A 238,386-nucleotide genomic window follows, 5' to 3' on the forward strand; every position below is an offset into this window, starting at 1 on the left:
GGAATGTTTATATAGGGTTATAGAAAAAAATAGATGTAGAAACAAGCCGAGGTGTCAATGTTTCCCCTCCTTCCCCCCAGTTTTGTATTCCTGTTTTCAGTTTTTTTATATTTTCATGAAAACCGTAAAAGCTACAATAATAACGTCTAAAAGAAGTATATTCTCTATAAAATTATTTACAATATATTGTCTTTGGAAGTATATAGCTAAAACTAATAATTTTCAAACTATGCTCATTTTCCCTTTGCCATATTTCTGTTTGGTGACCAGTAGAATAAGTAAGGCCAGCGACTTTGCACTTTTGCCTGTGGCGATGCTGCTTGGCAAAATTGTTCCTTGGGTCAAACTCATCCGATTTAGCCCAATAGTCATGAAATCGCACGTGACTACACAGGGAACCGGCCCCTTCCCCTTCTCTTTGTGGGGAGTAGTCACATGCGATTTCATGACTATTGGGCTAAATTGGATCAGTTTGACCCAAGGAACAATTTTGCCAAGCAGCATCGCCACAGGCAAAAGTGCAAAGTCGCTGGCCTTACTTATCACCAAACACTAACCACCACTAACTACTGGTCACCAAACAGAAATATGGCAAAGGGAAAATGAGTGCGCATAGTTTGAAAATTATTAGTCCTAGCTTTATACTTCTAAAGAATATTGTAGAGAATTTTATAGAGAATATACTTCTCTTAGCTGTTATTATGGTAGCTTTTACGGTTTTCATGGAAATATCATAAAACTGAAAACAGGGATACAAAAGTGGGGGGAAGGAGGGGAAACATTGACACCTCGGCGTGTTTCTACTTCTATTTTTTCTTATAAGCTATATACATGCCAAGTTTCATGCTTTCTGCCAGACGGGACTATACATTCATACTAATTGTCCGTTTCCGCCCCGCACTATTGTTATATATGTTAATTATAAGATGTAATGTTTTGAAAAGAAGTGGCCCGCCGAGTTTCTTGCCGGTCCCATAGTGGATACCCCCCTCCCAACTGAGGGGGGACTGAAATCCTCTCGAGGCTGAGGCGTAGGGTTAGAGCCGGCGTAGCTTTATTTGACGTTCATATGCGCATTGTAGTATGCCTACTTGAAAAATAAATATTTCATTTTCATTTTCATTTTCATTTTCAAAATAGCGTTTGGGAGTTTTGTTTGGGAGCAAAATTAATGTTTTTTCCTTAATAAATTACATCAGCGATATGTGAACTATGAAGTTATTTGAAAATAATTATAAAATGTTATTAAGTGGTACAAGATTTCTTACTAATTTCATATTAGCAAAATTAGCAAATCATAGGTACAAATCGTTTTTTCTTAAAAAGGGCTGATTTGACTGGAAGGAGGGTAGCCTATATTATATTGAGGAACGTACGGCGTAGAATACAATCCGGCGTATTTTTACAAGCTATTATTCAACTTGCCCTGTTAGTATGTTAGTGTGCGTCAAAACGTAGAAGCTAAATTTGACCCACTTCCCGGTTTCCGATTGAGCTGAAATTTTGCACACATATGTAAATCACGTGACAATGCAATATTATGCTATCATGGAGTTGATCTGATGATGGAGTAGAAAGGTGTTCATAGGAACTCTATTATGAAACGTCGTATTCCCATCGAGTAAGGGGTTTTTAGAACCGCCTCGGAAAGCAGCAGATGACTGTTGCAAGAAAGGTACAGTTGGCGATGAAAGCTTGTTCCAAAAATGTAATTTTTGCAAAAAAAACTTATTATTCAGTACCATTAAATCCGGCTAATCCTCGAAACACCGCATTTCAAAACGGCCCTGTGTGCGTAGCCGAATGCACAAACGCTCACGAAACGCTCCCGATAATATTTCTTTCGTAACTATCTATCTCTATCGCTCTTGGGCATTTTCGCGAGAAAAATCAACAACGATATTTTTTCTAAGGTATGTTTTTCCTACTCAGAATCACCAGCCCTTTCGATCTAGGTGAAAAAACAAGAGATAAAAAAATGGTCCCAAAATTTCTATTATTTTGCATACTTTCCACTTTGTAACCGCTGTACAAAGTGTTTGAAAAATGGTAACGAAGTGGACAAAATAAATTTGGGACGCTTTTTTCCGCCTAGTAGGATGAAAAGGGCTCGTAATTATGTGTAGGAAAAACATTAAATTTACCTATTTTAGAAAAAAAAAGTTTTTGAATCTTTTTCGCGAAAATGCCCTCTTGTGTATAGGCACGACAGAGCCAGACTATATTTCTGCGGCGTTTCGGTGGCGTTTCGCGTCGCAGAAATGCCATTCGGCTAAGGGGCTTGATAACGGCTAGCCGTTATGTAACACGGTGGATTAAACGATCCGGATACAAGTTCTGGATCGATTGAAACAACTTTTATTGTAATTGTTTTATTTAATAAGTAAATAATAATAACTTAACTCTTAAACTAAATACCAGCATTCTGAAGTAGTTTTTGGGTAACAACAATTAATAATAATAACTTTAAGTAGTTTTGGAGTGAGCATCTAAAAAAAGGATTGCACTTTTCAAAATTTGCCGAATCACTTTAACAGTTTTTTCCATTTCTAGTTTTGTAATTTCTTAAAATAATTCACGAAACATTAAAATGTAACAAAATAAGTAACTTAATTTGCTAGAAGATTTGCCTGAACAAAACTCATACCTGTCTTTCTACCCACAAACCGTTTGTTAAATGATTTCTTCAGAATTGACGAATCAAAGCAACAAAGTAACTTAACATTTTGAATTAAAACAAGTATGTACTTCTCAATAATGAGCTGTGTTGGTTTTTGAAAAAAAGATAGGTACCCGGAGAGCTTTCTACAAAAAACGTGTTATATTTTTTGCACACTTTGGTAATGACTAATGTAATCTTGGCTTCGTGCGAGATATTTTTTTGCGGTGGTCAAAATCGACACTGATTGTGGTTATAATCTATCTACCTAAATTACACTTGAAATAGTAATCCGAAAAATCGATCACAAATATGTGTAAAGAAAATACGTGTAAAGAGAAGAAATATGTGAAACTAGGGAACAAATCAGATTGTTATGTTAAATTTAAATTTTATACAAATTAAAAAATACCATTGGGTACACCAAACAAGGAGGCGGTCAGTTTAGCAGGTATTGTACTTTGCGTTAAGAATGTAGTAAAATCATTCTAATCAGGTACTTGACTAGTGAAGCCATACTTTTTAAATAGAAACGTTCTGGTTGGTTAAAAAACTTACGAGTACTGCACCGATAGCATGGTCGCGCGATAAACGATAAAACATTGGGCCGTCCCTATAGCACTTATAAATAGTGCGATAGGGACGGCCTGATGTTTTTAACTTTTATCGCGCGTCCATGCTTGCCTGCCTGCTGGGCCGCAGACACTGAAGATTTTAAAATATTTATAACGCGAACGAACCATAAAATTTATTATGGCAAAAAAAAAAACAAAATAAAACACAAATATTTTACTTCACTTTGAAATTGCCTACTCAAAATTTGAAAGGAAGGAGATGAGAATAACATTAAGTACCTACAGATGTAGTGCGAAAAGATTTGCCTTCGTATTGTTACGGAAACGTACGAACGTGTCATGCTATTTCAGTCAGTCTCAGTACAAGATGTACTGACATTGCCTGAACTAGCATGACAAATCATCACTACTTTTAAAAAAAACTTGTATCTTCGTCTGTCACTGAAGATTGTAGTAAATATGTATGGAATGCATATAGACTTACTGCGTTTTAACTTTGAGGAACAGCGTGAGATACGAGATTTTTTAAAAGTAGTGACGAAATACGAACGTTTCCGAAGAAATACGAAGTAATTCCGCAATACATCTGTAATTCTGTAATTTATTTATTTTTAAATCTATCAGTACTTTTTATACGTATAGAAACATAGTATTACTTGAATAATTACTAAGACTAGAGCCTTATTTAAAAGTATAGTTATTTTTATGTGATAAAAGTTAAATAATGTCAATACGGATAAGTGTGTCATAAGGAAAAGTATGTCTGGCCTTCACATTTGGCCTATTTAAACCAATGATCAGTGTTTATTGAGAGTTCATACATTTAACACTAATCGCAAGTAGCAAAAGTATGAACTCGCAAAAACACCTATGACTATGAGTAAGAAGGTAAAATGTGAAGGCCACACACACTTTTCCTTATGACAACTTACTGACCTTACGTAATAAATTCGATATAATATATATTGTTAGAATGATTACTATTATAAGAGCAACATTTACAAAAAAATAAAAATTGTGCCTGTAATACGAGCAAAAAATTAAACTGTAGCTTGTACTCTTAAAACTGGTCACTAACCGGGTCCACACAGAGCGAGGCACGTCCCGAGGCAATGTGCTCACGCGTCCGAACGTCCCATGTACACGTGCCTCGGCCGGGGCAGGGTGCTTAGCCGAGTAAAACGTACGCACTGCCTCGGCCGTAACACGGCTACATTGGACGTTCGTCGCGGAGAGCACATTGCCTCGTGATGTGCTTCGCTCTGTGTGGACCCGGCTATTCATTTGTTCAGCGACTTTTATAAACGACAGAGCTTTTAATTGTTAGCATACTGTAAAAGTAATATACTTACTGCGAACTTTATTATGTAGTATAGCGTGACAAGCAAAGTCAACTAAAATGATGACAGCGTACATTGATGGTAATACATATTTAATTTGTATAAAAACAATCTATGTTTAAAATATTGACTCGTCTTTGATTAATTATAATTACAGTTACAAGTTACAATTTACAAGTGGTTGTCAATGTCTAATATGGAATACAAGTTGGAAAGAGACTTTTGAGAAATGGGCCTCTGGGGCCCAAAGTTACAAGTTACAAGTGGAAGTCTCTTTCCAACTTGTCAAGTTGTCATATTAGACATTGACTACCACTTGTAAATTGTAACTTGACGCTTCGAGAAATGGGCCCTTACAACATACAATACATATTTTTTTAAAGTATAATAAATACATACATAATATAATGACTGTGATAAAATACTTATAAATAAATATACAATAATGTTGATGTATTTTATGGAAATGGTTGTGGGATAAATTTATGTACCTATTACTGACTGTTTTTTTTAATCATGGATTTACTACTTACTGCTATGTATATAACTACCTATAGTACATACCTACAATACTTACATATGTTATAAGTTACAAGTTAAAAATTCAAATACTTCTAATAACCAAAAAGACTTATAATTACCTTTGTAGCTATTTTCCGTTTTTTTTTCGTTAACTAAAAATGTTGGGCTCATTGCACATTTTTAGTGACAGTTTTCGTCAACTGTCCGAAAAATAGTTAAGCTTGGTAACATTTATTTAACCTACTTTAAGTTATTATTTACAAAACACATATTTTTAACTAGTATTTTTAAAACTAAGTAATTTTATTTAGACAAGTTTTATATTTTAACTAGCATAATCGTATCAAAATTGCTAAAATATATTATTTACATTAATTTGTAGTTCCTAAAATGTAGAAGATGTGCAAAGTTTAAACAATCTGCTTCCAAGTTTGCAGCTGAAGTATTCCGTCCGTCTCCATACTGCGCCCTACTACTGTACATACAAAGTACACGGTGTAACATGACATGAAACCGAAAGATTTTAACTACGCATTTCTGAGGGGAAAATAAAGATAAAATGTCATATGACATCTTACACAGATCAACCTAGCCCCAAACTAAGCAAGGTTTGTACTATGGGTGCTAGGCGACGATTATACATACTATATAGATACATTTATAATTATACAATATATGTAATATATAAATACTTATACTTATATACATAGAACACATCCATGCCTCAGGAACAAATATCTGTGTTCGTCACACAAATAAATGCCCTTACCGGGATTCGAACCCAGTACCGCGGCTTAGCAGGCAGGGTCATTATCAACAACGCCAGAACGGTCGTCAAAAGTAAATGATATTCCTAAAACTTTAACGACCGGTCTGGCCTAGCGCGTAGTGACCCTGCCTGCTACGCCGCGGTCCCGGGTTCGAATCGGTAAGGGTATTTATTTGTGTGATGAGCACAGATATTTGTTCCTGAGTCATGGATGTTTTCTATGTATATAAGTATTTGTATATTATATATATCGTTGTCTGAGTACCCACAACACAAGCCTTCTTGAGCTTACCGTGGGACTCGGTCAATCTGTGTAAGAATGCCCTGTAATATTTATTTATTAATTTATTATTTATAAAACTGGCACTTAGAATAAGAATTTACATTAAAAAAAAAACTTTTTTGCAATGAGTCACTTGTTACTTTTTGATATCTATCAACGAAGATGGTTAGATTATGTAAGATAAACGGCATCATAGCCAACAAAACAGCGTTTTGTTCTGAGAAATGAATAGATAATTGATATTTTTTGAAATGCAATATAACTTTAAAAACAGGCGAAATCCAGAAAAGTTTTCAACACGCTGTTACAAGTATTCGGTTTCCTCATGTTACACCGTGTATAGTTGCAGACAAAGTGCCAAGAATGTTGTATAAGATATGTATCCACAATCTTTAAGTAATAAAGTCGTGTATACATATTTTTGGCACTTTGTCAGCAAGTAATATTTAATAACTTGACTGTACAGTGAGCTGCAAAATTGCATGGAGAAATTATGAAAGTTCATTGATAAATTACTTTTGCAGCTTAGTACCACGGCCGCTATATGGTGGCACTAAGAAATCCGCTAGGAAACCAGAATATTAGACTCTCTAACGGCCCAGTAGGCCTAGCACATGATGACCGCGGGAGTATGTCGCCGCGAGATAGACTACCCGTCCTTATGTCATTAATACAGTTAGAAGAAGACGTGGCATCTATCTCGCGGCGACATACTCCCGCGGCCATCATGTGCTAGGCCTACAGCCACGACATTGGTCTAAGCGCGACAGCGGTGAGCGGCAGCCATACGTGCGAATGAAAAGTCCCATCGCTGTGTCTCGCTCCAATGTACGGCCGCCGCTCACCGCTATCGCGCTTAGACCAATGTCGTGGCTGAGCCGTAATTGAAAGCACGATTTTTTCGAACACTTCATACTCCTTCTACTATTAAGAACTCTTTGTTAATTAACCCAAGTGGACGGAAGATGAAACTTTTTACTTTATCATCTACATATCTAATTACTTTAATAAAATCTAGTATTACGCTGTAAGGCACTGCTCCCACCTCGAGCTAGTAAGCTATGAGCTATCAGTAGAGAGCGGATCTCAGGTAGCGATTTTTAATATGGATATGACTAGTGCAATTTTTTAATTTTGTGTCATGTGGTTTATAATAAGGTCTTACAATCTATTATTATTACATCGCACACAGCAAACTTCGCTAAATAAAAACTACAGAAAAACTAAAGACAAGTATTTAATTATAAATTCTAAATAAAGGAGTTTGTATACAGGAAGCGAATTATTTTAATTTTTCTATTCTTTGAGTCGTAATAGAAGTGTGCAATGCGCAGACAAAATATTAAAGAAGAAGAACTTAATTTATTGAAGTTAAACTATTTAAAAAATTAACAATCATATTTTTATTTATTATCATTATAATCTTTGTCCAATATTCACAAAAGCATCTAAAAGAGTTTTCTTTTTATGTTCCGATACATTTTTTTTGTGTGTAGAAAAAATAATAAATCATGCGAGTCATATCCATATTAATATTTAAATCACTACCTGAAATCCGCTCTCTAGCTATTAGCTATAGAAACGAACAAAAGATAAGTACGCCCCTGTAAATAAAAGAGACACGGCGATTTTGATAGCTCACCGCTGGGCGAGTAACTATATACATCGCCGTGTCTCTTTTATTTACACGGGAGTGATTATCTTTTGTTCGTTTTTATAGCCGATAGCTCATAGGCCTCATAGCTTACTAGCTCGCGGTGGGACCAGCCTGTCTATATGCATTTCATACTTATCTTTTCATTGATAGAAAGAAGATACGACTTTTTTCCAAAGTAGTAATTAACGATATTATAAAATTGACCAATTTACAAACAAAAAATAATTAGAAGGACAAATAAGTTTTTGAATTATTTTAAAATGTAACTTACGTAACGCAACAGACCAACGTTTTTAAAATATTACATTTTTTTTTAAATTTAAAATTAGGTATTTAGACTTATCGCTCGCAAAATTTTCTGCATGATAAAAAATAATTTAATTTTGTGGTGTAACAAAAATACTTTGGAGTTAAAACTAAAAATGTCTTAACTGTCATAATTAGTAAATAAATACAATACTATGTATATTAAAACCAAATTACTAGGTAACTCCTAACTCCAGATAAATTTTCTGTAACGCAAGAGACACTCAAAAAAGTAGATTTAACAAATTTAAATGTTAGAATACTGCTCATGGAAGTAAATTGTCAATTTTAATGTACTTATTTAAGCTTTATGATATTTACTTATTGCAGGTCAAAAAAACTATATAGTTATAAGGTTCAGACAAAACATACGTAAACGAAATTCATTTTCGAAGAAAGATTATAAACATAATCTTTTAGGTCAATCGTGCCTTTATTGAATAAATTTCAATAAACAAAATTCAAGGATCAATAAAACGGTTAATTTTGTCAGGATTTGCAAATGTGCATGGAGAAATTATGATTGAATTCATTGATAAATTCGCCATACTATTTTGCAGCTGATTTTGAATTAAAAATAAAAAAATAAATAAAGTGATGCGATTACAATTAAAATACCTGTCATACAGAAAAATAGTAATTCGAATGCGGAAACTAAACATATTTCATTCATAGATTGTGATATACTTAGTCATACTATAAAAGCATGTACATGGCGAAACTGCGCTATAAAAATTCTAGTTCCCCGCGATACAAGTGTAAGACCTCTTAGTGCGAAGACCTCAGGGGCCTTGGTCGTCAATGTCTAATATGACAAGTTGGAAAGAGACTTCCGCTTGTAACTTGTAACTTTCAGTTTTGAGAAATGGACCTCTGGGGCCCATTTCTAGAAGCTAAGTTACAATTTACAAGTGGTTGTCAATATCTAATATGACAAGTTAGAAAGAGACTTGCGCTTGTAACTTGTAACTTTCAGTTTTGAAAATGGGCCCCTGGTAACCATGTATGTAATACTTTTTAGAAATAAAAGATTATAAAATAAATAAAAAAACAAACGAAGATTAACAGTAGAGAAGAGTATTTTAGTACAGTTCCGCAGATTTACATTAACTGTTTTTTATAAAGTGTGCAGAAAGTTTTTGTATGCGGCTCCCTGGGCATAATTTAATATTTAATAATCTAATAATATCTAATGATGGAAAAACCTGTTGAGTACATTACAAAACCAGATAGTAGAAATAGGTACTAAAACATTGATAAGGTACTCGAAAACATCTCATTACTTCGGCATGTGGGTAGTTGGGTACAATTTATTTTGTTAGAGGTAATAATGTTTGATAAATAACGAACAAATAATGTTACATTATCAGGTAAGAAAGAGTCTAGCCAAGTATACGATCATAAAAAGCTTCAAAAATGTACTGAGGTGATAAATATTACGAAAATGTAGGTGACTATTTTCAGTATATATTTCACTTCTGCTGGGCGTTTTCTATCAAACATTGTTACCTTGGCTAGGCTTTCAGCTAACACATTAATAATAGACTATTTCTTATAATTGATTTGGCTCCTAATGACACAGATGACATACATAAAAATATATATTTAATGTACTAATTACTAACACCGGAAGTCTCTTTCAGAGCGTCTACCGGATATCACTACGTGTACTCACTAATATGTCTTTGTATTGTTCTTATAGACTCTAAACACGTTGTTTTGCCATTATTCCAAAAATTCTGTAAACAAATCTATTGATATTGTAAATACGAAAGTAAGGGACCTGGTTGAACCAAACAGTCTGTCACCGAATTAAGCTTTCGCAACTTTTTTGTACGCAAATTTCCGTCCGTTGACTTCTGCTGCGCGTCGTTGATGAGTCCGTTAAATGTGATTAAAGCTAGGAACATACTACGCGGACGTCTGCGGTCGCGCGACCGATCAGTGTGCACGGTCTTCGGGACGTGGCTTCGGCTGACCAAAACATCCAGCGAGCCGGATTTCGATCGGACGTCCGTGCGCTCAAGGCCACGTCCACGACCGACGACCGATAGTTTGCACGGTTAAGTGTATATTCATTGTCTAGATCCGCGTCCGCGGTCGCGCGACGGCGGACGTCCGCGTAGTATGTTCCTAGCTTGATGCAACTGACCCTTAGAATAATAAATCATTCTTATTCATACAACGTATACGGTTGTTGGATTTTATCTCTTACTAACAAATAAAATGTCAACTTATAATAAATGGTACCTACGATGTCATTTAAAGCAATCTTATAAACACAATATATATTGCTTTTAAGATGTGAACTTAGATGTATTATATGGGAACCAAAAAAGGTTGCTTAAAGGTGTCTAATATTTGTTTACATGTATTTGTTCAAATAAATATCTTTGGAATAATCACAAATCACTTTAAAAATATAGGCTTAAACTACTCTAACACACGATAGTTTATAGTGATAAAAATGTCTTTATGGCAACATTCACTAAAATTTGTATCATTCAACATAAATTAGAAGAATAAGGCAAATCAACTTATTGTCCGACACAAAACTCCATGCATATTTTAACCATCGTTGTAAATAATTCACCTTTAAATGAAATGATATATTTTATGATGTAGGCGTAATAATAAATAAAAACTTTAAACTGAAATAAATGTCATATACAAAGAAAAAATGACCAAGGCCTCCAAGTGTCCGATGCTGGATTCGAACCAGCGTACTCCGTTATAGCCACGGAAATAATTCCTATATTATTCCTTTTCCTATGAAATAATTTAATTTGGTCTTAGAATAAAAACTTTGTTAAATAATTAGAAACTATTTTTTTTTGGTAACACAAGAGACGTTTTGAATAAGGAATAACACAAGAGACATTCAAAACTGTCGATCAATAAGTTTACTCGCTCAAATAACCTGTATCTCAACCATAAAACTTATATACAAATAAAACGAGTTTTACTCATGTCTGTGTTAAAAAGAATGCTGTATCAACCTCATGACGCCTACAAAAGATTTTTCAATCTCAATATTGGATTTGGCACGTTTTCTGATGTTTAAGACTGGAGGTTAAACCTCAATGAGTAGGTATAGATAGGTACTGCGACGTTCTGCCACCAGAGAGCACTAGAACAAACTGTAGTACATATAAATATACCCAGTTTTTTTTTACTAGTATTCACGGACTATTGGTTTGAATAATTGTGACTTGATGCATCGACTGTTTGTGTTTGTAGCGCTCCTTACCCAGAGTTTTGACCAACATCCCTATTACCTCATACTCGATAACTCACAAAGCAATCCCTTTGAAACACATACACTTACACACTTAATATCACACTCATTCAGTTCCCGTATTGCGCTCTGGTATGAAAATATAATATAATATGTCTCCAATATATAGGTACAATACAAAGTGTTAGAAGGTAGGTACTACAACATAATATGTTGTAGTACCTACCTTCTATCACAATATATTATATTATTTCTATATTCAGAATTGATATATTATAATTACACAAATTGTCCCCTAAAACAGTGAATAAAATCGGAAATACATATTATTGTTACATATATTTAGTACAGTACTGTACTCAAGGTAACTTTTAATTTAAAAAATTAACCATATTTTAGTAAATTATTTTTAAAGTACTAAAATTTATAAATTAATAATTTAAAAAATTAAAGGAAAAGAAAAGTTGAAAATCGCAGTGTACAGGGAGCCTTAAACGTAAGCTGCAGTTGTTCGGTATCTGTTCAGATTTATCAGAAATGATTGGGTATGACTGAATTAAAAATTGGCAACTTCCTATGAAAGTTTACTTAGATACATAAAATTGATTTTAAAGGGACGATGTTACAGTATTACGACTTTTTTTGCAAGGCTGAATAAAAATAGAAAATTATTCAGTAGTTTGGAAAAAGGCGCCCTGCACCTAATAGCACTACGTTAAAGGATGCTGCTGCCCATCCCCTGGTGCTTCTGGACGTAGTTTAAGGACATACCCGGGTCCTATAAAATATACGATTTTATTTTCATAAATTATTATAAAAAAAAAACTGTGTTATCGAACAAAGGGTTGGTATTGAAGGCAGTGTAGACATTGTCAAGTTCATTGCTTATTATCCTAATTATATTTTAAACTGTTTGATTTTGATTCTCAATTTTTTTTGTTACGTTTACGATTTCATCCACTCTTCCGGGAATACGGCTCTAACCCCACAACTTAGGGTTAAAACTTAATATTTAGTAGTTTTAAACTGTCGTTGTTTCTTTTCATTTCGATCGATATTTACTCGTTTTAGAACGTAACAAAAATAATATCACATGTTTGTTTTAAGTATAAAAATAATTTGAGTCTTTATTTTACACAAAGTATGCAAACTCTTCGCTAGGGCGAAAAAATGGCCATTATGTTGTGGATGGGCTATTTTTTTTTTTACCGGCACTCATTTTTACCATCACTGGTATTCATTGCATTAGTTCATAAATTTAGGCCTCAACTTGTCTACATTCGTTAGTTTATTGGTAACTCCAGAGACATTTTGAGTAGTAACACAAGAGACTAAATTTATCATTAAAAAAATAGTCGCTCGCATTGCCCATCGATAATTTTCTACCAAAATATATATTCACTAATTTTCTTCTTCTTTTAGGCCTCTCTTATTATGGGGAAAATAGTACTAAGTATATACAATCAGGGTCCTAAATATAATAAATACTTTACCTCTAATTAAAATAAACATTTACGTTCATGGCCACAACTGTATGATGCACAAAATGTTTATACATCAAATAACATCGAATTTACTTAAAAGGACCTAATGTAACATATATTTAATACACATTTTTACTTTCTCCGGAAGTCCATGACCACATACGCTTATTCTAAAAATATAGGTAATTACAAAATAATAAATATGTTACAATCACTACATCGCTTTCATAAAATTACATATTAGAACGCGCCTCCGTTTAATTTGATTTAATTTTGACTCTAAAATTCCAAATTTTCGAATGATCCATTTTGCAGGTTACACGTACATATAACAATAATACTTTCTAGATAAAATCTTAAAGTAAAACAACAATAATAAAATATAATTTTGTTTAGTTCCTCTACTAAAATAGTAAGTACAGGGTAAGTACATTAAAGGCCGTTTTATGTAACGTAATTTGAATCAATAAACTATGTTTTTTTTTTAATCATTACAATTTTTATAATTTAATCTTTATTCTTGCTGCCAGGCTCCCATGAGCCGTGGCAAATGCCGGGATAACGCAAGGAGGATGATGACAAGATCCTAGCTGCTTCAACGACGAATACTGGTTCGAAACCTACATTTAAACTAGATGTGCAAAAAAAAACAAGTGGATGTAGGTATATCCATTATGGAAGGATGACAGTACAGGCAGCAAATGTAGTTGCTTAGCACCTTTACATATAAATTTTACTACCTTTTCTATGTAGGTGAATTAATCAATGAAAACCTACCGTTTCACTCTTAGTGTAAGGTCTGAGTGGATGCTCGGTCGGCGGGGCGTACAGCGGGGCGGGCCCCACTTGGAACACTTGTATGAGCTTCAGTTGTTTGAAACGCATGCCGCACGAATATGAGCGTGCAGTCAGGCCTTACACTTATTAGACATTTCTTGATCACACTTATGTATTATCCCGTAATAAGTTTTAAAGCCTCATTATATGCATTGTGAAAGTAGAAAAAATCTGGAAATATCTCAAGAAATCCTTAATTCTTAACATTTTGATTCCCTATGAAACTATAAGAATATATTTTCCGGATTCCATCCATTTGGAAAAATCGTACTTCTGGTGACGCTACCCGATGAGCAATAAAGATTAATGTCTAATAATGTTTGTCTTCTAGTAAGTACTCTGCTAGCCTAATTAAGCCATGTGTTTCATTACCATGGAAACAATCCTACACTATAATCTCCATAAATAGACGTAGGCGTATGACGCACCAGCTAATACTTTATAACCTGCAGAAATATGTTTCGCTAAGTTATCAACGCTGCTGTGTCAAATGTCAGCTTCATAGTTATATCAAAAGAGTTACTCCACTTTTCTAGAATGCCCCTATCAACGGAATGTTGAGGCCACTAGAGATAGTTCTCGACAGATATGTAGAAGGAATCACAAGAACGGACACAAGCGGGCGCTTTAATTTACGGCAATGGTGCCTCTTGGTAGAAATCTGGTTCGTCGTCGTCTATTTCTTTTTGCACTCCGTCCAGCTGAAAAATTAAGTTTTTTTAATAAATGGTATCTACATGAAAATAAATCATTTTATCTATTAGGAACGGATCCACTATTTGGGTGAACTAACTTTTTAAAAGACACATATTATATTGCCAAAAGTTGTAAAGAATTTTACTCTTCTTAATGTTTTTTATATGTTACGAAAACATATGTTTATAATATTAGGTTCCCGAAGACTTAGTAACTCCAGAGACTTTTCGAGTAACGAAAGAGACAACAGAACATAACTGCTGGTAAAATGTTGTCCCTTCAAAAAAGGTGTAAAGAAGTAGTTAGTGGCATGTTCAAAGGAGCCATCATAATTGGGTAGGTAAAGTTTTTTGAAGATAGAAAAATAATATAATTTTCTGACAGAATACGTTACAACGATCACAAAAAGGTGGTTTTTTATTTTTATTTCGTATAATTTATTTATAATCTTTTTTTAAGTGACCGAAATGACGTTTGTGAAGTTTAATAGCAGATGAGATGAGATTGAGATGACAATGCCTTTGCGCGTGCTAAATTGTAAAAAAAAAATATAAAAAACTGAATTTACAATTCTAAATGTGAAAATTCTAATATTTTATTTCCCTCTCTTCAAAAAACGTTACCTACCCAATTAGAACCATCATTACAGTATCATAACTTAAGGCACCTACCGCGCGCAGCTGAAGCGGTGTGAATAAGTACGCCAGCGACATTCTCAGAGGTATCATCATGACCAGGAAGAAAGGCAGCGCCAGCGAGAACCGCGAAGACTTGACTGTGAACAGCACTATGATGCCGGTTAGCTGCACCAGCGTGAACATGTGCATCTTCCACGTTGGTACCTGAAACGTGGATAACATTAGCGATCGGCGTCCATACCACACCTCGGACACTGGCGATCAAATATTGTATGAAAGAGGCGCGTTCCTAGCACACACACAGTCTAAGCTCGTGTAGGTGAACGCCTACCATGCTCGTATGAGTGAAATATGACAGGTCGACTGTTCGCTCGAGAGGGGGTGGGCGGCACTTCAGCGGGGAGCGGGAGTGGTAATACTTTACGATAAGTAGTCTTTATTATACTGTGTCCATACCATACATGAGTATAAGTAGTATATTTTTACGAGAGCTTACTATTTTCACAGTTACAATCTTTTTTAAAAATACAATCCTTTATTTTTGTTCACTTACTCGTAGCTGTAGAAACTTTTATTAGTGGATTAGTTGGTCAATGTCAAACTCAACGTTTAAGCGCTCTAAGTATGCCATAAACATCAGCCAAAGGCAAATGGCGCAATCGAGCTTATTAATGAAATCTAATCCTTACCTGACATAGTATCGGTAAAATTGACAGCATCTGCCACTCGGTTTTAGGTCACAAATTTTGTATTTAATGAACTTAAAGTGGCCAAGTATCACAAAGGGTTAACCTCAACATTGATATTAAGCATTATTCCAAACATAATTTATAGTTACTGACCCTTCTCACGTATGGTACTTGAGCATGGTGCTTCACAGGCTTCAGCAGCAGAATGCATCGGTCCCAGAACTGTATGCCTCCGAGCGCGGATATGCCCATGTACAGGAACACACCAAATAGCACAGCCATCGGCACCAGGGTGAGGAGACCGGAGGCCAACACCGATAGACCCACGAGGAAGGATACCAGTAGACCTGTCAGGCGTTGCTCTGAAAATTGCATATTTGTTAGAAGATGACGGCACGTGGAGGATAAGGAGGAATGCCGAAATAGAGGAGTTGGTGGTTGGTGGGCGTAGCGAATATAATCAGCGTAGCTTAATCACTAACTTCGTTGGTGCGGCAACGTACTAAGAATGGGAGAGGATCGAGCTGCTAAGAGGGCGTATCGGAAAGACCAACTGGAGGCCGTCCAGCGGGTCGGCCCAGATACCGCCAGGGAGACAATGTGGCGGTTCTGCGTCAGCTACAAGCCGATACTTGGCATAGGCGTGCTCTCGTTTTGGAGGCCAAGATCCTGTTTGGATCGCAGAGCCATATTCGTTAGTTAGTTAGAAGATTGTGTTCAAAACTGAGCAGATGAGTAGTTTTACCAACAGACTTGTGGGAGTTGTGTCTTTATTCTGTAATGATATTGGCTGGTAGGGCATTAAAAAAGGATACCAGCTGGTATGTAAGTTATTGCTTTGAATTGATCTAAATATCGTGGTTAATATAGATGTACCCGAAGGTCAACTATATTGACCAGACTTTACAGCGGTTTGGCTGAAAAAGTCTATTTCTTAATAATGATTGGATTGCGTCACCTCTGTAATCTCTGTATGATACAGGTAATATATCTATAGGTGCTCGTGAATGTACTCCTGTAACTGTAACATCGTGTTCAATAAATCAGATATTGGTAGCCATACCTTTGACCTCAACGATATGCGGCTTGTCACCCGGCGCATGCGTGGTGGACATAACCGTGAGTGCAGAGACGTGCGACACCGACCGTACAGTCGCCACGCACTGCCACGGCGCACCGAACATCCCGCAAATGCAGTTCACGAACGACATGATCACGATGTCCATGTGGAAGCCGCTGCCTTTCTTGAGACGCCGCTCGGGCTTGTCGATTATCAACCTGTGGGAATTGGCAATGTAGACCAAGGCCCGCATGCGGGGCTTTCCCGCGAAGCGGGGGTTCGAAGATTTTTCTGAGAGATTCAACAAAATATGTAGGTGATTTTAAGGGCATGCGTTGCTTATTTGAACTGCCTATGCCTAAGTTGTTTGAAAAAATGGTTATTTAAATAATATTTTCGCTGTGCAGTCTTGTGATAGGTAGAGAATTCGCTTTGCATAATTGTGAATCTTAACGGGACTTATATTTTTACATAAATAATCACGAGTACTCATGAGTTTATTAAAACCACACGTCTGCAAATACATTTTTACATAATAATTTTTTTGTTAAAAAAAAAATACATTTTAACATTTATTAAAAACTACAAAGGAATAAACACGCAGTATCTGCAGACGTGGACAATGATTGCAGTGAGTATCAATACAAGTGAAATCACAAATCGCAGCCATCGCGGTAGTAAACATCAGACCATTGCAAGTCCACACGACAATGATAGCACTTGAGGATAATTTCACTTGCTTGATGATAAAATACATAAACATTTAAACAGTCGCATCAGCCTCTTACTCTGCGATATGCGTCTCCATAAAGACGATGATGTAGACCATGAGCGCCGGTAGGGCCATGGCGAAGGCGGCCCAGGCGGGGATAGTGGCCAGCCCTGGGGTGAGCATCACCAGCCAGGGCCGTTGGGACGTCGGGTGCAGACCCTCGGGGACGCGCAACGTGTCCGTGTAGACGGGGACGGCCGACGCTAGGCCCACCATCAGGACTATGGCTATCGGGACGCCGAAGTCACCTAAGGCGCGACGCGCCTGTTGGAGTAAAAGAAATATTTAGGCTGGTTTTATTAGTGTCTCGCGGACCGACCGCGCGATGACCTGAAATGTGTGTTGGTATGAAGTATGTAAATCCTATATAAATAATCCTTCGAAACAGCGCCATTTAGTTTTAAGCCTAAAATGCGCATACATTTCAGGGGTACGTTTTTTTGTATGGGCTTTGCCAGTCCAGTATTAAATCGTTCTTGGTATGAAGTATGTAAATTCTATATTGTTACTCAGTATACTCACGCTGCGTCCAAGGAATTTCCCGTTACGGAAGATGCGAAGGTAGTACGCGATGATGAAGGTAGCCAATGTGAGGATTGTGCAGAACAGTGCAGTATTAGGCTGTGGCGCTGGCGGCGGCGGCAGGAGTGGCGGGCCCCATGCTGTAGCGTTGTCCGCTGTAAAAGTGCACGCTCATATTCAATTGGACATGCAGCGGGGCGGGGCCTGCGGTGCGGCGTGCATGTCAAACAATTGAAGCTTATAGTGTCCTGCCCGCGTAGCAGAATGGCACAAACGCTCACGAAACTCTCACGAAACGCAACGCTCGTAGATATCTATCTCTATCGCTCGTGCGTATTGGCGCGACAGAGCCAGACTACCTTTCGCGGCGTTTCGTTTTCGTTTCGCGTCGCAGAAATGCCATTCGGCTACGGCACTTGGGTCGATGCTGCATAGGGTGGACGCACGCTCGCCCGCTCCGCTCAAAGTATCCACACAGGCCTTACACTGTATTTTGTCGTTGGAAGTTATTTTTCTATATTCTTTTGGAAAACTTTAGTAATATGGTACCTACGTTTAGTAGTATGCTTAAGTCCAACGAGGGCAACAAGTACTGAATCAAGCTGAAATTACCACAACAACAAACAAGATGATCGTTGGAAGTGAAGAACTCCCCGAAAATGAAGTATTTTATAAGAGGCAGATGCTACAAAACAAGAAGCGCTTGATACATAGTTTTATTTTACTGCATATGCTATTAAAACTGGGCGTAATTTTATGACGCCGAGTTGAGGAACCCAAACCTGTGCGCTTATTACAGTCGGCGCAACTGCCTCTTAGATGTAGGTTTAAGGTGGTTTAAGTGACGTACCTTCAGTGCCGTTGGCGACAGTGACGTTCCCAGGGGCGCTGATATTTTTCCCATACATGGCGTACTCGATGCCCAGAGGATGAGCTCTGTACACGTTGATCAGACTCGTTATCGGCTCGCCGATGAAGATCAGGGAGATCAGGAACGCGAAGATATCTTCAGTAAACCTACGTTTTGGAAATATTATTTACATAGTTGTGTTATGTACTTTCCTTTCGTATATTCTAATTTTCGGAAAATACATTCTTTTTTCAATCAGTCTTTATTTACATCAAAGAGGATCGAGTATTATAGAGAGTTACTGTCAAAGTAAAATGTGTAATCACAGTGCATAGACTGCCATCTCTCGACACATGCATAAAACTTTTGAACCTCAGTTTTGACAATTTGGCCCATATTCTTAGTTTGATATATGTTAAATTGTCAAATATTGATATTAGGGCCATGTAGCCGAGCGTATCTCAAAGGTGTATCGCCATCTAGGTCACCGTACCTTTTTCTGTATGGTTTTGAGGTACGTTTTTCTCTTAGACTTTATCTGTCTATACGGAGTTCATATGTCTTTGATTTACATGAACATATTTGGGTGAATCAACTTTTTCTTACCTGTTATTGCCATGGTTACGGTCCCTTGAGACACGCTGGTTTTATGCAAAATTATGCTACTGAAATTATGCAAGCATGCATGTAGTCCTTGTAGGTGGCAAATTAAGGAAAGTGCTTGTCAACACCAAAAAAATACATGTCTATTACATAGTTTAAGTAGCATAATTTTGCATAAAACCAGCGTGACTCGGGGGACCGTAACCATGGCAATAACAGGCAAGAAAAAGTTGATTCACCCATTTACATGATTGTGCTACTTTCCATATCGCAAATTATTATTTTTTTGGAAATTTGTCCCGTTTTGGTAAGGCAGACCCCATAGATATCCAAGGATACATTAGGAGCGGATGAAGTCAGCCCCCGGTTTCTGTCCAGCGTATTTTTGACAATCGTACTGAAATTACAGCAACGTAGAACATGTATGACTAACTAGTCTAGTGATCGGTGCATCTGGTTGGTTGAGTGGTTTTCTTGGGTGATTCAATTATTTAAAAAAAAACACATCTGGTCAATGTGTCCAAAACATTAGATTGTCTCTTGTTGGAATTTCCAAATAAAATATAATTACTAACCTCGTGATCTTCTTGACCGCAACGCTGCCCTCAACCGAAGCGACCAGCAGCGCTATCACGATCATCCACAGTCCACAATACATCCTCGCAGCCAGGAAGTCGAACCCATAAGACTTGCAGAAGTTGAAGAGCGATTCGTCAAGGAGGAGGAGCGGTCCGGTCGCTCCAGTGATCATCATCGGCTGGCCCGCTAGCAGCGCGAAGAATATGCCTCCGAAGCAAGTGAATAGCTAAACAGAATGAGAATAAGATAGCTTTTATTTCTGGTACGAGTGTGTGGGATATAAAAACAACAGTTTCAAGTTTTATAACAGATACGGCCCCGCAAATATACGGATCTGTTTAGAACACATCTTTTTTTTGGCTCAATAAAAGATTTATTTATTTTATTAGAACAATGCTTATAAGTAGAAATAAAACGATGGAAACGGATTCAATGGCATATTATTTTCAGTTTTTTAAACATAATATCTAAAACTATTCTAAGTTCAAACTGCAAAATCTAGTAAGACACAAGACAACTTGGTAACTCAAAAGACATTCTGCGTAGGTAACGCAAGAGACATTCACAACTGTCAGTCAAAAAATTGATTCACCAATAAATCATAGAACATCTCACAGTCGTTTTAGAGGTTCTAGTATTTCCCTAAATAAATCAGTAAACATCTTACCAACGTCTCAGTGATTCCAATATTTCCATCCGTCTTAGTAGCCAGCAACCCTCCAAAAGTAATGGCAGAGGAGACAGCCGCGAAGTACATGAAGATGGTCGCGGCCACACACTGCCCGTTCAATGCGTCGGTAAAGTCGGATATGTAGTACGGGTAGCGGCGTTTGATGTCACGGATCACGCCTGTACGAAACATATAATAATAGACGTACGGTTTGTACGTAAATACACGCTGTAACATGAGTAAACCGAACGATTTCAACTACGCATTTCTGAGGGCAAAATAAAGACAAAATATGAAAATGACGTCAAGCAAATTTCGCCAAAAAAAATTTTTTTTGTGTCATTTTTTTTTGTTTTATTGTTTTATTTTTTGTTTTATCACATAAAAAGTAAACGTTATTTCTAAAACTGGCATTTACAATAACATTTTTTTTCTATATATTTTTTTGAATGAGTTGCTTTTTGATATCTATCAATCAACGGGGATAGTTAGATTATGTCCGAAACGGCATTATCGCCATCAAAACAGCGTTTTCTTCTGAGAAATAATTGTTATTTTTTAAAAACCCTGAAAGTAAGCGAAATCTATAAAAGTTTTTACTCTTCTAATATGATGAGGAATACGTTGTTAAAATTATTCGGTTACACCGTGTATAATAAATAATAGATATTAAAACATTTTGACCAACTTACGTTAGTGCATTTTGGTATTGTGGTCTGATTAGATAAATGTAGGTTAGGTACATACTACCTTATGTCATGTACCTACTAGAAAACAAAGATGTGCGAAAGTTTATTGAGGCAGGTCGTTTAATTGGTAAACTCTCCACACTTTTATGACCAACAATTTTTCGAAAATAGCTGCGATGTGTTTTATTACCTTTCAATATCTGGGCGACCGAGCTTCGCTCGGTTCTATTTTAATATATCACGTCTTTAGATAAAAAAAAACTCTTATAAATACAAAAACAAAAAAAAAAGACACAAAACAAAAACTTAATTTCTGGCCGGGATTCGAAACCCTGACACCTACGATCTATCTGCGTACATTAGACCGACCTCGTACGACTGAGCTAAGTGGAATCGATGCGCGCGCGGCGAAATTAACGACCATATTTTACGTTTACTAACGCGAAAGAAAAACTCATGAAAACTCGAAAATTCGCGTTTTCCGGGATCTAAGGCTACGCTAGATCGATTTTTCACCCCCGAAAACCCCCACATAACAAATTTCAGCGAAATCGTTAGAGCGGTTTCCGAGATCGTCGGTATATATAAATAAATAAATAAATAAATATACAAGAATTGCTCGTTTAAAAGTATAAGATACATTTTGTTTGGTTTACTAAAATTTGACATAGTCAGCCATATTTTCGGAATTAGAACCGCAGTATGAATTCATTCCATAACTTGTAAATAACAAACTATAAACACTATGTACTAGCCGCCCTCAGCCAAAATAGACAGAACGGGCTAACGCTATCATATTTTATGTTACGCATTGTCCATAATCTCAGCACATTGCTGCCAAGAACAGAATCCACGTGTGGATAAACATTGTAGGGTAAAATATTTGTTTCTAACTGTTTATTAGAGGTCTTGTTGCTCGTTTTAGCATCGTAGACTAATAGCTAGCGATCTGTTGGTAAAAGGAATCAGAGTTTAGAATCTTACTGATTAAATAGTGCGAAATTGAAAAAAAAAACTGAAGGTCTAAAATTGATATGATAACGAAGAGTCAACCTACCTCCAAAAATCCGTCCGGTCCGCTCGAGCGGGCCCTCTGGTTCTTTGGGCGGCAACCCTGCCGTCTCCATCCTCAACAGCGCTTGTTTCTCCTCAGAAATAGTCACAGCGCCAGCACCAGCAGCTACTGAAGCCCTCTTCTTTTCCAAAGCGTTGGCTTTGCGACGGCGGATCATCTCGCTCTTTGCTCGGAGTTCATCCATTGGCAGAAGCGCCTGCCGCTCCCAGTCACCAGGCGGTAACACGATGGAGTCGTCCAAGAACTCGTTGATAGCTGACAGTAGGTCGCGTCTATCATCAGCCTTATAAGCGATGTTGTGGAACGAAGGGTTCGCCATCAGAGTTGATATTGATCGACCGACTTCATGGTAGTCCAGTTCTGCAGTCACCGGGCCGAGAAGTACGAACATGAACCGAACAGGGATGGGCACTTCTGTGATGGAGGGCATGAGGATGCCTTGAGCGAGGCGAACGAACGCGATAGTTGGCTGGTCGAGGAAGCCGACAGCTCCTACGAGGACGGTCGTGGCTTCTGCATCTCCAGGAATACGTTTCATGATGGCTTCATTGTGGCCACGGCGCAGTTCATCCTGTGATTGAAGAATGGATTATAAAGGCAAGTGTAGACTCAATATCTGCGGACAAATATGTAGTACCCAGAGTGTCAAATTAAAACGTATACCATGAACTCTATGCCCGAAGATATAACCATGGAATTTAAAAAAAAACTACTTTTAAAAGCCGCTTAAAACATATCTTTTGGATACTTTATAAGCAATATTTTGTGCAGCTTGTACTACAACTAAGTTCTAGCATAAGTAACTTATTAGAAGTTATATTTTAATTTGTTTATTTTTACTAAACAATGTATAAAAAGAGACTGAAATGACTCCACAGTTAAACTAAGTTTTGAGGAGCATAGCATTGTCATTATGTTGTACCTACTTCTTGTTTTTAATAAATAAAATACTAAAGTGAATGAGTCTTTTTCAAATATTGTACTAATGATGACTCACGCCTGAATAATCCGGTTTCAGGCATGGACGATACCACGACGAATCGCTGTGAATCATCATCTATTGAGAACGTACTTGGATATTTGGACTTGGAAATTTACCATTCTAGCGTGTCATTTTCTAGAACGATGTATGATTTTTTTGCATGATTTTTATCCTATATCAGTGATGACAGTCCCGTTACTTAAGTAAGTCTGAATGAAAGTAACGCATGATATGATTGATATAGGTGATAAAAAACTGAAGATCGTTGAAGATATTTCAAGGTCAAATTGATCTGCTGGCGTATTATGCTTCCTATTTTATCACTTATCACTTATACACGTGGATAAGACATCTATCACTCTCACACTGACATACTTGCCACAACGTGACGGATGCTTTATCCACATAGATAAGTGATACGCCGGCAGGTTATCATACAGCGTGTGGAGTCCATACAATAATGTATCCAGTTATAATATCTTATCATACGAATCGTATAGGATAATCATTTTGTTAAAAAGTGTTATTAATTAAGAGTAATTGTTTTTTTTTAATCTGGCCAAGCAGCAATGTACGCCGTCCAACTTAATTTGACATGACATAAACGTCATGTCGTTATGACGTTTAGGTATTAGGTACGCTAATTGACGTCGACATAATAAATTGCGTGCTGAATTATTTGTATGAAAAAAATGTTTCATGTATTTAAAAAACATGTAGTTAGGCTCCTTAGGCACATCTCGGACACTGGCAATCAAATATATGAAAGAGGCGCGTTCCTAGCACACATTCTAAGCTCGTGTAGGTGAACGCGTACCATGCTTGTATGAGTGAGATATTGTCATATCTCACTCATACAAGCATGGTACGCGTTCACCTACACAGTAGACAGTTCGCGTTTTTGACAGGCGGTAACTGTGAGGTAACCGAAAGGGGGTGGGCGGCGCTTTCAGCGGGGAGTGGGAGTGGCCATAGTGTACGAAAGTACTCTTTATTATACTGTGCCTTAGGTCCGATACTAATCGTTATAAAGATATTCGCCCGTATGGAATACACGCTGTATAGCCATGGCACATACCTGTGAGCCAGCGACCGTATACTCCACTTCCTTAAGGTCTATCTTCTCAGACCCGGCTGTGGAGAGCTTCTTCTTAAGTTCCTGCATGCTGGGCTTGTCCACTGGGATAGCATATGAGCTTCGGCGCCGGCGCGGATCCGCCAAGTTCTAAACATAAAAAAAACTTTTGGGCATTTTCGCGAAAAAATGATTTAAAAACTTTTTTTCTTAAATAGGTATTTTTTTTTCCTATTTAGAATCACGAGCCCTTACGATTATACTAGGTAAAAAAAAGCGCCCCAATTTAAATTTTTCCATTTCGTTACCATTTTTCAAACACTGTACAGCGGTTACAAAGTGGAAAATATGCAAAATTATAGAAAAAACTTTGTCTCTTGTTTTTTGTCCTAGATCGAAAGGGCTCGTGATTCTGAGTAAGAAAAACATAAAATTTACCTATCTTAGAAAAAAAAATTGTGATTGTTCTTGCGAAAGCGCCTTTTTATATGGGGGTTGTCACCGTTCACCGTATTTTAAGAGGTAAATATAGAAGTCATACAGAGGCCAATATAGGTCCAGTCAACCAATTGGAACCCTAGAACACTGTAGAGCTATGTCATAGTGACGTTATAAATCAGATTGTAAGAAATCTCTTACTGCTTGTCATTTTGACATGGTTGTAGAGCGGCCTAGGGTTACAATTTATCAATTATTCAATTTACCAGGGAAAAATATATTTAATTAAGATTTAAAAATTAAAGTTAAGTAATTCATAGCATATCTATTGAAAATTCTAATTTCAAAAGCATTGTGGAACAATTTTGGTGCCCGTAGTAGCCATCAGTATATTCTTATAGTAGCCATCAGTACCTACGTACATTGGTGAATCAACTTTTTCTTGTCAGTTATTGCCATGGTTACGGTCCCTTGAGCCACGCTGGTTTTATGCAAAATTATGCTACTGAAATTATACAAGCATGCATGTAGTCCATGTTTGTAGGTGGCAAATTAAGGAAAGTGCTTGTTAACGCCATAAAATGCATGTTTGCATAGTTTAAGTAGCATTTAACGACTAGGTAATAGAGATACATACATACATACATCACGCCTGTATCCCATAAAGGGGTAGGCAGAGCACATGCAACTACTAAAGCTTCAGGGCCACTCTTGGCAAATAAGGGGTTAAAAGAAAACGAAACTGTGGCATTGGCATTGGCGAAATTGTGGTAATAGAGATGTGTTTAGATATTTGTGGGCACCTTGGGCGCGAGAGTTGTTCAGTATGACGTTTATATTTATCTCAAGGAATATGGGCATCAGAATTTGGGCATTATCAGAATTTGGGACCCCCAATTAGCAAAAGTTGTTAACAAAAATTAACTCACTGTCAGTTTTGTGACGATAATTAAGCATGAAATTTCAATAAAAATATGTTTTTGTGTTAATTACATAAACTTTAAGCGATAATCTACATTGAGAATTTGAAAAAAAGTAAATTTTTAGACAAATTGTTTACCAAGAACCCGACTGTCGTGCACACCGCTCGTAGAAGCGTAGCCGACAAAAATGTCTGACGTCACAAAACTGACAGCGAGTTAATTTTTGTTAACAACTTACGCTAATTGGGGGACCCAAATTCTGAAACTGCCCACATACGAGTACAGTACCTTGGGTATCTTGGGATTTTAAATGTAAGTAACTTTTGTTCAATTTCAACGACAAATAAGGCACATACGTACGGTGCAACTTCTTCATATACGTTTTCATTTTTAAAATATAAACAAATCTTACTAATAATATCCCAAGTAATTTTGAATTTTCAAACTAGATTTTCTATAACTACATCGTCTTTTTAAAAGTAGCACGAAATGAAGCTAAAACCAAATCAAACCATGATCAATCAAAAAAAAAATGTATTCGACAACTCAACACACTGTAATGTCGGAATTTTCGCAGAAAGAATTACATGACAACTATTTTCACTACTTCATGAACGCTGAGTAATAGTACAAATGAAAAAAAAAATATCTCCAGTCCTTAAACATCACACTACTAAATGGTTCAAAACTATGACTTGATAAAACATTAACAATGGATTCCTTTTGCTTAAAAACTACTAATTTCAATTTACAAAATTAAATATTTTAGGGACAATCAACTTTGTTTCGATTTCATTTTCATTAGGAAATTTTTATAATTCTTCTACTGAGAATCATTCATCAATTCGATCCTAATAGGAGATTAAAACAATCATACATTTTTTCCACTGAGTTACCATCATACTAGTTCTATGAATCGTAACTCAGTGGAGAAAAAAAATTACACTTTTTTTTTCTTTTGGGGCATCGAAAGAGCATGAATAGAAAAAGTATAAAAAATCTCACATCCTCCTTCTTGCGTTATCCCTGCATTTGCCACGGCTCATGGGAGCCTGGGGTCCGCTTTGACAACTAATCCCAAGATTTGGCGTAGGCACAAGTTTTTACGAAAGCGACTGCCATCTGACCTTCCAACCCGAAGGGTAAACTAGATCTTATTGGAATTAGTCCGGTTTCCTCATGATGTTTTCCTTCACGGAAAAGCGACTGGCAAATATCAAATGACATTTCGCACATAAATTCCGAAGAACTCATTGGTGCGAGCCGGGGTTCGAATCCGCGACCTCCGGAACGAAAGACGCACGTACTTACCGCTAGGCTGCCAACGACGCTTCCAGTATAAAAACCCCACATATGTAAATAAAACCAAAAAACAAAAATCCCCATTAAGTATAATATAATATCCAATCGAAGATCTTTTGGCCTTCGTATATGCAGTTTTTTTCATTAAACGAGTAAGTTTACCTAAATGGCAATTTCGCGTTCACAATATATATATAAGTACACTTTAATGCACTTGTAATGGGTCTCGGGCAAAAACTATAAAATTAGTATTTGAGTTGTAAGATCATTAGTACCCACTGAAGACCCACAAAAAGTAAAACAATAGAATTTAGGTAAGTACGTAATTATATTTAATACGACGATTATTATGAGGAAGGTACGATAATAATAAATAAAAGAATACGCAAGCATCTATAGATTTAATGAAAAGCTACATTGCCTGAAGTAAAGGAGGTAAGGGACCCCCCTTATAGATAACCTTAACACTTTCGAAACCGGGCTCTACGCGGCGCTACGACATTTTCGCTACATACGGGGAAACCCATGTAATAGGCTACGCTTCTACGAGCGGTGTGCCCGACAGTCGGGTTCTTGGTAGCGAAAGTGTTAAGTCACTAAACCGGGGGTGACCGCGTACCCATGCGAACTTAGTACCCATTTTCCTCACTGAATATTAATCAGATACAGCGGGGCAAATCTCGACTGGTTTCACAGGAGTCGGGAACAAACTTTAAATATTAAACTTAACGTTTTTAACTTAAGTACAACTTTGATGTGCAATTAAACTGCTTTGGCGTTACTTGTTTTAAAGTATGGAAGGGCCCTGTCCACGTGGCGAGAGGGCGTCAGCACCGGAGTCCGGGGAGCAGCCGGCCATTGTAACTAATCCATTTTTTTCCATTATTATACTATGATGTTGAGTTCTACATCTACACTGAACACTCTTACCATATACATATAACCGGTGGACTCTCTATTTATTAATACAAACATTGTAAAACATGGAAAAAAATGGATGAGTTACATTGGCCCCCCAGTGCCCTGTTATTGTGGAATATTTTCCATAAGGTATAGCGCCTTATGGAAAATATTCCACAATAACAGATTTGTATGTAAAATAAACTACAACTGGAGAGCGTTGTCTGTAGGAACGTATGATTTTTACTTCATTTTAATATTATGATCAAGATTCAGGACCTAAAAAGTTTCTTACATTGAGTTAAACTCAATTAATAGAAAAAAGTTAAGGGAGTTGTTTTCCACGTAGTAAATAATGTAAAGTCCATAATGATCCATAAATTCAATATTCAGAGAGAAACAAGCAAGCAACTTGCCCGTTCCCCGTTTTAGCCAAATGAACGGTTATAACTTCGGGCTAACAGTAAAAATTAACTTGGAGTTTAGTGACCGTCCGCGATATTTTTAAATCTTTAGATAAATTGTAAATACACATAATTATGTAGTATTATTAATTACTTACGCTTAATACAATCTTCGGAGCAGAGCAAACTGTGTCCAGTAAGATTTGAATTTTCAAACTAATAAATATTCAAGGTCTTTTTGCACGGTGATATTTTTCTCAATACTGCATTATTTTTAACTGCCAAATACTAACGTGTTTACACTAAGAGCAATGTGAAGGAAAATGGAGAGAATTATAATATGCTCCACCTGCGTATGAAAAGTCCTTTGTTTTATATTGCATACAAATTATATAAGGCCCTATACAGATGGGAGGAGATTTTAAGCAGAAGGAACCCACACTCGTATCGTTAAACTACGCAAAATAAAAATGAAAAAAAAAAAAAAAGTTTCGTACTGTTCATAAATACAATATTATAATTTGCCTTTTCAACACATTAATGAAATTTGTCGTAAGTTAGTCACGCAAAATCCTTTCGAATTCTGTTCGCCTGTCCTAGGGGAGGAAAAATTCACAAACAATCAAAACATGTAATGTTATTTGTGAACAGTGAGACACACAAAAATGTGCTTATATTTAATTATTACGCTATAACGATATATCTGTACATATACTTTTATATTAGAAATAAAATTGATAGTAGATCATATTAGTGGACATGTAAAAATATGAGCACACTTTATAGGCTACATCCGCTCGGTGCGGGGCGAGCAAACGGGCCCCGCAGCCAGCGGGGGTTCGAAGGTATGTTTCGCACGGTTTTAGCGCCGAGTCCCAGGGGAAACAAGCTGTGCCGACGGCCGGCGGGCGCCGGGTCGGGCGCCGCGGTGCCAAGGGACCCTCGGGCCCCCAGGGACCCGCGGGCGCCAAAGGATCCGCGCCCGCCCTCCTCCATCCAGATCGACTATAATGTAACGGATATTTCAGTGACTTGGGTAGACCATATTTCGATGTAGGTTACTAATTTACAACGTCTGACAATAATACTGGTGAAAGATTGGACGGGCCCTAACTCGCGATAAAGAAATTCATTTTCTTTTGTGTAAAGTGTAGTGTGTATAAGCAAAGTATGTAAATTCATAATAATTATATATTGGAGCTCATGGATATCTGCTAATCTTAATACTGACCCTCTTATTCATAAACGTATAAGTACTAAAGTTAATAAGCTACCTACTAATAATCGTTTGTCCCATTCCAAGCAAGTATGATAGTAAAGGGACAAACGATAATTATCGGATAGTCAACTTTAAATAGTGAACGTTGATAAAGAAGGGGGTTGAGGATTTTTTTAAAGTACGTGTTTGAATATTTTTATGCAACCTCTCCCCATTTATTACATAAGGACTATATTAAAAAAAAACCTACGTTTAAAAATGTTCTTCACTCCTGTCCTGGTTGTTAATTTAATTAATTTATTAAGTACACGTGCGTATGCCAGCGCCATGCGTGCAGCGTGGCAACCATGAGTATTTAATACGTTACTCGACTTCGTAAATGTCAGGGTAAATGACATACATTGTACATATGTAGTGCGAAAAGAATTTCTTTCGTATTGTTACGGAAAGGTACGAACGTGTCATGCTATTTCAGTCAGTCTCAGTACAAGGTGTACTGACATTGACTGAACTAGCATGACAAATACGAACGTTTCCGGAAAAATACGAAGGAAACCCTTTTCGCACTACATCTGTACTATATCAGAAACGAGTGTTTGACGAAATGAAACATTATTATAAAATCAGTTATCGATAACTCATAACAGTAATAACTAAAATATGTTATTCCTAGTACATAGTAAATTACCGAGAAATCTTGAAGAAACAACTTAATGACAATTCGCTACATAATTTCTTTTTTTACTGTGGTCAAAGACCTATATAACTCCATCTAGACGGATAAATGGCGCTAATATTAAAATTTGACATTTTAAAACATATCAAGCTCAGAATATGGGCCAAATTGTCAAAACTGAGGTTCAAAAGTTTTAAGCCTGTGTGGAGAGATGGCAGTCTATGCACTGTGATTACACATTTTGCTTTGACAGTAACGCTCTTTAATACTCGTTCCTCTTTGACTGTGGTGTACAGTGCGAAAATAATTATATGTATTGTATGTCGCGGTAGCTATCTTCTTATAAAATGTTAAAAATAAATATTATATTAAAGAGACAAACATGCTGTCGTTGCTACTGATGTGCCGACGGAAAGTTTCCAAAATTCTGAAATTTTCACATAGGAAAACTTCGGAAACTTTCCATACTTTGTATGGGCAATTGTATGGATGGAAACTTTCCATTTCATAGATTTAAATTCCCTTTATTTTTTTGGAAAGTTTCCGCAACTTGCACATCACTAATCGTTGTTATCAATAACATACTTGTCGATATTTAATTTTGTCAATCAATTTATTTTGCCAGTTTGCCACAAGACTTCTGTTTCGCGACGTTTCGTTTTCGTTTCGCGTCGCAGAAATGCCATTATACGTGATATCATGATACGGCACCAGGGAATATCGATGGCTGTGGGAAGGCATTCAGCAATATCTAATTGAAATTATGTGAAATAATTTCAAATTAGGAATCCACACCCAGAGATCGTAACCCTTTATTTTCCGCAATTTCATCAAGCGGGGAAATTGTCAAGTTTTAAGACATTGAGGATTAAAATACCACCCATTTTTTTAATATACTTAGTTGACAGATGACAGCCCACTAACCCTGAGTTAAATGGTTGGTGCAAGTGGGGCTTACATATAATTATCTACGTCTTCATAGAAAATTTTAATACAAACGCATCAAAGCAGCTGACATACAGACTATCTTTGTATTACAAAAGAGAGCCATTCGTTCTATTTACAACTTAGGAACACGTGAATCAGTAAGAGAACTCTTCAAAGAAATTAATATCTTAACTGTAGCTTCCCAATACATTTATGATAGTATAATTTATGTTGTTAAGAATTTAGACTGTTTCACTAAGAATTCTGATATCCATAATTATAACACTAGAAACAAAAATAAGCTTGCCATAAAGAAGTTTCGTGTCCGTAAAGTACAGAAGTCATTTGTTGGGCAATGCATTCATTTTTATAATAAGTTACCTGACACTGCTTTGAGATTACCCCTCCCAGCTCTTAAGAACTACTTAAAAAAATCATTGATGTTAAAGGCTTATTACAGAGTTGAGGACTATTGACAGACAAACATGCATGGCCCGAACCAGAAACTACAAAAAACGAATAGCAATTAAAATAATTGTATTATGTATAGAGGACACAGTTCAGATAAGAAAGCACATCAAATATTTTATATTTTATGTTGTGTAGGTAAATTACATATTTAATGATATTGAGATTCATATTATCTTTTTCTTCTATGACAATTTGATATGTTTTCTCTGAAGAAGAACGACGTATTATTAAGCAATAATATAATTTATTGAAATTGATTTCCATAGAGTACCTAGTCTGTTCATATTCTTTGATGAATACTTTTGCATGTTAAATTGTATGTTGTTATTTAATGCATGTTAATTATAAGATGTAATGTTTTGAAAAGAAGTTGCCCGCCGAGTTTCTTGCCGGTCCCATAGTGGATACCCCCCTCCCAACTGAGGGGGGACTGAAATCTTCTCGAGGCTGAGGCGTAGGGTTAGAGCCGGCGTAGCTTTATTTGACGTTCATATGCGCATTGTAATATGCCTACTTGAAAAATAAATATTTCATTTTCATTTCATTTTCATTTTCATTTACCTTCATAGGACGGGTCACTATTATCCGGTACGCCAGACCGGTCGACGGTCGGTCGTCGGTCGTCAAATAATAAATATATTTTAATGTTAATTGTTCATCGAAAAAGTACATCAAACTGTTTAATAACAAATGATACATACAAACAAAAAAATTGAAAACATATTTTCGTATCGGAAATACAGCATTAAGAACTATTCCTTAGGAAAAACATTTATCAAGTAATAAAATTTTAGTTTACTACTAATTTAAAAATGTAATTATACATTACATATGACGACCGGTCTGTTGGTTCTGGGTTTCCGGGTAAGGGAATTTATTTGTGTGATGAACACAGGTATTTGTGCCTGAATCATGGAATGGAGGTGTTTATGTACCTAATGTACCTATATCGTATGTATTTATATATCTAAGTATATATATCGTCGCTTAGCGCTCAAAGTACAAGCTTTGATTAGTTTTCGTTTGTGGCTAATACTAGGTTGATTTTTGTGAGGTATCCCCCAATATTTATTTATTTATAAGCGTCAATCTAAAGAAAAAAATTGGTTGCGAATTGGTGCTCTTACACTAGCCCTATTTATATCGATTTTCCGCTCTCAAAAACCAAACAATCACCAAATTCTTCAAAGCTTTTAAAGTTGTTTCCAAGATACTCGAAAAATTGCTCGCCCCAAACTATAGTATACGTTCTGTGTGACTATTTAACCCTTAAATGCATAATGATGTATATATGCATCATGCATTTTTGACTCTATTGACAACATGTCAATATCAAATTTGAATAAATCTTTGTCGAGGTCATGTATTTAAGGGTTAAAAATATAAATCGATGCAAATAAATCACATGATATATTTCCCACTTTGTAAACGTTTATGAATTGATTATTATAAATACAATTTTTTCCCTGCGGCTTTGCTCGCGTTAAATACGAAACTTGTGGAATGTGCTCCATACACATTTTCACCCCTCATTTTAGGAAAGTCGGAGGTTACAAAGAGACATTACAAAAAGTAGCCTATGTCACTCTCCATCCCCTGTGTCCACTTAAAAATCAAGTCAATTCGTCGCTCCGTTTTGCCGTGAAAGACGGACAAACAGACACACACACTTTCCCATTTATAATATTAGTATGGATACGAGGTTGACTGATAAGCCCGAACATAACCATACGAGGTTGAGTCACACAGCAATGTCTTGTGTGAAGTCGACAAGACCTTTGAACCAGCCAACTTGTCAACTAACCAACTACATTACAGAGCGAAAGCGAACTCGGTGAAGCCATCTATTGTGCTGTTTTCAACCAAAAGGTACCATATTGTCACCACATAATGACAATGACATAAATGATTGTTATTAAAGTAAAATATGACAACCTCCTGTCTGCACGAGGCCAGCAATATCCATACTATACGGTGTTCATGCATTACGAGAGATTTTTAACAGCATTTTCCTGATACCATTTTAAAACTAAACTGGCATATACAACGTGTTTCCGGTATCACTCAAAACCTCAGACACCCCAACAGATTTTTATTTTTTTAAACTCATCTAGAGTATTCATCTTTTAATCTGATGGTTACTTTTTTTTTAATTGAATTTTTAGATTTCTGTACAGCTCTACTTGACTTTTAGCTCTACACTCAATAAAATAATTCCTAACTACCATCATAAACCATAAAACTATTTATTTGTGTACGTTACTGCAACGACATAAGGTTTACCAATAGACAGCTAAGATGTCATTGTAAAACACTTTAAAGCTTTGTCACAGTAAACTTCAAATTGGACAGGTAATCGCAGTAAGCAAATTTAAACCCAATAATCTGAATGACAAGGTTGTAATTAGGTACGAGTTCAATTTGTTATGACTTATGATTAACATTAAAATTAAACTGACAAACAACGTCAAACTCGTAGCAGAAAAATAACCGTCCAAGTAACCAGCCAGTATTAATACCCCTAAATACTGAAAAAGGTAAACAACCACTAGCAATGCGATATACACAATGTTGTATTACGAATACAATAGATACAAACAAAATAACTAATCATACTAATTTAAATAAAAATATTACCCCCATCAAGATATAGCTCAATCGATTCTACTCTCGATTCTGAACAAACAGATTTCAGGTTTTAGTGTTAAGTGAAACACGGTGTATACTTTTCTCGATTTCCCATAGTTTCAGAGAGTTTCACCAATTGAAAAAAAAAATTGATGTTACTCAGTACAAAAGGCTTCTTTGACGGCGTTGATGCCATTATGGAGAATAGTCTCACTATCCTCATTGATAGATGTCAAAAAGTGGGAAGTAAAACCTTTCAAAAACGAAGTTTTTAGAAAAAAAACGTTAAAACTCATATTAAGTGCCAGTTTTATTAAAAAAACATTTTGGGCTGGGAAGTATCGCTTTTTGGGCGCAACAACTCGAGAGGACTGTAAAGGGATTTCATATTATTTTTTAGGCCTAGGCCTGCAAAGTAACTTTTTTAAGTAAGCTGTCAATACTGTCATGTCACTTTTTTTTTAATTTTTGTGTGACCTGGATACTTGTCACACTTGACGTTTGAATGTATTTGTATTTGGTTACTTAATAAATAAAATATTGTCTTTTAGAGCATTTTTTTTTATTTCATTGTATGTTTGAGAAAAGCACTATACATGCCTCGGCGTGAAAACGGATTCCCGGCCTCGTATCCCTATCCGGCCTCGCTCGCACGCTCGCTCGGCCGTATATACCCACTTGGCCGGAAATCCTCATTTTCCCGGCCTCTGATGTAATGTACTATACTTTTTATGTGAAAGTACATTAAATTTTTTCGCAAAATTTTCTCATCAAATTTTTTTTTCTTTGTTTTGGTCTCAGGAATGCGTGGTTTAAATCTCTCCCGTTGCTCACGGGCATCGTATAATAAAATATATGTATTTAAATATATGTTTGCCTATAAAAAAAAAATGTAATAGAATTGCGTTGACTGCAATCTCTCGGCACAGAGTTAGAACATTTAAAACTGCAGTTTTGACAATTTAAACCATATACTATACCAACATGTGAAAATTCTCAAATAATAATATTAGTGTCACCGTCGAGGGGCATTTTCACTGAGCGCGCGCGATGTTAATACTCGGTTAGGTGATAGTGTCACCTAACCGAGTATTATCATCGCGCGCGCTCAGTGAAAATGCCCCTCATTAAGGAGCGAAACATGTCGAATTATTTTCGACAATTTTACGTGAGTGACCCATTTTTTTATGTTTAATATGTTAGTGTCTCACGGTAGTTTTGTTATAAAAAAAATACCAGAAGACCAGAAATTACCAGAGTAATACTATACCAAAAACGTGGAGCTATGTAAACGAGCTTTTCTGATTATGGTTCCGAGGAACGTTTATTTTTTCGCCTCTGCCTTTCCCACAACTCTCAACGTTTATTACGAGCCTGTAATACTTATAATAAATCATATACCCATATTGACTTATTTCAATTCAACCAGTATAAGTTTGTTTCTGCAATTCGGAAAAGCACCAATTGTAATTCTTGCACGTTTGAATGAATGTTAACTATCTTAATTTTTATATATTTGGTAAATTTAGTAAGTAATGTTTTGTAATTTTTTTTTGTTTTGTATTTTTTTCGTCTATCTTTTTCTTTTAATTTATCATAATTAACTTCGCTTCCATCACAGATAAAATTGGTTGTCTTGTTTGCATTTTTGTAGTAAATTAAGTACCTATTGTTTCTGTTTTTAAGAACTTATCTCACGCATGTCTATTTCAGGCTTTCTCATGTATAACTTTAAAGTGGAAACTGTTTTGGCTTGTGAGCTACCTTTAATTTGTAAGACATATGTATTATTAATGCTGTGTGTTTCCCAAATCAATAAAAAAAAAAAAAAAAAAAAAAAAAACGTTTTGAGTAAATTTCGCACACATGGTAAGTGACAAGGCAAGGTACCTTTTTATAGAGAACCTCACAATCGGTGCCCTAGGCGGTAAACAGCTAAGTTAGCTGCACCGGATGTGGCGTGTTTGTTCACTTCCTGTCTGCCATTGGCAGCGGAAATGTACTCCGATTGGTAGATTTACTAAACGTTTCGTATTTGTAACCGTTTTCGTATTTGTAGCTTAATTAGTCTTTGGTATGTAATGTGCATACACATTAATAAAAAATGTGAAGAAAAAAAAATTGAAATACATGCATAATTATGTATATTGAATCACCTTGTATGTACAGTCAAGTGCAAAAATATGTATCGAAATAATCGTCTCATAAATATGGTACTACGCTCTTATTACACCGGACTAAGATGCTATGGGACATATTTTTGAGTAAGATGTGTACACCCATATTTTTACACTTGACTGTACCTATAGCATATATATGTATGTATAGCATTTGTTAAACTCCACACCCACAGTATAATAAAGTAGCATATATTAATCTCACTCATACAAGCACGGTACGCGTTCACCTACACGAGCGTAGACTGTGTGCGTAGGAACGCGCCTCTTTCATGTATTTGACCGCCAATGTCCATGGTGTGCCACAACAGTCCTAAGCTCATAACTGAGGAGTGTCTTTTCAAAAGGGCTTATTTCCATTTTTTCTTTTTTTTTAACTATGAATGCAGTTGTTCTTAGTATAGAAAAGTACGCGTTGTTTTGAGATAAAAGTTCAAAAAATATCGCCTTGATCTTTAAAAAAAAGATTAACATCAAAGTTTGGAACACATTTTGAAAAATGTGTAATGATTATTTATGTGGATAAACCAATGTATGTATTACAACAACATTCATATCAACTAACGTTAATACAAATCCAAAAATAAAATAAAACTATTTTAAAATAATAACATTTACGCTACAAAGCCATAACAAAAGGGCTTAATTCCCAAGAGTTCGCATCAAAAGTGCTTAATTCTCAAAAACATATGGTAGTTAAATATTTATTTAGGTACACATGTTGCGTTTGATGTAATCATAGCATTAACGTCAACTTACAATATTACAATTTTGCAAATTAAATATTAATTTCAAAATCTATACCGTGGAATTATGTTTTTCTCGATTTCCCAAAAAAGTTCAAAGTGGAAATAAGCCCTTTTGAAAAGACACTCCTCAACTGTAAACCAACTCTAGGGTCATGGGGTCCCAGAGCGTCTGGTTGAGGTAACTAATAATATTATTACTTAATCATGAATTAATTTATGGCATGGCTTAATTTTTTTTGTCATGATATTTGTATGCAATAAAGTCTTTACCTATCTAACTGGTGACTGAAGATCTGCCGACTGCCTGGCACAACGTATCAGCATTGCGATACAGCGAGGAATTGTCCCCAGCATCCTTAGTACAATGCCTCAAGGGCCTATTTTACATATTAGCTAATAGCTTTTAAGTTTAGTCTTAGTTTTTTTTTAATTCTGTAGGGTGCATCGGGGTAATTTCGAAGCACAGAAATGCTCGGGTAATTTCGAAAGAAGAATCTTGAAATTACCCCAATGCACCCTAAATATGTAAATAAAAATATAAGTAATTCGTTCAGATGTGTATTTTACTTGTAATAAAATTGTAAGACTGACTCAAAGCTATGCGGATATTTAGACCAAAAGCCTCTCGTTAGTATCATATGATCAATTGATCATGCGTACACAATGTACACATGCGTTCAAATCAGCTTTCCGACGCCTAAGCGTCTTAATATTAACGAGCGATTTCTCATACATAAGATACGAATTAATGCGTATATAGTATATATTTATGTGGTTACCCTATCTACGAGTATAGTATTTTTTCACCACACCAACTGGTAAAGATCAATTTTGCTATTTGGATAGCAAAATTGCATTTTATCCACAAGAGTGCAAAGTAATTTCATACAAATTTTAACTTGATGCCTTGAGCTGGCTGGTAGAATTTACTTACAAATAATTATTTTGAATCATAAATATTGAATAGATTGGTGGATTTGATTTAGTTTGATGTTTTATAGTCAGTATTTTGTTGGCGTTGGTGTGGTGAAAAAATTTGTGTTTCACTCGGTGGCAAAGTTTGTTTAACCTACGTGCCTTGAAACCCTCGCAACGCTACGCTCGCGGTTCAATATTGGAATCTTTCGCTTGCTCGGGTGTCAATATTGGCACGTGCGGTTAAACAACTACTTTGCCCCCTTGTGAAACAAATAACTATTAATTAAGCAATTTTCATACAAATATTTATCTAATATCTTTATAACGAGCAAGTCTAACGATTTCGCTGAAATTTGTTATGTGAGGTTTTTGATGGGAGTGAAAAATCGATCTAGCTTAGCTAGATCTACTAAGTTGTACCGGGAAACGCTAATTTCCAAGTTTTCGAACTTCGAGCGAAGCTCGGGCGCCCGGATACTAATTATCCATACTTCCATACTAATATTATAAATGGGAAAGTGTGTGTGTCTGTTTGTTTGTCCGTCTTTCACGGCAAAACGGAGCGACGAATTGACGTGATTTTTTAAGTGGAGATAGTTGAAGGGATGGAGAGTGACATAGGCTACTTTTTGTCTCTTTCTAACGCGAGCGAAGCCGCGGGCAAAAGCTAGTTATATATAAAGAAAATATTCGGACTAACCAAAAAGGGCTCGGACTTAACAAAATTATGTTTGAACTTGTGGAGCAAAGTACGTATTTACTTGACATTACCTGCTTCGATCAAAGAAAAATCAGTTTCCTTATACCTCTTTTGTACAACTCGATCTACATAATAAATAATTATGTTTTCAATTTATTCATGAAAACATAATAAAAACACTTGAATTTAAAATCTTACTGTTGTAGAACTAGTATAACGGAAGTTATTTGTAAAAAATAGTAAAAAGAGATGTTGTTGCTATGAGTGTTTTATTTGAAGTGACGGCTGTACAAAAATATATCAAAAAATAGAACAATAGAACTAGAACTTATAAAAACGATACTTGTCAGCACAAAAGAGGTTACAAACTACAACAGCCGCCCTTAATCGACGTTGTGCTAGACAAACACAAAACAAGAACTTAAGTTTCTAATCCTAAGTTAAGTATACACCTTTTATGTACTATAGGCCCTAGTGGCTTAGTAAGTACATCGGCAGGCATATCACTACTTTTGATATATTCCAATTTCACAACATTATTAGAGACCTTCTCCCTAATAAAATGAAACCTACAGTCGATGTGCTTCGACCTGTTGTGGTGTACAGGATTCCGAACGAGATTGATGGCACTCTGACTGTCAGAAGCTAAGTTAACTATATGCAATTTACCTGTTATTTCCTGGATAAATCGACGTAAATAGCATGCTTCCTTCGTGGCAGACGCTAAAGCCATATATTCACTTTCGGCTGATGATAAGGCAACCGTAGGCTGCTTCTTCGACTGCCAGGATACAGGGCATCCACTCAATTTGAAGGCGTAACCAGTATACGACCTTCTGTCCATCGTACAGTTGGCCCAGTCCGCGTCGCTAAAGCCTTTTAAAGGTTCTCCAGTCCTCCTGTAAACCAACGCATAGTTAATAGTACCCTTCAGATACTGCAGAATCCTCTTAGCCGCATTCCAGTGTTCCTTTGTATAACACGTATTGAATTGGCTTAAATAACTCGTAGCGTAAGCGATGTCGGGTCGTGAGTTTACCGTCAGATACATCAGGCATCCTATTAAATTCTGATAGGGATAAGACTCACCGACTTCACCATCTTTCCTTCTTTCCATATTCTTTTTAACCAAAGGAGTATCCACAGTCTTACAATCCTTCATGTTAAACTTTTCCAGTAAAGAAAGAATATAATTTCGCTGATTTATTTTAATACAGCCGGAATTGCACTCTACTTGTAATCCCAAATAACATTTTAATATTCCGAGATCTTTTAAAGAAAAATATTTCGACAAATCTTTCTTGACAATGTCAAACGTCAAATCATTTTTATAGAAGACAATTATGTCATCGACAAATATTCCCAATATAACGAGTTCCTTACCAAAAAGTTTCGTATATACGCAAGGTTCGGAAGGAGTTCCTGTAAAACCTATTTTTAAAAGCGTTTCATTTAACTTTTTGTTCCATGCTCGTGGTGCCTGTTTAAGGCCGTAAAGGGATTTCTTCAATAAACAAACCTTGTTTTCCTTGCCTTTCTCGATGAAACCAAGAGGTTGTTCCATAAAAACCTCTTCTTCCAAGTCTCCGTTTAGGAACGCAGTATCGACGTCCAAGTGCTTCATTCTTAACCCCATCTCTGCAGCTAACGCGAATAAAGTGCGAAGGGAAGAATGTCGAATCACTGGTGCGAATGTCTCGTCGTAGTCAACTCCTTCAACTTGATGAAAACCTTTGACGACGAGTCTCGCCTTATATTTCGTTACGTTACCGTATGCGTCCTTTTTTATCTTGTAGACCCATTTACATGGTATGACCTTTTTATCAGGTTTATCAACTAGGTCCCATGTGTGGAGCTTCTTCAATGAACGATACTCATCAGCCATAGCATGTTTCCACTTGTCTGCATCATCGGCATGAGTAGCTTCATAGTAAGTCATAGGTTCTCTAGAGTCAGTCGACACATTGTATGTCAGGAAATCTGGTGGTTTCCTATCTCTAGCAGGATATCTCGGTTCAGGGAGAGATTCCTCTTCCACACTAACTGGCTCTTCTTCCGCACTAGGCAGCCTCTGTTCAATGAAAGGCTCTGGCTCTTCCATACTTACTGAATCTTCGGCGCTTTCTAGATTTATCGGTGAAGGTGGTGGCGGCGCAGGCTCGTTGCTCTCGTCACAGTCATAAAAATGACAGTCTTCAGACTCCGGTTCTCTTCTATCTTCGAACAGTAAGATAGAATCTGTCTGTGCCTCAGGTTCAGCCGACCTCTGCTTCAGCGCTGTAAAACAATTCTCAAAAAAGGTTGCATCTCTGGACGTAAACATTTTCCGTGGGTTAGCAGGATCCCTAAAAATGTAAGTACCTGGATTTTCTGAATAACCGACGAAAATCGCTTCCTGTGCCTTGATATCTAATTTCTTTCTGTGACAAGAGGGTACATGGACAAGTGCTCTACATCCAAACACTTTCAGGTGACTGACATCACCTCTGCGACCATACCATCTGTCATAAGGAATTTGTCCACCTAAGGCTCGATGAGGAGACCTATTCTTCAGGTATACGGCAACTTGAAATGCGTCTTCCCAGAATGCTTTCGGCAGTGAACTTTCAGCTAGCAACGTCCTCGCCTTCTCTGTAACCGAACGATGTGTGCGTTCCGCGACTCCAACCTGCTGAGGACTGTAAGGCGTCGTCGTTTGATGTTGGATACCTTTCGAAGCAAGATAATCAACAAACTCTTTATTAACAAACTCCTTACCTCCGTCAGTCCTAACAGCTTTTATTTTCTTGTTTAATTGATTTTCAACAAAAGTTTGAAACAAACAGAATTTATTCTTTACATCAATTTTGGAAGAAATAAAGTAAGCAAACACCTTTCGCGTATAATCGTCTACAATGGTTAACATATACCTATTTCCTTGAAAAGAGGTTGTAGACACTGGTCCCATGAGATCCATATGAATCAGTTCTAAAGGGGAAGTAGCCCTATTACACGCTACCTTTTTGAAAGGTTTTCTCGCTTGTTTACCTTCCACGCAAGCGATGCAACTATTTTTATCTACTACTGAATACTTTACGCCTACCTCGTGATTCTTCAGTTGGTTCATGCCTATCCGACACAAATGTCCAAGCCTCCTATGCCAAAGTTTATAACTATCCTGACAGTCAGAGTGCACATCCTGTGTCATAAAATTATCTGCCACATTCTCGGGAACATTGACAGTACCGTCTAAAACGTACAGTCCACCACAGGGCGAGGCATGAGCAACAGATTCACCTGTAAAACGAAAATTATCAGTTTTATAAAAATTACATCCATTTATATCAAAAACACATATAAAACCCTTCTGAACAGTTTTGTATACAGACAACAAATTAGCTTTTAAATCAGGCACATAATCAACGTCACTGATCTTGTTGACAACGTTCTCGGGTGTGTTTAAAGAAATGTTTCCAACTCCGCAGCACTTTATCTGTTCTCCATTTGCGACAGTAACGGTACCTTTGTTCTGTATCGTGAAATTCTGAAACCAATCTCGCCTAGAAGTCATGTGTCTTGTGCAGCCTGAGTCTACATAAATGACGTCCTTACTTGAGGTGCCAGAAGTATTAAGAGCTTTTGTTACCTCCTTAGCTTTCTCTTCCTTCCTTCTCATTGGACAGCTTCTCATTGGACAGTCTGGTCGCTTATGTCCAGGCATCTTGCACTCGTAACAAATTATGTCCTTCTTCTTTGATTTCGGCTTCTTCTTCACATTGAAAACAGATTTCGTAGGTGTAGCCGCATCCTTGGACATCTCATTCAGCAGTTTTGTCTTAACTAAATCTGTAGTCACATCAACATTACAGTTCTCTAATGCCATTATAAGAGGTTCATATTTTGGAGTGAGACCTCCCAAAAGTATAGCAGCAAGAGACTTATCTTCTAAGACTATGATATATAGAATACTATAGACTATCGATATCCGCCAGATCCTGTGCGGTTGACATAACTGCGTTAATGTACAGTTCTATATTCGAAAAGTCAGATAGACTCAACCTGTACAGTTTTCGCTCTAAAGCAAGCCTTCGTCCCATTCCCTTATCCTCAAAAGCTTTCTGCAAGGATTTCCATGCTTCGGCTGCGGTTTTCGCACATCTCACATGAGTGATAGCCGCACCGTCTACTGTCAAGCATATCTTTGCCAGGGCTTTCGAATCTTTGCGTACCTTAGTAGAGGCAGGGGTCGTGTCTTCCTTGGGGTAGCCACCGATTGTCTCCCACAAATCCTCGTGAAGTAGGTAATTGCGCATCTTAAACTTCCATGCAGGGTATCCCTCTTTGCTTCTCAAGCAAAACGATGGAATAGATGAGCTCGAATGGGAATTCGAAACACTCGAAGCATCTCCTGTTTCGTGTGACATATTTACGATTTTCAAATCACACAAACACTAAACTCAATTATTTTACTAATACACTTTTCACAATACACTTTTCGTTATAATTTATAGCAGTTTCGTGCTGATAACGTGTTGTAGAACTAGTATAACGGAAGTTATTTGTAAAAAATAGTAAAAAGAGATGTTGTTGCTATGAGTGTTTTATTTGAAGTGACGGCTGTACAAAAATATATCAAAAAATAGAACAATAGAACTAGAACTTATAAAAACGATATTTGTCAGCACAAAAGAGGTTACAAACTACAACACTTACAAATAAATAAAACGAAATAACTACTTAAAAATAAACTTATAATAAATAATACTGATGAAATAATTATAAAATAATCAAAATAGAACCCAATTATAAAAAAAAAAAAAAACATCAAAGTAAACCGATAGTTATTTGATTACAGATAATTTGCAGGAATTAAAATTATCTACGATTTTTTCAAGCCCTTACTCGTGACAGGAAAATTCCTCTGTCTAATTTTGTTATGATGACGGACATATAAATGAATAGATCACCCAAATGTAACTGACTCACTGTCGACAAATACGATAGATACTTTATTATGCATAAATCTCGTTTTCAGGTGGGATAGTTATCGTCCTTCTGTCCGGGTCTGCCTAAAACGTAGGAATTAACTAACTATAATTCGCGTTATGCCTAGACTAACCGAAAAATAGTCGGATTAAGACTGAGGCTAGTTGCGGTTTTGTCCGAATGCGAATCTGGCATACCGAGGTTATAGGACCTGTTGCGCTTTTGTCAAAAATCGAATCTGGCACAGTGAGACTTGAAACAATGCCCCAGGTTTAGGTAGGTTAGGTTCGATAGGTATCTATCAGATGCCCGAAGGGCAAAGCACTTGAAATAGGAGCCCCTCGAAGCGGGGCTCCGTCGAGTTTAATGCGAAGTAGCCTACTTTTAACGTTTTTGGGCTAATTGTAAATTTGGGTGTATCGCGAAATTGGCAAACAGCTTCTCAGACTTAATGCGTTTGAGCCGTATTGTGAAATAGGTAATATAAGCAATAGACAAATATCGACTTAGTCCAATAGCGAATTCCAAATGACGTTTTGGCAAAACGCGAATTAGTCAAAGTGCGTTTTAGGCAGACCCGGACAAAGGGTTACCTTTAAACACATACTAAATAAAATAGTTTATGACTACTCGAATAAATCATCTGATGGGGACTGTACATGCGAGTTCTATTAAGAGATATGTCAATTCAGTAGTGACAATATGTCTGAGCTTCAAGCCAGCCTTGACTTCCGTCGTCGCGTGCCAAGTCGCCCGACAATCGTGACTTGGCAGTCATTAGGGCGTTCGTATACCTGAAATAAACCAGTATAACTTGGCCCTGAGTGTAAGGCCTGAGTGGTCGCTCGGAGCGGAATGTTCAGCGGGGCGTGGAGCGGGGCGGGCGAGCGTGCGTCTACCCTTTGCGGCTTCAACTCAGGACACTTGCATCGTGGGTCGTGTGGTAGCCGGCTTAAGAATAGCCCACTCCGTGCCTATCCATGGATGTCGTAAAAGGCGACTAAAGGTGTGAAACGACAGTCATCTAAGTCAACTAAGGATTCCCAAGGAGGGTTGACGTCAGGCGGGCGGCCGGTTGTAAAAACTAAATGCCAAAACCTTTTGCAGTATGACTATTGGAAGATGATCTGCTGCGCCGACCCCAAATAATGGGAAAAGGGCAAGGGAATGATGAACTCAGGACACTTGCATGAGCTTCAATTGTTAGACATGCACGCCGCACGCCCCGCTCCGCTGCACGCTCAATATGAGCGTGCACTCAAGCCTTACTATACTACTTACTGTACTATAGCCACACCTCAGACACTGGCGATCAACTCTATATGAACGAGGCGCGTTCCTAGCACACAGTCTAAGCTCGTGTAGGTGAACGCGTACCATGCTTGTATGTGTGAAATATGACAGGTCGCCTGTTCGCGTGTTTGACAGGCGGTAACTGTGAGGTAACCGAGAGGGGTGGGCGGCACTTTCAGCATAGAGCGGGAGTGGCCATACTGTATGATAGTACTCTTTATTATACTGTGTGCTATAGCTAACGCTCCGCTCCGTTTGCCAATCATCATAGAGCGTCAATGATTGTATTGCTACCGGCTCTGTGCATTTTTCGCAAATCGACAAGGATTGTGTCTATGTTGCATGCAAGCTGGCGATGTCCCTACTCTAGATACCCCAACCTAGAAGTATCTTCAACTTGCTTGTTTGAGTGTGTTTTGTCCTTATGTATTTATTACCAGACTTCAAAAAAAGGAGGGATTATTTGTCGTTTTCTATCACTCACTGCATCACCCCCTCAAATCAGTTATTTTTTTAATTTTATCTCCTTTGGGTAGTCCCAAAGGTTGTCTGGAAGAGATCGCTCTTTAACGATAAGACCGCCTGTTGTCTACCATAGTTAAATTTTTGTGCTTAATTTTTTGATGTCATCTTGTTATATTGGTAAGCAATAAATAATACTTGTATTGTATTGTATTGTATTGTATTGTATTGCATTGTATTGTATTGTATTGTATTGTATTGTATTGTATTGTATTGTATTGTATTGTATTGTATTGTATTGTATTGTTCTCAATTAGTCGGGATCTTGTTTTTTGCGTGTTTTTACGTCGTTTGTATAGAGAAGCTGTCTTGCCTTTTTCTTCTTCGTCTACTATCGGAGCTCAAGCTTATGCTGGTTCGTTACATAGCGATACGAATAGGTGCGTGTTTGACGATCATTACGTAGTTATCTTGTACGTTCACGCGTACATGACGAAAAATCCGCAATTTGGTACATTGTTAGGTACTTTTTTCCTGGCCAATTATGTTAATGATGAGCAAGTACCTTAGCGATGTGTTTATGAAATACTAGTATTTGGTAATAGATTTTTCAACATCAGGTTGAATCGATATATCTTTTAAAACTGGAAGGTGCGTACAAGAATGAATTTTTCCCCTCACTAGCTCGGAAACACGTGTTTTGTCCTTTAATACCAGCGGGTAAAAACGCATTTTATCCACTAGTGGGTAAAGTAATTTGACCTTGAATATAATCAAATTAACTGCTTTAAAATTGATAAAAGTAGGTGAATCTACTAAAAAAGATGATTTACCACCTGTGGAACTACTGGAAGCAGTGATAAACGCATTTTTTTGCGTTGTAGTTTCCTCGCTATAGTGAGGCGAAAAGTTTTGTGTTACACTCGGGTGCAAATGTATTTTACTTCTCGTGTGTTGAAAAACTCGCAAGTTCAGGATTCTATTCTCGAACCACTCGCTTCGCTCGTGGTTCAACTATAGAATCCTTTCACTTGCTCGTTTTTCAATTCCACACTCGGCGTTAAAATACAACTTTGCCCCCTTGTATAACAAATAACTATTTTTGACTAAAATTATAATTTTAAAGTGGCCGATGCAAAAAATAACGCTGTCTCATAGCAGCCCTTTTAGTAACTTTTATTTTGTACCTATCTACAGAATTACAATAGCGATGAAAATTACATGAGAGATACGTATACATGTATCTTTCAAAAATCCCTGTATTTTTTAATAAAATACAGTATCTTTCCTTGCGGATTTTTGGTTGAATCTTTCGCAAGTTTAAGTTGTTTACTTGTAAAATACATTGTATTTTTCGCATTATTAAATGTGAGTGTGCACGGGAAAACGGCCCACTTTGTTGATTGCTATAAAGCCGTTTGTCAGTTTATTCATATAAAGATACAAGTAAATCTCGCCTTAATGGTAAGCGACAAAGTGGGACGTTTTACTAAACACACTCACAAATTATATTAATTTGAATAGTGACTCGGCACGTATTGGCTCTCATACAAACACCTTGACTTCTCATTCCGCTCAGATTATATCTCGATGTTAGTTAACTAAAGAGGTTGAAATTGGTATCGTTAGTGCTTAGTGCGCTTTCACATTATCCTATCCGATATCGGATGTAGGACTGATATCCCGATATCTTTAATTTTTTCCTTTGAAATCCTTCCTACATCCGATGTCGGATCGGATAATGTGAAAACGCACTTGAGGAGTGTCTTTTCAAAAGGGCTTATTTTCATTTTTTCTTTTTTTTTTAACTATGAATGCAGTTTTTCTTAGTAAAAAAAACTACGTGTTGTTTTGAGATTAAAGCTCAAAAAATCTCGCCTTTATCTTTAAAAAAAAGAGTAACATCAAAGTTTAGAACAAATTTTGAAGAATGTGTAATGATTATTTATGTGGATAAACCAATGTATGTAGTACAACAACATTGATATCAACTAACTTAATACAAAATCCAAAAATAAAATAAAACTATTTTAAAATAATAACATTTACGCTACAAGGCCACAACAAAAGGGCTTAATTCCCAAAAGTTCGCATCAAAAGTGCTTAATTCTCAAAAACATATGGTAATTAAATATTTATTTAGGTACACAAGTTACGTTTGATGTAATCATAGCATTAATGTAAACTTACAATATTACAATTTTGCAAATTAAATAATAATTTCGAAATCAATAGCGTGGAATTATGTTTTTCTCGATTTCCCAAAAAAAGTTCAAAGTGGAAATATTAAGCCCTTTTGAAAAGACACTCCTCACTTAATCTATCATTTCTATCAATAATCTATGCTCAAATTCAATGTGACATATTACGTGTATCCTTGTATTTGTCAGAAAAACGTCAGTTTTTTTTTCGAAAGTTAAAGGAAAGATATAAATGAAGATGGAAAAAACGTGTAATTTACAGGAAAGATACAAAGTTTCGAAATAAACATCATGAATCTTTCGCCATTTTCATTGCTAATTACGAGTTACAAGATATTTAATGTCTCTTTGCTTTTCCCTAATTGTTTCAAACCAAAGGTAATCTTTACTCAGACAATCACGATCAGTATCCTGAATAAAATACTATTCCTAATAGCATAATGGTCTTCAAACACGGGTTGTTATAAATGTTATCTATATAACATAGTGTGACAGGGACAGCGAGATGGCGCGATGGCGCGTTGTCCCTGTCACGCCATATACATTTAGTCCCAATACTTCATCATTCCTGTCCAGGTCTGGGCAGTGTAAATACTACGAGTTTTCCCTACAGCGGTCTACCCAAGCGAAAATGTTCATATCCTGTAAGGGTAATCTAATCTTACCTGCAAACTGGTGTAAGAGGCATGCTTCCGTCCAATGGAGAACCGGAACCGATCGTCGTGGACGTGGCGATGGCGGAGCAGGAGGCTCCTCATCACCACGGGCTTGTCATCCTCCTCTATCAGCCCGTCGTCCACCATGCGTTCCACCACCCTGGATGAAACACCCATTCCTTTATTCGATTCTCAACCAATAAAAGTAAAGTACAAAAATCATATGAACACATAAAAAACCAGGCGCCGCCAGGAACAGGGTGCGTAGCCGAATGGCACAAACGCTCACGAAACGCTCACGAAACGAAACGCTAGTAGACATCTATCCCTATCGCTCTTGCGTATTGGCGCGACAGAGCCGGACTACGTTTCGTTTTCGTTTGGTGTCGGAGAAATGCCATTCGGCTACGGGGCCAGGTTAGTTTCTTTTTGTGGTGGCGGCGTGTACTGGTCTCATGAGCAAGGAGCACGCTGAGGATACAGGCAAGCCTAATGTGCATATCTGCTGCCAGCAGTCTTAGGGCCACTTGCACCAACGAAAATGGAGGGTTAACCCACCATTTTGTAAGGAATTTGACAGTTGACAGCCCACTAACCCAGAGTTAAGTGGTTGGTGCAAGTGGGCCTTAGTCGCCTTATACGGCACCCACGGGACGCGATTGGTTGGTGCTATTTTTTGTGATGCCGGCACCACACGGCACGCAGCAGGTAAGCTGCTGGTGGTCAGGGCTGCAGAGCGAGGAACCGCCATTAAGATCAAAGGAACTAGGAACAGTGGACGTGATATATATGAAGTAAGAGTTCCAACAAAAAAAATGAAGGAATAATACACACCTGGCGGTCTAGTACAACTTGCGCTCTCGCCCGCGAGTCCATACTTGAAGTCGCGCTTGATGTATGGACTCGCGCGCGACAACGCAAGTTGTGCTCACATAGAGAGGCCACGGGAGGCTACGAGAGGATTGCCCCAGCGGCCCGCGCTTTCTTCCACGTCCTCTTCGTATTTAATCTATCTGGCTGTCTCAACTAAAATCAAAGAAAAATACATACCTGTAAGCAACCCCGGGAAGATCCTTCTCCTCCAAATCTAACAGCACCACACCAGTTTCCAGGCATCTCCTGAGGTTCAGGAGCGAGTGGAACGACAGGGAGGCCACGTGAGGCTGGCCCCAGCGGCCCGCGCTTTCTTCCACGTCCTCTTCGTATTTGATCCATCTGGCTGTTTCCTTCCATTCGGAGTCCCCGTCTCCGGTGGCTAGGAGTTCGTCGAGTTGAACGAAAACCTGTAGAATATCGCTTTATTACTACACGAGACCTCAACCACAAGATGTACTAAAAAACAAAAATAGCTCGGAGTCCCACTCGGAGTCGCACTTGGTTTATCCGTATCATTTTGGAGTTGGATCACTGGTTTTAAAATTATATAAGCATTTATCAACTGTTTTTTTATGTGTTTTCTGCTAGCATAAATGTTACCACTGCACTGAGTCATTAAGTACCATTCGTTACTGAAAATGTGCCTTGAACTGCCGCAACAGTTCTGATGAGAACTGATACTATTTTCGTGTCACACTTAATACAGTAAGTACATTATGTATTAAAATGTGGTACTCACAGAATGCGGACTATGGTCATACAGTTTCTTCTCATTAATCAAGGAGTTGAGACGGTCGCCTCCCTCCCGCCGTCCCACGTGAACCGTGGAACTATGTGTATCCTGGAACAAAAAAATATGTCAGCTTTTCAAGTATTTACTTTATTTTCTGAGGGCCAGCACTAAAGTACGAGCATCTTCCACAATATTAAAACCCTAATCAGAGTAAAAGTCCGCTCAATTTTCGAACTTTGATGTTTACTTTGGCACCCTATTGCTACTTAGTAACAAGTGTCGTTCAGTCCCTCGATTATTAAATCAGCGTAACTGCTCTCTGTAGCCTAGTCTGGTGAATCAGGTGCCAAAACACACTTCTCTTTGTACCTTACTATGCTAAATCAGAAGGCGACGCAGTACTTTTGGATCGTAGGTTGATCAGGTCCTCCGCGTCCGCTTTCCACAGTTGCTCGGCCGTTGCAAACTGTCGATATCTGTTCCTTAGAGCGCCGATCAGGTACGTAATCTACTCGTCTGGTTGGCAACCGTTGAATTGAAAGTATTGAAACCCGCTCCATTAGCTATTGATACCTGTTCCTTGCAGCCTCGTTCAGTACCTTAGTATGGTGAATCAGATGACGACGGAGCCCCTTCGGATCGTCGGTCCGATGGCTGGCCAGGTCGTCTGCGTCCGCCTCCCGTAGCTCCTCGGCCGTTGCCACCCGCTCCGAGGGCACCTGTCGGTCCGTTCTCTCTGTGCCACCCCGCGCGCCCTCTTGCAAGGAATACTTGCGGCCTTGGTGGCGGTGGTGTAGGCGGCTGTGGGAGAAAACGTAGTTTAATAAAATACAAAATGAGTCGAGATCAATAGGTTAGGATAAATAAATATGTCATTGTAGGCGTAGATTCAGATCAGGCTGATTTGCCAGCGATTTTTGTTAAGCACAGACAGTTTAGTTCGATTACATCGGTAACTTCGGCGTTTTCTGGCCAAGCACTATCCGTAATCAAGACCTGTGGAGAATATGCCAGCAAACACCCATTGACGAGGAAATCGCGACACGAAAATGGAGATGCTGTTCGGAGAGGGGAAAGAAATAACGCAAGCATTGCTTTTGGCTGGAAACCGCAAAATGCAAGCCGTGGCTCCGGGCGCCCGGTTCACTCATGGAAGCGGTCCGTCGAAAATGAGCTACGAGCGGCTGGTTTGAGCTGGAGCGAGGCCACGAGAGTCGCTGAAGATAGGAAGGCGTGTCGCGAGCTGGTGAAGGCCCTTTGCACCTCTGGGGTGACTTTAGGACTAGCACATAATATTTTAGTAAGTGTTTAGATATTTTTGCTCACGTGCGTGTGTAAATGTAAACGAACGCTACGTACATAGATTGGCATCGCGTGCTTTGGGTCTGCGCCCGAGATACCTTGACATTGACCGCCGCAGTTAGGGTTGCCACGCATAGACCATTTTTATTGAAAATAGCTTAATGAAATTAATGCCCCGCCGATTTTTTTCTAAGCTATTCATGGCAGCGTGTCTTGCCCTGTCAAATCTTTAGTCTTCTAGTTGCTTAAATTATTACATTTATAAATAAATATAATACCTATGTATGTACATGTAGTGTAATATTCACCTTTATTACTTACATAAAACTTTGTTAAATGCTTATGCGGTCGAAATAAAGCTTTTTATATTATCTAGAGAATAAACTGAACGTCCTGAAGTAAGTATAATCCAAAAAATACACGGGCTCAAGTTTATTAAATGATTATGCTTTATTTTATGTAGAAATACGAGTTTACATGTTTTTAAAAATTCGGCAACGCACATTTAACATTTCTGGTCCTACAAGGTCCGGGCCTTATGCTTGTTTGCCATCGAAGTAGTGTTATTAAGTTATTACAAATATCGTATGTATGGAATGCATATAGACTTACTGCGTTTTAACTTTGAGGAGCAGTGTGAGATACGAGATTTTTTCAAAGTAGTGACGATGTGTAATATATATATATATATATACAGGGTGATTCATGAGTCGTGAGCAGGAGTGAACAGGGTACTGGGGAGGGTCACACTGAGCAACTTTCATAATGGGGCAACACTAAATTGTGATATTTTTTTTTCTTAACTATGACTTAATTGATAGTTAATCATCAATTAAGTCATAATTAGAACGTAATTGATAATTAGCTATCAATTAAGTACTTATCAATTAAGTCATAGTTAAGAAAAATAATCACAATTCAGTGTTGCCCCATTATGAAAGTTGCTCAGCGTGACCCTCCCCAGTACCCTGTTGACTCCTGCTCACGACTCATGAATCATCCTGTATAACACTATGTGTTTTTAATTAATAAATTTATGTATTTACTATCTAGATGTTACCAGCTATTAGTATGAAACTGGCCTGTTTAATAAAAGATTTATTTTGTTCAACCCTAGTAGAGTTGGCGGCCGGTCACGCTAATCGTTATGCAATGGGCCGAATCTTTGCGATAATGTTTATTACCTGCATACGACAACCGTATCATAATACACGTTTTAAAGTACATTCACCGGCAATAATATGATATAAAAAGAAGACTGCAACAGCAGACTGCTGACATAATCTTAGTACTGGAGCCATACCGGCGCAAAAACGACGGGGACGGGGTGTTATAATTTTGAGGGGTCTGTCTGTGTATGTATGTCTGTCTGTGACATTGTAGCTCCTGAACTGATTTAGATCGAGATCTCAATCAGTCGGGAGTGTTCCTAGCCATGTTTGATGAAAATTTAAATTTTGTAGTTATGTAGGTCTTTCCCATCACGGAACAATGGTATTCCGGACCTTTGGGAGGCGTGCGCGGGGTCGAAGCCAACACGTAGAGGCCCTTTCGACACTTTAATGAAATGTAAGGGGTACACCGAGCGGATGTTGCCCTTGCCCGTATCATGGGACACACGCAGAGGCAACACCCGCCAGGGTGTAAGGACTATTTGAGAGTTAATGGAATCTAAAATGAACTGGTCTATTTTGATGAAAGTGATGGACTAAATACTGGGCTATGGATAAAAAACCGGACGCCTGCCTAATAAAACGGTATCCAATTTTATTTCCGGCAGACGGTGACTCGTCCCCACAAGATGGGCCCCCACAAAAAGCGACATCCAAGATGGCTCAAGGGCAACACCGGTGTGAGAACTCAAGGGTGTCGAGAGGTGTTTATTATTGTTTATTATTTATTATGTAGGTTATTATTATTGCCGGTGACAGTACCAGTCGCACAATAGCTTACGTTTAGGCATTGGGAAAGGTACAAGTAGCTCTCTCTGTCTCTCTTTCGTATTGGCGATAGAAAGAGCTATACCTAACGATGTTAGCGTAAGCGGTTGAGAAGTTGGCTAGGAACCTTGTGTATAAAATTCTCATGGGTGTTTCAAATATTATAAATTAAAATATAAAGGCTAATTAGCACACTACAACATCGACCAACTGACCGTTGTTAATTGTTTACTAATTTTTCCTTCGTATTTTCACTGAAACCAATAGTCAAACTAGTTATGAAAAAAAAAACCGGCCAAGAGCGTATCGGGCCACGCTCAGTGTAGGGTTCCGTAGTTTTCCGTATTTTTCTCAAAAACTACTGAACCTATCAAGTTCAATACAATTTTCCTAGAAAGTCTTTATAAAGTTCTACTTTTGTGATTTTTTTCATATTTTTTAAACATTATGGTTCGAAAGTTAGAGGGGGGGGACGCACATTTTTCCTTTAGGGGCGATTATTTCCGAAAATTTGAATATTATCAAAAAACAATCTTAGTAAACCCTTATTCATTTTTAAATCCCCATCCAACAATATATCACACGTTGGGGTTGGAATTAAAAATATATCAGTCCCCACTTTACATGTAGGGGGGGGGGGGGTACCCTAATAAAACATGTTTTTCCATTTTTTATTTTTGCACTTTGTTGGCGTGATTGATATACATATTAGTGCCAAATTTCAGCTTTCTAGTGCTAACGGTTACTGAGATTATCCGCGGACGGACGGACGGACAGACATACATGGCGAAACTATAAGGGTTCCTAGTTGACTACGGAACCCTAAAAAAGCTGCACTTTTAGATGGAAGCAAGCCGCTTAGCATGGTGATAGTAGACATCAAAGTAAACGATTTTTTCCGAGGATATCGAAATTTCATCCCTTAGAAAGCCGAGCGTAGCGAGGTGTTTTATGGAAATGAATAAAATTCAATATTTTTATTGTATCATCCGATTTTGACAAAACGTATCTCAAATTTGAAAGGTATTGCTTTATGTAATTTAAAAAAAAATTAGAAAAAAATATATTATAAAAAAAAGTAACTTAGTAGTTAACGCAGGCGGAGCGTGAGTTATAGAAAATCGTTCTCCCAAGGGAATAATTAAATTTCTTGTACCGTACTTAACTTTTTTATATCTATTTACATATTTTTTACATTGCGAGTGTGATGAAAAACACTGTGTGTAACTCGGGGAATATGAATATTACTAACTCGAGTCTTTAAATCGCTCCGGCAAGCCGTCGCGATTTAACTTACTCTCTTTGGTAATATTCAAACCGAAACATTGATTGATCAAAGAATATACTTAACCAATTATATGACATCTTGCTTACACGGCATAAATGTTCACTTTTATTTAAACACACACACTTGTAACACACGTGTAGGCAGTTTAACGCTAAATTAATTTCGCATAAATTCACGCTTATTACATTCAAAATAATAAAATTCAATAAGAAGCTAGTTTCAATTCGATAATGTTGAATTGATAGTGCGAACTGCTTAGGAATGGAACATGCTCCCCCCAACTGTATTCCCGGCCGAATACAATCTGGTGTATTCAAGTCAAGAGTGAATAGGCTATTACTGAACCAGTGAGCTACAACTTCGGCATTGTCGTCACTTTCCATCAGGTGCGACTATGGTCAATCACTGGCCAGTTTATAATAAATAAAATATAAACCGGTGTCGGGCCACGCTCAGTGTAGGATTCCGTAGTTCTGCCGTCCGATCACTAAAACCCCTCTAAGCTGCATATTACCAGTTTTCATTTGGATAAATATTCTTAAATAGGAAAGAATTCCCCATCGACTGGTCTTGGAATCATATTTTTATCATTTTTAGTTACCGAGATACAGAGTCGACATACCTCGCTAAGTGCACTATTTTATAACCCTTTTCAATAGTATAAAACCGCAAACCCACATTTGTCTTCTATAACTTATATTAAAGCGCTTAGCAATTGTTTATCTTCATAGTTTTATCACACGATACATAACTATAACAACGTTACTTGACATAAGCTTCATAAATTCCCATTAAAGCCGTTTAATTGCGTTATTACATTTTATAACATTCACTTTTTTAAATAAAATACTACGCTTAAACACGGCTAAAGTCCTTTAACCGTGTATTTAAAGACTTTCATTGTAATTTCGGTTACAAATACATCACTAAAATCTAGTTACTGCGCTTTACGGTGAATTTATTAGTAAAAAATATTCATAATGCCACACTGAAACAGGACAAACCAGCAAAGCTACGCTAAAACCCCGCTAGTTGTAAGTATACCTTCCAAAGTTATTGCGCCAGTCCGACAGTCGGCCGAGCGGCTCGCGCGCAGAAGGTTGTGCGAAGGCTGTAGTGACCGGTGAATGAACATTTTCTCCTTAAAATGTTAAGAAACCGAAGACCAGGTAAGTGTTAAATATCTTTTTTTTAATGTTTTTTTCAAGCACAACTTGCGTTTTGCTAACGTATTATCACACGTTTGCCGCGACAAGTAAATACCTAACTCATAAGTTATTCGATCAAGAGCCCAGTTAAAACTATTGTGTACAAATAAAGCGTAAACAAAAAAGTCAAGAAATTACATTGTACCATCCTATTGCTATGTAGGCATTGCCATAGCCACATACATTTTGTAAGCATTTATTTACCTTACAATGTTTTAGTACCTATGTAGGTATGGATTACTTGCGCAACATTATATTACCGTCAAGCTGATTTAATAATGCAGTCAAAAATCAAATTAATTAATGTTATTTCTTTTAGGCTTGTTACGAACTTCAGGATACAAATGATAACAGAGATCTGCGAATAAAATTAATACCGAAAAACCGACCACAAGTCATCACACCAGCAGTAAGTTTAGTAAATGTAGAACAGAAGGGGATTGCTCAACTCGATCTTTACCAAGGAACATTCTATCGTTGTGTATTGTTTTAAGAATTTTTGAGATTGATACCTCAGAATTCTTTGCCTAGCTTAGCCATGTCGAACGTTTCTGCTTTAATTTTCAATGCTGACGAAAATACATCAATTTTAAAACTCCCTTTTACTGGTCCAAGCTAAAACCGTTGCTGACGATCATCGAATTTGGGTTTATCCTTCGTTGTAACAAAATCGAACAACGTTTACTTCTTTAATCATTCGTAAAATGCTTCTCATCTTGATATAAGGAAAGAAGGTTTTTGACTATTCCGTCGCAGACGCATTGAAACTACAAGTGATGACTCGAAAGAAGAAGAACTCTATACCTAGCATGTAAAAATTGTAAAATGACAACATATGTATCATCCAAAATGAAGCTTTATCTTGATTTATCCGCTCCAATTCATACAAACAACAGAGAAACAGACTTAAATTTAACCTAGTTAATACAATTTTAAGCAATTATGCACCTGATTTTACCAGAAATTGTTAACAAAGATCTCTATATTGATTCTAGTTTAAAGAAAAAAAAATGTATGATATATAAGTATTCTGCTGTACCAATTCATTCAGACCCTTCAAATCCAGAAGTTTTACATACAGAAAAGGAGGACTGACCTACACATAAGTACATATAACCATTTATCGATGTAGAACCACCGTCGATATAGAGCACTACACTCGTAATATTAATATTAATAATACAACTGTCGAAAACCAAACGCACAAAAAAAGAAAAATAAATTTTAAGAAGAACGGAATCAAGCGGAAAGAGAGAAAATTATTATGTCAAACAATCCTAAATGTATTTTGAATTTTTGAAGTATTAAATAAATAAAGATTGCTATTTTCACTTGCTTGGCGAATAATAAATGAAATCCGTGTTTCTTTTTGTAAGAACTGCCAATGTCAACCGTTTTTAACCTTATATAACTCGGTAATAAAAACATTATTTTAATAGTGTATTATAGTAATAATACGAATAACTTTGGATATCCAAGAGCGACACCTTTCGCCGTATCGGTATAGCAAATTGATTTGTTGCAATGTAAAAAGCGAATTTTATTGTTTCATATTAATGTTATGTTAGTTTTCACTAATGTTAGAATATTATATTAAGTTTAAATATGTTAATTTGTAACATAACTTATAACGAGGTTTTTTATGCATGCAAATAAATGGTTACAATATCATACAGTTGTCTTTTATTCATTTAACAAATTGAATTGCTCTTGAAACTTAGTGCAGATACTGCAGGCAAACGGGACATTGCTAAAATGATAAACTCCTTTTAAAAAGAATGACAATGCTAAAACCTAGTAATCGTCGCTGGTTTGTCATATAGCGGGCTTTTAGATTAGGAATGCATACAAATTATTTCGATGTTAGTAGTCATTGCATAGCTTAAAAACGGTTACAGCATTTTTTTAGAGCATATACGATAGTATAAAATTGTTTAGTGTCTTTGCGGTTATTAAGCTATGTTTTTAGATTATTATGCATTGCTCAGTTACGATTACTATAAACACGTAAATTTACTTTGCCGTTATTAAGCCATGTTTTATGTATTATTCAATCCTAAAAAACGGCTAAAGTATACTTAACCGTGTTTTAACAGTAAAATCATACATATTTTAGGAATTATTTGCATAACTTAAACACAAAATGGCGAATTTCTAATAAATTAAACAATATTTAATTAAATTGATTTTAAATAATGTTAGCGTGAATTTAGTTTTAATTTAAGAATAAAAGAAATCTGGACTAAATCGACACATTTCCTAGAGATATGGGTTTTTATGTTTTTTGCCCATATCTCAAAACTATCATTTGTGGGTTAGATGGGTTTTAGTGATAGGACGGCAGAGTTTTCCGTATTTTTCTCAAAAACTACTGAACCTATCAAGTTCAAAACAATTTTCCTAGAGATGTCGAATTTGGCACGTAGGTTCCTTATATAGTGTAGAGGAGCACTAAGAAAGGATTTTTCAAAATTCGTCTCCTAAGGGGGTTAAATGGGGGTTCAAAGCTTGTATGGGGAAACAATGTTAGTTTCACTGTTTTATTCGAAACTTCACAAGAGGGATCCTAAAAACATATGACTAAAGACGTGTTTCAGGTTTTTTGAAATCTAACCCCTGAAAGGGTGAAAAGGGGGTGATAAAGTCCAAAAACTAATATGGGTATCGTTTTTACGGTTTATTGGGTCGCTGATCACGATAAATACAACGTTTTTAAAATCTAACGAAGCGGAAGTGAAATACCTTCTCCCCTGTTGTAGTGCAATGGGGTTTAAATATCAAAAAATATATAAAAGAAGAAACTGACTGCCTGACTAACTGACATAATATATCAACACACAGCCGAAACATAGGTTCCTTATATGGCGTAGAGAAGCACTAAGAAAGGATTTTTCAAAATTCTCCTCTTAAAAGGGTGAAATGGGGGTTCAAAGTTTGTATGGGGAAACAAGATTAGTTTGACTATTTTATTCGAAACTTCATAGGAGGATTCCTAAAGACATATGACTAAATACATTTTTCAGGTTTTTTGAAAATTTTACCCCTAAAGGGGTGAAAAGGGGGTAAAGTCAAAAACACAATATGGGTATCGTTTTTATGGTTTATCGGGTCGCTGAACACGATATAGTTATCGTAATCGTTGTACCTATTGGTACAACGATTTTAAAATCTAATGAGGTGGAAAAGAAATTTTCTCCCCTGTTGTTGTGCAATGGGGTTAAAATATCCAAAATAGCCATTAGTTACATATATGTATATTATGTATATATCTTTATAATTATTAAGTTGACTTAGTTTAATTTAGATTAGTTTTTAATTTAATTGTATTTTATTTGTCTTAAGTTAACTACTAATATGTACTTTTTATGTTAATTTTGTTAATAAGTTATAGAATAAAATAAAATATGGTACTTACTTAAATAAAATACGAGTATAACATAATCCAAAATAGCCATAAATATAGGTTTAGTTTTTATCTTTACTTCTGGTTCAAGAGATTTCAAATTGACACGGAAGTTCCTTAGAGGACCACTAAGAAAGGATTTTTCAAAGTTCACCTCCTAGCATGATAATTTGACAGGGACAGGGACAGGGACAGGGACAGGGACAGGTACAGGGACAGGAACGGGATACGGTTAGGGTTAGGGTTAGGGTTTTTTTTTTTTTTTTTTTTTTTAATTAACTGTTGTTTTGAAGATGAAAGGCCCTCGCTAGGAATACGGGCGACCATTCACCTTAAAGCTGTGGTAAATCATTCTTTAGGTGTTGTTGAACTTTTTTAGATTGTTTATAATTTTGTTTATGTGTTTTGTGAATGATTCTGTTGATGATTCTTTTGTAATGATGCTTGTTATTTCATATGGGTTGACGTTCAAAAAATCACAGGTGCTTTCATGGTGGATACGGCTATTGGTAAATTTTGGGCATTCTTTTAAGAGGTGGTCAATAGTCTGACAACTCACGTTGTTGCATGGGCATAAATTGTCGTCTGTTATTTTAAATCTATGTAAATAGGCTTTGTGATATCCATGCCCCGTTAAAACTTGTGTCAGCTGAAAACTTATTGCCATTGAGCCACGTAATTTTGTGATCGAGTCGATGTTGGGCAAATGATGTTTTAAGTGGAATCCAGTAGTGCTGTCTTCGTACCATTTGTTGTACATTGTTTTGACATGTTTTCTGTAGTTTATTTTGTGGAATGATAAAGGGAAGGATTCGTAGTTGGGAGGTGTTTGTAGAGTTGCCGCATGTTTGGCTGCCGCGTCGGCTCGCTCGTTGCCGTGTAGACCGACATGCGCCTTAATCCAACATAATTTAACTAGAGTCTTTCCGGATTTCTTGATACTGTAGAGTGTTTTGTGAATGTTATTTACTATTCGATTCGTGCTGCTTCTGTTTGCTATTTCCATTAAGAGCGCTATGACAAAAAAAGGCGATATATTGTAAAATGCACAATATTTATCGACAAAATTGTACACTTTACTCATACTAAAAGACAGTGAAAGTACTTGTTTCAGTTAGAACATCTTATTAACTGTCGGTTAAATAAAAAACATATGAAAAAAAAAGCTTTTTCAATTAGTAATGATTGTTTTTCTGATGCTCGTTTAGGAAAAACCGCGTGAAGCACAGAATTCGGAGCTCTTATTATGTACAATTTGATAAGATCACTCTCATAAATGAGGTAAATTTAAGTTCCAAATATCTTGTACTTAAGGCCCATTAAACAATATTTATCATTTAATCCTTTGAAATTGAGAAATTGAAAGTAAAACGAACTCAATTTTGTCTTGAAAATACATCGAAACAAGTGATCATTTCTCCGAAAATCTACATGTTATCGAAGTTATTTTAGTATATAAATAATCTGCACAATGTGCTTAAACTGCTGTTATCCATTTGTCGTTATAATATTTTATCATGATTTTTTGCCAATTTTTTGAAAACTAGCCTTCCTGTCGCTATTTTACCGGCGACGGACGCCTGCGATTTCAGTGCCGCGCCGGAGCTCGAGGAGGTAAGACGTATGTCACTTTGGTCTCCGAGTTTTCATCGCAAACGTCGAGAATATTTATTGTTGTGTGGGTCGGACGCCTTGTTTCTACACGGGCTATCCTCGCATTGTGTGTGTGTAAACAGCGACCAACGAATTTGATCCTAGATCCGTAAATATTTGCTTTTGAAATACTTTGTTATGTTTAAATGTTAAAGTATTACAACGTTGTGATGATAAAAATGTGAAAATTACAATACGGTCAAGATGATAAGACACATCAAGATGGTACTCAGGATCTGATGATGGAGCCAGAAGGTGGTCACCAGTACCAGTGAACCATGTAAGTAAACGACTTCGTGTTTAGGCTCGTTGGGTTCGTCTCAACAAGACCTTTGACAAGAGGTGGTACTCAGGGTCTGATGATGGAGCCAGATGGTGGTCACCAGTACCAATGAACCATATAACTAAACCCAGAGATGGGGAAATCGTAATCGATTCCGGATTACACGATTACTTGATTTTACTTTGTAATCTGACACTACTGGGTGTCAGATTACTTGTAATGTAATCAAGTGAAACGGTAAATTACCATTACATGTAAAGGAATCACTAATCATCTATACAATCATTACTATTACCAATAATTCGGAATCATAGTCGATTCAAAATAACTGAAATTATTGACTTGATTACTTTCAGATTACGAATATGTAGTACCTCAGATTGCTGACTGTCACTTTGACACAAAAGTCGTCATGGGTGTCGTAAAATAGGTTTTAGGAGGTGCTGATTCCAAAATTAATGACTAATGTTCAATCTGACATTGCTGACTGTCACTCTGACACAAAAGTCGTCATGGGTGTCGTAAAATAGGTTTTAGGGGTGCTGATTCCAAAATGAATGACCAATTTGGAATCTGACATTGCTGACTGTCACTTTGACACAAAAGTCGTCATGGGTGTCGTAAAATAGGTTTTAGGGGGTGCTGATTCCAAAATTAATGACCAATGTGGAATCTGACATTGCTGACTGTCACTTTGACACAAAAGTCGTCATGGGTGTCGTAAAATAGGTTTTAGGAGGTGCTGATTCCAAAATTAATGACTAATGTTCAATCTGACATTGCTGACTGTCACTCTGACACAAAAGTCGTCATGGGTGTCGTAAAATAGGTTTTAGGGGGTGCTGATTCCAAAATTAATGACCAATTTGGAATCTGACATTGCTGACTGTCACTTTGACACAAAAGTCGTCATGGGTGTCGTAAAATAGGTTTTAGGGGTGCTGATTCCAAAATTAATGACCAATGTGGAATCTGACATTGCTGACTGTCACTTTGACACAAAAGTCGTCATGGGTGTCGTAAAATAGGTTTTAGGGGTGCTGATTCCAAAATTAATGACCAATGTTCAATCTGACATTGCTGACTGTCACTCTGACACAAAAGTCGTCATGGGTGTCGTAAAATAGGTTTTAGGGGGTGCTGATTCCAAAATTAATGACCAATGTTCAATCTGACATTGCTGACTGTCACTCTGACACAAAAGTCGTCATGGGTGTCGTAAAATAGGTTTTAGGGGTGCTGATTCCAAAATTAATGACCAATGTTCAATCTGACATTGCTGACTGTCACTTTGACACAAAAGTCGTCATGGGTGTCGTAAAATAGGTTTTAGGGGTGCTGATTCCAAAATTAGTGACCAATTTGGAATCTGACATTGCTGACTGTCACTTTGACACAAAAGTCGTCATGGGTGTCGTCAAATAGGTATCCGGAGGTGTTTGAAAACTAATGACCAATTTGGAATCTGACACTGTTGACTGTCACTTTGACACAAAAGTGATCATGGGTGTCTTCAAATAGGTTTTCATGGGTACTGATCTCAATATTAATGATCAATTTGGAATCTGACATTGCTGACTGTCACTTTGACATAAAAGTCGTTATGGGTGTCGTCAAATAGGTTTCCTTTCCAGGGGTACTGTGCAATGTCAGGTTCCAAATCGGTCATTACTTTTTAAATCATTTCATTAATTTTGGAATCAGTGCCCCCTAAAAACTATTTGACTACACCCATGATTCCTTTTGTGTCAAAATTACAATTAGCACTGTGAGATTCCAAAATAGTCGTTAATTTTGGAATCAGCAACCCCGGAAACCTTTTTGAAGACACCCATGACGACTTTTGTGTCAAAGTGACAGTCAGAAATGTTAGATTCCACATTAGTCATTATTTTTGGAATCAGCACCCCTAAAACCTATTTTACGACACCCATGATGACTTTTGTGTCAAAGTGGCAGTCAGCAATGTTAGATTCCACATTGGTCATTAATTTTGGAATCAGCACCCCTAAAACCAATTTTACGACACCCATGACGACTTTTGTGTCAAAGTGACAGTCAGCAATGTCAGATTCCACATTGTTCATTAATTTTGGAATCAGCACCCCCGCAAACCTATTTTACGACACCCATGATGACTTTTGTGTCAAAGTGACAGTCAGCAATGTCAGATTCCACATTGGTCATTAATTTTGGAATCAGCACCACCTAAAACCTATTTTACGACACCCATGACGACTTTTGTGTCAAAGTGACAGTCAGCAATGTCAGATTCCACATTGTTCATTAATTTTGGAATCAGCACCCCCGCAAGCCTATTTGACGACACCCATGACGACTTTTGTGTCAAAGTGACAGTCAGCAATGTCAGATTCCACATTGGCCATTAATTTTGGAATCAGCACCCCCTAAAACCTATTTTACGACACCCATGACGACTTTTGTGTCAAAGTGACAGTCAGCAATGTCAGATTCCAAATCGGTCATTAATTTTTAAATCAGCACACCCGAAAACCTATACTCGTGGTATATGCACTTGAAATGTGAAAGTGAAAATGCTAGAATGACATGTAAACCACGAAGTTGTATAGTCATATTGTTCATTGGTATTGGTGACCACCATCTGGCTCCATCATCAGACCCTGAGCACCACCTTGAAGTAATTAGAATTGTATTTGTCTTATTTTATCATCATATTAATATAATTATACTTTACTCTAATACTTATCATATAACAAAAGCAAATATTTGGGATGGGATCTACTTTTATAATTATTACTTTAATTTTTTAAATAAATTGTAACATAATTGATATTATTTCGCGCTATATTCTCGTATTTTCGTACAAAATAATGTTTATTAGAAACCAAAAATTTATATCGAGATAGTAGATTGTGGTTGTTATCAAAATTCCATAGAAAGGATCAAGATTGTTTTGTCCATTATTGTAGTGCGAGCGAGTGATAAGACGTGCTAGAAAGGGTCGGCATATTGGGCTCGCGCGGCGGGTAAAATACCTAATTTCGCCCGACGCCGAAATGTTATAACGCTCTTAATGCCGCCTTGGAGTCTGAGAAGATGGTGACTCTTGGCATTTCTTGCTTATAGCATTCATAGCATGCCTGTTCTAGGGCGTAGCACTCTGCTTGGAAGACGGTACAGCTGTTGTGTAGTTTGAAGTGCTTTGTATGGTTTTTTCCGTCTGGATATTCAATCACCACAGCTGCTCCCACATGCCCGTCGTGTTTGCTGCCATCTGTGAACATTCTGTGCATCTCGCCATCGATGTAGTACGGGTTTAACTGTTCCTGATTGCATATATCTGATATTTCTATGGTTAGGGTTAGGGTTAGGGTTAGGGTTAGGGTTAGGGTTAGGGTTAGGGTTAGGGTTAGGGTTAGGGTTAGGGTTAGGGTTAGGGTTAGGGTTAGGGTTAGGGTTAGGGTTAGGGATAGGGATAGGGATAGGGATAGGGATAGGGATAGGGATAGGGATAGGGATAGGGATAGGGATAGGGATAGGGATAGGGATAGGGATAGGGATAGGGATAGGGATAGGGATAGGGATAGGGATAGGGATAGGGATAGGGATAGGGATAGGGATAGGGATAGGATAGGGATAGGGATAGGGATAGGGATAGGGATAGGGATAGGGATAGGATAGGGATAGGGATAGGGATAGGGATAGGGATAGGGATAGGGATAGGGATAGGGATAGGGATAGGGATAGGGATAGGGATAGGGATAGGGATAGGGATAGGGATAGGGATAGGGATAGGATAGGGATAGGATAGGATAGGGATAGGATAGGGATAGGGATAGGGATAGGGATAGGGATAGGGATAGGGATAGGGATAGGGATAGGGATAGGGATAGGGATAGGGATAGGGATAGGGATAGGGATAGGGATAGGGATAGGGATAGGGATAGGGATAGGGATAGGGATAGGGATAGGATAGGATAGGGATAGGGATAGGGATAGGGATAGGGATAGGGATAGGGATAGGGATAGGGATAGGGATAGGGATAGGGGATAGGGATAGGATAGGGATAGGGATAGGGATAGGGATAGGATAGGGATAGGGATAGGGATAGGGATAGGGATAGGATAGGATAGGATAGGATAGGGATAGGGATAGGATAGGGATAGGATAGGGATTGGATAGGGATTGGGATTGGGATAGGGATTGGGATAGGGATTGGGATAGGGACTGGGATAGGGATTGGGATAGGGATTGGGATAGGGATTGGGATAGGGATTAGGATAGGGATTGGGATTGGGATTGGGATTGGGATTGGGATTGGGATTGGGATTGGGATTGGGATTGGGATTGGGATTGGGATTGGGATTGGGATTGGGATTGGGATTGGGATTGGGATTGGGATTGGGATTGGGATTGGGATAGGGATAGGGATAGGGATAGGGATAGGGATAGGGATAGGGATAGGGATAGGGATAGGGATAGGGATAGGGATAGGGATTGGGATTGGGATTGGGATTGGGATTGGGATTGGGATTGGGATTGGGATTGGGATTGGGATTGGGATTGGGATTGGGATTGGGATTGGGATTGGGATAGGGATTGGGATTGGGATTGGGATTGGGATAGGGATAGGGATAGGATAGGGATAGGGATAGGGATAGGGATAGGATAGGGATAGGGATAGGGACAGGGATAGGGATAGGGATAGGGATAGGGATAGGATAGGGATAGGACAGGGATTGGGATTGGGATTGGGATTGGGATTGGGATTGGTATTGGGATTGGGATTGGGATTGGGATTGGGATTGGGATTGGGATTGGGATTGGGATTGGGATTGGGATTGGGATTGGGATTGGGATTGGGATTGGGATTGGGATTGGGATTGGGATTGGGATTGGGATTGGGATTGGGATTGGGATTGGGATAGGGATAGGGATAGGGATAGGGATAGGGATAGGGATAGGGATAGGGATAGGGATAGGGATAGGGATAGGGATAGGGATAGGGATTGGGATTGGGATTGGGATTGGGATTGGGATTGGGATTGGGATTGGGATTGGGATTGGGATTGGGATTGGGATTGGGATTGGGATTGGGATTGGGATTGGGATTGGGATTGGGATTGGGATTGGGATAGGGATAGGGATAGGGATAGGGATAGGGATAGGGATAGGGATAGGGATAGGGATAGGGATAGGGATAGGGATAGGGATAGGGATAGGGATAGGGATAGGGATAGGGATAGGGATAGGGATAGGGATAGGGATAGGGATAGGGATAGGGATAGGGATAGGGATAGGGATAGGGATAGGGATAGGGATAGGGATAGGGCCTGCGTATGGTTGGGTGGGGCAAACAGGAAATAGCAAGGCGACGAACAGGTCTGGTACCGACTACAAAAATAATTGATTTTTTTATAATTTGGATGTTTAGATTATTGCAATCCGATAAGAAATCTGAATTCGAAGGTTTATTATTTTTGGATTTTTAGTTTCTCCGTGTTTTGTAACACGCTTTTTTTGAAGGCGGTTTTATTTTTTATATGTTTACGTTTGCAATAAGTACCTATAAGCAAAATGGAAAAAATTGTAAGCGATAATGCAAGGAAGTACTTTTTACCCTACCGACCATAGCGTCGAGATACTGGTTATGTGGGTTGTATGAAGTTTCCCCAGTATAAATATTTATATAGGTAAAATACAAACATATTCGTACCTACTACCTACGCTGTGGTCGCTGTGTGTAATAATTGCAAGAATTTCTTTTAAAACAATAGTAATATGTGTAAGGTACAGTCAGCCAAAAAAGTGGTTTACCACTTTTCGATCAATAGAGTCGAAAAGTGGTAAACCACTTTCTTGGCTGACCGTACAGCAAATAGATCAGTTACAATGGCCCCCCAGTCGAGAATTGCCCCGCTTACCTACAAAGAAACCTACGGATCCAAATGAAAATCTTATTTTTTGTAAACGTTTCAATAAGAATACTTTTATTACGCGGGCGAAGCCGCGGGTAAAAGCTAGTACGAGTATAAGGTTCAATAATATGTAGGAACTAGATTTTGCCCGCAGCTTCGTTTGCGTTAGAAAGAGACAAAAAGTAGCCTATCACACTCTCCATCCCTTCAACTATCTTCACTTCATTTAAAAAATCACGTTAATTCGTCGCTCCGTTTTGCCGTGAAAGACGGACAAACAAACAGACACACTTTCCCATTTATAGAGGTAATATTAGTATCCGCGATGTTATGAAGGCTTAAAAAATTTTTTAACAGCTTACCGTTCTTTAGGAGCATCCGAGGCCCGAGAGTATGTGATAGGCATAGTGCACTTGTAACTTCAACCACTAAAACAACACTTGTGGTTCAAGTATTTTAGCAGTATTTATTACCACTTATTCACATTTTACCCATCGTTATCATGAGAGATCATTGTCAACTAATTTTGTTATAAATATTATAAGTTATGAGCCACCAATGTGGCTACGAAGAGTTTTTAATACGTTAGCTACTCTAGTATGACCATTCTGGAAAGTGTATGTAATTTTTGGTTCTAGTAAGTAAACTCTTTACTGGCGCCGTTCATTTTCTCCTTGAGGCACTGGTCCCACCGCGAGCTAGTAAACTATGAGCTATCGGCTATAAAAACGAACAAAAGATAAGCACCCCCGTGCGAATAAAAGAGACACGGCGATTTTGATAGCTCACCGCTGGGAGAGTAACTATAAACATCGCCGTGTCTCTTTTATTTGCACGGGAGCGACTATCCTTTGTTCGTTTTTATAGCCGATAACTCATAGCTTACTAGCTCGCGGTGGGACCAGTGCCTGAAAAGGGATGACGACTACATAAAAAAATGGCATTGTGTTTAATCAGTCGGTTAGATCGTCCAAAAACACTGAACACAGTATATTTTTCGCTTTTTCTAATTAATAAAAAAATCAAAGTTCCGGAGTGGGGGCTTGTGACGTCACTTCTAAATAAAAATTGTACCTAGGCGTGACGTCACGCGAAACTTCAACGCACGACGAAATGACGACGGTACGTAATTTTTCGTTTACGAGAAAAAAGGAAAAATACGTGTCTGTAATTCTTTGATAATCTAACTGACGGACTAATTAGTTTTTTTAGTCGCCTCGCCTGTTATCAATGACATTCTTAATTTCAAAACATGACGTCGATCGGAAAGGCCGAGCTCCGCGTAGGGCCGAAGACCTGAACCCAAGGGCCGCATCACCCACGCGGTCAAATTACGCACTGCGGGCGTAGTTGGATAAACTTTATCGCATAGGTGCGTCCCTATCGCACTTACAAATAGTGCGTAAAGGACAGCCTGACGTTATATCGTTTATCACGCGACCATGCTTGCCTACCAGGTCTCTTAATTAGCGAAACGTTTCAGTAAACTTATAGAATTTTGAGCAGTTTTTATATGGGACGTTTTGGAAACAAGGATTGTGTAAAGAAATTGTTTGGAAAATAAAATTAATGTTTTGGAATCTTTACACTAGCTACAACTAACAGAGCCCCTGTTATATTGTAAACTATCTTACCAATTTTGATCCCCTTTACAATAGGTAAAGTACTTTCACTTTACGTTGCTTTACAACATATTTTCTTTCTTTGCTTTATTTATGGCCACATTTTTTTAAATATCTAGAACTTCTCAGACAATGTCGTCAATTGTATGGATAAAGTGAACACTTACTAAAACCAAAAATTTCATACATTCACCGGAACGTTATCACTATATCGCTTCGCTACGTATTAAAAACTTTTAGTAGGCACACTTTTAACGTAAAAAAGTCCTACAAAACGATTTAGAAAAATGGGATGGATTTATAATAGCCGTTGGTACAAAGCTAGAGCAAAGAAAGCTACGCTCTTTGTCGTGAATATCGCGATAGACTGAGTTTTTGAAGCGAGAATTGGCAGTACTCAGTTACTCACACAAAAGGGTCGGTTGGCATGCAACCAGATCGCACTCACCTGTCAATTGTTCGCGAGTGTCAATACATGTACCTACTCGTAGAAATCTAGACGTTACGATGTAGCAAATGTGTCGCTCGACTTCAAACTCGCGTAAATCGATTCTGCTTGTTGATTATCGTCTTTCTTGCGTTATCCCAGCATTCGACAAGTGTCATGAGGGTCCGTTTTGACAACAAATCCTAAGATTTGGCATAGACACTAGTTTTATGAAAGCGATTGCCATCTGACCTTCCAACCCGAAGGGTAACTAGGCCTTATTGGGATTAGTCCGGTTTCTTCACGATGTTTTCCTTCACCGAAAAGCCACTGGCAAATATCAAATGACACTTCGTACATAACCTCCGAAAAACTCATTGGTGCGAGCCGGGGTTCGAACCCGCGACCTCGGATTAAAGTCGCACGTACTTACCGCTAGGTACGTACGGTGAAGGAAAACATCGTGAGGAAACCGGACTAACTCCAATAATGTCTAGTCTACCCTTCGGGTTGGAAGGTCAGATGGCAGTCGCTTTCGTAAAAACTACCGCCTACGCCAAATCTTGGGATTAGTTGTTAAAGCGGACCCCAGACATGAGCCGTGACAAAAGCCGGGATAACGCAAGGAGGATTACTGTGTTATACCAATTTCATTCGCAAGACCGCAAGCCCTACTTTCACACGTCCAGATTTACTTTTCCAATTTCAAAGTCATATCTATAAATAGCTAGTTTGAAAACATTCAACCCTGAAATGAATCTTACGCATGTTTTAGCAAAAAAACTTGGCTAGCTTCATGAATGATGTCGCTTCAGGGACGCCATTCGACATTACTCTTGACAGATTGTGACATCGCTAATCTCGTGATATAGAATTAAGGACTTAAGACGCTACGGGAGCGAAAATGCTAAAATGGAAAGGAGTCCGCCTTTCAATTTGGGAATTTCAGTTAAATATACTAATAGTGTCAGTCATTAACTAGATTTATCAAAAAAAAATGTCCATTAAGAACAACTCAGTCAAAAGTGTCAAAACATATTGCGAAAAAAACTTTAAAATCGAAGTTCCGCTCTCGACTGTTTCCTCCTTCAAAACTTATTAAAACGAAACGAAATTTGAGAATCTGAATAACAATGAAATAATCTGTGTAGGACCGTTTAGATTTTTTGGCTAATTTTTACCGATTTTGAGTATCACACCTTTTTTGAGCCACATTGAAAAATGCCGTTTTTAGAAATTTTTGATTGGCTCTAGCGTCTTTTAAAATAAAAATAGCAAAAAAATCAAAACGGTCCGACACAGATAAAAATAATAATAATATGTGTTCAAAAAATCATTGTTCTATCTTCAAAAACCAGGGAGGAAATAGTCGAGAGCGTTTGTATGGAGAATTGACCTGGATCGTATCGTCTTAATATGTTGTGTGTTTTATTTCCCAAAGTTTATTTGAATTTTGAAGGGCTAAATAAACAGATTATCTTCTTACATATCTATAAAAGAATATTTGGATAACTAAGCCGCATGTGTCAAATCTGTGACATCTCAATTACTATTACTTAATTTATTTATATTTTATGATTTGTATTATTTTGCATGTTAATTTTGTTATATAAATATAAACTAGCTTTAGATAGGTATTATTTAAGTGCATGTATGTATAGCACTAGACCTAGGTACAATTTGAAATTTGTATGTCACTGTGTGACAAGGTAGATTGGCTCAATCAATTTATTGTAAACTTTAACAAAAATGTATGACTTAAGACTTCTTCTTGTTAGTCGTACTCTTGTCAGAGTAGTCGTGATCATTGGGGTTGTTGTGCTGCCGTTTTAATGGTTTCCTGCCATATTGCTCTATTTGCAGCGTTCTCTTTTTCAACCCCTTCATCCCTTTTTTTCGAAATAAAAAGTAGCCTATGTTCTGTCTCAGGGTCTAAACATTGTTCCAAATTTCATCAAAATCGGTGGCGTGGTTTAAGCGGGAAAGTGTAACAGACAGACAGACAGACAGACAGACAGAGTTACTTTCGCATTTATAATATTAGTATGTACACTATTTAAAATGAACATAGCAAAAAATACGTATAGTATAAGTTTTTTTTTTTTCTATTTATTGGGGTAAACAAACAGCCACTACAAGATGTGCTTAGTAAGTCATTAATTGATACAACGTTTACAATATGTGTGGCCCACACCGCTTACCGCTAATTAGTATAAAGTAATTTACATTCGGAGCAAAAACTACAAATCGCTTCACTCACGAAAACGCATATAATCATATGAATGTTTATCTATTAAGTATTAGATTTTAGCAAGCATGTGTTTTTGTGAATGACACGATCAATCTTCACCTACAGTCTTAAGGACTTTCAGTGTTAACAATAACATAAAAAATAAAATAAAAACGTGTTTACAAAGGTAATACCCTATTAATAAAAAGTATAAAGGTATAAAGGTGGGTACATGAATTATAAGAAGCAAGTGCAAGTACTATGGCGTAACAAAAAATTGAAATACTTTAATAATTTATTCTACGGGGTGCGTTAAAGTCTTGGTAACTTGGTTCTTATATAGTTACTTGTTGAATTCAGTTGGCGGGCTATGTCTTCCCACAAACGGTTCTTTTGTAATATGTTTTTGTAATTTTTATTGGTTAGGTCGTATAAAATTGTGTGTCCCTTAACTAACTCGATTAATCTTTCTACGTTCGAATTCATGATGCCGCAAATCCGTCCGATCGCAACGCGCGCTGTGTTATGTGTGACTGCACAAGCGTTCCGAGGGCGGACCGCTCGCGATGCGCCGGCGCGACGCCGGCGGAGCGCTCTGCCAACGCGCAGAAACAGCGCGCGTTCAGCTCGCGTGCCGCTAAGCTGACGCAACGCTCTCGAAACGCGCCCGTGTGGCGGAGGCTTTAAGGGTGACCCGGTGAGAGCCCTCACTTGGTCTGTCCAATTGTCCATCGCATTGAGGTCTTGTACCTCCCACTCTTCCCTATGAACAACATGTCTCTCTATCGCGGAGTCTTCCCTACGTGTAACGTGACCGAAGTAGCTAAGGGTGTGAGAGTGAACGACATATGACAGTCATTATTTGATGACTTATGACTTAAGACGATACAGGAGGGGTCAAGTCTCCATACAAACGCTCTCGATTATTTCCTTCCTGGTTTTTGAAGATAGAGCAATGATTTTTACGACACATATTATTATTATTTTTACCTCTGTCGGACTGTTTTGATTTTTTTGATATTTTTATTTTTAGGCCAACGAAAAATTTCCAAAAACGGCATTTTTCATTATGGCGCAAAAAAAGGGTGTGATACTCAAGATTGGTATCAATTATCCAAAAAAACTAAACGGTCCGACACAGATAATTTCATTGTTATTCAGATTCTCAAATTTCGTTACGATTGATTAAGTTTTGAAGGAGGAAACAGTCGAGAGCGGAACTTCGATTTTAAAGATTTTTTCGCAATATATTTTAACTAAGTAACAAGTTGTTCATAATGGACAATTTTTTTCGATAAGTCTAGTTAATAACACTAGTATATTTAATAAACATATTAAACTGTTTGCCTGCGGATATCAGGACGGAAGCCAATAGAGCTAAATTCAAAAGAAGCCTGTTTAAGTTTTTAATTAATACTATCTAAATGTTATTTTAGTTTTCTTAGCGAAGAGACTGATTTTTGTTATAAATGTACCTCTTATGTTACTAATAAAAAAAAAACCTAAATTGAAAAGGGGGTTCCTTTACTTCCTTTCCGTTTAAGCATTTTCGCTCCTGTAGCGTCTTAAGATAGTGAGGTACTCACGCGGTCCGCTGCTCGCGCCGCAAGTCGCTCTCGTCGTTCGCCGTCGTCCCGGGGCCGGGCGTGGCCGGCGCCGGGCCATCGAACTGCACGTGCCGGTCGTCCTCGCGGCTGCTCGACGACGACGGCGTTGTCTGCAAGTACATGACGGTTTACTATCACTGTTGTTTGTGAGGCGCAACAGGAGGGGTCAATGGACGATCGGTTTTTTGCTCACCAGTTGGCACCACTGTTACGCCGTGGCTTGCGTGGGCGACGGTCGCGCGACGGCGATGCGACGCATACGAAATCAAACCTTATCGATATGGAAGTATGAGACACGACGGCGACGGTCGCGCGACCGTCGCCCACGCAAGACACGGCGTTAAGGTCCAGAGATATAGCTGTAGTCAGATCGGCGCCGACACAATGTTTGGAATCTCATTAATTAATTATAAATAATATTCTAGTTCATTAATTATAAATAACTATCATCATATTTTTGCGTCTCTTTTTCTTAATTCTGCTATCAAAGCGTTCACATTCATCGCTAAATAATCCATATTTGCGATAACTACACGAAGGAGATCACTTTTCAACAGGTAAATTCGGGATTAACACATCGGGATTTTGCTCATGATTATTACAATAATAAAGGACAAGACCAGTAAGTACCTAGACTTGGCTCACGATATAACCGCCATGTGGGATGTTGAATCAACGATCATTGTTCCGATAGTCGTTTCAGCGAACGGTCTCATAGCGAAGAGTCTCGACCAACACATCGAGACTCTCGCTAGGTGGCTGGATCAAGGGCCAGATGCAGAAGGCGGCGCTGATAGTCCGACGGTTCATCTCTCTGCAGCCCTAACCACCGGCAACTTGGGCTCTGCCCCGCTGCTGGCGGCACCCTAGGTTAGGTTTTTTATAATGCGTTTATATGTTTTTTATATTGTTTTGTATTTGTTTTTGTATTTAACTTTTATATCATATTATAAACAGCCTACCTTAAGAGAAAAGATGAATAAAGGAATAATAAAATGATAAAAGTCGAGTAAAGCTAGGATATGATTTGTCATACTCAAGTAGAATGCCTCTTATCATATCATATTAACTACTAGCTTTTTCCCGCGGCTTCGCCCGCGTACTAATCTAATCTTGTTTTCCCATACAAACTTTGGACCCCTATCCCACCCCTTAGGCACTGGTCCCACCGCGAGCTAGTAAGCTATGAGCTATCGGCTAACGAACAAAAGATAGTCGCTGCCGTGCAAATAAAAGAGACACGGCGATGTTTATAGTTACTCGCCCAGCGGTGAGCTATCAATATCGCTGTGTCTCTTTTATTTGCACGGGAGTGCTTATCTTTTGTTCGTTTTTATAGCCAATAGCTCATAGCTTACTAGCTTGCGATGGGACCAGTGCCTTAGGAGGTAAATTTTGAAAAATCCTTTCTTAGTGCTCGTGCTCCTAACACCTCGTAAGGAACCTACGTGCCAAATTTGGAATCTCTAGGACCAGCGGTTTCAGCTGTGCGTTGATATGTCAGCCAGTCAGTTTCTTCTTATAAACCGTGTTTCACTTAACACTAAAAACCTGAAAACCGTTTGTTCAGAATCGAGAGTAGAATCGATTGAGCTATATCTTGATGGGGGTAATATTTTTGTTTAAATTAGTATTATTAGTTATTTTTTATGTGCCTATTCTATTGTATTCGTAATACAACATTGTGTATATCGCATTGCTAGAGGTTGTTTACCTTTTTCAGTATTTGGGGGTATTAATACTGGCTGGTTACTTGTACGATTATTTTTTCCGCTACGAGTTTGACGTTGTTTGTCAGTTTAATCTTAATGTTTATCATAAGTCATAACAAATTGAACTCGTACCTAATTACAATCTTGTTTTTTTGAATATTGGGTTTAAATTTGCTTACTGCGATTACCTGTCCAATTTGAAGTTTGCTGTGACAAAGCTTTAAAGTGTTTTACAGTGACATCTTAGCTGTCTATTGGCTAACCTTATGTTGTTGCAGTAACATACACAAATAAATAGTTTTATTGTTTATGGTGGTAGTTAGAAATTATTTTATTGAGTGTAGAGCTAAAAGTCAAGTAGAGCTGTACAGAAAATTAAAAATTCAATTTAAAAAAAAGTAACCATCAGATTAAAAGATGAATACTCTAGATGAGTTTAAAAAAATAAAAATCTGTTGTAGTCATACTAGTTATGAAAAAAAAGCTGCACTTAAATGGAAGCAAGCCGCTTTGCATGGTGATAGTAGACGATTTTTTCCGAGGATATCGAAATTTCATCCCTTAGGAAGCCGAGCGTAGCGAGGTGTTTTATGAAAATGAAAAAAATTCTATCTTTTTATTGTATCGTCCGATTTTGACAAAACGTATCTCAAATGAAAGGTATTAATTTGTGTAATATAAAAAAAATACAAAGAAAAAAATTTGAAAGAAAAGTAAGAAAAATAAAAAAAAAGTAAATTTACGTCTCGCACTGAATAACTTCAAAGAATGACAGACAAAATGTACAATGTCGATATATGAGTTTTTTTTAATCGAAGACAGATAAATTTTTAGTTGAAAACTGAAGACCACATCGAAATCAGATTAGCATTTTTTAAGATACAAGTTGCCAAAGTTGGGAAAGATCGCTTTATATGGCCACTTTGAAATTCCTTTGCCAGAAAGTCAGAAATAATATGTTTTTCTGACACAGAAAAATACATAGTAACAGTACACACCAAAATAAAATTAAAAATTTCGAGAATATTATAATTTCATCCCTTAGAACGACGAGCGTAGCGAGTCGGTTACGAAAACCGAAAAAAAATCTCATTTTTTTGTACGTCGTCCGATTTTGACAAAACATGTTTCATTTGAAAGGTATTGCTTTATGTAACTTAAAAAAAAATATTGATAAAAATTGGAAAAAAAATGTAAGATTTTTTAAAAAAAAAACCTTAATTTTCGTATCACACTGAATAACCGCAAAAAACGGTAGACACGGTGTATAATTTCGATATATGATTTTTTTTAATTAAAGACAAATAAATGCATGATTATAAACTAAAAACCGAATCGAAATCGAATCAGTAGTTTTTAAGATGCAAGTTATCAAAGTTGGCTTAGTTTGTTTATATGGTCGCTTATAAATTCCTTAGACAGAAAGTCAGAAACATTATATTTTTCTTACAGTTAAAAGTATGCATAGGTAATAGACATCATAATAAACAATTTTTTACGAGGATATAAAAAATTCATCCCTTGGAAAGCCGAGCGTAGCGATGTCTGTTACGAAAAACAAAAAAAGGCAGTTTTTTTTTATTGGATCGTCTTTCTAAGGGTTTCTAAGGAATGAAATTTTTATATCCTTGTAAAAAAATGTTTATAATGATGTCTATTACCTATGCACACTTTTAACTGTAAGAAAAATATAATGTTTCTGACTTTCTGCCTAAGGAATTTATAAGCGACCATATAAACAAACTAAGCCAACTTTGACAACTTGCATCTTAAAAACTACTGATTCAATTTCGATTCGGTTTTTAGTTTATAATCATGCATTTATTTGTCTTTAATTTAAAAAAATCATACATCGAAATTATACACCGTGTCTACCGTTTTTTGCGGTTATTCAGTGTGATACGAAAATTAAGGTTTTTTTTTTTAAATCTTACATTTTTTTTCCAATTTTTATCAATATTTTTTTTTAAGTTACATAAAGCAATACCTTTCAAATGAAATATATTTTTGTCAAAATCGGACGACGTACAAAAAAATGAGATTTTTTTTTCGGTTTCCGTAACCGACCTCGCTACGCTCGTCGTTGTAAGGGATGAAATTATAATATCCTCGGAATTTTTAATTTTATTTTGATGTGTACTGTTACTATGTATTTTTCTGTGTCAGAAAAACATATTATTTCTGACTTTCTGGCAAAGGAATTTCAAAGTGGCCATATAAAGCGATCTTTCCCAACTTTGGCAACTTGTATCTTAAAAAATGCTAATCTGATTTCGATGCGGTCTTCAGTTTTCAACTAAAAATTTATCTGTCTTCGATTAACAAAAACTCGTATATCGACATTGTACATTTTGTCTGTCATTCTTTGAAGTTATTCAGTGCGAGACGTAAATTTATTTTTTTTATTTTTTTCTTACTTTTCTTTCAAATTTTTTTTCTTTTTTATTTTTTTTTAAATTACACAAATCAACACCTTTCATTTGAGATACGATTTGTCAAAATCGGACGATACAATAAAAAGATAGAATTTTTTTCATTTTCATAAAACACCTCGCTACGCTCGGCTTCCTAAGGGATGAAATTTCGATATCCTCGGAAAAAATTGTTTACTATGATGTCTACTATCACCATGCAAAGCGGCTTGCTTCCATCCAAAAGTGCAGCTTTTGGCCAAAAATTCTCCATAACAAGTATGACTATTGGGGTGTCTGAGGTTTTGAGTGATACCGGAAACACGATGTACACCATGTTTTTATTGAATTCCGGTAACTTCTTGATAGGACACAGAATGGCATGGTTAGTTTTCTTAAATTCGTATTTTTTTTTCTAAAAAAACCATACACCTGCGATAGATGTTACTTCAATTGCTGTTGAGAAACGGGTTTTACAATTAACTCACACTAAGTCAGTGTCAAAATTATGACATCTCAATCGCATATCGAATACACAAAGCTCGTATCTTAACACTTAACAGCAAATCTATGTAACATCTATCGCAGATGTATGGTGTTTTTCAGAAAAAGGTATAAACGATTTAAAAAAAAACTGGACTACGCTATTCTGTTTCCTATAATGGACCTCTATATGCCGAAGTGAACGGAATTCAATAAAAGCACGGCGTATATTTTAGATTAAATAAATGAAACAATAGGTAATTATATGGCACAATATTTCACAAACAAGTTTTACATTACTTAATTATGAGAAATCGATATCATATTTAGTGTTTTTTTATGCTAATGGAGGGAAACTAGGATCACTGCCGCCTATGTTGACAAGAGTAAACCGAAAAAAAAACTATTATTTCCAACGTTTTACCTGTCATAGTAAAAACATCCGTTTATAACATTAATGTTTGTCAACACGAAAGGTTTCCATTATAAATTATAAAGTACTTACGTTTTATCCTTAACATTGAATCATATCGATTATTACTTTTACATAGTCCCGAGACGTCGCTCGTCTGCACGACTTAACAGAGTGCCTAGCCAACGTCACACTAGCTTACGATTCGTGGCTACTCTCCCTATGGCTCTTTAGAGTACAGTCAACCAATTAGAATCCTAGGCCACTCTAGAACCCTGTCGTATCGACACCGTGCTTTATTTGCTATAGAAATCAGTTTGCCTTCTACTGTGAAAGGGTTCTACCATGGCTGATCCATACATGCCGATTCCCACCGGCTTGCCTAAAATTGATTACTAGTTAGTACCTAATGTTAAGGTAGGTTGTGTAGGTAGGCAGAAAATTTTCACCAGCCGCCACTGATAGATATCTATTGCTCTTTCGTATTGGCCCGACAGAGCTAGACTACGTTTCGATCGACATCTAACGCCGTGGCTTGCGTGGGCGACGGTCGCGCGATCGATGCGACGCATGCAAAATCAAACCTTATCGATATGGAAGTATGAGACGCGACGGTAACGTCAACGATTGTCTTTTCTGCTAGGCCTGTAATGGCGCGATAGAGCCAGGCCACAGAATATATAACAGTACAAGTACAGAAGGACCACTGCTTTGAAGTTCACGAAATGCCGCCAAATGCCTACAAAATTTTAACAAAGAAACGAGCCGCACGTGCGCAGCGTCGGACTATAGGGTTACCTATGAATTAAATCGAATTAATACTCAGATAAAATGTTATACTATTATATTCAACTCTTGTCTTGGGCACTTTCTAGGTATAAAGTATTTATATATTTTTGTTTAAGTCCCAACATCACAAGCCTTATTGAACTTTTCCGTGGGACTTAAACCATAGTAGATTTGTGTATTTTTTTCATGGTGTCTATTTAACTAAGCATCATTAGACGTTGCATATGAACCTTAAAAAAACTCGCGACGCAAAGTAACAATAAAAAGTGCGAACACTGTGCGTTCCGTGAGAACGCGCGCCACCCCTGATTAGGCGCGAACTCGCGGCCGCCAGCATGTACTTGTAGCGCGGCGATAGAATCACGGAGTGAGCCGCCCCTGGCCAGGCTGCGTTTCATTCGCTACGTTGCGTCAGCGATTGCCACTTCGGCTAGGCCAGCAGATGCAGGCAACCTTCGGTACGGGTAATGTCCTTGGTTGTTACATTTTTAGATGTAATAATACTTATAGATTTAGTAAAGCACACAACAGTTAAGTGTTTGTTCTGATATTGTATTTGACAAGCGTTTATTAAACTTTCTATGATTGTTGTTGTGCTTTGTATAAAATGAATATATTTGTTTTTTTTTATTGATAATATTAGGCTAGTTTCCTACTAATCAAATCAGCTTCTTTTTATGAACTGTCAAAACGATTTGCTAATATGGAATTACTATGAAATACTGAGGAGTGACGTCACGGTCAATTCATTTACTTTATATCCTTCTCTTTGACTTATTAAATAGAAATTATGTTTAAACATAACTACTGTCCATGTTTTTCTTCTAATTATGTGGTGCTTTATTTCGTGCACTGCATAAAATATTTTATTTCATGTATAGTAAACTAGCCTATTCCCGCCTACACTTTTTTAATTTTGCTCTTATTCTAGCGATGGAAACGGCTTTACTTACTTAAATTATTTGGTATTTTTTTATACCTACTGATAAGATAGCTATGAATGGGAAACCATCGGGCTGTCAAGAGAGCGTTCTTGGGTCGATCGGCTGGTGGCCGTCCGGCGGGACGATCCAGGTATCGCTGGGAGGACAGTGTCGCCACACCTCGGACACTGGCGATCAAAAATATGAAAGAGGCGCGTTCCTAGCACATATTCTAAGCTCGTGTAGGTGAACGCGTACCATGCTTGTATGAGTGACATATGACAGGTCGACTGTTCGCGTTTTTGACAGGCGGTAACTGTGAGGTAACCGAGAGGGGGTGGGTGGCACTTTTAGCGGGAAGCGGGAGTGGCCATACTGTACGATAGTACTCTTTATTATACTGTGGTGTCGCGGATCTGCGTCGGCTTCAAGTCAGTGACTGGCAAGAGGCTCCGCAGGATCGAGACAGGTGGCGATCTCTCATTTCGTAGGGCAAGATTCACTTTGGATCATTGAGCCAAAATAGTTATAGTTTTTATTTGTCAGTGATGTAAACAAGAAGTAAATATTTTATATTTTGTAACGGTTTCATCGCAATTTTGTCCAAAATAATATTAATAAAGTGAAAATAATTATACTGAACGTGATAAATTACTTACAAGTCTTACAACAAAAAAGGATCAAGGATTTCACAGCATTTAGATACCAATGTTCTTAAATCGGTTCTTGACACGTCCGATACTGACAGTTTATAGTGCGGCTTTCCTGTATTGATTAGTTGGTTTCGCCTTTAGCCTAATATATTTTTTGTTTATATTTAAGGTGTCTATAGCTCTGCCGTGAAAAATATTTATAGAAATAAGGAGATCGTTCCATAATTGCCACCAGTACAGAGCATATATAAGGTCCCACGCAAAAAGAAAATAAACATCGACGGCTTCGCGGAAAGAAGTAGCGAATCTTAAAACCTTGCTTATTAAATTTTGATTATCTAAAACCATCTTTTATTTTTTTACAAATGTTTATGGGTAACCAGTACAAGCTGTCCCGATTACATATGACGTCGGCACATTCTTGTCGGGCTTTAGTTTAGTTTAGTTAGACAAGATAGCTATGTCAAAGTATAATACTGACCTGCACCGGCGACATGGTTGACGCACGCGACGGCTGCGCGGGCGACTCCGAGCTGCTCCAGCCCAGGCCCTCTCGGGTCTCTGCAACAACCACTATAGTTACATACCATAGACTTGATATATCCCATAGAGCAAACGCATCTTAATCTCGTCAAAATGACCAGGGGCCCGTTTCTCGAAAGGTACAAGCCTTGTATTACAAGTGCGCGAACTGTCAATTCGTATGGGTTGTCATGGAAACACACTTTTAATACAAGGCTTGTACCTTTCGAGAAACGGGCCCCAGGTATAGTTACTTAGTCGGTCCATATCTAATCCCTATTTGTATCTTGCAGCTTTCAAACATCGAAAACTTTAAAAAATTCGTGATATTATTGAAGCGCTGGTCGCCTAGCCGTAAGAGCGTTCGAACCCCGGCTCGCACCAATGAGTTTTTCGGAACTTATGTGCGAAATGTCATTTTGTCATTTGCCAGTCGCCTTTCGGTGAAGGAAAACATCGTAAGGAAACCGGACTAATCCCAATAAGGCCCTAGTTACCCTTCGGGTTGGAAGGTCAGATGGCAGTCGCTTTCATAAAAACTAGTGCCTACGCCAAATCTTGGGATTAGTTGTCAAAGCGGACCCCAGGCTCCCCTGAGCCGTGGCAAAATGCCGGGATAACGCAAGGAGGATACATGATATTACTAGATAAACACATGTCACTCGTGATAATCGTTGAGTCCCGACTCACGGGAAATGTTGACGTCGACGATCATCGACGTGACAAATCACAAGTGGAAGTCCGCTGTGTGTTACCTCCTGCTGGAAGACTCATCCCGAAGTCATCCATTGGGCTGAGTCGGGCCGCGTGGAATTGGGACGCGTCCAGTTCCTCCCTCGTCGCCTCAGACCAGTCGGTCCATCTCGTCCAGGTGTACCCCCATTAGTCCAGGTGTGACTTGCCGTGCTCGGGGGGAAATGAAGCGGCGCTGTCGCGGCGCGGTGGTCGCGTCTAGCTTCGCTCTCAACCACTCGGTCCTCGTCCAGGTGAACCCCTACTAGTCCAGGTGTGACTCACCGTGCTCGGGGGGAACTGCAGCGGCGCTGTCATGGCGTGGCTCGGTGTTCGCGTCCAGCTCCGCCCTCAACCACTCGGTCCTCGTCCAGGTGTACCCCCACTAGTCCAGGTGTGACTCACCGTGCTCGAGGGGAACTGCAGCGGCACTGTCGCGGCGCGGCTCGATATTCACATCCAGCGCCGCTCTCAACCACTCGGTCCTTGTCCAGGTGTACCCCCCACTAGTCCAGGTGCGACTCACCGTGCTCGGGGGGAACTGGGGCGGCGCTGTCGCGGCGCGGCTCGGTGGTCGCGCGGAAGCGGGCTGCGTCCAGCTCCGCCCGCGTCTCCCCCCAGACCACTCGGTCCATCTCCTCGTCCAGGTGTATCTCCTCCCCCTCCGCCTGCACAGACAATACAAATCACATTCATAAACTAAATAGCTTTTGCCCGAGGCTTCGCCCGCGAACTAAAGTCTATCTTTGGACCCATATTTGACCCTCTTAAGAGGTGAATTTAGAAGAATCCTTTCTCAGTGCTCCTCTACACCTTATAAGGAATCTATGTGCTAAATTTAGAATCTCTAGAGTGATTTCGGCTGTGCGATGGCTGTGCGTTTATATGTCAGTTAGAAATAGAAAAAAAAAACTATACACGGAAAATTTTACTGTAACAGGCAGAGCTGAGAATCGAACCCGATTCTTCAGCTTAGGCGGCTGACGTGATCACTACTACACCACCCCGACAGGCTGTGGTAGGTGTGGTTCCGTCTAAAATTCTCAGGTGTGTCACGCTTAATGGAATTTTCGCGAAAACAATCACATTAAATATTTTTTATAAGGTAGGTCAATTTAATAATTTTCGTACTCAGAATCACAAGCCCTTTCGATCCAGGACAAAAAATGGACCCTATTTTTTTTAATCGATGGAATCAGGCGTTACTTTGCGGAAATCCATGTTAATCGTAAACTAGAACTTTCCTTTGCTAATCCGCGAATAGATAACGTGCAAGTCAATCAGTGCTAACCTGTTATAATTACTTGCGTATTTTTTACATGCAATTAATTTTCCCACCCTCCCACCGCAAAAATAAAAATAAATACGCAAATAAATATAACAACCCACCACCAAATATACAAAACTCGACACGTGTTTCGCCTCTCTACGAGGCATCCTCAGGAGCTGATGTTGACGGTCCGAAGTCCCGCAACTGACTGATCGTCCCCAGAATGGTCGGCCATATTTATACTTTGTCCACCCCCTACCAAGCAAGTTAGATGGAAAAATTCGTAATAACGGCGATGACGCAACATTCAACTGCTCATTAAGGATTAACCCCCTATTGTTGTACCTAATTATCTCCAACTGTTCTAGAACCCCCAAACGCAGCCCTTTCTCACATACATGTAAAACATCAAAAGAATGATTCTCTGATACAGTATGGTCACTCTCTATCAAATGCTTTGCAAAATTGGATCTCTCTGGATGGTTGTGCCTGTATGATGCCATATGCTCCTTATACCTAGTAGTGAAATTGCGGCCCGTTTGGCCCACGTACACTTTGTTACAAACATCACAGCTCAACTTATAAACCCCAGACTTTTTCCCTTTCTCGATCCTATCTTTGCCGTTACAAAGCTTGGAGCGCAAAGTGTTATTTGTCCTAAAGGCCACAGGAATGCCGTTTGACTTCAAAATCTTATAAATGTCCTCTGACACTTTGCCAACATAAGTAATGCTCGCTTGACACCTCTTAACCGGTTCAGAAGGACGTGCCGCATACAACATATTGTTAACCATAACCATTCGCTTCTTTCTGATGATGCCATCAACGATTGATTTATCATAACCGTTCGAAACTGCCAAGTGGTAAATATTGTCCAATTCGGCTCGATAGTGTTCTTCAGAAAGAGGCACAGACAACATCCTATGCACATAACAGTGAAAAGCGGCCAACCTATGCTGCCAAGGGTGTGTAGAAGAAGCTGGTATAACTGTATCAGTATGTGTAGGCTTGCGGTAAATTTGAAATTGATGGCTATTATTAACTCTAGTAATGGTCAAATCTAGAAAATTCAATGACTTGTCTTGCTCTAGTTCCTTCTTAAACTTGATCTTTGGATGTTTACTATTAAGCCCAGTAACAAATTCATCCAGCAGGTCCATACTCCCCGTCCAACAAATAATCAAATCATCTACGTATCTGAAGTAATACAATATATTATCATTCCCTGCAATATGCTGGTTCTCAAAGTGGTCCATAAAGATATCCGCCATTAAAGGACTCAGTGGAGAACCCATGGCTAAACCATCACTTTGCAAATAATACTGTCCCCCGAATCTAAAATAATTATGTTTCATACATATAGCAGTTAGATCTATCAACTCATCTACCTCCCCTGGATGTAAACGTTGCTTTTCAAAAAGGTCCCTTAGAATATCCAAAGTCTCCCCATACGGCACATTCGTAAACAAACTATCTACATCCAACGAAAGCAAGACAGCATTATCTGGAATAATAATATCTTTGATCTTTTCTATTAAAAACAAATAATAGTTAATAATAGTTTGCAGTTAATAGAAAAGATCAAAGATATTATTATTCCAGATAATGCTGTCTTGCTTTCGTTGGATGTAGATAGTTTGTTTACGAATGTGCCGTATGGGGAGACTTTGGATATTCTAAGGGACCTTTTTGAAAAGCAACGTTTACATCCAGGGGAGGTAGATGAGTTGATAGATCTAACTGCTATATGTATGAAACATAATTATTTTAGATTCGGGGGACAGTATTATTTGCAAAGTGATGGTTTAGCCATGGGTTCTCCACTGAGTCCTTTAATGGCGGATATCTTTATGGACCACTTTGAGAACCAGCATATTGCAGGGAATGATAATATATTGTATTACTTCAGATACGTAGATGATTTGATTATTTGTTGGACGGGAGTATGGACCTGCTGGATGAATTTGTTACTGGGCTTAATAGTAAACATCCAAAGATCAAGTTTAAGAAGGAACTAGAGCAAGACAAGTCATTGAATTTTCTAGATTTGACCATTACTAGAGTTAATAATAGCCATCAATTTCAAATTTACCGCAAGCCTACACATACTGATACAGTTATACCAGCTTCTTCTACACACCCTTGGCAGCATAGGTTGGCCGCTTTTCACTGTTATGTGCATAGGATGTTGTCTGTGCCTCTTTCTGAAGAACACTATCGAGCCGAATTGGACAATATTTACCACTTGGCAGTTTCGAACGGTTATGATAAATCAATCGTTGATGGCATCATCAGAAAGAAGCGAATGGTTATGGTTAACAATATGTTGTATGCGGCACGTCCTTCTGAACCGGTTAAGAGGTGTCAAGCGAGCATTACTTATGTTGGCAAAGTGTCAGAGGACATTTATAAGATTTTGAAGTCAAACGGCATTCCTGTGGCCTTTAGGACAAATAACACTTTGCGCTCCAAGCTTTGTAACGGCAAAGATAGGATCGAGAAAGGGAAAAAGTCTGGGGTTTATAAGTTGAGCTGTGATGTTTGTAACAAAGTGTACGTGGGCCAAACGGGCCGCAATTTCACTACTAGGTATAAGGAGCATATGGCATCATACAGGCACAACCATCCAGAGAGATCCAATTTTGCAAAGCATTTGATAGAGAGTGACCATACTGTATCAGAGAATCATTCTTTTGATGTTTTACATGTATGTGAGAAAGGGCTGCGTTTGGGGTTCTAGAACAGTTGGAGATAATTAGGTACAACAATAGGGGGTTAATCCTTAATGAGCAGTTGAATGTTGCGTCATCGCCGTTATTACGAATTTTTCCATCTAACTTGCTTGGTAGGGGGGGTGGACAAAGTATAAATATGGCCGACCATTCTGGGGACGATCAGTCAGTTGCGGGACTTCGGACCGTCAACATCAGCTCCTGAGGATGCCTCGTAGAGAGGCGAAACACGTGTCGAGTTTTGTATATTTGGTGGTGGGTTGTTATATTTATTTGCGTATTTATTTTTATTTTTGCGGTGGGAGGGTGGGAAAATTAATTGCATGTAAAAAATACGCAAGTAATTATAACAGGTTAGCACTGATTGACTTGCACGTTATCTATTCGCGGATTAGCAAAGGAAAGTTCTAGTTTACGATCCTATTTTTTTTTGCATACTTTCCACTTTGTAACCGCTGTACAAAGTGCTTGTAAAATGGTAACTAAGTGGAAAAATTTAATTTGGGACGCGTTTTTTTTACCTAGTAGGATCGAAAGGGCTTGTGATACTGAGTAGGAAAAACATTAAATTTACCCATTAAAAAAAAGGGTTTGAATCTTTTTTCGCGAAAATGTCCTTTTACCAATTCTAAGGGCGAGCAATGGATGCTTTCGCCTCCATAATTTTATAGGGTTACGATAAAGCGGCGAGTACGTGCGACTTTCGTTCCGGAGGTCGCGGGTTCGAACCCCGGCTCGCACCAATGAGTTTTTCGGAATTTATGTGCAAAAAGTCATTTGATATTTACCGGTCGCTTTTCGGTGAAGGAAAACATCGTGAGGAAACCGGATTAATTCCAATAAGGTTTAGTTTACCCTTTGGGTTTAAAGGTCAGATGGCAGTCGCTTTCGTAAAAACTAGTGCCTATGCCAAATCTTGGGATTAGTTGTCAAAGCGAACCCCAGGCTCCCATGAGCCGTGGAAAATGCCGGGATAACGCAAGGAGGATGGATGACGATAATATAGTGCTAGAAACGCGGTGTTGCCATCTATAAACTAGAGAATAAACCACATGTATTGTATGCTCACGCCTAGGGGATGTAGGTAAAATGCGTTACACTTAGAAAGTTTAAGTTCTACTTTAGGGTAAAGAGAAAAATAAATTGGTTTTTCAGTGACTGGTTGCTATATTATAGCCCATTTCCCACATCACAGTTCGCAACCATGTTAAAAATTTAAATCGTAACATCTAAGTACTATAGAACATTATGCGATAAACTAAGTACATGCACAAATAGGTAATTCGCCACGCGTGCCGATTTCAATATGTGTCTATTATGCTAAAACCTTCTCCTAACTAGGATAGAACTTCACTTATAGGTAAGTTCATTTTAATCTCTAATTTCAAATTAAACATTATGCACACTTATAACATAATGTTCTATTATTAACTTTTTGAACGATGTAAGTGATTTCTCGTTATGTAAAGGCAAGGATTGACAATCTGCATACTAAGAATCGTAGTGTGCGTGTGGATTGAGTGAGCACCTTCCGAAAATAAAAATAAAAATGCTGATCATTTAGTAAAAGTTCTAAAACAATTGTAAAACGAATCTCCGAATTTGTAAAAAGATAAATCAAAAGATACAGTCATTAACATGTGCTCACTCAGTTGTCACAAACTACCAACGACAACAGTGAATGTATTCATTTAACATATAATATTTATATACTAACATTTAGTAAAAAATATGCCAACTTACCTCTATAAATTTTAGATCACCTAGTGACGTATTTAATTTTTTACAAATAGTTTCTTATGCTCACTCAATCCTCACACTTTTAAAAAGCCGAATTTTGATGAAAAACATAATATTTAGACCGCTATTATATGTGTATAGTTTAGTAAAAGTGAAATGGGAATTTGTAAAATACAAAACGAACCACTAACGTGTCAGGTTTTTTAAAATAAATTTTTGTAAGTGCTCACTCAGTCCACACGTTTTGAGAAGACACTCGAAAGTACTTCAACATTTAGTAAACATTTTTAGTAAATATCCACCATCTAATATTTTATATTCGTTGTCTGGTTTTAAAGATATTCAGATATAACTTTTCTCATACAAATGTATCATGTAGGGTGACCACACTTTGTCGGCACTTGATTTTCCCCGCCTTTCCATTGTCATATTGAGATTGGGGAGCTTCGTTCAATTTTGATAATAGTTTATTATAAACTAATACCATATTAATTCTCCATCTGCAAACTGTTTTTAGGTTATGTTCTTGGCCTAGTGATGATGTTTATTGTGTAATTTTTATCGACGTCAGGATGATAACCATATCGACATTCGTGAATTAAAAAGGACATGAATGATAATTGGTAAGAAACAAAGAATATAATACTTCACTAGTAAGAAACCAGAAATCAGGAGCCGACATAGTGTGGTCACCTTACATGATACATTTGTATGAGAAAAGTTATGTCTGAATATCTTTAAAACCAGACAACGAATATAAAATATTAGATGGTGGATATTTAGTAAAAAATTTTACTAAATGTTGAAGTACTTTCGAGTGTCTGTGGTGCTACAAATCTTAAGATATTTACATTTTTAACTTTCTCAAAACGTGTGGACTGAGTGAGCACTTACAAAAATTTATTATAAAAAAACATGACACGTTAGTGGTTCGTTTTGTATTTTACGAATCTTTTGATTTATCTTTTTACAAATTCAGAGATTCGTTTTACAATTGTTTTAGAACTTTTACTAAATGATCAGCATATTTTTTTTTATTTTCGGAAGGTGCTCACTCAATCCACACGCACACGAATCGTACCTCGATTTTTTAGCGCCACCTATTAAATACTATCATAACTACACTGATGATGGCGACAATTTTTTTTAATGTGCATTGACGTGATATTACGATATTAAAATGAAGAAGCAAGTCATTTGTTCTTATAAAAAATAAAAACACGCAAAAATATTTGGCGACAATATGATTTTGGCCACTTCCAGGCTGACAAACAGCGCCATCTAGTTATAAGTCTAAATGCCCCATATATTTCAGGGGTACCTTTTTTGTATGAGCTTTATCTGTCTTGTATTATATCGTCTTTGGTCAAGGTAAAAGCTGCAGCGATTAATATTTCATTATGTCAAGGCATTAAATAGGTTACCTACTTCATTTTAAATGCCTTTGAAAAGTGTGACAACTTGCTTTATTATTCTGTTATTGGCATTTTAAAAAACCTAGCGCTTTTCTGTGACCCAGTTATTTTTGTAGATACTTGATCTAGATCAGATAGGAAAGAAATTGGATTGACATACTTTTATTAAAGTTTGTTTGGCAAATAATGTAAAATATCATAATGGACGGTGATGCCATTATGGACAAAATAAATACAAATCCTTAAAAATAAGTATCTAAAATTGGTTTCTAACAACTGACGGCATTGTACCATAAACAGGAGTCATAGAGCTGCTTAATTTTGAAATTTCATTTAATTCGGTTATTTATGAAGGATTTGGCTGCAAGATAAAAGTCATCAATCTACTGAAAAAAATATCAAGACGAATTCTTAGCAATGTTGCTAAGAGAGTTGAGTTCATGTATAAAATAAAAAAATAATACTCGGTGTAAACTTGAATGAGTTTTACTTACTGCATTAACCATGAGATAAGGTATAAAACATACTAGTTTGTTACTCCAAAGATATAAAAAGAAATAGTGTTATTTTGCGAGTGTCCATAACTGGAATCGGAAAACTGCCTACCTCCTATGATGGACAAGGAACAATTTACGAAACCCAAATTTATAAGAAAAATCCTATGTTAAAATAACCCAAACTAATTTTATTTGGGGTATATAAAATTGACTAATTAATTATCAGTTGGCTTTAAAAGTAAAATTTTAAACTTATTTCACTGTCCATAATGGGGGATCCATTACTAGAGAACTGTCGTCCATGATTGGAGAAAAAAACACCTCATTTTAATTTGTTCACTAAGTATGAAGAAACCAATAAGAGTATCTATTCTGCAATATGCTTAAAATGTAAAAGAAGGATAAGACATTCAAGTTTTAACACGCTTAGCGGTAAAATTTATACAATCAGTGAAATATCAAAAATTGGCAAATTTTATCTTAAACTGTCCATGATTGGGTCCGTTACCTTATTGTATTTTTTTAGTATGAATAGAATAGAATAGAATAAACATTTATTCGTGAACACAGACAAGACAAAGAACACATTGACCCACGTTTGACCACGATCACACCTGATGGTAAGTGATGATGCGGTCTACGGTGGAGCACGCTTACCTATGAGATACCTAAATATTTACTCTTGCTTTAAAGAGACCTGGATTGTACTCATGTGGAAACACAGACTCAGGCAGGGCATTCCACTCCTTGGCCTTTTCCTTGTATTGCAATAAAACAGCAAAAAAAAACAAATATGGATTTATAAGTGTAACTGGACACTTTCAGTATTTCTGTAATAATAAAAGCTGATTTGACTAGTAGGAAACATAATATATTTATTTATTTTAATTAAATAAGACATCAAAAATTATACACTAATAAGTTATAAACCATGTAAATTAACCTAAATCTTAATGTAGCCTAAATTAAAACTAAATAAAGTAAAAATTCTCCCTTCGGCAATGTTCCTTAGATGCTGGCAACATTACCTCGTTTAATCGCAACGCTTATGCGCTGAGCGAGGAAGCTGCCAGCTGTACGGTCCCCCATCATTTTTTTTTAGACAGCGCCCCATGAAGTTTCTTGGCACTCGGACCCCACGGGCCAAGAGTTCCAACGCCAAAAGCAACAAATATTCAACTTACTATTAATTGGCTACTTTCCTTCTAGTCAAATCAGATTCGTTTTAAGAACTGTCAAAACGAATCGTGTCACTTATTTTTGCGCCATTGGTAACATGTTATTGCTGATTTTTTCTACCGTAATTCCCGTGAAATGTTGTTACCAAAAATTGATGATTACTTTTTATTCATTTGTTGTAAAGTCCTTTACCTATTCGCAAATCGATATAGGTAAGGGACTTCACTGCCAATGCATGGCGTATGATAATTACTTCGAAGAACTAAGTATACCTATAGAGGAATAAGGGAAGAGTTGTACATACATCAGTAAATGCGGGTTATTTGCATAGGCATAGTTAAGTGACATCTAGCGACAATCACGCGCCAAATAACGTTAATTATCAGTACCACTACTCGATACTAGGTGGAAACTGTGTCTCGTCTGCCAAAAATTTTAATATTAGAACAGTTTGCAACTTATGTTACAAGCAGAAGGAATTGAAAACAGAATACTGTTGTAATATTAGCTAAAAATACTTGAAATTCAATTAGACCTATTTCATAGTCCTAAAATTATTCAGACATTAATATCATACTTTGCGCCAATCAAAGCTAAAAATTGGTGAGCATTAGACATTTCGTTCGTCGCGACATCTATTGATTGCCAAGTAGCAGTACTGATAATTTACGCTAGTTGACGCGTGATATGATAGATGTCACTTAACTATGCCTATACAAATAACCTGCATTTACTGGTGTATGGAGTTACAACTCTTCCCTTACTTATTCCTCTATGGTAAACCTAAGTACTTTTTACATTTGCATTTCCTAAGAATATTGCAAAGGTCTACAGCTCAAAGACTGACAAAGTTGTAAAAATACTTTAGGTTATTTCGACTTACGATAAAAAACGTCTCCCTAGTTTTTCACACAAATTTTATTTGTAACTAAATTAGTTGTTTGTCATTTTATTAAAGGGCTGACAACACCCAATTGCGAAAAATTGATGTTACTTGCGCAGTTTTATTCATTATATTTCAACGAACATAGCCGTACTCGATACACGATTTAACGAAATCGGCTCGATAGAAAAAAATTGCAAAGATTGGTCTCGAGTTCGTCATTAAACGGTTATATATCGTTTAATTGTTCACTTAGTTGTATTTAATTAAAATTGCAATAACAAAAATATACATATCTAAAACACTAACGAAACATATTGCACAAATAATGCGTCTTTCTATTTTATTTTAATATTTTTCCGTACTTTTCGCACCTAGCCGCCCTGTTTTAGTGACATCGTGCTCTCACTTACTCCCATGCGAATAGACAGTGTACGCTAGCGTCAAGGTCATTGGGTGTTGTCAGCGTCTTAATAAATCTTGTTTACATATATAAATAGTGTGTATTTTAGTTTCCGGCCTAACATTGATTGAATAGAGTAACGGACCAAATTCAACTTTGACTTTAACTCTTTGAAACAATTACCGATATTATTATTCCCAACGCTAAAGGTTGAGTCAAACCAAAGACATATGTAGTCCGTATAAACGGATTAAGTCTAAGAAAAGAAGTAGGTACCTCAAAGTCATAGAGAAAAAGGTACCGTGACCTAGATGACACCTTTGGGGGACGCTCGGCTATATGACGCTAATATTCATACATATTTGACATTTTAACACATCAAGCTAAGAATATGGGCTAAATTGTCAAATCTGACGTTCAAAAGTTTTAAGCCTGTGTCGAGAGATGGCAGTCTTTGCATTGTGACTCCACATTAACTGTCTATAACACTCGATCCTCTTTGGTCAAACTTACGAGTTTACCAATGGGCAGGTATTGTGTATAAAGAGGAACCAAACCGATACTTTAATGAAATTTTAGAACATTCTGTTCTACTTAAAGAAAAATCATGTTTGCGATGAATTCATTTTGTTTCGTTTCTTTCGAACGTTTTTAAAGCGATCTGACAGTCAATCACTAGTTGATATTACCTCTTGACAGACTAATACATTTTTTATTCATACTAATAATCCATACTAATATTATAAATGGGAAAGTGTGTGTGTTTGTTTGTTTGTCCGTCTTTCACGGCAAAACGGAGCGACGAATTGACGTGATTTTTGAAGTGGAGATAGTTGAAGGGATAGAGACTGACATAGGTTACTTTTTGTCTCTTTCTAATGCGAGCGAAGCCGCGGGCAAAAGCTAGTATTTTATAATATAAATGGGAAAATGTGTGCTGTTTGTTTATCCGTCTTTCTTTGTTTGTCGCAAAACGGTGCGACGAATTGACGTGATTTTTTAAGTGGATATAGTTGAAAGGATGAAGAGTGACATAGGCTTTATATCTTTTGCTATCTTTCAAACTCCCCACTTCCCTAAAACTGGGGGTGGAAGTTCGTATGGAGCATTTCGCAATTTTAGAATTGAACGCGAGCGAAACCGCAGGAAAAAGTTATATGTTCATATCGTAGAAAACTTATTATATGGATGTAATAGTTATTTGTTATACAAGGGGGCAAAGTTGTATTTTAACGCCGAGTGTGGAATTGAAAAACGAGCAAGTGAAAGGATTCTATAGTTGAACCACGAGCGAAGCGACTGGTTCGAGAATAGAATCCTGAACTTGCGAGTGTTTTAACACACGAGAAGTAAAATACATTTGCACCCGAGTGTAACACAAAACTTTTCCCCTCACTATAGCGAGGAAACTACAACGCAAAAAATGCGTTTATCACTGCTTCCAGTAGTTCCACGGGTGGTAAATCATCTTTATTACTGGATTCACCTACTTTTATCAATTTTAAAGCAGTTAATTCAGCATTCAGTAAAGGTCAAATTACTTTACCCACTAGTGGATAAAATGCGTTTTTACCCGCTGGTATTAAAGGACAAAACACGTGTTTCCGAGCTAGTGAGGGCAAAAACTTATTTATATGGATGTAAATATCTTTACTTATGCAATTGTACATACTTAAAAGAATAACGAGAGGCACCAAAACACGTGTTTTCACGCCTCTCTTTATGCACCAGTGACAAAATAGTACATTACGATACAAGTGCATAAAAAAGGAAGTTCTAAACGAGTGGCGATAAATTAAAACACGACCGCCTTGAAATCGCCACGAGTTACGAATTTCCTTTTCGCACGTGTACAGATGGCCATCCGAAGTTTCGACCTGTCATATAATGAACCACTTCTCTCACTAGTGCGTAAAAAAACACGATCAGTACTGAAAAAGTTTATTAAACCTTCATAAAATATACGCCAGTCAACCTGAAAGAACGACTCGCTACGCGAATGGAATCGATGCCTGAAGGAAGTCAAGGCCACGACCCCTTACCACGAGTTTCCCTCGGTCGTATAAGCTAGTAGCGACTTTATAAACTCACAGTCATCACTCCTACTGACAATCCATACTAATATTATGAATGGGAAAGTGTGTGTGTTGTCAGGAGGGCGCTGTTATTCTGATGTATGGGTTGACAGTTCAGTTTAATATGAAGATGAGAATAGTTCTAATGAAATTCCGCAAGATGGCGCGTCGTCATATATGTCTAGTCAGGCTTTACGTAGTTATGTAACGATAGAGAATCGAGGAAAATTCCTTATCCGCAGCTCTTGAGCTGACGGAGGGGGGGGGGGGGGGGGGGGAGTTGTATAAAATACAATAGGGAACTTGCCTGTACTTAAACATCGTCTTCACAGGCTTTTGCGTCTATTGCAGACGATTTACACATTGCTGCTTCGACAACAGAAAAACATGGCCAGTAGTTATTATTTTTAAACGCAATTTCTATTTAAGAAGTCGGATAGAAAGACAAGACAATGTAAAATAGCTGACCATGACGTCACTCGATTTCATACTAATATACAATATGAAGCAATTCGTTTAAATTCGTTTTGACAGGTCTTAATAAGAAGCTGATATGACTAGAAGGAAAGTAGCCTATTATCTAGACCGCCATTTTGAATTAGCCGGAATTATTGTGAACAAAGATGTGGCCGGTGCCATAAAAAAATCCAACATTCGAGTTATTAAAACTGCCCATAATTTACATATTTATTACAAATCTTTTTATAATTCTATTACACAAATAATGGCTAATTAAAACCTTAAATACATGTGCATAATAAGGTAAATCAATTTAATTATTGGTTTTGTAAGTACTTATATGATATGACAGAACTTCGTAATTTTTTGACCGATTTTCATTTTGACTTGCATGACATCATAGCATAATATAACAACCAACGTGTGTTTTTTCGATTCACGATTTTGTGCAGTTAAAAGTTATCTGTTTTTCTATCGGCCCTGAAATTGAGAACCCTTTACTTGAATTGCACGTGTTATTTCGACAATGACAGCAGTTTGTTTACGTTTATTCCGTTCAATTCCAAATGGCATTATAGTGATGTGAAGTTGGGATCGTAGTAAGGGTGCAGCTGTCGGTGTGGTAATTACCACACTAAACGTGAATCGTTCAAGGTTCAACTAAAGGCTGCACTATGTTCCCAAATAGTTACACGTGAATTCATTTATGAAAGCTTTTTAGTCATTTACAATATTAAGTCAGACGATGAGCGATGTTTTCATACAAGCTTTTATTTAACTTAGCAATGTAAGTATGTATGTATGTAGGTACATAATTATGTTCGGTATGGTGAAATCTTACGACTCAACTTTGAAGCAGATTTTGAAGAGAAGGCTCTTTGTTTTTTTTTTATGTTTATTGTATTATCTGTGTAAATAGCTGTTGGTACTCTTTAAATAAATAATAGTAAATAAACTTAAATGTTCTCAGAATAATTAAGATTTTTTTTTCTAACAGTTACTTGTTTCATAACCTAACCACAAAATTAAAATTTTGAAAAAACCCCCGACCGCGACATAGCAGACTGATTTTCATGAAACACGGCTAAGAACACTCCCGACTAACTCAGCTCTGTCAATCTAAATCGGTTCATCCGTTCGGGAGTTACGATGCCACAGGCAGACACACACATAGACAGACAGACAGACAGACACGTGAAACTTATAACACCCCGTCGTTTTTGCTTTGGAGTTAAAAATAAAATAGAGCTTAGATTACCACCGCCGGGCATTGCCTATAAAATCATAATAGTGTATAACTACATTGATGAAGATTGGTAATTGACAACATTTCATATTTTTGAGTACTACTTTTTATTGTTTGGTTTGAAAGAACTCAATACTAAAAGATACACGTATTTTTTTATTTTTCCAAAAACTGCTATTTTAATGAGAAAATCCCTTCTTATTACTACTTCGAGCAGAAAGAGCGTAAGTTACAAACGTCAAGACACAGCTTCGTGACGTCACATGTGTTGTTTCATACACCTAAGAAAACGACAAAATCATTTCTAAAAAAATAGTTTTAACTGTCAGCTCAAACAGTCCGGTATGTCTGACTGTCATATGTCACTGTCAACCTATAGTGAATGACTACGAACCATAGACTAAGCCATGAAATTTTTAATATCTTTGCTACGAACTGTGATAAGTGTCACTGTCAAACTCAAGTGACATCCCAACTGGAAGATTTTTTTGTTATAGTGGCAGCTCTAAATCAGCTATTTGACGTCACTTCCCCTTTAAACTATTTTTAAGATTTTTTATGATCTACAAGCGTATATCTCGAAATGGTTTTCGATTTAGGGACATTGAAAATTTTGAAACGTTGTCAATTAGTAATAATTATTAGTTTACGATTTATAATGGGAGTTTAAGTTGTGTAGAACAAGTTAGGAATTTCTAAGTAAATGACCGGCGGTATAGAGGAGCTCTTAAGATCACTCGTGCAATGAGAGAAAAAACAACCAGTTTTCATGTTCGTTAAACAAGTTTTTTCGTTAAATAGCGCCTACGACGTGCTCTTTGGTTCAAACAACAAGTTAGATTTTGTTAGTTGTAACTAGTACATTCTACAAGTTACTTGTCATTTGAATCAACAATTTATTTGAATCAACAAGTCGATTTTATAAAAGCAACATGACACATTGTTTCAAACATATTTTTGGCTAATTCAATCAAATATATTTTAACAAGTTTGACCTTGTTGTTTGAAAAAATCGACTTGTATCATCAATATTGTGATTTATACCGTTTACTTTTGTTTCAAACGGATAAACCAGCAACAAGTCGAACTTGTTAAATTCACAATGCAGATCAGCGTGTGTCTGCAAGTCTGTACGTCTGTAGCCTGATATACTAAAGACGCGGGCCAAGATACTTTAGACACGAGACAGCCGTGAAAACATTTTTGACGAAGGCAAAGGTTGAGCCGGCTTAAAGCCATACGACTGCGAAATCGACGCTGATGGACTCGATCGACCTACAAACAGCTGTGCCCAATTTGTGCGTCTTTGCAGACTTACAGGCAAATTCTTCTTAAACTTCTCAGCGCACACACGTTATGGAAATCGCGACTAAGAGCTGACGACTTCTTAGAACAACGTATTAGCAATAGCTGAAGGGCCTACTTTATTTAGATTTATTCATGGTAGGGCATAGCGAATGATATTCCGCTTTGTGTTGTAGGGCACAGCGGATATCATCTCGCTCGGATCTAGAGCAGAGGCCAACTGGGGTAGTACCTCCATCTTACAAAAGACCGCAGCCAAATAGCACTAGACCCTACTCATAGCGTTGTGTTCCTGCCGGTGAGTAAGGCTGCCAGAGCTCAACGAGGGTGCGGTGTGCTGATGACGGGGGACTTACGGAACTGACTTATTCCGTCTATTGTCCTTTGGAGTCGTTGGCAACCCGAACTCTCCTTGGAACTTGTGCAGTCCTTTTTACTGTGTATTTAACACATCAAAAGGGAATGTACAAGTTTCAAAACAAGGGTTACCACCTCTTATTTGCCAGGAGTGGAACTGAAACTTGATCAGTGTTATATGCTCTGCCTACCCCGTTTGGTAACACAGGCATGAGTTAATGAATGAATAAGGTACAGTATTCGCACACTTGTGCTGTCACCATTGAGTATCGATATGACAAAAACGCCAGCGAACAATCGACAATAGTCCATGAATTATTTATTTGCTTAGTAGCCAATGCTTGTACGCGGGTACCGTTCGATGTTGTTCATAATCGGTAATAGCATAATACGATACAGGTGTGGAAAAGAGAGAAATGTTGCTTAACGCACTAGTGTAGTAAATTAGCGATGTATGTTTTGAACAATTGGTTTCTGGCCGAAGGGTGCGGTGGTGTTTCGGCGGTTCCGGGGCAACCTGCCGAATTCTACGCCGAGTCAGACGACGCAAAAAGCCACGCTGTTACGTCGTCGCCTAAATAGAATATTGTATTTTTTTTTCTCTATTTTGTATTTCTTAATATGTGCTATTATATATATTGTTGTTTTTTTTTTTAGTTTCACAGTGCCTTCGTTTTTACTGTTTTGCTGTGTAACTTATTTGAATAATAACCGTGCAGATACCAGGCCCCGTAGCCGAAAATGGCATTTCTGCGAAACTAAACGCAATCGAAAAGCTCCAGAAATGTAGGCTGGCTCTGTCGTGCCAATACGCGAGAGCGATAGAGATAGATTGCTACGAAAGAGATATTATCGTGAGCGTGCGTTTGAGCATTCGTCTACCCACACAGGAGTTTAGAAAACATAGAAAATATCAGGTGAGGGAACCTTAATACTAATGATTAGTCTGAAATATCCCGACGGCACAAGTAAAAATATATTAATATTAGGAAGTAATAAAGATCGTGATACACTTGTTAAACTATTAAATTATTATATTTTTGATAACCCGATAGCAGACTGTAAGTGACCTAAAGAACCTACCATTAAAGTTAACGGAAATCAATGAACATGTATATTTAATGAGTGCTCGTCACATACTGCAAATTTCACGACGATAGTTCGTTATTATAAGAGAAAATAAATAGCAGACATATTAGGATGCTCCTACGCTCCAGTAACGTAAGAAAACGACTTAAAAAATAAAACGAGTGCTACCACGGGCGGCACACTCTGCGATTCTATTGCCGCGCTATAAGTACCTACACAAGTTCACGGCCCATTTAGTGGTGACGACCTTCGCGCGTCGCAATAGAATTCAATGTCGTCTGCTCGCGTCCTTTGTTAATAGGTAAGAATTTATAATGGCGGCATTTTCTGAACATCAATGGAGTGAGGATTCTGTACTTGTACTATTATATATTCAGTGGTGCTACGTCGTAGGCGCCTACGAGTGAATACTAGAGGTACTTAATACACGTTGTAAAGATGTAGTTCGAAATGATTATAGACGTTATATTATATACAGTTCTTCCCAGTTGTTTAATTGCCCTAGAGAAAGAATTCCAGTGCCAGCATCTCAATTAAACATGCACGCCTCTAGTCATCGTGTAATGTGCATTAATAGTATTTTATGCAACTGGCGTTTAAGTGAGGTCAAAAAATACGAGTGGCGTGAGTAACAATTTGCGACGTTGCATACAATACTTTTTCTACGACCATGCACTTACCTACTTTATTTATAATAGTTTTCTAGAATAACTTTCGTGAAATTCGCACTGTATTTTGACGCGTCGGTTCCTGCACTCACCCTGTCCCTCGCACTCCCCCGCGCCGCCGCCAGCCCACGGCCGGCGCCCCGCGCACCACGCTATATCCCTTAAAGGCTTCCTAACAATGCTTTAAGAGCTGTAACGTATGCGTGGTTGCGCGGGGCGCTGCAGGCGGGGGCTGGCATCTTTTCTGTAGGGTTTTAAAGATCTATGCACGAAACTGTAATCAATTAAACAATTTGTGACATCAGAGATGCAGACACAAATTGTTTAATAGAAAGATCTCTGAATGCTCATTTTATTAGTGAAATATCATTATAGCAATAGTGTGATTTAAAATGACAATAGACTGTGTAGAGATTTTAAGTGTTTAAAGTGTTTGTTTTCTAATAATGTGTAATTATGTTCAAGTAGAATCAGTGAAATCAGGAAGTGTTTAAACTTATTTATAATTTAGTTTTAAATAATATAAAATTAATCATTTTATTCCCTTAGGTCATCACGTCGGGTGTTCTATACTTTTTAGCTTAGTCCAGCGTGATTCGAAGGGTTAGGGAAATCGTCAGTGGACGATTCGTACGTAGGACAAAAATAGATCTCTTCTGCAAAGTTCCCGAGTCGAGCCAGCGAGCGAGAGTACGAGTGAACGAGAAGAAGATTATAAGGAGCCCTTCTGGCTACTTTCGTATGTCATGATTTAGCTCGTTATTATTAAATTAGCTATGAAAGTGGATAAAACACTCTTAAAATCACTTTTACTTTGATCTGTTTGCATGAATTGAATGTTGACATTGCAGTGAAGTTGTTTTGAAGGAGGAGCCGAATACCATACATCATACACTCAATCAAATTTTGGCTCTTTCCGACAGAATGACAAAATTGTAGTGTCACGCATTTAATTGCTTCTTTGATCCTATTATTTGTGACGAGATAGTGAACCACAATAAAAAACTATACACACACACACCCATGTATTTTGTCCCACAAACATAATACATGGACACACACACTCGATACACACCACACTACACTTACACACACAGCTGACACACCACACGTTTAGTCCATTTGCATACACACACTTAGTAGGTACACTCGGAAGAAGGTCGGTGGCCGAGAGTAGCTCCTGCCGTACCGGGCGCCGAATCTGGCTTTGGCCTGAAGTATCTGACGTGTCAGTGCTTCAGAAGTCCGAAGCCTCTACACCACACATTAGGTACACACCCAAGGCCTGAGTTGTTTGTATTTCTGCAACATTTCGCTCTGTAGTCCTGGGATTCAACCACTCGATATGTGCCGACCCCTGACGTCTGATGTCGTGTGTGAAGGTAGAGTGCTCTCTTTCCAATTTAAGGGGCTGCAGTACAGTGGATGTTGTAGAGTATAAATGATATTCAGAGCACCTTTGGACAAATTCACACACTCACTAACTTTGTCACAAATACGCGGCTGCATGTCGAGTTAGGGAAAAGCGTAAATATCGCAGCGCGTAGATAGCATGGCGTAGTTTATAAATGCATTGTGCGTAAATATATTTTTGAGAATGTCAGAGAAGTGCAGTATGTTGAAGAATGAATACCTAGGTGCGATGGTTTGAATGTTTTTCATGGTTAGATAGGTATTGCGCCACGAAGGATTGTCGGACGCGTAGACGGGCTTGTTCCATTCTCAACGTCACGCGAGGTAAGGGGTGTAGGCGTGCAGGAGCCCCTTTTCATTCCAAAACAAAGTAATAACTTAGGTTCCCCTTTATAGACCTATGGTCTTATATCACAAGGTCCCTTTGTGGTCGGGTTTTTTTTAGGTTGTTGTTTGTCTGCTGTACGACGGAGTCTATGGATATTTATTTAAGTTAGAAAAGTACTTAGTTGTTTAATTGTAATATAATTATATAATGTAATTGTAAAATCAGGTAATTAAGTCAATTCATTAATTTTATTCTTAGTTTTAAGCCCCATGCTGTTTTCGGGTGAGTTGCATGTTCATTTATGTAGTTAGTTTTTTTTTAAATATTTTTCCACAATTTATGTCTGCGGGAATTTTATTGTGTTTTTATTGTTTCATTTTATACGTACAATTTTATTTCAGTACGGTAACGAAATGTATTCGTGATTCTAATGGTATTTTATCACAACGTAGCGGGTTATACATTTTAATCTAGACGATCACAAATATATAGGCCAATAGTTGAATAAAGTATTTCTTAAAAGCCGTAGGGTTATTGCTTTACAGTGGTGCTGCGTGACCAGAATTCAAGTCATTCAAAATTAAATTAATTCAGTTAATTTAATTACTTGAGAACGGATCTGAGTTATTGTTTACTTAAATTGCTACACATATCGAATGATCTTTATTCAAATCAAAATATTATCAGGATTCTTCAAATCGTGAGGGCGTATGTTAGATTCATGTAAGTAGTAACGTTTGTTTATTGTTATTAATGTATTTCGTTTAATCATCGGTCAAAGGATATTGAGGGCGTAAAAGTACGCTTTAAAGGGTTCTTATGACTCTTGCTTAAAATCAAAATTTAATTCATAATTTCTTAAATATGTTCCTATTTCCTATTTAGATATCCTCACAATTTTAAACTCTTCGATTCTAAAATTGTATCGTCTATCTGAGGGCGCTCTGTAACATCAGTGTTACAGGGTTAGGTATTAATTCCTTATAACTGGCTAGTATTTTAATGCGGATCCCTAAAAATATATTCACAAGTCGCAAGCTCTTGAAATCGACCTAATCTAAACACACGGTCATAATTTTTGCTTTTTATTACCTTTTTTCGGCGAGTCGCTCTTATGGTACTTGACACTATCGAATACTCGATAGCTAAACACAAGAGTTCTATTTCAGATGCGTGTAAAAAGGGCGTAGGTTAATTTAAATAAGGTGACACATACGTCATCTTGTTAAAAATTATAATAATCTAAATTATGAAATGACGTATGTTAATGCAAAACGTATGTACAAAAGTCTTTTTATTATGAAGGACTATTCGTGTGAATGTTATGGTTTTTAAAATATAGACCTTCAGGAGTTAGTCAAGATTTGGAGCTCGAAACGACTGGCTGGATACGCGTCGTGACATTTAGCCAGAAATCAGTTAATTGTGCCTTTATCTCTTAGGTCTAATCTATATAGGTAGATTAGCCTTGAAAGTGAATTATAGCAATAGTGTGATTTAAAATGACAATAGACTGTGTAGAGATTTTAAGTGTTTAAAGTGTTTGTTTTCTAATAATGTGTAATTATGTTCAAGTAGAATCAGTGAAATCAGGAAGTGTTTAAACTTATTTATAATTTAGTTTTAAATAATATAAAATTAATCATTTTATTCCCTTAGGTCATCACGTCGGGTGTTCTATACTTTTTAGCTTAGTCCAGCGTGATTCGAAGGGTTAGGGAAATCGTCAGTGGACGATTCGTACGTAGGACAAAAATAGATCTCTTCTGCAAAGTTCCCGAGTCGAGCCAGCGAGCGAGAGTACGAGTGAACGAGAAGAAGATTATAAGGAGCCCTTCTGGCTACTTTCGTATGTCATGATTTAGCTCGTTATTATTAAATTAGCTATGAAAGTGGATAAAACACTCTTAAAATCACTTTTACTTTGATCTGTTTGCATGAATTGAATGTTGACATTGCAGTGAAGTTGTTTTGAAGGAGGAGCCGAATACCATACATCATACACTCAATCAAATTTTGGCTCTTTCCGACAGAATGACAAAATTGTAGTGTCACGCATTTAATTGCTTCTTTGATCCTATTATTTGTGACGAGATAGTGAACCACAATAAAAAACTATACACACACACACCCATGTATTTTGTCCCACAAACATAATACATGGACACACACACTCGATACACACCACACTACACTTACACACACAGCTGACACACCACACGTTTAGTCCATTTGCATACACACACTTAGTAGGTACACTCGGAAGAAGGTCGGTGGCCGAGAGTAGCTCCTGCCGTACCGGGCGCCGAATCTGGCTTTGGCCTGAAGTATCTGACGTGTCAGTGCTTCAGAAGTCCGAAGCCTCTACACCACACATTAGGTACACACCCAAGGCCTGAGTTGTTTGTATTTCTGCAACATTTCGCTCTGTAGTCCTGGGATTCAACCACTCGATATGTGCCGACCCCTGACGTCTGATGTCGTGTGTGAAGGTAGAGTGCTCTCTTTCCAATTTAAGGGGCTGCAGTACAGTGGATGTTGTAGAGTATAAATGATATTCAGAGCACCTTTGGACAAATTCACACACTCACTAACTTTGTCACAAATACGCGGCTGCATGTCGAGTTAGGGAAAAGCGTAAATATCGCAGCGCGTAGATAGCATGGCGTAGTTTATAAATGCATTGTGCGTAAATATATTTTTGAGAATGTCAGAGAAGTGCAGTATGTTGAAGAATGAATACCTAGGTGCGATGGTTTGAATGTTTTTCATGGTTAGATAGGTATTGCGCCACGAAGGATTGTCGGACGCGTAGACGGGCTTGTTCCATTCTCAACGTCACGCGAGGTAAGGGGTGTAGGCGTGCAGGGAGCCCCTTTTCATTCCAAAACAAAGTAATAACTTAGGTTCCCCTTTATAGACCTATGGTCTTATATCACAAGGTCCCTTTGTGGTCGGGTTTTATTTTAGGTTGTTGTTTGTCTGCTGTACGACGGAGTCTATGGATATTTATTTAAGTTAGAAAAGTACTTAGTTGTTTAATTGTAATATAATTATATAATGTAATTGTAAAATCAGGTAATTAAGTCAATTCATTAATTTTATTCTTAGTTTTAAGCCCCATGCTATACCACAGGATCGCGTAATTATTAATATATTATATATAGGTATCTACTCGAGTAATAGGCGAGACGACTAAAAAAACTATTTAGTCCGTCAGGTAGATTATCAAAAAATTTTGAGACATATTTTTTTCTTTTTTTCTCGTAAACGAAAATTAACGACGGTGCAGTGCATTCAAGTTTCGCGTGACGTCACGCCTAGGTACAATTTTTAGTTAAAAGTGACGTCACAAGCCCCCACTCCGGAACAGGATTAAGACGATACAGGACAGGAGAGGTCAATTCTCCATACAAACGCTCTCGACTATTTCCTCTCTGGTTTTTGAAGATAGAGCAATGATTTTTTCAACACAGATTATTATTATTTTTATCTGTTTTAAAGATTTTTTCGCAATATCTTTTACTGAGTTTTTCTGAATGGGCAATTTGTTTTCCGATAAATCTAGTTAATAACACTAGTATATTTCACTAAAATTCCCAAATTAAAAGGGGCTCCTTTACATTTTAGCATTTTAGCTCCTGTAACGTCTTAAAACGTTTGAACCTCTCGAATTTGGCCCATATTCTGGACTTGCTATGTGTATTATGTGTATACCTAGATATTTTACTGGCACGAACGTAAAGTTGTAAGTTCTTGACAAAATAAAAACATCGACAATACTTTTATCGATAAATAGCCTTACATAAGGTTATTAATTACCCCTAATAATAATCTCTAAAATCTTGAATAATCATGTAAGAAATTATGTAAACTATTAATCATGTAAAAAATATGTACAAAATAAACGAACCATTCGTTTATTGTCCATTTATTTTCAAATATCTGACATTTGTATGAAACATTAATGTTATATACATAAATTCAAGCCCATATTCGATAAACTGGGTAGACAGAGCACATGAAACTACTCCAGATTCAGTGCCACGTTAATAATTTAATGACATAATTATAATAATTAATGACATATTATAATGTAAGTTATCGATGAACTAAATATCGGAAGGAAGTCACTAATCACTTCGTTCGTGCCAGAAAAATAATACAGGATGATTCATGAGTCGTGAGCAGGAGTGAACAGGGTACTGGGGAGGGTCACACTGAGCAACTTTCATATGATATTTTCATGTGATATTTTTTTTCTTAACTATGACTTAATTGATAGTTAATCATCAATTAAGCTATCAATTAAGTACTTATCAATTAAGTCATAGTTAAGAAATATAATCACAATTCAGTGTTGCCCCATTATGAAAGTTGCTCAGCGTGACCCTCCCCAGTACCCTGTTCACTCCTGCTCACGACTCATGAATCATCCTGTATAGTATATCTAGGTATAATTATGTGTAAATTAAACGTACATGTAAGAAATGCACCACACTGCGTCTCCAACTACTGAAACTGCTTATCGTCTAGACTGTAAAATTTTCACGTTATATTATTTACCAGCTTACGGCCGCGGCTTCGCTTGCGTTAGAAAGAGACAAAAAGTAGCCTATGTCATTCTTCACCCTTTCAACTATCTCCACTTAAAAAATCATGTCAATTCGTCGCTCCGTTTTACCGTGAAAGACAAACAAACAGACACACACACTTTCACATTTATAATACTAGTATGGATAACAACACAATTATATCAATAATTATTTTAAATAAAACTAATTTCCATGACCAATTTTCAAAATAACAAATCACTGCATACGGTAGCTCATTCTGCTTTTATTGATTTTAGTTTACTTCAAAGGAAGATTTTTTGGTCAAATACAAAAATAATTCTTTTAAAATATAGTATCTTAACTCTAACTTTACTGTTGTTGACTTATTAAAAAAATAACTGAACAAAACAAACCTTTATAACTTCCTTACATTATTTACTAGCTTTTTCCGCGGCTTCACTCGCGTTAGAAAGAGACAAAAAGTAGCCTAGGTCACTCTCCATCCCTTCAACTATTTTCACTTACAAAATCACGTCAATTCGTCGCTCCGTTTTGCCGCGAAAACGGACAGACAAACAGACACACACACTTTCCCATTTACAATATTGGTATGGATTTTGTCATTGTGATTGTGCCGTCAGATTATTTTAAAGTTCTGTCACATTTTATAGTAAATAAATTATTATTTTGTTTTTCAAAATTAACAAAAAACGATAATTCTGTATTTAAGCCCATAGACAGGTCGAATTAAATTTTTTTTTCGAAATTAATAAAAAGCGATAATCCACAGATTTTACAAGTCGAATTAAATGGAAATAGAAGAACCACGGTGAACATTCTTGTAACAAGTTTGACTTTTACGAACGTAACTTACGATGTTTTTGTTCCCGTACACGTGAATCGAACGCTCAGTCAGCGTGGCGCGGTGGCGGCAACTGACTAATGCTACCGTAGAAATGTTCATGAAGAAATTATAATCATTTCTTTGCTACACCAGTTTCTATTCCGGGTTTTAGACTGAAATACTATAGATTAAGGAAAAAACAATAAAGTAAACTAGTGGTTGGGCCGGTAATAAAACCAGTTAGTGTTTTTTTTTAATACTACGTCGGTGGCAAACAAGCATACGGTCCGCCTGATGGAAAGCGGTCACCGTAACCTATGGACGCCTGCAACTCAAGGAGTGTCACATGCGCGTTGCCAACCCATTAGAAACTTGGACACTCCTTACAGCAAAAAAGAGTGTACAAGTTCCAAGGAGGATTCGGGTTGCCGACAACTCAAAGGACAATAGACGGAACAAATTTCAATCAATCTATCACACCGTACCCTCGTTGAGCTCTGGCAGCCTTACTCACCGGCAGGAACACAGCACTATGAGTAGGGTCTATTGCTATTCTTCTGCGGTCGGATGGGTGCTGCTAAGCGACAATACATAGATAAATACATGCTTAAATAGATAAATACATACTTAAATAGATAAATACATACTTAAATAGATAAATACATACTTATATACATGGAAAACATCCATGATTCAGGAACAAATATCTGTGCTCACCACACAAATAAATGCCCTTACCGGGATTCGAACACAGCGCAGGCCAGGCAGGGTCACTGCTACCGACTGACCCGGACCGGTCTTTTGTTAGTATGAAACCGCCATCAAAGTACGATTTTGTTCTTAGAAGTTACACTGGCGGTGTCCACAGACGACTGAACGCTTTGCGAATAGACCCGCTCAAATATTCACGGTGAGCCGTGAACGGATTAACAGCCTGTATCGTAGGTTAGGTCGGTATCAAGCTGTTTGCTGTATCCGTGTAGGTACTAGGTACAATTATTTTAACTATGGGCATTTTCAGAATTCTCCCCCCCCCCCCCCATTTGCGTAAGTTGTTAACAAAAATTAACACACTGTCAGTTTTGTGACGATAATTAAGCATGAAATTTCAATAAAAATATTGTTTTTGTGTTAATTAAATACATAAACTTTAAGCGATAATCCATATTCATATTTGAACGGGCATCTTCTGGGCGAGAGAGCTCCATCGTATGCCACCTTCGCCTTTGGCTAGTCTGTGGCCAATTAAAAAAAAATGTTTTTTTTATACATATAAATGAACTAGAACGCAACTGAATGTGTCGAAAGGGTAAATTAAGTAATGTCTGAAGGAATGTTTTACAGTATTTTTATGGAATTTAGGATTGAAAGGACTTCATTAAACTTGGAGCATAATATACAGGTCTTAGGTCGTTAGATTAGGTTCTTACAGGTATTTTAATAAATAGCAACATCATATATATTAGTAGCTCTGAATTTATTCTCATATCAATTTCAACTGATTCCAGCCAATAATATCGATATTCTTCTTAATAAAAATAATACCTTATCATTGTCTGGAGTTTTTTTTTAGTTTATTCAGAAACCAAACAGTCACATAAACACATTACATATTAGCAATACAAAAATGTACTGCAAGAAAAGAAAACAATAACAAAAGACCTGGAGGTTCATAATTGTAAACTAAATAATGTTCACTTCATGAAAGGATGTACAAGAAAATTAAACTGCATACAACATAACATAACCTAACATAATTATGTTATTAAAACAACTTACGTTTGACAATATTTTTTAGAATAGCCAAAGAATTTTGGAAACAATCAACATCAAAAATTGTACATTGATGAATTGTTTATTGTACATTGATGTAAAATTTCTGCAAATATTATCAGTAAATAACAAAAACTATGATGTAAAGAAATCAGGCCCCGAAGCCGAACGGCATTTCTCCGACGCGAAACGAAAACGAAACGCCGCGAAAGGTAGTCTGTCTCTGTCGCGCCAATCCGCAAGAGCGATAAAGATAGATATCAACTAGCGTTTCGGTTCGTGAGCGTTTGTGCCATTCAGCTACGCACCCTGGCCACTGAATATTTTACGCGACCGCATGTTTCATGTATGGCTTCTTGGACGCGCTATACTCTGAACAGCTTGCAGGAATAGTATGTAGGTAATCAAGGTTAGGCGTCATACAAGAACAAGACGTCAATGTAACTAGGTTTACCAAAATTTCGCCTATCGGATGGGATGGCTCGAATTTCAAATCTTCTATTTTTTTTAAGAATAGAAGGCAAACGAGTAGACAGGTCACCTCTTGAAGTCGCGCTTAATGTATAGACTCGCGCGCGACAAGGCAAGTTGTGCTAAAGGGTCTGAAGGGTGTTGGAGGTGCGTTGCCAGCCTTTATAATGGGTGTACACTCTTTTCTTGAAGATTTGGAGTTAGTCCTATCAGTCTGGAAATACCACAGACGAGACAGTTTATTCCACAATTTTGATAACGTCCCTAAAATTAGGTGTAAGGTACAGTGGGGCCAATCTCGACTGGGGTGGGAGCAACTAATCCATTTTGTCCTTATTACACCATGATGTTGAGTTCTACATGTATCCACTGAACACGCCTACCATATAAACCAGTGGACACTATTTAATAATGAAAATGTCATTTTATCGCGTTTGACCCGTGCGTGTCTTTAAAAAAAGCCAAGTTTTTTTTACTATATATTGACAACGTGCGTCAACACGTGCGTTAGAACGTAAAAGGCAAAATGCGCGTAATTTTATGGGCATGTCAAACATGCTAGCGACGGCCATTTGAACTAATTTGACTGCATAACATTTAACATAGAAAACTCTCCGAAATATGAGTAGCACCAGCCGACCTAGCCAAAATGACATCATACTCGTAGTTATTTTACTTAATCATGCCCTTATTTTTTAATGTATATATAATATAATACTAGCTTTTGCCCGCAGCTTCGCTCGCGTTCGATTGCGGAATGCTCCATACAACCTTCCACCCCCCCCCCATTTTAGGGAAGTAGGGGATTAGAAAGACACAAAAAGTAGCCTATGTCACTTTCCATCCCTTCAACTATCTCCACCTAAAAATCACGTCAATTCGTCGCTCCGTTTTGCCGTGAAAGACGGACAATTACTTTTAAACTTTCTAACAAAATTGAATGCCAGAAATTGCCAGAGGCACTTGTCAAGTAATGGCAATGACCAGAGGGTTAACCCACCATTTTAGGAAATTTTGAGGGGGATTTCAGGAAAATTTTGAAGTAATTTAAACTAAGTATGATTTGCTAATGGGTCATATTATTATCGGCTTTAGTAAATGACGTATAAGTAATAACACACTGTATAGAAACTAATTCTCTTAGGTAACAACCATGATACACATAACCTTTATAATGAAGTATCGATTGTCGCCATTTGTCGCACACCTACCATTTAGCATGGACATTGGACAGCAAACAGATAATCCAGGCACTGTACTTACGTTGAATCTTGAGCGAGGGATTCTAAAATAGAACCCTGAGCGCAGTGGGATTGTCAAGGGTTAATGCATATAGTAATGCTAGTAACAATTCGCCTTTAGCACAAAAATAACGTCGCTATTGCATTTCACCTAAAAATATATAGGTACGTAGTAATAATTACAGACAAAACTTATTAATTACAAACAAGAAGAGAGCCGAACAACCCGAAGTTATTAATTAATACTTATTTTTCTATCTAAGTAAAAAGGATTTTTTTTAGCAAAATTGTAATAAAATTATAAAACTACTTTTATATCTCTATTTTTTTTTTGTGCTTTCATTAGACAAAATAATACTATTAAGTAAATAATTATTCATTTTCAAACAAAATGTAAACACGAGCCTTCTTGAGCTTACCGTGGGACTCAGTCAATCTGTGTAAGAATGTCCTATAATATTTATTTATTATTTAATATAAAACTGATCAAATCGATTAGTCGAAACGAAACGTTCAAAAATTAATCCGGTATTTAAAAATACCATTTTTTTTAGTTCATATTAATTTATTTCTTTCTATAGTTAAACTCGAGAAAAGTTGGGTCCGCAAGAAATTGACTTTTCCCCAACCTGTTGATTCCAGGACCGCCGTCAGCGGTAAATACTTTAACAGAACTATTTTATTTTAACTTAGCCACAGCACAGTATAATTAAGAGTACTATCGTACAGTATGGCCACTCCCGCTCCCCGCTGAAAGTACTGCCCACCCCCTCTCGGTTACCTCACAGTTACCGCCTGTCAAAAACGCGAACAGTCGATCTGTCATATCTCACTCATACAAGCATGGTGCGCGTACACCTACACGAGCTTAGACTGTGTGCAAGGAACGCGCCTCTTACATATATTTGATCGCCAGTGTCCGAGGTGTGACTTAGCTTTTTAAACTTTGTAGATCAGATTTGATCACGAGTGATTTTATTTATTTTAATTCAGAATAGCTAGCATATTTTTTACTAGGCTTTTATAGAATCTCACTCCTGGACAAAGGTCACCGCTCGCTGCTTCCAATCGATAATTTTATTTTGATCAAGAATGATTAAAATAATTGTAGTTTTGACGTCACGTTCTTAAAAAAACGAAATAAAAATGTTCTTTACATGATATTGTGACGTTAAAAAAAATTGTTATTAGAATTCATTAATTGCACGGAGGAAGTGGACAGCGTCTGAAAAATCTACACGTTTTCGCTATCGAGTATCATCATCCTCCTTGCGTTACCCCGACATTTTGCCACGGCTCATGGGAGTCTGGGGGTCCGCTTTGACAACTAATCCCAAGATTTGGCGAGTATAACGCTTATATTTCGCTATCGAGTATAACGTGTATTAGGGGAAGGTGAGGTATAATGATTCCCTTAAGGGAAAAACTTAACTGTGGCTAAAGCTGAAGACAAAAACCGCAAGATTTCTATTGTTTCAGGTAGTAAACTTACTTGACGTTGTAACTGCACACTTGTTTTTTATTATATGTGTGTATTTTTATAGTATTAGAGGTTTTTGATAAAGTTTAGTAAAGGATCAACTTATACACACCTTTGTATAAAATGATCCCTGGGGTAGGGGTAAAATAATCCCAGGGATCATTTTATACCCGGCCCTTTATTTATTACGGCCGGCATTTTATTACGGCCCGTTTGTGCAAACACTCTTGAGTTTTTTGTTAGGACAGTGCATATAATCGTCTCGTCAACATTAAATATCCGATGGGGTGAAAAATAATGTTTTGCTTGCACATTTGCGAAAGTCGAAAAAAATTTGTCCACCACAGGCCTTATTAAAGGAGCAGAAGACGTCGATTCTGGGGTACGCATCGTAATGTCCGGATGTCGACGACTAAACTAAATCAACGAAGCCATTCAAGTCCAACTTTTCCTTTTTCTTCAGAAAATGGATGAGGTCAATTATTTCTGCCAGTTGGTGACCTAAGCTTAAAAGATCCTGTGTGGTCAGTCCGTACATTCTAGACTCCATGTCCTTAATGTAATCAACCAGTTCCTGTTCTTGTTCTAAGTTAAACACTGTTTGTTTGCGACCTAGCTTTTTAGCGGAGCCTACAGCTATTTTATTTTTACCTTTGGCTCTTTTTTTTAAAGCCATCACTGGGACCTTAAACTCTACTTGCAGTTTTGTAAGGCATGCCATCTCTGACGGCATCTAATGCCTTTTGCATTTTGTTCTTCAAGCCAATTTTGGCGATTACTTTTGCGTATATAAATTCGCGGCATGATCTGTAAAAACAACAAATACTAATGGGGTAAAATGATTCCAGAGATCATTTTAAACACACAGAAAGGCATCGTTTTGCCCCAAACACCAAATTTCTAGATATCGATCAAATTATAACCTTCAAATAACGCGTGCGGTGATCGAACATGGCTTAAATATTAGCTAACCGATATTAATACCCGCAAATAACACAACATTTCAATAAATACGAACATGAATAAAGTAATGAAAGTTCAAAAACAGGCTTATCTTAGATCAGAGCCACACTTTTTGATTATTTTTTAATAAAATCACGCCGAGCTCTCGCACCGCCATGACACTTGGAGAGGTGACTGGCTGGGGCGCGGGGAACATGTTTAAAACGCATTTGGATAGATGGCACTAGTTGTCTCTGATTTAGGGCGGGGGATCGTTTGACCTCCAGGGATCGTATTACCTCACCTTCCCCTACGTGTATTAGTATAACGAGTAAAACGTCAATATCTCATGGTAGGGGCTCTGGATTAATAACTGATCTTATATTATTATAATTTATTATAAAACATCTCATCTATGAACTCAGTGTTATTGAAATGGAATTTTTTCATTCGTTTTTATTTTGAACTTGAATTTTGATTTTGGTCATTATTATTCAGAGCCTACTGAAATTCATTAAATTTTATATTTATTCTGTTGCCGCCAGAATTTGACTGGCTGACAATCCGGCTGGCCATATAGCACACTCAATGAAGCCTATCTCGCGGGAAATAATTCGTGTATAGGCGAATTTTGGCATAGTTGTAGGGAATGGTGTTCTAATCCACATACTCAAAGTACTGATGGGAGCTAACGGGTGGAGGGGGTGTAAAGGTCCCTTTTTTTAGTTTTTCGCGAATAACTCTTAAACTGTGGCACATAGCAAAAAATGTTCTGAAACACAAGTAATCTTCATAAAATTCTCTACAAAAAAATCTTATACACTTTTTATCTGGGACCAATCGTTCATGAGATATGAAAGGTAAAAGATGGACAATAAAGGAATAAACTCATTTGTTTATGAACAATACGTTTATTCTTATAGAGACGCGGTAGCGTGTCAAGCCAGGTTCAAGTAACAAAAGTAGCAAGCAGCACCGTGTGTAATATTACACGAACCGTTTGGAGCCACATTTGACCCCCTTCTAACTCAAAAACTATTTCACATAAACGTGTTATAATGCCACGTAAAAAGAAACCAACGCGCGTAGTAAAAGTATGAGCTATAAGCGCTCCTCAATAAGCCCGGTACTAGCAGCCCGCCTTAGTGCGTTTTCACATTATCCGATCCGATATCGGATGTCGGAAGGACTTCAAAGGCAAAAATCCAAGACGGCGCCTTAAATGTACGGGATATCGGTCCTACTTCCGATATCGGATCGGATAATGTGAAAACGCACTTACCCCGCGCGCGCGCGCAGCCCTTTATAAGCCACCGCGCGGCCGGCGCTCGCTCATCCCAGTCGCGCGCCTGCTTGAATATTGAATGCACGTGCTAAACTTACCTCTAATTTAGGAAAATTTTACTTATTGAATCCGAAAAAAAAGGCGTACAAATATTTTTGTATTTAACGTACAATTTATTTACCACCTACTGAATGGGGATGAACTAGAAGAGGCGATGGCATATTAAAGCCAGTGACAACCAACGACCCAGTGGCACCTGACTCCATTCTCAAAACTATATTTTGCCGATGCAAGACGGTGTGGGGTGCGATGCGGCTGCCGAAAAGCAGGAATTGCCTGCTCCAGTGTCTGTGGTGTATGCTCGAGAGCATGCACTAACGGAGCTCCCATCGAAGTAGAGACGGAAGATAGTTAGGAATTTTATTTATGAATTTATCCCATCAAAGCAATACTGGGCGGTCATGATGCTTTGCTCGTCAAGTCAGCTACAATGTGATCGGATCGCTGCGCGAGACAAACTGAGCGAGCGCTGCTGTAATATCGTTCAACACCCCTGCTGGGGTGTGAGTAGCCCCTTCCGCGCTGGGCGCTATGGGGGCTGTATCTGGTCGCGCCCCATCCTTGTGGGGCGGTCTTACGTCGACGTTTTGAGGACGACTGGGATGAGCGAGCGCCGGCCACGCGGTGGCTTATAAAGGGCTGTGCGCGCGCGGGATAAGTGCGTTTTCACATTATCCGATCCGATATCGGAAGTAGGACCGATACCCCGTACATTTAAGGCGCCGTCTTGGATTTTTGCCTTTGAAATCCTTCCGACATCCGATATCGGATCGGATAATGTGAAAACGCACTAAGACGGGCTACTAGTACCGGGCTTATTGAGGAGCGCTTATAGCTCATACTTTTACTACGCGCGTTGGTTTCTTTTTACGTTGCATTATAACACGTTTATGTGAATTCGTTTTTGAGTTAGAAGGGGGTCAAATGTGGCTCCAAACGGTTCGTGTAATATTACACACGGTGCTGCTTGCTACTTTTGTTACTTGAACTTGGCTTGACACGCTACCGCGTCTCTATAAGAATAAACGTATTGTTCATAAACAAATGAGTTTATTCCTTTATTGTCCATCTTTTCCCTTCCATATCTCATGAACGATTGGTCCCAGATAAAAAGTGTATAAGACTTTTTTGTAGAGAATTTTATGAAGATTACTTGTGTTTCAGAACATTTTTTGCTATGTGCCACAGTTTAAGAGTTATTCGCGAAAAACTAAAAAAAGGGACCTTTACACCCCCCTCCACCCGTTAGCTCCTCCCCTACCCATCAGTACTTTGAGTATGTGGATTAGAACACCATTCCCTACAACTATGCCAAAATTCGCCTATACACGAATTATTTCCGCCGACGGACAGTTAAATGTCTTCGTTAGGCGTGCTAATATGCTTATTCGCCACCGAGGTTGTATAAAAATAGTACATTATGCAACAAGGGGAGGAAGTTGAATATTAGTAACGAGAGTAAGTTAAAAATATGTAAATAGATGTAAAAAAGTTAAATACGGTACAAGAAATTTCATTATTCCCTTGGGAGAACGATTTTTCTATAACTCACGCTCCGCCTGCGTGCAATAGCACATTTAAAGTGCGGGTGTGATGAAAAAATACTAACGTGCAAGTTGGTATAACTGTTACTTAAAAATGTTGTCAGTACCTGAAATAATGCAAAATTAAATCTTAACTAAACAATAACTTACCTATACAATCCGGCATCTCCACGTATGCGTGCACACGAAAATAAGAAAACTACCCCCGAGAAACAACAGAAGCAACATAAAAAACCAAAAATACTGCCAACTGTCCTCGTCGAGCTTAGCCACAGGCGTCATCGTCGCAGTAAAGCCTCCGAAAGTACTCGAATATGAAGAACTGTATGACCAGTTTGAGCAAATACAGTTTGACCAGGTGACGGAATATCCGCTCGACCTCCATCTCGTCCGGTCCGTCGGGGCGCGGGATCTCGACTGTGCCCGGACTCCGGACTCGGGAATCTGGGAGGGGGTGCGCACAGGAACGCCCATTTTGGTGGGGAGGCTGTGGAGTTGCGGGAGGTACCGTTGGTTTCTAACGCGCACTCGATTGCGTGGCTGGCCGAAAATGACGAAATAGCGAATGGAGAAATAGTACATTACGATATGTGCAGTACAGTGCGAAAAAAAGGAAGTTCCAAACGAGTGGCGAAAAATCAAAACATGACCAAAGGGAATTTTAAATCGACGATGAATTCCTGTTCGTGCAACTTATACACGTACGACGTTTTTCAGTGCAGCAGAGTGAATTTTACGAAAGTTATTCTAGAAAACTATTAAAAACTAAATGCATGGTCGTAGAAAAAGTACTGTATGCAACGGTGTTTAACTGAGTCAAAAAATAGTCGTGGCGTCTTTATTAACAATTTTCGGCTTCGCCTCAAACCCATGCCACTCGTCTCTCTTGACCTCCTTTAAATGGCTGTTGCATAAAATACTATTCATTAGAAAACCATTTAACGTGTGTCAATTGGAACGTATTGTTAAGAAAAATCGAATCCCGGTAACCAATGGTAGGCTCTATAATAAGCTTTACGCCGGACTGACTGTAAGGGGGCTAAATGAAAGTGAATGATAATATATGTCGCAGAATGGCCTGAATCATCAGATTATTTTCTACTTGTGGGCATCACTATGGGAAATAGGTCCTTATAAGTCCTAGGGTCCCTCGAGATAATAAAACAGTCTAGATTCTCAGCGACACCGTTTACTTGCACGAAAGTTAACAAACATTATACAACGTCCTTGTATTGCCAAATCTCTGATCTCTGATCAAAATCACTAATTACACAATCATAATTAATATTCGGAAACGAATGCGTCTGCGCGTGTCAAAGGTCGATAGGAACTGTCCCGGAGGCACCGCCCGCGCACCGGCGCTGGCGCGGAGCACTTGAGATTAGGTGACGTCATCAGGCTGGACCCGTAGTTTGCGCACTGGGTTCCGACATATAGATATTGGCAAATTTGGTTATAATATAATATCTTAATAAATAAAAAAAGCCTTATATTTCTTACAAATTATAGGACCATAAACTACAACTTAAACTTATTTCTACATAATCTAATCTAATACATTTTACATGACTTTTTAGCCATCGACGCAAAAACGACGGGGTGTTATAAGTTTGACGTGTCTGTCTGTCTGTTTGTCTGTCTGTCTGTGTGTGTGTCTGTCTGTGGCATCGTAGCTCCCGAACGGATGAATGATCGACTTAGTTTTTTTTTTGTTTGAAAGTTGAGTTAGTCGGGAGTGTTCTTAGCCATGTTTCATAAAAATTGGTCCACTATGTCGCGGTCGGGGGTTTTTTCAAAATTTTAATTTTAACTGTTGTAGTTAGTAAGAACCCCTCGCTACTCGAAGGTGAAGGCCTCCTCTATTGATCTCCAAGCGTCTCTATTGTTTGATTATTGATTATCAGCAAGTCTTATTATGTCGTCAGTCCATCGGGCTTTGGGTTTGCCTTGCTTTCTTGTACCTGATGGTCCGTTCCAGGTGATGATCAGTCTATGAGTCCATCGGTCATCTGTCATTCTAGCGACGTGTCCGGCCCAACGCCACTTTAGTTTTTTGCAGTGAAACAGGGGCCCGTCTGATCGATCGATGTCTGATCATATTTCTATTGCATATTGTAAAATTCCATGTTTGACTGCCATGAGTGATGGGAGAATGAATATATCCTAACAAGAACATGAATTTAGCTGTCTGTGCACGGATATTTGTTTCTGAGTCATATATGTATATACAGCGCGTAAACGTAATAAGGGCGATAAATGAAACCAGGCATATAATTCAATATTGTTATCATTAATTAAGAGGTGTTTTTGAGTTACTCCTAATTTTCACCCCATAATGATTTTTGCAAAATTTCCCAGCAGCAATGTACTGCAAACGTAGTTGCGATGACAATCAATGACAACTGTCAACGAGCGCTTAACGTGAGTGTGTTTGAATTACGTTGCGGGCCGAATTAATTTGTATGGATAAAAAAAATATTTAAATTTTAAGTAAAACTTATATAATTCTATTTTTATGTCCTATACTCACCACCGTTAAGAGGTTCGCTCGTATTAGGTTTACTCTGTATAGGTGAAAAACTTAAGAATGTCACCTGTTGTATGTGTGAGTGACGTGTTCGAATAGGCATTTGTTTTGTTTGTGTTACTAATTTTAAATATGTGTTCTCTATTCGAACACGTCACTCATACATACAACAGGTGACTTTCTTAAGTTCTTCACCTATACTAGTATGTTTTCTATGTATTTGCAGCCGACCTGTCATATTCTCTCATACACGCATGGTACGCGTTCACCTACACGAGCTTAGACTGTGTGCGTAGGAGCGCGCCTCTTTCATATATTTGATCTCCATTGTCCGAGGTGTGGCTGAGTGTACTGACTTATTGTACAGTCGCGATCAAATATATCGGAGCTGCCAAAGTTTTACCAACTATTTACACACGTTTTATTTGACGTTAGCGAGGCGAGACCTTCCGAAATTTTCAAGATAGGAAAAATGGCGATTGTAACTTGAACCCAGGAGATTATAACTGGTGGCAAACAAGCATATTCCTGATGGTATGCAGTCACCGTAGACTATACACGCTTTCAACTGTAGAGGTATTACTTGCGTGTTGACGACTCTTTAAAAAACTAGATATCCTATAATTTCTGGAGAACTTTGGCTGGTCGCTTTTCAGTGAAGGAAAACATCGTGAGGAAACCGGAATAATCCTAATAAGGCCTAGTTACCCTTCGGGCTGGATGGTCAGATGGCAATCGCTTTTCGTACAACTAGTGCCTACGCCAAATCTTGCTTATTAATTGTTAAAGCAGACCTCAGGTTCCCATGAGCCATGGCGAATGCCGGGGCAACGCAAGGAGGGTGATGATTTCTGACGAAATTTCCAAGCACTTTCCAATTTTTTTTTTATTTTCCGCAACTTGCACATCCGATATTTAATACATATATCCGTTCGTATACATAGCTCCGATAAATCTGATAGGGTCTATACCAAGGACAATATATACCGGTACAGACAAAGCCCATACAAAAAAGCGTACCCCTGAAATATATAGGCCTTTTAGGCTTAAAACTAGATGGCGCTGTTTGACAGCCTGGAAGTGGCCAAAATCATATTGTCCCCAAATATTTTTGCGTGTTTAAATTTTTAACACGAACAAATAACATGCTTCTTTATTTTAATATCATGATATTGTAGGCATCATCAGTGTAGTTATGATAGTATTAGGTGGCGCTAAAAATTGAGGTGCGATTCTTAGTATAAAGATTGTAAATTCTATATAAATTTATCCTTGGTCTGTTCGTTAACTTTGTAATGATCATCAGTTCTGAAATTCCTGAAATGCGCGCGCGGGGCGGGGCGGGGCCAACGCAACCAGTGGGAGTGGCTTGACCCCCCCCTCCTGGAATGCTGGAGCGTTGGAATAGGTCAAGGGATCGTAACACTGCCCCATATTTCACTGGCCTATATTAGGTGATGCATTGAATTTTTGAATTGAAAAGAAGGGTTTCTTAGATATTACTTTTAAGACCGCTCGTTGAGTCCGTTCTAAACGCAAAAGAGTTGTCTTGTGTGCACCACCCCAGACTCCGGCACAATAAGTTAGGACGGATTGCGCAAGTGCAAAGTATATCGTTTTAATTGCCTGCTGTCCGACGTCCGACCAGAGATCTTATGTTCTTAAAAACGTATATAAGTTTGCGGATTTTACTAGTTAAATTGTGTTTGTGGTGGTGCCAGCGTAAATGTGAGTCAATCGTTATACCGAGATATTGGATAGTTTGACAATGAGTAAGAGACGGGCATGTGCATGCATGTCCAGGTCCAGGGCGATGCATATATTATTGGTGTTTTCAGCAAAATCCAGGCAGCTATGGGCAACAATTTTGAGTGAAGTAGTGTAAGGCTGGGTGGATGATGTAGGTGAAAAGGTTAAAAATTTTGATTTTGCTACATTAAGGGTCAAAAGGTTTGCCGTAAGCCATTCAGAAATTATCCGGAGAGAGTTTTCGGCAGTATTTATGGCACTATCCCAGTTTTCACCAGTTACTATCAGTGCAGTGTCATCAGCATATGTTATAATGTGACTATTTTGTAGTTTCAAAGTGCACAGATCATTGATGTAGAGAGTAGAGAGTAGAGAATGTCTGAAAAGAGTCTGAAATGAAATGAAATAAAATGAAATATTTATTTTTTTCAAGTAGGCATATTACAATGCGCATATGAACGTCAAATAAAGCTACGCCGGCTCTAACCCTACGCCTCAGCCTCGAGAAGATTTCAGATTTTTCAGATTTCAGATTTTTTTGTCTTGTATATTTTACGTAATAAATTAATATCTACTAACTACTTGTGGCGGCTGGTGTAAATTTCTGCTAGGCAACACCAAATCAAAAAGAAACCTACTTTAACATTAGGTACTTTACTAGTAATCAATTTTAGGCAAGCCGGTGGGAATCGGCTTGTAGTTATGGACCAGCCGCTGCTTGAGTACCTACTTACGCCGTGGCTTGCGTGGGCGACGATCGCGCGATGGTCGCGCGACGGCGATGCGACGCATACGAAATCAAACCTTATCGATATGGAAGTATGAGACGCGACGGCGACGGTCGCGCGACCGTCGCCCACGCAAGACACGGCGTTAGTATAAACCTTGACCAAAAATACTAAGGACACAGCATTCATGAAGCAGTAAATCAGGTTGTACGGTTGAGGAAATTGATTAATTAACAGGTAACAGTTCACTTTACATTTGGCAGCTCTTAGCTTAAGTATGTGTCAACCAAATTGACTTGAACCGCATATTGCTAAATAATCAATTTCCTCAACCGTACTTATGTGTATTGTATATCTATAATTTTGATGTTGACATTTTCGTTTCCACAAAGCACCTAAAAGCAGCGGACGACGTTTAATTCGGGCATTCAGACGAAGCTTGTCTCATCAAAAGTATTGGTATTTAATATTGTCTTCGGTTACCGCGATAGTTACTCATGAAATAAAACTATGGAAACGGATTAAATCGCGTATAATGAATTTAAAATACATACCGACGTTTCGAACTCTTTACAGCGTTCGTGGTCAACGGGTGACTGAGGAAAACCCACATACAATGTGCAAAACAAATAATATAGCTACCACACATACAAAGAAATATTAACGAACCATGAACCACAAATAATATCGATTTCTAAGGCAGGTTCACACCCATCTGTTAATAAAGCTAGTTATTTCATGTCCCTGTAAATTTTTTCCTGAATATTGTACTTTTTTTGTTGGGATGTATTTTAAATTCATTATACGCGATTTAATCCTGCCTTAGAAATCTATATTATTTGTGGTCATGGTTCGTTAATATTTCTTGTTCTCATAGTTTTATTTCATGAGTATTGGTATTATTCGTTTGATATTTTCATAAAAGAGATCGTAATGAGGACGAAAATAGCGCGATGCAGCCAGGTTTTATGTAAGAAAACATAAACCCATTGCATCAAATTTTTGATAAAAGTACAAAGGTAAAAATAAAAATAAAACGTTTTAGAATTTAAATTGCCGGGTTATACAGAAGGATTTTAACGTGCATTGACACTACAGCTATAAATCCATAATAATAATATTATAAATGGGAAAGTGAGTGTGTCTGTTTGTTTGTCCGTATTTCACGGCAAAACGGAGCGACGAATTGACGGATTTTTAAGTGGAGATAGTTGAAGGGATGGAGAGTGACATATAGGCTACTTTTTGTCTCTTTATAACGCGAGCGAAGCCGCAGGCAAAAGCTAGTAATTAATAATCAAACTAATGTCAGAATGACAATACTAATATCGGTTAGATTTTATTTTAAGATCAGTACGAATAGCCGTTAAATGAAAACGATTAAGTAAACTCTTTCAAACAAAATTTTAATTAGTTTACTAGTAGTTAAAAGTAGTAGTGTACTAGTAATTACCTAGTAGTATTCAGGGGCCCATTTCTCAAAACTGAAAGTTACAAGCGGAAGTCTCTTTCCAACTTATCATATTAGACATTGACTCATCATCCTCCTTGCGTTATCCCGGCATTTGCCACGGCTCATGGGAGCCTGGGGTCCGCTTTGACAACTAATCCCAAGATTTGGCGTAGGCACTAGTTTTTACGAAAGCGACTGCCATCTGACCTTCCAACCCGACGGGTAACTAGGCCTTATTCCTTCACCGAAAAGCGACGAATTCAGACATTTCGACTACCACTCATTGGTTGTAACTAGTAGACTTCACTTGAAATTGTAACTAGTAGCTTCGAGAAATAGGCCCCTGAACTGCTACTTATCATACCAATAACCTAACCACAAAATAAGAATTTTGAAAAAACCCCCGACCGCGACATATTAGTCCGATTTTCATGAAACATGGCTAAGGACACTCCCGACTAACTCAGCTTTCAGACAAAATAAACTAAAGGTAAATCGGTTCATCCGTTCGGGAGCTACGACAGACAGACACACACACAGACAGACAGACAAACAGATAGATAGACAGACAGACAGACACGTCAAACTTATAACACCCCGTCGTTTTTGCGTCGGGGTTAAAAAATGCTCACTATAATAAGTATTTACTAAAAACTGAATAAAATTAAAAATGATTACCGTGAAAGATCCATACGACTTGTTTGTTTATTTTGAGCGGCGCGAGAATCTGTTTGTTTCATCTGGCGAAACGGTTACGGCGAGAATCAGAGCGCGAACGGACACGGGCGCGGGGAGTGGCGAGCGACGCGTCGAGCATGCTCGACGAGCGTGTTCGACTATGGTTTATTTTGAAGGGCACGAGAATCTGTGTCATCTGGTCAAACGCGTGGACGAACGACACGCTACGCTTAGCATGCGCGGCGAACGTGGTGGAGTATTGTATTTTTTGAAGAGCACGAGAAACTATTTCATCTTGTGTTCACTGAAAAAACAAGTGTTGTCCCTCTGCGAACTCCGTGTGTCCGAACTACGTCCAAGTTCAAGGTCCTTCCGTTACTCCCATTCGGTGGCAAGTTTCTGTCGCACTAAATTAATAAGCATCACAGCTTCACAGCATAAATGTTGCATGTTCGTGAGAGCCGTGTTAGAGCCACTATTAAGTCCCAAGCTCCGAGCCACTATTAAGTCCAAAGGCCTTCCGAACGCTGCCCTTATTCACTGCCCCTCAGTCGCGGTCTTTTTCTCATTAAATACAGCACCACAGCACAAATGACAATACGAAAACAGAATATATCATGTATCATCAGATAACTGGTATATAATATACTAGAACCATTTTCAAAGTCCGAAACGTACCTAATAATTCGTCTATATTTATATCGTTGCTGATGTCTATTATCAAAAAAAAATATTACTGCAAGGCCACTTGCACCAACGAAAATGGAGGGATAACCCGAGGGTTAACCCACCATTCACAGATACAGATCACAGTTGACAGCCCACTAACCCTAAGTTTAGTGGTTGGTGCAAGTGGGCCTCATAAGTTTTATTGCTACAATGTTTTATTTTAGGTTACCTACTTTGTTTGTTTTTAAAGCCAGCTCCCACTACTGTTTCTGTTTAGCCTGTTGGATTGGTAGCGAATGTCTTATTTCTTATATTGTACAATGTGTCAAACTTTTTGAATAAAAAAATAATTAAAATAAAAAAGTGTTGTCCGTTTTCTAGCACCGTGTGTCACGACCTACGATCAAGTTCAATTGCCTTCCGTCCTTTCTCACTGTCTCACTAAATATACCATCACAAACTGCTGTACGTTCGAGACAGCCGTGTATACGAGCCCCGATCAAGTCCAAGGGCTTTCTGACACTGCCCTTTCTCACCGTTCCTCATGTTTTTGTCTAGTGCCATTGACAGCTCTTTTAGTCAAGGGCGGAGTAAAGAATAAGAATGTGTGTTATAAAGAGTATTTGGGAACTGTTAAGTGTATGGTGATTTTGGAAATGGACGCGTAATATGTACTACAACTACTACGAGCCACGGTAAAAATTAGTTCGCGTAGTTGAAAAAATGTTTATTTTAATAAATACCTACACAATAATATGAATTAAATTATTAGATACTCGTAAGAGTCATAAAATTTGTCTAGTTCTAGTTTATTTTGACTGTTAATGATTAAACTTAATAAGACTTATTGTCGAAAAATGTTCCTTTCAAAATTTTGTAAAAATAATTGTTTGTATCTCACCGTGCACGAGTTTATAAGAAAATTGGCAGCAGGTACATTGGCAAGGTCAGCTAAATTTGCCAAAATACCTTTCTCAAGCATTATTTTATTTCTTTCGGAAAATATTGATCGTATATTTTTGTAATTAGATTTTATTATAGAATATTGAAATAAACTATATGTTAGCATTCATAAACAAAACAGCTAGGTTCATAAAAACGTTATTTTAGTTCCAATGGCACAACTTCAATAAAAGGTCTAAGTAGACGAATATTCATAAGTACGGTCTCCTATAATATTAGATTTTGAGAATGACCTGCGTTCCAACGTGATTTTATGTATATTTTTGGAAAGTAGATATAAGATAGAAAACAAACACCTAACAAGTTTAAAGTTTATTTATGTTATAAGACTTACGCCGTGTCTTGCGTGGGCGACGGTCGCGCGACCGTCGCCGTCGCGTCTCATCGCATCGTCTACTTTCCATATCGATAAGGCTTGATTTCGTATGCGTCGCATCGCCGTCGCGCGACCATCGCGCGACCGTCGCCCACGCAAGCCACGGCGTTATACGAAACTACACAACAGACAATCGCAATTGTTAGTCTAGGGAAATTTCGCATTTAAGTTCAATAAAAAATCACCTGTTTGCACAAAACTCGAACTTGACTGACCGATTTGGATCATTTTGTAGGGTTCCGTAGTCAACTAGGAACCCTTATAGTTTAGCCATGTCTGTCTGTGTTGGGATAGGTATTTAAAAATAAATAGGGGTTTATTAAAGTAATTTTTTGATATTGTTAATATTTTCGGAAATAATCGCTCCAAAAATAAAAAAAAATGTGTCCCCCCCTCTAACTTTTGAACCATAAGTTAGAAAAATATGAAAAAAATCACAAAAGTAGAACTCTATATAAAGACTTTCTCTTGATAGGTTGGACATTTATGAAAAAATACGAAACCCTACACTGAGCGTGGCCCGACACGCTCTTGGCCGGTTTTATTATGAAAGAAGAAGGAAAAGCTTACCAGACGAGGAGAGTAAACACTTCAAAAATCGGCATACAATATTATTAGCAGGCCTCGGATTATTTTTCGCATGGTAAGATGAAAGAAAACTATGGAGTCGATATTAAAACTAAACTTTAATTCATATTCATACTCATACTCACTAATTTTCTTAGTCCCGTAATACTTTTTGTCCCTTGTGCAGGTTGACAGATCGAAAATGTTAATCGAAAATTAATCTTACTGAATGTAATTAAAATTATTTATGTGGTGTGATTTGGGAAGCCTTTTGCTTGGTAAAGGGTTACATTTACCCTGTAACTATATCAAATTAGTTACTATTTTGTTTGGTTCAGACTACTTTGTTGCGGTAAACGTAATGCTAAGTATATTATAAGCATTCAGTAAGATTAATTTTCGATTAACATTTTCGATCTGTCAACCTGCACAAGGGACAAAAGTATTACGAGACTAAGAAAATTAGTGAGTATGAGTATGAATATGAATTAAAGTTTAGTTTTAATATCGACTCCATAGTTTTCTTTCATCTTACCATGCGAAAAAGAATCCGAGGCCTGATTATTAGGTACCTCGGCATTATTCTGCTGGATTTACCTGTAAACAAAAATATACATTTTACAGAAGACAGTTAACACTTTGTAATTTTTCCCCTCACTAGCTCGGAAACACGTGTTTTGTCCTTTAATACCAGCGGGTAAAAACGCATTTTATTCACTAGTGGGTAAAGTAATTTGACTTTGAATAAAGTCAAACTAACTGCTTCAAAATTGATATAAGTAGGTGAATCTAGTAATAAAGATGATTTACCACCTGTGGAACTACTGGCAGCAGTGACAAACGCATTTTTTGAGTTGTAGTTTCCTCGCTATAGTGAGGGGAAAAGTTTGCACCCGAGTGTAACTCGGGTGCAAATGTATTTTACTTCTCGTGTGTTAAAAAACTCACAAGTTCAAGATTCTATTTTCGAACCACTCAACTATCACTTGCTCGTTTTTCAATTCCACACTCGGCGTTAAAATACAACTTTGCCCCCTTGTATAACAAATAACTATTTGCTTTCATTTGGTATCGGGGCATTTTCAGAATTTGGGTCCCCCAATTTAGCATAAGGTGTTAACAAACATCAACTCGCTGTCAGTTTTGTGACGACAATTAAGCGTAAATTCTGTCTAAAAATTTACTTTTTTCACATTCTGAATGTAGATTAGGTATCGCTTAAAGTTTATGTACTTAATTAAGACAAAAACAATATTTTTTATTGAAATTTCATGCTTAATTATCCCAAATTATACAAATTGAACTTTCGCGAGAACTAGCAATATAAACCGTCAAGTGAAATTCGTGCCAACTGGCAATTCGCATTATAAGCGCGACCCCGGCTCAGCCACGACATTGGTCTAAGCGCGACAGCGGTGAGCGGCGGCCATACATTGGAGCGAGACACAGGGATGGGACTTTTCATTCGCACGTATGGCTGCCGCTCACCGCTGTCGCGCTTAGACCAATGTCGTGGCTGGGCCGTTAGAGAAGTTTGATCGCGCGTTTTTCGCGAGAACTAGCAATATAAACCGTCAAGTGAAATTCGCGCCAACTGGCAATTCGAATTATAAGCGCGACCCCTAAAGTTTGTTTACATTTCTTACACGACCTCCAGTGTGCTCGTCGCGCTCCATCTGCGTCTATTCATTGCCGAACACGATTATAATGGTTCACTGGAGAAAACAAAACAAAGTATCGATCCTATTGTGAAGATCATAATATAATCAAAACGTTTCACTTTTATTAATACTACGTCGGTGGCAAACAAGCTTACGGTCTGCCTGATGGAAAGCGGTCACCGTAGCCTGCCACTCAAGAAGTGTCACATGCGCCCGTTATAAACTTGTACACCCCCTTTTGCTGTGTTAAGTACACAGCAAAAAGGAGTGTACAAGTTCCATGGAGGGTTCGGGTTGCCGACGACTCAAAGGACTATAGACGGAACTAATTAGTTCCGTGGGTCCTTCCGCCGCCGGCATACCGCACCCTCGTTGAGCTCTGGCAGCCTTACTCACCGGCGGGGACACAATACTATAAGTAAGTAGCTATTTGGCTGCGGTCTCCTATAAGGCGGAGGTACTTCCCCAGTTGGGCTCTGCTCTAGATTCGAGCGAGATGATATCCGCTGTGCTGTGCCCTACCACACAAAGCGGAACACATTTTTTTAATAGCCTAAATTGTGTCCCACTGCTGGGCAAAGGCCTCTCTTTTCTGTCTCCACTCCTCACGGTTTGATGCCCGCTCTTGATGCCAGTCGCTGCAAAATGCGCTTCGTTTCGGCCACCCTGGTCCCGTAGCCGAATGGCGCCAATTCGCAAGAGCGATAGAGATAGATAGCTACGAAAGAGATATTATCGTGAGCTTTTGTGCATTCGGCTACGCATACAGGTCGTCCTCTGCCCCGCGGCTAATTTGCGGTAACCATTCAGTAGTCACTTTGGCCCAACGTTCCGGACGTTAGTAACTTATTAATAATCTGTGGTTCCGGGTGCATTCGACAAATATTTAGCCCTGCCCATCCCACTTGAGCTTGGATTTCTTAGCACTACTTTTTGTAAGTTAGTTAAATAGGCCTTTTCCCAGCAGTGGGAAACAATATAGGCTATAAAAAAAAAGTTAAATAAGAAAACCATGCGTTTTCAGGTAAGGTCAATATACGGGTAGGTACAGTAAACCAATTGGAACCAGTAGACCACTGTGGAACTATGTCATAGTGACGTTATAAATCAGATTGTAAGAAATTTCTTACTGCTTGTCATTTTGACATGGTTGTAGAGTGGCCTAGGGTTCCAATTGGTTGACTGTAAGTGTGTCATAAGCAGAAGTGTGTCGCTTAACTTCAAAACTTGGTCCATTCTGCTATAAGGTTGATCTTTCAAATCAAATTATATTTTTTAAATATATTCCACCTGAAATCAGAATGGATTTACCCAGCTAGGTTTGAAGCGACACAAGTGTCTGTACTTCAAATTTGACTGTATTACTCATTGTCACAGGTGTATTGGCGAGTTCATGTTCATACTTGCTACTCACGATTGGTTGGTAACTTATGAACTCTCAATAAACACTGATAATAGGTGAGACGACTAAAAAAAACTAATTAATCCGTCAGTTAGATTATCAAAGAATTTTAGACACGTATTTTTTTCTTTTTTCTCGTAAACGAAAAATGACGACGGTACAGTGCGTTGAAGTTTCGCGTGACATCACGTCTAGGTACAATACTTCGAAGTGACGTCACAAGCCCCCACTCCGGAACTTTAATGCTCTATATCTTTGTATTTTTTTATTAATCAGAAAAAGCGAAAAATATGTGTTCAGTATTTTTGGACGATCTAACTGACGGACTAAACAGAATGCCAATTTTTTTTATGTAGTCGTCATCCCTATTGGTTTAAAGTGTTGAAACAGGCCAAATGTGAAGGCCAGACACACTTCTCCTAATGACACACTTACCCGTATTGACATTATTTTTCGAGCTTCTATGTGGTTTGACAATTATTTAGATCGTCACTCGTTCAACTAATAGTGTCTGTAGACTGCGTTTCTATCGCGTATCGTCAACGATTGTCACTTCGCTAGGCCGGCTGGTATTCACATGCAAATCAGGTCTTTTACAACTGTCTGAATATGTTTTAGGGAAAAAAATACATTACTATTTTCAACATGGTCTCATCCAAATACGCATTTTAGAAAAAAAAACTGCGAATGCTTAGTTTTCAACTTTGTATTCTGCTCAACTATTAAGGATCTCCTTATTTGGGAGGTCATTTATCTGTGGGTCTATCGCAAGTTTTGAAGGTATATAGTTATGTATAAGCATAGTTACCTATGTATGTATTTATTTTACAAAGAACATTAGCCCTACTATGAGTTTTCGACGTTTTAGAATACGTATTATTCGATACCGTTAATGTCAAGGAGAATGTTATATTCATTGTACGGAAAAAATATACAGCGCCCCAAATGGACCAAGAACCAAAGATAACACAGGTATGTACAATTTCCGTGAAGTTTACGGGTATTCTAGAACGTTTTGAAACTCTTGGTAGAGCTCCCGAGCCAGGTCTACGTCACTCGCTCGCAGTTGCCTACCCGCTAGCAGTTGCCTCGAGGTAACAAGTGGCCGAGGGGCGCCACGCGCCCGCTTGTCTAGTCGCGTGGCACGTACCTACTATTCCTCTGAATTTTACGTAGTAACTTATTAGTATTAGTTAAATAAAGCGTATTTGTCGTTTTGCGGGCAAGTGAAGGATCTGTTACGTTAGTAACTTATTAATAATCTGTGCCCCAGCTCTCCACAGAATTCTATTTTTAACAAAAATCTATATTTGTCTCGAATATCTGGCGTTGCATCCGTGTGCATGGCGCATTGACAACTATTTGGGAATCGCGTAAAAGATACGCTTTAATCGCTTGTAGCTTTACCACGAGTATGACACTGGTATTAAACTACACCTATATGGACATTAGTTATGTTTTTCAACATAATTTCTATTTAATAAGTCAAAGAGAAAGATATAAAGTAAATGAATTGACCGTGACGTCACTCCTCAGTATTTCGTAGTAATTCCATATTAGCAAATCGTTTTGCCAGTTCTTAAAAAGAAGCTGATTTGACTAGTAGGAAACTAGCCTATTGGCGTAACTCATCTTGTTACGACTTTATCCACAAACGGGCGAGACGCATGGAAAGTTTGTTGCTGATGCTAACGGATTGATTAGTCTCAAACTACCCTCGTTTCCTTCTTAAATTTTCAAAGGCTATACTTGCCTGTTGTAAAATATTGTGATATAACTATATTCTATTATATAGTAGCTTTAACACGCGGCTTCGCTCGCGTTAAACTCGAAGATTGCGGAATGCTCTATACAAACTTCCACCCAACCATTTTGGGGAAGTAGGGGGTCAGAGAGAGACAAAATTTAGCCTATGTCATTCTCCATCCCTTCAACTATCTCCACTTAAAATATCACTTCAATACATCGCTCCGTTTTGCTGTGAAAGAAGGACAAACAAACAGACACACACGCTTTCCCGTTTATAATATTAGTATGGATTTATTATATAAGGTTTTCGAAGTAAGTACATATCATAATTGAGTATTTTTCAGACAAAGTGTACAGTGACCTGTCAAATTGCATGGAGAAATTATGAATGAATTCATTGATAAATTCGCCATGCACTTTTGCAGCCCACTGTACATTATAGACGCATGTCTTCAAAATATTTACTGTAAGTAGATGCCCGAAGTTTCCTTTCTAAATCGCCACTTTTTTGGATGGTAGTTTTTAGAGTTCCGTACCAAAACGATGCAAAAGGAACCCTTCTGGTGTTTTGATTCTATAATCTGGAAATTATTTGTTCGTACATAATTGGTATGAGGCACAACAGTACAAAATATTCTGAGTAAAATGAGCACACACAGTCAACATTAGAGTTGAGTCACTATACTACGAGTGTTGGAATTAACAAAACTAAATCTATCTTACTCTAACAAGTATATTGTTATACTTTCTCTTTCATACATGTAAACTATTGAATAAAAAAACAACAGCCCATAGTTCCTAATCTTAAGGACTTCGTTTGTACTTTAGTCCCTTGGTAGCTATTAATAGGAGCACACCTTGCCTTACTATATTGCGATAATATATTTCAACTCTTATAAATCGCCATGTGTTAGGCTGATTGAAAAGTTCGCGGCTTAAGTATGAAATCAAAACCAAAGTTTTTTTATAATATTTTTATTTCTCTACGTAGTCCCCGTTAAGGTCTTTGCACTTATTCCATCTGGATTCCAAAGCCATTATACCACTTTAAAAAAAAATCCTCCAGGCCTTCAAAATAGGTATCCACTTCAGCTTGGACCTCGTCGTTGGTCAAAAATTTCTTACCACCCATGTGTTTTTTTTAAGTTTAGAAATAAATGGAAGTCCGATGGTGCCAAATCGGGTGAATAAGGCAGATGCGGCAATAATTCAAACCCGCAATTATGAATTTCTGCCATTGACTTTAGTGACGTATGCACGCGTGCATTGTCCTGGTGGAAAAGAACTTTCTTTGTCAGCACTCCAGGTCTTTTTACTTTCAAAGTCGACGTAAAAGTCGACGTAATCGACGTAAAAGTTCGCAATAATAGTCCGAGTTTATAGTCGTACCTTTTTGGAGATAGTCAACCATTATTACACCCTTTGCGTCCCAGAACACTGATGCCATAACTTTATTTGCCGACAAAATGGCCTTTGCCTTTTTGGGTGGCGGAGATCCAGCACGAACCCACTGTTTTGATTGCTGTTTAGTCTCGGGCGTATAGTGGTAGACCCATGTCTCATCCATAGTAACATATCTGTCCAAAAAGTCTTGAGGGTCAGCTTCATACAGGTCTAGACAGTCGCGTGAAATTGTTAGACGAGTGATTTTTTGTTCCACTGAAAGGAGCTTTGGAACCCATCTCGCCGACACCTTGGAAAACCCTAATTCGTTAACTATAATGTTTTGAGTTTTTTCATAGGAGATGCCTACGATGTCGGCTATTTCTCTCACTTTTAACCGTCGGTCTTGGATTATCATTTTGCATACAGTTGCCACATTATTTGGATTGGTCGCAGTAGTTGGCCTCCCGGAGCGAGGGTCATCTGCGATACTGACTCGTCCCCGCTTGAATTCAGCTGCCCACTTTTTTACCATCGTATATGATGGACCGGATTGCCCTAATGTACACTGCATATCTTCATAAATTTGTTTCGCAGTCAATCCTTTTTTATGAAGATATTTAATTACATCACGTTGCTCCAAATTGTCCATTGTGAAAAAACTGCTTACACGTATTTTTAAATGAGAGGAAAAACTTATTTTAAAATATTGCATTTAATTAAAATTTCGCGGGATGACAACTAAATAATGACAGTTCAAAATGACGGCAGAAAAAAGAAACTAAGTTTTTTTTTTAATGGTCAGGCCGCGAACTTTCCAATCAGCCCTTGAGTGTAATCATAGATTAAATATAAGAAGATCATACCATCATATATTTACAATAAAATGCGACCGCCTAAGAACGCGCTACACTACACCACACATAGATGGCGCCACAAAAAAATGCCTTGTTGCCATCGATTACTTGTAAATTGGCGTTAAGTGTCACTTTCGAGCCATAAATCTATGTCAAAAGTGACACATATCACCATCTACAAGTATAATCGAGAGCTCTTCATTAAGACATTCCTCTTGTGACGCCATATAATATGTGTGGTGTAGTGTATGCGCGTTCTTAGGCGGTCGCATTTTAATATATGGGATGGTATGATATTCTTATATTTAATCTATGGTGTAATATACTTCTGAAAATCAATCAAATAACAGTGTAAGTAGTCAGAAAAGTAAAAAGCCCAGCGGGCCTAGACAAAATGTCAAGCGTTGTCGCTAGACGCCGATCGAAACGAAGTCTTATTCTGTCGCGCCAATAGGGAAGAGCGATAAAGATAGCTACGATAACGATATTATTAGAGAGCGGATCTCAGGTAGCGTTATATAGTGGATTTTTTTTTAAATACATGTCATGTGGTTTATAATAAGGTCTTACAATCTATTATTATTCGCTGAATAATTAGATTCAATTAATGTTACTTTTGCAACAAACTACAGAAAAACTAAAGAAAAGTTTTTTATTCTAAATAAAAGAGTTTGTGTACAGGAAGCGAATTATTTTCATTTTTCTATTCTTTGAGTCGTAATAGAAGTGTGCAATGCTCAAACGAAATATTAAAGAAGAGGAACTTAAATAATTAAACTATTTAAAAAAAATAACAAATATTTTTTTTATTTATTATCATTATAATGTTTGCCCAATATTCACAAAAGCATCAAAAAGGGTTTAAATTTTATTTGTCGCGATACATTTTTTTTGTGTGTAGGTAATAGTTATTTGCTATACAAGGGGGCAAAGTTGTATTTTAACGCCGAGTGTGGAATTGAAAAACGAGCAAGTGAAAGGATTCTATAGCTGAACCACGAGCGAAGCGAGTGGTTCGAGAATAGAATCCTGAATTTGCGAGTTTATTACACACGAGAAGTAAAATACATTTGCACAGTGTAAGACAGTGAGTAAGACAGTGTAAGACAAAACTTTTCCCCTCACTATAGCGAGGAAACTACAACGCAAAAAATGCATTTATCACTGCTTCCAGTAGTTCCACAGGTGGTAAATCCTCTTTATTACTAGACTCACCTACTTTTATCAATTTTAAAGCAGTTAATTTGACTTTAGTCAAGGTCAAATTACTTTACCCACTAGTGGATAAAATGCGTTTTTACCCGCTGGTATTAAAGGACAAAACACGTGTTTCCGAGCTAGTGAGGGAAAAAATAAGAAATTTTGCTAAATCCATATTAATATAATCTCTCTAGATAAATATTAACGTAAGCGTTTGTGCAGTTGGCTACGTACGCAGTCGTAGACCCGATATCAACGGCGTGTCTCTTGACGGTTTAGCGCTAGCTATAAATATACAGGGTGAATAATTATCACGGGCTAATATTCCTATCGGACACGGGTGAGACAAACAAGTGAAACTATTGAATAAAGCCAGAAAAAGTGAAAAAAAAAGTTGTTATTTAAGTACTTACAAAAGAATAAGGTATACCCCCCTTATTCATACCATGTAAAACTACTGATGTGCCGACGGAAAGTTTCCAAAATTCTGAAATTTTCACATAGGAAAACTTCGGCAACTTTCCATACTTTGTATGGACAATTGTATGGATGGAAACTTTCCATTTCATAGATTTAAATTCCCTTTATTTTTCGTGAAAGTTTCGTGAATTTTTCAAGAAATTTAAGATTTTTTTGGAAAGTCTCCGCAACTTGCACATCACTACACTACCGTCAAAAAGCTTAAGACCAAACACAATGTTCAGTGTCATTGTTATAAACCCTTCTAAAAATCATCAAACTAAATTTGTAATCAATAGAAAACAACGTAATCTTATTAACGTATGCGGAATGAAATCTGGACAAAATTCAATGTCTTATAAAATTAATATAGTTTATTTTTGATATCTTTCGTGATTTTAATTATGTATTGAATATCGATAAATAAAAGAGTTAGTTTTCGCCAATGTGAAGCTTCTAACAGAACTTGTGATACTTTATGTCCATCGGTGTCGACAAAACCAATGTTAGCATTTTTTAAGGTCCAAATTTATCTTCCATGTGATAACTTTTTAAAGAAGCTTCGTATGCTCGACATTTTTCACATTCTTGTCCGTAGGATCATTAGTGTTCTCAAAATAATAGTTTTCTAGTCATGAAATTCCAGTTACTCGACATATTATATTAGTCATTCATAAACCCAGAAATGCAAAAACAGCTGTTTTTTACATTTTTTGACTTAACGGCGTAGCAGCATTTTCAAAGTTTTTTATTTTATTTTTGAAGACTATAGGTCTAACTTTTTTTGAATGTGTATCGATACTCATGTCTTCAAGATAATTTTTATCACTTTCGCTGCCCCATTCGAATGCTGTCTCGAGCTCTCTGTAAGATTTTGTGCCTTAGGGGGCCGACATTTCTTTTAATCAAATCTCTCCCAGAAAACTTGCCAATGCTGTAATGTTTTCTTGAACCATGCTTTGTTGCGGTAGTTTTTGTAAAGAAAAAGGACGCAAAAATATTATAAATTGACTGTTAGCTTCTAACCCTTCCTACAAAACTTTCCTCGGGCTTTTGCATTCGGCCACAGAAAATTGGTATGTAGAAATTACAAACAGTTTCGCTAGGTCGTCCTTCTCGATTGACCATCATTTCGAGAAAAGGAATCCAATACTCATGAAACTTACCAGTTTAAATGACAGATATGTAAACTTTAATCTGGCATTTATACATTATTTTAGTTTATTTATTTACTTACTCTGTACGATATCAAAACTTTGTCCAGATTTCATTCCGCATACGTTATATTGATCGGCAACCCATTTGTTCTGCAAGAAGACAACGATCCCAAACACTCAGCAAAGATCTGTAGAAGCTACACAGTCAATAAAGAACGCCAAGGTGTGTTAAAAAATATTTGGCCACCGCAATCCCCAGACCTTAACCCGATCGAACTTTTATGGGATGAACTCGACCGTAGAGTCCGAAGACAATGTCCGACATCTGCAACAGCTCTATGGGAGATACTGCAATACGAGTGGAAATCCATTAGCCAAGAAACGCTACACAAATTTATAGCAAGGATGCCAAGAATCTGCTCGGAAATGAAAAAGCGTCGAGGAGGATTTTTCGATGAGAAAAACGTTTAGCTTTTATTTCTTATTATGATCCCTTTTTAAAAATTGTTATACGCTTTATTTTGTCGGTTGTAGGTACTGAAAAGTAATATTCTCATCGGAACTTCATGAAATGTTGATTATTTGCATATATCGTGTTTGGTCTTAAACTTTTTGACGGTAGTGTATGTATTTGTATAACTAATCACTCCAATCAGTTCAGTAACTTTTTTATAAATAAGGAGGTTAAAAATATTAACCAACATTTGTGACAGTGTTTAGTAAAACGGCCCTCTTTGTCGGTTACTATAAAGGCGAGATTTACTAAATCTTTATCTGAACAAACTGACAAAGCGGCTTTAAATAGGGACCATATTCATGGCAACTATGTGTACTGTAAGAGAGTCGGCCTATCAGTGGAGAGCATCCAAACATTTAAACAACGCTTTGAATCAATATTTTTTTATATTTTAGGAGCTAAGTACAACCGTTCACTCTCAATCGCTGCTTCTATATGAATGCCCCATTGAAGTGTCTGTTTTCCTTGACGTTCTTATACTGTTCCAATTTTTAAATCAGGGACTGCCAGTCAGCGACCATGACTGCTGTAAAAGGTTTCATTCTGAATGCGAAACCTCTTACATATCCCTCCCCCTTATGTTAGAAGCAGCCATTGTTCACAATACTACACCCTATCCTATCCTATTCTACCCTAACTACCGGTTGGCCCTACCTAAGCCAGGCCCCCCTACACACAAAAAAAAAATCTCCTAACACCCAATAGTGACAGCCTCATTCAAGGTAGCCAACATCTAACGCTCTTTGCGTGGTTGCCTAGTCCACGGTTGAGACCGCCATAATTTGGATAGTTGGACTATAGCCAAGGTCCTCGCAAATTAGTCAGATATGGACTATGGTTAGGAAAACCAATGGCAAAAACCTAACCCCTGCCCATCGACTAAACCCTTTTATTTTGAACTTTCTGACAGCTAATTGTCTGTGGCCATGACTAGATGACATTGACATGACAGCTGTTAGCAAATTCACCTAACTTCAAGTAAAAAAACAAGGCAAAACGTTTATTTCACATGAAAAAACATAATAAATTTTGAAGATGCCGATTCTTGTTGGCGGTGGCGTTGAAGTGGGGGCTTCTCATGGCCGCCAATCTTCCCGCCGCGCCGGTTGCGAAGTGAAGTGGAGCCCGAACGGCTCATGAAGATTGCTGCAGCTGCAGTGCGCTGCACGTTGGTGATGACGACGAAGTGGGGGTTGCATATGACCGCCAGCCATCTCGCCACACCGTGAACAGCTGGATCAACTGGTCATCTAGTCGGCCTTGTCTTGATACATGTAAAAGAAATGTGTATGAACATTGTTCTTTGTAGTCAGGAAATTATAAGGGTGTTGTGACGTATTACTCTATAACTTCAAACAATTATATCTATTTATTAAATATTTACAGTTTGGGGTGTGTTTTATTCCAGTTTACATATTTTCATATAACTTAACCTTATTGGTAGCTATAGGAAAACATTATGGAATAAATAAGCCTATCAAATAGTTTTTATTCTAATATAAACATTGCATAAATAATATGTATAGTATTCTACATGTTATATATTGCGCCAAAATAATTAGTTCTATGTGGTTATTTACAAATAATTATCCTTTTTAACATTAGGGATAGGCAAATGACATTTTCTGTCACAAGTCGTTTTTCCTTTGAAATAATGTACATTTTAGTTCACTAATCACAATTATTCCGTAAGTTCTACAATATAATGTATAATTAAAAGATTGAAACTAAATTTACATTGCCTATCTAATGTAACCTACATATCTAGGAAGATTTACTGCATATGTGTATGATTAAGTATATAGGTATGATGGAGCTGATGTTCACGCAATTTGCGTCGACGCCCATGGTCACCGAAGAGGAGTCGTAGAGTTTCTTGAACAACACAATCTTGAGCGCCCGTTGCTCTGTTGAATGTCTCGCATTCCATTTTTACGTCAATTCTGCACAGCTATATTTTAACTACGGAATGGGTGATAATGAGTATTAGATAATAAGAAATATATCACCCGGAATAGCTCTTCGTATTGGTGACGATGGTCACTTTGTTTTCCTTTTTCTTAAAGCGCGTTTGGCTTATCGCTTGGCATGCGCTTCCTCGCGCTATGAGGTCGGGGTTCGTTGTCTGAAAACTCTGAAACCGAAACTAGGGGAAACTTTCAGACGTTAGTGCCTCCACCATGTAAGAGAGTCGGCCTATCAGTGGAGAGCATCCAAACATTTAAACAACGCTTTGAATCAATATTTTTTTATATTTTAGGAGCTAAGTACAACCGTTCACTCTCAATCGCTGCTTCTATATGAATGCCCCATTGAAGTGTCTGTTTTCCTTGACGTTCTTATACTGTTCCAATTTTTAAATCAGGGACTGCCAGTCAGCGACCATGACTGCTGTAAAAGGTTTCATTCTGAATGCGAAACCTCTTACAGTACTTACTTACCTTTTGTGATGTTATGTGTGTAAATAATTCTCTGTTGTTGATCTGTATTTGTGTGTGTCTTTTATGTATTATTTTGCCATGAATAAAAATATTTCTATTTCTATTTCTAAATATAGCAATCGATTAGTGGGACGTTTTTCCGTGCACACACACATTTAATTTAAAAATGTTCTCTAATGCTTAAAAGAAAGCATAAATGGCGTCTAATAAATGTGGCATTCTACTCTCCAGAAGTTCCTTTGACTCTCAATTGAATGGAACTAAAATTACTCTCGAGTCGACTCAAACAGCATTATTTTTAGCGCAGTCTCTTAGAAATAAGTCGAGTTCTTTTCATTTACACGTTCCCGTGTAACAACTATACCATAACTTCAATGATTTCTGAAAATAAATATTTATTTACGACTTCTCAGAGAAAAATCCAAGTTGCAATAACTAAACGCAACAAGTTCTATAAATGGCGTACCATACAGTGAGGCCATATAAAATGTTGTGGACCAGATGTCAATTCATTTACTTAAGAAAATATTTGTTTTTAAATATTGTACTAAATGATTATACCTGCATTTGACTTAAACAAATAATACACTGAGAGTTATTTAAATACTATTTTTTGCCCGCGGCTTCGCTCGCATTAGAAAGAGACAAAATAGCCTATGTCACTCTCCATCCCTTCAACTATCTCCACTTAAAAAATCACGTCAATTCGTCGCTCCGTTTTGCCGTGAAAGACGGACAAACAAACAGACACACACACTTAGGTATACCTTCCTGTAGTGTAGTTTAATTCAATCATAGAAGCTGACTAAAAAGAGTAGAAATATAAATTGGCCACATTGTAAGTGCCATCCCTTTCAAATCACGTATGAGTAAACGGGATGACAGCGAAACTACGATTGTCACTTTTTAACCGCCGCCCCAAAACTCAAGGAAGGGGGCTTTCGTATTATTTAATTTCGGCCATTCGATTTTGTGAAATTCGTTCAATAATATCTCCACTATTAGCGATTTAAATTCTACTAACAGAATCGAAAACGAGTACTCTTTTTGATTATGTTTTTTTATTTTCGCTACCCAAAGGTTGTCTGGTAGAGATCGCTCTTTAGCGATAAGACCGCCTGTTGTCTGCCTCTATTTATAATCATTTGTTTTGTCTCCACTGTATCTTTTGCTGAGGTGTGCCAATAAAGAGTATTCTATCTATCTTTCTATCTAATACATATATCACACATACGAACGTTAGGTCCACAGTTTTTTGTTGCTAACGGTCACTGAGATTATCCGCTAACTATAAGGTTTACTAGTTGACTACGGAACCCTAAAATGGTAATCACGGTATTTCGGTAATCTCGGCAGGTCAATATAAGTTATATACCTATATAGATACCTAGGGATCGATTTCTGAATTTCGAACGCACGAATTCGCCGTTCGAAAGTCTGTGGAAAACGACGTACTTAATCCTATTTTTAAAAAAGGTCAGCTAGTAATTTTAAAACTAGTCGTAATGATAATGATAATGATAATCACCACTCGTTTTCGTTTCTGTTAGTCGAATTGAAATCGCTAGTAGTGGAGATATTATTGAACGAATTTCACGAAATCGAACGGCCGAGATTCAATCACACAGACCGGTAGAAACTCCGGGATCAGCTGATAGGCAGGCGTACGCCAAGGCCGTGTTGTGTCTAACAGAGTACGTAGCCGAATGGCACAAACGCTCACGAAACGCAACGCTCGTAGATATCTATCTCTATCGCTCGTGCGTATTGGCACGACTGCGTGCGTTTCGTTTTAGTTTCGCGTCGCAGAAACGCCATTCGGCTGCGGCACCAGATACGAATAGCATAAATATTTTAGTAGGTGGTTACACGTTTCAATTTACTATTAGGTGGTCATCGGCCTGTTCCATCTCGGTTACCTCACAGTTACCGCCTGACAAAAACGCGAACAGTCGACATGTCATATATCACTCATACAAGCATAATACGCGTTTACCTACACGAGCTTAGACTGTGTGCTAGGAACGCTCTTCTTTCATAATAGGTATTGGATCGCCAGTGTCCGAGGTGTGCCTCAACTAAGCTCCAAAATATTCGTGACCTAAATTTTAACCCTTAAATGCATATTGTCTACAGTCAACCAATTGGAACCCTAGGCCACTCTACAACCCCTAGTATAGTAGTAGTAGTCTAGTATTTTGTTAAATGTAGTATAATGATAATAATCCTAAGTAAACATGCTTTCATGTCACTCCAGGGTCCCAAGATACAGACCCAGCCTAGTTTGTGGTTCCGCCAGACATTTCTTAATTGTAATTATCTTTTTAATGGTAAACAATAAATATTTTGGATTTTTTTTTGACAACCATGACAAAATGACAAGCTGTAAGAGATTTCTTACAATCTGATTTATAACGTCACTATGACATAGTTCTACCACATCTCGGACACTGGCGATCAAATATATGAAAGAGGCGCGTTCCTAGCACACAGTCTAAGCTCGTGTAGGTGAACGCGTGCCATGCTTGTGTGAGTGAGATATGACAGGTCGACTGTTCGCGTTTTTGACAGGCGGTAACTGTGAGGTAACCGAGAGGGGGTGAGCGACACTTTCAGCGGGGAGCGGGAGTGGCCATACTGTACTATAGTACTCTTTATTATACTGTGGTTCTACAGTGGCCTAGGGTTCTAATTGGTTGACTGTATACAATCATGCATTTTTGACTCTATTGACAGCATGTCAAAATTCAAATTTGAATGAATCTTTGTCAAAGTCATGCATTAAAGGGTTAAACTCTATATCGTCACTACTTTGAAAAAAACTTGTATCTTCTTCTGTCAATGAAAAGAAAAATGTAATAAGTATGTATGCAATGCATATAGACACTGCGTTTTAACTTTGAGGAGCAGTGTGAGATACGAGATTTTTTCAAAGTAGTGACGATATATATCTATAATTTAGAATTAATCTTTAGTTTCCCATATCTCCAAGACATTTATTTGTGAAGGTATCACGGGAAGGTAAGATAAAACGAAATAAAAGAAGCCCTCTCTGCATAAATGCATTGAAAATTAAAACGTCCCACTTTGTTGGTTACCATAAAGAAACCATTACCATAAAATTTCAAAAAGATTCTAAAGTTTACTTATGGCAATCGACAATGTGGAACGTTTTACTAAACTTCGACACAAATAAAAAAACTGTCTAGCTTCAAGTAGAGAACTATTCCTATATAAAATCTCCAAGCTCGTTAGTTTTTCTACAACTAAGGTACAGCGGGGGAAATCTCGACTGGGGGGCAAATGTAACTGGTCCATTTTTTCCATGTTTTGCAATGTTTGCATTATTAAATAGAGTGTTCACTGGTTATATATGGCAGGCGTGTTCAGTGGATGCATGTAGAACTCAACATCATAGTGTAATAATAGAAAAAATGGATTAGTTACAAGGGCCCCCCAGTCGAGATTTGCCCCGGTGTACCTAACTATAAACCTACCCATATAACCATAATCGGTCGCCGTTCCTACGCAAATCCTCCTATTTTGTGTACACACAGGTCTTCGGGTCTCAATGCTTAGTCGCAGTACGGTCGACGTTTAGTCGCGGCGACCCAAATGGGGACGATTGGTAACAGGCACAAATGGTCACAGAAGTGACAGAAGTGTGCACTACGCGTGCACACATTGTTACCGTTTGGCGACTACTTTCCCAAAATCATTCGTTCATTTCATTCTTTTCAAATGGCGACTGTCAGAGACGTCAAAGTAAAAAAGAAATAAAATCATTTGACATTAAAATGTAATGGCGTAAGAATTTGTTAAAGATAAATATTGTTTGCATTTGTAATATAATGTGGGCTAATTACTTACCATGGCCAATTAAATTGCTCGAGTGATTTTATAAAATAAGTCTAAATTTATCAACGCGCCATCAATTTACCTCAGTTTAACCAGTAATAATATTATTGACTACTCGGTGTTTGCGTGTTATGTATATTGATTGGTGAAGTTTTAGTGCTCCGGTGCATATACTATACTGAAATAATAAAAATAATGCCTAGAAAACCAATAAAGTTGTTAAAATATGGATTAAGACGGTAATATTCCATGTAAAAAACAGTCGCCAAACGATCACCAAACGGTCGACAAACGGTCGCAAAATGGTCGCAGCGTACACGCGTGACCGAAAGCAGTGAATATTTATTATATTTTCAAAATGGCTTCTTGTATTAATTTTTTCCAGGTATCCTCAAACTTTATAAACAATTAAATATGCCGTCGTACTCAGTTGCCCTCACTAAAGAAGATTAAAAAAAAATTGTAACGTGCGTACCGAGCTGCTGGGTTGTAAAGGATCGGGGATCATATTATTATGGTCTTCTATAGAGCAACTAGTATTTTGCGGCATTTCACAATTGACACTTGTTGAAGTAGTCATTAATGTTACTATCAACATTAATTTCAGCGATCTGTACTTCTTTTGTCAAGATTTTTGTATAGATAAGTGTCTACAAATTTGTAATGTTAAAGAGACATAAATAAAACGTAGTAGAGTAAATAATGTGTTTTTTTTGTAACCCAAACAAAATACTTGTAGATACGAGTGCGGAAAAGAGGAAAATCGATACGAGTAGCTATAAATTAATACACGAACGAAGGGAGTGTTTTAAATCGACACGAGTTGTGAATGTCCTTTTCGCACGTGTATCGTACGACGATTTTCAGTACCTAAATCTAAGCTAAGAGTTTCGACCAGACAAGAAATGAATCATTGCTTGATTTGCTCGCACTACTGCGTTAAAAAAAGCAGCATCTGTACTGAAAAAAACTATCATTGCGCAACAGAAATTCTATTAATATCACAGTAAATACTCTATATCATTTGATTCCTACTTTTATTGTGTAAAGCAACACTACACTTCATTTTTATCAATAAGAATTAAAAATTATATATTTTATACATTAAGTAACTATAATGTGCTTATCTATTTGTATTATCATTCTGCACTTTTCTTAACTTTCCCAGATTTCTATAAAATGTCGAAGAGTGCTTAAATGGTCGTCGTCGTTTATTATTATTTAATTCGCTCATATTTAAATGATTCAAAGCAACCAGTCCACAACTTCACAAGACAGTTTGAGAAACCTTCGTATTTCAGATTGTCATTTGCGGATACAGTGGTTTAGGAGCTGTTCGGTAATCAGACCTACACATGTGTGTACAAATTCTGTCAATGTCACTGTCAGAAACCGTTCTGACAGTGACAACGACAGCTACAAATTCGTCCACATGTTGTTACCGTTATGTATGCAAACGTCGACTAATAAAGTGTCGTTAAAAGTCATTCTGACAGTGACATTGACAGCCACAAATTCGTACACATTTTGTTACCGTAACGAGTGCACACGACGACTACATTTTGTTATTGTATCAATACGGTCGCATTGTTTGCACGACGTTACCACGCGTTATGTCACATTTGACAGTTAGTTACTGATTTGAAGATTTTGCGACTGAAATGGTTGTATGGGTAATTTAGTTTCATCCATAAATTCCAAAACACCTTAAATTAACGCAGTAAAGCTCAGAAATGGTCAATTATAATCGGTCAGTGACAGCACGTGTATCCAACCAAAATAAACTATACACAATCATAATAAGGTTTGTTTTAACTGAACACGGTGTATGACGCAACATTCGGCAGCCGCGGCACACAAATATCCATTTATTTTTACCCAAATGACAATGAGATATTAACCGTGATCTTGAACACTGTTGTCGCTTATTACGGGGTAATAAGGTTCGGAATCGGGGGAGAGGATAGGTTTGTTTCCGCTTTTCGGTAGCTTTTGCATGCGTACGGAGAATGAGTGAAAAGTTGGAAAAGTGATTTTGATGATTTGTGTAATAGGCTAGTTTCCTACTAGTCAAATCAGCTTCTTTTTAAGAACTGTCAAAACGATTTGCTAATATGGAATTACTATGAAATACTGAGGAGTGACGTCACGGTCAATTAATTTACTTTATATCTATCTCTTTGACTTATTAAATAGAAATTACGTTTAAATATAACTACTGTCCATATTTTTCTTCTCATTATGTATTACTTAATTTCGTGCACTGTATAAAATATTTTATTTTAAGTATAGGAAACTAGCCTATTATACGGCCTGAAATCAAAAGGTCCGTTCGGTCCGTCCATATTTGGCTGTTCAATAGAAATGAGTGGCAATCGTGACAGTCGCAATGTATGAAACAGCCTAATTTTTGTAGCGATTTCAGAATTGGTCCCATAATAATATTTTCAGTACAGATGGCGTTTTTTTTACGCACTAGTGCGAGAAGTGGTTCATTATATGCCAGGTCGAAACTTCGGAGGCTCATCTGTACTGAAAAACGTCGTACGATACACGTGCGAGAAGGAAATTCGTAACTCGTGTCGATTTAAAACACTCCCTTCGGTCGTGTTTTAATTTATCGCCACTCGTTTCGAACTTCCTTATTTACGCACTTGTATCGTAATGTACTATTTTGTTAGAAAGTTTATAAAGTCAATGTTTTTATTTATGAATTAAATTAAGATCATGGTTAAGTTAAATAATAATGTTAGATTACGCTCCTTTAAAAAAAGCCCACTTTCTGGTAACACACTGTATGAAACCTCCACTTTTATGTTCCTGTTTACAATACCGTTGTAAAAGAATTTCGGTCCATCTGACATGGTGCAATGTTCAATCAATTCCAATCAATGAATCAATACGTATTGATCGTTTGTTGTGTTGATTATCACTCGTTTACAGACACGCCGAGGACCGAGCTATTTTTCCTAGATACCTACATAGTTTTTCAATCATACATACATACATACTTGATATTGATAATAATAGCGGTGGTTTATTCCCTGATCCCTATATGACAGGTTAACCTAGTTTAGGGCTCAGGACACTATTCCAAGGCTATTTTACAATTAACTGCATTATTCATATGTACTTTAAGCAATAACATACATCTCATGTAAATGTAATAAGCTGACACTTTGATACCTAAATAAAGCATTTTTCATTTTCATTTTTCATAAATACAATCACGCATGTACCTCACAGAGCACATAAAACTGCTCAAGTTTCAGTGCCCTTCTTAACCGATTTTTAACCTCCGACGCAAAAACGACGGTCTGTCTTTCTGTGTGTGTCTGTGGCATCGTAGCTCCCGAACGAATGAACCGATTTAGATTTAGTTGTTATTGTTTAAAAGCTGAATTAGTCGGTAGTGTTCTTAGCCATGTTGGATGAAAATCGGTCTACTATGTCATGGTTTTTTTTTTTCAAAATTTAAATTTTGTGGCCAGGTTAAGTACTTACATACGTGGTTTTTCAATCATATGTACATACATACATACAAGCACGCCTGTATTCCACAAAAGGGTAAGCAGACCACATGAAACTCCTCCCTTTGTTTGACATAATGACTGATAGTCATAATGTAATCATTGCCAGATTATCATTATTCATTAGTCATATCATAATATGAAACGGTTAACTTTTCAGGGTTTTCATCATAAATTAGGTTAGAAAAGATACGCGTTTCTGACAAATACCAAATTATGACTAACGAAAATGTGGACAAACGATACATTATGATGTACATAATATTGTTTTCTGTTACCGCGATAGTTACTCATGAAATAAAACTAAAAATCTATATTATTATTTGTGGTCATGGTTCGTTAATATTTCTTGTATGTGGATAGCTTTTGCACATTGTAATTTTTCCTCAGTCACCCGTTGACCACGAGCGTTGTAAAGTGTTCGAAACGTCGAAATGAATTGTAAATTCATTATACGCGATCTATACATTATACGCGGATTAAAATCCGTTTCCATAGTTTTGTTTTGATACATTATGACTTAAGACTTTATGAGAACCAATAGAGATCCCGTGAAACAGCAATTTTTTTCAATCATATACTGTGATATCCATATTACACTAGTGGCACTGGGAGTACCTTTGAGACATGCTAAGAAAACTCAAAAGCGAGAAATACTTAGTTCTCAAAGTCATTATCACAGTCATGTCATGTCATGATAGTCGTAAAAAATATTGGTTTATCATAGAATCTGGTTATAATAGTACATTACGATACAAAGTGCTTAAAAAAGGAAGTTCGAAACAAGTGGCGATAAATTAAATTAAATCGACACGAGTTACGAATTTCCTTTTCGCACGTGTATCGTACGACGTTTTTCAGTACAGATGGCCCTCCGAAGTTTCGACCTGACATATATAAAGTACTACTTCTCGCACTAGTGCGTAAAAAAGCACCATCTGAAAAAAATATTGAGAATCAGTTGAGAATTGCGATCTGTAGAGGAGAGCATCCGGACATATAAAATCAAATCGAGTTAAAACGTAGACCTACGTTGTCGCTGCGGTCAAAAAGTACTAACGAACACCTTCCTGGTTTCGCACGGGGATAGTCAAAAAATGGTAACCCATCCTAGAGTTAATCAAAAAATGGTAACCCATCCTAGAGTAACTCAAAAAATGGTAACCCATCCTAGATTTAATCAAAAAATGGTAACCCATCCTAGATTTAATCAAAAAATGGTAACCCATCCTAGATTTCGCTTTTTGATATGACCCATCTTTTGGCGATACAATTGGTTATGTATGCAACTGAACATTAATTAGACATTTAACGTGTTATCTTATTATGAAACTCGCCTTTGGCTCGTTTGATAAAACTACACTCGTGTTTCAATTCCTCTCATACGCAGTCACATAAATAACTATCATAAAGGTTCATTGACCCCACTCTAATTATTGAATATATACAATTATAAAACGCAGTAAATACTCCGGAAGAATGCGAGCGAAATATTAAAGTGATTGTAAATCTCATTGAATATGACTTCCGCTAAAATTCCGGACATTATATTACGTATGTGCCGTTTTCAAGCAAAAGGCACAAAATTGACGCTTTATCTTAAGGACGCTTTAACAAGTAATTCGTATACTTATAGTTACTAGTTACGAGCAAATTTCGGCTTTATGGTAAACGACAATATAGTACCTTTTATTTGAGAATGTCACATATTTTGTGTTGGAGTTATATCAATGAGATTAAAGTCATATCGTCACTACTTTTAAAAAAACTTAATCCTCGTCTGTCAATGAAAAGAAAATTGTAGTAAGTATGTATGGAATGCATATAGACTTACTGCGTTTTAACTTTGAGAAGCAGCGTGAGATACGAGATTTTTTAAAAGTAGTGACGATATGTTCTGATATCGAATGTAATACTTGTTAAATATGCTTCATATTGTTTTAACGGCTTTGTTTTGCAAATAATGCTTTATTATTTCCATCATAATTTTCGTATAGTGGTACAATAAGCTAGTTTCCTACTAGTCAAATCAGCTTCTTTTTAGGAACTGTCAAAACGATTCGCTAATATGGAATAACTATGAAATACTGAGGAGTGACGTCACGGTCAATTCATTTACTTTATTTCTTTCTCTTTGACTTATTAAATAGAAATTATGTTTAAACATAACTATTGTCCATATATTTTTTTGTGGTGCTTTATTTTGTACCCTGACTAAAATATATTATTTTTCCCCTCACTAGCTCGGAAACATGTGTTTTATCCTTTAATACCAGCGGGTAAAAACGCATTTTATCCACTAGTGGGTAAAGTAATTTGACCTTGAATAAAGTCAAATTAACTGCTTTAAAATTGATAAATGTAGGTGAATCTAGTAATAAAGATGATTTACCACCCGTGGAACTACTGGAAGCAGTAATAAACGCATTTTTTGCGTTTTAGTTTCCTCGCTATAGTGAGGGGAAAAGTTTAGTGTTACACTCGGGTGCAAATGTATTTTACTTCTCGTGTGTTAAAAAAACTCGCAAGTTCCGGATTCTATTCTCGAACCACTCGCTTCGCTCGTGGTTCAACTATAGAATCCTTACACTTGCTCGTTTTTCAATTCCACACTCGGCGTTAAAATACAACTTTGCCCCCTTGTATAACAAATAACTATTAAGTATAGGAAACTAGCCTATTGTTGTTATACAGTAATGACGTAATCCAATTATATGAAGTAGTTGGTAGGAATCTTTAGAATCTATAAGAGCGTTACATAGTCTTCCGAATGTCACGCCTCCTTGAGTAAATAGTAAAATAACTCATCTTTTTTTTTATAAATGGGCTTACTCTTGACCTGTGATTTTCCCATTCTGGTTAAAATTCTTAACATTTGTTCTAATAAAAAGAAAGGTTGACGACGACTGCTTTTTTGTTTCCTAAAATAACACACTATAGTATACGTTACATAACAGAATCAACATCACGGACAATTAATTAATGTAATAATAAATAAATATCATAGGACATTCTTACACAGATAGACTGAGTCCCACGGTAAGCTCAAGAAGGCTTGTGTTGCAGGAACTCAGTCAACGATATATGTATATAAGTATATAACATACAAATACTTATGTACATAGAAAACATCCATGACTCAGGAACAAATATTTGTGTTAATCACACAAATAAATGCCCTTACCGGGACTCGAACCCGGGACCTCGGCGTAGCAGGCAGGGTGGCTACGCGCTAGGCCAGACTGATCGTCGTCGTAATCCGTGGACCCGTTTACTTAAGCTTTCGTCGATATACATATTCAGTGTTTACACTTTACAGTCACCGACATAAGTGATGATTTCTGTACCTTGTCACATTAACATCTTGTTTGAAATGTCATACGAAGTTGTCAAATGATTAAAAGCGATAAGGTGCCGAAATCATCACTTATTTATGCCGGTGACTGTGCAGTGTACAGCGAGGCATCGATTTTGGCTGGTGCAAGGGCGCCCTTGGGGCGGCTACATGTGTGTGAGAGACCGTGTATGCATGCGTTAGTGTGAATGTGGATTAGTACTGATCAAATATATCGCTTGTTAGTGCAATTATGTACAATCTGTTAAATTGTTCTTTTTTTTATAAATGGGCTTACTCTTGGCCACAGACTAGCCATTTATTGTTCTTTACCTGTAATAAATAGTAAATAAATAAATATTGGGGGGACACCTTACAGAGTCCTTACACAGATCAAGCCCCAACTAAGCAAAGCTTGTAGTTACTATGGGTGCTAGGCGACGATTATACTTACCTATTTCTTCATAAAGCTAATAACCTAACAATTCTAATTTTGTTCGCACTCCAGGGTCCCAAGATACAGGCTCAGCCTAGTTTGAGGTCCGCCAGATGTACCAATATGTTTATTTTGTGTTTGCTTAATAAACACTTTTTATTTTACTTTTATTTTTGATAAGGTACAGCGGGACAAATCTCGACTGGGGGGCAAATGTAACTGGTCCATTTTTTCCATGTTTTACAATGTTGACATTATCAAATAGAGTGTCCATCGGTTATGTATGGTAGGCGTGTTCAGTGGATCCATCATAGTGTAATAATGGAAAAAATGGATTAGTTACAATCGCCCCCCAGTCAAGATTTGCCCCGCTGTACCTTACAATACATATTATGTAAAACAGGAGTTTTGAGTGGGAGTCAATGGTATTTTGTAAAAGATCTCTTAAATAATATTTAAATGTTTTTCTTGCGTATTATAATTAAATATGTTTTGTCTATTTATTTTAGTCCAACCCGAGTTACAAACAATGAGAAAAGACATTAATTATTTCTTAAATAGGTAATGGCGGATATTTGTTCCTGAGTCATGGATGTTTTCTATGTATATAAGTATTTTATATATATTATATATATCGTTGTCTGAGTACCCACAACACAAGCCTTCTTGAGCTTACCGTGGGCCTCAGTCAATCTGTGTAAGAATGTCCTATAATATTTATTTATTTATTTATTTATTTATTTATTTATTTAATGGCCTTGTTTAATCCTATCCGAAGAATAAATAATTAATTAACTAGGAACAAGAAGGAAAAAATCTGTCGCCTTCGGCATTTTCGAACTTTCAACCTTAAAAAATAGAGTGACCACAAAATCTAACACAATCTGTAAAATAAATAACTTATGAATATTGGGGGACACCACAGAACTTAATTTAGATAGAAGAAACAAATTCATATATTTGTATAGGGGCCGAGCGTGTCAAATTTTGTACTGAAGTTGATTCTTGCCTGTAATTTTAAATATGTCTCAGGCTCTTGATTGTTCATAATTTTTGTGTTGTTGCAATTGAATATCACGTAACGAGGCATTTTTTATGTTTTGGTTGACTTTAACTTACAAAAATTGACGCCCGAAAGCTGCAAGCTGCGAGTAAAGACGGACAACTCAGTGGATTTCACTGAGTTCATTTGACACGCTAAGCAGATACGTTTGCTTGATCTATGGTATATATGACATCTGTGGGGGACACCTTACACAGATTGAGAAGTAAAGCTTGTACTATGGGTGCTAGGCGACGATATACTTACTTATATGGATAATAATAACAGGCCTTTGCATCTAAAACAGATGATTCAAGCAGCATCCTTGCGACACTTACGTTCGTGGCTGTATAGCCCAATTCGAGAGAGGATCCCTCGTCCGCACACACGGCAGGTGTATGCTCCCCCAGATGGGCGGGGGTTAGAGGCCTGCTCGTGACGCCTCATGCGTTTATCATTTAAGCAGGAGAACCAGGCATTGTCGTGCTTGGATTGACCGTCATGGACAACACGGCGCCACGTGGGTCGGTCTTCAGCCAGTCGCTGCTATATAGCTAAATACATACTTATATACATAGAAAACATCCATGACTCGGGAACAAATATTTGTGCTCATCACACAAATAAATGCCCGTACCGGGATTCGAACCCGGGACCGCGGCTTAGCAGGCAGGGTCACTACGCGCGGTCGTCAAATACCTCCTTAAGTGTAGGGGGAACAACTATTTGTTTTTTCAACGTGCGGCTGGTTAAGAATTTAACTAAAAACTTTCCCCCCGTTTCTACTGTTTTATCCAAGCTGAAAGAAACTGAAAAGTCATCAAGATGCAGTAAATTCGGCGATATCGAGAATTATCGTCGACACGTGTAGAAAAAACACGAAGGATTCGATATTGATATGATTACGATACGACCGCTCGTGCTGATTGGGCGCGAAATGCACTGAGTCGTCAAGGTTGTACCTATCATAGGTACAGCCTTGATAATTATTATGTGTCACCTATACAAATCTTTAATGTCAAAGAAAACCCAGTATATAAAATGACCGTCAAAGATTTAGTAGTGCATAAACGCCCATCTCTTACACCGGATTAAAACATTTGAACCACAGTTTTGTCAATCTGACCTAATTGAAATATTAATATGAGCGCCATCAACCCGATATAACCAAAGATGTGATGCCACATTTTTTTAATGCGATGCGAACGATCAGACAGCTCGCCTGATGGTAAGCGATCATTGCCGCCCATGGACACCCGAAACGTCAGAATTGTTGGAGGTGCGTTGCTGGCCTTTAAGATTGATGTACGCTGAATTTCCACTAAAGCGCTGGTGGCCTAGCGGTAAGAGCGTGCGACTTACGATCCGGAGGTCGCGGGTTCGAACCCCGGCTCGTACCAATGAGTTTTTCGAAACTTATGTGCGAAATGTCAGTTTTTTGCCAGTCGCTTTTCGGTAAAGGAAAACATCATGAGGAAACCGGACTAATTCCAATAAGGCCTAGTTACCCTTCGGGTTGGAAGGTCAGATGGCAGTCGCTTTCGTAAAAACTAGTGCCTACGCCAAATCTTGGGATTAGTTGTCAAAGCGGACCCCAGGTTCCCATGAGCCGTGGAAAATGCCGGGATAACGCAAGGAGGATGATGTACGCTGGATTTGCAGGTTATTGAAACCATCTCAACTACCCGTGATGTTTACACGTGGCACAAAAAGGTTTGTCTGTGTAGGCTGGTCCCAGGAGTGGCCAAACAGCAACTATCATGTAAAAAAAAAAAAAAAATCCGTAAAACCATTATTTCATTAACAAGAAAAACAAAACAAAACCATAAACAAAGTCCTGTAGGGTAAAAAGAAACTCTGAAGGTAAACATAATTAACCTGAAAAAATCTCGTAAATAATTCGAGCTCAATGTTTTGTAAGATTAATGTTTACACTATTATTCGCGCTAATGATAGCCAATTTGCCTTTAAAGATGCGATGTTTTTGTTGTCCGACTGTCCGTCCTTGCCTCTATTGCGGAGTTGAAATGTCGTATGTTTCTAGAAAAATAGGGATGACGACACCATAAAAAATGGCATTCTGTTTAGTCCGCCAGTTAGATCGTCCAAAAATACAGAACACATATTTTTCGTTTTATCAAATTAATGAAAAAATCAAAAGATACAGAGCATCAAAGTTCCGGAGTGGGGGCTTGTGACGTCACTTTTAAGTCAAAATTGTACCTGGGCGTGACGTCACGCGAAACTTCAACGCACTGTACCGTCGTCATTTTACGTTTACCTACGAGAAAAAAGAAAAAATATGTATCCAACATTTTTTGATAATCTAACTGACGAACTGTAGTTATTTTTAGTTGTCTCGCCTATTGTAAAGAATTTGTCTCTACGTTTCAAGATTTTTTTAAGAGATGTCGGTCTGTCGATCTGTAAGCTACAGGTGAATAAAAAATATAAAAATAGTCTCGCATATTATATCTTGGTCCTGGTATGTATTTATCTACATATACAAGGTGCTCGCGAGGAACCCATATAACTTTAACGGCATATTCTTGGTCACATTTTAAGACTAAAATGTCATATAAACTTTTCTAGATTTCGTCTAGTTTCAGAGTTATTGCCAATTAAAAAAAAAGACATTTCCGTATTGTTACTCAGAAAAGGTCTTCTTAACGGCGCTGATGCGCAGTTGTGGAGCATAGTCTCACAGTAGTCATCGATAGATGTCAAAATGTGACAAGAAAAACTTCCAAAAAATTTGGTTTTTAGAAAAATAAATTAAGGAACTCATTTTAATTGCCAACTTCATGGATAAAAATTACTTTATATGTGAAAATACGTCCAAAAAAGTAAAAAAAAATTTTTGCGAAAAATTTTAAAATTCATATAACATTTTTTCTTTCTTAGTATATCGTCGCCTAGCACCCATAGTACAAGCTTTGCTTAGTTTGGGGTTAGGTTGATCTGTGTAAGGTGCCCCCCAATATTGATTTATTTATTTATTGCACAAAAATTTACAACTCATATTACAAGCGGTAGTCCCCTTCCGATTCCTTTTACAAGAAAGAGAGTTCCACTTGTAATAAAAAGTTGTAAATTTTTATGCAATAGGCCCCAGCCTATTTATTAAAGTTACAAGTTACAAGCGGTAATACTTAAATGTCTTATCAACTTGTCATATTAGACCGCAACTACCACATTTGTAACAGAATAAATAACCACTGGATGGATGACCCTTACGTCAGTGTTTGACAAAGTTTTGATATCGTTACCTTTTTCTTTACAAAAACTACCGCAACAAAGCGTGGTTCAAGAAAACATTACAGCATTGGCAAGTTTTCTGGGAGAGATTTGATTAAAAGAAATGTCGGCCCCCTAAGACACAAAATCTTACAGAGAGCTCGAGACAGCATTCGAATGGGGCAGCGAAAGTGATAAAAATTATCTTGAAGACATGAGTATCGATACACATTCAAAAAAAGTTAGACCTATAGTCTTCAAAAATAAAATAAAAAACTTTGAAAATGCTGCTACGCCGTTAAGTCAAAAAATGTAAAAAACAGCTGTTTTTGCATTTCTGGGTTTATGAATGACTAATAATATGTCGAGTAAATGGAATTTCATGACTATAAAACTATTATTTTGAAAACACTAATGATCCTACGGACAAGAATGTGAAAAATGTCGAGCATACGAAGCTTCTTTAAAAAGTTATCACATGGAAGATAAATTTGGACCTTAAAAAATGCTAACATTGGTTTGTCGACACCGATGGACATAAAGTATCACAAGTTCTGTTAGATTGGCGAAAACTAACTCTTTATCGATATTCAATACATAATTAAAATCACGAAAGATATCAAAAATAAACTATGTTATATTAATTTTATAAGACATTGAATTTTGTCCAGATTTCATTCCGCATGCGTTATGATAGGAGATGCATCGCACTGATGTCTTAATCATAGAAGAAATGTTCTAATCCGATAATTATATTATACTGTACGAGTTTAATTGAAACTGTGTGTGTGTGTGTGTGTGAAACTCTCACGATTCGTGAGCGTTTGCATTCGGCTACGCACACTGAGAGCGATTTACGCCGTGTCTTGCGTGGGCGACGGTCGCGCGACCGTCGCCGTCGCGTCTCATCGCGTCGTCTACTTCCATATCGATAAGGTTTGATTTCGTATGCGTCGCATCGCCGTCCGCGTAACACTAACACCAGCCATAAACCGTGATTACCGTTGCGATTTTTGTCGAGCTCCCGATATTTCGACGCAACTGCATACATCATAAACAAGGAAAACTGAAGAAGGCGGGTGGATGTCAAAGTTGCGTAAACAGCGCGATCAACCCTCCTTCGCGCGCGTCGGCTGCGTTCACTTTCAGCGTTACCACTGGTCGCATTCACACTCGATCCCGGTATATCCCGGTAAATATAAGTCTCTGATTTAAACTTTCACGATTATTACACATAATTATTTTTAAAAACCGGGACTTAATCGCGTATAACTACATATTAAACTGACCTCCAACGTTTCAAGGACGGCGTTGTCCCCGTGGTCTCGGAGACCGTATGTCGACAGAGTAACATCCCTAGTGCGCAAACAGTTCAAGTTGATAATCAAAACCAAGTGCGGGTAGTTCGAAAAACTCGCGCGGCTGTCAGAAGGTGTTGATGTCATTTCAAGCCAGTCTTCTCCGAGACCACGGGGACAACGCCGTCCTTGAAACGTTGGAGGTCAGTTTAATATGTAGTTATACGCGATTAAGTCCCGGTTTTTAAAAATAATTAAATATAAGTCTAATGAAAATAACCCTGAATCATTCAAAATTCCCTTTTTAACACGAACAAAATTTCGAATTTTCGGTTGTAGCTTACTTATCAGTAGGTATGTTCGCATCCTAATCTGTGTAAATTCCATTATGTTACTTTAATCTCAGTTATCTACTGATAGTGTTCGAGACTTATTGAGTCAATAGACGGAAGAAAAACAAAGATAAATATTTGTACGTGTTCTTTAAATTGTTTGTTCTGCGCCATGCTTTTTTTAGCCATGTTTCATGAAAATCGGACTACTATGTCGCGGTCGGAAGTTTTTTCAAAATTTAAATTTTGTGGTTAGGTTATTAAATTAAAGGAGAAATGGAAAACTTCAAACCTTCAGATATGGATATGCTTTAAAGCTACGCAACGTAGCGTAAACGATTGACACCTTGGCTAACCCTGGTGTTGCAACGGCGGTAATCGTTAACCGTCAGATGATTCGCCATAAAAATAACATCCATATCGAATGCATCTAAGTGTTGTTGAAAATACCTAGAATACCTAGAATGACTCGTAACACTTAAACTAAAGTTATGTAGCAAAATATTTTATTGACAACTATTAGGTATATCGATAAGATTTTATTTAAAAAACCGGCTAAGAACGTGTCGGGCCACGATCAGTGGAGGGTTCCGTAGTTTTCCGTATTTCCATGATTGATATACATATTGGCACCAAATCTCAACTTTCTAGTGCTAACGGTCACTGAGATTATCCGCGGACGGACGGACGGACAGACAGACATGGCGAAACTATAAGGGTTCCTAGTTGACTACGGAACCCTAAAAACGATAAACAATTTTAATAAGAGTATAAGTATATTAGTATATTAAGATCAACAGTTGCTGTTCCTGTTGCAAGTTCTTTAAATAAACTAACCTAACGCCGTGGCTTGCGTGGGCGACGGTCGCGCGATGGTCGCGCGACGGCGGTGCGACGCATACGAGTACAATATTAAAATTTTGAAAAACTCCCGACCGTGACTTAGTGGACCGATTTAATGAAACAACACTCCCGACTAATTCAGCTTTCAAACAAAAAAAAACTAAATCTAAATCTGTTCATCTGTTCGGGAGCTACAATGACACAGACAGACACACACACACACACACACAGACAGACAGACAGACAAACAGACAGACAACACGTCAAACTTATAACACCCCGTCGTTTTTGGATTGGATTAAAAATACAATGCTCATATTATATAAAGAGGCACAAACCTTTCGATTGAGGTTTTTTAATCAATACAAAATCCCTAAAACGTGCCCCGATTTATCCCAGGCGCCACACGCCGCAGAATAGCAGTCTGGCTCTGTCGCGCCAGTACGCATGAGCGATAGAGATAGATTGCATTTCAGCAGCGTTTGGCGTCGTAAAAATGCCATTCGACTGCAGTACCTACAGGGCCTGGATGGCTAGCCGAATGGCACAATCGCTCACGAAACGCTCACGAAACGATGCGCTAGTAGATATCTATCTCTATCGCGCTTGCGTATTGGCGCGACAGAGCCAGCGGCGTATCGCTTTCGTTTGGCGTCGGAGAAATGCCATTCGGCTACGGGGCCTGGTATATGCCGTGGGCCTGAATAACCCGAAAGATTTAAACCACGCATTTATTATGTAAAAATAAACGAAAAAAAAAAAATATATATATATATATATATTTTTGGTGAAAAAATGTGTTTTTTTTACTATTTTTGAATGTATTTTCACATAAAAAGTAAATGTTATTCATTAAACTTTTACTTAAAATGAGCTTGAACGTTTTTTTTTTCTACATACCTAATTTTTGAAAGGTTCTAATTTTCACTTTTTGACATCTATCAATGAGGATAGTGAGACTATTCTCCATAATGGCATCAATGTCGTTAAAAAGGTCTTTTGTACTGAGTAACAAAAAGAAAAAAAATATTTTTCAATTGGCAATAACTCTGAAAAGTTCATGACATTATAGTCCCTAAATGTGGTCAGGAATACACATACACTGTTAAAGTCTTTAGGATTATTCAGGTCTACGGTGTATATTATGTATATGTCCATAAGCCTACAACTATCTCCTAATACCAACTACTTGCACACACTCATAAATTATGTACATAGTAGTAACTGCCGAGTCGGCGTGAAATGTCTTAATTCCAACACCGATATCAAAACGATATCCGATAGGTAGATGTCATTCAATCATAGTGCGTTTCACTAGTGCCTATGCAACTACCAGCAAGCAAGAGCGAAATGGACGATATCCGAAGCACATCCTTCAGATGTCCTGATATCAGTGTATATTAGAATTGTCCTGTTTTCATTAGAAATGGAGGACGTATGCCAAGTTCATTGCCAGTTGTAGCAGAAATAATCGATCATGAAACACCGAGTTGAAAGATTATAAGTAACTTATTGGTACGGCTCTCTTATTTCGATGCGAAAAATTGAGGCAAGTTGACTGTACTTAAAATAATAGTACATTTCGTTATAAGTGCGAGAAGTATGTCAGTACTTCACGAGTCCCGAGACATTTTGCCACGAGCGGCACGCGAGTGGCAAATCTCGGGACGAGAGAAGAATGACATTCTCGCACGTGTGACGAACGACGTTTTTTAATACAGTTGCGAAAAAACACTACTACTTACTTACAACGAAATAAAACAATCCGAACTATCAATTTTCCCATGGACATTGACGGATTATTTGACAATTCAAAGGCGTATTTTTGAAGCTTTTAAACTTGCGTGCATATTTTCGAGTTTGCTATTCATCTAACATAATTTATTTCATTGGGTGCCATAAAAACATAAACATTTACGATTTGGGACGATTGTTTAATGTACAACTACATTTTAATTTAATCGATCCATTTATGCCCCGACGTATTGCAAATAACGTAAAATAATTATGACAAATCGCGTAACATATTGAGGTTTTTTGAACGTGCATTAAGTTAAAACATGGTAGACGCCTCTACTTTGACAGTAGAAGACGCGTTTCGTTCCAATCATGTTCTGTTTACACGACTCATTATGACCGATTTTTCAATGTATAAACCATTTTATAAATTATGTTTAGTATGACTAAAAGTAAACAATTACATATGAAATATTAACGTTTTAAATATTAATCACTTAATAGTATGTTTATAGTTTTATTCTGTCTTAGTAAACTAGACTAATATGAAAACAGCTCGGTAAGTAGTCGTAAAATGGAACGTATATACTTTTTACGCACTAGTTCGTAAAATACAACTTCTCGCACGCTAAACAGCCAAAAAACGGGCACTTTTTGAGCAACTGTATTAAAAAATATTTTTCCCCTCACTAGCTCGGAAACACGTGTTTTGTCCTTTAATACCAGCGGGTAAAAACGCATTTTATCCACTAGTGGGTAAAGTAATTTGACCTTGAATAAAGTCTAACTGCTTTAAAATTGATAAAAGTAGGTGAATCTAGTAATAAAGATGATTTACCACCTGTGGAACTACTGGAAGCAGTGATAAACGCATTTTTTGCGTTATAGTTTCCTCGCTATATAGTGAGGGGAAAATATTTTATACCATGCACGAAATAAAGCAACAGATAATCATAAGAAATTATTTTTAACTTCAATCTATCCATACTAATATTATAAATGAGAAAGTGTGTGTGTCTGTTTGTTTGTCCGTCTTTCACGGCAAAACGGAGCGATGAATTGACGTCATTTTTTAAGTGAAGATAGTTGAAGGGATGGAGGACATAGGCTACTTCTTGTCTCTTTCTAACGCGAGCGAAGCTGTGAGCAAAAGCTAGTATTTTATAAATCAGATAGAAATGTATAAAGTAGATCAGTAGACAGCAACGTCACTCAATTCGATTTTACATTAATTCCATATTAGCATGTCGCTCAAAATCGTTTTGACAGTTCTTAAAAAGAAGCTGATTTGACTAGGAGGAAAGTAGCCTAGTATAGAATATGAAACGATAAAACATAGGGCCGTCCCTGTTGCACCTACAAATAGTGCGATAGGGACGGCCTGATGTTTTATCATTTATCGCCCGACGATACTTGCCTGCCGGCCGTCCCTATCGTACATGCAAATGGTGCGATAACGACCGCCTGATGCTTGCCTGCTTGGACAAGTCTTACTCGTATTTAGGGGCATTGAGTCATCATCAATATTTATTTGTGTGATGAGCACAGATATTTGTTCCTGAGTCATGGATGTTTTCTATGTATATAAGTATTTATATATTATATATATCGTTGTCTGAGTACCCACAACACAAGCCTTCTTGAGCTTACCGTGGGCCTCAGTCAATCTGTGTCAAGAATGTCCTATAATATATTTTTTATTTTTTTTTATTTTTTTATTTATCCTCATCATCCTCCTTGCGTTATCCCATTCGCCACGGCTCATAGGAGCCTGGGGTCCACTTTGACAACTAATCCCAAGATTTGACGTAGGCACTAGTTTTTACGAAAGCGACTGCCATCTGACCTTCCAACCCGAAGGGTAAACTAGACCTTATTGGAATTAGTCCGGTTTCCTCACGATGATTTCCTTCACCGAAAAGCGACTGGCAAATATCAAATGACATTTCGCACATAAATTCCGAAAAACTCATTGGTGCGAGCCGGGGTTCGAACCCGCGACCTTCGGAACGAAAGTCGCAGGTACTTATCGCTAGGCTACCAGCGCTTTATCTTCGCTTTAGGGGGGCATTGAGTATCAAAGTATTTCAATTTTCAATCGGCATATCGTCACTACTTTAAAAAAAAATTTGTATCTTCGTCTGTCAATGAAAAGAAAATTGTAGTAAGTATGTATGGAATGCATATAGACTTACTGCGTTTTAACTTTGAGGAGCAGCGTGAGATACGAGATTTTTTCAAAGTAGTGACGATATCTTATTCACCATATTTATCTCATTTAGACCCCAGATAATGGTAAATATTGATCAAATAAACGTCACACAACATTGACCAATATTTCGTGATCGAAATATTAATGCGCAAAGACATGATCCATACAATTAACACATCATGTCACATTCGCTGTATGCCTAATGGTTTTCGCGAGTTATATTTTATTTAGTATTATCAATATATAACCGTATAGACGGCCAAGGTTTAAGAAAAAAACGTACCTCAAAGCCATAGAAAAAAAGGTACGGTGTCCAAGATGGCGTTACATCTTTGGGGAACGCTCGGCTAGATGGCGCTAATATTAATATTTGACATTTTAACACATATCAAGCTAAGAATATGGGCCAAATTGTTAAAACTGAGGTTCAAAAGTTTTAAGCTTGTGTCGCGAGATGGCAGTCGACTGTGATTACACATTTTACTTTGACAGTAACTCTCTATAATATGTACTTGATCCTCTTTGGTACCTATTATTAAGGACGATATAATACGGGACAGACAAATGACCATACAAAAAAGCATATCCCTGAAATGTATAAGCCTTTTAGGCTTAAAACTAGATGCAGTTTCGCAGCCTGAAAGTGGCCAAAATCATATTTTTCCCAAATATTTTTGCAAGTTTTTATTTTTTACAAGAACAAAAGACATGCTTCTTTATTTTCATATCATGATACACATTCACAATACACATTTTGAAGAAAAAAAAAATTTGTAAGCATTACTGATGATGCCTACAAATGTATGTCATTTAATAGATGGCGCTAAAAAATCAAGGTATACGATTCTTGGTAAGAAGATTGTAAATCCTATATTTTGTCCTTCGTATTATTGAGCGTTTTTTTGTAGCAGATAACGATACAGTTAATTGCGTAACTTGTGTTTTATTTTTCTAGCCGGTTTTTTTCCCATTCATGTGTTTGAGCCTGAGTAGGAATGTGTCGTCAAAAATCAGCTTTTTCTCAAACATGCAATGAAATATTGTCTTTACGTTCCTTAAAATGGGCTGGGAAATATCGCTTTTTGGGCCCAACAACTCGAGAGGACTGTAAAGGGATTTCATATTATTTTTCAGGCCTAGGCCTGCAAAGTAACTTTTTTTTATAAAATATTGTCCTTTAGAGCATTTTTTTTTATTTCATTGTATGTTTGAGAAAAGCACTATACATGCCTCGGCGTGAAAACGGATTCCCGGCCTCGTATCCCTATCCGGCCTCGCTCGCACGCTCGCTCGGCCGTATATACCCACTTGGCCGGAAATCCTCATTTTCCCGGCCTCTGATGTAATGTACTATTTCTCGCACTCTGTAGTTTACAAAGTTACAACTCTTCCCTTACTTATTCCTCTATGACCATACTATACGATAACACTCTTTGTTAAACTGTGACTTAACATAGATAAATCACATATCGCTCAATAAGGGGAATCTCCATCTATCGCGATCTATTGTCCCAGAGCTGTAAGAACCTCTTTTTGACACATGACAGCATCCACAATACGTAAACTCGAGCAACCTAATGAAATTTTAAATAAAATCCTGTAATAATATTTAAAAAAATCAAGTACTTAAAAACAATATTTCGCTTACTTTAAACATAATCTAACACATGTTACATTTTTGTGGATCTTCGTTAGTGAGTATTTTCCGATATTAGTTTATCATGCAGGATTTACTTATTATGTCATTTATCATTCATTTCTATTTTTAAACTAGTGTTGTGGCAGAGTCTGTCATTTCGATTCAAATGACATTTCAGTAAGTTGACAGAAATCGTATATTTGTTTAAGCGCCTCCTTGTACATAGGGCCTAATCGATTCTTCAATTCGAAATTAATCGTTAGATTTGGCAAACAATACGTCTTAGCCACATCGCAACATACTTCAAAACAAATGTGTCAAAAATGTGAACTTACAAATCCGGGACAATAGTTACACAAACACGTTACTGACTGCCTACCACGAGATTGACACCGAACGTATGTACAAAAGAATTGGTAAATTACCTTATAAGTTACAATATACACCGTGTTTTTTTAGTTATCCGTTAAATTCGACACGTCGTTAGGTTCATTACCAGTGATCGGAACTATGGGAAAAAAACTTTATCAAAACTTGCTAAGTAGAATGCTTACAGCCCTGAAAATATTAATAACTTTGTAGTAATGTATTGTAAATCTTGAATTCATGTATAGAATCAAATTTAACACTGATCTGAAAATAATAATGTTTTTTTTTATTTATCAGTTCTAACGTTTTGTTAAAATTTTACTTCCCCATAGTTTCGATCACTGGAATGTTTATAGCTACTCGCCCAGCGGTGAGCTAATAATATCACCGTGTCTCTTTTTAACCCCCGACGCAGAAACGGAGGGGTGTTATAAGTTTGACGTGTCTGTCTGCCTGTCCGTCTGTCTGTTTGTCTGTCTGTCTGTGTGTGTCTGTCTGTGGCATCGTAGCTCCCGAACGGATGAACCGATTTAGATTTAGTTTTTTTTCTGAAAGCTGAGTTAGTTGGGAGTGTTCTCAGCCACGTTTCATGAAAATCGGTCAACTATGTCGCAGTCGGGGGTTTTTTCAATATTTTAATTTTGTGGTTATATTTGCACAGGAGTGCTTATCTTTTGTTCGTTTTCATAGCCGATAGCTCATAGCTTACTAGCTCGCGGTGGGACCAGTGCCTAAGGCTTGCACACTGTATACACTACACTTTATAAGCTGCTATAATCTATATCATGTCTTATGATGAATAGTATGAATACGTTGCTCTGGGTGTCTAGTATATTATAATTTATTCAACAAGCGTAGGCTACAATAAACGATGGACATATGTACATTATGTACTTGACGGCATATAAATAACTCGTCAAATGCGTTACAAATGATTTTATCTTCTAGTGCAATCAACTCATATTATATATGGTAAGCGGTTTATATACGGTTAAATAAACAAATATAGTTCAAATTTTGCAATATTTGCATAGTGACTTTTAAGGTCATAATGAACAAGATATATTATGGGACCTGTAGGCCTAGCACATGATTGCCACGGGAGTATGTCGCCGCGAGATAGATCACACGTCTTCTTCTAACTGTATTAATGACATAAGGACGGGTAGTCTATCTCGCGGCGACATACTCTCGCGGCAATCATGCGCTAACCCTGCAGTGCTGAAATCGCAAAAACAAAGGCTGTCATGATGCCGCTATGGAACAGCCCATTTTTTTTATTCGCGATCTCAGTACCTATTGGTCTCGTAAAAGTTCTCTTAGAACAAATTAAATTATTCTCATTTGAAAATATTTTAATTTGTATTTTTAAGTAGTAACACTACTATTATACTATAAACATTAAATAAATGTCATATACAAAGAAAAAGTGACCAAGGCCTCCAAGTGTTCCGAGCTGGAATCGAACCAGCGTACTCCGTTAACCGGACGGATGCCTGTAAAACCACTCGGCCATCGGATCACGAAAGCAAGGGTCGAAATTTCCAAGTATATGACACAATTACCGAAGGCCTTGACTTGGCCTTGGGCTTGGAGGCCTTGGTCACTTTTTCTTTGTATATGACATTTATTTAATGCTCGTAAAAGTTGTAGTGGTAGGGTGCATATTTAATCCTAAATTAAGAGAAGGATTTCTACAGGGTATATTTTTTATATTATTTCATATTTAAAGGTTTATTAATATATGCCCTAAAGAACATATTTTCATATATTTTAATTAATAAATACTAATTTTATTTTCTGAGTGGCATCAGATCGCACAGGATAGGAGCGAATGGCGGAATATAGTGTCGGAGGCCAAGATCCACTTCGGGTCACTGAGCCATCGCAGTAAGTAAGTAAGTACTTAAGTAATTTTATTTTCTCATACAAAATAATTCAGCACGCAATGAATTGCTATTCTTGTTAGTTGACTATACGTAAGTCAATTAGTTCCGCGGCTTCGAGAATTTATTAGGAGCATTATGCAATACATTGATGCTCAATATATTTTTTTCAATTAATTAGGCTCTGGCAGTTATGACCAAACTTATAATTACTTGTTGTATGGGTTCTTAGTATAAGCTTGGTTTGGTTAAAGTTTGAGGTAACATCAAAAATACACCCAGTATTGATAATAAAGCTAAATCTTGAGCGCGTACATACGACTCCCAAAATGAAAATAAATTTGTACCATGTGACACATACAGGTTTTTACGTCACCCTAGGTTGACTGACCGAAAATGACATAATTGACCAAATGAAAATTTGCTGTAGACTCGGTAGACTTCATCAATTAAATGTGATGTTTCCCTCTAACCATCATAATTTGGCATATCAAAAACTGACACATAATGTGAATAATAATGTTGACTAGAAACTTACATATTTTTAAAATCTACTTTATATATTTATGTAGGTATGTATGAACATATGAAGTCATATGCCTAATTGTTTTTATTTTACCTATATATATTCGCAAGTACTACCGCTAATTTTATTATTTCTACTTATAACAACTTGATAATGTATTTTTCAAATGATTTACATGAGATTAAAAAACGGTTGCACTGTACAGCTAATTCACAGAATAAGTTAATTAATTAGCACGTACCGTCTAGTCTGCAAGTGCCTAGGGCAAATCATATACAAGTAGGTATTACAGATAACCTTTGAGTAATCAAAAACACACCTTACATCAAAGTCCCAACGACTGTCGAATGCGAAAACTCATGGAAATCAACGCGCAAACAGGGGTCCCGTTTCCCCAAAGTATAAAGCCATACGTAGATGTCGCTTGATAGGGAACATCCATTCAAAGGCCACACCAATTAGAGCCTGTGATCGGATATTAACGAGTTTACATTACTGTCTCAATAATTCTTTTTACTGCAATGCTACAATAGACGATTCAAATACTTACAATTCAGTAATAAATACACCTAATTGTACATAATTCATTCGTGAAATGAACAATAAAACCAAGTAAGCACTAAGTAGGTAAGCAGGTGGTTAGTTCTTTGTATGCGCGGTTAATTGACCGTATTTACTTAAACAATACATTAAGTGGTTTGCTTATTTGCATCTTTATGTGAACTAGTTCCTTCCGATTGTTCAATCGGGGTAGAAATAAAGATTAAAATAAAGGATGTTTTACGAGTAGGTAAACGGACTGGGTACGTAGCCGAATGGCACAAACGCTCACGAAACGAAACGCTCGTAGATATTTATCTCTATCGCTCTTGCGTATTGGCGCGACAGAGCCAGACTACCTTTCGAGGCCGGAGACGGAGCCTGATTCCATCGATTATTTAAAAGTTATTTTTAAACGGGGCTAAACTAAATTGACTCGTGGAACAGAAACGAATGTGCACAATTTGTTCTCTACAGTTTGTAAAATTAGTTCCGTTGAAATTGTTTTAAGTAGGTAGGATCTAACAAAAGGTTCGCAGAGAATAATTTTTAAATTTTTAGTTTTGCATGTGTCATAAAATTTTGCAAATTTAAGTTATTATGAGACTAATCTGAATTTTAAATGATCTGTGATGGATTCACTACTGTGTTGGTGTACCTCCTAGCATAATGTAAATTACTGCATGATATAAAATTTTGCAGTGCTATATTTTACTAATTTTGCAGTGCTACTAGTATTGTAATTCTTTAAGAATATAACTTCATGACAGAGATAATTTATGGCTAGAGATAAATAGTAGGTATTATATCTTCTCACATACATGCTTGGGGTGAAAAGGATTGACCGGGTCCGAAACACTACATTGCGCGCCAAGACAGGCATTGTTGACGTTGGGGTCAAAACCGCCAAGTTGAAGTGGGACTGGGCAGGCCATGTACGGCGTATGAATCCACAGCGGTGGGCTAAGTTAGCTACGGAGTGGGTGCCAAAACGCAAAAGCCCAAGGGGTCGGCCCGGAAAGAGATGGCGGCACGATCTGGCCCTTTCTCAACAACTGAACGGATGCTGCACTTCATCGGGAGGGTTGGAAATCTAGGGGGGAGGCCTTTGCCCAGCAGTGGGACACCCTATAGGCTATTAAAAAAAGTATTATATCTTAATAACTGTAATAAATCATACATACATATATTAATAGACGATTAAGTATTATAATTTTTAAGGGTGATTCACGACAGGCAGATTTGGAACCGGTCCGAGGTGCTCGATACGTTATATGACGTCTGACTAGTGACCATGTGGTTATATGAACCTTTATAATAGGGTGGAAGTCTTTTACGGCCGATAAATTAAACTACACATATAATTCATTATTATTATCATAAATTAGTTTTTTTTAGCACCTGTACTGTAAACATGGTTACAATACCGTAAATGACATAACATGCGCGATATGACCTTTAAAAACAAACTGTCAACGAGTATTTAACATTTAACGCGACTGTGTGCAACAGAATGACAAATAGTTAAATGTCTAATGTAATATACCTATATACAACGTGTTTCCGGTATCACTCAAAACCTCAGACACCCCAACTGATTTAAACTTATCTAGAGTATTCGTCTTTTAATCTGATGTTTACTTTTTTTTCAATTGAATTTTTAATTTTCTGTACAGCTCTACTCGACTTTTAACTCTACACTCAATAAAACAATTACTAACTACCATCATAAACTTTAAAACTATGTATTTGTGTACGTTACTGCAACGACATAAGGTTTACCAATAGACAGCTATGATGTCACTGTAAATACTTTAAAGCTTTGTCACAGTAAACTTCAGATTAGACAGGTAATCACAGTAAGCTATTTTAAACCCAACATTCAAAATAACAAGGTTGTAATTAGGTACGAGTTCCATTTGTTATGACTTATGATAAACATTAAGATTAAACTGACAAACAACGTCAAACTCGTAGCGGAAAAAATAATCGCGCAAGTAACCAGCCAGTATTAATACCCCTAAATATTGAAAAAGGTATACAACCTCTAACAATGCGATATACACAATGTTGTATTACGAATACAATAGAATGGGCACGTAAGAAATAACTAATAATACAAATAAAAAAAAAATATTACCCCCATCAAGATATAGCTCAATCGATTCTACTCTCGATTCACAAACTGTTTTCAGGTTTTTAGTGTTAAGTGAAATACGGTGTATATTGTATAATGTAAGCTGTCGCGCACAAGTCAAATTTTATAATTGTATTTTGTAAGTATACCATTTATAAATATTTGCATACTGTTTAAAACAGTCGAAAAAGGTGATACAATTTGTCTTTTACATCACTGTCACGTAATTTATACCCTTTTTCTGTAAATAAAATATTGTTTGTTTGTTTGTTGTGTTTGAATGACATTGGGAACCGAATTATTTCGTATGGATACATTTTTAATCTCAATCCTAAGGTTAAAGTTGTCTGATTACTAATCACCGTTAAGAAATTCGTCCGTTAAGAGATTTAGACACTGTATAAAAATTTAAACAGGCTGTAATAGTCTGACAATGTGATCCTCATTCTCTACGTGGAAAGCTAATTCCTAACTGTATTTTTACCTGCGTTTTATCAAACTCGATGTTTTGCATAAACACACACGTGTTTAATGTTCATACGAACAAATGTAACAACTACTTTTAAATCACTCTTCACTGTGTATAAATAAATACAGTGTGTAAATTTAATACGGGCTCAGTAGTAAAAAACATAAGAAATGTAATTAGATAACTGTTACTTAGAATTATAATTTTATTTTCCCCTCACTAGCTCGGAAACACGTGTTTTGTCCTTTAATACCAGCGGGTAAAAACGCATTTTATCCACTAGTGGGTAAAGTAATTTGACCTTGAATAAAGTCAAATTAACTGCTTTAAAATTGATAAAAGTAGGTAAATCTAGTAATAAAGATGATTTACCACCTGTGGAACTACTAGAAGCAGTGATAAACGCATTTTTTGCGTTGTATGTTTCCTCGCTATAGTGAGGGGAAAAGTTATGTGTTACACTCGGGTGCAAATGTATTTTACTTCTCGTGCGATAAAAAATTCGCAAGTTCAGGATTCTATTCTCGAACCAACTATAGAATCCTTTCACTTGCTCGTTTTTCAATTCTACACTCGGCGTTAAAATACAACTTTACCCCCTTGTATAACAAATAACTATAATACAAACACAATAGCGTTAAACGCTCATTAACGGCTCAGCCACGACATTGGTCTAAGCGCGACAGCGGCGAGCGGCGGCCATACATTGAAGCGAGACACAGCGATGGGACTTTTCATTCGCACGTATGCCTGCCGCTCGCCGCTGCCGCGCTTAGACCAATGTCGTGGCTGGGCCGTAAAGACTTTTACGACACCCACGGGAGGAAAGGGGGTGATAAAATTCTTAACCCGTCACCATTCGAAAAGTTTAACCTATAACCTAACCACAAAATAAAAAAATTGAAAAAACCCCGACATAGTGCACCGATTTTCACGAAACATGGCTAAGAACACTCCCGACTAACTCAGCTTTCAAACTAAAAAACTGAATCTAAATCGGTTCATCCGTTCGAGAGACACCATAGACAGATAGGCACACAGCCAGACAGACACGTCAAACTTTTTAATTTACCCTGTATCATCACTGAAACAATCTAAAAATGCAGTTCATTAGAAATGGCAAATAAAGTAAACAAACTAATTCACCTTGAAATCGGCTTGATTAAGCTTTTCAAGGACAAATATATTATGATTTTATCTAGTGTTTTTATTGTTCAATAATATTTTTTATTGATTATTAGGGTTTCTTGATAAATCACAAGTAAGGTACAGTGGGTCAACTCCGACTGGGGGACAAATGCAACTGATCTATTTTTCCTGATCCATTGTATCTTATACTTTTAAACGAGCAATTCTTGTATATTTATTTATTTATATATATATTTATTTACACTGACGATCTCGGAAACCGCTCTAACGATTTCGCAGAAATTTGTTATGTGGGGGTTTTTGGGGGTGAAAAATCGGTCTAACTTATCCTTAGGTCCCGGAAAACGCGAATTTTCGAGTTTTCATGCGTTTTTCTTCGCGCGCCATCTCGTGTGCAGTAGTTGTACTGTTAAGACAGAATTCTTTCGGTCGATGTAAGTACTATTTATTGCAAACACTAGATGGCGACACAGGTCAAGGCTAAAACGAATAGAAAATACACTATTTGAGTTTTTGTGGCGAAATGCGCGCCATCTCGTGTGGAGTAGTTGTGTTGTTAAGGCTGAGAATTCTTTCGCTCGATGTAGGTACTATTCATTTTTGAACTAGATGGCGACACATGTCAAGGATACGAAACAGAACCGAGCGAAGCTCGGTTGCCCAGATATTACACTGGTTATATACGGCACGCGTGTTCAGTGAATAGGAACATACTACATAATATGGAACTCAACTTAATTGTGTAATAATGGAAAAAATGGATCAGTTACAATTGCCCCCCAGTCGAGATTTGCCCCGCTGTATCTTAAAGCACCACATAATTAGAAGAGGTGGGTCGTCCAAAAAAAAATTCAGTCGAAAAACAAATACTGAACACATATTTATCGCTTTTTCTAATTAATAATAATTAAAGTTCATGAACAGTAGTTATGTTTAAACATAATTTATATTTAATAAGCCAAAGAGTTAAAATAAAATAATCTAAATGAATTGACCGTGACGTCACTCCTTTATATTTAATAAGCCAAAGTATTTGAATTGACCGTAGTAATTCCATAATTATTAGCAAATCGTTTTGACAGTTCTTAAAAAGAAGCTGATTTGACTAGTAGGAAACTAGCCTATTTACTGTAGTCTTTTTTGCCTACATTTTGCTTTATTTCTGCCAAACGGCAACAATTAGCGTATTAAATATGACATTATCAATTACTTGAATAATCAATGCGTACTGTACCTTCAAAAAAAATATGAAAATGTCATTATTATTATGAGAAATTGATGGTATAAGAAGTGTGACGGGTGGGACTTCAAAGTGCCTCTCCTCTCCGACTTGACTTACACAATTCGCAATTGGTAAGAAACTACGAAACTTTTGATAAACAACCATTTTTTATTTAATTCCTGATATTATATAGATTAGGTATTAGTATAATTTACGCAAATAACTCGTAAAACAAAAATAATTTTGCTTCTCAATGCTTGTGACGGGTGGGACAGCGCTTTGTGACGGGTGGGACGAGTAACATTTGAGTATACAAATATATGAAAAATATAAAGACAGTTCGTTTGTATTTACTTTAAATCAGCTCTTTTATTAATTATTTAATGTTACAAGTAATAATTTCAGTAGTTTTCTTAGAGCATTAAACCAAAAAAAATATTTTTTCAACTTGAATTTTTAAAGGTTCAGAAAATTGTCAAACCTTGTCAAACAGTCTATTACCACATACTTTTATCAGTGGGTCAGAAATAATGTCAAAAATTTTACCAGTTTTAATGAAAAAGACTTCTTCCTGACTCATAGGCCTCATTGCATTCATTGTGTTCTAAAAAGTAATACCACAACCGAATTAAGCAATATTAGACATATAATTTGCTTTAATATAACCCAGTTAGGTTTAACTAAACTTAAAAGAAGGATTTTATACTCATTAACTCAAGTTTTATCAGATAACCCATTTTGCTCACCCGTCACTGTGACGGGTGGGACCTACTTTGAAAAGCGTTAAAAGTATACTTTTATTCACAAAAGCAACGCGTTTTTTAGCTAAAATAACTAACCTCAACCTAATTGTTACTTTCACAAAGTAAGACATCAAGAGTTTAGATACTTTTAGGGTAAACAAGAAAAAACACTGTAGTTCCATATATGTTCAGGTTTTAATGTGATTTAACTTTTTTTTAACAGTTAGTTGCATAATTATAAACTTTTTTAACCCCCAACGCAAGGTGTTATAAGTTTGACGTGTCTGTCTGTCTGTCTGTCTGTTTGTCTGTTTGTCTGTTTGTCTGTTTGTCTGTTTGTCTGTTTGTCTGTCTGTCTGTCTGTCTGTGTGCGTGTCTGTCTGTGGCATCGTAGCTCTCGAACGGATGAACCGATTTTGATTTAGTTTATTTTGTCTGGAAGCTGAGTTAGTCGGGAGTATTCTTAGCCATGTTTCATGAAAATCGGTCCACTATGTCACGGTCGCGGGTTTTTTCAAAATTTTAATTTTGTGGTTAGGTTATTATGTTTGTATGTCCTTCAATCTTCTGATTTTCATGTTTTAATAGCATTTAAGCGATAGTTTAAATTGCCGACCTTAATTTGCGATGGAGGCTAATTTCGACTATTTGGTAGTTTTAATTGTCAACAACACTAGTGATGTACTCGATTCGAGGTTTTGTCACAGAATATATAATAGTACAAGTATCGATCGAGATCGAGTTTTGTATCGATATTAATACCTCATTTAGTGACTCTGGCTCTGGAAAGGGCTAAAAGTATATTTTATTGAACGTCATTGTGTATTATCGATTATTTTAAGCATTTAGTCCCTTATTGGTCTGATTATGAACAGAGAATAAGGTGTGCGCGGGTACATGGTATGCACCTATAGACACAGTATCGACAGATTTCTAATAGGCACGATTCCCATTGACGACCGGTCTGGCTCAGTCGATAGTGACCCTGTCTGCTAAGCCGCGGTCCTGGGTTCGAATCCCGGTAAGGGTATTTATTTGTGTGATGAGCACAGATATTTGTTCCTGAGTCATGGATGTTTTCTATGTATATAAGTATGTATTTATCTATTTAAGTATGTATATCGTCGCTTATCATCCATAGTACAAGCTATGCTTAGTTTGGGGCTAAGTTGATCTGTGTAAGGACTGTATCGTTAATTATAGGGACAAAACAAACCTCGTATAAATGTTGACATGTGCATAATTATGTATTATTATGGTCCGAGAGTATGATCTGAAGTTATTGGTAAGTACTATTTGATATAAGAAGGTCTGCTATTTTTTTTATTTTAGGGACTTTATGGTACTTTCATTAAGGTCTAACAAATAAATTTCGGACAACCCCTAATCTGGCTTAATTTGAGAATATCTCAAAGACTCTTTGTACGATTTCGACAAACAAAGGTTAATATGCTGCCAAAATATATTTTTTAAGAGTCCTCTTCATGGTTGTTCAATTGGGTACTTGCAGAATAAATGCGGTGAATTTATATAATTAAAAAAAAACGCATTTTTGAGCAACGTTCCGGATTGCCGTAAATTTTTGATACAAGCAGGATGAGAGAAATAGATAAAAAAAATTAGGCATAGGCCAATGTCTGAACAGTGCCTAAATCAGATCGATATAAACAGTGTATGATAGTTAAATTCGACATCAAAGTCGGAGTTAGCGTAAGCGCCATGCCATATTCTCTAAATGGTCGCCATACACAGATCATGAACTTTATTTTTTTTAAATAACAGAGGCTAGACTATGTCTAGATATTCTGCTTTGTGGATCATGTATCGTTGAGGTTCGCACTGTACAATTTTTTTTCGCAATTGTGTCGTCTTGTACGCACTTTGTGAATTTTCTAGTAGCATTTGTCCGAAATCGTAATTGGTACTCGGGAGGATTAAGTCAATGCTGTCTAAACCACATGCTTTACGTCGAGTTTTTAGGACAAAATGCGTACCTTATTATGTGCCTTATTAAAGCCCATGTCTTGTTATAAGAAAAAAATATAAATACGGCTATATAGCAAATAAATACGGCTACTCAAAGTTGTCTCCATATTTAACGATACAGTCTTTAAGGTGTCCTCAATATTTATTTTTATTTATTTTTAGTATGGAGACCAGTTTTAATTAACCCGCTGATATCTTGTAAGTGTTTTTTTACACAAACCGACAACCCTACATAAAAATGAGTGTTTAAGTTAGGTTCTTTACGTTTTGACAAACCATTATGATATCCGGTTTACCGGTGCAAGTTCACCGTAACGAAACTTATTATAAATAGTTGGAATTGGCGGGGTAATTATAACTATTTCTGCCATCTCATATAAAAATCGAGTGAAAGAAACGAAATTGAAATTGAAAAATTAAGGGTATGTGCAAATCGTATATGCAAGCATCAGTCGCAATGAGAAAATCAATACCGCGTCGAAATTACGGGCGCACTACAAAAATCAAAAAGGTAATCACGGTCTATCCCGGTCAATAAGTCTATTTTCTCACAGAATTTTTCACAAGTGAAAAACAATATTGTTTATTGCACCAATAAATTGCTCTGATATTTAGAATAAGATGAATATTGTACACTGTTGACAATTTAAAAGTGATTATTGTAAGCCTATTTGAATAAAGAATATTTTGATTGCTTTTACTTTTATTGAATTATTCTTCGATAAACGTATTAAAAACTCATGGCAGCCCAACAGGTGCGAAATACGAGAACTCAAACGCCCCTGCATCCATACCAATCCCCCCTTCTCCCCTTCCTCGTTAGTCTGTTACTGGGAAAATATTGGATGAACTAAACTGATCTTTTTCAGTGCCACTCTTGGCAAGTACAAACTGTTAGTGACAAACATTTACATATCCCACGTCGGCTTCTAGACACCCACGGGAAGAAACTGATGAACTAAACTGATCTTTTTTATACAAAGTTACAAACATTTACAAACGTAGTTTATGTTATTTTTCTCATTTAATCATCAATATCTTATTGTAATTATAAAATATATATTTTAAAAGCTGAAATTAATGTACATATAAGTAGAAGTGGACATCCGATTATGTATTGCTGAGTATTTGTCTCAAAACATTTTCAATTGACGACCGGTCTGGCCTTGCGTAGTGACTGCCTGCTAAGCCGCGGTCCCGGGTTCGAATCCCGGTAAGGGCATTTATTTGTGTGATGAGCACAAATATTTGTTCCTGAGTCATGGATGTTTTCTATGTATATAAGTATGTATTTATCTATAAGTAAGTATATCGTCGCCTCATAGTACAAGATTTGCTTAGTTTGGGGTTAGGTTGATCTGTGTAACGTGTCCCCCAATATTTATTTTATTTATTATTATTTATTAATTAATAAGGTAGAACAAATAAAACAGCTCAAGTTTCAGTGTCATTCTAAGCGATTAAGGGGTATAAAGTAAACAAATTCACCTGTAAGGCCGCAAATTTTAAACGGGAGAAAAAAGTGTGGTGAAATTTTTGACCCGTCACCACTCACATAACTTTAACTAGCGGTATTTTTATTGTACTAGCATTTGCCTGCGGCTTCGCTCGTGTTAAATTCGAAAATTGCGAAATGCTCCATACAAACTCCCCCCCCCCCCCCATGTTAGAGAAGTGGGGGGTTAGAAAGAGGCAAAAACTAGTCTATGTCACTCTCCGTCCCTTTAACTATCTCCACTTAAAAAATCACGTCAATTCGTCGCTCCGTTTTGCCGTGAAAGACGGAAAAACAAACAGACACACACACTTTCCCATTCATATTATTAGTATGGATTAATAACGGAAATAAAATTGGATGCCGTTCTATTAGCCAGGCGTCCGATTTTTCATTCAATAGCCCAGTTCATTTTAAATTTCATCAACTCTTAAATAGTCCTTGCACCCTGGCAGGTGCTGCCTCTGCGTGTGTCCTATGATACGGGCAAGGGCAGCATCCGCTCGGTGTACCTTTTACATTGCGTTAAAGTATCAAAAGGGCCTCTACGCGTTGTCTTCGGCCCCGCGCACGTCTCCCAAAGGTCCGGAACACCATTGTTCCGTGATGGGAAAGACGGTAATACGGTATTTATTCAATATAACCGATTGTGCATCATAATCGTGGCAAAATTTTCACAACGTGACGCGAAGGGACCTGTCAATATGATATTTTCCACATTTACCTCTGGGTTCACATATCTCAAGTCATTAATTATAAATTATTATTTGTGTCGTAAAGGAAATCTACAAATAAAAATATAGTCGCAAGTCACCTTGTTATATATTGTTGACCTTTAAGCCCTTACTTTTTAAGGATCACTTTCTATAGTAGTGTGATAAAGTTGGGCGTAAAGGACAAGTTTTTTGTTCTTCGTCCTTTACGACCAGCACTAAAAATATTTTATCCGCAACTGTAATCGATATCTTTGGGTTCAATTGTCGTAAAGGACATGTAATGCAGGTTTCCAAGAGAAAGATAAACCCACTTTTTTGTTTTTTTGACCTATATTTGTGACGTGTATAAGAAAAATATGCAGATTACGAGTATCTTTAACCTAGTGTAGCAACCGTAGTGATAAACTAAACGATTTAGAAGATAGATGGTTGTAAAGGACACGTCAAAATGTTATAACGTCCTTTACACCCATGATTTGATACGGTCGTAAATGACGGTCTTAGATGATTTTTATACAAAGTCGGGGCGTAATTGTAACCGAAATGGTACAAATGTTGTTCTAAGTTTACAATTAAAAACTGGAAAAATGTATCAAAACGTACTTAATATGGCATAGAATAGCTCTACATCAGTTTAATGCAGTGTATTATTTATCTAAGCTATCTTAGCAACAAAAAAGAACAAGACTAATATTTTATATCCAGTTTTGTCATAAAGAAACAATATTTGCTTAAAAACTATCTAATACTTTGGCAACAAATTCAAAGTTATTTTTTTAGTATTCGCCGCTGTCTGAATAGTCAGTAGGTTACGCATTCAGTCTTTAATTCTAGCAGGGAAACGCTTTCGTAGTATTATTATACTGCGGCGAGATGTAGGTAATTAAAAAAACATTATGGTAATCAGGGTACGTACCCAAATGCACAAACGCTCACGATAATATCTATTTCGTAGCTATATATCTTTATCGCTCTTGCGTATTGCACCAGACTGCATTTTTGTCGACGATTGCCATTCAGCTACGCCGGCAGTAAACTTTAACAGTAGACTATACTAACATTAAGTGCGACTGCGACAATAACAGGTGCGTTTCGCTAGCGAATGAGCGTTAGCGTTTGGTGACTTGGCTATGTACCCAGGTACTTAAAGCATTGACTATAATATTTCTAGGATTGAACTCATAATTAAAATTATTCTTATTTAACAGGTTTAAGACTAAATAACAATCTTCTATTTTAAAATTATCAAAAATATGAATCAACATAGTAGGTAGTCTTGACTATATATACAGTTTGTATACGCGTCCTAACTTGCGTTTATAAATAAGTACTTAACTCTTAGTTATTCTTAAAACTTCTTTCTACTTTAGACTTAAAATTACTGTCGTATTAATATAGTCTACTATTCACAGTTGCTGATTAAAGTTTACGTGATTACAATTAGTGTTTTACTTAAACTACGAAATCGTTTCCCTGCTAGAATTAAATACTGAATGCGTAACTTATTGAGACAGCCGAGCGGCGAGTACTAAAATAATAACTTTCCAAAATATTAGATAGTTTTTAAGCAAATGTTGTTTCTTTATTGCAAAACTGGATATAAAATAGTCTTGTTCTTTGTCACTGTTAAATATTTAGATAAATATACACTGTAACACTAATGTGGCTATTCTATGCCATATTAACTACGTTTTGATACATTTTTCAAGTTTCTCAATTGTAAACTAAGCTAAAAACAGTTGCCATTTGTACCATTCCGGTTACATTTACGCCCCGAATTTGTATAAAAATCATCTAAGACCGTCATTTACGACCCTATCAACTCTAATTGTTCAAAAAAATCGTGGGTGTAAAGGACGTCCATAGCATTTTGACGTGTCCTTTACAACCATCTAACTTCTAAACCGTTTAGTTTATCACTACGGTTGCTACACTAGGTGAAGGATACTAAAAATCTACATATTTTTCTATATACGTCACAAATATAGGTCAAAAAACAAAAAAGATATAAACATTTTTCTAAAAAATATCACATCGTATCTTGTTGATATCGCCGAAATATTGAAGGTTGCGGATAAGTGTTGACTGTTGATCGAGGATATCGTGTAGGTACTGAGATAATAGCAAAGTTAAGGTTACATGGATGTTTAAGTAGACAACGGATCTATTCAGAATTTTCAGACATTCGAGGGAAAACTTATTAATTATTTCAAAATATCTTTCAGAACTCATTGATCAAAATTTATTTTAACTGTTATACATACATACATACATACATACAATCACGCCTGTATCCCATAAAGGGGTAGGCAGAACACATGAAACTACTAAAGCTTCAGTGCCACTCTTGGCAAATAAGGGGTTGAAAGAAAACGAAACTATGACATTGCAGTGACAGGTTGCCAGCCTCTCGCTTACGCCACAATTTAACCCATATCCCATACCCCACTTTTTATACGGTTAAAAAAACCCCGGCTGCATAAAGATATCTCGAAAAAGTATAAATAAATGACCAACAATTCGACAAGTTTCCTAATGATACACAGGCAAGAGGAAATTTACCTTAACATTTTAGAAAACTCTCCGTTGCCTTCAAAAATTGAGTAAAATAAACAAAATATTATACTGATTACTGAGTTCATTTTAATCGAACATAGTTGATTTTATCTTAATAGTAATTTTTTGGTATTATTATATAGGATTATGATAAAATTTACTAATAAATAACATTATTAGTTAATATTAACTACGTTCGATTAAAATTAACTAGGTAACGTTGTGACAGTATGTATAAATACTTATATTTAATATGACATCATACTGTTGGACTTTGACTTTGACTTCGAAAATTTTTCATATGTCGACTCCACGGATTTTAGAACCACGGTATGCCATAAAAAGTCCTAAGCCAAACCATCACTGTTTGTTTTCAAGAATGTACAAAAAAGTTTCAATATACAAACAAGTATAAATATTAAGTGTAAAACATTAAACTAATCCATCAATTTATTAAATTTTTATGATTCAAAATCGGACATTTTCGCGAGAACAATCAGCAAAAATATGTAAGGTAAGTAAATTTTATGTTTTTCCTATTTAGAATCACGAGCCCTTTCGATCTAGGGCAACAAACAAGAGACAGAAAAATGGTCCCAAAATTTTCTATTATTTTGCATACTTTCCACTTTGTAACCCCTGTACAAAGTGTTTGAAAAATGGTAACGAAGGAGAAAATAAAATTTGGGACGCTTTTTTTTTACCTAGTAGGACCGAAAGGGCTCGTAATTCTGAGTAGGAAAAACATTAAAGTTTTTGAATCTTTTTTCGCGAAAATGCCCAATCATCATTTATAGGTAAATTGTACCAGTCAACTTTAAGACATCAAGTTAAAATTTCAATTCTATGAAATAATTAGTTTGCACTCTTGGGGAGAAAATGTTTCTATCCGTTTTTAAAGAACTAGTTAGTATGGTGAAAAATAATATTCATAATGGCAACTGAGCCTTAAATGACGAACCGATAACCACTTGACGCGAGCAATAAAATGATTACTACTGTTTTCTGTCATAATACAAGTACTTTATTACATAAGGACAGGATTTTTTTTATGACGAGTGCTGAATGTACTGATAAAGGTTACAGAGTTAATACCGAATTAATAGTACCAAAGAGGATCGAGTATCATAGAGTTACTATCAAAGGCGCCCACAGACCTTGATAGATTGCCATCTCTCGACACAAGCTTAAAACTTTTGAACCTCAGTTTTGACAATTTAGCCCATATAGTTAGCTTGATATGTGTTAAAATGTCAAATATTAATATTAGCGCCATCTAGCCAAGCGTTCCTCAAAGGTCTAACGCCGTCTAGGCCTCGTACCTTTTTCTCTAAGGCTTTGTACAGTTTTTCGGGGCGTCGATACTATCGAGTTCCATACGGGTTCTTTATAATTCTCCAATCTGTAGAACTTCATACAAAACAGATCCCGAAAACCCCTCCGGTGTACGACGTTTCTATCAAATAAATTTACCTACCTATCTTAATAACCTATATATAAGTATAATATCAATAGTTTTTAGATAGATTTTTTGTTAGCCTCTCTAATTTACTACGCTAGGAAGACGTGGAAATTCCAAAAAACTGTTTATCACACATCAAAAACGGTGCAAGTGCTTTATTAATTGGAGCAAAAATAAACTTACCTGTATAACAATATGGTAAAACTTGAAACAAGGCTAGGAAATGACAACAAACTCGAATGCGATTTGAAATCAATAAGCTCCTTATTTCATCGAGTTCGTGTGAATATAATGCCATTGTTCAGTTCGGAAACTGTCCTGTTGCGTACACACACATACACACATTTGTAAACAACGAGAGGTATATCGTGCAAACAGTCATTTGTTTCATTTTTCAATGATGGAACTGGATTTGTACTTAAATTACATCCAAAAGAGGGAGGGGTAGTGTGAAATGTTTTTCCTTCGTCTTTTCACGGAAACACACGAAGTCATGCCATTTCAGTCAGTATCAGTACTAGAAGTACTAGGGCATTTTCAGAATTTGGTACCTCCCAATTAGCGTAAGTTGTTAACAAAAATTAACTCGATGTCTTAAATGCTGTGTTCGCCAATTAAAATCTGTCTAAAAATTACTTTTTTCTCATTCTGAATGTAGATTATCGCTTAAAGTTTATGTCAGGGGCTTATTTCTCGAAAGATATAATAATATGAGTGTATGAGAGAAATTTGCATTGTGAATTTAACAAGTTCGACTTGTTGCGGGTTTATCCATTTGAAACAAAAGTACTTTAGTAAACGGAATAAATCACAATATTCATGATACAAGTCGAATTTGTACAAACAACAAGGTCAAACTTGTAAAAAAATATGTGATTGAATCAGCCAAACATATGTTTGAAACAATATGTGTCATGTTGCTTTTAAAAAATCGACTTTTTGATTCAAATAACGAGTAGGTAACTTGTAGAATGTACTAGTTACACTTAACAAAACTTGTTGTTTGAACCAAAAAAGCACGTAGGCGCTATTTTAACCAAAAAACTTATTGAACAAACATGAAACCTGGTTCTTAATTCTCTCAGTAATGTTGTCATGGTAACCCATACCATGACATGAGAGTTTGACAGTTTGTGTTGACTATTGGAGTGGAGTTTGTAGAAATGGACCCCCGATCTGGACAGAGCTTCCTTACAGAAAGCCTCAGCCAAAAGCCTAGATACACACACTAGTCACTACTTATATCGTTGTGTTCCTTCCGGTGAGTAAGGTTGCCAGAGCTCAACGAGGGCGAGCTGTTTTGGGGCTAGAATTGTACATAGGCGTTCATATACAACGATGCCTGCTGATAATTACATATAGCGTGAACTTTTAATACAAATGTTATCGATTTAAAAAAAATGGATTATTTAACAAAGCGAGAACAATTTTCTTTTTTTTTTTCAATATGTAATTGTAAGTACAAAGCCTGTGAAGCAAGTGTTACAATATCCTAACCACAAAATTAAAATTTTGAAAAAAATCCCCGACATAGTGGAACGATTCATTTCACCGATTTCATGAAACATGCCTAAGAACACTCCCGATTAATTCAGCTTACAAACAAAAAAAAACAAAATTTAAATCGGTTCATCCGTTCGGGAGCTACGATGCCACAGACAGACACACACGCAGACACACAGACAGACAGACAGACAAACAGACAGACACGTCAAACTTATAACACCCCGTCCTTTTTCTGTCGGGGGTAAAAAAGAACCGCAAAATATCTGACACGATTTAAAGAGCTTGGCACATATTTTATCTAAGAATGTCAGGTGACTAATACGCTATATTAGACATAACTACGTTTAAATTGCATATATCCATACATAATGACATCAATGCAAAGTATTTGCTAATAAAGAATCCTTCTCCATACAAATTAACATAGAAACCGTATAAAATCTGTATCGATTTAAATTGCACCATTAACAACGCTGCTTGCACAAACTCTATCGACAATATCTCTTTTGTAGCTATCTATCTCTATCGCTCCTGCTTATTGGCGCGACAGAGCCAGACTACATTTCTGCGGCGTTTGGCGTCGCAGAAATGCCATTCGGATACGGGGCCTGGTAGGGCATCGTTTACAGAGAACGAATACATTATCAGGCCCATTCGTACAATGGTATCATTAGGGCGTTTGAAGTCATTCGGGTATCATTTCGCTCTCGCTTGCCTGTAGCAAAGAGGATCGAGTACTTAGAGAATTAAAGTCAAAGTAAAATATTGTGTAGTCACAGTGCATAACCCTACTTAAGTATTGAACGATATGGCGGCGTATCATGATACGCCTAGGAATCACATGATCTGCCTAAATGCCACTGGCGGGTTTTACTTGGTGAAATCACAAAATGGCGGCGTTTCATGATATGCCTAGGAATTTCATGATCTGCTTAAACGTCACTGGGCAAATCGTTACTCAGCAATTCCCGTCAACTTTGTACAATGCCACGTCAGCAAATTTTAATTGATCCTATTTTGTTACCAACATTTAGTAATATAATTCGACTTTCGTAAGATATATACAGGATAATTGTTATAATTAAGAAAATATAGATACTAGAGAATCTTAATGACGGAATAAAACTTAATAAAATCTCAATTAATCAACAAAATCTTGGTAACAAAATAGGAATTAATAAAAACAAATTTAACTTTTCCCTTAATTTTTGTACAAAGTTGACGGGAATTGCTGTACTACGCTAAATCATGATTTGGCGCCGTTTTACGATATGCCTAGGAATCTCGTGATCTGGCGGATTCTTTGTTCGGCCGCCGACACATATATAAACAAGTGCAGTGATATACACGCATCAGCTATCAGCTGCAATTATATTAATAAATAAAACTATAATTGCCATCTCTCGACACAGGATTAAAAGTTTATAACCTTCATTTTGACAATTTGCTTGATATGTAATATTAGCGCCATCTAGCCGAGATTGAACCAAAGTTACGACATCTAGACGACCGTACATTTTTATTGATAGTCCAGATGTACGTTTTTTTCTTACACCTTATTTATGTAGCTTAACTTCAAAATTGGGTTAATCCATTCTTCTATAAGGTTGATTATCTTTCAGATCATATTATATTTTCTATATATTCAAAAATGGGTAAATGGGTATATGGGTTAAATTGTGGCGTAGGCGAGAGGCTGGCAACCTGTCACTGCAATGTCACAGTTTCGTTTTCTTTCAACCCCTTATTTGCCAAGAGTGGCATTTTAGTAGTTTCATGTGTTCTGCCTACCCCTTTATGGGATACAGGCGTGATTGTATGTATGTATGTATATATTCAACCTTAAAGCCGAGTGGATTTACCCAGGTTTCGTAGTTAAGCGACACATTTGCCTATCTGTCTATACGGAGGTATATCTTTGCTCGTAGTATTGGCGCGAGCGAAGCACGATGACTGAATGGAATCTCTCGGATATCACCGTTCTGATGTCGGACGTACATTTGAACGAATGCAAGGCCTTGTTGTCTAACTACGTCGCTCTTCTATTTTAAATGATAGGAGCATTTCACGTCCGCGGCTTTCATTTTAAAACACGAACGTGAAACAGTGTGTTTTCATAAATATTCCAAAATTATACGAATGCTGGGACCAACTTTTGAATTTAGAACGCACAAATGAATTCCAAACGAAGAAAATTCCATTTTTGAAATAGGACGAGTCATTTTCGACATTCAAAAATCGCCCCCATTGTACAGTCAATCAATTGGAACCCTAGGCCACTCTACAACCATGTCAAAATGACAAGCAGTAAGAGATTTCTTACAACCTGATTTATAACGTCACTATGACATAGTTATACAGTGGCCTAGGGTTCCAATTGGTTGACTGTACATAAACGTTGACACAACTGAATCAAGCGATTACGTACCAGGTGCCGTAGCCGAATGGCATTTCTGCGACACGAAACGAAAACGAAACACCGCGAAAGGTAGTCTGGCTCTGTCGTGCCAATACGCAAGAACGACAGAGACAGATATCTACGAGAGTTTCGTTTCGTGAGCGTTTGTGCCATTTTTTTTTTTTTTATTCGGCTGCGTACCCTGAAATTACTAGATATGTGGTCACTTGAATGCTCCGTCTAATAGTTGAGGTGGTCTGTGGATGGATATGATCTGTCAGTGTTATAAATGACGTTTCTGGTTGCAGTGACACATAAAACATACATTCGCAGTGCTTTGTTAACCCTTAAATGCATAGTGATGTATATATGTGTCATGCATTTTTGACTCTATTGACAGCATGTCAAAATTCGAATTTGAATAATCTTTGTCAAGGTCATGCATTTAAGGGTTAAAATTCGAAATGACTATTTATTTGTTATGACTATTTTACTACTAGTAAGTCACTTAATTTTATCACTCATAACAAAAAAGCTTAAATACAATTTATAATTTAAAGAAAATCAAATCAGTTTATTATAAATTGTTGAATATGGAAGCTAATGATGATGGTGTGTGCAAAACGCGTTGTGATACTGAAAGTCATGATAATGCAATAATTATATTATAAATTTTATATGACAAATTAGTAACGACGAATATCAATATCTAAGATAGGGCCAGTTGCATCAAACATAGTTAACAGACACATCATCGTCTCGCGGCAGAGGTCTATGGAACTTCTCATACAATAAAATTTAACGAACATTTTGACGGTGACAGACGGTTTGGTGCAACCCTTCAACTCTTTCTAATTGTACATCAATATCATTAAGTCACCTACGTACTTGTTTGTCACTCACAATAATAATAGATCGCACTTATTGAACAACTTTTACTAAGACCCAAAAAAAAGTCGCAAAAAAAATTACTATCATAGTAAATGTCATCAAGGTCGGACCGCCAAACTGTATGAAACACTTTTTTTATCAATTTCTTGGGTGGTCTCAAGTTGCTAAGTATGAACTATACGTTTTCAATAATAAGGTCGTCGATATAATGATTATGGATATATTATTGAATGTATTATGGATATAGTTACCGCCTTTTTTACAATCGAAAAAACTACTATTTTTACTTGAAATGGACCATAATATATTAACCCCATAAATTAGTAGGTAACGGTGTTTAACCACCCTGTATAAATATACAGGACGTCCTTTCATAATTAGCCCCATATTTTGGAAATATTTTCCCTGAAATTGAATACTTGGATTATTCCAGACTGGGTTGTCCCAAATCGTACAAAACATGATACCAAAATCTTATTAATCGTTCTCATTTTTTAGTGTTGCCAGATTTGTCGTAATATACAGACCTCTAAATTTCAAAAATACAACCAAAATGTGTCATAAAAACTATCGAACATGGTCTTTTATACGACTCTTCACTATTCGAATTTAAGATTAAGTCAAATAATATTTTCTCTCGATACGATATATGGATCGAACATAAGTGTCAAGAATGACGATTCTTCAAACAAAACTCAGTTTCGACACTAACATATTATATACGTATCCCATCTAGAGCTAATATTTCACGAATCTTAAAGTTCGAATTGAATTTTCAGTCCGTCTGACCACTTCACAGACAGATTTTATTCAGTCCACGCAAAATATAAACACACTTTCATACACTCAACACATTCACAAAACTAACCTGTGACGGCGCGAAGCCGAGGAACGACAGTTTCCGCTTGCCCGAGCTCATGTTGCGTCACGTGCGTGCGTCCGTCGCGCGCGGATGTTCGCGGCTCGACTGAACGCGAGCACCGGAAGGGTGCGCGTACGCGCTTACCTGTTGACGGAAAATTGGATGTGAAAAATTGAAGGGCGAGGAAATACGGGAGAGTTGACAGCGCTGAAACTCGATTGTGAGAAACGTGTTTTGACGTAACGTATCTGGGGGCCGATTTTTGAATCTCGGCCATTCGATTTCGTGAAATTCGTTCAATAATATCTCCACTACTAGCGGTTTAAATTCTACTAACAGAATCGAAAACGAGTGGACATTATCACTCGTTTTAAAATTACTAGCCGTCCTTTTTCAAAAATAGCATCACATCGTTGTCCACAGACTTTCGAACGGCGAATTCGTGCGTTCGAAATTCAAAAATCGATCACCTGCCGGCGTATCATGCTTCTAATTTTCATCAAAACTTTTCCACGTGGATAAGAATACCAGCCGGCCGAATCTTCTGTCAAAATTTATTATTTATTAGTAAATTCGCTTTGGCAAGTATGTCAGTGTGAGAGCTGTGGTGGATGATGACAGAATGTCTTATCCACGTGGAAAAGTGGTTACTTTGCTTTAAATACTTAGTAACGGACACTGCATCGACTGAATTCCTAGTAAAGTGGATATTTGGAGACTCATCTACATTATCATTGTTTCATAGGAATCGTAAAGAAATTGCCTTTCAGATAAGGTATAATGTTGGTTGCCTGGTGTTGAAAATGCATGGTACTTTAATTTTATCTATCTAGGCTGATCAATATAGTTTATAAAACATAATGGGCATAATGGGCACCACACGTGCGAAAAAGGAAATTCGTAACTCGTGTCGATTTAAAACACTCCCTTCGGTCGTGTTTTAATTTATCGCAACTCGTTTCAAACTTCCTTTTTTACGCACTTGTATCGTAATATACTATTATTCTAAGTATAGGAAACTAGCCTATTTCGGCAGTGCATTTAATTGGATTTGGCTGTTTATTTTATAATTCTGCAAACACCATGACGACACATTTAAAAAAAAAATACTATTAAATAAACATAATAGGAGGGAAGTAGCTCTTTCAGTCCTAGCCGTTGAGGAAACATTTCTTTCTCCATCATTTAGATGGCTGGCAGTCCTCAACTGTGCGGTTCTCCAGAAACTTCCTGCCCCGCACAGCTAAACTGTGGAATGAATTGTTGCATGCGGTATTTCCAGACCGACACGTCCTTCAAACCTTCGAGAAAAGAGCGTGGGTGTACGCTCTTTTCTCGAAGGTTTGAAGGACTTTTTAAGAGGATACGGTAGCGAAAATGCTAAAATAGAAAGGAGCCCCCCTTTAGTTAAATATACAAGTGTTATTAACTAGATTTATCGAAAAAAAGTTGTCCATTAAGAACAACTCAGTCAAAAGATATTTCAAAAAATCTTTAAAATCGAGGTTCCGCTCTCGACTCTTTCCTCCTTCAAAACTTAATCAATCGGAACGAAAATTGAGAATCTGAATAAAAATGAAATAATCTATGTCGGACCGTTTAGCTTTTTTGGTTAATTGTTACTAATCTTGAGTATCACACCTTTTTTTGCGCCACAATGAAAAAGGCCGTTTTTGGAAATTTTTGATTGGATCTAGAATCTTTAAAAAGCAGAATATCAAAAAAATCAAAACGGTCCGACACAGATAAAAAATAATAACAATCTGTGTTGAAGAAATCATTGCTCTATCTTCAAAAACCAGGGAGGAAATAGTCGAGAGCGTTTGTATGGAAAATTGACCCCTACCGTATCGTCTTAAAGGCCGGCAACGCATCTCCAACATTTCTGGTGTTTCAGGTGTCCAAGGGCGGCAGTGATCGCTTACCATCAGGCAGCATGTCTGCTCGTTTGCCTCCTATCCCATAAAAAAACCAATTAACGTAACTAGGTAGCCATAGTCACTGATCGAAGTTCTTGGTAGGTTGTTATTTGAGCATTTCTTTTTTTTTTTGCCACATTTATGAAGTGTGATATTTTTGAAAAAAATATGCTATTTCTACTCAGAATTACTAGCCTTTTCAATCCTAGTAGTTAAAAAAATTGTCCCATACGATTTTTTCTTATTTTGTTACCATTTTCAGTACATGTTGTATGGGGTAACAAAAGAGGAAAGTAACAAAAATGTATGGAAATTCTGGGACAATTTTTGTCTCCCAGTGAGATTGAAAGTACTCGTGATTCTGAGTACAATTGACCTAAAATTCCCTAAAACAATAAAAAAAAATATTGGCAAAAAAAAAGAAATGCTCATTTAGGTAATAAGGTGACTTTCTAGACATCAATACCTACGGTTCTGTTTCCCAGAATGTATAGTCATAAGACTCATAAGTCTGTTCATGCACAAATAATCGTACAAAGATGTCTGACACAATATTATCTTAAGATTAGTATCAAGAGCGAGAGGCCGATTCTAACATCACCACAGTTCAGATTGTATTTTGATAAGAGTTTCAAGACCGTGATGCTGATTACTGCAAATAAAAATAAAAATTTTGAAAAAAGAAAACTCCGACAATGTGGACCTTCTTCTTCTCGTGTCGATGGTTTCTTTTCTTTTTAACCGACTTCAAAAAAGGAGGAGGTTCTCAATTCGACTGAATGTTTTTTTTTTTTTATATATTAAGCGGGACCAGAAGGTCGCGACGCTTATTGCCCTGTCTGTCGCGTCCCGTAGATCTTCCACGGAGCATGTGTGTGGGTTTGCTGGGCAGCACATGCACAGCAATGTGGACCGATTTTCACGAAACATGGCTAAGAACACTCCCGACTAATTCAGTTTTCAAACAAAAAAAAAATCTAAATCGGTTCATCCGTCCGGGAGCTACGATGTCACAGACAGACACACACACACACAGACAACCCAACAGACAGTCGCTGTTTTTTTCAAAGTTTTAATTTTATGGTTAGTTGAGGAATAGACTTGGCTTGACATCCATAAGGTGGGGGTTTTAGTGCATTTAGATTTCGCTATAAATGACAAATAAAAGTAAGGGAGAAATAGTTATTTGTTATACAAGGGGGCAAAGTTGTATTAACGCCGAGTGTGGAATTGAAAAACGAGCAAGTGAAAGGATTATATAGTTGAACCACGAGCGAAGCGAGTGGTTCGAGAATAGAATCCTGAACTTGCGAGTTTTTTAACACACGAGAAGTAAAATACATTTGCACCCGAGAGTAACACAAAACTTTTCCCCTCACTATAGCGAGGAAACTACTACAACGCAAAAAATGCGTTAATCACTGCTTCCAGTAGTTCCACAGGTGGTAAATCATCTTTTTTACTAGATTCACCTACTTTTATCAATTTTAAAGCAGTTAATTTAACTTTATTCAAGGTCAAATTACTATACCCACTAGTGGATAAAATGCGTTTTTACCCGCTGGTATTAAAGGACAAAACACGTGTTTCCGAGCTAGTGAGGGGAAAATAACTTATCAATTCACCTAAACCGAATAGGCTGCTGAGTATTTTCACGTTATTTGAAGTAGAATTTGCAGTTGACTGTAATTTTATTATTCTCAAAATGACTCATTAAACATTAAAAAAGATTAAAACTAATGTGTCAATTTAAATTTATTTACTGTACGAAAGTTGTAAGTGCGTTTTCACATTATCCGATCTGATATCGGATGTAGGACCGATATTCCATACATTACAGGCGCCATCTTGGATTTTTTCTATTGAAATCCTTCCGACATTCCATATCGGGTCGGATAATGTAAAAACGGACTTAGACTGTATGTCTTCGGTAATACCAAAGAGGATCAAGTATTATATAGAGTTACTGTCAAAGTAAAATATGTGATCACAGTGCATAGACTGCCATCTCTCGACACAAGCTTAAAACTTTTAAACCTCAGTTTTGACAATTTAGCCCATATTCTTAGCTTGATATGTATTAAAATATCAAATATTAATATTAGCGCCATCTAGCCGAGCGTCCACCAAAGGTGTACCGCCATCTAGGCCACCGTACCTATTTCTATATGGTTCTGAGGTAGGTACGTTTTTTTCTTAGACTGTAGCTGTCTATAGGGAGTTATATATTATGTCTTTGGTAATACCTAGATTATTATCGACAGACGTACTTATCAGTTTAATCGAAATTGGTTTTTTCTACTCGTCGACTGTAATCTGTCAATTAGGGCACCACAGACTAAACTATAAGTGCTAACTTTTCAGTGTTGGATACTCTATGGCAGTTCCGACTCAAATATAATAAGCTCATTATAGTTGACTTTAGTTAACTGTAATAATTTCAAAAATAGAACTTCATACAATTTATTGATTTCTATACTAATTCTTCATACAATTTCTATACTAATTTGCGATAACTGGCAATTTTTTCTGAATCTGAAACACATTTTTTTTATCTGTCGCGTTATCGGCCAATCAGAGACGGTTATTACAAACAATTGGTTGCTAGGTAATTCGGTAATGTTGATATAACGGTGAACGACGCTATTAACATTAATTTTAACTTGCATGAATGATGATATTTCCGTTCATTGATGATGAAGATGATGACTCGTAGAAAAAGTATTGTATACAATAGTGATATAATTAAGCTTTTCACTTTTCTCGTACCTTACTATTAGGCCACTCAGCAAGCTTCGTGGCCTGAACATGGTACTCGACTGAAAAGCTTTGTATTATATCACGATTGTATAATAGTACATTTCGATACAAGTGCGAAAAAGAGGAAGTTCGAAACGAGTGGCGATAGATTAAAACACGACCGAAGGGAGTGTTTTAAATCGACACGAGTGACGTTTTTCAGTACAGATGAGCCTCCAAAGTTTCGACCTGGCATATAATGAACCAATTCTCGCACTAGTGCGTAAAAAAAACACCATATGTACTGAAAAATACTATTATTCGTTACAATTATTTTTCACATATTACGTACTATGCACTATCCGATACCATCAAATACCTACTGGTCGTGTTATCGTGCTTCACATTATCATATCGTGAGTATCGCAAAAACATTGAGAAGTTGATAAGTGAGACATTTCGCAAATTGATAACCGTTTTCAATTGAATTTTGTATTTAGAAACACGTATTTTTAACCCCCGACGCAAAAACGACGGGGTGTTATAAGTTTGACGTGTCTGTCTGTCTGTGTGTGTGTGTCTGTCTGTGCCATCGTAGCTCCCGAACGGATGAACCGATTTAGATTTTTTTTTTGTCTGAAAGCTGAGTTAATCGGGAGTGTTCTTAGCCATGTTTCATGAAAATCGGTCCACTATGTCGCGGTCGGGGTTTATTTCAAAATTTTAATTTTGTGGTTTGGTTATTATCAGAATCAGAGATCGGACGGATTTGCGACATTCTTAGTGACTTACGTCATTTTAATGACTTTTAGTATGAGATGTCGCACAAAAATCCGATCTCTGGTTATTATGCATGTAATGAAATTTAATACTAATCTGAACTAAACTTGGTACACGTAGCAGCAGAAAAAATTACTCATTCATTTAATCATTTATGAAGTGGGTATGCACTTTTGAACCTCGCAGTACTATCGCGAAAAAAAATACTTGTGCTCGTAGGTCATCAATGATTCAGTTTTTTTACGCATGTAACTCTACAGGTAGTAAGCGATGGACCACAGATAACTTACCTTTTAGACAAGTCATCAAGCTATTGAGAAGACTACAGTAAAAGGGTGTTACCTATTTTTAACCCCCGACGCGCAAAAACGATGGGGTGGTATAAGTTTGACGTGTCTGTCTGTCTGTCTATCTGTGATTCCCTAGCTAGGTACAGTTTTTTTTTTCAAATGTATGAATGCAGTTTTTCTTTTTATCAAAATCGGTGACATGGTTCCTAAGAACAAATCTTCGTATGTCATACAGTTTCAGACTTTCCCATACTGACCGATTTGAACGAGCCACCCTGTACATATATAGCAATAATGTCTATACGTAATAGGTACCTACAAATTCATCTCATTCTTTTAGTAAATAATAATATTAAAATTTTCATGTCAGCACATTTTTTCACAGCAAATTTTCATGTAAACACCCATAAACGATAATATTGTATAATATAATATAGACTTTTGTAAGGCTCAATGTGGACATTTTTAGGGTTCCGTAGCCAAAATGGCAAAAACGGAACCCTTATAGTTTCGTCATGTCCGTCTGTCCGTCTGTCCGTCTGTCCGTCTGTCCGTCTGTCACAGCCGATTTACTCGGAAACTATAAGTACTACAGTGATGAAATTTGATGGGAATATGTGTTGTATGAACCGCTACAAAATTATGACACTAAATAGTAAAAAAAAAGAATTGGGGGTGGGGCCCCCATACATGTAACTGAGGGATGAAAATTTTTTTTTCGATGTACATACCCGTGTGGGGTATCAATGGAAAGGTCTTTTAAAATGATATAAAGTTTTCTAAAAAACATTTTTCTTAAGTGAACGGTTTTTGAGATATCAGCTCTCAAAGTCGTAAAAAGTATGTCCCCCCCCCTCTATTTTTATAACTACGGGGTATAAAATTCTAAAAAAAATAGAGGTGATGCATGCTAATTAACTCTTTCAACGATTTTTGGTTTGATCAAAGTATCTCTTATAGTTTTTGAGATAGGTTGATTTAACTGTAATTTTGGTTTGCTGCTACGGAACCCTTTGTGCGCGAGCCCGACTCGCACTTGGCCGGTTTTTATATTCTGTCATAGATACACTGTGACAATATAGTCCTTACACGCATAAACCATTAAACCAGGCATATATTGTTATCAATAATTAAGAGGTGTTTTTGAGTTTCACCCCATAAGGAATTTAAAAAAAAAAATCCAGCAGCAATGTACTGTACGTGGTTGCGATGACAGTCAATGACAACTGTCCTGTCAACGAGCGTTTAACGCGAGTGTGTTTGCATTACGTTGCAGGCCGAATTAATTCGTATGGATAAAAATTATACGGAGCTATACCTATACGTCTTTGATAATGCGCAGGAATTATTACGAAACTTCGGTTTCTATATTTTATTTTCTAGTTAGTCACTGCAAGAATTTCAGTGTGGCTAGTGTGGAGTCTAACAACGGTAGTCTCACACAGAGCCATAACATGCATTTAAAAAATTACAGTCGGAGCTATCCTCATTATCTTCGCAGCTATTGTCTTTGCATGCCGAGCGCTGGTGATCTCATGCGAAGAGAATTTCATACAAAACATGTGGAAAATATACAGTAACTAGATTTTGCGCTCGCGTACCAATTCAAAAATTGCAAAATGCTCCATACGGACTTCCACCCCCCATTTTCGGGAAGTGGGGCGTTAGAAAGAGACAAAAAGTAGCCTATGTCACTCAGCACTCTCCATCGCTTTCACTATCTCGACTTTTTTTTTTTATACTACGTCGGTGGCAAACAATTATACGGCCCGCCTGATGTAAAGCGGTCACCGTAACCTATGGACGCCTGCAACTCAAACAGTGTCACATGCGCGTTGCCACCCCATTAGAAACTTGTACATTCCCTTTTGCTGTGTTAAGTACACAGCAAAAAGGAGTGTACAAGTTCCAAGGAGGGTTCGGGTTGCCGACGACTCAAAGGACAATAAACGGACCAAGTTAGTTCCGTAAGTCCTCCCGTCATCAGCACACCGCACCCTCGTTGAGCTTAAAACGAAAAAAATCACGTCTATTCGTCGCTCCGTTTTGCCCTGGAAGACCGACAAACAAACAGACACACGACACACACTTTCCCATTTATAATATTACTAGCTTTTGCCCGCGGCTTCGCTCGCGTTAAATTCGAAAACTGAGGAATGCTCCATACAAACTTTCCCCCCCCCCATTTTCGGGAAGTGGGGGGTTATAAAGAGACAAAAAGTAGCCTATGTCACTCTCCATCCCTTCAACTATCTCCACTTAAAAAATCACGTCAATTCGTCGCTCCGTTTTGCCGTGAAAGACGGACAAACAAACAGACACACACACTTCCCCGTTTATAATATTAAGTATGGACATGGATTTTCCACTTGTGACACAATTCAACTGTTGAGTCTATTTGTTACGTTGTGGTCCTTATTGGGAGAGACAATCTATTAGGCACTTCATTATTAGCCCGTTATATATTTAATTATGTATATCGTCGCTTAGCACCCATAATAGAAGCTTTGCTTAGTTTGGGGCTAAGTTGATTTGTGTACGGTGTCGTCGGTGTCCCCAATATTTATTTATTTATAGTGTCCTACTGCTGGGCAAAAGCAATAGTTATTTGTTATACAAGGAGGCAAAGTTGTATTTTAAAGCCGAGTGTGGAATTGAAAAACGAACAAGCGAAAGGATTTTATAGTTGAACCACGAGCGAAGCGAGTGGTTCGAGAATAGAATCCTTAGTACCCACATGTAAAAAATTCCAGTGTGCCAGCCCGACTCGCACTTGACCATTCGCCTTCAACCATTAGTCAAGCAACGACAATACCCCTGTAACGCGAGCGGACAAGCGTATTACCACTCACTCGAAACTAAACATCACAACTTTCATACTAAACCCCGTCGCTTACGTCCTTTCGTAAACAAGTCAATTGTATTGTTCTATTACACGATTCCGAAAGGACGTAAGTGGGTATGAATTAGTAGGTACTTAGTACGTTTTGGTTCACACTTTTGTCTCTAATTGGCCCGTATGGTATAATTATATTGATGCGAATGTCCTACGGAAGGCTGTTGGGTTTAATACGCGGTTTAGGGTACCTATGGGAGGTAATTGGAGGGGGGTATAATCTGGCTAGTGCAGATACTGGTTGTCTTGTTTGAAAAACTTATTTGTCAGTGTAAATAACGGGGTAATTTTCGATTGATTAATTCGATTGAGCTGGAAAGTGTAAAGATTGGCGCAGAGTAATAAAATAACAGAAATTCTATTAGCGAGCGTAATGACAATGACAGTTGACGCTTGGGTGCTGAGGGCGGAATAATGCATTTTGCGTTATCTGACACCCATTTGAATTGAAAAAGGGCTCATTCTTTCCTGTAAGGGACATTTGCACCACCGAAAATGGGGGGTTAACCCGAGGTTAACCCACCATTTTATATGGAACTTGTCAGTTAAAAGCCCACTAACCTGGAGTTAAGCGGGTGGTGCAAGTGACTGAGTACCCACATGTAAAAAATCAACACGTACAAAATTTTGAATTACTTACTACCAAAGAGGATCAAGTATTATAGAGATTTACTGTCAAAGTAAAATGTGTAATCACAGTGCATAGACTGCCGTCTCACCACACAAGCTTAAAACTTTAGAACCTCACTTTTGTCAATTTAGTCCATATTCTCAGCAATTCCCGTTAAGTTTGTACATTTGGATCACGTCTCCGATTTGGATAAAAATTGGTAGGCTGATAGAGTCCATGATGCTCAGCAAGATCCACTAGGTTTCCCAAAATGTCCTAGGTTGATTGTATGAAACTTTCCTTTTTTGTTACCGAAAATGTATAGAAATCTGGTAACAAAGGAAGGTTTCATACAAACTACATAGGACATTTTGGGAAACCTAGCTTGCTCATCATGTGCCTACCAATTTTTAAAATCGTTAAATACAAACTAAAAGGGAATTGCTCTTCTTAGCTTGCTATGTGTTAAAATGTTAAATAATATTAACGCCATCTAGCCGAGCCTCCCCCAAAGGTGTACCACCATCTAGGTCACCGTTTACCTTTTTCTGTATGGTTTTGAGGTACGAGTACGTTTTTTTCTTATATCGACTTTGTCTGTCTATACGGAGTTACATATCGTCACCACTTTTAAAAAAACTTGTCTCTTCGTCTATCAATGAAAAGAAAATTGTAGTAAGTATGTATGGAATGCATATAGACAAACGCAGTACGTTTTAACTTTGAGGAGAAGCATGAGATACGAGATTTTTTAAAAGTAGTGACGATATGTAAGGCCTACTACAAATTAATTAAGCTGTGTGCCGTTTAAATTTTCAAGCTGGTACCTGACTACTTACATCTGAAGGCGAGAGTGCCAGCCAAGTAGCCAGTGCATAGATGCAGTGTCATTGCCCTATCGGACTGGGCACGGCTGGACTCGTATTTACTTCATTTAGAACTTATTTGTTCGGACCCGGTTAGCCTTACATATCACATGCTATTCCTAGTTCACAGTTTTTGAACAGTAGCACAGAATATATAATAATACAAGTACAGAAGGCCCACTTTACTGCTTTGATGTTCACGAAATGCCGCCTTTTAAAATGCCTACAAAATTCTAACAAAGAAACGAGCCGCACGTGCGCAGCGTCGGATGATAGGGTTGCCTATGGATTAAAACGAATTAATTCTCAGATAAAATGTTATACTATTTATTCAAGTCTTGACTACGTTCTAGGTATTTATATATTTTTGTTTAAGCCTTCAGCATCAAAAGCCTTATTGAACATTTACGTGGGACTTAATCAATAAAATAAGATATGTGTAAGATTGTCTTATTTTATTCATGATGTCTATTTACCTAAGTATTATTAGCCATTCCACACGTGGACATCGCATATGAACCTTAAAAAAAACTCGCGACGTAAAGTAACAATAGAATGTGCGAACGTGCGTTCCGTGAGAACGCGCGCCACCCCTGATTAGGCCGCGAACTCGCGGCCGCTAGCATGTACTTGTAGCGCGGCGATAGAATCGCGGAGTGAGCCGCCCCTGACAGTAGGCACTGGGTGCGTAGCCGATTGGCACAAACGCTCACGAAACGAAACGCTAGTAGATATCTATCTCTATCGCTCTTGAGTATTGGCGCGACGAGCCAGACTACCTTTCGTAAGATATATACAGGATAATTGTTATAATTAAGAAAATAACTATATGAGTGTGCACAGGAAAACGTCCCACTTTATCGATTGCTATAAACCGGCTTTCTCAGTTTATTCATATAAAGATACAAGTGAATCTTGCCTTAATGGCAACCGACAAAGTGGGACGTTTTACTAAACACACTCACATATAGAGAACCTTAATGACGAAATAAAATTTACTAAGATCTTAATTCATCAAAAAAGTCTTGGTAACAAAATAGGAATAAAAAAAAACAAATTTAACTTTTTCCTTAACTTTTGTACAAACTTTTTGACAACTGCTGTCCTACTGTTTTCAAGGCACGACTGGAACGCCTTGACACGCCACACTCTAGGCTTATGTCAACACTAAGTACGAATGTAATTGGTTCGGTCTAGAATCTATGCACTTCTAATACTTCACCGCAACAATATCGATACCTACTATAAATACGATGCATTGGGGTAATCACCATCATTTCCATCATATCAAAATTCCCCTTTCGAAATTACCCGAGCCTTTCTGTGCTTCGAGATTACCCCGTTGCACCCTACTGACTTTAGGAAAAAGACAAATTAAATTGGGTACTTAAATAAAACATTTTATACAATACCATGGGGTCTCATCCGGAACAGTGCAAAATTATTTCCAAATAGATCTCATAGATGGCGCTAAGTGTCACGATTGACGATTATTATTTTTTTATCAAATAGATTTAAAGGTATTTGAAGCGTCATAAATTAAGTACATTATAAATTAAATACAAACATCGATGACAACACAAATTTAATGCATTATTTTAGAAATTTTCAAAGAAATAATATCACGTAATATATTGCTACTGACTATGACGCAACAACGTGAACAACCTGCGCGCGACAGTATCGAGCTACCTAAATTTTATTGCATATTGTCACTAGATGGAGCTGTCACTATCTACAGTATACTGCCAACGAAACGGTGCGATTGTGTGCGTTCCGTTCATTGAGATATATGTACTACGTACTATAGGCGACGTTGCCAGACGGAAACTCTGCACAAGCTGACAAATGCGCGGAGTGCGCGAAGCGGTAATTTACGCGTAGAGTAGTAAGTCCACCATCAGATGTGACACATTATTATATTCCGCCTGTCAAAATTATTTATTTATTTATTTACAACTTAAAAAATACAAAGTAAGCGATCACTGCCGCCCATGGACACCCGAAACACCAGGGGTGTTGGAGGTGCGTTGCCGGCCTTTAAGATGGATGTACGCTCTTTTCTTGAAGATTTATCTTCTTTTTTAAAATACAAATATATACTTATATATAATAATATATATATAGTGCGGTCAGTTTTTTTGGACAAAGCGTAGGTATCCATTGTTCTCTTTTTTCATGACCAGGCCAAAGAAAACAGCAAAAAGTGAGCGTGCTAAAAATACAATTTTACTCAATAACTGTTACCAATCAATAAACAAATTAACTTTTTTTTTTTATATTATAGTAACATAATTCATAAAGTAGTAAGTAGTTACCTAATAATTTTCCAAATTGAAATAAATATATTTCGCAAATCTATTAGAGGTGAAACACATTAGTAGGAACAATGAAAATGGCACATCTGCGCGGTTAACTTTTTAGTCTATGATTGCGTCACCAAAATCGCGCAGCCTCGCTCCCGCTCGCGTGTTCGTAGAATATTCAGCTGTCAGCCGATAATATTTGTTTGTGTACGTTAATAATGTAGGTATACGTTTGTAGTAGTGTGCGTGACAAAAATGTCGTCTATTTCTATTAAACAGCTGCCAATGATCGAAATTCAAATTAGTTGAACAATTTCCATTGAAAAAAAAAAAGTTTGTAATGCATCGGTCCGAATTGTGGATACTAGTTTTATCATCTTTTAGTAGATACAATTGAATGTAAAATTATTTATTTTGCCTGACACTCTTGAGTATTTTTTATGCCGTTATTTTAATTTTACAATATAATATTTGGAATATGGTGCTTATAATTATTAAATATAAAACATTTTTTAAATACTTTTTGATACAAAATCATACTTCATTGATTTGGAACAATGCTTTTTATCGGACCTACAGTCAACCAATTGGAACCCTAGGCCACTGTAGAACTATGTCATAGTAACGTTATAAATCAGATTGTAAGAAACCTCTTACTGCTTGTCATTTTGACATGGTTGTAGAGTGGCCTAGGGTTCCAATTGGTTGACTGTACATCCGACACTATCGGAAGCGTTTATCGGATGTAGGATGTCGATCTGACACCCGATATCGGATCGGATAATGTGAAAACGGCCTAAGCATTAACCGTTAGTGCGTTTTCACATTATCCGATCCGATATCGGATGTAGGACCGATATCCCATACATTGAAGCCGCCATCTTTGATTTTTGCCTTTGAAATCCTTCCGACATTTGCTACATGCACGACCGATGCGATGCATGCGAAATCAAACCTTATCGATATGGAAGTATGAGACGCGACGATTGCCGACTGGCTAGGATTTCCGAACGCACACGAATGCGCGCTCGGTCGCCGATTTGCGGCGGAGTGGGCCTAGACCTCGACGCGACGCCGCACTTGCGTCGCGCGAAGCGCAACAGCATTTTAAAATATTATTATTGTACAAATATAATTATTTATTAACCACATCAGCCCCCCCCCCCCCGACCAAACCAAACCAAAACACACTACATTTTTGCATTTTTCCCCTCGCTAGGTCGGAAACACGCGTTTTGTCCTTCAATACCAGCAGGTAAAAACCCACTAGTGGATAAAGTAATTTGACCTTGAATATAGTCATATAGTGAATCTAGTGATGACGATATGTTTTACCACCTGTGGAACTCCTGGAAGCAGTGATAAACGCGTTTTTTGCGTTGTACTTTCCTCGCTATAGTGAGGGAAAATGTTGTTGTGTATCGTGGTTCAACTATAGAATACTTTCGCTTGCTCGTTTTTCAATTCCACACTCGCCGTTAAAATACAACTTTGCACTCTTGTATAACAAATAACTATGTATTTTATATTTTTGAATATATTTTTTCAGACTGGCACTTAAAAAGAGTTTAAACGTTTTTTTTTTCTAAAAACCTAAATTTTTCAACAAAGGTTACCAAGGCTCGATCGGCGCGCCTAGTGGACGCCAGGCTTAAATTGTCTGGTCTTGGTGTTTTAATAATTTTATGTGTTTATAGTCGTAATTTATTTGCGAAGTATTAATTTTATATCTGTATTTTTAAATTACACTATGTTGTGGTACCGGGAAGCATTTTTGCAAGCAAGTTTGCAGTGTTTGCACAATTTTATGAATAAAAATATTACTCTCGAAAATGTTTTATCAAATACGTACTTTACATTTTGTTCATTATGTTTACTACATGTACATTCTTAGCTATTATCTTATGTATTTCTTACATAATAATATTCATTTCCATATTTCTAATTAACTACGCGCCTGCTTTAGAGTGCTTTAAATTTTAACAAATCAATGCATCCTTTGGTCGGGGGCTGGGGCCTCTCAACTCAAGGTCGCCGGCGCCGTGGTCGCGGGGCGCGGGGCGTGGGGCGCGGGGTGGGGCGCCGCGGATCTCGTTCATTCAATTCCGCTTACATGTGTTGCGGACAGAGCGAGTATATTATACGTACGCGGCGAGCACACATACAAGCCGCACGGCAACGCCATCTAGTAATGTTCGACTTTAAACGTCCATGTGACGTTATAGGTTTAGTGCGTGAAAGCTAAAACAGATGTCGCAAGATGTTGCAGTTTGATGACTATTTCGACGTAGGATACTGATAAGAGTTTTGTTGGCCACGCGTGGCTACTGGCGCCATCTAGCTCTTTGAGTGTGGATTAAATTTAGCCTACAGGTCTAGAATACTTAGGACGGCGCCCATTTTTAGTATGGGATTAGGTATCTGTACTAGTATTATTTGATCTGTGATTTCGACGTAGGATACTGATAAGAGTTTTGTTGGCCACGCGTGGCTACTGGCGCCATCTAGCTCTTTGAGTGTGGATTAAATTTAGCCTACAGGTCTAGAATACTTAGGACGGCGCCCATTTTTAGTATGGGATTAGGTATCTGTACTAGTATTATTTGATCTGTGACAATACACAAAGATAGCATTATTATAATTAAAAAGAAAAATACAAATATAAATATAAATAAATAAAATAATTATAAGATTTATAAGATAACCATGGACAGCTGGTCTTGTTAAAGTATTTAAACCCAATTTCATTCATACAATCACGCCTGTTTCCCAGAGGGGTAGGCAGAGATCACGGATTTCCATTTACTACGATCCTGACAAACCACTTTCGCTTCACACACTTTCATAACGTTTCTCATACACGCTCGTCGGTTTCGAGTACTTTTAACCTGGGGGCCGATTTTTGAATCTCACGGCGTTCGAATTCAGAAAATTGTCACTGAAAATAGTAGGCAATTTCAGTGACAATTTTCTGAATTCGAACGCCGTGAGATTCAAAAATCGGCCCCCTGGGTACGTAGCCGAATGGCACAAACACTCACGAAACGAAACGCTCGTAGATATCTATCTCTATCGCTCTTGCGTATTGGCGCGACAGAGCCAGACTACCTTTCGCGGCGTTTCGTTTTCGTTTCGCGTCGCAGAAATGCCATTCGGCTACGGCACCTGGCCTTTTTGCAATATTTCTCCGATTTGGTCGAGAAAAGTTCGCCTAGGTCTTCCACTTCCGTTGCGGAGGAGTGCCGAAACGTGCGACCTCGTCCTATAGCCCAGCAGGCTTAGCACATGATTGGTGCGAGAGTATGTCGCCGCGAGATAGACTACCCGTCCTTATGTCATTAATACTGTTAGAAGAAAACGTGTGAACTATCTCGCGGCGACATACTCTCGCGGCTATCATGTGCTAGACCTACTGAGACGGCAATCGAGGGGTTTTAATGGGTAAACCATGGGTCTCATTAGCCTATATGGGAGTCCCACATCACCATCCCAGGCCGTTCCCTGCGCCTGGGATGGTATGCGTAATGCATTTCCCCTCGTTTAAAAAAAAAAAGTCTTCCACTTCAACCTAACCTTTCCACTTTTTTTCATATACTTTCTTCGTTAATCTCCTCTCATCCATCCTCTCTTCTAATATTCAATAACTAACGTAAAGTATTTTTCAGTACAGATGGTCGTTTTTTTACGCACTAGTTCGAGAAGTGGTTCATTATATAACAGGTCGAAACTTCGGAGGCTCATCTGTACTGAAAAACGTCGTACGATATACGTGCAAAAAGGAAATTCGTAACTCGTGTCGATTTAAAACACTCCCTTCGGTCGTGTTTTAATTTATCGCCACTCGTTTCGAACTTCCTTTTTTACGCACTTGTATCGTAATGTACTATTTCAAGTCTAATAAAATGAAGGAGTAAGTAGGTATAATTACAACCTGTTTTTATTGAATTCCGTTAACTTTTAGGGAAGGTTCTTTACATCAAATACAATTAATTTCTCTAAGAAACAAGCGTCTTAACTTTAACGGTTGTCGAGTTATTAAAAAAAATAATATAATTACTGAACACGTGTGTGACAGCCTTTACCAATTCCTAATGTTATTTGTTTTGACATGTGCCGTCAATCACTTAACACTAACTTGAAAGTAATTTTTAAGGGTCTCTCACACAATAAATTCATTTATTATGTATGAAAACGATGAACATTTTTTTTGCGAATTTAACTAAAAGTGAATATACAGGGTTCCTGATAATGAACCTAATGACGTGTCGAATTTAACGGAAAACAAAAAAAAACACGTTATATATGAAGTAAATAGAGTAGGTACACTGAGTACAGCCTAATTTGATTTATTGCTCCTCTTACAGTAGATTCCTGGGGTCCATTTCTCGAACGGTATTAGCCTCCCCGAGTGCCAGACTGATTTTTGAGTCACTGGAATTTGGATTATATTCTAATGAATCAAATTTGATTGACGTAATCGGCCAGGAGTCGTCAAAAGCTATTCAAAATTGAATTCCATAAATTTAACAAATTGAGTCCAAAATCATGCCGCTTTGTCAGTTTATTCATATCTAGATACAAGTAAATCTCGCCTTAATGGTAACCGACAAAGTGGGACGTTTTACTAAACACACTCGCATATATAAGCTCCCTTGCCCCGTATAAGAAGGAGCAAACCACCAAATCGTCGCCCCAAAAGCAAACTAGCGAATCTGCCAATTTGACAAAATATACTTTTTAATGTAAATATGAACCAATCAGGAGAATGTATCTACTCAAAAAATTTCGTAGTTCTATCATTTATGGTTTCAGAGTTACATTTGTGCAATTCTGAATTTTTATGTTATTAGTCCCATTGTAAACCTACGAATCCGGCACTTTCGTGAATTCACCATGTTAAATGTATACATTAGCCCATAGCAAATGAACGAATCTAGTCTATTCGTTACTTTGCTTTGGTACTTTTGTTATCGATCATTTACCTAGAAACATGACTAGCCTATATAATATTTGCGAAAGTGTTATATTCGTAATTTTATTATGCAATATAAAAGTATATTCGCGGGATTCTGCCTTATTCGCGAGTTATAATATGTTGTTTGCAGTAGGTAAACACGCGAATTAGGCATAGCTCCTAAGTCTAATTCAGTAGTTTACTTAAAATTAGTTATAGATTTTTATTCAAATGAAGGCTTCCATCTACTATGATGATCGCGATGACGATGAAATCAACTTTGATTAGGGCACGGGACAGACTATCTTAAAAATGCATTAAAAAAGATTTGTATGCTATTATTTATACTGTCAGTTTAATCTGAAAATTCTGTCAGTTTCAACTGACAGGTTGCATACAAATCTTTTTCAAGGTTATGAATTTTTAAGACTATATGTGGGGAGCCTTAACTGGTTTTAAAGATACTAAGCCAGAAAGGTAAAAAGTAAAAGGGGAAAACCTGCTTATGATACAGAAACGGGAGAAAGAGATCTCGTGAAACTTCGCCCTGATAATACCTATAAAATACCTAAGTAGGTACTATCACACATATTATCCAAATCTTCCAGAGAACAGAAAACAGTGTTATGTTGTGTACCTACTTATTTGGCTGTGGTTTGGTGGTATTAAACACTTCTATGTATAATTGAAATATTTTTTAGTGGCTTAAATGTAATAATGATATCAAATATATGTAAGCATTGTGCGCAAAAAGTATCTTAAAAATCAACTCTGAACTAACTTTATTGCTTCGTAATATAATTGAAATTGCATAAGAAAAATGCCGTTATATTTTTTGAGACAATTAAAATAACATATTTTGAAATATTACTGTGATGGCAAGTAAATGTAAATGTAATAGTTCTGTGTAAGAATGTCATAAAATATTTATTTATTTATAAGTGTCTCCACATTCGCAACTTTACAACTAAATGCAGATGAATAAAACCTGCTATTGTTTTCACATGCACCATAGTAAACATTCAAATGTGGCATTTTCGCCACTTTGCATTTGCTCATAATGATTAGAGGATACATTTTTCTTACGAAAGTGCCAATTTCGTTAGTTTACTGTGGTGAATTTTCCGACCTTTTTTTTCTATGTACCTATGGGATCAGAAAAATGCGAAAGTGCATTTACTTCGGATTCCAACAAAGTATATATATCTGAAAAATAGATTAATACAGTGCATAGATTTAAAACCCCTTACGCATTAAAAATAAAACTTCAACTACAACTACGACTTCTAAAAAAAATATGTTTATTTTTTTCTAACTTATAATCCGTCTCCTGTAAAATGTGTATTTGGCAGATAGGTGACTTTGCTTTTGGGACGACTGGCAGATAGGTGACTTTGCTTTGGTGATATGATTAATAATCATATCACCAAAACCTGCCAAAATGTATTTTTAACCGACTTCAAAAAAGGAGGAGGTTCTCAATTCGACTGATTTTTTTTTTACTTTTTATTATAAAAATTAAAGAATATTAAACATTTTTGAGATTTAGAAAAAATGTTATCTTATCACGATATAAACTGAAATAGATACCATACACTAAAGAAAAAGCGATCAAGCCCACTGGTGGCGAAGCCGGGAATCGAACCCGGGTCTCCAGCGGCTGACGTGCTCAAACCACTACACCACCCCGATCACGATGTTTTAGAATATAATCCGTTATAAAGTACAGTTATCGAAACTTTTATAAGTATGTATTTAAAAAATGTGCAGGATATTTACGGCAAGTTTAATTTATTTTTTAGTCCACCGGCCGAAAACCGTCAAATTTCAGGCCGCCGCGCTAAACGAAGTTGTCGCTTCCCGGCTCAGTCGAATAGAAAAATAATATACACAAGTTAGCCAGTAAATAAGAAAGCCTCAGATAACAATATTTCGTGGCGCAGTTGGAAGCGAGATGACCCCGGCAAGGACCAGAGGTCGCTGGTTCGAGTCCTGCCGGAGGTGTAAATTTTTCCATTTTTCCTTTAATTTAAAAATAATTTTAAAATATCGCTCGCAGACGTTTCTGCATGATAAAAAACAAATTTAATATTTCGTAGTTTAAAATTGTTTTCGTGACGTGACGTCACTAGGGAGACAATGCGACAACGATAGCTTCCGCAAAACGGGACACACGCGCTTGGTTTATTCTGTACATCTACCGCGAGTTTCTGACATTTTAAAGTAGGTAAATATTACTTTACTCGATAACGATAACCTTCAAATCAAGAGTGAACAGGCATCTTCTGGACGAGCTCACTCCATCGTAGGCGTCTTTGCCTTTGGCTAGTCTGTGGCCAACAGTAAGCCCATTTATAATTAAAAAAAAACGTAGACATCACGAATAATGACATTAATAGTATGACATTAATAATTGCCTCCAACCCCTTTTTACGCTATCGACTCATGGTTAAAGGTGCTGTTACACGGGCAACACAATTGCCAGCAATTCACACTCCATTGCCGCGTTTGGTCCATAGTTAGTTGGTGCGTATTGAACAAACGCTGACAAGTGAATTGCTGGCAATTGTGTTGCCCGTGTAACAGCACCGTAAGGCTCTCAAACACCGTTGTTTTCATTGGAAAATTTGTGACGTAACTTAAGCTCGCTCTTTCGTAGGCCACGTCATGCCACGTCTTTGCTTGACACATAAGATTACGAGTACTGAGTCTCTAGTGCTCTCACAAAATGAGTCTTACCGAAACGCCAAAAAGCAATAAGTCGCCAGTCTTCCGGTGTTTTACAGGTTGCACTTCGGGGAGTGTACTCGAGAGCTACACGAACTTATGCCTGTGCCAGAAAGCAGATTTCTGCAAAAGGGCCTTGGCAGAAAAACAGTAGTTTTAAGCCATGTAGCAAGCGGTTGGAACCAAATTCTGCATGACCTCTCAACGTCCTTGGTAGTGAGGCGTGCTCTGCCAACCATTTGGCAGAAGCACTTCCATCGGACTCTTAGACGGTTTCCATCCTTACTTGGAAGCGCTTTGCTGCACTCGGACCATGCGACCTGAGGGTCTTCTTTTCTGCCCACTGTCAAGGAGTGGAATTCTTTGCCGACGGCTATATTTCCGAGCTCATTATTATACCCGGCAACCTTCAAATCAAGAGTGAACCCCCCTTGCAATTTGGGAATTTTAGTTAAATATACTAGTGTTATTAATTAGATTTATCGAAAAAAAATTATCTATTCAGAAAAAATCTTTAAAATCGAGGTTTCGCTCTCGACTGTTTCCTCCTTCAAAACTTAATCAATCGTAACGAAATTTGAGAATCTGAATAACAATTAAATAATCTGTGTCGGACTGTTTAGTTTATTGGCTAATTGTTACCAGTTTTGAATACCACACCTTTTATTGCCACCATAATGAATAAGGCCGTTTTTGGAAATTTTTGATGGGCATCTTTAAAAATAAGAATATCAAAAAAATAAAAATGGTCCGAAACAGATAAAAATAATAATAAGCTGTGTTGAAAAAATCATTGCTCTATCTTCAAAAACCAGAGAGGAAGTAGTCGAGAGCATTTGTATGGAGAAATGACCCCTCGTGTATCGTCTTAAAAGTTTCAGACTGGCCCATGTGCGCGTGAAACTACAATATTATAATAAAATTAGCGCACGCGTCCATTAACACTATTATCGTAGCTGGATGTTTGTACACACTGGTTTGAGCCGCTTATAGGCAAAATAACTTCTAATTCCCAAAAAATAACCAAAAATAGAATACCGTAATACATTTTGACGTAAAGAAATATTTTTTACTGAAAAGACCTTGAAACGATCATTTTTAGGGTTCCGTAGTCAACTAGGAACCCTTATAGTTTCGCCATGTCTGTCTGTCCGTCCGTCCGTCCCTCCGTCCGTCCGTCCGTCCGTCCGCGGATAATCTCAGTAATCGTAAGCACTCGAAAGCTGAAATTTGGTACCAATATGTATATCAATCACGCCAACAAAGTGCAAAAATAAAAATTGGAAAAAAATGTTTTATTAGGGTACCCCCCCTACATGCAAAGTGGGGGCTGATATTTTTTTTTCATTCCAACCCCAACGTGTGATATATTGTTGGATAGGTATTTAAAAATGAATAAGGGTTTACTAATATCGTTTTTTGATAATATTAATATTTTCGGAAATAATCGCTCCTAAAGGAAAAAAAGTGCGTCCCCCCCCCTCTAACTTTTGAACCATATGTTTAAAAAATATGAAAAAAATCACAAAAGTAGAACTTTATAAATACTTTCTAGGAAAATTGTTTTGAACTTGATAGGTTCAGTAGTTTTTGAGAAAAATACGGAAAACTACGGAACCCTACACTGAGCGTGGCCCGACACGCTCTTGGCCGGTTTTTATATACATCCATAGCACACCTCGGATACTGGCGATCAAATATATGACAGAGGCGCGTTCCTAGCACACAGTCGTGTAGGTCAACGCGTACTATGCTTGTATGAATGAAACAGGTCGACTGTTCGCGTTTTTGACAGGCGGTAACTGTGAGGTAACCAAGAGAGGGTGGGCAGTACTTTCAGCGGGGAGCGGAAGTGGCCATACTGTACGATAGTACTCTTTATTATACTGTGTCCATAGTCCATAGTAATATTATAAATGGGAAAAGTGTGTGTCTGTTTGTCCGTCTTTCACGGCAAAACGGAGCGACGAATTGTCATGATTTTTGAAGTGGACATAGATGAAGGGATGGAGAATGACATAAGCTACTGTTTGTCTCGTTCTAATCCCCCACTTCTCTAACATGTAACAAGAAGAAGTGGAGAGAATAACGGTTTTGCCAATTACGTATTAGGTATACAATACACCGTGTTTGTTTTTTGTTTTCCGTTAAATTCGACATGTCGTTAGGTTCGTTATCAGGAACCGTCACCCTGTATATCACTTTTAGTTAAATTCGCAAAAAAAAGTTTTTCATCGTTTTCATACATAATAAATTATAATAAATGAATTAATTAGTGTGAGAGACCCTTAAGAATAATATTCAAGTTAGTGTCAGGTGATTGACGGCACATGTCAAAACAAATAACATTGGGAAGTGGTAAAGGCTGTCACACACGGTTTCAGTAATTATTTTTATTTTTTTAATAACTCGATAACCGTAAGAGTTAAGACGCTAGTTTCTTAGAGAAATTAATTGTATATTTAAAAATATTTTAAGCGGGTTACTCACGTATTAAGTCGATATAGCGTTCGACATGTTTCGGTTCAATTTCGAGAACCTTTCTCAAGAGTAGCGACACCCCGCCTTTACATGTCGAGAGCGCGACGCATACTGCGGCCGCTTGCTAAATTAATTGTATTTGGTCTATAGAAACATCCCGTAAAGTTAACGGAATTCAATAAAAACAGGGTGTATTAATCTTATTATTGTTGCAGACACAGGTAAAAACAACGATAAGGTCAAACTAAACATCAAACATAATAAATTAACACTGTTGCAAGAAAATAATTATGATTGATTACCTATTTGATTATTAAATAAACCTTTAAATAAGCCGATATAATTATTTTAATTTTCTAACTGTCATGTCAGGATAATTAACAAAAAAATTAGTTTTTTTTTTGACACAGATTGGACAAAATAAAGATGACCTGCACTACATGCGAACTTTGTACATAATAAGTCATGAATATGTTCTATGTATAGAAGTACTAGCTTTTACCCGCGGCCTCGCTCGCGTTAGAAAGAGACAAAAAGTAGCATATGTCACTCTCCATTCCTTCAACTATCTCCACTTAAAAAATCACCTCAATTCGTCACTCCGTTTTGCCGTGAAAGACGGACAAACAAACAGACACACACACTTTCCCATTTATAATATTAGTATGGATTTGTATATGTATTAAGTACAACTATAAGGATAGTTGTCTAGGTACCCACATTACCCACAACACAATCCTTCTTAAGATTATTACCGTGGGACGTGGGACTCAGGCAATGTGTGTACCTAAGTGCGTTTTCACATTATCCGATCCGATATCGGATGTGGGAAGGATTTCAAAGGCAAAAATCAAAGATGGCGGCTGAAATGTATGGGATATCGACAATAACGGATTTTCCAATTACGTATTAGGTATATAATCTTACTAGCTTTTGTCCGCGGCTTCGCTCGCGTTAGAAAGAGACAAAAGTAACCTATGTCACTCTCCATTCCTATAATTATCTCCACTTCAAAAACCACGCCAATTCGTCGCTCCGCTTTGCCGTGAAAGACGGAAAACAAACAGACACACTTTCCCATTTATAATATAAAGTATGGATGCTACCATAGATTAAATATAACAAGATCATACCATGCCTTAATGCCAACAAATCTACAAATTTTTTGTGGCGCCAATGTGTGGTGGAGTGTAAGCGGTTCGGCGGTCGCATTTTAATGTATGGGAAGGTAGGATCTTGTTATACAGGCCTATTTTTAACGGTGGTGAGTATAGGACATACAAAATGGAATTAGATAACTTTTACTCAAAATTGAAATATTTTTTTTATCCATACAAAATAATTCGGCCCGCAACGTAATGCAAACACACTCGCGTTAACCGCTCGTTGACAGTTGTCATTGATTGTCATCGCAACCACGTTTACAGTACATTGCTGCTGGGAAATTTTTCAAAAATTCATTATGGGGTGAAAACTAAAAGTAACTCAAAAACACCTCTTAATTAATGATAACAATATTGAATTATATGCCTGGTTTCATCCCAACAAACAAAATATCCTTATAAAATCAATCTATAAGGGCTAAACACTCATAGTAGTTTTAAAATAGCATTATTTATGCCAGAGTTCCTTATAGCGGCTCATTATAAGAGAATTTGGCCTAATAGTACATTTACTCTTATAATTTGGCCATGTACACGTTAATAAGTCAAATTTATATGACTGCAATAAGGGTTTAAAAATATTTACTCTTATAGTAGCTCATTATAAGAGGATTTGGCCAATAGTACATTTACTCTTATAACTTGGCCATGTACACGTTAATAAGTCCAATTTATATGACTGCAATAAGGGTTTAAAAATATTTACTCTTATAGTAGCTCATTATAAGAGGATTTGGCCAATAGTACATTTACTCTTATAACTTGGCCATGTACACGTTAATAAGTCCAATTTATATGACTGCAATAAGGGTTTAAAAATATGTATTCTTATAGAAGCCATTTAAAATGCCTTTTCGCTGTATAATATTCAAAGCACTATAAAAGCTTTTGTTATGGCCAATTATTCTTATAAAAGTAATGCATAAGATAACTATGATGCTTTATGCCTCATAGGAGCATATTATAAAACGTCTATCCAGCAAACAAATTATAGCATTTTATAAAGTGTTTAAAAGAATTAAAGCAATACATTTTCTCTTATACAATAATTATAAAGGCATTATTCTTGAAAGTGTCGTATTAAAAGTTTTTATAAAACTTGATTCGTCATTTTGAAAATCCAGCGAATGTGAACAATCTGATCCCAACTTATCGATTAGTGGTTCCGTAGAGGATGCCATTATGGAATAATTATAAGAATATGCAGGCAAGCAGCAGTGACAGTAATACAGGTATATCGTGAAATGATGAATTGAGTTTGGATTTAGCTTAATAATTATATTTTTTGTTCTTATTTAAGGTGTCTGTAGCTCTGCGGTGAAAAATGTTAAGGTATATACAGCGGGGCCGCGGGGCGGATCTCGACTGGAGGGCAAATGTAACTGGTCCATTGTTTCCATGTTTTACAATGTTTACATTATTAAATAGAGTGTCCACCGGTTATACCAGACTAGCGAGTGCATACTCGGAGGTGGCCAATTATACATAACTGAGCGTATAAGAGACTATTACCAAGGCACTCAGTTTTTTTATCCATCAGTACCTACTAATATTAATTTTTAAGATTAACTTTATTAGAATAAGTTCCAAAAGTGTATTCCTTAATTTATGGACTTTGGTCTGAAATAAAAAAAAATCTTTTATTGTGGATTATCATTGTGAATGTTGGACGATCTGAATAAGTGAATACAATGTTCGGCTATTTTAAGAAGAAACCGATTTTATATGTAGTCCTTTTGGGACTAAGACAGATTAAAATTGAGGACAAATAAAGACAAACTCACTGTTTTTAAGATATTTATTTATGTGCAACGAAACCAAACCGATACAAGTAACTTTATAAGATTAATATTTTCAGTTCTATTGCTCACGATGTTGCTGTTTCAATGAGTCTACATACTTCAAAATATTAATATATTCTTCAGAGCGCCTACACGGTGGTAGAAATTGTAATTAACCTATCAGTAAATTTTTCTTGTTTTGAATTATCAGCGCCATCTTTGCTTGGTGTGATTTTCTTACAACCTAAACTATTTCATGCGTCCTCTTCCATTTTGCATGTTTTTTGATCCACCACTCCGGGCTTATTTTTGGGTGTAAGTAATGATTGTGACTGATTTTCTCCATCAGAATACGTGCCGTTTTGTAGTTCATCTGTAATAAAAAAAAAATATTTATTTGAAGTCTTAGGCTAGGCTGTTTATAGTTATCGACACAAAGTCCATTGTGATGGCGGTACTGAAATCGTCTGTGGTTTTCAATAGCACTTACTTACTAAGAGGAGGAGAAGAGTTGTCATCTTCACGTCACTAAAAACGGCTGACTATGTATCTCATTCTCATCTCACAGATTCTGTAACAATAACCATAATAATAAATATCAAATAGAGTATTTGACTCAGCATTTACAATAAATCAATAGGAAGTAATAAAATAAGGCACCAGAAGATTAAATATTCCGAAGCACAAGTTTGTTTTAAATTGAAAATTCTAGGTATAACTTCCTAATGAAATATTGAAAATATCAGTATTACCTGACATGCTGCGGACTACACGGTTTTATTTTGTTCTATGCCGGTTAATCGAACCAAACCACAGAACTTAATTTAGATAGAAGAAACAAATTCATATATTTGTATAGGGGCCGAGCGTGTCAAATTTTGTACTGAAGTTGATTCTTGCCTGTAATTTTAAATGAAAATGAAAAAAATGAAAATGAAAATGAAAATGAAATATTTATTTTTCAAGTAGGCATATTACAATGCGCATATGAACGTCAAATAAAGCCAAATAAAGTCAAGCAAATGAACGTTAAATATGTCTCAGGCTCTTGATTGTTCATAATTTTTGTGTTGTTGCAATTGAATATCACGTAACGAGGCATTTTTTATGTTTTGGTTGACCTCAACTTACAAAAATTGACGCCCGAAAGCTGCAAGCTGCGAGTAAAGACGGACAACTCAGTGGATTTCACTGAGTTCATTTGACACGCTGTAGATACGTTTGCTTGATCTATGGTATATATGACATCTGTGAACCAAACCTTTATCAAAGCGTTCCCCAAAATACCGGTTTAAAAAGAACGGTCTTTCGAACAAAAATGCAATTTCAGAGGTTTGCGCCAAGTACATGATAACTAGACAGCGGATTTCAGGTAGCGATTTAAATATTAATATGGATATGACTAGTGCAATTTTTTAAATACATGTCATGTGGTTTATAATCTATTATTATTACCTACATCGCACACCACAAACTTCACTGAATAATTAGATTAAATTAATGTTATTTTTTCAACAAACTACATTTAAAAAAAGTATTTTATTCTAAATAATGGACTTTCAATTTAAATATATATAAGAAGCGAATTATTTTCATTTTTATATTCTTTGAGCCATAATAGAAGTTTTTACTGTGCAATGCGGAGAAGAAATATTAAAGAAATAAGTATAAATAAATATTTTTTTTATTTTTATTTATTATCATTATAATTTTTGCCCAATATTCACAAAAGCATCCAAAAAGGGTTTTACTTTTATGTTCCCATACATTTTTTCGTGTGTAGAAAAAATAATAAATATTGTATGCGAGTCATATTCATATTAATATTTAAATCGCTACCTGAAATCTGCTCTCTAACGATAACGTTATGAATTTTTAACTGGTATCCGTTACAAATATTTAACTAGATGGTAAGGTTCGGGATTTCATTAATTGTGAGAAGGAACCCTAAAGATATATAAAATGGCGAATCATAAGTAACACCGGTGGCTATTATAAAGTTTTTACTCTTATAGAGTATTTGTAAATGATGTGCTTACTGCTTTTACTCTTATAACAGCCTTGCTCAAGACATGTCAAAATTAATTAACCGCATTTTTAGTACAAAACCGTTGAAATACAAGGGCGCATTAATAATACAACACATTTTATATCACATTTCACCATGAAATTGGATTCCCACACAGTTTTCATAATAAATAAGCAAATAATTGTAATATGTAAAAGTTAACTTACCGTTTACTAACTTGCAAAATGGATGACTTGATGATGATGTACACATAAATCACTACGAAAAGCACAATTAACTTTTAAAACAGCATCCTGTTTCGCCGTTATGAGTTTTACTCCCTTATATCTGATGATCACAAAACGTGTACAAGAGCTATTGCCCTTATTAAAGCTTTGAATATGATTCTTACAAGTATAATTGCCTTTATTAAAGCTTTAAATATGATTCTTATTAGTACATTAGCCTTTTAAAAGCACTTTTCTTGCCATTATAAGGTTAACTTTCTTATTGCATGCCATAATAAAGCACGTACAAGATAAGAAAGCTAATAATATAGCAACTACAAGGGGGATATAAGGTTTTTGGCCTTATAAGGTGTGCCCAAATGCCCTCTTGTAAAGGGTTTACAAGGTTATTATAAGAGTACTATTTTTGGCATTATAAGCCACTATAAGACTAATTTTTGTTAGTTGGGATTTATCGCCCTTATTAGATTTACGCGCTGTATTTAATTTATGATGCTATTAACTGCATTATCAGATATTTTTCGCCACTCATCGTCCCGGTGTATCCCATGACTACAATAACTTTATCGCTCAGTCCGAACTCCAATCACGGGATTATCCTTGTGATTTTATGATAAAATTCCACCTAGCCGCAAATCTATTCCATATCTAATCTTACTCAAAATTTGCCGGCTGTGCGGCGCTTACCTATTATTTAATTAAATCTTTTTCCCTCACTAGCTCGGAAACGCGTGTTTTTAACCCCCGACGCAAAAACGACGGGGTGTTATAAGTGTGAGGTGTCTGTCTGTCTGTCTGTCCGTCTGTCTGTCTGTCTGTCTGTCTGTCTGTTTGTCTGTCTGTCTGTGTGTGTGCCTGTCTGTGGCATCGTAGCTCCCGAACGGATGAACCGATTTAGATTTAGTTTTTATTGTCTCAAAGCTGAGTTAGTCGCGAGTGTTCTTAGCCATGTTTCATGAAAATCGGTCTACTATGTCGCGGTCGGAGGTTTTTTCAAAAATTTAATTTTGTGGTTATATCCTTTAATACCAGCGCAGCGGGTAAAAATGCATTTTAATACACTCGTGGATAAAGTAATTGAATATAGGCAAATTTTCTGCTTTATAATTAATATAACGGGTGATAACAAAAAAAAAGAGAAATCATTTGACAGGCATTTAAAGAAAACTTTAGATTTTCATGAAATAAAACTATGGAAACGGATTAAATCGCGTATAATGACTTTATAATTCATCCCGACGTTTCGAACACTTTACAGCGTTCGTGGTCAACTGGTGACTGAGTAATCTCTGTCTGTGTGTCTTTAGATTTTATTAAAAAAGTGTTATATATGTTGAACATAATATACAAGAATAAGTATACAAAAACGTAATGGACATGGGCATTGGGTCCGTGGTAAACTGAAAATCGGAGCTTGAACATGAAGTTCGTAAAAGGCCGTTGGACGATTTTTTTTGTCCATCTTTCGCACACATGTCCTTTTTTTATTAATTGGGCAAAATTCTCAGCTATACAATTGTTATTAGTTACCTATGCTTTATGTCTTTCGTGTGTAGTAGAAACATTTCCAATAATATGGGTTTTACTAAAAGGAAAATTTCTTTCACCGTCCAAAATGAACGATTTCCTTGAATCATTTCACGTCATCTAGAACGACATTGCGACGTAACAGTCGGTTTTTGATCGTGTGTGGATTCCCGTGCCCTCGCCTGCTTTCTCTATTTCAGACCAATCATTTTTCACAATTTAGAAATTTACGAGTAAGTAAGTACATTTGAATTTTATAGCGACATATCGTTGGCTTATGGAATCTTTATCATGAAAATTGGTGTACACGGTGTGTTTATTTGAATTAACTTTAAGGGAAGGTTTTTTAGGTCAAATACAATTAATTTCTCTAAGAAACTAGCGTCTTAACTCTTACGATTATCAAGTTATTAAAAAAATTCCAATCATTACTGTACTCGTGCGTGACAGCCTTTACCGTTCCCTAATGTTATTTGTTGGTGATTCTTGACAATGAACCTAACGACGTGTCGAATTTAACGGAAAACAAAAAAAAACACTGTCTATAATAATATTTCTCGGCCGATATACCCCCAGTTCTGAGCCCGCCCGAACGAGCCAGCTCACCAGAACAACGGTCCCTCAAAGGTCCCCGAGCAAAACTTCAGAAGCAGCCTGCAAAGCATCAGTGGATCATCGGGAGCTGGCAGCCCCGTCGGATCCTGCATCAGAACATCGGGAGAGGTCCGGGGGCGCACCAGGCGACCAACAAGGGGCAGCACTTAAAGAAGACTTCAATTCTCTGGTGTTACTTACTGTAAGTGAATTTTTTGTGTTACTTTACGTTATTGCTTATTTTAGATAGAATAAATAATACACTTTGCTAATTACAAAATGTAGAATGGATTAAGCGCGTATCTGTTCCCAGTACGTCCCTGGTGCCGTAGCCGTAAACGAAAACGAAACGCCGTGAAAGGTATTCTGGTACAGGTTAGAATAGAATTTTATTTTGAAAAGGTTTTATGCCAGCTAATTATAGTTAGTATTAATACGAATGATTTATTTGATTGATTTTAATTCTAAATAGGCATTGCTTTATCAGTACCTACTTTACAGAGCCGAGTGTTTAAATTAGGGCTTGTGATATACGTGTTACACGCGGAACCGTAGCTACGTAGCCTTAGCACCGGCGGTGCTAAGATCCCGTACTACACGGTCACGTCAAAGATACGTATCCGTTTCTGGATTCGGCTACGTTCCCGCGAATCTCGGCTTCGGCTCCTCTCCGCTCGGTTGTTGAAAGAGAGCTTGTAAGTGTCGAACGGACCCTTCGCATTATGTGTTATACTCGTGGTCTTTGCATTGATTTGATTCCAGATGTTTTTTTAAGTAATTACATATTGGTATTATTCTGTTCTCTGATAACCAGACATTATGAGTTTGTACAAAAAAAACCAGAGGTGGTATTGGTGGGATTTTTGAATCTCACCGGTGCCTTGTTTTGTATGCAGCCGATGACTATTTAGTACGAAATAAGCCACCCGATGAGAATCAAAAATCGCACCATTTTTGATTCTCATCGGGTGGTTAGTACCTACTAGGTACCTACTTGGCGATGTCGATGAATATGAAAGTCCATCCAAATAAATATATTAATATCTCTAATTAATATTTACTCCCTAGTAAGAAATGCTACAGGTAGACCAATGCAACAATTTAAAAGTATTTTAAGTGAAATAATAATATACACTGTTGTTCATAAATATTATTACTGTCTGGACAACCGTCTTTCGTCGGTGAAAATACTAAGAAATAGTTGCACGTGCAGATAAAGATAACAAACAATAGTGTGCGGGCCATTGATAATAATTACCTTCAAGTAGCTTTGGGATTTACCTGTTAAGTACCATGTGTTCCTATTGTTTGTGAAGTTAAGTGAAAGCAAAAATAACAAACTATTTGACTACTTCGGATACTACCAACTATAAGACGCTGACTGTACATGTTAGATTATTTAAAAAAGTTGATTAATTATAGTCTGTGTCATGTGAATGAAAATTAGAATTTTACCTATTTTTTTATATGTTGATTATACGCGAATTCTTTTGATATAATACACATCTTTTACAATTTGTACTGGTCTATTATTTTTGCCTCCAACATAATATTTGCATCTTATTATTTTTGATCACTCTTAAAACTTTATTTAAAATGCAAAAATATGGAAACTGAAATTAAAAACTCGCCCCTTGCATTACATTCGGGGGTCTTAGTGACACGCATAAAATCTACACTAAACGTCACGGTCACGACTGGATCCGATCTACGTATAAATAAGATACGTATCTCCGTGTACACGTAGCTACGTATCTTAATTACACGTAGCCGAATCACACGGAGCAAACGGAGCGGATCTCCGTTGCCGAGTAACACGGCAACGGAGATTCGGCTACGGGTACACGAAACACGGTCACGACCAGGAGCTCTAGTTTAAATGGCGTGATTTTATTAGACATAGCACATAACTGATGTCAGGCCCCGTAGCCGAATGGCATTTCTCCGACGCCAAACGAAAGCGATACGCCGCTGGCTCTGTCGCGCCAATACGCAAGCGCGATAGAGATAGATATCTACTAGCGCTTCGTTTCGTGAGCGTTTGTGCCATTCGGCTAGCCACCCTGTTGTGAACAGAAAGCTGCCAGGCATGAGGTCTAGCGTTGAAAAAAACCGAAAAAAATCAAATGTTTTTTTCCGAAGTTTATGAAATATTAGTTTTTTTTTCGGGTTTTTTTAAGAAAAAAAAAATATTAAAATTAGTATTCTTTTGATCACTCTCACTCTCATCATATACTGATGGTCAACTGACCTTGGCAGTAAAAAGACGGTAAATTTGAAAAATATAGGTCTCACCGGCGAATAAAACGCGTGCCTTCTTAAAACGATGACAGCACCCAATGGCCTTGACGCTAGACTGTCTAATCGTATCGGAAACACCGACACTTAAAAATGAATTGAAAATGTAAGGGCAAAATATTAATTCCCATAGAAAATTTGGTTTTCGCGCCATATTTTAGTGCCAAGATTTGGTTGACCGACTGTACTTCAGTCATTTCTGCTTCCATGTCGTCGGTGCAGCGCGTTTGTAGGTGCAAATTCGCCCGAATAAAGATTAAGTTATAAAGTCGCTCTGGCAATAATCGATTTCTATCTCTGGTATGTGTCCGTAAACAATGATTAATTTTTTTCATATATTTTTTTTTAAATAATAGCCGAAAGTTTCGGGGTTTTATTCTTTAAATTTCTGAAAAAGACCAAAAGAAATGGAAAAAACGGGAATTTTCCAGATTTTTTCATCGCTAAGCATGACTCGAGCTCTGTTTATAGTGTAAAACAGCCAAGCATAGCAAATAGCAACGTTGTAGACGTAATAAATAAAATACCGATTTCAGATTTCTGATAATACGAACATTTCATTCAAATTCGATTCCAATAATTTCGCTTTCACGCTGTGGCCATTACCATCAGTTCCAGGGATTTTATTAATTCCGGTATTGCATTATTCCTGGAACTTTTTATATCAATAATTCGATTATTACTTGTTCCAATAATCATGTAGATTAATATATTTTGCGTGTCCATTAGTAAAATTGCAAAATTTGTGATCATCCCATGTTATGTATTATAAAATATCAAATGATTTTTTTTTCCTGAAAAGGGGTGTACTTTTATTATAGGACCAAGTTACACAGAAACACCTCTAATATAATATATCTATAAAATATTTGTTTTAGTTAGTGGAAGGCACTGTCGTCAAAGCCGAGCCACCGGGCAAATACATATGTAACTCCGTATAGACAGATAGTCTAAGAAAAAAACGTACCTCAAAACCATAGAGAAAAAGGTACGGTGGCCTAGATGGCGTTACACCTTTACACCATTGGGGAACGCTCGGTTAGATGGCGATAATATTAATATTTGACATTTTAATACATATCAAGCTAAGAGTATGAGCCAAATTGTCAAAACTGAGGTTAAAAAGTTCTAAGCTTGTGTCGAGAGATGGCAGTCTATGCACTGTGATCGGGTGATGGCCTTGAAGCGGCGGTGGCGTGTGCCTCGAATGCACATACTTGTCGCGCGTATTACACAAATATTGACGCGTGCACGAAGCCAGCCTAATAATATTGTGGGTAAGGAAAACTGACTACCCGACTAATTCAGCTTTCAAACAAAAACAATCTTAACCGGTTCATCCTTTCAGGAGCTACGATGCCACAGACAGGCACACAGAGACATGCGGACACTTCAAAATTATAACACCCCGTCGTTTTTGCGTCGGAAGCGTTCCAATCAGGGGGCCGATTTTTGAATCTCGGCCATTCGATTTCGTGAAATTCTTTCAATAATATCTCCACTACTAGCGATTTAAATTCTACTAACAGAATCGAAAACGAGTGGTCATTACCACTAGTTTTAAAATTACTAGCCGTCCTTTTTCAAAAATAGCATTACGTCGTTTTCCACAGACTTTCGAACGGCGAATTCGTGCGTTCTAAATTCAAAAATCAATCCCCTGGCCGCTGTAGCGCTGCGAAATCTGTCAAGTTTACGTAGCCAAATGCACAAACGCTCACGATAATATCTGTTTCGTAGCTATCTATTTGCTCTTGCGTATTGACGCGACAGAGCCAGACTGCATTTCTGTCGGAGTCTGGCGGCGGCGATTGACATTTTGGGGGAAATCGGATCCCCTGCCATCCCCCTTTTTCAAAAATGGTGTGGCAAGTGCGAAATTATTTAAGAACTTATATTAGGATTAAAAATTTCCCCACACCGTTTCCTCCCGTGGTGTCGTAGATGTCGACTGTGGGACTGAGGTTCAACTGTGGACACTGTGGCGTGGGCAATGGGCTGGCAACCTTGCACTGCATTTTCAAAACTTTCATTTTCTTTTAAGTACAAGAGTGGCACTGAAATTGAGCAGTTTCATGTGCTCTGCCTACCTAGGGTTGTAAATAGAAAAAAAACCAAATGTTTTTTTTTCAGAATTGTGAAAAAATACATGAAAAAAAACCGAGCATCATGGTTTTTTTTCTAAATATGTTTTTTTTTTTCAGATGAACAAATAATACGACAATAACGGTTTTTCGTGAGTTGTAACGTGTTTCAATAACAATAACGTACATTTTAATTCAATTAACATTCAGTATACAAACGTTTATTGGGGAATCCCCGATGTTGCGTGTAGCGTGGAGAGGCGGTGGTGTTTCCAACAGTAAATAGTGATAACAAATTTTTCGAGACTTTTATAAGACCAGAAATTTATTTGATTAAATTCGTTTAATATAGTTAACTTAAGTCTAAAAAACCGAAAAAAAACATTTGCACTCTTTAGAAAAAAAAACAGAAAAAAACTGTTTTTTTTCACGGTTTTTTTCATGTTTTTTTTTTCAAGCCAGAAAAAAAAACCGTTTTTTTGCAACCCTATGCCTACCACGTTTGGGAATACAGACGTGAGTTTATGTATGTGTACAATATGACCCTAAGGCTCCAATGTAATGCAGAGATATAAATGCAAACCGACAGTCGGCCAATGTCATTCGATTTAGCCCCGAAGCCTCTTTTCAATCACTAAATACCGTGATGTATTGTAATTATGACACTTAAATACTCCGAAAAGCGGCAAATGTTTTGTTAAATAGCTAATATTTAACTATTTGCACAGGTTTGTGCATTGGCAATAATATCGCACATATATTTATTTTTGTGCGATGTTTTTGCCGGTGACTGTAATACCCCAGAATGTAATCTACAGTCAACCAATTGGAACCCTAGGCCACTCTACAACCATGTCAAACTGACAAGCAGTAAGACATTTCTTACAATCTGATTTATAACGTCACTATGACATGGTTCTTCAGTGGCCTAGGGTTCCAATAGGCTGATTCTTTTATCCGGTACTTATTCCAACATTTGCCGCACACTCATTGTAAATCAGATAATCTAAAGATAGATACTAAATGCCGTGCTCGCATGATTTGACCTTCACAGTCTTCAAACACAGCTCCCAGCTACATATAAAGCAACTAGCGTTTGCCCGCGGCTTCGCTCGCGTCAAATTCGAAAATTGCAGAATGCTCCATACAAACTTCCATCCCCATTTTAGGAAAGTGGAAGGTTAGAAAAAGACAAAAAGTAGTCTATGTCACTCTCCGTCCCTTCAACTATCTCCACTTAAAAAATCACTTCAATTCGTCGCTCCGTTTTGCCGTGAAAGACCGACAAACAAACAGAGACACACACTTTCCCATTTATAATACTAACTAGCTTTTGCCCGCGCCTTCGCTCGCGTTAGAAAGAGACAAAAAGTAGCCTATGTCACTCTCCATCCCTTCAACTATCTCCACTTAAAAAAATCACTTCAATTCGTCGCTCCGTTTTGCCGTGAAAGACCGACAAACAAACAGAGACACACACTTTCCCATTTATAATACTAACTAGCTTTTACCCGCGCCTTCGCTCGCGTTAGAAAGAGACAAAAAGTAGCCTATGTCACTCTCCATCCCTTCAACTATCTCCACTTAAAAAAATCACTTCAATTCGTTGCTCCGTTTTGCCGTGAAAGACCGACAAACAAACAGAGACACACACTTTCCCATTTATAATACTAACTAGCTTTTGCCCGCGCCTTCGCTCGCGTTAGAAAGAGACAAAAAGTAGCCTATGTCACTCTCCATCCCTTCAACTATCTCCACTTAAAAAAATCACTTCAATTCGTCGCTCCGTTTTGCCGTGAAAGACCGACAAACAAACAGAGACACACACTTTCCCATTTATAATACTAACTAGCTTTTTCCCGCGCCTTCGCTCGCATTAGAAAGAGACAAAAAGTAGCCTATGTCACTCTCCATCTCTTCAACTATTTTACTTAAAAAAATCACTTCAATTCGTCGCTCCGTTTTGCCGTGAAAGACCGACAAACAAACAGAGACACACACTTTCCCATTTATAATACTAACTAGCTTTTGCCCGCGCCTTCGCTCGCGTTAGAAAGAGACAAAAAGTAGCCTATGTCACTCTCCATCCCTTCAACTATCTCCACCTAAAAAATCACTTCAATTCGTCGCTCCGTTTTGCCGTGAAAGACCGACAAACAAACAGAGACACACACTTTCCCATTTATAATACTAACTAGCTTTTGCCCGCGCCTTCGCTTGCATTAGAAAGAGGCAAAAAGTAGCCTATGTCACTCTCCATCCCTTCAACTATCTCCACTTAAAAAATCACTTCAATTCGTCGCTCCGTTTTGCCGTGAAAGACCGACAAACAAACAGAGACACACACTTTCCCATTTATAATACTAACTAGCTTTTGCCCGCGCCTTCGCTCGCGTTAGAAAGAGACAAAAAGTAGCCTATGTCACTCTCCATCCCTTCAACTATCTCCACTTAAAAAAATCACTTCAATTCGTCGCTCCGTTTTGCCGTGAAAGACCGACAAACAAACAGAGACACACACTTTCCCATTTATAATACTAACTAGCTTTTGCCCGCGCCTTCGCTCGCATTAGAAAGAGGCAAAAAGTAGCCTATGTCACTCTCCATCCCTTCAACTATCTCCACTTAAAAAATCACTTCAATTCGTTGCTCCGTTTTGCCGTGAAAGACCGACAAACAAACAGAGACACACTTTCCCATTTATAATACTAATATTAGTATGGATGATTCTGCCTTTGCTGCTCTATGCTTCGGAGACATGTACAAAGGGGGACATTACATGACTGGACACATTTCATCGGTATCCCCGAGCAATCGGTATCCCGTTTGAGATGTCAGGGTACGTAGTGCACAAACGCTTAAGATACTTAATATTGTTATCATAGTTAGCGATATCGGTCTTCCGTATTAGTGCGTTTTCACATTATCCGATCCGATATCGGATGTCGGACCGATATCCCATACATTACAGGCGCCATCTTGGATTTTTTCTATTGAAATTCTTCCGACATCCGATATCGGATCGGATAATGTGAAAACGGCCTTACGGCCCTGCCACGACATTGGTCTAAGCGCGACAGCGGTGAGCGGCAGCCATACGTGCGAATGAAAAGTCCCATCGCTGTATCTCGCTCCAATGTATGGCCGCCGCTCACCGCTGTCGCGCTTAGACCAATGTCGTGGCTGAGCCGTTAGTGCGATCATAAATTAAATATAACAAGATCATACCATCCCATACATTAAAATGCGACCGCTTACGAACGCGCTTACACTCCACCACACATAGATGGCGCCACAAAAAATGTCTTGTAGCTTTCGATTATACTTGTAGATGGCGTTAAGTGGCACTTTTGACATAGATTTACGGCTCGGAATTGACACTTAATGCCAATCTACAAATAATCGGTGGCAACAAGGCATTTTTTTGTGGCGCCATTTATGTGTGGTGGAGTGTAAGCGCGTTCGTAGGCGGTCGCATTTTAATGTATGGGATGGTATGATCTTGTTATATTTAATTTATGGTGCGATAGAGCCAGACTGCGCTTCGACCGACGTCTATCGATTGTCATTTCGGCTAGGCTGGCAGGATCGTGTTCCAAACTCGGAGGTTTAGCTTCGAAGGGGCATGGAGTATCTGGGCCATTTTTTTCAAAGTTGTCCACCCCACTTTTTTTGGATTTGGAAATTTTTATGTGGTTTCCACTCAGAATCGCGAGCTCTTTCTATTCTAATAGGAGAAAAAAAGTGTCCCAAGGTTTTTTCCTATTCCGTTACCATTTTTTCATACATTTTGTATGGCGGTAACGGAATGGAAGGTTCGAAAAAATGTATGGAAATCTTGGGACATTTTTTTTTCTCCTATCAGGATCGAAAGAGCTCGCGATTCTGAGTAATAATCGCGTAAAAAATACCCATGTTACAAAAAAGTGGGGTGGACAACTTTGAAAAAAAAAATGGCCCGTCTGCTCATGAAATGCCTTGGTGTGGGCAAATTGTACGTTTCTACGTATGGCGCCATCAAGACTTCGCAAACCTGTATTTTACAGTAGCGGAAAATAATCTATCATATTTTTTCGTACACATTTGCAAACTTAATTCATAATTTTTTTCAGAACGGCTATTGCGATGTCGACGAAGTTTACAATATAGGTGCGTATGAAAAAGACAATTTGGGAAACTTAAGGTTCATTTTTAAAATAACTCGTATGGCCGAGTTATTCAGGGTAGCCCTGTGGGCCTCGAATAGTAAAACAATGATGTGGTCTAATTTTCATACATCCATCCACCATCTATCATCCACCATCCACCATCTATATTATATTGTTAGTAGGATTCACTATTTTAAATAAATAAATAAAATAATAAATAAATAAATATTATAGGATATTTTTACACAGATTGACCGAGTCCCACGGTAAGCTCAAGGAGGCTTGTGTTGTGGGAACTCAGACAACCATATATATAATATACAACGTGTTTCCGGTAACACTCAAAACCTCAGACACCCCAACTTTTTTAAATTTTTATTTTTTTAAACTCATCTAGAGTATTCATCTTTTAATCTGATCATTACTTTTTTTAATTGAATTTTTAATTTTCCGTATAGCTCTACTTGACTTTTAGCTCTACATTCAATAAAATAATTGCTAACTACCATCATAAACCATAAACTATTAATTTGTGTACGTTACTGCAACGACATAAGGTTTACCAATAGACAGCTAAGATGTCACTGTAAAACACTTTAAAGCTTTGTCACAGTAGACTTCAAATTGGACAGGTAATCGCAGTAAGCAAATTTAAACCCAATATTCAAAATTACAAGGTTGTAATTAGGTACGAGTTCAATTTGTTATGACTTATGATAAACATTAAGATTAAACTGACAAACAACGTCAAACTAGTAGCGGAAAAAATAATCGTCCAAGTAACCAGCCAGTATTAATACCCCTAAATACTGAAAAAGGTAAACAACCTCTAGCAATGCGATATACACAATGTTGTATTACGAGTACAATAGAATGGGCACGTAAAAAATAACTCTAAGATTCTACTCTCGATTCTGAACAAACTGTTTTCAGGTTTTTAGTGTTAAGTGAAACACGGTGTATAATATATAAATACTTATATACATAGAAAACATCCATGACCCAGGAACAAATACCTGTTCTCATCACACAAATAAATGCCCTTACCGGGATTCGAACCCGGGACCTCGGCTTAGCAGGCAGGGTCACTACCACCTACACCAGACCGGTCGTCGGTCGGTGGTCGGTGGTTTTGTGTTTTTAACCCCCGACGCAAAAAACGACGGGGTGTTATAAGTTTGACGTGTCTGTCTGTGTGTGTGTCTGTCTGTCTGTTTGTCTGTCTGTCTGTGTGTGTGTCTGTCTGTGGCATCGTAGCTCTCGAACGGATGAACCGATTTAGATTTCGTTTTTTCTGAGTTAGTCGGGAGTTCTTAGCCATGTTTCATGAAAATCGGTGTACTATGTCGCAGTCGGAGGTCTTTCAAAATTTTAATTTTGTGGTTAGGTTATTATAATAAGATGTTCAATATTAGTAACATACCCGATTGGTGTGTGTAAGTCTCTAATCCGCATCAGGTTCTCGTGGCTGCCCATGGGCCACGTGTAGTGAGGGTCCTAAGACTCGGTAAGTATTCAAATACATATTTGTAATGATGATACAATAATTTATTTCTTGATATAAAATTCTAATATTTAATAACTAGATTTTTTTCCGCTTCTGTACTTTGAGTTAGCCTTAGGTAAACTCATAGCCGGTGGGCGGACTTTCATTTATCGTTTATTTTACATTGTATCTTCTTTCATAGCGTCAGTCCTTTTTCACATTATCCGATCCGATATCGGATGTCGGAAGGATTTCAATGGAAAAAATCCAAGATGGCGACTGTAATGTATGTCGGATAATGTGAAAACGCACTTAGACATCGTTATGGCTTGTGAAATCCTGGGGTCCGCTTTATCAACTATTCCGAAGATTTGGCGTAGGCTCTATTTTTTACGAAAGCGACTGCTATCTGACTTTCCAACCCAAAGGATACGAGTAACGAGGCCTTATTGGAATTAATTATATTACCTCAAGATTTTTTTCCTTTACCGAAAAGCGATTGGAAAATATCAAATGACATTTCACACATATCGAAAAACTCGTTGGTACGAGCCGGGGTTTGAACCTGCGCGACCCTTAGCCCTAGTCCACCAGCGGTTCATTTAGACTATTCTTGAACCCTCACAAAGTCCGTCTTAGCCCTTATATATTGAATTAATGATTCCACCGATAATGCGATGAACAATAATATTGGCGGTAACACATTAAACCGTTTCAGAGCTAATTTGATAAACTTTTCTTAAAAAAAAAAAACTTGATTATTTTAATGCTTGAACCATGAAATAAAACTCAAAATCGCGTATAATCAAGAATCAAAACGTCTGAGGAAAAATTAAAATGTGCGTGACTGACCACAAATAATATAGATTTCTACATTTAAAAAAAAATCCAGATATTTAATTAACCAATTAATCTACACAAAATTGAATTGTCCAACACCATACAACACAAATGCCTCATATTTACTTATAATGGCCTGAACATTCTGGGTAATGATTGTCTTTAGCATGATTGACTTTATCCATGAAAGAGACTTATAATTATGACCCGTGTGGAAATGTTTATATCGTACAGTCTAGCCTGTACTCCCGCGCTTTGCATTTCACATAATGGGACATCTTCTTCATAGATAAGTCCCGTTTCAAGATGAACAATAATAGGGATCTTCAAACGGCGTATCTTGAGCTCGTTCGCCAACAGCGCCTTGGCATGTCGAACTCCGCGGTCACGTCACATCTTTGGGCTCTCTGAAACTTTGCCTACAGTAGCTAGTTGACTGGGATGGTGGTGGGATTTGCCATTTAAATACATCAGTATGAGTAGGTTTTCTATACACAGTGCGAAGCTATTATCAGGATTCCTCAAAATGAGAACATGAAGGGAAGAGAACAGTTTTCTCCAATTCCATAGTAAATTGTCTTGGATAGAATTGGTCTAAGAAAGTCTTACTTTTAGTATAGTAAAAGTGTCATTATCTTTTAAATATCTTATTTCTCCTCAAAATGAAGATGTCGGCGACTACTGGAGACACCGGAGACCCCATTTCCACTTGAAGGTAGAATTCACCATGAATGTGAGATCTCTAATTTCACTGATGAAATGGTAAGAATCCTTTGTATGAGAGCTGGTGCCACTGAGCCAATTTATACGTAGGAGCATCGATCTGACTCACTATTGGACGTAGCGGAGCATTCGGCTTGTGTATTTTAGGCAATCCATACAACTTCGGAGGCACCGGGCAATCAGGAACTAAACTTGCAACATTAAGATTGAGGCTGTCCGAGTACTCACTAATTAGATCCTTAGTGGTTTTGTAGGCAAGGAAGAGTTAGAGGCAATACGCCAGGATGTCTCGTCTTTGTTAAAGGGATGAATTTGTCGCTTTAAAAACATTGCGTGAAGATCCGGACATTAATGCGACCGTTGTACTTAATACGTTAGATTACAACGAGAGGATAAGGAATCTTTTGGCGGATACATCAACATACAAACATGTAAAGAGGGACCCAACTACGAAGATCCTGAAAACCACTAAGGATCTAATTAGTGAGTACTCGGACAGCCTCAATCTTAATGTTGCAAGTAAGTCAGATCGATGCTCCTACGTATAAATTGGCTCAGCACCTATACAAAGGATTCACATTAACTGATGATGAAATCATGGTCAGTTTTGATGTTCAGTCGCTATTTACGAATCTACCGGTGACAAGAAGAGGTTGAGCCTCACATCGGGCTACTTGCTATGGAATGGTGAATTCTACCTTCAAGTGGACGGCGTTGGGGTCTCCGGTGTCTCCAGTAGTCGCCGACATCTTCATGGAGGACTTTGAGGAGAGAGCGCTTCTTTCTATCCATAGTAAAATACAATTTACTATGGAATTGGAGAAAGACTGTTCTCTTCCCTTCTTGGATGTTCTCATTTTGAGGAATCCTGATAATAGCTTAGGTCGCACTGTGTATAGAAAACCTAACTGTAGGCAAATCTTTGTTTCAGAGAGCCCAAAGGATATGTGACGACCAACATTTGACCGCGGAGCTTCGACATGCCAGGCAGGCGCTTAACGAGCTGTCAAGCAGAAGGCCCGTTTGAAGATCCCTACAGTCGAGCGCCGGCCTGCAATTCTCCCCTTTGTTAGAGGGGTCACAGATAGGATCAGCCACATCTTGAAACGGGCTTCTATTAAAACTTATTTCAAGCCTATGAAGAAGATGTCCCAATTCCTGAGGCCTGTGAAATGTCAAACTCCTCTACAAAGCGCGGGAGTGTACAGGCTAGACTGTGAGTGCGGGCTGTCATATGTGGGACAGACGAAACGAAGCATTTCCACACGGGTGAAGGAACACATAGCGGATGTCCATGGATAAAGTCAATCATGTAGTTTCGCTTTTAATAGAGAGGATGGCTTTACTTTACCACCGGCTTGGGATCCAGTAGTACATCTGATAATGGAACAAGCACGACGCATTTAGTATAATTGTTGTTCATGGTTCGTTAATATTTCTTGTAAGTGGGTAGCTTTTGCATTTTAATTTTTCCTCAGTCACCCGTTGACCAAACGCTTTTCGAAACGTCGGGATGTATTTTAAATTCATTATACGCGATTTAATCCGTTTCCATAGTTTTATTTCATGATTATTTTAAATTCATAATATTACAGTTTCTTAAACCTAGTAGTTTCGCTTTGCATTTAGGTTGCATTCAGAAATACAAGATGTTCATACCTACACAGAACCAAAAGAGCAATATTTCAATTCATTTTTATATTCATGATACCGAGCTTATAAAAGTTATCAAGGAAAAATAAAACTGTCATACCTTAAAAGTTAGCCGACACCGCTCGCCAACAACTTCATTCGCAGCTCAGCCATACACACATACAACACAGCACAACATACAACACATACATATACCGATCCATCAAATATGTAACTCAGAATAACTTCAACTCACGAGTTTGCCACTCAGCGTCAAAAACCACACTGAATTTCAAAAACACGAGGTTTTATCAAAGAAATCGTCAAAACAATACAAAAGTAATATTACTACGATATTGTTAATTTTCAAAGTTTAAATATGAATCTTATTCGGTAAGCATACAATTTAAATTATAGCGATGCTAGCTTTGTAGTAAGAGTAAGGAATATATGATCTTATGTCGAAAAGTCGTATGACAGACTGGCAAAAACAAGAACGTTTTAAGTGCATAATATTGACATCTAGTTTTATATTGATAAGAATTGGCTACTTGCCTCCTAGTCAAATCAGCTTCTTTTTAAGAACTGTCAAAACGAATTTGAACGACTTGCTAATATGGAATTTATATGAAATCGAATTGAGTGACGTCAAGGTCAACTACTTACTTTATATATTTCTACCTGACTTATTAAATAGAAATTGGATTTAAAAATAACTTCATGTTTTTCTTCTAATTATCGTATGGTTTATTTCGTGCATGAAATATTTAATATTTGAAATATGAAATATTTTATTTTAACTACAGTCAAGTTCCCTATGCCTTCCTAACAAATGTATAAAATGGGAAAGCTCAACACGAAATATTTCAGTAACCACTCGACGCAATTACGGACGGACGGACGTTTTTGCGTCGGACTAACTCAGCTTTCAAGCAAAAAAACTTAATCGAAATCGGTTCATCCGTTCGGGAGCTACGATGCCACAGACAGACAGACAGACAGGCACGTCAATCTTATAACACCCCGTCGTTTTTGCGTTTGGGGCACAGAATATATAATAGTACAAGTACAGAAGGCCCACTGCTTTGATATTCACGAAATGCCGCCTTTTAAATGCCTACAAAATTCTAACAAAGAAACGAGCCGAACATGCGCAGCGTCGGACGATAGGGTTGCTGCTTATGGATTAAAACGAATTAATACTCAGATAAAATGTAATAATTACCATTATGTTCAAGTCGTGGGTACTTTCTATATACAGTATTTATATATTTTTATTTAACTTTTCCGTAGGACTGAGATATGTGTAAGATTGTCCTATTTTATTCATGATATCTATTTAACTAGGCATTATTAGCCATTCCACACGCGGACATCGCATATGAACCTTAAAAAAACTCGCGACGTAAAGTAACAAAAGAAAGTGCGAACGTGCGTTCCGTGAGAACGCGCGCCACCCCTGATTAGGCCGCGAACTCGCGGCCGCCAGCATGTACTTGTAGCGCGGCGATAGAATCGCGGAGTGAGCCGCCCCTGTTTGGGGTTAAAAACAGTATCTGAATACGGCTATTTATATAACTACTAAGTAGGTATTGGGCTTACTCTTGACCACAGACTAGCCAAAGGCAAAAACGTGGCCTACGATGGAGTGAGCTCGCCCAGAAGATGCCTGTTCACTCTTGATTTGAAAGCATTTTGGCACTTACAGCCTTTTACCCCCTTGTATTGAGATACACTGTTCTTTGAGTATTGACAATATGGTGAATGATATGCACGGCTATTACCATAAGTATGTATTTAATATGTTGGTGTACACAGCTGTTTCGCAGGATACTCGGAATCTCCAGTATTTAATATTCAATATGTGTGTGAAAATTTAGTTTGGAACGAGTATTTTTCTTGGCTGTTTGTCACCTTGAAAAATATTGAAACAACAAACTGTAAATAAAAAAAATGTCACCACTTTGAATACGAACACAAGATAAAGGTCTATTTACTAAATAGTATTTAGGCCATTTTTTTCAAAGTTGTCCACCCCACTTTTTTGTAACATGGGTAGGTATGTTTTACGCGATTCATACTGAGAATCGCGAGGTCTTTCGATCCTGATAGGAGAAAAAAATGTCCCAAGACTTCCATAAGTTTTCCAAAAAAAAAAAGTAAAAGTAGTATCTACGCAAATTTAATATGCAGTAGTAGCGCAGGCAAAATAACTATTTAAAAACAAAAAATAAAATGAAAGATGAATTGATTTATTAAATTACATTAAATTAATTTAAATTACCACGATACGTTTGCTTATGTATTAGAAATCTGAAGAGCTGTAAGGTAGTTTTTCATATTAATTTTGAAGGTTCCTACCGACGTACAGTTTCTAATAGGTGGTGGCAGATTGTTCCAACACTTCGTGGCAGCGTAACGAAAGCTGCCACGAAAAGCAGACGTATTGTGCTTCGGACCAATGAGTCGTTGGGCGCCCCGGACGTGACGCGTTGAAAATTTCAATTTATCTTAAAGATATCGTCACTACTTTTTAAAAATCTCGTATCTCACGCTGTTACTCAAAGTTAAAACGCAGTAAGTCTATATGCATTCCATACAGTTGTGTGTTGTTTTTTTTTTTAAAGTAGTGACGATATGCTGGTTGCTTGGTATGAATTATTCCAAATCAGCTGGGTCGACATGGCCTCTCATGTATCAAAAGCGCCGGCTGACTCTACCGCCACGGACCATCAATGATTTGGTCCGTCGCTTGCTTGCCACCGTGTCTGTGCCTGCCATTCTTGAGCCCACGGGCATGGCTAGAGACGATGGCAAGCGACCTGACGGAGCAACACTAGTGCCGTGGAAACTAGGTAGACCCCTGGTGTGGGACGCCACATGTGTGGACACATTTGCGCAGTCCCACATCCAAGCTACCTGTTTACAGGCCGGCGCTGCTGCTGACCAGGCCCAACTACTCAAGCGCCGCAAGTACTCGTCTTTATTACAAGACTACGAGTTTGCGGCGCTTGCAGTGGAGACGATGGGCCCTTGGTCAGCAGACATGAAATCTTTCATGGGTGCCCTGTCGACCCGGCGGATAGACGCATCCGGCGACCCAAGCGACCTGGCGCTTACTTCTCCCAGCGTATATCGTTAGCAATCCAGAGAGGTAATGCGGCCAGCGTCCTCGATGCCGCACGAAGACTCGCTGGACGGGGTTTTCTTTCTATGACTTTTTTTTTCTTTAAACCTCCTTATTTAACTAATAACAAAGAAGATAAGTGAAAAGTGCGTCTTGCCGCCATATTGGGCAATTTATTCTTGTTTAAAAACGGCGTGATGTGGGAACGAGGAGGAACATGGAAACAATATCGTGCACAAGCGTTTTGTATGCGTTGTAACAATACAGAAGTACGTTCCAACAGGCAGCCACCGAAGACAACATCGCCATAACTTAATTTGGATAGAATTAGTGCGTCACATAGATTAATTCGCAAGTCAACATTAATAAATTCTCTTGTAGCTGGTTACGAAATGTTGCTACCAAACGGTAGGTACTAAAGGATATCCTGTCGCGCACATCGCATCGTGTGCTTTCCCTGCTAATTGCAGTAAAATACTATATTGTGCAACAAAGGGAGGAAGTTGAATATTACTAACGAGAGTAAGTTAAATCGCGACGGGTTGCCGGAGCGATTTAAAGACTCGAGTTAGTAACATTCATACTCCCCGAGTAACACACAATGTTTTTCATCACACTCGCAATGTAAAAAATATGTAAATAGATGTAAAAAAGTTAAGTACGGTACAAGAAATTTCATTATTCCTTTGGAAGAACGATTTTTCTATAACTGCCTGCGTGCAATAGCACATTGAAAGTGCGGGTGTGATGAAAACAACATTTTACTAAACCCTTTTACTTGGAATCACTCCGTAAAGTGAAGTTCATAGAAATTGTAATTATTTAAAGTACAGTCAAGGTGATACAGACAAAGTGCCAAAAATATATACACGACTTTATTGATTACGCGTTAAAGTTTGGGATACATATTTTTGGGATATTGTCCGCGTCTATTCATACTTAATACATATAAATGCGACAGTATATGTGGCTGTTTGTGTGTCAGTCTTTCTCGGCAAAACTGAGCGACGAATAGACGTGAAGCGCCTGGCATCCGTTGGCTCATTGGGTGGACGACATTCGAAAAACGGCGGGGCACTTTTGGATGAGATTAGCCCAGGACCGGGATAAGTGGCGTACATGAACGTGATTGACGTGATTTTGTCGGTAGAGATAGTTGAAGGGATGGAAAGTGACACAGGCTACTTTTTGTCCCTTTCGAACCCCCCACTTGCCTAAAAATGGGGGGTGAAAGTTTGTATGGAGCATTCCGCAATTCTCGAATTTAACGCGTGCGACGACGCGGGCAAAAGGTAGTATTAAATAATTTGACATCTTGAGTGTATATTGTGCGGTAATGAGAGAATTTCTATTAAGATTTGACAAGTGACATAACATTTCTACGAAGTTGTTTTCGTTGGTAGAACTTTATTACCCAGAAATTTTTATATTCCATATTTTTAAATTAAAGGAAAAATGGAAAAATTCACACCTCCGGCAGGACTCGAACCTGCGACCTTTGGCCTTGCCGGGGCCATCGCACTTCCAACTGCGATCACTCGCAGACGTTTCTGCATGATAAAAAACAAATTTTGTTATATTTCATTTAGCAAACTTTACTATTTTGTTTTGTTAAATATTTTCTCTTTCTTTTTGTTTACCAATAGGTTGTTAGGTTTGATATAGGCTACTTGCCTCCTAGTCAAATCAGCTTCTTTTTAAGAACTGTCAAAACGAATTTGAACGACTTGCTAATATGGAATTGATATGAAATCAAACGTGACGTCACGGTCAACTCAGTTACTTTATATATTTCTATCTGACTTATTAAATAAAAATTAGATTAAAAAATAACTTCTGTCTATGTTTTTTCTTATAATTATCTGATGCTTTATTTCGTGCATGGTCTAAAATATTTTTTACTAACTACAGTCAAATTCCCTATTCCTACTCTATTGACTTGAGCTTTAGCTATTTTAACTGACTTATTTTAGGTAAACTGAAGCATCAAAGGTCAGTCATTAATTCCAGACAGCGATTATGACAACATCACCGTTGAAAGTGTCAATATATACGTCAAGCTTCTATGGCGTATACTTAGTGAGTTTTCACATTATCCGATCCGATATCGGATGTCGAAAGGATTTCAAAGGCAAAAATCAAAGTTTGCGGCTTAACTGTATGGGACATCGGTCCTACATTTGATATCGGATCGGATAATGTGAAAACGAAGTTAACCCCAAGTTAAGTGCGGATATCAATATCGTAGTCACCTTAATTTGGTATGGACTCTGTTTGGCTTTACAGATTTGCTAATTATTTTCTACAGGCGCCAAAAATATTGTACCTAGGCAGAGTACACTCAACCAATTGGAACCTTAAGCCAATCTACAACCATGTCAAAATTACAAGCAGTAAGAAATTTCTTATAGTCTGATTTATAAAGTCACAATGACATAGTTCTACAGTGTCCTAGGGTTCCAATAGGTTCCAATCAGTGGCGTGGCGTGAAAATTTTCGATGATAAAACCGGAGGGGCTTTTCGGGATCTGTTTTGTGTGAACTTCTACAGATACTGGAGAATTGTAGGGAACCCGTAGGGAGTTGTATCGACGCCCCGCCACTGAGTGTGTGAGTGCCACTCTTAGCAATTAATATTTACTTAGCAAATATTTTATTTAAGTAACTAAAATTATCACTATAATGTACCTGCTTACAAAAACATACATACATACAAAAATATTTATAAGACAATTACCAAACTAATTTTATATGCCTTTCTCCAGTTACCCAAATACGATAATATCGTTATCGTAGCGTATCGTATCTCTATCGCTCGTCTGCATTGGAGCGACAGAGCTAGGCGGCAACGATTGTCATTTCAGGCCGGCTGTTGTCTCCTGTGGAGTTTACGGGCCGTGCCATAAGTACATTTTATAATATTTAAAATAATCAATAAGATTTACCATAGCATAGTACAGAGGTTAGCACCAGTCGTGGACAGTCACCGTTAGTAATATGTTACTCTTCGGTGTTCGCATACCGCAAAAGTATCTGACACAATGTGGACACGATCATATTTGTAGATAACCACAAAATTAAAATTTTGAAAAAACCCCCGACCGCGGAATAGTGGACCAATTTTCATAAAACATGGCTGAGAACACTCCCGACTAACTCAGCTTTCAGACAAAAAAAAACTAAATGTAATTCGGTTCATCCGTTCGGGAGCTACGATGCCACAGACAGACACACACACAGACAGACAAACAGACAGACAGACAGGCAGAGAAACAGACAGACAGACACGTCAAACTTACGAGTATAACACCCCGTCGTTTTTGCATCGGGGGTTAATAAGGTAACAACAGGCAAGCACGTGCTACATATGTTTGCCTTCGAAAAGTAACATAATTATTATCGCTGGACTGGACATACCTATCGAATAATGGATTAAATTGGTCTGACTCTGTACCCACATGCCTATACATACATACATACATACATACATACAATCACGCCTGTTTCCCAGAGGGGTAGGCAGAGATCACGGATTTCCATTTACTACGATCCTGACAAACCACTTTCGCTTCACACACTTTCATAACATTTCTCATACACGCTCGTCGGTTTCGAGTACTTCTGACCTGGCCTCTTTGCAATATTTCCCCGATTTGATCAAGAAAAGTTCGCCTAGGTCTTCCACTACCAACTGACCCTTCCACTCCTTTTTCATGCCTATACATTTGTAATAATGCTAATTAATTTATAATAATAATGCTATCATTATCAACAATACCGACGGCGTGTGGGCGTTCGAAGATAGTAGATACATTATACACCATTTTAGGCATTTATACTTGTAGTTTTTTTAACCCCCGACGCAAAAACGACGGGGTGTATAAGTTTGACGTGTCTGTCTGTGTGTGTGTCTGTCTGTCTGTTTGTCTGTCTATCTGCGTGTGTATCTGTCTGTGGCATCGTAGCTCCCGAACGGATGAACTGATTTCGATTTAGTTTTTTTTTGTCTGAAAGCTGAGTAAGTCGGGAGTGTTGTTAGCCATGTTTCATGAAAATCGGTCCACTATGTCGCAGTCGGGGTTTTTTTCAAAATTTTATTGATATTTTTGAAAGTACCTTAAGAAACGGGAGAGGGACACCAAAGAAAATCTGGATGGACTATGTGAGAGATTGTATGAATCGAAAACAAGTGAATGTTGAGATGACGGGTGATAGAGAGGTTTGGATGAGGAAGACATGCTGCGCTGACCCCAAATGAATGCACTGAGAGAAATTTGCATTGTGAATTTAACAAGTTCGACTTGTTGCGGTTTATCCGTTTGAATCAGCCAAACGTATGTTTAAAACAATATGTGTCAGGTTGTTTTTATAAAATCGACTTGTTGATTCAAATATATTGCCGATTCAAATGACAAGTAGCTTGTTGTTTGAACCAAAGAGCACGTAGGCGCTATTTTAACCAAAAAACTTGTTGAACGAACATGAAAACTGGTTGTATTTTCTCTCAGTGTACGAGTACATCGATCCCAGCACGCCCTCACGAACGGCAGAGAGGATGAAACGCCGGAGTGGGTTTAGTGGGTAGGGCCAATTTTCCCCCCTCTCGCTAGGGGAGGGGAAAGAAACGGCGAGTCCCACACATCGTGCGTAACAGCATTCCCACTCCGTCAAAAAAAAAAAAACCGGCCAAGTGCGAGTCGGACTCGCGCACCGAGGGTTCCGTACAAACCTAAGGTTTTCGGAATTTTTCCTTTATGTGTGCTATAAAACGTTGCTTCATGCCAAATTTCAAGATTCTAGGTCGACTGGAAGTACCCTTTAGGTTTTGATTCCCTTGCGAGTACTTGCGAGTTTCAAAATATGCAGCTTAAATTGCTGTTTCTTTTGATTGCGTTGACATAGAAGTTTGATTTTGTTACAGCTTAAAGGTATTATAGACCTGAGTATTTGGTATGAATTTCAATTTAATACCTCTACGCGTTTATGAGGAAATGGGTAGTAAGGTTAAAATTATTAAAAAAAAAATATTATGTGATGTAACTAAAAATTTATGGTTTTTCGTAATTTTTCCTTTATCTATGCTATAAGACGTTGCTTCGTACCAAATTTCAAGATTCTGAGTTCACGGGAAGCACCCTGTAGGTTTTGATTCCCTTGCAAGTGTCGAAAATTTGCGGCATAAACGGCTGTATCTTTTGATTGCGTTGGCTTAGAAGTTTGATTTTTTCACAGCTTCAAGGGACAGTAGACCTGAGTAATTGATATAAATTTCAGCTTCATACCTCCACGCGTTCCTGAGAAAAAGGGTCTTGACAGACGGACGGACGGACAGACGGACCGTTCCGTTTTTTCCTTTTGAGGTACGGAACCCTAAAAAGGGCGATTCTATCGCCGCGCTACAAGTACATGCCTGGGTCCGCGAGTTCGCGGCCCATTCAGTGGTAACGACATTCAATGTCGGCTGCTCGCGCGCAGTCCTTTTGTTAATGTAAATAGGTAAGAATTTAGAATGGCGGCATTTTGTGAAAATTAAAGGATCGCCTTCTGTACAAATATATTCTGTGATAAGGGCAAGAAAATGATGACAGTAGTTTTATTTTAATACGATTTTATTGGTGGTATCTGGTATCTGGTGGAAGGGCACCCTAATATGAGAGGCACAATTACGTCAACCTAGAATGACGAAACAACTAAAAAAAACGAATTAGTCCGTCAGTTAGATTGCTACCCTAAGGTTGTCTGGAAGAGATCGCTCTTTAGCGATAAGACCGCCTGTTGTTACCTAGTTATACTCTCACTCAACATTCTGCATATTTTTTACATGTAAAATGCTAAAATGGTGCAACAAAGAATATTTACTTACTTACTTATAGATTATCAAAGAATTTTAGACACGTATTTTTTCTTTTTTCTCGTAAACGAAAAACGACGACGGTACAGTGCATTGAAGTTTCGCGTGACGTCACGCCTAGGTACAATTTTTACTTAGAAGTGACGTCACAAGCCCCCACTCCTGAACTTTGATGCTCTATATCTTTGTATTTTTTTCATTAATTAGAAAAAGCGAAAAATATGTGTTCAGTATTTTTAGACGATCTGACTGACTAAACAGAATGCCATTATTGTTATGTAGTGTATGCTATTGTGCCTCTCATATTAGGGTGCTCTTCCACCAGAGATATGCGTGAATGTTTTTGATATCCACCAATCAGCTTAGTAGAACTCTTTCCCCTGTGCTATACTATGTGGACCAATGAAAATGATTGGTGAACGTCAAACGCACTCAATATCGTCTTCCAAATGGTGCAACAGTTGCTTTTCATTTACCACGCACGTTAAGGCATTTAGTTTTAGAGAAACTTCTTTGAACCTGGGCTTCTTTGAACAATCAGAGAACATTCAAAAATAATAGTCTCGAAAAATTTGTCAAAAATAAAATAAAATCTGTATTATTTCCGTCATGGCATAATATGCTTTACCAACAAAACTACAACATTAATCCGTAGCCCAATTCCGAGTATAAAATAAAGAAATAAGTACCTAATCAAGTTATTAGGTGCGTAACCAAAAGTCCTTCTACGTTATTCAGAATAAAATTGTATTAGTTTCACTTACGTTTTTACCGCACTGAAAACTGTCACATGTCGCACAAAAAACCTATAGTGATAACACATGGACATCACACACGTTGTACTTATAAAAATCACCACAAAACAATATCAATCAACACGCGAATAGTGCCGCTGCGGTCGTGTTAGATTCTTCACGCAAATCACTGTAAGGCACTTCACCTCTTCCATTTATTATTTCCCGAAAGTAATAAAATTTTACTATCAAACCCACTCTGACAAGACATCAAAATGACAATTATTATATGCGAGTATACGAAGGTTACATTTAATTATCTTTGGTAGTAGCCATAAATATTGCACTCTTTTTTAATCAAAGCGCCTGTCAAAATTGAATAGCAAAAAGTCAACCACGCTTGCGACGACTAAATAAACACCAGGCGCGTTTAACTGAAATTGAATGTAAACCTTTTTAATTGAAATATTATGTTTATTTCCCAGGCTTCTTACAATACTTTCTTGAATTATACAATTTTAGTTTTCAGGCTATGAAGTATTGTTTGCTTTAGTTTCCTTTCTTGGGGTCAGTCGTCCTCTCGTCGTCCTTTACGAGATAAGATCAGGGGCCTATTGCATAACAATTTACAACTCATATTACAAGCGGTAGTCCCCCTCCAATTCATTTTATAAGAAAGAGAGTTCCGCTTGTAATACAAGTTGTAAATTGTTATGCAATAGGCCCCTGATCATAAATTGTTTTCACATCTTATCGTGTCCGCTGTCCGTCCGTCACAGCTATCACTTCTGCCTTGTCGCATACTTTATTATAGTTATTGTCAATGTTTTTGTTAATTTTAGAGACATACATTTTACTGGAGAGGCAGCTGACACAGGAGCGATAAACTAAGAGTAAATAAAATATAGGTATACATAATACATTATCGCTTTATTATTCTTAAATCTACAAATGCGTAGGAATTAGGAAAGATTCTTATTATATGGGAGTTCCATACTGGGACCTTAGGTATATTATGTATTGTTAAATTGTTGTACATATGATGTTGGTGTGGGGGATATCCTACAGGCCTATTATCGTAAATTCGTTATATTCAATAGTTGATAATACCCTATAAATTCTATTATAGTCTTTGACTCAGGGAGAATAGAGGTACTTTGACTGCTTTATCTGTCAAATGTCAAAACCAAAATAATATTATGTGTGTTTTCTAAAGTGAACGCAATAATTTGCTTACCAATAAGTAAAAATCTACTATCGTATTTAAACCAGAGTGCAGGTAAGTACCTACCTCATTTAAGTAAAATCGGTTCCAACTTACAACATCAATGACTAGGTACTAGTACTCCAATAAGTACCTAAGGGCCACTCGCACCAACGAAAATTGAGGATTAACCTTTGGGACTGTGCCGAGGGTTAACCCACCATTTCATATGGAATTCGACAGTTGACAACCCACTAACCCTGAATGAAGTGGTTGGTGCAAGTGGGCCTGTGTATCTTTCAAGAAGGACCACGTGCTGGTAACCGTTTTCTATATTTAGTTATCAAGCTTTAACAATTATTAATGCTGTATATAAATTTAAAAGGAACATCTGCCTTGAGATTGCCAATATGTTTGTCGAGATTCTTATGAGACAATTCGCCGGAACGACTATCGGGTCAATGATCGTCGAATCAACA

The 238,386-nt window shown here is 37.4% G+C and overlaps 1 protein-coding gene across 3 annotated transcripts; it reads right to left on the minus strand.

Moving 5' to 3' along the window:
- Positions 1-10,915: 10,915 nt before the first annotated feature.
- LOC125240641 (anion exchange protein 3) lies at positions 10,916-227,258 on the minus strand. 3 transcript variants are annotated; one of them, XM_048148635.1, is made up of 20 exons: positions 185,738-185,846; positions 183,898-184,035; positions 82,216-82,357; positions 80,917-80,996; positions 73,032-73,162; positions 50,788-50,989; positions 50,195-50,296; positions 49,630-49,862; positions 48,589-48,739; positions 24,574-24,720; positions 22,496-23,084; positions 20,747-20,928; positions 20,076-20,305; positions 18,898-19,064; positions 18,048-18,202; positions 17,542-17,789; positions 16,757-16,971; positions 15,847-16,055; positions 15,038-15,208; positions 10,916-14,371 (listed from the first exon to the last, which is right to left on the minus strand). In XM_048148635.1, the coding sequence occupies exons 2-20, from the start codon at positions 183,946-183,948 to the stop codon at positions 14,303-14,305; spliced, it is 3,474 nt and encodes a 1,157-aa protein (XP_048004592.1). In that variant the 5' UTR covers positions 183,949-184,035; positions 185,738-185,846; the 3' UTR covers positions 10,916-14,302. The 3 variants fall into 3 exon arrangements, with proteins under 3 accessions (XP_048004592.1, XP_048004593.1, XP_048004594.1); XM_048148636.1 differs by lacking the exons at positions 183,898-184,035; positions 185,738-185,846 and adding an exon at positions 227,113-227,258; XM_048148637.1 differs by lacking the exon at positions 183,898-184,035 and having other exon boundaries at positions 185,738-185,836.
- Positions 227,259-238,386: the final 11,128 nt, after the last annotated feature.

Source organism: Leguminivora glycinivorella, chromosome Z (assembly GCF_023078275.1).
Source record: "Leguminivora glycinivorella isolate SPB_JAAS2020 chromosome Z, LegGlyc_1.1, whole genome shotgun sequence".
Classification (NCBI taxonomy): Eukaryota; Metazoa; Arthropoda; class Insecta; order Lepidoptera; family Tortricidae; genus Leguminivora; species Leguminivora glycinivorella.

Excerpts from the sequence above, each read along its gene's own strand:
- LOC125240641 (XM_048148635.1), bottom strand. The coding sequence starts at position 183,948 with ATGAGCTCGGGCAAGCGGAAACTGTCGTTCCTCGGCTTCGCGCCGTCA. Across the intron at positions 80,997-82,215 it reads CCCAGTTCCCCCCGAGCACG|AGACCCGAGAGGGCCTGGGC; the intron begins GTGAGTCGCACC and ends TGGTTGTTGCAG. Across the intron at positions 50,297-50,787 it reads ATCTGATTCACCATACTAAG|GATACACATAGTTCCACGGT; the intron begins GTACTGAACGAG and ends TTTTTGTTCCAG.